This window comes from Emydura macquarii, unplaced genomic scaffold, assembly GCF_026122565.2.
Source record: "Emydura macquarii macquarii isolate MOO-44397 ecotype Brisbane River unplaced genomic scaffold, CSIRO-AGI_Emac_v2 contig_1483, whole genome shotgun sequence".
NCBI classification, from domain to species: domain Eukaryota; kingdom Metazoa; phylum Chordata; order Testudines; family Chelidae; genus Emydura; species Emydura macquarii.
In genome coordinates, this window is record NW_027131620.1 from 255,793 (window position 1) to 503,521 (window position 247,729).

The 247,729-nt window shown below is 54.7% G+C and overlaps 2 protein-coding genes across 2 annotated transcripts; one reads left to right on the forward strand and one right to left on the reverse strand.

Moving 5' to 3' along the window:
- The first annotated feature begins 23,304 nt into the window (after positions 1-23,304).
- CDH22 (cadherin 22) lies at positions 23,305-162,089 on the forward strand. The gene is made up of 12 exons (XM_067553910.1): positions 23,305-23,541; positions 65,494-66,578; positions 78,322-78,616; positions 95,104-95,223; positions 108,345-108,512; positions 110,172-110,359; positions 111,318-111,571; positions 127,891-128,027; positions 142,669-142,790; positions 143,368-143,485; positions 158,399-158,650; positions 160,600-162,089. Exons 2-12 carry the CDS (start codon positions 66,258-66,260, stop codon positions 161,136-161,138), a joined length of 2,514 nt encoding a protein of 837 aa, XP_067410011.1. The 5' UTR covers positions 23,305-23,541; positions 65,494-66,257; the 3' UTR covers positions 161,139-162,089.
- Positions 162,090-232,239: 70,150 nt separating this feature from the next.
- Positions 232,240-239,553, reverse strand: CD40 (CD40 molecule). The gene is made up of 9 exons (XM_067554562.1): positions 238,989-239,553; positions 236,576-236,657; positions 236,118-236,243; positions 235,777-235,923; positions 235,440-235,533; positions 234,248-234,309; positions 233,518-233,619; positions 233,276-233,301; positions 232,240-232,733 (listed from the first exon to the last, which is right to left on the reverse strand). The coding sequence occupies exons 1-9, from the start codon at positions 239,034-239,036 to the stop codon at positions 232,548-232,550; spliced, it is 873 nt and encodes a 290-aa protein (XP_067410663.1). The 5' UTR covers positions 239,037-239,553; the 3' UTR covers positions 232,240-232,547.
- Positions 239,554-247,729: the final 8,176 nt, after the last annotated feature.

Here is a 247,729-nt window from a genome sequence, read left to right on the forward strand (position 1 = left end):
AGCAGCCAGGCCATGGCTGCAATGGGCTTGGGGCAGCTCTATTCCTAGGCTGTAGCTGCCAGAACATTTGCCTGGCCTGGCCCAAGGCGCAAGGTTCTGCATTATCTTCTCTGCATTAGATGCAGAGAAGCAGGCCTCTTTCTAGTAGCCTTGCAGCATCCCTGGCTGCTTCAGAGCGACCAGAGGAAGACCCCAGGGAGGGATTTGGTGCAGGGGCTGGCTGTGAGAGCTTCGAAGAGAAGCAGGCCAAAGACAGTAGCCTGGCAGCAGGGTCACCAACTGGCATGTTTCCGAAGCTCTGGGGACTAATGCCCTGAGTGCCACGCACTGGTGCTGCCAGAAGAGAGGAGCCAAGCATCAGCATTTATCAGACCCGAACAGGCCTCCCTGCTGGCTGCCTTTCTGCAAGCATAAGCTACACTCTTCTGCAGCAGCTCTGGGAGAATGCTGCTGCTGCCCCCAGGGCTAGGCTAATGTCACAGTGTCTCCTGTATCCTGTGTGTGTGGGGCAGGGATGGGTTGTATGGATGTGGGGTGCATGTGATGGGGATGGGCTGTATAGAGGGTGCGTGTAAGGGATGGGGTGTATGGATGCGGGGTGCGTGTGTCTGCTGGGGATGGGTTGTATGGGGATGTGTGCAAACATGGTGAGGAGGAGGTGCATGGGTTTATAGGTGGGATTTTTTTGCAGAGATTCATAGAGTTTAAGGCCAGAAGGGCCCCTCTACTCAGCAAGTCTGACTCCTGCCTCACACAGGCTGTTACATTTCACCCTGGTCCCCCTGAATTGAGCCCAGTAGCTTATGTTTGGCCAAAGTGTCGTCCGTAAAAGTCTCCAGTTGTGAAGCCATGTCAATGGAGACTCCAGCATCTCCAAGAGGTTAATTACCCCTCCCCCCCTCCCCCCCCCAGGTAACAATGGGCTCTGTATTCTGGTTGGAATGTGTCGGGTGCCAGTGTCCAGCCATTGGTTCTTGTTCTGCATTTCTCTGCCAGATTATTGAGCCCTTTAGTCCCTGCTATTGCTCCCTCGAGGTTATTTGCACTGTGTAATCAAGTCACCTCTCAGTCTCCATCTGGCTAAGCTCACAGCTCTGTCAGGCTCTCTGTCAGGTGTTTTCTCCAGCCCTCAAATAATTTTTGTGGCTCTTTTCTGCACCCTCTCCAATTTTCAACATCTTTTTAAAAATTAAAATATATGTGGGGGGGATGTGGGAGTGTGTGGGGAGGGGGATGGACTGTATGGGGATAGGGGAAGTGAGGATGGGGAGCTGGCAGCGGTGGTGGGTGTCAGGGAGGAGAGTGAGAGCACGGGGAGAGGCACCGGTGCTGGGACAGGAGAGCTGGCAGGAGAAGGGAGATGCTTATCTGCTGAATTCAGATGGAGATGCCTGATGTTTGGGAGCACCTTTGGGTGGGCAGCAGGACCTGAGCGAAGGCAGTGCCCCATGGCCCTAGGGGGAGGTGATGACTTGGAGGTGGGGGCTCTTTTCCAGTGCCCGGAACTTGTCTTTGTCCCTGCGAGACAGAGGCAATGCTGCTAGGTGCAGTGGTGAGACATCCTGGGAGACTGACAGGAGCTGGGCCTGCTCCCCCTGCCTTTCTTGGGGGCTTATGGATGCAGAGCAGCCAGACTACCTAGGCTTGGAGCCCATGTAAGAGCCCCTGCAGCTCAGCGGTCCCTTTGCAGACACTTCCGTGGCCCTGCGCACCAGGTGATGAATGAGGAGCTTGGGGCTCCCAAACTGCTGTGTACTGCTTGCAAGGCGCTGGTACTATCCTTCGATATTGCCTGGCTTGGGACCTGGCTTCCTGTCTGGCCCCCACTGCTTTGTGTAAAAGGACGATCTGAGGAACCGAGAGGCTGGGGCGGAGGGAGAAGAGGCAGAAGCCCAGGAGTCGGCTGAAGCAGGAGGGGGTAAAAGGTGCCTGAGGCCTGAGAGCTGGACTGCTTCCCTTCCAGAGGCCCCTCCTGGGCTGGGTCTGCCTGTGGCAGGAAGCATAGGGAGCGGGGACAAGGCTCCACACTGGAGATCCTACCAACAGGCTTCTGGCCACTGCACTCACCAGCATTGGTTGGTGCTCTCTGTTGTCTAATAGGCTGGTTTGGTCTCTTGAAAAGGACTTTTCCCTTTACTTGTGGACAGGAGAGGCTGCTGCAGGTGCTTGTGGGAACAGCCTCATCAACAAATACAAGAGGTCAGGGAAGGTGGGCATCTGTGGCCTGGCCTTGCTCCCCGGACAGCTACCTTGGCTACTGCCATTTGCATTGTGCTATCAATAGCAGATAAAAACGATGGAAAAACTTTATTCACTTGGCTGGGACTTGAACTGAGATTCAGAAACTTTCCCTTTTGGTGCCACCAAGACACACTATGCAGCTCCATGGTCCCCTTGAACTATGGCTGAGTCCCTTCTCCAGCCCAAAGGGAAGTCAGTGATCAGTGACCGTCTCTCTCACCTCCAACCCACTCCACCTACGAGCAAGAAGGATAGCTACCTACCTAAATCAGTAATAACAGGCATTCAGGACTGGGACCCCCCTGCACAGTCCCCTGCACCTATCCTCTGAGCTGAGTGAGCAGACGTGGGTTAATGGGTGCTGGCAGGGCAGAGCTGCAGGACAGCAGCGAGTGAGGCTGGCTTGGTGCCCTGGAGGTGAGAAGGGGCCCAGACTCTCTGCTGAGGGAATCCATGGCATTTCTTCAGCAGATCCAGACTGAGAGCATGTCTTCCTGATCGATACTCTCCAAGCCAGGGAATTCATTTCCAGAGTGATGGAGCGCCCGTCTTCAGGAGCGCACGGAGATTGGCTGCAGCTCACGCCACAGAATCAGCCAGGCAAGTGAAGCAAGAAATTCTAAATGTTTTTCATTTTCAGCTCTCTCCACAGCCTGCACCTCCCCAAGAGCTGCTGTCCATTTTTATTTAGCTTTTGTGATTCCATTACAGTTTGGTAAACAAGACTCTGGGAGCTTCTCAGAGCATGGCCTGAGTGCCAGGACGACTCCCACACCACTGCACACTTCACTCCATTGGGGAAATGCAAGGGCTGTGTGCTGCAGAGCACCGCCTACCTGGGAGACACACACAGCTCTCCCCTGAACTGCCAGTGCCCCTCCCGTCCCCACGCTGAGAAGTGCCCCCTGCTGGGGCCAGGGACACTCCCCCCATAATCAGTCCTGGGGACTCCTCTTCCCCAGAACACTCTCCACTGGGGTCAGGGGACATGTTCACTCCACATCTCAGTCCAGTACCAGCTCTAAGATGCAGCTAGTGATGGTAACTTTAATCAGGGCCAGGAAGAAGGGGCACTGCTGATTAGTGGAGAGGAGAAGGGAAGTTCAAGTTGGCCTGGATGTGGGATATCCCCTTTAGTATGGTCCTGTTTGCTCTGCATAGCTCAGACCCTGCTGTTTGCCCAGTTCTGTCCCCTGAATTTCTCTCCTTCCTGCGAGGCCCTGTCCTTCTCTATCTCTGTTTGCACAGACATGGTGACATACGACGCTTGTATTAATTTGGATGGAATAAAGGGCCAAAGAGTCAAAGGGGTTACCAGGACCCTGAAACTGTCCAGTGTTAAACAAGGTATATAGAGACCTCAACCTAGTTCCTGGCAAATTCTCCATTAAAATCCATTTTTTAAAGATACAAAAAAGGGTAACATGTTTAAAGCATTTGAAATGTAAAGTATTAAATAAGGCTTTCGTTTTAACAGCTTCCCTTGCTCCCTGTCCCTTTAGCTGGAGAGAGTTTTTAGATGGAAAATCTCCTTTGTTTGACTGTCTTTTACCTGGTATCCAAGATGGTAATAACTGTCCTTTTGGGGAAAGAGAAGACGTTGGCTAAGATGGGTGGCACCAGTTGCTGTTAAAGTCTGGTCCCATTTCCTAAGAAGACAAACACACACATGAGGGGAGAGAAAAGAACAGCAAAGATAGAAAATGTAGTTTCTGCCTCTGGTGTTGATTCTTACTTGTGCCCTCACTACTGGAGAAACACGGGCCCAGCACACCGTCTTCTCAGATGCTCAGAGACCAGCAAATTGTCCCAGTATTGGGCTGTTTAGGCTACTGCTTTTACTGCCTCTTTCTGGCCATAGGCTTAACAACAATATACAGGTCTTGCCTGGCTGAATCATACTCTTATTAGACAGAAGGGAAAAGGAAAGGGATAGGGAAGAGAAGAAATAAGGGGGGGGAAGGGAAAGAACACACAAAGTGGGAGGGGTGTGTGATAAAGTCTTACATCCCAGGTGGTATCAGGATGTAGCTGAAGCTGCTCGAGGTGGCGATGTCATGTGGTTCTCTCTCTCTCTGGTCTGGTCTCTCTGGTCTGAGTAGCTAATTTTTCTCCCCAGAGTCTCTTTAAGGATCCAAAAATGGAGTGATTGGTGGACTAGCCCGTCCTGTCATTATTTTATCCACCATTTAGGCCTAATTTCCAACAAACCAATTTTGGCTTCACACTGTCTTGTTTACCAGGTCTGATCTTAACACAATCCTTGAGTTATGTCAGTAGGCCTTTTTGTTTGGACTCAGGCTATGGCTACACTAGAGAGCTTACGGTGGTGCAGCTGTAAACTCTCTAGTGTAGTGGCTCTAAGATGACGATAGAAAGCCCTCCCGTCGGCTTAATTAATCCATCTCCAGCGAGCAGCGGCAGCTGTTTCAGTGGGAGAAGCTCTCCCACCGACATAGCGATGTTCACACTAGTCCTTAGGACGGTGTAACTTATGTCACTTAGGAGTGTGTTTTTTCACAGCCCTGAACGACATAAGTTATACTGACATAAATGGTAGTGTAAACTAATTCAGTCTTTTTGTCTCCTTCAACTTCTCCCATAAGTTTTTGCTGTTACAGGTTATAAGGACCTTTTGTAAACTTTCACTCACTTTTCACAGTTATGCTTACAATAAGGGTATCTTTGTAGGCCCAGTTATCTCAATAGGACCTAAGCGGGAGAAAGGAGCCACCATGGCCAGGTCATCAAAACTCTGGCACTGAGCGTTGTCTTATTTAAAGCCTGACTCCACCTCTGAGCCCCATTTTTGAGGTCCCTAGCTCCCACTGTCTGTCCTCTCTCCACCAGTGTCAGTTCTCCAGCCCCTTGCTCTGCTCCCTCCCTCTGACTCAGTCCTGAATATATTTTTACATTTTACAATTCTCATAAGTTTTTAAATTTAATGGGTTCTTTTTCCTCTTCTCCTTCTCAGCACCTGTGCTGGAACCTCTCTGAGCTGCTGCCAGCTCCAGGGATTACAAGTGAATAATTTAGGTCTGATGGTGTGTTTGAAGTTTAAGGAAAGGCAGCAGAATGTCTTAACATGCTCCCCCTCCCCACGCTGGGGCAGGCTGCTGCTGTGGCTCCAAAGGCAGTTTGAAGTTAAACCTAGGAAGCTAAGCTCTGAATACACCTTAGCCTTATTCAGAGACAGACCGCGCCTGGAGTTCAGAGGTTAAGCAGGCTTACAGACCCTGGGAGAAGCTGTTATGTACCATCATGGGTCACTATTGCATAAGACAGCACTTCTGCTGAGCCCCACTGAGGAGCTCTCTCAAATGCTATGCCTTGGCTGGGGCACACAGAATGAAGAGGTCTCTGCAGTTGAACCAAAGATGTAATAAAAGGAGAACAGACATTGGGGAGGGAGGAGTGTTAAGGAGGGTATGGAAGGGTCCCAGGACTCAAAAGGGCACTTTGGGGCCCAGGGACCTATATTAGGTGCCAAAATGCCAATTGGAGGTCACATGACAGATCTGAGCACCTGACAACCAAGTCTGAAAATCAGGCTGTCCATTTTCATATTGCCTTTCTGAAAGGGGACACCATTTCTAGCTGGGAACGAATGGCTTGTTTCCATCAGAGCTCTGCTTAGCCAGCTCCAGGCCTGGCTCTCTGCCTCCATCTGAGGTCTCCCTTCATTGCACTAAGTCAAACATTTTTCTCTTGCATATTTAAAGCATTTTACAAGCACTAGTGTGCTCCACAAAAATATGACCTGAAAGAACAAATTAAGAATAAAAGTAACTGGTTAAATAATTAGTTTAAAGCCGTGAGTGGAAGCAATGAGCAAAAAAGGTGAGGCACAGCTTTTCCCAGCATGGAGCAAAAGGGCTTAGTACATAGAACTGGAAACCGGTAAAACTACAGGCAGCAAAGAAACAGCAGCAATGGAAGTGAGATTGCAGATGGCTGTACGTGCTGCAGGTGAGAAGGCATGTGGAGAGAAGGACTTGAAATGCCATAGTCCGCACCAGAAATTGGAGGCATAAAGAAACAGGAAACCAATGAAGGCTTTTAAGTAATGGACTCACAAGAGAAAACTTGGAATAATGAAAGCTCAAATGAACTGCATGATTTTGAATCAGAGGAGACAGTAGGTACTGGCAGGCCACCAAAGAGCCTATTACGACAGTCCGATTTGGAAAGGCGCAGGACAGAGATGGAGATTTGAGTGCACCAGTCATCAAGCAGGCAGATTCCTAAAACGTTTAGTTGATGACATCGACGAGAGTTGACTATGGAATAAATCAATACTGAGGGGAAGGTGGAACTACAGATCAGAGGGAATGATAAGCCCCAGATCTCATGGCACAGGGACAGGACGGAAACAGGGAGAGTTCACCCCAAATACAAAGACTCCAAAGACAAGGGAGTCTAATGGGACAAGAAAATGGATTTGTCTATTATCCCTGTTTCATGGTAACAGGTTAGCATGGCCCCAGTTGCAGACATTGCTCTGACAGTGAGAAATGAGAAGACCAAAAACCTGTGGAAGTAGAGAAGCAAAGGGGAGATCTGTGCATGTATTGCCAGTATGTGAATGATTCAAACTTAGTGGGTGATAGGCCTGCTTCCTTCCTCTCTAGTCTTCCAAACACAGCCCCTGGAGCACAAGAGGAGAGTTACAACCAGGAGGCTTGCGAAAAGAACAGTCCAGGGGCAGATGCATAATTGTGGAAGAGAACAATATCCTTTATACAAAACATGGAGGCTAATTGAGATGATACTGTCTTATAAGCCAGTGTGTCACCAGCAGATCCTCTCAGAGCAGAGGAGGGAAGAGCCTGCGCCAAAGAGCTGCCAGCCTCTAGCAGTGAGGCCGGCTGAATGCCCTGCTCTAAAGCCCAGTAGGAGGTAAGAACTGAACCGAGATGATGTGCTCAAGCAGTTTGGAAGCCAAAAGGAGGAGAGAAACGGTCCCAAAATGACCTATTATCAAAGGGTCTGGGGTGTATTTTCAGACAGAAATTTCTGACAGACTCTTGGGGTCGGGGAGAGAGAGCGAGCTCTCAGCAGGGGGGAGATGGCCTAGCTGAGGGGAGACACAGCAGTGATGTGAGCCATATTGAGGAATGGTCCCCGTGTAGACAGCGCTAGGTTGATGAAAGAATTCTTCCATCAACATAGCCACTGCCTCTCGGGGCTTGGATTCCCTATGTTGATGGGAGAACCCCTCCTGGTGGCGTAGGAGCACCTACACTAAAGCATGACAATGGTGCAGCAGTGCCACAGTAGCGTTTTAAGTGTAGACAAGCCCTGAGTCACAAGCCCTTCCACTGCACTCAGGCCAGGACAAAGGAGCCTATTCTCAGGTAGCCTTGTGGGCAACTCCGTGCTGGTGTATGGCTGAACCCAGTCTGTCTTGGCAGACAGTGGGCACCCCATGGCATATCTGGGGGTGGATTTCTGCCAGTGCCTCTAAGAGAGCCAGGGACCAGTGGCATACTAGTGGGAGGTGGGGGTGCCAGCTGGGTCCTTCACGACGCACAGGGGTTGGAGGGGTGCAGGAGGCTCGTGTGGTGGGGAAGGGCAGTGGCAGAGCCTGGCCACCGCCGCCATGAGCACTAGAAAGTCCCCGGGATGCAGGAGGAGGAACATGGTATGTCCCCCTTCCCTCGCAGGTACAGACTGCCCCCCCCCTCCCCTGGTGCAGCTAGGGAATGGCACTGTCTGGTGGGTGCTGGGGGACCCCTCCTACCCTGCGTGGGGGGGAGGCGTGAGGTCTGGGGGTGTGGAGCAAATGTAAGCATTGGCCCCTGGGTGCCGGAGTCCCATGGTACACCACTGCCAGGGACTGAGGAGAGAGCAAAGTTTGGGGAATGCCTGCCTGGCATGGAGCTCCCCGGTGCTACACTGTTGTTTATGAAGGCAGGGAGGATCCCGGCAATACGAATCCCCTGACTGTCTGCACTGGTTCAGGAAATGGCTGCATGAGACTTGGCTGCATGGAAAGGCCAGGGCCCTCTCACCCCTGCAGCATCATTTCTGCCAGTCCCCCTTCCAGTCCTGCGCATGCTGGGCTCCTGCAGCAACTATCCCAGAGTGCCTAGCACTGTGGCTGGGAAAAGAGGCTTCTGGGTAAGACCCAGTGGTGCTGTGCTGCATTGTGGGAGGCATCAGGAGGTCTGGAGGAACTGGGGCAACTGCATCCCTTGTGACTTCCTGTCCACACAGAGGGTGTTTGCTCATCTGGCCCCGAGCTGAAAAGTTGACTCTAGGGGCGGTCAGCCAGTGCCAGCAGTGCTTGGAGCAGGCCCAGGCTGGCTGCTGTGTGGGGCAGGAGAGGTCCTGCTGGCTTTGCAAGCTCGAGGATAAAAGGCCTGTTGCCTCCTTTCTGAGCCTGGTGCAAACGTGATAGATGCACTGTAGATCTGAGCGAATGTCCCGGAGAGCCATGGAGGGAGACGCAAAGGGCTCGACCTGCTTGCCTAGTCCACACGTTGCTGTGCTTCTCAGTCCCTGTTTGGTTATCTGAGCACCCTCACGTGTTGTCAGGAGGGAACTTGAAGAGCTTTCATGGGGAAAGCCACCTGTGGATGAAGGGAAAACAGCAGGCGGAAAGCTCAGGATGGGCCTGTGCCCGAGGCAGGAGGAGGAAGATCTCTCATTACAAAGTCTAGCTGCAGATTTTAACCCTAAGATATATGCCACCAGCTGACATCTACCAGGAGAGCTAGTCTCTGGTCCAGTCCTGCAGGATGAGGCATTAAGTTCCTTAACACAGAGATGATCTGATGTTGCTGAGTCTGGCTTCAGAGTTTGATCCAAACTGGCACTTCCCCAAAGGTCCGAAGGGTCTGGATCCAGCCATGTTGGGCTCCCACAAACATTCGCCTGTCAGCCTGTGCCCCAGAGAACATGTGCTTGCATGGGGCAGGGGGTGTTTTTATCTGTGTTTATACAGTGCCTAGCACAATGAGGTTCTGGTTCATGACAGGGCTCTGATTGCAATGCAGATAATAATAATCAATAGTGGGGGATCTAGGGAACCTTCATTCAGTAAAACTGCTTCATCACAATGTTAACCAAGGAGAGGGTAGCACTGCTGAGCAAACAGCCCCAGCTGTGCTTTCCTGCAGACGGCTGGGCTTTGCCTGGGCGATGCCTGGCAAGCAGCACAGGGACACAGTTCATGTTGGGGGCCAGGAAAGCTCTTCTTCTGGGAACTGTTGTTAACACATTTGGTATTTGCTCTTCAGAAAGGCCACGGGTGAGTCACTTTGGCTGGGCTGGTTTAGTGGCAATCAGAGAGGGACAGCTTTCTCAGGGGCAGAAAACCCATCGCAGCCCTCCTGGCAGTTGGTGTTGACAGAACTTTAGCCGGAATTGTAAGCTCACTCCTATTCCAGAGTCCTGAGTTGGACCTGTCTCTGCTGGGCTATTGCAGAGAATAGGGAACATCCAGGCATTTTGAGACCCATTTAACAGCAATAGGTACAAGTGGAAAAAGGGCTGAAGTGACGGTCCCAGCCTTTGTGCATAGGGTAGGAGAAGGAGCCTGAATATTTCAGAGAAAAATGTCCCCATGAGCAAACGTCGGAAGGTGTACTCCAGAAAGCAATGAGTCATTGGGCATCAACAATTCTTTACATGCAAGCAGAAACAATAGATCAATATGTGACAGAATTAAGGATGCGCAGTAAAACCTGGGAGCTTGGGGATCTGACAGAATCACTAATAGAGACCCGAGTAATCTGGGGAAGGCTGCATAAAACATAAAAGGAGAGGCTGGTGTGCAGACAAGAACTGACACTAAACCCAACCTCTCAGATATACAGGGCAATCGAAATCATTTACACACAAACCAAGGAGCTAGATCCCAATGCAGAGGGAGCAGCAGAAACAGAAACCAACAGCTGGAAATGTCTACAAAAGGAAGAAACATAGGAAGTTTCAAGTCTGAGCGACTATGCAGCATGGCCCCAAACTTTATCCTGCTTTGCAAGAAACTGCAAGAGGTGTGGCAAAACTAAGCAGCTTGTCAAGAGGTGTGATTACGGCTGCCTTGTGGGGAGTATCTGAAGGTTCTAAGTAGAGGAAAAACCAAAGGCCAGCTAATCGACAGTTCCTGCAGATGATGACACAATGCACACTGAGTGTGAGCAGAATTATATGGTGCTAAAACCAGTAGCAACAAAGATCCAAGTCAGGAGTTGGGTCTGAGCTGATGCACCTAGAGAGGGGAAGGGATTTTTAGCATAATCTAGGAAATGCTGCCACCACTCAGTACATTATGTGCCAATAGTGGCGTGTAATATGCTCTGTCTAGTGAATGGAAGGAATAAGAGAGAGGTGCTAGGTGCAGCTTCAAGACAAATGGACGATAAATGAGTAGGATGAAATGTCTGGAAATAGAACAGTGAATGGATGTCCTGGCTGAATGCAAAAATACTTTCGCTACTGAAGACAAAGACAATGCGTAGCTGTGTGTCTACCGTCAGAGACCTTAACTGGTGTATTTGAAAAGCATCTGAGACTAAATCAGGGCACAGTTTGCAAATACAAACGTTTTTGGTAAATCACGTGTCCTCAGGATTCTAGTGGCTGAATGAACAGAGAGGAGCTCAGAATGATGCACATTTAATACGTATTTTGGGAGGTTTAGATTCTAGCAATTACACTTTGGAAAAGACCCAGAAGCTTAGAATGGAATGATACACAGAAGAGCACATTATTGGCAATGTCATAACAGTGGATGATGTAAGAAAAGCATGATTTAAAAAGGGACTTGAAATAACTAGGACTGCCCATGTCAGGAGTTTGCAATTGGGGGCTGACCTGACATTTGCAGAGGATATCATTTTTGTTAAAGCCATTAAGCCTGATGGGCAAAAAGTTTCAGCCACTAACATGTTGCGGCATCTTCAGTGAGAGAGATGCAATGGATTCCAGGAATGGTGGTTACCTGCAAATATCTGTAGCCATGAGACCTGAAGAAGAACTCTGTGTAGCTTGGAACCTTGTCTCTTTCACTAACAGAAGTTGGTCCAATAAAAGATATTACCTCACCCCCCTTGTCATTTGAGCAAACTACCTAGATTTATTGTAGTTCTGACAAGGAGAAGGTAGCTCTGAAACTGCTCAGACAAGAGCCCTTCTCACAGGGACTCTTGAAAAGAAAAGACCGCAAGTCTCTGACTATATTGTCTAATAAGTCATCAAGGACTGAAGATGTGTGTATTAGGTGTGTGCACCAAGACACCTACTTGTGCACATTTACCACAAGTGCACACACAAACTGGAGTATATGTGCATGCAAGTGGGTCAATGTTGGCTCTGTCCCTCTCCCTTACTATTGCTTAAATCGACAGGCTGCAATTGACATTTCTACTTTAGGGAACACTTTATCTTGGCACAGAGAACTACGCACTGACCATGCTACACCTATCACAGGAGTAAGACCCTGCCCAAAGTGGGGGCTGCAGAAGATTCTGACTTGTTTACCTGGCAAGGAAATTTGCTAGGCTCTTTGGTATTTATTATTTTTTGTATCCAGATATTGCAAGATAGCAGCAGTAAAACAGTTGAACGGAACTGAAAGCTCTTTTTGCAGAGCATGGAATTCCAGACACACTGAGGGATAATGGGCCACAATTTGACCACCCAGAATGTAGAGAGTTAGCAGGTGCCTGGGATTTTGAACACACGACTTTGAATCCTAACTATCTTCAAACAAATGGCAATGCTGGGGCATCAGTTCAGACGATTATGAATTTGATGGAAAAGTCAGTGGACAGGGAGGGATATGGCGCTAGATCCTCAGCTGATATAAATCAGCGTAACTCCATTGAGTCCAGTGGGGCAGTGACATCAGTGGAGTTAGCACTTTACACCAGTGAAGGATCTGTTCTAGTACCTATAAAAGCACTCTAGTTTCTTGCACTGCTCCAATGGGAGACAGGAAGTCTCCAGCTCAGCTGCTTATTGAAGAGGAATCGTATCTAAGGTCTTGCCAAAGAAGAGTGACTTAAGCAGTGCTTAATTTGTGCCAGGGCTTGCCAGGGCTCAGCTTGGCAGTTCATAGCCCCAGCACCACTGAGCTTGCTGCATCAGTTATGAATGTAAAAAATTTGCTTGAGGCCCGGCGCTTCTTTCATTACAAATTAAGCACTGGACTTAAGGCTCCTAATTCAGAAGGAAACCAGAAGATTAAAGCTGAAAGACTTCATTTGAATAAAAATTTCCATCCCTTTAAGCTGGCCGTGTGGAGTAGCTCCTGACTGCATCCCCAGCAGGTGGTGCCAGAGAGGTGCAATCAAGCACAACTCGATCCAAGCTCATCCAGCAAGGCACAGGCTAGTCTGGCCGAGAAACGGCCTGGAGCCTGCAGATATCAACTCTGATGCACATGAATTTGCAGAGCCTTTGTCAACATTTGACAGAAGAGGGATAAAAAGAGTGAGAGAGTGAAATCTGTTTAGCTGAGGATCCACCTGAATGGCTGTAAGGACTAATGGAAATATGTGAGGGGTTTCTAAAGTTGCTGACAGGGAAGCAGGTGGCAAAGATGTGTGAGATGGCAGAGTGCAAGTGACCTCTTCTCTGTAGCGGTGCAGTATGTGAGAAATAATCCATGCTGTTTTCTGTTGTGTGTGATACTAAGAGAGAGGTGTGGTGTGAAGATGGTAGCTGCCAGGGGAGTTTGCAGAAGATCTCTAGGAGCAGATGATGAGAATGGGAATGTGAGGTTGATTCCTGAGAATAGCTGGCGGAGTTTTGAAGAATGAATTCCTGCTGATCCCATGGCCCCAGCCGTGGAGCTGTGTGCTGCCAGCTTCTCAGATATGGGAACAGAGAGGATGACCTTTGTTTTGTGCAATGTATGACATTTTTTGCAAATGTATTAACTAATTTGCATATTTGCAAATAATTTGCGGGATCATAAACTTAAGCTTGTAATCAACACTTCCTGCCCCTAGCTGTAATGGGGTAGGACTTGGAGCTGAACAAAAGTTGGCAGCTCTGGCTGGGGAAGGTGCTTAAAGGGTCAGGGTGTGGGCGTCAGAGTGGGATGCTGGAGGGTTAACTGAGTGGGTGAGCACTAGGGCTTGTGGTCCGCTGGGGGCAGGGCCTTCCTGGGGGACAGGGAGTGCTGGAGTGCCTGAGGGACAGGAACTCTTGGGGTAGGGGTAGGTCACAGCAGAGGGTGGGGTGCCTGATGGAATAGGTGGTTTGGGGAGCAGTGTGGGATGGGGGCGCAACAGGGGGTCAGAGGCATGGTGCAGTATGGGATGGGGCAGGGTAAGGGGGTGGCACCTGCTGGATGGGACACAGTGTGGGTTGGGCAGCAGAGGGGGTGGTTCCCAGTTGGCAGAGCGCAGGGTAGAGTGGGGTTGGGTTGGGGGGAGGGGCAGTGCCTGGTGGGCAGCATGGGGCAGAGCTTGATAAATAGCTTAGGACATTGTTGTTGGTTTTTCTTGTATAATTGTTTAATAATTTGCATTTAGTAAAACTTGCTGTGTTGGAGTTGTCAGGCCCCAAAGAGTGAATGGAACTAGTGCAGATCCTCTGACAGGGCTGAGACGAGCTAGGGATGGCCCACGGCTCACAGCACAGACCCCCTGACAGGGCTGAGATGAGCTAGGGATGCCCCAACCCCACGGATGGGGTGTTTGGAATTTCCAGTGGCAGACCATGTTGGGGATTGGTGAGCTGCACTAACAAAACCCTTCAGCCCAGCCAGCACACACCACCTTGTGCTCTCTGTCCGCCTTGGGTCTCCCTTGGACTGCAGCTCATATCCCATTCCTTTTCCCTTGCTCTGGGATGGGCTGCAATATCGGGTTTACCAGATTCATAGAGGTTTAGATCAGCAGGGACCATTCTACTCATCCAGTCTGACCACCTGTGTAACCCAGGCCAGAGAGCTGCTCCCCACTCCTCTCCCCAAGATTCTGGCATCCAGCCTGTGATTTGCCTGAACTAAAGGGTATCTTAGAAAGACATGCAGTGAGCTGAGCCCACAGCAAGGCCTTTCTGCAGACAAGCTATAGAGCAAGACACCTCATCGCCTTTAGCCCAGGCCTCTCCATACCACACCCACAGACTCCTCTGGGCTGCCCTAAGTCCACACCATTGCACCCTCTGCAGAGCACAGTCTGGGAGCCAACTTGCACAGATGCTGGGTTGCTAACATCACCTTTGCTTTGTGTCTTGTAGGCTGAATGGCAGCATTTCAAACCAGGCACAGCTCACACAGGAGATGAAAGCGTGGAGCTGAGTAAACGGCACAGAGCCTGCTCAAGCACTTGTTTATGAAAGAACTGCCTGGAATGCAGGCTAAGTGGAAAGGTGCCACTTGAAAGATACCTTAATGCCTGTGAGTGAAAAGCATCAAGGGCTGGGAAGCGGGGAGCGTCCAGAGGCGACGGCACGGGCAGACTGCTAATGGGGCTGGTCCTGGAGTGAATGATGGTGAGCAAGCCTTTGAATGGGAATCGATGGGGTGAATGATGCAGCAGGAGCAGCTGGGAACGGAGCCGAAAGAGCAGAGTGAGAGGGACTGACAGAGAGAACAGGCACCAAGCTCCCTGTTAATGTGGAATGAGAGCTGGGGGCAGATGTCCCAGGGGAGGGGGAACAGCTATGGAGTCTCTCTGGATACCCCATGAGGAGCTGCTCTTCTTAACCCTGCCATGTCCAGAGACACCAGTAACCATGCACATGCTGCTGCTTGTCTGGTGAAACCCACAGCCACTCCACACAGGAGGCTGGGCTTTCTGCAGCCCTCGCCATTGAGCTGGGACTCTGGCTGATCCAGGCCATGCTTCTCCATTAGCTTAATGTGCAGTGGCTCCCCGTCCTCACATTGTCAGCGTGGCTGCTCCAGAGGCTCTGAAACCTTCTCCCTGCTCAGTGCAACAGGCTCTGTGCTCAGCGTTTTGCAAGAGACAAGCACAGGCCTGAGGTCTGCCTTGGACAGCTTACAAGGCCCTTTGTTCAAGATCTCCCAGGGCTTCATTCTGTTCCCTTTGAAAGGTTTGCAGGGACCAGGATCAGTCCCTAAAGAGCATTTGGGGGAATTTGGCAATGGTGAGTCAAGGAGTAATGTGTTAAATGAGGGGAACACGTGGGCTGGAGACAGCTGCACTCTGTGCTCCCAGTGGGACCTCTGCCCGCTCCAGCGTGGCTGTACATCCCCATGTGAACACCAGCTTATAGGGCAGGGACAGCCCTGCACAAAGCTCTGTTCTCCTTCCGTCTCACTAACGCACCCTGCTCCACTCTGTGTCTCCAATTTGCAGAATTTCCTTTGCTGGCTGCCTGCAGCCTCTCCTGTCACCCTGTAGCCCACCTTATCGCATCAGCCTCTCAGTCCAGAGCTGCCACACAGCACTCCTTCTCCCTCCTCTGCTCCTGAAATTACTCCGTGCAATGGAAACTCTGGGATTAGGTCAATTTCAATAGTCCCCTAGGTCAGTTACAATTACCTGCACTAGATACTGGTTTGAAAAGAAGCCTCTGATCTTTTCAACTTGCTCATTTTCCTCTTTCCGTTTCAAATTCTCCACTGCTGGAAATAACTTCAGCCTCTTTTACAGACCATAGTAAATGAGGATTTCATCCAGTTCCTTTGGTTTTTGCTGATATGGACTTTTTTCCTACACAGATGATGCCATGGACAATCCACGCTGTTTCCAGACTCTTCCACCTGGGTCCTGCCAGCCCCAGCCTCAGGGATGATGTCAGGCAGCACTAATGGTGCATGGTGCATTTTCGTATAGGCCATTGGCCCCAATATGGTATCCTGGACTGGCTTTTCCCCTCTGTTTGAGCCAGGCATCCTGCTGCCTTCAGAATCTTGAATTTAGAGCTGGTGTTATGTGTCGGAGTGACAAGTCCAAGGAGCGAGGCCCCTTCTTCACAGTGCAGGTGCAGCTCAGGCAGCTGACGTACAAGTTTCCCCATGAGTGTGCTCCTGCTCTGCGCTGGAAAAAGGAGGAGATTCAGGCTCCAAGACCCAGTCAGTCCTCTCTGGAGAGACTGTCAGCAAAGGGCCAACCATGCAGGGGATTTCTGCAGGGAGGACACCTAGGAGCCGGATGGAAATTTCGGTTGGTTTTTGCATAGTAACCATGGTCACACAGCTGACCTGGAGCCAATTACGGCATTGAAATGCTCTGACCTATGCCAGCCCAACCCCCATGTTTTGTGCTGATGAAGATGTAGTCTCATCGTGCTGGCTGGGGCCAGGCTGAGTCTGGCAGGTGGCTATAGGAGGTCACATTTTGTTCACCTGTTAGGGCCAGAGCAGGGTCATTCCCCTTCATGTCTTCCAGCCCAGGAGCTTATCAGCTGAGCTGGAAGAGAGGCTCAGGGCCCCTGTATTCTCACTGCACAGGCTGCAGGCTCCTGGGGGGCAGAGAAGGAACTATTTCGTGGCTTGGTTTCAGACTCCTCAGTAGGTTCTTGGGGCCTAATGTGGACTCATGCAATCCTTGTCCCAAACCAGCAAGCTGGGCGCACAAATGCAGCAGCATATTTTACATAAAGTTCAATTAAATATTTGCTTTATAATTGCGCAACAAATTATTCATAAAGACATTGGAATCTAATCACTGGGCTGACATGATGGAGTCTGCAAATGACACAGTACTCAGGGAGAATAAAGATTGGGGAGAGCTGCCAGCCTCCTCCAGCACGTGGCCCCCAGCTGCATGGGACAGGGCAGGGATCTTGATGCAGGAGCTGCCTCAGAACCATTAGCTGGCTTCCATCTGCTGAGGAGAGTTCAGAATGGCCCGAGGCATGATAGGGACCATCCAGCCTGATGCCAGGATAGTTGTGGGGCAGCAGGGTGGTGAATTTCACAGTGTTGCCAACTTTCACAATTTTGTCACGAGTCTCATGATAATTATTGTTTTCCTTAAAGCTCCAGCTCTTGGAGTCAAGTGGATATGTGATGATTTCAGCCTCCATTCTTAAAGAAAAAGTAAGTTTCTAGCCCTCATGGCTGTGGAGAAAGCTTCAAAATGTGACTCCAGTGCACCCTACAGGCTCAAAAAGCAGAAGGCAAATAACAAGAACACCAAATCTATTATTTTTACCTAATCTCATGATTTTTGAATATTTGGGGTTGGCAATACAGTGTTTGGCCCCACCTCCCCCACTCAGGGTCCTACGTGCCTGGCCCCAAGGGTGGGGGGGTGGGCAATGTGCCTTGCCCCTGGGAGGCAGAAGGGTGGACATGGGAGGCTGAAGGGGCAGGCTGCACCTGGATATGCCCCCTCAGGCCAGGCCATCCTGAGGAAGGCTGGCTTGGCTTGGGGCAGGTTTGGGGTGTTGCCAAACCTCGTGACACTGTCATGAAAGCTGCTATTGTATGGGACCAAAATCGGCCTCGTGACATGTTCCCATTCTCACAGGATTTCAGCCTGAGCTTTAACTGAGGCTGCCGCTCACCAGCTGGGTGCTGCAGGGGGGCTCCCTGCCCAGTGTGGAGCCTGGGCCCTGGGAAAGGTGGGCATCGGCCCCCAGCTCACTGAACCTGGAGTGAGGGGAGATGGGAGCCTGTGAGTGTGCCCTGAACACCGGCTCTCAGACCTCTCCTGCACCAGCCGGCTGGGGGCTTCTATCAGCTCTGCCGCAGCCCCAGCTGCATCAGTGTGAATCCCTGCTGGAGGAAGGCGGTGCACCTGCCAGTGTATTCCAGACCTGAAAGGGGCAGATTTCCATGGCTGCTACTTCCTGCCTGACAGCAAGAAACCTCCCCACTCAACAAAACCCTGAAGCTTCGTGCTTCGTGCTGCCCTCCACCTGGCGCGCAGGGTCAGGTCTGTGCCTCGGAGTCCCCCAGTGCCTGGCACGGGAGCTACAAGGCTAGGCAGAGATGGGATGAGGTGGGAATACACGAAGGCCACATTCTTCCATGAGCCCAGGACCCAGCCTTTATCCATTTGCCCCTGAATGCATTCTGAGCACTTGACCGCAGGCCCTGCTGCTTCCCCAGAAAGGCTGCACTTGGACGGAGGTTTAGTGTGTGCAGAATTAGGCAGAGTGTGATGGAAGCCAGAGCTGGCTGGCGGGACAGGGAGATGGATAGTTAGACAGCCAGACATAGACAGGGTGATGGAGATGTGGATTAATAGGCACTGGCTCTGCCACCAGAGAGGTGAATTTCAGAGCTCATCCCATTCTTGTACTGGATCCATTTCTCCAACGGGGTGCCGCAGCAGGATTTAGAGAGCGGTGAGAGCTGACTGCACAGGCTGCTCAGTGAGGAATTCCCACAGAATCACCTGATTCTTTGACCTGCTCCATATTACAGAGTGTGGCTGTGTTAGCCAATCAGGCAGCTCAGAGCTCCCCCATGCACTTGCTTCCACTAACCTCACCTAAGATTAACCTGCACAAAGTGTCTCCCTCTCCCATCTGACAGGTGGAAGAAACCCATGCAAAGGACAGGCTGCAACAAGAGAGCCAAGCAAGGACTGGCCTGAAAGCATATCTTCCTGTGCATTCTCCTGAAGTCACCCTCTGGAGCCACTTCAGCCTAATGGAGCAGAGTCCAGCGCAGCTCACACAGGAAACAAGGGTAAGAAAAAGCCTCTTCAGGTAGCTGAGAACTGCATTAAGCTGCAGCTGGGGCACAGAGTGAGCCCAGCCACAAGATGGGACTCCACTAATTGACTACATTTGTTCAGAGTCTGGCTGGCACTTGGCAGACATCCTAGGAAAGACAAACCCACCAGAAGGCACTGGCTGTTTGGGTGGGTGGGTGGGGAGGCTCACAGCTTCCTCAGGCCACCAGGAAGTAATGCAGGGAGGAGAGCGGGAACTAACTACAGGGGAAACTCCCAGTCCCTGCTACTCCAGGAACAGCCTCTCTTGGCAGGAAGCACAGCAGGGAATGGGGCAAGAGTATTGGCTGTGGGGATCTCCAGCAGGGAGTGCTGTAGGGAGCAGGGCAGTAGTGATGGCTGGGGAGCTCTCAGCTGCTCCAATCTCTCCTCCCAGCAGCAGACTCCTTGAGGTTGGAAGTCTGAGAACTGGAGGAGAAAATCCCAGTAAATAGTTTTTATCTTGTTGTGTTTACAAGAGTGGTGGAAAGAGATAATCTCAATGTTTGTGAACCATGGAGTTTTTCTCTGAGAAAATGGCAGATTTCCATCCTGTGTCAGGAGGCCCTGTTTCTTTTCTGATATTTCTTTAGTTGTTCGTGTCACGGCCCTTCAGTCTGAGCAGTTTTACAAATGTGCTGTGGAGATGAAAGCGCCAGGAAAAGCTGCTCAAGATCAAGTTGGAAAAGCTTTTAACTTTCAACTGCTACAGACAAAGGCACACACAGAGAGAGGGAGAACACAGGGACTGGGAAAAGAAAGAAAGAAGGGAGAATAGACACGTGAAAGGAGCAGAGCAGAGAAGACTAATCACAACAAAAGCGAGATCGAGAGGCAACAAGTGAATGGTAGAAAGAGAAAAAACAGAGAGATGAAGAGAATAAAGAGAGGGGATTGGAGCCCAGGGAGGGAGTGCTAGAATCAGGGGAGAGCGCCGCAGACAGGGAAGAATGAGAAAATACAAAGGTAGCTATTCGAAGGGTAGGATAGATCAATGAAGGGCAATAAACAGGAGTGAGAAGCCAGATGGGATGAAATCCCCATAGAGTAAAAGGGAAAGGCAGCAGATTCTGAGGGAGACTGACCAGGGTTTCAGTCACTCTGAGAATTAAAGACGTGGCATGAAAGTGGAAGGGAAATGCCACAAACGGAAGGGAATAAGCCAAGGCTGCAGATGGAAGAGGGAGAGAGGAATTCAGGGACAGAGAGAGTCTGGAAGAACCTTGCCGAGGGAGCAGCCTGTGGAAGGCCATTTCACCCTGGAAAGCTGGTTCTGTTCTTGTGCCTTTCCCCTAGGGTGCCCCAGGGTTTCCCGGCCTTGTGCTCCAGTCTGAGTGTCTGTCTCTGATGTTGGGCTGGTTTTTTTATGTCTCTCCCAAGTGTTGTAAATTCCAGCCATCATAGAAGGGGTTGTAATAAACCCCTGCTCGCTGTCTGGGTCAGAGGACCCCTGGCCTGAGGCTGACCACCCCTCGTTCCTGTAGAGAAGACCTGGGATAGAGCCCTTGCTAGCTGGGGTAAGTTCCTCTAGAGTCGCAGAAAGAGGAGCCAGCTCCACATACCCCACTTTCAGCCCATATGCCGTGGGGATAGGGCTGAAGAAATTAACCTCCCCCTGCTCCAGAGAGTGAGCAACAATGGGGCTAGCGATCCATGCCCCGCAGAGATGGAGCAGAGCACCTACAGCCCAGTGCCCAGGGGCTTACACATCTCACTGCCCAGAGGGATACCAGCCTGCTGGGCACTGGATGCGTGCTCACACTGCTCCTCCCCTGTGCCCACTGTTCAGGTAGAGGGTGTCTGGTCTCTGCCTCCCCCCAGCTCAGAGTCTTGCCCTCAACCCCGAAGGGTGACAAGGGGGGGAGTTATGGGGTGAGAGCTCCCTCCATGTGTGGCATGTGCTGTGCAGACCCCAACCTTTGTCAGGCACTTCGACTAACCCAGATGGGCCCAGTGGTTTGTACCACAGGCAGTGGCCAGGACAGGCTGACCTCAGGCATCTTGGGCAGAGGTGGACTTCCCTAGGGTTGTGGCCTGGGTCCTCTGGGCTTGGGAGTTAGTGTTTGACTGGGGCCCCATGATGTTGGATGCTGCACTCCTATACAAAGAAAAGCCTGATCCCTGTGCCAAAGAACTTGAAACCTGCCAGGTGCCCATCCTTGTGGCATCTGGGCACCAGGGAGGGTACTGCTGCTCCTCTTTCTGACTGGGGCCCAGCCACTTCCAAGCCATCCTAACGGAGGGAGGTCCCTGCTAGTAGACGCCAGAGACAGCACAGAGCAGCTGTACTTCAGGCTTCATTGTATCCCTACGAGAATAGCAGGGCCTGGGAGCCCCACATGCAGCTGGGCACTAGTCAAACTGGCCCTCTGGCTGAACAGACATGCATGTCTCCTGACCCTTCCCAGAGTGCCCTGCCTGCACCTCACTCGTGCCCTGTGCGCCAGCACTCCTCGGGGGGGCCCCCCCTCTCTGGCTCCAGTTCTGTTTGCTGAACACCAGTGGAGGTTATTGCTCCCAGCTCATTCTCCCCCATCTCCCTTTGGCCCTGAGATGGTCACACACCCTGTAGTTAGCAGTACTGAGCCTGGGCAGAAGTTGGATGAGAAAACGCAGGTGTTGCAAGAAGAGGCACAGAGACTCCATTGGTGACACCACTCCTGCTCATTCACTGCTGGCTCCAGTGCCCCAGCAGGGTGCTGGAGTGCTGTGATCCTGGAGGACCCTTCCTTCCGCTGAGATAGGCACTGAGCTCCTGGCCAGTTGAGATCATTAAAGTCCCAGGCCAGGCAGTTAGCTCCTGACAGGTGATTAGGGTGACTAGATAACGTGTGAAAAATTGGGACGGGGTGGTGGGCAACAGGTGCCTGTATAAAAAAAAAGCTCCAAGTATGGGGGCTGTCCCTATAAAATCAGGACATCTAGTTACCCTATGGCTGATTACACTTCACTTCCCTACAACACCTGCATGGTTTCCATTGGACCCAGGTTTCTTCTTCACGTCATCTCATAAATTTTTGGGTATGTAACTGTCTGCCCTTCAGCAGCTCCTGTCCCACCTCCGCGGTAGCGGCTTTTCAGTGTAAGAATGAATGATCCCTGCACATGCTCCTGTTGGCGTAGTGCCCTGCCATTGAGCAGTGACAGAAACTCGGCTGTGCAATTTCTACTGGGCTGGGAGGGTTGCTGACTGTGCCCAGAGAGGTACCCAAGTTTTGCAAGTGTTACTTTGACTCCAGCTCAGCTTTGGTGCTCCTTGTGCTAAGTGTCAATTCACCTCCATGCACAGATGTGCCAGGACTTTGCTTCAACCAACTCAGTGCTGGGTCTGCCCATGAAAGACTGTTAAGATCTAGTGCTGTCTGTAGGGCTGCCCCTCAGCCTGTATGCAATGGAACGGAACGGAACGGCTGAGCCATGGGATGGTGGGACAGAATGCGACCCTTCCTCTGCCTGGCCTTCTCCTTACAGAGCATGCCAGAAACAGCTCCCTGCCTGTGAGCTAGGCTGGGCCAACTCCCAGAGAAGGGCTCTGGCCAGGATTGTTTTAATTTGTATGGGGTAGTGCTCAGAAAGCCCAGGCCAGGAGTGGGGCCCCATGTGTGGATGCTGTACTCCTATACAAAGAAAAGCCTGCTCCCTGTGCTAAAGAACTTGTAACCTGCCAGGTGCCCATCCTTGTGGCATCTGGGCAGCAGGGAGAGAGGGGGTGCTGCTCCTCCTCTTTTCTGACTGGGTCCCAGACAGAGAAGGGGAGGAGTGCCTGGAAGGGCTGCCCCATTCTACCCTCGCCTGGTGTCTCGGCCAGGGCGCACTGATGGAGGGCAGACAGGACTGGCCTGGCTCGGTGGCTGGTGAGACACAGGCTGGTAGGTGCCCAGGCCCTAGAGGGAGTAGCTGTTGCAGCTTCTCCAGGCAGCAATGCCTCTTTCTACTGGAGCACCCTGTTCTGCATGGCCATCTTCCTGCTGCACTGTTCTGCACTTCTAGTGCAGTGAGTCTGCCTGGGGCTGTGAGTGGCAGACGTGCCCCATGGCTTCCTGGGCCTGAGAGTCCAGAGGGGCCAGGCAGGTTCCAGCCCAAGGCCCCCCAGGGTCACACAGCAGCCCTGGAGCTGCAGCCTAATCCCCTGCCCCAGCTCGCTCCTTCCCAAGGGTCCTGATGGGTCTTGCTGGGGCAGACCCTGGGTCATGAGGAGTGTGGGTTGCAGGGCATGATGGGGTTGTCTGCCTCATGGAACAGGGTGGGCAGGGCTGGAGTGGAGGGGGGCAGAGGGAGGTTGTGGGGGAGGAGAGGGGGTGCACAGGGAGGCTGTAGGGGGGAGGATTGGGGAACAGACGGAGGCTGGGTGCGGGAGGGGAGGATCGGCGTGCAGGGCCCGCGGGGGCTGGAGCCCCGGCAGCGCTGCATTCTCAGCGTCTCCAGCAGGGGCCAGGCCGTGCCGTGCGGTGCGGTGCGGTGCGCCCTCCCTCCCCAGTCACACTCCAGCCCTCTCCCTCCGTCTCCGCTCGCTCTGCCGGCTCGGTGGAGTCGGCACCAGGAGCCGGGCTGTGCTCGCGGCCGGAGCGGGGCTTCTCCCCTGCGCAGCCCGGCGGGGAGCGTGCCGGGCTCCCGCTGCCAGGCGCGGGCGATGCGAGCCCCGCGGGATGTTAGGCGAGCCCCTGTCGGGAGGATCCGGCTGGAGCCGCTGCCCGAGGTAAGAGCCGCTGCCGGGGACGGAGCCGGGGGAGACGGGCGCTGCCGGGAGCTTCCCGGAGCAGAGGGAGCGCGTCTGCCTGCTCGCTGGGTGCCGGGGCTGCCGCGTGGCCGGGCGGTGGGTCGCTCCCTGCCAGCCCCCGCGGAGCAGAGGGGCGAGGAGAAACCTAACTTCCCCTTCTCTCGCCTGGCTGCAAACTTTCCTGCCGCTCCAGGCGGAGTCCCCCAGTCTCTGGGCATGAGACCGTGCAGCCTCCGCCGAGCAGTGCGGGGCGCAGGTGCCGGGGGTTACTTCGGGAGCGGGGCGAGCTGCGAAGTTCGGGGCCAGGGGCGGGTTGCTGCGATCTTGGGCTGAGTCCGGTTGAATGGCTCCTTGTGCAGGTGACTCAGGAGCTCTGCGCTGCGCTGCCTGCTCAGGCCAGGTGCCCCGAGCTGCAGGGGCTCGGAGGGGCACGGGCTGGGCGAAGAACAGCTCTGCTTTGCATCACCCCCGGGTCCCTGTGCTGGTGCCTGGTTCCAGCCTGCGCCATGGCACTCCAGCCGGGCTGGGCTGGCGCGGTGGGTTTCCTGGCATAGCTGGCTTGGCAAAGGGCTGTCACTCTGCACCCAGGGGCTCGGAGGTAGGCTCTGGTGGACAGCCCTGCGACCAGTGTGTTGTGCACGGGTGACCCCTGCCACCTTCCTGGGCTGAGTACAGGCTCCGCTGCTGCTGTGGGGTCAGGACTGATGCAGCCTGGGGTGTCCTGCTGGAGCGAGAGCCGTTGGAGGGAGTTCTGGCAGCCAAGGGAATGTAAAGCCGATCAGCTGTTCTCCATGGAGGCACTTGGCAGATGCGATCCGTGGAGATCGTCACCAGGCTCTGGGTGTCTGTCCCAGGGGCTCTAGAGCACCCATCTCCGCAGCCCCTGGGCTCTCAGGTGTCTGCGGTTCACTCTTACAAGGAACTGCCCGAGACTCCTGTAGTCGTGTGTGTGCTCAGGGTCCCTGCAGGTTCCCGCCCTTTGGCCGTCACCCCTGTTCCTGTTTTTTCATTCATTGCCCCCGCCACATCAGTCCAGTCCCGGTCCAGTAGTTCCTCCCCTTAGGTTGGGGGAGGGGCTTTTAGCCAAATAGCCCTAACCTGGTGAACCTCTGCAGCACCAGCACAAGGGGAGGGAATGAGGGAGTGGCTGGCCTAGTGCTGCCTCTTCTTCACTTGTGTCCTTTGTAATGTTCCTTAAAGTTAGTTTTTTCGTCGGTGTCAATGTAGGTTTTTAACAAAGCCTGTTACAGAAATGATGATGTGAATAGTAGCAAGCATGAGCCAGGCGCTTGCGTGAAGTTCAGACAATAAACCAAAACTCAGTGCAGCATGAGAGTCGGGCGGAGCATGGGCTGTCCAGGGTGAAGTGAGCTCTGAGTGCACTTGGATGGCCTGAGGAATGAGAGCAGCAACACTGGGTTCTCTGCAATCACCTGCCTTGCAGATTATACCCTGAGCTGGCATTTCTGTTCTGCTGGGGAAATTTCAAATGCAAACTATTTCCTCGGGTCCCGTTTCAATTGCTCATGACAGCCTGATATTTACAGAGTGTTTCAAACCTGCAGACTCTAATTTAGTAGGTTATGGACTCTGTTTACCAGGAAGCTCAGTGTAGATGCAGCATCAGGTTGTGCTAAGATTTCTTTCATAAAACCTGTAGAAGCTCCCCCACCTCCTTCTGGAAAGTATCTAGAGCGCATGTGCAGCAGACCCTTCTTCAAGTTAGAGATCATGGCCATTTTACATAATTTTTCAAAATCCCCCAAAGAAGCAGTTTATCCAGACTGACTGATTTTGGTATTTTATACAGTAAAAGCAGGGAGTGAGAGAGTCTTGCATGTTTCTGCCTGGCTGAGACCTAGCTGGCTGTATTCCACCCCAAAGTTGTTTTTCTGTCTCAGCGACAAACCCGTGGAAATGCTGACATGGCCTTGAGTTAATGACTATAGCATGAAGCAGAGTCCACTAAAATCTGAACAAGGCAGATCAAATTCTGCCCTGATTTACATGCCGTGCAACTCCATTGGGTTCAGTGAGATTGAGAACAGAATGATCCAGCCTGGGTTCCTTGCAGGAGGTGTTGGGTTGTCAACAGTTCATAGCATGTGTTTAAAAAAAAAAATCATCATTTGATATACAGTAAATACCAGCTTTGCCCCTGCAATACAAATCAAACACTTGCCCTTTGCTTTTCGTGCCTGACACTGAATAGTGTGAGACATGGATTTCAAACCCTGGACAGAAGAGTCATTGGTAAAATTAGGCCAATTTTAAAATGGTCTTTTACATGAAATTAACAAGTCTTACAGAAAATTTGGCAAAAGGCCTCTGTCAGGTGAAAGAGAATATATAGAAACAACATTCCCTTTCTCTGTTCCAAACAACACCTGGGGCTATTAAAACTGGGTCTTTAAAATATCTAAAGGCCCAATTCTGCAAATCATCACACATATGAATAAGGATTTTCAGGATCAGGCCCAAATTTACTGTTTACCATGTATGTTGTTTTGTTATTTTTGGAGGTCTTTCCATTTGGGCAATGAAAACAGACTAGTGTGTTTTACTTGTATTTATAATCAGTTTCTAGAAATTCGTCGTCTTAGGCACTAGTCCAAGGCAGCAGGATTTGTGCTGTAAACAATCCAGGGGAAATCTTTATTTGAAAAACCATTTCCTGTCCATTGACTCTTTATTTTATTTGCATGGAGGTGTTAAGTGGTTTTAAAGCTTCTCTGTAGAAAACCCAAGTTTTAGGGCAAATTTGACCTGACAGTTTTATAGGGACAGCCCTGATATTTTTCCTTATCTAGGTGCCTATTACTCCCCACCCCCATCCTGATTTTTCACACTTGCTCTCCGGTCACCCTAGCTGTGGCCATACTTGCTTTTCTTCTTTGTTGGCCTTTGCATGATATTTGCACATGTATATCCAGCAGGAATTGTGTGAGCATTGACATATAGGTTAATTATGTAGTTTTATAAGGAATCATATTTCAAGGGTATATGGAGGTATAGATTCCTTGCATTCGGTGTGTGGATTGTGCAATCTGTGTAGAGTGTGTGATTGGCTTGCTGTTCCCTGGATCTCTGCTCCATCTTTGAGGTCAGTATGTTGTGTGGCTTCTCGGTGAAGAGCGGTTGGCTGGAGAGGTGTGTGGCCCAGCCTTATGTCCTTGGTCCCTAGACCTTGAATTTTCTTTGCACCACAGTTTTAAATGGCATTGCCCTGTGCTCTGAGCTGGCTTTAGCAGCTCAGCCAGGCACTGTGACAGTGCCTTTCCAGCCAGGAGGGAATACAAACAGCATTCAGTCTGCTTCCTCTCTCAAGGATGACTGACTGACTGACTGGCACAGGCTGTGCCCCAGTTGTCTCCTCAGGGAGCTGGAGGTGAAAATCTACCTCTGGGAGGAAGATGGGGAGAGCCGGTGACTTCCTTTGCTTTCTGGATCTTCATGCAGCATTTGATTTTTCACCCAGGGCAGCTCTGTCCCCAGGATGGCTTTGTTTCCCCTCGTTTCCTTGTGCAGTTGGACTTGTTTGGGTTTAGTGACCATACCAGCCCTGGCTCTGCCTCAGCACATATGGAGCCTGCGTTTTGCCTGCTTGTTACAGCAGCAAAGAGCCATTCATCAGTCTCCCTCCCTGCATCAGCTCGGGATGTGGGGTGTTGGCTTGCAGGGCGCTAGGTGCAGCCTGCTTGCTAATGCAGGGCGGGCACCTGCTACCTGCTCATCTCCTGGGGCTTCTGATTTGTTTGTTGGAGTTCGCTGTTGAGGGCTGGGCTGCGACTGGTGGATGCTAAGCCAAAGGCCCTCTGATCCCATCGGCGGGCACCACAGGGATCCCTTGCTCCAGGATTTAGATTCTTTGTTACATTTAATCATGACTTCTTATGATTTGCAAAGCCTGGACAAAAAGCCTGGGAAATGTGCAGGGACAGCGCGTTCCAGTCATTTTGTCTTTTTCTACACAATGGTCCTGTTTACAGCGACTGCTCCAGACTCCCCCTCGGTCTGTCTTTGTGTTACCGTCATTTTCTGTTTCTTTCTTTCCGTCTCTGCCCCGCTTGATGAGGAGATCAGGTTGCTCTGTGCTGACGGGCAAAGAGCAGCTGGTTGTTGTGGCCCTGGGCGGTGCTGGATTTTATCCTAGTTAATACACCTCCACGCTTGCAGTTTGGGCAGCACACGGGGTGTTCTCCGCTGCCGGCAGCAGCCTTCTGAGCATTGCTTTTCCTAGTGCTCCGGGCCAGAGGAGAGATGTGCTGAGTGTTCTCTCTCTGGTCAAGCAGCAAAGATGTGGAATTTGCCTACGGGAGCTTTGGCCTTCCCTAATCCCACAAGCCTGGCTGGGAGCCCAGTGGAAGGAGGGTGAGGAAAATCTGTTGAAGCCATAGGTCTATCTTGGAGATGCTGTTCCTCAGAAGGCACTTGCGAGCCCTGGCTGGATCTCACGTGGGCTCCTACAAGACTGCAGTTGTGGGGACCAGCATTCGGGAGCTGGCTGCTGGCTTAGGGACATGCTGTTACTGCAAAGCTCACGTTTCTGGGAGTAGCTCCTGGTGCGGGCAGTACCTAGAGAGAGGGAGGGAGGGATGGAATTTACCCACCTGAGCGAGGGGCGGGGGATTCCCTGTGATTCACACCCCAAATGAGCAATTAGACAGATGCTGAATTTTAGTATCAAGTGTCAATTTTTAGAGCATAATTGTTGCCTCTGTGAGCCAGTGCCTAGGGCTTGGGAGTTGAACCCAGTCTCCCTCCTCTACCGCAGACTGCCTGTGTGACCATGGGCCAGTCACTTTGTCTTTCTGTGCCTCAGTTCCATCTGTACAATGGGGTAACAGCCTGCCCTGCCGCACAGGGGTGTGAGGATAAATACACTAAAGACAGTGAGGTGCTCAGATACTGTAGTGACACGGGCCATTGGAGCATCCGAGAGAAGGATAAACACAAGAGGGAAGTCATGTGCCCCCAAGTTGCCTGGATTCAGATTCTCGGACTCCCTGTTCTTGATTCAGACCATGCTGATTGCCAGTGTCAGACCTGGTGCTATGAGGTGATCACTGTCCTGAGGACCCTGCAGGATTCGCTGGATCAGGAAAGCCCAGGAGAGAAAACTTGTCATCTGAGTTCCTGTCCCAGTGATCGGCTTGTCTTAGCAAGATGGAGCTGCAGTGACACAGTGATGCAGCCTGGCTGAGATCTGGCTTAGGCTATTGGAATGAGGCAAAGCCTGAGGGCTGAAGTGCTGAAAGAATTGGTCCTGGATCCTGTGTTGCATCCCACAGGCCTGGCGTTACAGTCAGAGGGACGGGGTTGCCTGTGGAGCCTGTGCCCAGGAATTTCCAGCTGACAGGAACCCAGTCACTGAGGTAGACTCCACTTCGGCTCCTGTGCAGTGAACCCTTTAGCTACACAATTGACTTCTGGGCAAAGTGCCTATAAATCTAACAGGTGTACACAGACAGGGTCTGGCACTCGGGGAAGGGAGTGTATTCCATTGTCCAGCTCCAGGCTCCTGAGCTCGGCCAGGGGTCCAGGGTGAGGGTCCCAGTCCAGTGGCTGTGCTCAGTCTCTGCTGGCATAGCAAGGGAGCAGTTTTGCTGATGGGGGAAGTAGTGTTTGCTGGCGATGGGATGGAGCCTGTTGGTTTCTTCAGGAACAGTTACTGGCTGGGTGCCTGTCTCATTGAAGCATGAGGCTGTTGTCTCCTGGGCAGAGCTGAGAGCCTCCTGCCATCAGTGTTAGAGGGGAGTTTTGGGGGGCCGCAGAACAGAAATAAGTAGGATTTTATCATGAGAACAGAGATGATTGGCAGGGATTTGGAGCCTGCTGCCGAACGTATCTGTGCGGAGGCTTCTGCGTTGGCCATGGCATTGGAGGCCCAAAGAGGCTGTGTGGCTCCAGACTGGGGCATTACGGGCGGGATTATTCTGTTGCTGCAGAGCCAGGCAATCCTTGTTGCACCTGCCTGGGTGTGTTCATGCTGTCTCTTTCTGCACAGCCCTCTCGCTGTTGCTGTTCCATTACTGGTCCCCCTCCATCCACATCCACAGAGTTGAAGGAAAAGGATTTTGTGATTTCTGCCCCCCTCTCCCTCCTCTCGTTAGCTTTGCTTCGCTCCATTGCTATGCTCTGCTGTGAGTGCTGGGAGCTCTTCTGCTGTGGTTTTGCTAATCTCACCCTAATTAACTGCAGCTGGTGGAGTTAATGACTGTAGGTGACTGGGAACCTGGGGGCCTCAACTCACCTGAAGTTGCTGATGACCACATACCTTCAGCAGTTGGAAAACCAGCCAATCACATGAAATGAAGGGAATCACCATAGAAACATCTCAGCAAGTAACAGAAATGCCAAAGCAACCAAACCTACATTATCAGTGGAGTGTGTAGACATGGGCACAGACACACAGTAGATATAGGTAGACAGACAGACATAGGCAGACAGACACACACACCCCTTTGAGCACAAACACTGCAAACACAGAAACAGCAGCAGCTGGAGAAAATGATATGTTGAAACAGTATTTTGGCAAACCAGAGCTTCCCCGAGGCTCGGATTACAACACGATCTCAGGAGAAATACGCAAGGAGCCCAGCGCCAGAGCTGTGCACCCTTCTGCACTGACAAAGGCCTGATAGGGCAAAGCCATCTCTGCCCTGCGGTGTGTGCCTGATCGCTCTCTCTTCGAGATAAACCTTGGATCAGCCAGCAAGCACCAGAGCCATGCTCTGTGAGAGCATGCAGCAGAAATATGAATTTCTGGGGTCTCTGTGGTGGGGGTGAACAGTGTCAGCCCACCCTCAGGGATACGTAGCTTGTTCCACCACTGGTCCCCCCATTCCCCTCCCGGGCTGTGATCGGTGTGGGCTCAGGGAGGTAGCTAGAGCCTGCGGAAACGGAGGTCCCACAGCTGAGGGGTGGGCAGCCGGCAAGGGGTGTGGCCCCCCGATACAAGATCCTGGGAGCGCAGTGAGAGAAGGGAAGGGAGAAACAGCTGAAGCCTGTGAAGAGAGGGGGATGCAGGTCCCCCGCCACACACAGCCCCTGGCTCCAGGCTCCTCATGGGGTGAGGAAGGCAGCTGGACGTCTGGCTTCTCTCTGGTGGTTTGAGTCCATCTGTCCATCGAGGTCTGAGGAGAGTGAATATTGACAGGGTGGCCCAAGGGTTGAGCCTGTTGCTGGCCCAGGAGAGCATGCTGACTTGAGGGTCTCTCCCCATTGTTGCCTTGCCCCTGGGGCAGGAGTTCCCCAGAAGAGACTGCTGCCCCTCTGGGCCTGGCCCTTGGCCTGTCCTGCCTCTTCTTCCCCCAGACAGGCTCCTTGACATTCTGAGGGGGCCTGAACCTGGAACCAAATGCCCCTGGCTGTGGGTCCTCCAGAGCAGATGGGCTGGGGGTCCGCCCTCTCCTTCTTCACCCCCATTTCCCTTCCTCTTGTGCAGCATATGTTCCCCAGTACACATCTCCATCCGTCTGAGTGGCCGTGCTGAAGGTGATCTGCCCCCATTCCTATGGCAGCTGTTCCCTGGAATCCCAAATCCCCAAATGCTGGTTTTCAGTGATCCCTGTCACTGGTGATTGCACCCCAACTGTGAGTGTGTCCCATACCCTGGGGACATCTTGCCGCCCAGCTCTCCTGCTGCCCACCCACGCCTCCCCCAGACCATTGTGCCTGTCACTCCTAACCAGCAGCAACTGAGCCAGTTTCAGAACAGGAGTTAGAAGCAGCATCAGACCAGATACCCCAGCTGTCCCCACTGAGCCTCCTCCCAAACCCTCCATGCTCCTGGACCCCTGCCAGTTTTCTTGGTTGGACAGTCGAGTTTTCCAGTCATCTGGAAATGTTTTCTCTGCCCTGTTGCTGTGGAGACTGCCAGACAAACAGGGAGACACCTCCCCTGGCATTCAGGGGCCCAGCTATTTTACTGCCAGCCACGCCTGCCATGTGCACAAAGCTGAGCAATGGTGGAGATGTTTTTCTTTCCTCTCCCATTGTCAGAGTCTGGGGCTTGGTTGCAGCAGAATCAAGGAAGCACTGTTATATTGAGCATGTCCCTTTAGCCCTTTGTGGGTGGCTGGCTTTTCCCTTATCAAGACATCCTGTTGGATTTAATAGGGAGAAAGACAGGTCAGCTTCCATGGTAGTTAAATAGATGGTATAGAAATGTCTAAGTGTCTGGAGAGTCCGTCAGAAATGACCTCCGTGCTCGAGGTTTGGAAAGTCTCTACACAGATCCTTCCTTATGATTCTGACTCTTCTGTTGGCTCATGGTGCCTTTCTGGGCAAAACTTCTCTTCCAGCTCTGTCCAGTGGAAGAGCCAGGCCCTGATTTTGCTGCTCCTCTGCTGGGTCACCTCTTCTTCAGCCAGGACATTCAGGATAAAAGACTGTTCTGTGCTGCAGTTTTTGCTTCCTGATCTCCCCAGTGCTGCACCCGGCTGCCCACGGTGCCCTGCACAGCAGTGGCCGTCTGCTGCCCTGGACAACTCTGCTTCAGGAAACTGAGCACCCGTCAGATGCATGAGCACATAGAGGCCCCTTGCGCTCCAGGCCCTGCTGCGCTGCCCCAGGAAGGAACTAGCCCCTGTTGCTGATCAATCAGGTTCTTGCCTTTCTTCACCACAATCTCATGCTGAGGAGCTGTGAGTTTTAGACTTTTCAGGGAGGGCCCTTTCCCTGCATCCCGTGCACCAGCAGAGGGAGCCGCACTTCCTCGTTTCATACACAGGCTGACATGCCAATTAACGTATTAATTTGCAAGGGACAGTCAGAGGTGAGACTTGAACTCGGGTCTGCAAACAGGCAGGTACGAGCTGTGCTAGTCTCACTAAGCTGGCTGCCACACAGGGAATATGTGTATGCCTTACTCAGTGCCCCTTCCCTGCTTTATCACCACAGCTTGGGCTTGGGCTGGTCCCTCAAGCTAGCTCTGGTGCATCCTGGCTTCTGGGGCTGTGGCTGTGGGTAGTGTGCATGAGGCAAGAGCGCTCCCTGTGGAGAGCATACAGCGCAGGCTTTGCTTTGCCCAAGCCCAGAAGAAGGATTAGCTGAGACAGGAGAGACCAGGCTGAAGAGAGCTGGCCGCTGTGCTGGCAGACCATGTTGCTGTGTCCAGCCCTGGCGTTGCTCAGTGTTTCTGAGGCATAGAAAGCTACATGCAAACTCTCTGAATGGGCTCGGACTAGCAGAGCAGTGACAGATGTGCGCTTTAGAGCTCTGTCCTAATAAGCCATTGGCAGTTTGTCTGGAGAGAGGCTGGGGTCTGGCAGAGACTGATTCCTGGACCTTCAGTTCAGAATTGGTGAACAGGGTTTGGCTCCATGTGCTAAAGTGCTTTGGTAAGAGATGGATGGTTAGTGAGGCTTTTGGAGTGAGCACAGAATAAATCACCCAGGCACCCCTCACAGTTGTGGTATGCCAGCAGAGCACCCTGTCAACCATTGCTGCACTCCTGCTTTCCAGGACTCCTGCAACCTGCATGCTGCTGTTCCTGGGAGCAGGGGCTTCTGGGTGACTTCCAGCCCTGACTCATGGCATTGGGGGATGGTGTTTGGGGGACGGGCTGCAGCTAGTGGTGCTTGTGTGTTAGGTGCGTTCAGCACAAGAGGGAGATGCAGCCCCTGCCCTGCAGAGCCTGACAGCACAGAATGCTCCCAGACTGCCCTGGGGCAGGTAGTGTTTCTGCTGGGGGAGAGCAGCCAGTCTCATTTCCAGAGACTTTCCTGATGGGTTAGTGAGGTGGGTCCGGGCTACACATAGACACAATGGGCCAGGTCCTCAGCTGATGGAAATCAGCTTCAGTCCATTGTCTCTGGAGGAGCTACACCCATTGGCACTAGCTGAAGAGCTGGCCCAGGATCACCAGACAAATTCCTGCATTTATTTGGAATCGGCTGTGGCTGCTACCCTGTCTAATTGGATCCTTTACTCTTCCCTGGTCCATGGATCCAGTGTGCAGCCGTATGCAAAGTTCCATGGACACACTGCATGGCATGACTATTTCGGTGCCTCTTCTGCCTTGTGAGCCAGAAAATCGCCTCGGGGTTTCCTGCCGGGCCAGGGAGAGCTGAGTTTGTGTTTGTGACAGGTGCTGCCCTCGTTGACAGGAGCCAAACTTGCTGCTAAATGAAAGCGATGGGAGGGCTGGGACCATTTGAGAGCCCTGGGGTACAAACCTCAGCAGCACCCAGGCACTCTGAGCTGGGATCTGGGCCTCATTCCCATGTTCCAGGGAAGTTCCTGTGCTTCCATGTGCACGCTCAGAGGCTGTAGGCAGCTCTCTCTCTCTCTCTCCTCGTTCTTGTCTGGACCCATCGCTCTGCTATTTGGCGTCTCCCAAGTGTTTATAAATAGAAATAATAATGACAGTCTCTCTGTCACTCTCTCCCAGCCTGTAGGAGAACTGGTGTGTTTAATTTCTGGGATTTGTGTCTGTCTATGCATGGGGGAGCTGTCTGTCCGCACAGACCTTAGTGAGAAAAGCTGTGTCTCGGAGCTGAGGCCTGCATTCCTCTGGATGTGATGAGGCCTGGGGTGCCTTCCCTCTCGTGGCAGCGCAATCCAGAGCCCAAGTACAACTCCGGGAAAATTTTGCCTCCCGCATTCATAAGCCTCCCTTGCCTGGTGGGCAGTGTCATTGTTCTGGTGGAAGACATGGGAGGTTGCGGCTGTAAGGGGAGAGATGGTCTCTTGGCGAGGTAGTCCTGAGCCCCCGGAGAACTATAAGTCAGGCCACAGACCTTGGGTTGGACTGTGTCCTGAGCAGGGAGTGGAGCACTGTGGAGCTCCCAGTGGCCTGTGATGCTGAGCACAGGACTGCTGTGTTTGGACCCGTGTAGCGTTCTTAAGGCCTCTGGCTTCACCCCTCGGTACCCTGACTTGTAATATTCAGGTGTGGAGGTCACGGGTGTGGGTCTGTAGGTGGGCATGTGACATTTTGGCCAGCTGCAGTTGGTGGCAGCACCTGAGCTCTCAGGACTCCACAGTGTTTGTGGGTGACCAAGAGGAGCCCACGGGGCTGGCCCACTGGGGAGCTCGCCCCCCAGCAGCACTGCCTCAGGCTTGCTTGGGCTCGGCTGGAGCCGGATGCTCTGTCTCAAGGGAATGCTGGGGGCTGAGGCAGCTCTAGCTATTGGCTGATGTCAAGCAACTCAGAGGAGAGGACGGAGCCAAGTGAGGGTGTCTGCGGGCTGGTGAGTGCCTGAACCCACTCTCTGGGCGGCAGTCCTGTCATCAGTAGCCTGTGTGCCTGGCTGCTCCCACCAGTACGTAGGGCTTTGAAGGGCCTTTGCTGGTGCATTTGCACAGAACGGAGATCGGGGGCTTTGTTTGTGAGTTCTACGGGTATCCTCAGACCAGCTAGAGAGGGACATGGGAGGGAAGAGCCAACGGAGCAGCACTGGGAAGAGGAGCAAACGAGACTGTGATGTAGCAACAGGAGCAGCAAGGAAGCAGATGGAGAGAGAGTGAGAGAGAAGAAAGCCAGAGCGAGTCTGCAGCCGTGGGGAGTGGAGCACTGAGTGTGTGACCGTGGACACTTGCCTTGAGGAGTGATTCCCAGATATTCTCCCAAGCGCTCCTCCAGTTAGCATGCTCCAACTAGAACGTAGCCAGGCAACGCAAGACACGGGAGGGGCTAGCCACCCCAAGGATGGGCATGCACTTGGGGTAGTTAGCCTCTCCCACTGCTTGGGTTGCCATGGCTACACTCTGTTTTTAGTGCACTGGCTTGATGCGAGCTAGGGTGGGTATGTCTCCTCGAGCTGAGACTCGCACTTCCAGCTCCCCGTGTAGACGCAGTCTGAGCGGGCATGCAGACCACATCTGCTGGACAGCATGGGTTCGTTTGGATAAATGATGGTGGCTCAGTGATCACTGGACTTCCCTGTGCATTAATGCAGTTAATTTGGGGCCACAAGTGGGTTCAGAGTGCTTCAGGTTTTGGGGTAGCCGGTTCAATGCGGCTGTGACTGTTCGCGCATGTGTGTGTGTGTGAGGGGGGGAGGTGGTGGTGGTTCTGGAGTGATTAGGATGTCGTGCACAGGTCTCTAGTTCAGCTGGAGATTGCTGTTTTGAGCTGATTTCCCCACCCCTTCTCTTGGTCCCACAGCTCCCAGGCATGGTGTGTCAATGCAGGTTGCTTTTTCCTCTTCTCTGCCTGGCGGTTTTGGCAGAAGTGTCCCCTTGTGGCTAACACAGATGCAGCTGGTGACCTTTTTGCCACCAAGTCGCTGACTCTGCTTGGAGCAGGGTGAAGCAACACTGGATTAATCAGTGGGAGCTCTGCATGCGCCAAGCGTCCCTTCAGCTCTGTGCTGGAGTTAGCAGTGGGGGAGATCTTTGCCAGAAAGCCCTGGTGTAGATAAAGCCCAGGAATGGGTAAAGGATATTGGGCACAGTTCCAGCGTCTATCCCCAGAAGTCGTCTGCATTAAGCAGTGCAGGACTGGTTGTGCAGGGGTGTCACAATCAAGGAGTCTGTGCATTTGCCAGTCACGCACTCTCTCTCTTCACATGCATGTACACACACACACGTACACCACCCCCAATCCCACTTGCCTACAGACTCCCTGGCTTTGTTCTCTCTCACGCAGTTTGTTTGCTTCTCTGTTCTCCCTGTCGCTACATCAGTCTGTCTTGCTCGCTCTTCCCTGTGTTCCCTGGGCTGCTCCCTGGCTCTCCCCTCCCCGTGTCCCTCTTTGATGGTAATATTGGAAGTTGCAAACAAAGCCCCAAAGTCTCCGCTCTGTGCAGCTGCACCTGCAATGGCTCTTCAGAGCTTGTGGGCTGAAGGGAGCAGAGTTGCGTGCTCCTGCTCTTATCTGGACAGGGAGAGCAGAGGGATTTATTAACAACTGTCCAGCATGAGCTGCCCTCAGCCCAGCTCTGTGTCCTGTGACCATCCTGGCGTCATCTGTGGCAGGGGCAGCACCAAAGCCCCAAATCTTTGTGAATGTTTGAGGATTCAGCTAACAGGTCTCCTGCCATTTGTGCAAGGCAGAGTGGTTGTTCCCAGAGCTCCCAGTCTCTCCCTTTCTCATTCTGCTTGTGGCTTGGTAGCAGATGTTATGTTAAAGCCACTCAGGAGGTGTCTTCCCTTCGGAGCAAAAATGTGTGGCATAGACAGCCCTGTGATAGCTCGCACAAGTACCAGGTAGTGTGGATGTGGTAGCACAGGTTAGCCACCTGAGCACAGGTCTGCCCGGGCCCCTAGGACTACATCTACACAGCAAAAAAGACCCCATGACTGCAAAGCTCAGAGCCTGTGTCAGCTGACTTGGGCTCATGGGGCTCATGCTACCGGGCTAAAAATAGCAGGGTAAATGTTCGGGTTGGGTCTGGAGTCCAGGTGCCGAGACCCTGCCCACTTGTCAGGTTTCAAAGCCTGAGCCCCAATGGCTACACTGTTTTTAGCCTTGCAGAGCAAGTGTCCTGGAGAGCTGCAATAAGCACCTGTCCTGAGAGAGCCTGCAGTTCATAGCAGAGAGCATAGGGAAAGCTCTGCCCAAAATGACCCTTCTTAGTTATTGGGCACCCAGGGCCTCTGGCCTCCCCCTGGGCCTGTCACTCCTGGGTAGCCGAGTGTCATTGTGGAACAGTTTGACCTGCATCTCTCTTATCTAGGCTCTGTGAGGTCACGGAGCTGCCAGCCACGTGCAGGCACCCTTGTGTTGTGTCCAGGCAAGGGGGCTCAGATATGCTCTCCAAGGACAGCAGCAGTCTCTGCTCTGGGTCACAGACCATGCGGTTGTGGCAGGAAAGGGGCATTCTTCTTTGAGTGCTTGCTTATGTGCATTCCAAGCAGGTGTGTGTGTGCTGCATTCACAGTTCACTGGAAAATTTTCCTTCAGTAATACCGGTAGGGTCAGCTCCAGTGCCCCCTGGAATTGCTCCTTCATGGTGCTCTATATAGGGCCCTACTGACCCTCCCGCCTCTTCAGTTACTTCTTACCACCCTTGGTGGTCGCTGGAACATGGCTGCTCTTGCTTAGCAAGCGCTTTTCCTCTATCATTTGTTCTTAAGTACCTGTAAATAGTTAGTGATTAGTAATAGTTGATTGTTAGCATTGTTTAGTTTAGCTTAAGTACTCCCATTTATCGAATAGTTCATTTTTTCCCCCTCCCCTCCCGGAGATGGAGTATGGCTGGCTTCAAGCCTTGTTGGTCCTGCTAGAAGCCTATGCCAACGGACGACCCGCACTCATCCTGCCTTAGATGCCTAGGAGAGTCGCATCAGTGGGATCGATGCAAAATCTGCAGAAGCTTCTGTCCTAGGACCCAAAAGGATCACAGTCAAAGATTGAAGTTTTTCTTAATGGAGGCTGCCTTTCGACCTATGGAGCAGAGCTCGGTGGAACAAAGACTGTGCACCTCGGCATCACTGTGGAATCCTCTACACCAAAAGAGCCTTGGCACCAGCACACTTCCTCGGCACCGAAGGGCCCAGCATGTGGAGAGCAGCGGCACCGCTTCCATTCTTCGGCACCACAGCAGATCGGGAAGACAGGCAAGGGGTGCTCTCCAGCACTGAAGTTGTCAGCTGCAGGGACTAATAAAGTGTAACCCATGCCAGGCCACTTGAGCTCCAAGCCCACTGTCTCAGCACTGTTGGCTCTGGGCCCAAGGAGGGGCACGTTGGATCTGGAGTCATTGGGTTCCCTGCAGAGGGAGAGGCAAGAGGACCTACAGCTTCCCTCAACACTAGAGACATTTGAGGCGGTGAGAGAGCTTATTGAGGATACGGCCCTGCCACCTCTGTCTCTCTGCGACTGGGATCAAGACCTGGCACTAAAAAGACCCACGGTGCCATCCAAGGGCAGCCTGTCATGTTGGCAAGATCATGGTCTCCCTAGCGCTGCTCACCAGCAACGACTAGTACTGCGCCCCCGTGGTCTCTGAGGAGTGAGTGTTTCTCCTCTGACTCAGAGGCTGAATCTTATGCCTCATGGGGGATCCTGCACCACAGCAGGTGCCAGAGGGGAGAGGTGACACATCCCCTTGTGATGCCTTGGGCCCCGCAGTGGTAAATGTCAACTTAGTGGCCATTCTGGACCCCATGGGCGTACACCAGATTCAGGGATCCCTCTTGGTGAGATCACATTCACTTGCACTGGATGCTAGAACCCGCCCCCTTCCCTATATGACGAGGAGTATTTCACAGGGCACTGTGGAGGGCTCCGAACCCAGTGCGGGACCTGATAACTTCCTTGACTACAGCACTGAGAATGGGGGGGCCTGCTCTGTGTGACTTCAGGAGCGGAAGGTCATGAATCTTCACTTGGGCTGGTCAGGGCATCGTTTTCCTCATCACCTGATGAAGCTATGGCAGGAGCATTACCAGCACCTGTAGCGGACGACAGCAGGGCTCACCAAGAGCTGCTCCGCTGGGTGGCACAGAGCATGGGCTCCAGGTGGAGTAGCTCATTGAGGGAGCAGACCCCATGGTTGACATTTTGACCACTGTAGGCCCCCCTAGAGTGGTCCTCCCTCTAATTAAGACCATTTGTGACAATAGCACTGCATTATGGCAAACACCTGCCTCTCTGCCCCCGATGGCCAAAAAGGTTGAAAGGAAATACTTTGTCCCATCAAAGGGTCACAAGCATTTTTATACTCACCCATCACTGGGATTGCTTATGGTGGCGACTGCCAACGAGCGGAAGCACTGGGGCAGCAAGGCTCTACCCCGAAGCCTAAGGAGGCTAAGAAGTTGGACCTCTTCAGCAAAAAGATTTATTCTACCAAGAGGCTCCAACTTCGGATAGCTAATCAGCAGGCCATCCTCAGCAGATCTGCTTCCAACTCATGGCAATCCATGGAAAAGTTTACAGAGTCATTACAGTCTGACTCCAAAGCTGAGTTTGCTGCCCTTATAAAGGAAGGGAAGTCTGTATCTAAGACCCTGCTACAGGCTTCCCTGGACAGTGCTGATGCGGTGGCCTGGACAGTGTCATTGGGGGTAGTGATGAGGCGGAGCTCCTGGCTCCAGGCATTGGGCCTTCTTTACGAGGTCCAGTTGACCATTCAAGACCTCCTGTTCAAGGGACCAGACCTCTTCTCATCCTAGACAGACTCTAAGTTGCATAGTCTGAAGAACTTCTGGACCACCCTGAAGTCTTTTGGGCAACACACTCTGGCACCTTAAAGGAGACACTTTAGGCCACAGCCTATGCCCTGTTTTTACCAAGGCTCATCCAGACAAGACGCAAACCGGAGAAGGGGCAAAAACAATAATAGACGGAGATCTCAACAACTCTCCTCTAGCTACGACTCTGGACAGACGACATAGTCCGCAGGAGCCAAGCAGACCTTTTGAGAGCGTGCCCGAGGATGGTGCACAGTCAGTTCAACAGATCCACCCTTTTTATTTTTGAACTATTTATCCCACTTCCACCATGCATGGTTCCAGTCACCTCTGACCAGTGGGTCCTATGCATGGTGAAACTGGGATATTTCCTCCAGTTCTCCTTGCACCCTCCTTTCCATCCCCTTCCACCTCCCTGTCCATCTTCAAGGACCCTTCTCACAGGAACTCCTTCAGCAAGAGGTGTAAGCGCTTCTAAGAATAGGAGCGATAGAAAAGGTTCCTTAGGAGCTCAGGGGAAAGGGTTTCTATTCCTGCTATTTCCTAATCCCAAAGACCAAGGGAGGGCTTCAGCCTATTCTCAATCTGTGAAACTTCAACAGATTCATGAAGAAGTTGAGATTTCGCATGGTTTCCCTGGCCTCAATTATCCCCTGGCTGGATCTGGGCAATTGGTATGCTGCCCTTGACTTGAAGGATGTGTTCTTCCATGATGCCATCTTCCCAGGCCACAGGAGGTTTCTCCATTTTGTTGTCAACCAAACACACTATCAACTCACGGTTTTGCCCTTCAGACTGTCAGCAGCTTCCTGCGTGTTCATCAAATGTATGGTGGTGGCAACGGCATTCCTGAGAAGGAGGGGGGGTGCAAGTGTTTCCTTACCTTGATGATTGGTTGGTCAAAAGGAACACCAGAGCTCAGGTGGACTCAGATGTAAGGCTGATAAAGGCTAAATTTGGCAGGTTGGGTCTTATACTCAATGAGCAGAAGTCGACCCTCGCGCCCACCAGGAGGATAGGATTAAGCGGGGCTGTACAGGACTCAGACCAAGCCAGAGCATCCTTCCCAGAGGCTCATTTCCAGACCTTTCGGGGCCTTATAGAGGACCTGCATTGCTACCCGCACACCACAGCTAGGAACTGCTTGAAGCTGTTGGAACATATGGCGGCATGCACCTAGGTTGTGTGGCACGCACCTAGGTTGTGCAGCACGCAAGGCTGCACCTCAGGACTCTGCAAGCTTGATTAGCTGTGGTTTACTGTCCAACTCGGCACAATATAGACAAGATAGTCTCCATACCCTTGTCAGTGCTAGAGTCCCTGAGCTGGTGGTACAGCCCGAGCAAAGTATGTGCAGGAGTTCCCTTTTCAGCCACCCAACCATCATTATGTCTGGTGACGGATGCTTCAACAATGGGTTGGGAAGCCCTCTTGGGGAACCTAAGGACACAAGGTCTTTGGTCCCAGGTGGAACTTTTACTTCACATCAATGTAAGAGAACTGAGAGCAGTATGTCTGGTCTGTCAGGTCTTCTAAGGTCACCTGGAAGGCAAGATAGCATCGGTCTTAACAGACAATACGCCAGCAGTGTTTTATATAACCAGATAGAGTGGAGCTCGCTCCACTCCCCTGTGCCAGGAAGCTCTCAGGCTATGGGGCTTCTGCATTGCTCATTCAATACACCTAGAAGCATCCTACCTCCCTTGAGCTCAGAACACCTTGGCTGACAACCTCAGCAGATCTTTTCTCAGTTACGAGTGGTCCATTTGCCCGGACATGTTGAGCAGTGTCTTCCGGTGGTGGGGTGATCCATAAATAGATTTATTTGCCACGAAAATCAAGAGAAAATGCCTTCCATTCTGCTCTTTACAGAATCACAGGCCCAGGTCCATTATGGACTCCTTCCTCATCCCATGATGGGGCAGCTGTTCTATGCCTTTCCACCTACCCCACTCATTCCCAGGGTCTTACTGAAGATCAAAGAAGACAAGTCGATGGTGATTCTAATAGCTCCAATCTGGCCTCAGCGGCACTGCTATACCACACTGTTCAATTTCTTGGTGGATTCCTCGATCACTCTCCTGCTGCTCCCAGACCTGATCACTCAGGAGCACAGAACTTTTTGTCATCCCAACCTGGAGTCACTTCACTTCATGGCATGTAAGCTTCATGGCTGAACCCCCTGGAGCTGACATGCTCAGAGCCAGTCAAAGAGGTACTCCTTGACAGCAGGAAACCTTCCAGAAGGGTCACTTACCTCGCTAAGTGGAAGAGGTTTTCAATTTGGGCCACACGAAGGGATATTCGACCTAAGTCGGCGTCAGTCCCCTCAATTCTTGACTACTTGTTGCATTTAAAGCAACAAGCCTTCTGGAGTCATTGATCAAGGTCCATCTGGTGGCAATTTCAGCTTTCCACCCCAGAGAGGCTGGACGTTTGGTATTCGCTAACCCTCTAGTGGGGCATTTTCTGAAGGGCTTAAACAGACTGTATTCCCCCACTTGGCAACCGATTCCTCAACAGGATGTGAACCTTGTTCTCTCGTGGCTGACAGGTCCACGATTTGAGCCCCTAGCAATGTGCTCACTTCTATATTTATCTTGAAAAGTGGCCTTTTCTGGTGGCCATAACGTTGGCTGGAAGAGTTTCTGAGATCAAGACACTTATGTCAGAACCGCCATATACGATTTTCTTTAAAAACAAAGTCCAACTTCGTCCCCACTCAGCATTTCTACCAAAGGTGGTTTCCCAGTTCCATGCAAACCAGGATATCTTCCTCCCGGTCTTTTACCTGAAACTGCATGTTAACAGTTAAGTGCATTTGCTTGATGTTAGGTGCACCTTGGCCTTTTACATTGAAAGAACCAAACTGTTCAGAAAGACTACACAGCTCTTTGTGGCAGTGGCGGAAAGGATGAAGGGGCTTCCTGTTTCTTCCCAAAGAATTTCTTCGTGGATCACCTCGTGCATGAGGGCCTGCTATGTCTTGGTGAAAGTACCTGCCCTGAGATTGACAGCCCATTCCACCAGAGCACAAGCCTCCTCGGCAGCTTTTCTGGCCCAGCTACCTGTTCAGGACATCTGTAGAGCGGCAACATGGTCCACTATCCACACCTTCATCGCTCACTGTGCTATTACCCAACACACTAGGGATGATGCTGCATTCGGCAGGGCAGTGCTGCAGTCCATAGTTCTGAGCTCCGACCCCACCTCCATCATTCTGGCTGGGGAGTCACCTGCTTGGAATCAACATGAGCAAGCACTCAAAGAAGAAAAAACTGGTTACTGCCCTTCTGTTCTTTGAGAGGTGTTGCTCATGGCCATTCCAAGACCCACCCGCCCACCTGCCTCTCTGTCGGAGTCAACCAGCAAGAAGGAACTGACGAGGTGGAGGGTGGGCAGGGCCTTATATTCAGTGCCATGGAGGCGTGACTCCAGGGGCACTAGAGCCGATCCTATGGATACTAGTGAGGGAAAACTTTCTGGTGAACTGTGCACACGGCATGCACACACAACTGCTTGGAATGGACATGAGCAATGCATCTCAAAGAACAATCGTTACAGAAAGTAGTAACCGGTTTTTCTTCTGCCAGCATGGCACCTCTCCGCATTTCAGGTCTCTGAATCTGAGATGAGATGGGGAGGAGGAGGACATGCGGGTCATGGCAGTCCTGTCTGCAGAGGGTCATGCCTGTTTGAAGCTGACAGCGAAGCTTCTCCATTTCAGTGCCCCCTCCCTGTGGCTCCAGCCCAACTGACTGGGATCTCTTCTGATGGCAGGTATCTTGCATAGACCCTGCCTGTGCCCAGCCTCCTGGAGGCCTTGACCATCTTGGAAGGAGTAGAAGGGCAGCTCTTGGCCTCTTTCCTGTGGTGCTTGTCATGACCGCCCTGCAATCCCCTTTGATAGTGGTTCGGAATAGCTCTCAACTACTTTGGGTTACAGCGCACCTGCCTGTGGCTGCTGGGAGCCTGCTAATTACCACAGAGGAATGGGGGGGATCGTTTGCTTCCCTGGCTGAGGCTCTCTGGTTAAAACAAATTGGATCCGCTCAGGTAAAGTGATTGAATAGTGCCAGACAAACACCATAGGGCTGTTCTGGAGCAGACACAGCCAGGGTGGGTGTGAACTAAAGAGAACCTCAGTTTCCCTTACATTAAACTTCTGGGCAGGGGCAGGTGAGATGGAGGAAAGAGCCACATGGGAGGGCCTCTCCCCCTCCTCCCACACTGAGCATACTGGAGAGAGTGTCTCCCTGGCCCCTGCAAGGAGTGCTCTTCCTGGGGCAGGCTGCACTGACAGAGCTGCGCGGGAGGGCACCCCAGGCTGAGTGTGTGGAGGTGGCGATGTCTACTGGTGCACTGCATATTCTGGGACAGTTGGACTCTCCCCTTCATTAGAAGGAGACAGATGGATAAATGCTGCATCCCTTTGTGCGGCACACTCCATGGCAGGTGCAGGAGAGGGCAAGAATGGAAACGGTACGCCTCACTTCAGACTGTCCCCTGGCTCTTGCTCTGCGAACTCTTTTCCTCTTGCTGGTTAATATTAGTATTCAGTTTGTGGAACGGGCTATGCAATTAACACAAAGGTACAGTCATTCATTCTGACTGGAGGACTCGTGGGATCAGATGTACTGGGGGTTGGAAGCGGAGGCTTTCTGCTGGGAAAGAATGTCACAGCACAGCGGACACAGAAATGAAAAGCTATTAATAATGATCCCGGAACTTCACTTCCATCAGCTGTTTATTTAAAGGTGCTCGCTATTCAAAGCCTCCTGATTTATGTGGAGAATAACACTCTCAGTCCTGGGATCACTTTTTTAAGCAAGGCTAATGGGGTGAAACCATCGTACTGCGACAGTAGAGATCAAGCTGGGAAAATGATACTGGAGAGAAAAATAAACTATTGCCTAGATTATCCGGGAGCTGACATGAGCACCCTGCTTCTCCAGCATTTATTAGGGCTTTTACTTCCTTTCTTCCATTTCTTTCAAGCCCTTGAATTTATTGTCCATGTAAAAATTTGATTCTTCCAGCTTGGGCACTAAAAGCTTCCCTGTTCACACTAGCATGAGATGTCTCTGGTGTGCAGGTTTGAGCATGTGTAGCTGTTACATTGACATGCAGAGGGCTCTTGTGTGTCCCTGCCACCCTCGGCTGCATGAGGGGCCAGCCCCTGCCTGGGAGGGGGAAATCCCTGTAGCTTCATGCAGATCTGCCTTTGCCTGATTAGTGCACTGTGCTCACCGTTCTGGGTCTTCCCCGCCAATGGATTGGGCTAGACCCCCCCACCCCAGGAAAGAGACGGGATTTTGGTCTATGCTGTGTCAGCCGAGAGTGGGGGAGGCTCTCGGGTGCTGCGGTTGGTGAGGGTCAGGAGCTGCCTGGATGGATAGATGGATGAGTAGGCGGGTGCCTCAGTTCTGGCTGAGAGAAGAATTCACTCTCCATCCTAGTTCTCTCTTCACTAATGGAGCTCAACCCTGACAGAGTGGAGGAGAGGGAACGCCCTGCTCTGCGGAGATGGAGAGGACACTTAGCCCAGCAGTGAACACTGGGCCATTGGGGCTGGGCGTGGGCCAAAGTCTTTATTAGGCTCACAGAGTTTGGAAAATCCAGTAGAGCTTCTCCCTCCCCAGTGGCAGGGCAGACGGGGTATGGAACGGAGAGGAATGATGGCATTATGTTTTCTCCACTCTTCTGGGGAGGCCCCTGTGGGGAAGATTCCTGTTTGGCTGCAGATTCTAAGCTCCGGCTGTTTAAGTAGATGTGCAGTGGTGTGAAAGGTGCTGGCCAGTCCCCAGCAATCATTGCTCCCGCTCCATTTACTGCACTGAAGTGAGACGCCTGTGGCACGACAGCCGGTTATTGAGAAAGAAGGTGGTGTCTGGAAAGGGGCCGCCCGTGTGTCTGATTCAGGTGTGAGCTCCTCAAGGCAGGGGCTGTCTCTGTACAATGCCCAGCATCCTGTGGGTGTCCCCCTCACCTAGTAATAACGGTAATTAGTAGAACGAGGCAAGTGATCCCTGATAAATAATATTAAGAATTAAAGGCCTAATGGATTCCAGGGCTGTGGATCTGCCTGCAGCTTGCCTGCAAACAGGTTGCACTCTTTTAGGTCAGTATTGGCTGACTAATGTTTTGGTCTGTAGCTCGTTTGTGAGCAGCACAGGAGTTCCAGAGTTGGTAAGCAGGCTCTTGTGTTTGGACCTACAGGTCACATGGTATCTGGTCTCTTTCCTGACTTGCTGAGCTGAACTCTTGGCTCTCCTTTAATAAGCGGAAGGCTGGAAGTCGCCTGCCCATGTTGCCAGCAGCCCTTTGCTGACTGGGGTAAAACTCACATGCTGTTTATGAAAACCATGTGCAATATTGGCCAAACTCTGCTGACAGCTTCTGCACTGTGGAGCCAAGGAGGGGACTGGTGGAGTTTGTGACCTGCTGGGTCAGCCCAGGTTGAGCAGCCCAGACAAAGCAGGGAGCAGCCTCCCTGTTGCTTAATGTCCTCAAGAATGTTAGTCATTGCAAGGAGAGCAGTTCTTCCATGAGTGGGAGCAAAGCGTGGCTGGAGCTGCTATCCTGTCGGGAGTCTTGTCTTTCCAAGTTTCTGCTGATTAGGGAACATCGTGTTAGTTGCAGCATCTCTGAGAATACACATTTCATTCCAGTTCTGGGTGTGAAACTGTTGCAAAGTTCAGCAAAATGCATCCAGCTTCACGTAGTCTGTACTCCACAGGGTTCCCTCCCTGAGGCTGTTGTTCACAGAGCCACCGGCAGTAGTGAAGGAACAAGCTCTCCGTTCAGGAACTGAGGAAGGTCTGGCTCCCTTAGGCAGGATGGTGCGAGTCACACCTGATGGTTTGGCTTGACAGCAATGGCTGAGCCCTGAGATATCCTGAGGGCGACCAGCTCCGGTGCTGATGTTCCATAGGCTCAGGAGTGGTATGCGGGTTGTGGCGAGGGATTTGATAAGTCCAGGGAAGGGGTGTTTTGGCAGGATGTAATTGCAGAACTAATTTTCTTATCTATTATCCGATCTCGTTTCTAATTCTTATTTAATGAGTTCCCCTGAAAATAAGAAAATCATTGGAACAGTTTTCTTAAGTGTGAAAGATTAGGCTGAAATCGGCATTAAAGGGACTAATTACCTCCATTCTTCCACTGTTCGGATGGCTGTTTGTTGTTGCAGATTGGTAATTCAGCTGCGTTGGGGAAGTCACTTGCCTCTGCCTGGCTCGTCTCCTTTTTCTTTCCCTTTCAGTCACAGGACATCAGTAACAGAAAATTAGTGCCTTCTCCTGGCTCAGGACCACAGAGAGCAACCTCGTTGGACTTGTATATTGTGTTAAACTGAAAAGGTGTGTCCTCAAAGCTGCAAGTGTGAATCCGAATGCCGTGGGGCTGGGCCCTGGGGCCATGCTGAGTCTGTGGCATTGCTTTGCCCTGCCACTTGCAGCCTCGGTTCCAGCCTCTGCACCTTGTCTCCTGACTCTCCTTAGCCGCTGTATTTTGAATGCATTTTCCATGGTCTGCATTTTGCTTTAACATGGGTAACCCTATGCACATTCTGAATCTCCTTCACTCCCCATGACTGTGCATTACTGCGGAGGGCACTCTGGTGCTGTTCGCAGTAGAAAGAGAGGTCACCTATCTCTTGTCATAGGGATTGAGAGAGATTTCCAGGAACAACATTTCTGAGAACATTGAAATGTGCATGGAAGAAGAGCCGGCAGGAGCGTTGTGTGCCCGCCGTAATATTTATTTAAAGCCGAGGATTGAGTGAGTCTGACCTTGAGACCTGAGCAGTAGATTGTGGGAACTTGCTTTGAACCCAGTCAGCTTTGTAATACCCACTTGTTATTCTCTATAGGAATTTGGGGGAATTTTCCTGGGAGGTGAGGGAGCTGCAGACAAGAAAGCTGTGAACATCTTCAATTTTCCATTTAACCACACAATATTGAATTATAAATAATTCATACGTCTGCCAAACATTTGATTAAAAGAACCCAATTCCCTCTGCATTTGTCAAGGGGTAAGAATTCCATTTCGTGGTTTTCTTTTAATTTGTCCTTTAACTCCTGTGCGGATATTTATTTATCCTGGCCGTTGGCCTTCATTCTGCTTGCCCTGATTCCAGCCATCCTAGAGCTTGTGTGTTTTCTTTCCGTTGACGTATTTCTGCTCTTCACCCTGACCAGCTGGGAAGTGGCCTTCTATGGAGGGGAGAAAGGTTGAGGAGGAAAGTGTCCCCAGAGAACAAAGGATTGTGGGTAGCAGGAGGTAGGGCTGGCCCAGCCCACTGGCAGAGTATGCCTGGCACAGCCTGGGTGCAGGCTCTATTCCCCTTCCTTTCCCAGTTGTGGGGTTCCCTGGCCACTCCTTTAGTGAGGGGCAGGCAGAGGGGCTGTGAGGCGTGCAGCTCGTGATCCTGAACTCTGCAGGCCTTGGGCTGATGGAACTGGTTGGCTTTGAGGGAGGGGCTGAAAGCTTCAGCTGCTGAGTCTCGGGATCTCCTTCTCTCTGTGCTCCTCCAGCAGTCTGTGTCTGTCCCAGTGCCTCCAGCAATGTCTGCCCCCACCCGTCTCCAGGCTCTGAGGGTCCCATCTCTCCAGCCTGGAGGATAGTTGTTGGAGGAACTCTGTAGCATGGAGGCAGGAGTGGCTCCGACACCACTGCTGTCACTTTGCCAAGCCGGGGCTGAGTCACCCAAGAGCACTGTGCATGGAACTGGCAATAACAGGGAGGAGGCTGCCCCACGGGGCTCGGCTAGGGCACTGTTCAGCAGCCGAGGCTTGGGTGAGAGCCGGGTAACAGCCCAGCCACAGTCCAGCAACACTGATGCAGTGGTGTCCGCCTGTGTCTGTGGACAGCCAAGAACAGTGTCAGCTCCACTGCCCCCAATGCCAGAGTCCAGGCCTGGGGCTCCATGTCTCAGCTGTGTATTGCTGATCACTTTTGCATTGGGGCTGGGAGTGAAGCTCACCTGGGGGTGGCTGAGTTGCCGAAGGGAGGAATCGTGGTGGCCCAGCAATGCTGAATGGGAGAGTGGTGCGCTGAACACGCAGTCAGTGATGGTGATGGCTAGAAGGTTAGCTGCTCCAGAGAGGCCAGATTGTGCCACAATTTTTGTGAAAGCCAGCCCCATGCCTCGGGGCAGGGAGCGCGAGGCATTGAGGAATGAGCAGCCATACATGGATACTCAGCCCTGTCCCAGCATGCCGGTGCCTTCTGCCCCATGTCCTCCCTGCAGGCCTAGGACTGTAGCAGGGGCGCTCCCAGGAAGCCCTGAGAAAGCAGTGCCCTTCTCCCCTGATGCCCTTTCCAGACAAATGGCCCTTGTGCTCTTCTGCCTTCCTCAAACTTTCACTTGCCATTGTCCAGTCCTGACAGCAGTGTCGGGGGGGGGGGGGGAGGATAGGGCTGCGGGGCGCCTGTCCCTTCTGTAGCGAGCCCAGCAGCTCGTCCTGCTTGTACATTCTGTGTGCGACTGGCTGGGAGAGGGACAGCCTGGAAGAGCTCCATTGACTTCCAGCACTGGGGAGCACATCACAGAGAAGTTGCACTGATCACTCACTGGGATCTCATTGGCTGCCTCTTGGGAGCCTGAAGCCATCTTCATCCTTAACAGAGAACTCTTTAAAGCCCAGGAACCCTGAGCAGAGAGAATCTGATGGGAGTGAGGACCCTGCCCAGGCAGTGGTGGAAGCACTCTGCTCACGGTGTCTCTTGCTCGTTAGCTGCTGGGCTGCCTTTGATTCCCCAGAGGGGTCGGAACAGGAGTGTCTGTTGGCCATGTTTCACCTTTTAAATCAGAACTCTGAGTTTGCAAGTACTCTTTGATGCCTGTAGCGTTTGCACAGGAGCTGCAGCAGTAGGATGGACAGAGGGAGGAATAGGAAGCCCTGCACCATATCCTTTGACTGTTGCTGTGAGCTGCCCTTTGATGTAGGTAAACACCTGAAACTCTTCAGCCTGAATCAGGGCAGCAAGGTCATCTCTCTCCCCCCACAACATAGCTAGGCATTGAGAAGAGTGCCTCAGACCCCAGGTCCCCTGCTTCTGAGAATGGCAGCATCAGGTGCTGTAGAGGAAGGCATAAGAACCTGCTGGAGCAGCTGAGGAGTAATCTGCCTCCAGGCTGGCTCTCCTCCGGATCTCTCATAGTTTGATTGGTGTAAGCCATGAAGCATGAGGTTTAATATCTTTGCCAGACTTTTGTTGTTGTAATGATGCTAACTCTGGATATTGTTATCCATTTAACATCCAATCCCTTTTTGAATCTAGCTAAATTCTTGGCCTCAGCAACATCCTGTGGTAGAGAGTTCCCTGGGCCAATTACGCTATGTGTGAAAAAATATTTTCTTTATTAATTTTGAATTTCCCACCTGTCAGTTTCATTGGCTGTTCCCTAGTTCCTGTGCTGAGGGCCGGGAGACCAGATGTGTCCCTTCTCACTGCTCTGCCCCATCCAGGATTGTATAGACTGGTATCCTGCCCCCTCTCATCTGTCCCACCTCAAAGGGAACAATTCCAATCTCTGCCAGCTTTCCCCATAACAGATATTTTCCAGCCTTGATTGTTTTTGTCACCCTTCTCTGACACCCCTCCTCTTCCCCCCGAGCTTTGCACCACTCTGTATGTGGCAGAGGGCCCAATGCTACCTACAGGTTCCATACAGGTGTTATCCTCCACCCTGTTCCTTTTACACCTGAACATCTCAGCTCTTTTGTCTGCAGCTGTGCACTGAGCAGAGGTCTCCATTGCACTGTCTGCAGTGACACCCAGTTCCCTTCCCTAGCAGTTATAGTTAATCTAGATCCCTGGGATGTGGAAAAGGAGTTCAAATTTTCCTCTCCAATGTGCATTACTTTGCATTTTTTGACATGGAATTCCATTTGCCACCGTGTTGTCCATTCCCTTGGCTATGTTTGGTCTCTTTGAAATGCCTCACAGCCCTCTCTAGTCCCGACTACATAACTTTGTGTCATTTGCAGGGGTTGGTCCTTCTCTGCTCACCTTCTTTCCAGATCTCTAATAAATATATTAAACAACACAGGTCCCAGCACAGAACTTTGCAGTCCTGCTTTAACTGTCTGACATGGTGAAAAGTTACCATTTTGTCCTGCTTTCTGCTTCCTAGACAGATTTTGGTCTATGACAATACTTTGCCTCTCACCCATGACAACTTAGTTTCTTCAATACCTTCTTGTGTGGTACCTTGTCAAAGTTCTTTGGAAAGTCTAAATAAATTGTCACCTGGTTCTCCTTTATCCACTACTTCATGGACATGTTCAAAGAATTCCAGCAGATTCGTGAGATACGTTGTTCCTGAGCAATTTGTGCTACTAGACCTATCAGATCACAATCTTTCTGGTGTTTTCTTCTGTTTTTTATTATTGTTCCAACCAATTTGGCAGGTCTGGTGTAAGAATGACTGATCTGTTACTCTCCAGATCATCACTAGGACTCAGGGCCCTTCCTGCCTCTGCTTGGGACCCTGTCCAGCCAGTCCTGCCTGCTGATTCCTCAGGTCTTTACAAAGCAATGCTGTCGATGTTGCAGCCAGTGAGTGCTGGATGCCAGGACCTGAGCTCACTTCACTAGAGACCCACTGGAGCATCAGCTGGGTTGTGAATTGGGTTCTTTGTACGTCGGCCTTGTCCATACTTTGAAGCATTGCACCAGCACAATCTGGCTCTGATGGTGTGAGCTCTAGTGCAGAGAAGGTACTGGTGCTGCAGGTGTTTTAGGTTCCATGTTGTCTATTTTGCTCTGTGCTGGATTAGATGAGACAGCGGTGGAAACTCAAGTGCCTGCCAGCAGCTTTTCTGTAGAGCTTGCACTGGTGGAGATGAACTGGAGCTGGAGCGAGTTGCTCAGCACAGACACAGCCTCAGACCATGGACGTGGGTGTTTGAGGGACATAGGCACCACTGGAAAAAAGGAACAATAGTCCCTCTGTACTGCTCCCATGGGACCATGTTGGGACATCGTACTCATTACTATCTGGACAAAGAGAGTTCTGAGAAGGAACATTAAGGAAGTTCATTAAGGAACAGGAGGGGATGGCATGAGGAGATGAACAGAGCTAAATCTGTCCTGTACCGTGTGAGCAGCAAGAGGAAGTGGAGCCATCTCTGGGGCTCAAAGGCTTGAACATGATGCGACAGAGAGGGAGAATGGAGGTTGATTGCAGAACAGCTGTGCTGGCTGTTTGACCTCTCGGATGGTGGCAAAGTTGTCCAAGGGCAGGGCTGCGACCCCAGCACTGAAGACATATAAAAGTAGGCTGCACAAAGCCCGGGGAATGGAGGACATGCTTACCCAGACGGATGGGGCTTTCCTAGCTGTAACGTAAGTTCTGGGTCAGGTGGTACCATGTAAATATCCAGATCCTTAGGAAGTCACATTCTTTCACCCCCCAACAGAGTTTACATTTTTAAAGGCCAATTAAGGCACTGTATCCACGTAGACAAAGCATGAAAATTCCATATTTGGAAAAGAATTACTGCAGAGCGAGACCGTTCTGGCTGTAAAACCCTCTCCCCTAAGGGAGACTTTCAGATTTTCTTTGCAATTAAAATTTCTTTGAAACTTGGACCAGAGAAGATTTGGAGAAGAAAATCTTCTAAACTTTGAAAGTATTTTTCCTAAACAGTGCTTGTGTGCGGGTTTTAACAAATAACATTTCCTCCCAGTGTGGCTGGAAAGCAGCAGGTGGCACTGAAGGAGAATTGCTGAAAGAGCTTGAAGAGCTCCCATCTCGGCAATCGCTGTGCCCTTTTTGTTGGAATTTCTCCAGAAAACATCAAAGGCGACAATAATTAAAACTTCAAATTAAGGCAACTTGAAATGAAGCAAATAGATTCCTAGTCACGCTGGCCTGAACATGAGTCGTTGGAAGGTTCTTTTGGAAAAGCGGCTTTACCTGAACCCTGCTTTCCAGTCCAGCTAAAAAGATAGGCAGAGGTGGAAGTCTCCTGCTGGGAGAGTAATTCCAAGAAACCAGAAAGAGGAAACTCAGAAATTTACCTCAAGGACGAGAAAGATTAAACTTTTAATAAGTATAATGGGCTTTCCGTCCCTATGAGCTGGGGGCGATTAACAAGGGAACTTCATGTTTTTTTAATCACTCTCTTCCTTTGTCATGTGTTATGGATCAGGGCTGGGCACTTGCTAGACCGCAAGGCTCCTCCTACCTCTCTGCCTTGAACTGTCTCAGTCTGATCCTCAGAGGTGCTCCTCTTGTTGGAAGCCAGTGGAGTCTGATGCCTCTCGGGACCAGGTGCTTTGCTGTGATATGTTAACATTATCACAGGTGGGGGCTGGAAGATGCATGTGGCAGTTACCTGTGTGGATACAGAAGAACTTTCATTGGGTAAGTAAAATTAAAAAATCAATTAAATATGCCCTTAAAAAAGGATGCAGCTCCACATCCCTTGGCCATTTATCTCTAGCATTCGTGTACTCTGCTGCACTATCTATTGTCCAGATCAATATCTTCAGCCATTTCTTATTGCTTGATTGCTACACTATGTTCAGATTCTACAAAGGATGCTGTGAATCAGAGGATGGCTGCTGAATGAATGCATCTCAGGAGAGAGGGTCCTACCTGGGCTGCAGCGCCAGCCTGGATGGCCAGGGCTCACCTGGCAGAGCAGGGAGAGACAGGGGGGGTAGGTGGAGGCCTGCTGTCATAGCTGACAGCTAGGCCACAATTGCTCTATATAGTGCCATATACTTTCTAGTGCTTTGTCCGAAGTGGTCTGTGGTCTGGGAGTTGGAGCTGAACCCTAAATAGCACATCTCTGTGTGATTTGCTGTAGGATGGGAACTGCAACGTTAGAGTCTCTGGGTTGAATTCAGCCCAGGTATGACAAGGTGCAACTCAATTGATTTCAGAGGAGCTGCCCTGGCTCACACCTGGGCTGACTGGGCCTGGTGTCCTCAGTGCCCTCAATAAAATGCCTGCTGGGAGCGCCCTTCTTCCTGTGTGAACAGCTCCCTCAGGCTGTGCTGCTGCCTGTCTGCCAAGGGCAGGCAATGAGTGTTCATGACAATGGTGTTCACCCCAGGCATCCTGGAGCAGCAGCCCAGGCCTCTGGAGGCCAAATCGTGTGGTTAGACGATGTGCTCGCTGCTGGTTTTCCCCTTTCAGACTGCAGTCCCCAGGGACACGTAGGAATAAGTTGCATGCTTTATCCCAGTCCCTAATGGACGTTTCTCCATACCACAGAAGCTCCCCTCAGTTTTGCCCAAGCAGTAGCTGTTGCTCAGAAGTGGCATAGCAGTTGTGCAGCAGGTCAGCATTGAGGTGCAGCGTCAGAGCTGTGTGTAGGAAGCTTGCATACAATTTTCCTGCACTCTCTGTGGCCCTAGCCTGGTGCTAATAGTATCTTACATTCAGCAAATTTTCCCTCCCTCCCCTGCCCAATCTTGGAGTTTGAGGCAGTAGCACATGAGGGGAATAGAGTGTTAGTCACTCCTGCCTGTCTCACAATAGGCAGGAGATAAATTGAATTCTGGAGCAGTTAAGACTCTGGCTTCCCGGCCAATGGAGGTGCTTGGAGGTGATGTACCATAATAAAGTTTCCTGAGAACCTTGCCATGGGTTACACACTGTCTGTACACAACAGATACTGGGAAACAAATTCTAGCTAGTCTGCTCTGTTCCCCTGGAAAGGGAGAGTTAAATGGAATTGAATCTTGTTTAAGAAGAGGAGACAGTTACATGGCACTGTAATTTACTGCACTGTTGACAATGTGAAAGAGGAATTTGTTGGTGGAATAATCACAGGCTTTTTGGCCCCTCTCAGTGAGATCTGTCTGAGGCCACGCTCTCGGTGCTGCACTGACTCGCTGAGATGAGATGCTAGGCAGGTGGTCTTGCTGAGGTATTAAGTGGGATATAGAGCTCTGATCCTGCACTAATGCACTCGTCAGGAACACAGTTCAGGAGAAGCCGTGTTCCCTCTGTTGTTGGGAGCACTTCTTCAGCGTTTCTCCCATTGCTTCAGCACCAATGCAGCCAGCCATGCGGGGTAGGCCCCAAGTCTGTGCTGGGCAGGGCTGGCCATTCTGGTGATTTGTTGGTAGTGCCCAGAGACCCAAGTCAGGGATGAGGGCTCTGCTGAGCTGGGCTCTGCACAGACTCTGAGGGCGAGGCAGCCCCTGCCTAGAGCGCTCTCCGTGTGGACTATCAGGAGGTTCAGGACAGGAGGGACCTTTGTTACTATAGTCTCACCTCAGTTTCCAGGGGGAGGAGGGTGCAGTACGGCCCTGGACTCTTCCTGTATCCTGATACGCCTTCCTTTCAGGATCATGACCCCTTCCCCAAATAAGCCCAGTGTCCCCCCCACAGGCCTGGCCTGGTCTCCCGCATTTGGTGGTGTTCAACGTTAGCTGCCTGGAGGGGAGCAGATGACAGCTCCCATGAGTCCCATGGGCATGTCCAGCACAGGCACTGCAGACAGCCGCAGAGTTCTTCCTTGGGTGATCGCAGCGTTTTGGCACCAACCCAGTGTTTTTAAATCCCTGCCCTTGATGGGTACAATCCTGGCAGCTGCTCTGCTCATAGGGACTGCTGAGACTAGGACACATGGGTAGCGGCTGTCCCTGCATCAAGCCACAGAGGGAGCCCCCTGCCTGAGAACCATGGGAGATGTGGGGCATTAAAACAGAGTACAGCCTGGTGCTAAATCCCCCTGCCTGAGGCAGGCAGCCAGACTCCGAGACTGTGGGCTGAGCAGTGGGAGCAGCTGGCTGTCTGGAGTACAGAATGAAACCACAGAGCACAGGGGGATGAGCTCATTGTCTCTGTAGGGGCAGGCCCCACTGGCGGCCTCTCTTTAATACCATTCTCCTGGGGCCTGGGACCCAGCCAGGGCTGGGCCAGGAGCAGCTTGCCCAGCCTGGAGCCTCTCGCACATATTACCCACAATGCTTAGTGGTGCCCGGTGGCGGTAGGCCATGGGGAACTGTCCGAGCTGGAGTGATGGTGGGGAATTTGGGAACATTTAAACAGCTGATGTGTGGCAGCCCCGGCCCACACTTCTCTGAGCTGCAGGGTCCCTTTGCTTTGACTCTCCTTATGTGGTGAGGTGGTGTCTTGGGTGGGCTCATGTCCTCTGCTCAGCCGTGCCCTCTAGTTAAATCCACATCCCCCTGCTCCTTGGGGATTTTCTGCTCTATCCCTCTCCATTATCCACATCAAAGCTGAGGCCAGTGGGACCGTTCTGCCTGTCGTCACCCTGGTCCTGACTCCCCAGCCTGGGGTGTCCCCTGGAGCCCACTCCTGAGTAAGAAAGAAGCTCCATCTCCCTCTCTGAGTTAGGGAGGGAGGGGTCTGGAGTGGAGCCCAGCCTGGGGCACCAGGCCATGCTGGTCACCCGGCAATGGACCTGCCCTGAGGCTGTCAGAATGGTGAGGCTCTGAGCTAAGCACTTGCTGGCTGTTTCCTGTTCAGGCCCAAAGCCTAGTGGCAGGGGAGCCCAGCAGGGTACCTGCATCACCCCTTTGGGGGACTGGCCTCTCCTGCCTGCCTCCTATGCCCCCAACAGGATGGCCCTATCCACCCATGTCCTCCCCTCGGGGCCCACAGCAGGGCTTCTCCCATTCTGCCTTTGCCATTCATCCTTACACATTTGCAGGGGGCTCCACCTGCCTCCTCCTGTCCCTGGATGATGTAGTCAGCACTAATTGCCTGTCACCCACGGGAGGCACTGCATCTGGCTGGGTGGGTTTTCTATTCCCTGCCTTCATCTCTCACCCGCTCTGTGTCCCAGACCCCTCTCCCCACTCCGGATGCTCATTCTGCCCCTAGGCTGCTGTCTTCTCTTCCCTCCGTCTCTTCCCCCTACTGTGTGCCTTCCACGCTCAGTGCTGAGGTTGGCAGGGAGTTGCCGGGACTACCAGGGGCCTGCAGGATGGAGATGCAGAGCACCTGATAGCCAAGGGCTAGGACAGACCCTGGAGTCCAGACACTGCTGTGCAGTTCCCCTGAGCCCTGTCTTCAGTTCAAGCTCTCCTCTTCCGCGTGTCCGACCTGCCAGATGGTGTCAGTAGAGAGGAGAGTGATCTGAACTAGCTGGGCTGAGTAATGTGTTGGCACCCTAGTGAGTCCCCATAATTGATTTCCAGCTGTCAGAATCATGTGTGAGGGAGCTCAGCCCTTCCTCAGGGCTGCTGGCTCTCAGCAGACCCCTCTCTCTGGGCAGCAGTAATTGCTTAACTACTGGCTTGGCCACACCACCTCAGAGCTAGCGAGACGCGCTGAAGGCCTCTGTCTTTCCTGTTTTCCCCCATGCTAACTTTGGGCCATCTCCCTGCAGGGACCAAGTCTACAGCTGCTCCCATCCCCACCAGGGCAGGGAGGAGTCTGGAATGGAGCTGTCCCCCGCCCTGCACATGGGACTGTGCACACATCCTGCTGTGTGGTGCGGTTGGTCTGAACTCACCCACTCATTGCTGCCAGAGAGGGGTGGTTTCACTGCATGGGCATGAGCGGGGGTGCTGATGGAAGCGAGGGCCCAGGGATGGGACGCTCTGTGAGCAGGACCTTGAGGAGTCTGAGGGGCTCTCACCTTGCTATCCTGGTGCTTTATTGAATTCATCCAGCCTGCACTGGAGAGGCCATTTTGTGCGCACACAGATTCCTGTTGGTCCAAGGAGCAACGTGCAGTGTTGGATGAGCCCTGTTGAGTCAGAGTGTGGGGTTCAGGGACTTGGTGGGGGAGACAGCTCCTATCCTGGGCGTCCAGTCCTCCAGGACTTGCAAATGCAAAGCTTGTCAGTCTCCTCCCAACAGGTTTTGGATGCCAGGTGCAGTCTTGATAATTATGATAAACGGGCAGGCCAGCCCTCGCCGTGTGTGCTGTCCCTGCTGTGACGAGCTGAGGGAGGTGGTGGAATCTCCATCCTTAGAGGTTTCTAAGCTGAGGCTTGACAAAGCCCTGGCTGGGATGATACAGCTGAGGTTAGTCCTGCTTTGAGCAGGGGGTTGGACTAGATGACCTCCTGAGGTGCCTTCCAACTCTAATCTTCTGTGATTCTGTGATATGGGGGCTCATGTCACAGGCATGTGCTCTCGCAGGCATGGGCGGGGCCTGGCTGCTGTTTTAAGGTTTTCTAGGTTTTAAGGTGTTCACTGACTGTGGAGGGCATGCCCTGCCCCCAGCTCCCACGTGAGCTTGGGGCCCGAAACGTACCGAGACAGCTATCGCAGCAGGGTTGCTAGCCCCCCAGGACTGACCTGAGTCTTCAGGAGTTAACGGTTAATCTTTAATTAAAGACCATGTCATGTGATGAAACCTTCAGAAATATGTCCAATCCCAGTGGGCAGCCCCCCCTGGCCGTGTAATACACAAGTATAGTTATGCTCCTATGTTTCCAGGTGTGGAGAAGCCCTTCAGCCCCCAGGGGCAGGGCTGATGTTTTAGAGGCCACATTCGTATCCTGCTTGTCAGGGAAGAGGGAGATAGTGGGGCCCAAGGTGATGCTTTGAGAGCTGGAAGTTGGATGGTTTCTGTGAAGAAGAGACTCCCAGCTGCAGAACTCCCCCCAGTGCATGCATGCCTGCAGGGGTGCAAATTTGTGTTTGTGCATGTAGGCTCTGTGTGTGTGTGTGTGTGTGTGTGTGTGTGTGTGTGTGTGTGTGTGTGTGTGTGTGTGTGTGTGTGTGTGTGTGTGTGTGTGTGTGTGTGTGTGTGTGTGGAATGTCTGAATGAGTTGCGTGTCTATGTGGACATTTGTGTGTATATAGATGTGTGCATGTACCAGTGTATGTGTGTATCGGGAGAGTTTGGAGTGTGTGTGGGGGGGGGCTGGGCCCCTGCGCAGGTCTCTGGAGGACTGCAGTCATATCTACCCTCCATCCTGAAGCACCTGGGCGCATGCCCATGCTATGTAGGGCTTTGTCAGGCGGCATGATGTATCTGCAGTTAGGCTGTTTCTTTGTGTGGTGTCTGCACCCCCCTCGCTTCCCCTGCATCGGCTGCATTTGTAAAATGAAATAAATATTGACACGGGCGGGATGCTATTCAATTTGTCCTGATCACTGGGCTGCAGTGAATTCTGACAGGGCAGAGTGTAAAACATAAGCTCAGGATGTAATTTCTACTGTCAACATGATGTACAGTACAGCTCTGCCAAATACACACCGACAAGCAGAGCGAGCCCTCTGGGGAAGGGTACGAGTCGCACTGATAATTGGGAAGCTGGGGCTGAGGAACAGCAGCAAAGGCGACATTTCTCAGGGATTCTGAACTGGGGGGGAGGGGGGCAGAAGACAGGGTGTGCCAGCCAGAGTGTGCGTCTGCCAGTGAGCCCCCAAACGCTGCCCGCTGTCGGGACACTGCACTATGGCCTGGGTCTGGCAGCAGCAGCTCCCATCAGTTATTTATGGCCCCATAGCTCATGTGTGGCAGAGAGAAGCGGTGCCCAAGTCAGCGATGAAAGGTCATCAATAACTCTGGGAAATAAATGCTGTCGCCAGCCTCTGCCCCGTATGTGCTGGGTCTCCCTGAGCCCTGCTCGCAGCAGAGGACTTCATGTCCTGGCACAGCATCTTGAGATGCAGCTGGCTGGCTGCTGGAAGGGGAGAGGAAGAGAAAGCAGCGGCCCCTGGAGGAGGCTGGAGAGGCTTGCAGGGCAGAGGACAAGCTGGAGAGGAGGGGGTGGGCATGCAGATAACAGACCGTTGATCCCAGCCCAGCCCTTGAGTAGCACCAGAGGTGGTGCTAGCTCACTGGGGGTCCTAACAGGAATATTCCCCCCCACACACACACACTAAAAAGCAAATAGGGGCCCCTTGAACTGCCCAGCGCAGCTCTGCATAGCAGATCCAAATGTGTGAGGGTAATGGGGAGAGCAGTGGAATGCAGTCTGAGCACTCTGGGGTGAGGTCTGAGCAGGCCTGGCTTCGCTCTGCAGGACCACATTTATCACCAGCTCCCACAGAGCCGCTCCTACAAACATCCCTCCAGCTCTCTGCATTTCTGTGGGAGGGGGAGAGTCACAAGGTCAAGTGGGTTGGACTGGCAGGGTCCCCAGGAGCTGGGCAAATGAAGGCGTCAAGCCCTGTGCTTTAGCATCTTGCTGCCAGCTGTGTCGAGTTGGCCAGGTGAGGATGTGTAAACCCCTGTCCCTCGATCTCCAGTAGAACAGCTCATGGCTAGGGTGGCCGGATGCAGCTGAACTTTGACCTTGTGAGTCACTCCCCCGCTAAATCACATGACTTGAAAGACCGTAGTAAAATGAGAAGCGATTGGATGTAGAAAGCACTGTGATGGCTGACACAAGGGTAGGGTCCCCACAGCAACCAGTGTACCCCAGTCGGTGTGTACTCAGGACTCCATCCTGAGTGTGGGGTTAGCAGTGGTACAGCAAGATCCTCAGTAGGTGCAAATCAGAAGAGCTCCAGGGACTCCAGGGGACAGACGCTGGCCCCCTCAGGCCCTGCCCCCTTGACTGGAAACGTGAAGAGGACGGGATTCTCACCCACAGTGCTGTCATAACAGAGCTCTTTGCATTGCCTTGGTTTTGATGGTAAAACATAAACACAACAGAGGAGAAAACTGTCCCTGTGTCTGGCTCAGGATGTCCTAGGCTGCATGCTGGCACCAAGTCTCAGCGTTTCTGAATGGCCTGGAAGCACGGGGGTGGGGGTGGGTAGAGGATGCAGGACTTTGCTCTAGGTAGGTGATATTTGGTTTAAAAATAACAGTGAGGTGCGGGAGGGGTGGGCAGTTTGCTCCTTTCCCCATTTACCGCCTAGGGAGGCTTTTCTCCCTCTCTGTGGTGCTCTGCCCCACTCTGAGCCTGCTGCCCCTGTTTCTTGAATACAAATGTGCCTGTCAGGTGACATTGGCTATTCCAGTTCCAGTGCTAAATGCTCTGCAGGGCAGGGACAGGAGACAGAGTGACCTAGGCAAACTGGAGGATTGGACCAAAAGAAATCTGATGAGGTTCAACAAGGACAAGTGCAGAGTCCTGCACTTAGGCCGGAAGAATCCCATGCCCAGCTACAGACTGGGGACCGACGGGCTAGGCAGCAGTTCTGCAGAAAAGGAGCTGGGGGTTACAGTGGACATGAGCCAACAGTGTGCCGGTGGCATACTGAGCTGGGGAGCTTGGCCCACGGGTGTTGGCCTGCAGAGGGGCGTCAGGCCAGCCCTTTACGACAAGGACGGTGGGCGTAGGAGGCTCTGAGCGGCGCCTCTCAGCGCCTCCCCCCCACTGCAGAACTGGAGCGGCAGGTAAGCGCTGGACCAGCCCTTTACGGGAGGCGGGTGGCACAGGAGGCTCTGAGGGGTGCCTCTCAGCGCTTCCCCCCTGCACGTCATAAAGGGCCACCCCACCCACAGGCTGGGGGTGTCTGGCTGCCCCGTCCGAGCCAGCGCCAGGCTGCGGGGCTGCGCAATGAGTAAATGCGGGGATGGGGGTGGCGGAGCCAAGCCTGCATTTGTGCCCCCCAAGCCTTACACTCCCCTCTGCAGGTACAGACTCCCTCTTCCTTGGGGCAGCTGGGGGGGGGGATGTGTGTGGCACAGGGACCCCTCCTGCCCTGCGGGAGTCCTCCTGCCCTGGGTGGTTGCAAATGTAGGCTTGGCTTCCGGGCGCCGGAGACCCTCAGTACGCCACTACAGTGTTCCCTGGTTGCCAAGAAGGCTACCGGCATGTTGGGCTGCATTAGTGGGAGCATTGCCAGCAGATCGAGGATAGTGATTGTTCCCCTCTATTCGGCATTGGTGAGGCCACATTTGGAGTATTGTGTCCAGTTTTGGGCCCCCCACTACAGGAAGGATGTGGACAAATTGGAGAGAGTCCAGCGGAGGGCAACAAAAGTGATTAGAGGGCTGGAGCTCATGACTTACAAGGGGAGGCTGAGGGAACTGGGCTTGTTCAGTCTACAGAAGAGAAAAGTGAGGGGGGATTTAATAGCAGCCTTTAACTACCTGAAAGGGGGTTCATGGGGGGATGGAGCTAGGCTGTTCTCAATGGTAGTAGATGACAGAATAAGGAGCAATGGTCTCAAGTTGCAGTGGGGGAGGTCTAGGTTGGATATTAGGAAAACCTTTTTCCCTAGGAGGGTGGTGAAGCACTGGAATGGGTTACCTAGGGACTCTCCATCCTTAGAGGTTTTTAAAGCCCGGCTTGACAAGGCCCTGGCTGGGATGATTTAGCTGGGGTTGGTCCTGCTTTGAGCAGGGTTGGACTAGATGGCCTCCTGGGGTCCCTTCCAATGCTCATCTTCTAGGATTCTATGATTCCCTCACTCTGTGGCCCCAGTCAGCACTGGGGAGAGATGTGTTTCCCACACAGGGGCTGTGTGTGTCTGGTACCAACAGTGTCATTCCCTGTTGAGACTTCTGGTGAATCTGAGCATGGCTGAGCAGGCAGGGCTCCGGGGATGGGTAAAGTGGGAGAATTCTGAGCTCATGTGTGTATTGCAACAGGCCTGGAGATGGGACGAGAATGGCCCCTTTGTTAAGTTCTAACTTTAGCAGCTGTATTTCCTGGGTCCAGCCCATCTGTGTTATGGCTGTGGGTCTCGCTGCTAGCGAAGAAGTGTTGTGTAATAATAATTTAGCACATGAGATGGATGCACTTTGCTTCTCCTCAGGCAGGCTCAGCACAAGTGTAAATAGAGCAAGCTTCGTGTGATGGTGCTCCCCTCGGGGCTGAGTGCTGAGCAATAGGACAGGCTCTGTGGTGCAAGGTGTGAGTGCTTTTTTGCTAGCAGCTGGCCTGAGAGCCACCAGCTGATTTCACGCCTACCCATAGCAGCTGTGGGATGGGCATGATGTCTGGGCAGTGCAGGGGATCAACTTCCCTCAGCATGGTGAGTTTGGAAGTTTTCAGGGAGGCTCAAACACCCTGGATTCCTTTTGGGCTGAGGAGAGAATAGAGCAGAGATTCCCATGGAAAGGACCTGGGTGGCCCCACCCTTGGCCTGGGGGCACTTCTTTCCCCAGGGTGGAGCTTGGTCCAACCTCTGGCTAGAAAACCAGCTTTCACTGGATCTCTGTAGGGAAGAATGTGTTGGCAGGAAAGAAAATTCAGGTGCTCAGGCAGCATTTCTCCACTCTCCTCCCTCCTGCCTCCCAGAAATAGTAATCCTGTTTTAAAATCTCTTTCACATTGTTCAATCACAGGGCAACCTGCCAAATTGGCACGAGTGATTCCAAGACCCTCTGCACACACGAGAGGAATGAATGAGCCCTGTCCTGTAAGGCCTGGTGCATGGGGTGATCATTCTTTGCATTCACGAGAGCAGTGTTTCTCAGCCCTTTAAGTAGCAAGTGCCTCTAACTTCTGAACATTTTAATAAGTACCCAACACTCAATGGGATTTTATACTTACCGACTAATGTGAGCCAGAGGTTGGAAGAAGGGCTGAGTATACCAGGCCGTGTTATGACAGATGTCTGATCTAGTGTGGGCAGGGTTATCACATTTACTCCGGGGTGCACAACTCAAATATGTACCTGGGCTAGAGGTGATGTTGGCCAAAGCTAGGGGGCTTTGAGCAGCATGCCAATGCTGGGGAATATAAAGCGCCGCGCCAAATTTTTTGCCATAGATTTGAGAGGAGGAAGGAGCGAGAGAGAGAGCTAGAGCAGTGACATTGACAAGTTTTCTGGGCACTGGGCTTTGAGCCAGAGGGGGGGGGGGTGACACCCAATCCAAGCTGGGACAGAGGAGGCTTCCACGCCGGCTGGGACCCAGGGATGTGGACAGGCGGCTGCTGCCCATCTTCAAGCCGGGGTGCTAGAGGCTGTCCCTTGGCTCAGAGCCGGGGCGCGGGTGGCTGCCACCCAGCTGCGAGCCCAGCTCGTGAGACCCAGGAGGCTGCCACCGGGCTCCCACCTGTGAGCTGGGACCCGGCGAGAGGCGGGGGTCTGCTGCCCACCTCCCCCAGAAGCTAGCAGCTGCCACCCGCCGCCCAGCTGGGAGCTGTGACTGGGCAGGAAGTGGGAGGCTGCCGCTGGGGACTGCTGCCCACCTATGAGCTGTGAGCGGGTGGGAAGCAGGCTGCTGCTGCCTTGCTTCCCCAGAAGTCGGCAGCTGCTGCCTGCCTCCTCTTCACTCTATTTTTCCCTGGTACCCCCTGCCTGTGTCTCGCGTACCCCTGGGGGTACAGGCACTAGAGAGTTTCTGGTATTATGTGTAGTGAGAAGGGACATGTCTCAGTGACAAGAGGCCTTGTTACAATCCTGTCTGCTGAGGAGTGGGCTCAGGTGGTGGGATCTCTGGGCAGTGGATTTGGGAAGGACGCATTAGGGAGGCTGACCCATAACTCCTGACTCCTCAAAATGCATCGGAAACCCAGTGCTCTTCAGAGCATCACGTGCCCCCAGTGTAGTGAGTGTGTTTGTGGTGAGAAGGCCCTGCCTCCTGTGCCTCTTACACAGGGCTCATGTGTGTACCAGGCATGTGTGTTCATGCTGTACGGTGTGTGTGTGTGTGCCAGTGTGTGCATCACACCTGTGTGCTGCGTAATAGTTATGAACTGAGTGACACCCAGCATCTCCGCCATGTGAATGTCCTGTGCTCTGTTTCTGGTGGTGCGTGGGTCAGAGGAATACCAAAGCAATGCTGCAGGGAGCTGGGATGCTGTGTGCATCAAGCCAGTTGGGCCCATGCACCTGTCCTGGGATGGCAGGGAGCCGGATGCGTGCGAGGGGCCATTAATGAAACTGCTTGTCAGCTGCCAACAAACTTGGCTGTGTAGCAGCTGGCAGTGGTTGGGCTTTGAGGAGCTGTTCTCCAGACAGCTCTGTGACTTCTGTACTCTGGGGAGATCCTTGTCTGAGTCATAAGGGGCACAGTCCAGGGTGCCCCTGCCCTGCCCCTCTGTCGTCTCTAGTAACAGATAATAGGAGATTAACTTGGCAAAACCATTTAAACCGAATGTTTCAGGAACAGCGTGTGGCTCTGGCTGGCCACTGCGGGAAGCTTCTGCATGGCTCAGGCTGCTAGGGGGCCAGAGAGGTGCCTGTCCATCCACCCATGGGTCAGTGGGGCTTATCACTGACCTCCAGGAACAGTCCCTGTTGCACAGAGCACGTGTCCATCCCGGTGGCAGCTCACAAGTCTCCTCCTCGAGGCTTGTCTCTCCGTGTCTGGTAGCTGGCCAGAGCTAGCTGTGGCTTGGTATTAAGCATTCTCTAGACTCCTCTCCTCAGCTGCCATTGACTTTGAGCTCAGTGAAGGTCACGATAGCTCCCAAAGACCAGAATTCTGGGCTTGAAGCTCCTTCCCAGGCTGAGATGATCAAAAGGGGAGGCTGGTGAGAGGGGCTGGATGGGCTGATGGGCTGAGCCCAGAATTGGGCAGCCAGTCTCCCTGCCGCTCCAGTCCTGGTGCTATCCACTCATTCGGGTGCTGAGCTGCACACATTGACCTCACAGGATGTCATGCAAAATCTGACCCTCAGCCCCAAACCCAGGGCCGCTGCTGGGAGGGCTAGCCTGTGCGCCAGCTGATCACGCTCGTTAAGTGGCTGCCATTGTGGAAGTGCTTGTTCTCGCTGGGATCCCAGAAGCAGTGTGAGGGGGAGGCTCTGTTGCTCGTCTCCGTATCCCTGCTAAATACAGGAATTTCCATAGAGACGAAAGCTCCACAGCTCTGCTATCGTCCTCCTCCTCCTCCTCACAATGTCCCTGCAATGCTGGGCTGGGCTCCCACACGTGGCATCAGGGGAGGGGGCAGCAGCACCTCGAAGAAGGAGAGAAGGCAGGGAAGGAAAAGAGAGCAAGGCAGCGAGCACAGGAGAGGAAGGGAGGGGGAGTGCAGCGCTCAGCCCAAGGGTCGCCACTAACATCTCGGCCTCTTTCAGGTTCCCAGAGATGCTGTCAGCTGCCCCGCGCTCAGCCCAGTGACCTGGAGGAGGATGGAGGTGACTGGCAGCAGCTTGGTGAAGAGCTCTCCTCTAGAAGCTGGAGTGCAGCAGCCACGGATACGGAGAATACAAACACCCTCATCCTGAGCTGCCCTGCTGCCACTGCTGGATCTGTGGCCTGAGAGCACAGGGCCCTTTCAGGCAGCTCCTCATGAAACTTAACGCAAAGGCGCTTGCCCCACCGTCCTGCAAACTACAGGTGCAGCCTGCTCTGCTACCCAAGAGAGTCACACCGCAGGCAGCAGAGCCCCCCTCCCAGCTTGCTGAAGTGCCCCCCAGGGTGGGATGTGAGGAGAGCAGAGGGGAGAATAACTGGTCTTTTGGCCCCTGGCTCCCAGTGAAGTACAGCCACCAGCCCAGCCACGGAGCAGTGCAGCCCTGGGTCGCCGGCGAATCGGGCACGCGAGTGCTGCTGGGAAAGCACTAGCCCCCTGGCCGCATGGAGTCTGGGAGGGTGCCCAGGCAGAAAGTTTGACTGTTCTCACCTTGCTCAGCCCCATGCCACGAGCTGAGGATGTCTGTCACTGGTTGCTGTTGGCAGCATGGCCCTGGGGCCTGGGCAGACCTGTAACTCCTAGCCCACAGGCACTCTGAAGAGTTGATTGCCGGGAGCAGGGCCTCAGCGGGGATGGAGAAGCCGCCCCACCTGGACTGGTGAGCCCCACAGTGGTGGTGTCCGGCTCCTTCCCGCTCCCCGAAGGATGTCTGTGTCCTGCCTGAAAGCTGCTCTCCATGCAGCCTCCCAGGGCAAAATGGCGCTGCCAGGCTTCTTGTGGACCATGCTTCTGCTTCTCTGTGTCCTAGGGCAGCCAAGGGCCTTGGCCATGCACATGGAGGCCAGGGGGCCGGCCTTGGAGACCTTGGGGGCCCTGGCCATGCACACGGAGCCTGGGGGGCCGGGTCTGGAGCAGCCAGGGGACAGCATGCTGCTGGCGGGTGGGCGTGTGAAGCGCGGCTGGGTGTGGAACCAGTTCTTCGTGGTTGAGGAGTACACGGGCACGGAGCCGCTGTACGTGGGGAAGGTAAAGTGACCTTGGTATGTCTGCGCAGGGCCCAGGCCTGTTGCTGGGTGGGACGGAGGCTAGAACTAGGGACGGAGCATGGCCAGGCCCAGCGGGTGCCCCTACCGCACAGGAGGGATGACGCATAGCCCCAAGGAAAGGTACCTGCTGGGGGAGGGGCTGCACTGAAGGCATGGAGCACCCCCTAGCTGGGGTGGGTCAGTTGCTGAGGTGGATTAGGAACCCCTCGGGGCTGGGGCAGTACTAGGGATTGTCATTGTTTGATGGGGCCTCAGTAGGGCCCGTGGGTCCAGAGAAGACCCAGAGCAGCGAATGCCCCCTAAATGGACAGTGCTAGGTGGGCACATGAGGAGGGCAGGGGCTGACTGGCAGTGCCCTGGGGAGGGCACTCGGGGGAGGGGCCAGCTGGTGGCCTCCCATGGGGGGCCGTGGTGGGGGGGTGAGGGGATGGGGAAATGGCCTTGGGGGGCACATGGAGAAGGGGGAGCACCATGACACACACAGTGCTGCTCCTTTCGGGGTGTATGCATTGTGCAGGGGTGGTCCTGGGCTCTGATGGGACATGTCCCAAATACCCCTGCCCCAGTTAGGAAGATGGGTGAGCCCGGCCCAGGGAGCTGGGGATAGGCTCTGTGGAAACACAGGGAATGCACAGCAGACCATGCTGGACCTGTGACTCCCACCTGGGGAGAGCAGGGTCCTAATGGGTGTGCATTGGGGGCCATCGAGAGCCCTCCTTTCCCACGGGGTGCCAAGGGGGGGCCGGCAGCTGTGCAGCAAGGGGCAGCCACATCACTCCAGCCAGGGGTTCCCAGCGACAGGCACAGGGGCTTTGCATTTCCCCCATGGCAGGACATTCCCCTCCCGCCCCTGCAGGGTAGCACCACTGCATTCCCCAGGTCGTCCCTTGCGGGGTAGTTGCACTGGGTTTCAGACTCTCCCGAAGCTCAAACCTACCAGACACGTCTCCTTCCCTGAAGACTATAGTGTCAGTTTCCCAGTTAATCATTCTTGCAGATTGGGGCTGGCTCAGCAAACAGCCCCTTCAGGCCTTGCTGTACAAATCCTGCCCTCCCCACTCCTCTTCCCAATGAGTTACCCCAGTGCAGCTGTCACCGTATTTACACACCTTGATTCCGGTTTGCACAAAAGATTTGCATGGAAGCGTGTAATGTGCCTCTATTTGCCCATGACTGTGCTGGGAGCGGCTGGGATTTTCTTAGGACAAAGGCTAACATTACAGGTTCAGAGCCACTTTGCTACAGTCCAAGGGCTAAGGTCTGGCTCCTTTGTCCCAGCAGTCCTGCGTAGCACCGGGGGGACAAGCTGGTGCCTGGGAGGGAATTGGGGGTTATAGGAAGTATGTTATGGGGTGCCCAGGGGATGCACTTTGCCTTCCCTGTGTTAGTATTGATGTTACACTCATGCCCAGTCAAAGTCAGGCCATGTTGCACTGGGTTCTGCACCACACCCAGGCACACGCAGCCACATCCCAAAGCATTGAGATGAGACCAAAGTGAGTGTGACTGTGATGGGGTGGGGAGGCGGGACAAGGTTGGTGGGATAAGCTGGTGTGGGCATGTAGGCGCCACAGTGTCGTTCCTGTGTGCCCGGGAGAGCTCCGTGGCTGTTGCAGTCTGGTAACTTCAGAGGCAACGCAGTTCATGCCATTTATATCTTCTCTTTCCCTCTCTGCGAGCTGATGAATGATGCTGTTAGACCTGGTACCATGGAGATGCTCTGAAACTGGTGAGGGATGTGGTGTGAAAGTCCAGAGAGACAGTAACAGTGGTAGCTAACTGCATGTTGCCCCTGCCAGCAGCCAGGGCTGGCATGTGCTTGTCCTCCAGCGCTCGCGCTGGCACTCAGTGGTTCTGCAGTGTGGATGGCACCTCAGCCTTGCCCGTGTTCCCTGTTTGGCTGGTGTTTTCCTCAGTGCTCTGTGGCTAGGCCATCCCAGAGTGTCTTCTCCTCCATCAGCTGTTCCAGCACAGCGAGTGCACGTCTCCAGTGCCCATCATGCCCTGATGCAGGTGCAGTGAGGCACCGAGGCTGAGTCAGAGGAGTGTGCTGTGAGCTGGTTCTAATGGCTCGGCTGTGCTTGGGGGCACGTGTGCTTGGGGGAAGTGTGCTGTCACGGGCCATGAGTCGGGGGAATGCCATGCGTACAGGAGCACAAGTGAGGTTCTACTTGAGTTTTAAACAGTGCCTGTTTTTGCAGCCACTTCAGCTTCCTCCATGACGACACTGGATGCACAGTTAATTGACAGCTCCCCTGGGGAGTGACTTGAAGCGTCAGGCCTTGTCAAATTCCAGAGGTAGCCTAGCAACAGCCTCATTTCCAAAATGAACCCAGGACCCTAAAACTGGCCCATTTTACAGCCCCTTTCCACATCATTCACCACATCACCTGCCAGCCCGGAGCAGACAGCCAGGCCACACAGAGGACAATGCCCTGTAAATGTCGCTCTCCAAGGTCTGATCTCTCCCTGCAGCTGCTGTCCAACAGGCTGAGCCAGGAGTAGCCAGGAGCTGCTCCCATAGCCAGCACTCCTGCGCTGCTCTCCACAGCGCCTCTGGTAGGAGAGGCCGGGGAGAATGAAAACAGTTCTGATCTCTTTCTGCTTCTGGTGTAACTGCTCCATAGCATGGCTCCTTCATGGAGAGGCTGGGAATGGAGCAGCTGTGAGCTTTCCGTGGTCAGTGTTCCTACACTCTCCCTGGAGAACCTGTTGCTGGGACAGGCAGGTATGGCAGGAGCTGGGAGCTCCCCCTACCCAAGACACCTCCACCATTCCCAGCAGTGCCACCTGCTGGGAAGGGCCTGTCTTGCCATCCTGTCCCCCTCCCACACACCTACACGTGCTCTTCTGAGGGCCAATAACATTTCCATAAAGGATTCTCTTGCTAATCCTTTTTCTGAACTGTAATTTCCCCCGAGGCTTCTGTCAGTTTGATGTGGATTTCTTTGGGTTTTTTAAATAGAATTATGAGGTCAGTACTAGTTACAAACTTCTGCATGTGGACAGATCTATTTTAGATAGAAGAGGGGATTAAAGGGAAAAAAGCAGATTTAATTAAGTTGCTAATATTTAAAGAAAATTGATGAACTCAGGCTTTATGAGCTGGAGCAAACACAGAGCACGCCTTCATTATGGCCAGTTTTTATTTGATTTTCTTTATTTTTCAATCCTGAAGTAGTTTTTTATTTGTGTGGCTGTGCTTTCTTTTTAATTGTTTTTAATAAGGAAAATGCACCTCTGTTCACATTTAATTTTGATTTAATTAGTAGGCAGTAATTAATGGCCTCATAAAATCCCAGTTTTAGCCCTTTAGGGCAGGGAAATAATTTCCCTTTTTAACAAACTGAACAGATGAAAGATTTTTGTCTTTTCCAAGAAGCCCTTTTTCCAGCATTGCCCAGACACACCTCGTTGCCAGGAATGGGGTCGACTCTGTGGCTGAAGCTCTGGCTCCCTCCCCCCATTGTGGGTGAAGAGCTCCCCCAGGAGGAAAAGGGGTCATTGCAACCTGCTCCAGAGCTGTTGCTTAGATGTATATTATGGGCTGGTCTCAAGCCTGAGGGAGCCTGTGTGAGAGGAGAGGCTGGGATTAGGTTTGTTCAGCACCAGGGTCTCCCTGGACTCACTCGCCCTGCTGTACCTAGAAGTAGGGATGACGACTGGAGAGGCTTGTTCCCCCTGGAAATGTTTAGCCAGGTTTCAGAGGCATATTCTGATCTCATTTACCCTGGTGTAAACTGGAGTAACTCCGATGACTCAGTGCAGTGCTCCCGATTCACCTGGCATAGCTGAGATGGGAGCCAGGCCAGTGGGGTTTCTGGAGGACTGGCCATAGGAGGGAAGTGGTGGTTGTCCCTGTGACTGTGCGCACTGTGCAATGGCTGATGTCTCTGCTTCCTTGGCGCTTGGCACTGCCAGACTCAGCACCCCCCACATCCCTTCCTCTGGCTGTCTGCACTGTCACAGCCACTCTTGAGCCATCTCCAATGTAAACCCAGTGCACGGTTTGTTCTCAGATGGCCTGGGAGTGAGTGGCTTTGCCCATCGGTCATGCACTCCTGGAGAGGCCTTGGGGATGTGTGGGGCAGGTCTGCACTGGCCAGAGTGTGTGGTGAGGACTTTGTCCTTGTGACACCACAGCTGACCAGAGCGTCCCTGCAGCTTGTTGCCATGTTTGGTTCTTTGAGTGCTGGTCCCCATGTGGATGCCATATGTGGGTGTGCATGCACACCATGCGCTGGAGCCAGAACTGTTTGAAGTAGTCTCCGTCGACTCACGTGTGTGTCGTGTGTCAGCCATGTGGTGCGTCCAAGGTCTTATGAGACCGTGCAGGTCGATGCTCCCTCAGTTCCCTCTTGCTGCTGCATGGCCAGAGTTGGAACTCCTTTCCTCTTTGTCTTTTGAGCTGCATAGCAGAAAAAAAAGGTGTATTGTTGTATATAGTTCTTTCATTAGTAAGTTCATAGTTAATAGTCCTGTTGTTCTACCCCATCTGGGGTGTCCTACCCGCTGCGGGGAACTTGCTCCGACAAGCTGGTTTTAGGAATTGCGCTTCGTGCCTGCACTCCTTCTCAGTGAACGACTAGCACCAATAGTGACTTTATTGCCTTGGTGAGACCCACATCCTCACCCTTTGCTCCATCTGCGATCCTTCCTGTCATCAATCCGTGAGGCCCGACAACTCAGCTGCTTAAGCACTTCCCAGAGAAAGCGATGTGTCTGCGTGCGCACTCGGAGGTGGTACTGACAGACCAACCAGAGTGCCTAGCCTCACCGTCAGTGAGTGCTTCACCTGCCAGGGCGGCACCGATGGCACCGGCAAAGACCCACCATGCTCATAAGAAGCACAACAATGGGCACAAGGGCGTATCCCTGAGAGGGACCACCTCCAAGTGCAGCGCTACCTCCCTGAGCTGTTCCAGACCAGGCGAGAAGTCACACCCTGATCCGGCAGCACCACCTCCAAAGAAATCTAAAGTGGCGTGTAAGACTAAGCATCACCACGATCGACCAGAGTCATCTTCTACCGTGGTCACCGGAGCTCCCAGCTCTGTCCACTCCGCCTGGTCCATCTAGTCTCTCATGATCGGTACCACGCATGCCTGGTTGACTATCTCCGCTCACGCCTACACCAGAACTGCGTCTGCTACTTGCAGGCTTCCTGACACAGCACGGATCGCCCAGGATCATGCAGCCTCCACCAGCACCGGACAAACCGCTTCTCCTATATCAACCGCCAACCCTTCAGCCTGGAACTTCATCACAGACCCTACCCACACTACCGGCTCCTCCTGCCCGACGGCACTACCCTTCCCAGACCAGCCGTCAGACTATGAATGGTCCTCGGAACTGGGCCAGCTTTTTCACCAGCGCACTCCCATAGTCCAGAACCACAACATCTCAGTTACGCACCAGCGTACACGCCACCTGCAGAGCCATGGTTCCTCTTACTGGCACAATCGGGACCCCTACTGTGGCTACTGAGCACTGCCACCTCAACACTGACTTTCGCCTGATTACACTGCCCCTTCCTTGATCTACGAGTAACCATGGGGCACCATCATGCCCTCGGCACCACTGATTCTGACTGGGGCATCGTCGTCCCCGGATGAGGTGCTCATTCCTCCCTCCCTTCCCTGCCCTGATGACCATGGCAGGTACCAAGACCTCCTGCATCATATGGCAACGGCCCTCAATCTTCCAGTAGAGGATGTAAAAGACTCCTAGGATGAGTTCCTGGACATCTTACAACCCATGGGTCCCTCATGCACTACCCTCCCTATTCACAGTGACTCCTTCAACCAGCCCAGGTTGTCTGGCATGCCCTGGCATCCTGTACCCCAACACCTAAATGAGCTGTTAGGCACTATTTTGTTCTGGCCAAGGGCACAGACTTCCTTTCCACATACCCACCACCCAACTCTCTTAGTGGAAGCAACAATGGAACGCGCCCGACAACAACATTTCAGGACCACTTCTCCAGATTGAGTGGCCCAAAAACTTGACCTGATTGAGCACAAAGTTTATTTGTTGGCGAGTCTGCAATTCCGCATTGCCAGCTGCCAAGCTACTGGCAAAGTACGACTTCAAGTCATACTCTAAACTGGCGGAATTTCAAGCCTCACTCCCGGAGGATAAACAAGCGGAGTTTAAGTCCTTCATTCAGGAGGGTAAATAGTGGCCAATGTCTCCCTTCAACCAGCAGTCGATGCAATAGATATGGCTTCACACTCCCTGGCCTCTGGCATGGTTCATTGCAGGGACTTATGGCTTCAGACTTCTGGTTTCGCTACGGAGGTCCAAACCACCCTTGAAGGACCTCCCTTTCGACAATCAGAAACTTTTCAGCGATAAGACTGACGAAAGTCTTCACTTGCTGAAAGACTGTCATGCCACACTTTGGTCCTTGGGCCTCTATACTCCAGCCCCAACTCACCACGAAAACTGAACTTCCTTCCTACCTTGCTTCTCCACCCGATGAACCTACCAACCCTACTCTCCATGCCAGCAAAAACAGCCCTGCCACTGCCAATGCTCCAAGCGACCCAGGTTTTCCGCTGCCTCCACCTCTGCCTCCTCCACTTTCCAACAATACCCCTCCAAACAACCCTTTTGACTCTTCCCTTGAGAACCAATAACCTCTCTCCAGCCTTTCTGATTGTTTTTGGGGACCGTCTTGCTAAATTTGCACAAAATTGGAGCAAGATTATCACTGATCATTGGAAAACGAGAGTTCTGTGGCACTTTAAAGACTAACAAATTTAATATTTGCAGACATAAGCTTTCGAGAGACTTCAGCTCTCTCTTTCTGTATTACTGCATCTGAAGAAGAGAGCTGAAGTCTCTCGAAAGCTTATGTCTGCAAATATTAAATTTGTTAGTCTTTAAAGTGCCACAGAATTCTCATTGTTTTTGCTGTATACAGACTAACACGACTACCCCTCTGGAGCTGATCATTGGGTATTAGATGTCATTCACCAGGAATACCTCATAGAGTTTTTTGCCTTCTGCCTTCCTCACCCTCCCCATGGGACCCATTCAGACCCATCCCAACATGACCTTCTCCAGAAGGAGGCAAGCACCCTCCTCTAAAAAGGTGCCATAGAATGGATTCCACGCCACTATTGTGGCCATGGCCATGGGGGGGCCTCTGCCCCATTCTGGATCTGCGGGCATTAAATCGCTTTATCTGCAAGTTCCGTTTCTGAATGGTTACTCTTCCCCAAATCATTCCCTCCTTACCCCACTGGGATCTTTGTGAAAGATGCGTACTTCCACATGGACATCCATGCCATCCACTGCAAATTCCTTTGCTTCATCGTAGGACATTCCCATTATCAATTACATGTCCTCCCTTTTGGGATTGCCACCATCCCCCGTGTGCTCACAAAGGTCTTTGCAGTAGTTGCGGCCTATATGTGATGCCTGGGCCACTCCCTGTTCCCATACCTGGATGACTGGCTCCTAGTTGCATCGTCCCGCAAACACCTCCTCATTACCATCCGTACAGCGTGGGATCTCCTCACCAGTTTGGGCATTTGCATCAATGAGGACAAGTCTACCTCATGCCTACCTGAGAACTCATCTTTATAGAAGCACTTGGACTCCACTGTGGGATGGGCCTTCTTCCTGATGGACTGCTTCATCTCACTCACTCCCTCATTATGAAACTACAACGTTGTCCCTGCACACGCCTCCGTCAATGCCTTTCACTTCTGGAACATATGGCGGCGTGCACCTCCGTTACTCCATATGCCTGCGTTCACATGACATGCCTTCAGTTGTGGCTTTGCTTGGTGTACAATCCACAGAAGGACCATCTCAACTAATGGATCCTCCTCCTGCCCTCAGTGGTAACTTCTCTTTCATGGTGGTGTGACCCATTCAAAGTCATGACGGGAACCCCCTTCAACCCTCCTACACCCTCCACCACTCTCACAATGGACATGTCACTCATGGATTGGGGCACTCACCTAGAGGGTGGCATGGCCCAAGGCATCTGGTCTTCCAGAGAAGCAAGGATGCAAATCAACATCCTAGAATGACAAGCGGTCCAGTGCACCTGTCAGGCGCTTCTCCTCTCGTCTGCTGCACGCATGTGCAACTTCTCTTGGACAACATGACAGCAGCCATAAACATAAACAAACAAAGTGGAATTGGTGCCTATGACGTGATGTCACACTTCATGGAACCCATCTGTCGGGTACAGACAACAGCCTTGTGGACACACGCAGCCACTCCTTTCATTGCAACCATGAGTGGGAACTTCACACCCCACTCTGTGTTCCATGGGCACACCATGCTGGGCCCTTTTCATGACAGCCACCAGCCACACGCTTCCCCTCTTCTGCTCCTGATGTGCTTTTGGGCAAGGCTCTCACGGGGATGCTCTTCTCCGCCCTTAGACACCAGAACTGCGTTATGCCTTCCTGCCCGTACTGCTTCTCCCACAAGTGCACCGCCAAGTGAGACATGACTGAGCACCCATCATCCTCAAAGACCCCTTTTGGCTGCACCAGTACTGGTTCACCGATCTTCTTCACCTTTCAATCTGCCCAGCTCAGAGCCCAGGTCAGGGCTGTTTGCCAGATTCACTGACTGGCATCTCAGAGAGACAGCCAGAGAAATCAGATGGCTGCATTTTTGTGCTGTTAAAGTTCTGCATGCGGTATTTCGGCCCAGATTTCGGAACTGCTCTGACATCCAATTGGTCATGTATGTGCTCAAACGCTGTGCTGGTGCATGCAATCTTGGTGATTGATTGCCAAATTAGGGGACAAATGCAAACTGACATTCACACCCCTGCTCCTGGTCCTACCCTCCTTGGTGTCTCCCCAAGACATCTGCAGACGGGTTAGCATGCTCCCCTGTTGGTGGTTGTTTAGCCAACTGATGCAGATTTAGCTCTTTAATCTTCCCTTTTAAATCCATCTTTCCAGCCCCCCGCGTGTGGGCTTCATTTCTCTTCCTGGCTTTCCAGGTTTCAGGGCTGCTGGTGTCTGCTCGGAGTGTGGAGTCAGTGTTAAAAAGACGTGGAGCAGGAATGTGTTGCAGGTTTGGATTGTTTGCTGCTCAAAGGGGCTGGATGGGCAGATTTCTCTCCTGGCTGATAATTAATCATGAGCCTTGTTGCTGTTGTTGTTAGAGAGAAATGCACATTTCTGTAGTACTGGATGTGGCCTGTGCACTTTACAGTACAGACACAGTCCCTGCTGTGATGTTTCAGTCTCTGACGGAGACAAGACTTGACATGGGGCAGAAGGATGCGATGCAGAGCAGGCAGGGTCATCTCCTGTGCAAGCCACATGGGTGACACCTTATTGCTGCAATAGCAGAAGGACCAGGCAGAGAGATTGCCCAGGCAGAAAGGGAACCTCACAGGTTGGCTGGCTCTTTTCATTGAAGCAGGTCCAGCTCCCCTGTGGCAGAGCAGGTGCTCCCAGTTTGACCGGTTGAGAGGGTGTGGGGCACCTGGGGCTATAGGGGATCAGGGTGAGTCAGAGGGATGGAGGTCTCAGAAGGAAGCTGGAGGTCGTTCTCAGGAGAAAGCTGAAGAGCTGCAGAGGGGTTTGCTGGCTGGCTTCCCCTCACTGGAGTGCCAGGGCTGGGGGGGCTGAAAGCTGCAGGGCAGCAGAAGAAGTTGCCTGTGGATGAGCCAGGGGCTGGAAAGGGCCGGAGGGGGGAACAGCGGCTTACCCACTGAGGTCTCCATGAAGGAGAGCTGGAACCAGAGGGCTGCTGAGGGCCAAGGGAGCAGTGGCAGGGCCCACCTGCAGGCCGGGCTGAGATGAGAGGTAACTGGATGGGGGAAGCTCCTTTGGTGAGGAGGAAGGCCCAGCAGAGAGGCTGTGGGGTTCCTGGTGGGAAAAGCGGGGTTGCGCTTCAGCTTGAAGGGCTCAGGTAGCTGTCATGGCGGAAGGACAGGAGAGGACCAAGGAAGAACCCGGATGGAGGGAAGATGCTGGTGTGTGGTATGTGCTACCAGGTGTCGTGTGATTTTAAGGCCAGTGTGTGCTGGGGTGATAAGTGGGCAGTCTGGGGACTTCTGCTAGGGACTGTTTGCACGATAGTTTGGTAATGACGCAGCCCAAAGGAGGGGTGTTACTGTGTCAAGCAACCTGGAGTGGAACCCCCAGGTTTGAGAGGGCAAGTGGGGCCGGAACCCTGCTGCTAGGACACCCAGCGCAAAGGGGTGTCTGGGCGGTGTTTCTCGAGTGGTGCCAGGTGAGTGGATGTGTTCCTAGGCAGTGCTGAGGATACTGGTGTATTTGTTGGTTTGGTGGGGGTGTATTTCCAGGCATTGCCAGTCAGGCAGGGTAATTCCTAGGTGATAGCAAGCAGGTGGCTGGTGGTGGGTGTGTATTTCCTGGGCAATGCTGGGTGGGGGGGTGGAGGGGAGGATTGGACAGAGACAGTAATGTGTGAATGGCTCATACAATACAGTGAGTTGTCCAATGCGTGGGCATCTCACTCATGAAATAAATAAATATATAAACGGTATCTAACAAGATAAATATAATGAAGGCATCATAAAAAGAGGCAGCTCTGATATAAATTCTTGCTGGTGGAACTGTATGTCTTTAAGGTGGATTATAGAACTGCAGTTTGGAAGATTGAATGGCCCATAAACATTTTCATATTTCATTAGCCGATTAATGGACGACTCTTTTTTTGGCAACTTTGCTGATTCTCAGCAGAAATTGTGGGGAGTAAATGAATGCGTCTGATCAAACCTTTCTGGGGGCCTGTCCATTATGGATTGCCCCAATTAATGCCCGCGCTGCTCTCCTCAGAGATGCATTCTGCCTGTCCAGTTACTGTTAATAGATTTCTCATAAGTGGCTGGATTGTAAAAACCTCATAACTCAGTTTAATGCCACCAATAAAATTATCTCTGGACGTCTGGCCTGGATTCCAGGCAGCTCCAGGGCAAAGGGAGCTGCTGTTTACCCTTTCGCTCCCTCATTCCAAATATCATCTTCATTAGGAAACGAAGAGGAAGTTGTTGGCTACAGAAGCTGCTTTCCCAGGGGCTGTTTCTGGTGAATGCTGGGTGGGCACAAAGCTGTCACAGTGTAGAAGGGCTGGCAGCCACTGGGGTTGCAGGCCAGAATAATGGGAAACTGGCTCAGGTTTAGAAGGGCACTGAGGTGGTGTCAGGCTCTCTGTGTTTACACACATCACAGTGTTGTGTGCAGTGATTCAGTGCTACCCATGCAGCTGGAGGAGCCTCACACGCTTTGGGTTAGTTCTGTTCCCATTGTGTCTCCTGTACTGTCCATCACTCTTTCTTCAGGGGCTGATCTGGCCTCTGTCATGTTGGATCTGAGCTGCACAGGATTATTCTCTCAGCACCGTGTTAGATGGGTGCAGGGCAGAGATCTGGTGACAGGCCCAGGGTCACAGAACAAAGTAGTGGCAAGGCCAGGAATTGAACCCAGGCCTTCCAAGTCCAGCCCAGGAGCACAAGGGCATCTCTTGCTCTTCCCTTCCAAGAGGGACAGGCTGAGCTGAACTAACTCTTAGCTGTGAAAACCATGCAGCACTGGCCCCTGCTCTACCACCCTCCCCACCCCCAGGCCGCTGCTTCAGCCCCTCCCATCCCCCTGGGCCCAGCCCCTGCTCCGCTCTGGTGTCTCCTCACTGACTTGGCTCTCACAGGTGTGGCTTGAGCCAGCTCAGTTGCCCTCTCTCAGCACCCCTCTGTCCTTCCTCTGCAGATCCACTCAGACTCGGATGAAGGGGACGGGTCCATCAAGTACACCATCTCCGGGGAAGGCGCGGGAACCATCTTCCTCATTGATGAGGTGACGGGGGACATCCATGCCACCGAGCGCCTGGACCGGGAGCAGAAAACATTCTACACGTTGCGCGCACAGGCCCGGGACCGCCAGACCAACCAGCTGCTGGAGCCTGAGTCGGAGTTCATCATCAAGGTGCAGGACATCAATGACAGTGAGCCCCGCTTCCTGGAGGGACCCTACATCGGCAGCGTGGCCGAGCTGTCCCCCATAGGTAGGTGCCCTGCATCCGTGCTAAGCACAAGAGGAGCCGGCAGCCCGCGCACCCTTCCGTTATCCACGAGTCTCTTGTACAGCACAAAATCTCTCGTCATAAATCCCAGGGATTCCAGCTACAACTGGAGCCAGGAACCAAGAGGGGAAAATAAATAAGGCAGCTTAAGGGAAACAATTGAGTAAATCCTCAGCGCTGATTGCCAGCTGGGGAAGCACTGTTCAGTGGTGATGGGCTGAGCTGGGTGCATGCTCCCTCCTGCCAGCTGAGGTTTGCCCCATGTCTCCCTGCCTCTGGCTGTGTCGGCCGTGCCGAGGCTCCCAGCTCTCCTCACCCCGGGATTCCCCTCTCCCATCTGTCGATGCCTGGCTGGTGTTGCCTGGTCTATTGATTAGCTATTCATTATATTGATTTCTTTAAAATTCCCAATTAACACTCTGAGGTTTGATTGGTTCTTGTCCCGAGATCACGCCCAGCATTAGTAGAATTCCTGTTTAAGTGGGAACTCCGACGTGCATGGTTGCAACACTCATAGACAGGGAAACCTTTCTGTATTGAACAGTTAGCAAAGTCCCAAACACTCACCCCAGTAGGATAGGAAGAGATGACACGGAATGAGCTTAGCATCCGTATACTCACACCATTCCTGGCAGAACGGCCTGAAGTGTTAGTTATCATCTTCCTCATCATCCCCCTCACCATCATCACCATCACCAGTGGTCGTCATCCTGGCAGCTCCAAGGCATGCTCTGTCCCAGGACACAGCTTTTTTCATGTGTTAATGACGCCACCATGCCTAATGCATATTCAGCAGGGGTTTCAGCCCCTTTCTGTGTTTGTAGTTCCTCCCTGTACTATTGTTCTTCCGTAGGTTATTAATTCTTTTACTTCAAGTTCATTAGCATCTATCTCTATTAGTTACCATGGCATTCTCGTGGCCAGACATCTGCCGATGTCCCTAACTAACAATATCCCAGCACCTGCTTGTGTTTACCAGTTGGCAGTTGACTCCTTAAGCGTTCTGTCCCTGGGATCTGAGTTACGCCTGTTCAGCTACTTATGCTGAGGCTTGTGCCTTATGCCTTGATTGGTTTAGTTACGCTATTGTCTAATAGCCTATAGGCTCATTGCGTTACTGCCTTACCCGTGCATCTGGACCTATTGGCTCCCTGGCTCCCAGGGACTGGTGGTACCATGCTGGGTGTCCGTTGCAGGCTTGGCCTCTCCTCGGGGTCCTGGCGGGGCTTGCTCAGCCGCTGCACAAACCTGACTGTCCTTGGGACTCAAAGGAGAGACTGCAATGACCCACCCATGGCCTAGCCCCTGGCAGGTGCTGCTGGTGGAGACTAGGGTGTTTCTTCCTCGCCGCTGCCCAGCGCCTTGCAGAATGTTTGCCCGCTGCCTTTGGTACTGTCTAACAGTTGTATGGCCAGCCACTCCCCTGGTGCTGCTGGCCCGGCAGGGACGGGGTTTACTGGTGCAGGCAAGGCTCTGAGATGAGCAGCCACTGGAAGAGGCAGGTTCCCTAGAGTCCTGGTGCTGCTTCCTTGCTACAGTGAGCGGGAGGCTGTGCCCCGGGCTGGAGCGGGACATGGAGCCTGTCTTTGGGATTGTGCTTGCATGGCCTCCCTGCCTGGAAAGCCCCACATACCCTGGGAACTTAGAACGCAGCCATGAGAGGGCAGACTCGTTGGTTATTGACTATCTTTGGCACCTCTGTAGCACTCCATCCTGCACTCCTCCCTCAGGCAGGGCTCCCATGAGGCCCATGGACAGGCCTCTGTCACCCAGAACCTCTCTGTTGCTCATGGCCTGTTCAGCGTGCACTAGTATGTTCACTAGTGCACATTTTTCCCGTGTAGCTCTGTTCATGTCCCTCAGTCCCAGCCTGGCTGGGCTCCCCTCCCGGTCCTGATCTGCAGCCCCTCGTTATTCCCCAGCTGTGCTGGTGTGCCTGGGTCCTGGCCTGCAGCACCCCCTGTTCTATCTGTGCTGTCCCTGGCACCCTCCTCCAGCTCTGCTCGTGCATATCAGTCCTGATATGAGCCCCCACCTGTCCCCTTCCTGGCCCCCCACCGCTCTGCCAGTACACCTCAGTCCTGCCCTGCAGCCCTCCTCCCAGCTGCTCTAGCCAGGAGCATCCGCTGAGCAGGGGCCAGCAGTGGAGTTGAACTAAGAACAACTACTCTGTGATGGGACCGAGCTTTGGCTGATAGCTCAGCCGTGTAAACTCATCCCACTGGTGACTGAAGTTCCCAGTGCACTGGTCTGCACCTAACACCCTGCTTCCTTCGATCCTGTGCTAGGAGTGTCTTCTGGTGCATCAGAGCAGGGTTGGGGCGGGGAGTTTCACATGCGTATGCCACCCACACTGGGGAGAGGGTGGGCTGGGGTCACAGACCGGGCAATCGGTTATTGCACTTTACTGAGCATTGGACAGAAGGGTTGGGTGTGGGGCCGTGAAAAGGGCAATAGCACGGTGTCTGCCCTGTGTCCCTACTACACGCTGCTAGCTCATGCTGGCTGAGCCCCCAAATCCATTCGTTCTTTTCCCAGCCTCTGGGTGCTGTGCTGCGCCCTGTCCGAGTCGGGCTGGCCGAGATTGGCAGCACAATTGGGGTGGCAGGCTGCGCGGGGAGAGGTACCCTGGGCAGCGGAACTGTAAATCGCTGCTCTCCAAAGGCTGCATCAAGGCAAAAGACGGAGCCTGCAGAAGACTGAGTGACATCAAAGGATAAGGCAGGTCCCACCATTCAGCCAGCAGGAGAGGAAGGAGGAAAGAGTGGCAGGTGCAAAGGAAGAGGGGAGTGAGGAGAACATCAGCAAGGGTCGCTGAGGAGAAGGCTGAATGGAAGGGGAGGCAGGAGAGTGGGAAGAGGCTCCTCAGAGTCAGGGGCAGCACAGGGGGCACATGCCACAAGTCGGGCTGAGGCAGGAGGATGAATTATCGTATGAAAACTCATGTGATATGGGGAGGTACTGGATGACTGGAAAAAGGCAAATATAGTGCCCATCAAGAGGAGGAGGATCCAGGGAACTACAGACCGGTCAGCCTCACCTCAGTCCCCAGGGAAATCATGGAGCAGGTCCTCAAGGAATCCATTTTGAAGCACTCGGAGGAGGGGAAGGTGATCGGGAACAGTCAGCATGGATTCACCAAGGGCAATGCATGCCTGACCAACCTGACTGCCTTCTATGAAGAGGTGACTGGCTCTGTGGATGTGGGGAAAGCGGTGGACGTGATTGATATACCTTGACTTTAGCAAAGCGTTTGGTACGTTAAAGAAGTATAGGTTGGATGAATGGACTATAAGGTAGATAGAGAACTGGCTAGATTATCTGGCTTAATGGATAGTGATCAATGGCTCCATGTCTAGCTGGCAGCTGATATCAAGCAGAGAGACCCAGGGGTCGGTCCTGGGGCTGGTTTTGTTCAACATCTTCATTAATGATCTGGAGGATGGAGTGGATTGCACCCTCAGCAAGTTTGCAGATGACACTAAGCTGAGAGGAGTGGTAGATACGCGGGAGGGTAGGGACAGGATACAGAGTGAACTAGACAAATTGGAGAATTGGGCCAAAAGAAATCTGATGAGGTTCAACAAGGAGAAGTGCAGAGTCCTGCACTTAGGACGGAAGAATCCCATGCCCAGCTACAGACTGGGGACCGACAGGCTAGGCAGCAGTTCTGCAGAAAAGGACCTGAGGGTTACAGTGGATAAGAAGCTGAGTCAGCAGTGTGCCCTTACTGCCAAGAAGGCTAATGGTATATTGGGCTGCATTAGTAGGAACATTGCCACAGATCGAGGGAAGTGATTATTCCCCTCTATTTGGCATTGGTGAGGCCACATTTGGAGTATTGTGTCCAGTTTTGTGCCCCCTCCTTTTCTTCCCCCCCCACTACAGGAAGGATGTGGATAAATTGGAGAGAGTCCAGTGGAGGGCAACAAAAATGATGAGGGGGCTGGAGCACAAGACTTATGAGGTGAGGCTGAGGGAACTAGGCTTGTTTAGTCTGCAGAAGAGAAGAGTGAGGGGGGATTTGATAGCAGCCTTCAACTACCTGAAGCGGGGTTCCACAGAGGATGGAGCTAGGCTGTTCTCAGTGGTGGCAGATGACAGAACAAGGAGCAATGGTCTCAAGTTGCAGTGGGGGAGGTCTAAGTTGGACATTAGGAAAAAGTTTTTCACTAGGAGGATGGTGAAGCACTGGAATGGGTTACCTAGGGAGCTGGTGGAATCTCCATCCTTAGAGGTTTTTAAAGCCTGGCTTGACAAAGCCCTGGCTGGGATGATTTAGTTGGGCTTGGTCCTGCTTTGAGCAGGGGGTTGGACTAGATACCTTCTGAGGTCCCTTCCAACTCAAATCTTCTAGGATTCTATACATTCCTGGTTTTCCAATCTGGCTGTGTGATAGGCAGTGCCGTGGAGAGGGGCCCAGACCTGCTTTCTAAGGGAAGTGTTCTCTTTGGGGTACAGGACACAGTCTCTGGTGCCTGGCAGGAAGCTGGAGTGTCAGTCTCTTGCTGTGTTTAATGTATGCAGCATGTTAGTTAGCTCTGTTCATTCACAGCCCTGTGATGGCTTTCAGCATGTACAGATGTGCAGAAGTCATTACACCAGAGGAGCTGCTGCTGACTGAATTCTTTCTGACAGAAGGAGAACAGGTGCTTTCAGCACCCCACCACCCTAGGAATCCTGTCCTCTTTTGGCCAAGAACCTCATACACCTCAGACAAGGGCTCCTGTGGAAATGGATGCAGGATGCAGTCAGCAAGTGGGAGATGTCCCCACCCAAAGGGAGGGTGAAATTAAATTAACTTATTTTGCCTGAACAACTTTTAAAAGGGACGGAATTCTCGACTCTGGGTATTAGACAAGGATCCCAGTTCTTTGAAATCACTAACAATTATGGAGCTGCCTGATCACAGGCTGATGTGAACAAGATGTATCAAAGGAGACAGTGTCTGTGCGAAATTGGAGATCAGAGGGAGAAAGAAACTCAGTTTCAGAACATGAAAGGAGGCGATTCCTGCAAATTAAAATCCTCAGAAGTTAGGAGCAAAGAGAAGTGTTTGGAGCAGCATCGGACGTGCCTCTGTGCCATGTCCCTCTGGAGAGGGGCACCCGAAGCCCAGGGCCAGCACTGTCCAGCCCAGGCAGCCCCGAGTTAAGAGTGTGTGAACTGGTCAGGATAGCAGGAGCAGAGCTCGGCCACAGCAGTTCCAGCTGACCCCTAGCTGCCAAGGGAGGGGAAATAGGCGTCCTTTGACACAGGGACAGTGTTTCCCTCTCCTCCCCTCTTTGTCTGAGTAGCAGCAAGTCTCATCAGCCCAGATTAGAAGGACGATTTGGCTGTGCAGACAGAAAGCGTGGGGTCAGGCCCTGACTTTAGCACAAAGTCAGCTGGATGCAGAAGTGATTATTGCCAAGAGGAATTGTTTAATCTCCCCACTGGCAGCAGAGAAAAGGGATTTGTTCAATGTGCAATCAGAGCGTTTACAGCCCATCCAACAGGTGGCTTTGCATTTGTAATAGAAAGTGCTCAGAACACTTGAGCTTGTCTGGAAGCTGTTGGGCTGGGAGCGACCAGAAGCCAGAGCTCTGTGCAGTGGGCATCCCACTGCACTCTGCAGAGTGAAGGCAGACCCTAGTTCAGTGCTGGGTTCTCTAGGTTGGGGGCAGGTTACAGACTCTGGAATCTGTTTCAGAGAGAGTGTCCTGAGTGGTCTCTGCTCCTGGGGCTCCCTTGGTGCAAACTTTCCACTTTTCTGTGCTGGTTTGCATGCCTAGTGCCCTAGTGCTCATCCATGTGCCACAGTGCCCTGGGGCACTGTATCTATCTGCAGACCACATCCCCCAGGCCACCAGGACCACTGCTTATCTGTGTGCCCCAGGACACCAGGCCCCCACTGGATCGTGTCCAAGTGTCCTCCGGAGGCTGCTCTGTTTCGTAGCGTGTTTCATTAGTCACATTTTTGCGAGATCCATCTGCAGCTGGGTTAGCGCCTGCCTGTGCATGCCGAGGGAGCTAGAGCTCTGCAGTGAAATTTCCTCTGGGCCTGGCTCAGCGTTCTACCAAAACAGAACATTCTTGGGGATGCAGGAGGCTCGTTTCTGCTCCGATAATCGAAATTTCAGACCCTCGGGTTTGCTTCCTTCCTGACATACTGCCCCCTTGCCCCTGGGAGGCACCAGCCACTTCACCTGTTGGGGCAAGAAGAGGGAAAGTTGCAAATTTTACCATTTAAAAAATCTTGGTGGCGGCTACTGCTGTCGTGCCCAGGTCTTTGCCCTGCAAGTGCCACATTTGCAGACAGCGCTGTCCATAAATTCTTGCCCTCAGAGCACAGTCTCCCTCCCCATTTTAGTCAGAGAGTGAGAATACTCTGTGCTCGTTCTATTGCTGACAAAAGAATTTCACATGAAAAAACCAAAGTACAGTTCTGAGAACAGTTGGGGCCAGGCCCTGCCTGCGCTGATTCCTCTGCCCAGGTACACACCTGTGTGACCAGAACGGAGAAGCAGATCCTCAGCCACTGCTCTGTGCCAGAATTGTAGCCTCTGGATGGATGCAGTGTGGGGAAAGGCTCAGGCAGCGAGTCAGCCATGGAGTGCCAGCTCTGCCTGCCGTTCCTGGGATCATGGAGTTCAGCAGCCGGCCTTGTGACTGGCCAGGAGCAGTGGAACGGGGCAGTCCCTGCCAGCGAAGGGCACTGTGTTGCTACCATTGCAGAGGTGTTCTTTCTCTTACGTGGGCCTGACGTTAGCTGAAATCCCTGCTGTGACTGCAGAAAATGCCCTCAGTGCGTCTCTGCCTGTCTGCCAACATCTGTCTCCTCCTTACGTACATCTGAGCACACCACAGCTCTGTCGGGCCATTGCCAGCTTTGCTTCTGGCCCAGTGCTCCTCTGCGCCCGGAATCAGGATGTTAGATTTCATCTCCCTTCTTCCCTTCCTGGCTGTGGTTGAGGTGCTGCCACTAGGGAGTGATGCACAGTGCCCTGGGGCGGTCTGCCATCATAGACCCTTCTCTGTGACAGTACCAGGAGGCACCCTCTTGGGGCTGATGGTTCCAGAGGTGGCCATGGGATGTCTTGGCCATGGAGAAAAGGGAGGCTCCTCAGGCAGCTTGGGTCTTTTCCACACAGAGCTTTGATGACCAATGTTGTTGCTGAGACTGTGCAGTGCAATTCTGAAGTGAGGCAGCATAGGGAGCGGGCTGTGGGCCCAAGGGGGGCTGCGTTGCTGCGATGGGCAGGACACGGGTGCTGGGGGGTGCAGCTGCGTTGCTGCGATGGGCAGGACGCGGGTGCTGGGGGGAGCGGCTGCGATGGGCAGGACGCGGGTGCTGGGGGGAGCGGCTGCGATGGGCAGGACGCGGGTGCTGGGGGAGCGGCTGCGATGGGCAGGATGCGGGTGCTGGGGGGAGCGGCTGCGTTGCTGCGATGGGCAGGACGCGGGTGCTGGGGGAGCGGCTGCGATGGGCAGGATGCGGGTGCTGGGGGGAGCGGCTGCGTTGCTGTGATGGGCAGCCATTCTTGATGAGCCGATGTTGTTTTGAAGTCATTGTTTTCATGCCCTGGGCCAGGACTGCCCTGGGGTAGCCCTGGGGAAGGGAGCGTTTATAGCAGCTGTGCTACTTGGGTCTCTGAAATCAGCAAGGGGCGGAAAGTAACTTGGCAGCCCGGGTGCAGGTGCCCTCCTCTCTTCACCAGCAGAGCTGTCGTCTTGACAGTCGGGTGCTCCTTGCAGGGGCCAGTCTATCCCAGGAATCTGGCCAGCTGGAACGTGGCGCTGCTGATGATAAATGAGGATGATGTGGAGCTGGCGGCTGGCCATGGGCTCTCCTGTTCTCCCCCAGTCACTTCATGTGGCTGATGGTTATGGGGCAGGAACAGACTGACCCTCGATAGACTCCCTGTGGGAGAGAACTGGGAGCAATGGCCCATTCTGCCTTCTTGGGATCAGCCTGGCAGGAAGAACTGAAGGCAGCTGAATGCTGGGGTGATGGCATGCAAGGGCCTCTGGGCTCACCTGCCACAGAGCAGAAGAGGACATCAGTTAGTGTGAGCCATGCCCTCTGTGCGACAGACCGCTCGAACACCTTGATGGCAGGGGAGAGCCAAACCTACGGCGGCTCTGCCAGCTCTGACTACCGTGCTGAGAATGGCCGATGGGAGGCTGGGCGGCTGCTTTGTAAGGCAGGGGGTGCGGAGCGATGGCCCCTGCGTACTTGCTGGGCATTCTGGGTAGCAGCTCCTCAAAGGGGTATGAACAAGCCTGGTTAGATCTATCCCAGGTGCACTGAGAGGCCTAGGTCCAGGTTGCCCACAGTGGCCAAGAGCTTGAGTGCTCAGCTGGTCCGAGTGGGGAGGAGGACATTGCGTGGCCACAGCTGGCTCAGTGCTCTGCGGTCCCAGGGTGGGCCCATGCTAGCAGCTCCTCACGCAGGGAGGTCCTGACCTCTGGGCCTGGGGTTCCAAAGTGCATCAGTTGTCCAAATGGCTCTGAAGGGTGGGATGCAGCAGCTACTCTAGCAGGACAGGGGATTGCGAGGGGACTGCCTGGTCTCTTCCATGGCGTGGCAGAGGTGTGCAGGGATTTTTTGTGCCAGAGCCTGTCCCCACCTGCCCACGGCCTTCTTCCCTGCCCTCTCGTGACAGGAACAAGGAGGAACGCCCCTGCAGAGACAGGGGCTGGCCTGTCCCAGGAGCTGGGTTATGATAGTGCATCTCTTTGAGCTGGTCCCAGTCAGGCCGGGGCCATGAGGGAAGGGCTCTGTGCCCTGGCTGTGGGCATGGGCACTGTGCATTCTGCATGGGTCTTGACACTCCCTCGTGGATGGTTCCTGGCCTGCTTCCTGCCCCAGCGAGGAGAGCATCCTTCCTGTGGTAGCATCTGGGCAGGCAGAGGTCCCTCTCCAGCCTGCCAGGCAGGTGCCTTGTGGATTCTGTGTGGGCCTGTTTGCTTTCTGTGCATGGAGTTTGCCTGTTGACATTGATTTTAGCTAAATGTTGCCAGAGTGAATGGCTAGTAAGTGGCATCAGGTCCAGAGTGGTTGGCGTGCTGTGAACAGGAGGATTGCAGGAGCTGAGAGAGGAAGGTACACAGAGGAGAGTGGTCAGCTCCTGGGGGAGAGGCAGGGAGGGGTGTGTGCTAAGCCCATAGCTGGGCTCCCAGACTCACTGCAGTTCCTCCAACAGCACAGGAAAGGCCAGGCACGTACTCAGAGCAGAAGATCAGAGAGGAAGGGGGAGCAGGTGGGAGCCTGAGGGCAGGTGCTTTGGAGACTCTCCCATCCCGCTCACTGCCAGTGCCAGTGTAGGCAGGTGCAGGGCTAGGCTGGGCTCTGGGCCGCCCTTTCCTCAATGGGTACTTCTCGAGAGCTCAGCCCTGCCGCAAGGCATGGCGGGGAAGGGCTTTCCTTACCCTCCTCCCCCTCCACAATCTCCACCAACAGCCACCAGGTGTGAGCCCCTAAGACAGGTCCTAGTGGCAGGTCAATGCCTCCTCGAGCCAGCCAGAATCCTCCCTCCTGGCTTCCTGAAATCAGTGCGCAGCAGCTCCGTGGGGCAGGCGACACAGTCCGAGGCAGTGCTGAGCGCACCCGCTTGCTTTAGGAATGCACGGCAGGCTGCGGGGAAGGCCATGGCAGTGAAGAGACACAGCAGGGCTTCGCCGTGCCTGGAGGTGCCAGGCTAGCACTGCTTTCGAGAGCACAGTTTACTGATTGAGGTACAAGGAGAGGGCCCAATAGTAAGTCAGAACAAGCTCCACATGGAGGAGAAGATGCTTCCCATAAACCAAACCCTCTATCAGAGCCTCAGCTAAATAGTCCCAGGCTTGGTGCCACTAGTGCCCCAGTAGTGGGCGTAACGCTCACAGCTGCCCACGAGCACAGAGCACAAGCACTACCTGGGCTGCTAGGAATTGGAGGAGGAGCCTCTGGCAGGAACCAGTGGCAGCTTCCCTTGCCTGTGCCTCCCAGACTGCTGCTGTCCTGGGGTGTTTTGGAGGCAGGCAAAAGGGGCTGCAGAAAGTCCATTTCCTGGCAGTCAGGAAGGGCCTGCTGCTCCCCGAGCTGTCCCCTAAGGATGGCTGTGAATGTAGACGCTGTTTGTGCTGCTCTCAATTTATTGCTGATTGAATTGCTGCTTAAGAAGCCTTCCCCCTGGAAGGAGCCAGGGTGCTGCCAACCCTTCCTCCAGCAGCATCTCTCATAGGCATCGGCATTGCAGGGATAGCAAGGGAATTGCATGTAGTGTGGCAAAGTGTGTGTCACCGCCTGGCGTGCCTGGACATGGCTAAGGAGTGAGGCTCCCTGGCGGAGGGCTTGAAAACTGACCGTTCACATGCCTGGACTGCAACAGCCCTGAGACTAGTGGGAGAGAATTGCTTTGTTGGAGAAACTGCTTGTTAATCTCCACTGATTTCCTCAAGTCCGAGCAGGACAAAATTCCTCTGCCTGCTGGGGGCTTAAGAGGAGACCTCCCCGAGCTGCTAATCCTGGCTTCCTGCAGGCCAGAGCAGAGATTAATTGTGCCACAGCATTTCATGGATTCAGAATTAAGGACTGCATTATCTTCCCATGCAGATCTCTAGAGATTGCTCGTGGGGCCTGGTAACAGGGCAGTGACCCCACAGCACCTTCGGGGATACCGGCCAGCCAGCAAGCACACGGTGGGCACCCTTCCTTCCAACAACCCGAAGGGGGATGGCCACCTGGGCAAGTGCTCGCTTTGTGAAGGCCTTGTGCGGGGCGGGGGTTTATTTCTCTGGTGCCATTATGGGACCTTTTGTTCCAGAACAGAACAGGGTGAAGGGAAAATGCATCGTTAGTATAATAATGGAATTCTAGAATGGGCCCCGCCCAGGGTTCTGACATGGGGGTTCCCCCGGCCTGGGCTTTGAAGGGGGTGCCATCGCCACAGTGACAGATTTCACCTTGCGGCGAGGAGAGCAAGAGACACAGATCCTGCCTGATTCATTAATTTTTATGTGCAGTTGTTGGTTTCCTCTAGTTCCCCAGTGCAAGCTGGCCAGGGCAGGAACATGGGTCTTTATCTCATTGTACGTGCCGCATTATCTCTCTGGCTGTGAGTTCAGGGTTGCTGGTTATGGGAGATGAGTTTGGCAGCCCATGATGGATGTTTGGATTTTATTTATTGTATTTTTTATGGCAAAGGCAGATGCCAGTAATGAACTAAAAGTAGGAGTACAAGATGTGCTCGTAGTGGGTGCTGCTGTGCTTTGGGAGTGAGCACTAAGGATTAGTAGAAGGGAAGGGTGTCAGGACATTGGGTTCCATTCCTGACTGTGAGAGGGGAATGGGCCTAGTGGTTAGAGCAGAAGGGTGGGAGTCAGGACTCCTGGGCTCTATTCCTGACTCTGTGTGTGAGATCCTGAGCATGGTGCAGTACTTGTTTGTGCCTCAGTTTCCCCCTCTGCAACACGGAAATAGTGCTCTCTACCTTGCTGGTGTCACAGGGCCATTTATGAGTGTGAAACGCCCTGCGCATCTCAGATGAAGGAAGGTGGAGACGGGCAGAGGGTCAGCAGGGGTATTGCAATGTGCCCACTGCTTAGCTGGTTCAGTGTGTGCTGGCAGCATGGGGCTGCCATGAGCGCATAGCCCCGGTGCTTTCAGCACTGCTCAGCTTCACCATTGCTCCAGCAAGAGCTGTCAATGGGCTGGGCCCAGGCTGCCAGCTCAGCGACTGTCTCTTCCCTGACCAAGGGGCAGCTGTGATCTTCTGTAGCAGTTGAGCTCTCAGCACAAGGGGTGATTGTTAGAGCAGGTGTTTTCTGAGCAGGCTCCCATGAGAGCTAGGAATGGCCATAAACCTGGGTCACGAGGGCAAAATGCAACACCTGCCGGTTTGCTGGGACTTGAAACAAGGACATGAACATGGGCAAGGTCACCTTAAATCACGTGCTGGAGTTCACAGAAATGTCTAGACAGACAGACAGATTGGGACAGACATCGACCAGCAGCAGGGTCTGGGTCTGGGGAAGACACAGTTTGCACTGACTTGTGGGGTTTAGTCTGGGGTGGAAGGTGCCTAGTGTCTCTGGGTTCCAAGGAGCAGGGGCTGGATGCTGCTGCTGGATTGTTTCTGGACTTCGTGCCGTTGCCTGGCTGGCAAGTGGCACTGGCATGGATGTGTAGCCAGGGCAGTGGCAGGGGAGCCACTCACACAAGCAGGAGTTTTATTACAGAGTTGCTTGTCGTCACTTGCTCTGTCATGACACATCCAGCCCTGGCAGCGATGCCATATGTAGGGATAACAGGAGCAAGTGAGTTTGCTCTGCTCCGAAACCTGCTGCCGGTGAGTTGGTTTTCCTAACCTCCCTTCAGCTTGGAAAGTGCACTCCTTGGCCAGACCAAGCTGTGTGCATCCAGTGTGCACAGCAATCGGCTGAGAGCAGTGTGGCGCAGCCGTGTGAGCAGTTTTCTTGTGGGTCAGTGCCAAGGTGGCACCACCATGGGCACCGTGTTCCCACGGGTTGGTGGGGGGATGGTGCTGCCGTTAAGTGCTGGCTTCCCATGGGGCAGCGCGTTGCTGGTGCAGTGTTTGTATGGCCCAGTGTTGCTCTTGGGGCTCATCACATCTTTGCAGCAGACTCCAGCATCCCAGAGGTCTCCTGACTGCAGCCTGGCGGGGGCGTAATGTTGTGTGCTGCACTCCGCAGTGTCTGGAACGGAGCCCGCATTAAATGGGACATTTCCCTGTTTCTGATTGGAATTTCTCCCCATCCCACAATTGCTTTTCTACCCGTCTGTTCCCTGTCGGTGGAAGGGCCTGGCTTTATCGCGGGAAGGTGCGGGAATGATCAGCATGGGAGGCATGGTGAGTGAACGAATAGTACACAGAGCATTTGGGTGCTGGGCAGGGGGAGCCAGATGGAGAGGGAGGGTGGATGGGAGGCACTGAGAGAGCCTGGCATGGGATGCTGTTGCTGCATTTCTCAGCACACACAGGGAGCTAAGATCACCTCAGTGTAGTGTGGACATGCCTGGAGGGATGCACAGTAGCTGCTGCAGACAGCAAAGCATAAATAAGCCAGCCCATCTCTAGAGCAGAAGAGAGGGATTCCTGTGTGCTCAGCATTGCTACAGCGCTGAGTAGCAGGCTCGAAATCAGTCCAAGTGGCTGCAGTAACTGTTCATTTTCTCCAGGACAGATCAGTATAAATAGGAGTGAAAGCAGCCGTGCTTTGGCAGCAGCACCGCTAGCTCCTCGGGCTTATATCTCCTGACAGGAACAGAACTGGAGTGACCCAGAGCTAGTCCCCATAAGCCTGCAAGTCCTCTGGGCTGTGCCCCAAAGGGCTCGGGCCTTGGTGTCTGTCACCAGTTGGGCGGGCGTTTCTGTCACTGAGTTGCCTTGCGGCTGGATGGTTCCCATTCACTTTGCTCTGTTAGGACCAGGGAACACACTGACTGAGCTGTGTTCCTTCTGTTCTGTTGGACAAGAGCTTACTTCTTAGCCAGAGTGGACATTGCTGCAGGGCTGTTGGATGAGGTATTGATAGGGCGGGATTTGGGGAATTTGAGTCTCTGCTGTGCCTGGACATACTGACTAGCCAGGAGACCTGGGTGCCTCTTGTTCATAACATAGGTCCAGAGAGCCAGCGGTATGTGCTTGTTATTGAGTTGTCCTGGCAAAGCATGTGGCATCATGGCAACATATGGATTGCCAGATCAGATCGGAACCAGGGTCCATCTAATCCAGTCTCCTGTCCCTGACATCAGCCAGCACCAGATCCTTCCCAGGAAGTGACACTGCCTTGAGGACAATTAAAGCCCCAACCCAATGCCAATGGAAGTGAGTTGGAGTCACAGGACAGGCTGCAGTGGAATGCATGGCTGTAGGGGCTGCCTTGCTCTGGCCCTAAGGCCTTGGAGCAGGAGAGGTTTCAGCTTCTCTTTCTTTAACTCATCTAAAGTAACTTATCCATATAAGTGGTCATCCCTCTCTGAGCCCTGCTAAGCCCTTGGCCCCGCTAATGGCAGAGAGTTCCCCAGGTTAATTAGATATCATGTTACAGGCGTGTAGCCTGTGATCAGGTCATATCTTTTTTTCATTGCTGGTCTGGGCTCCATCCTGCATGACGGAGGACGGGTTAGGGTGGCTGCACTGCATGTTGGTCTGGTCTGCTTTGTCAGCCCATTGGTTTGTGTGCTGGTCCCAGTGTTCTCTGCTATAGGTTTGCTGGGCAGCCTTGCACTCTCACAGCAGGATGCTGTATCCCAGGGGTTTCTCCTGGCAGGAGGAACATCTCCCTCCCTCCCTCTCTGTCCTCCTCTCGATAGCTCTCCCGCCCCTTCCCTGCCTGGCCCACAATTCTTCCATCCTGGGGTCCTGCTTTTGTCAAATTGAACATGATGTCAAATGAGAGCTATCACAGGACGGACAGTCAGAGTGAAGCGCTCTGTTTAATGAGGCAACGCTGAAAATCAATAACTTAATTGCAGCCATTTGATGGACTTGTATCCAATTTATACTCCTCCTGCCCTGCTACGCGTGGTGCATGAGGACGCTGCTGGTGTGTCTGGCTCTGAGGGAGGGAGCAGTTCCACTCCCCCCGCATGTCTCTGTTGTAAAGCACGCTGCATGCTGTGGAAGATGCTGGAACAACAGCCTGAGGGTCTGAAGCCCCTGCTCAGCCCCCAGGCAGCTGCCGTGTTCTCCTCCCCCTTGCTGTGGAGGGCCCCCTTAGAGCGAGGGAGAAGCCCAGCCTTCATGGCTCGGTCGATCCTGGCAGGATTGCCAAGAAGGGGAGCAGTTGGCATGGTGATGCCTGTTCCCCCAGTAACCAGGCTGAGACCCACGGAACAGTCACCCCGTTTCGGAAGAGCTTCCAGCAGCTCCCATCCTCTGCAGAGCTTAGGCCAGAGGCCTTGTGGTGAAAGGAACTTATCCCATTTCCAGAGCCCAGCGTCTCTCGGCCTGACCCAGGAGAGGAGAGCATTTCCGAGGGTCACAGATTCCAAGGCCAGAAGGGACCAATGTGGTCATCACACACGTGTCACAGGAGCCACTGCCTGAAGTGCCCTCCTGTGGCAGGCCTCAGCATGACAGGCAAGCCTGCCTCCGTTTCCCTCCTGAGTCCCCAGAAATAGTCAAAACTCCGTGTCTTCCAAGTATACCCATAGCCCCTGTGTGGTTCATTCCAAGTATACCCATAGCCCCTGTGTGGTTCATTCCAAGTATACCCATAGCCCCTGTGTGGTTCATTCCAAGTTTACCCATAGCCCCTGTGTGGTTCATTTCAAAAGTCCCAAGCACGTAAATCGTAACAAAAGTTTCACAACCGTCGTCCAGACTTCCTAGAGCATAGTCCAAGCAGTATATGCCACAAACAGCCCTGGTATTCTTTGTCGCACCCCGATTCTCTTGTCCTTGTAGCAGGACAGCCACCCCAGCCCTTCCCTCTGGAGTGGCACCCCGCTCTTCCCAGTGGGAATCCCCACTCTGCTGGCAGAACAGTTACCAGGGGAGCATCTTTCCCTCCCCTGCCCTCTCATGGTTCTTCTAGATCCAGCTTCCTCGCCCTGGAGACATCAGCAGGTTAGCTCCTCCACCACTGCCCTGCCTTCTGCCCTTTCTGGCTCTTGGCTTTGGCTCTGGCTTAGAGGCAGCAGGCATCTGTCTCTGCTATTCCTCCTCCACCCTGGCTGTCTGGCTTGGTGACACCAGCCAGCAAACCCTTCTTGCTGTTCTCCTGCCTTCAGTTCTCTCCCGGGTCCCAAGCAGACGGTCTCCATCAGCTCTCACCTACTCCTGACTCCCAATCAGACAGTCGGATTCACCAGGTCTCTCTCCGTCTCTGCTTTGCCCTGCTCCTGCCCTGGGTCAGGCCGAGAGACGCTGGGCTCTGGAAATGGGATAAGTTCCTTTCACCACAAGGCCTCTGTTTAAAATGTACACCTTATTTCTAGTCTGGATTTGTCTAGCTTCAACTTCCAGCCACTGGATCTTGTGAGGCCTTTGTCTGGTAGAGAGGAGACCCCTCTATTATCAAATTTCTGGTCCCCAGCTAGGTCCTTATAGGCTGCAATCAAGTGACCCTTTAATCTCTGTGAGAAGCAAAAGAGCTGGAGCGCCTTGAGTCTCACACTATACGGCAGGTTTTCTATTCCTTTAATCATTCTCGAGGCTCTTGTCTGCACCCGCTGCAGTTTATCAGCAGCCTTGAGTCACGGACACCCGAACTGGGCCCAGTATCCCAGTGGCTCCTGCAGAGAAAGCAATAGCCTGCCATCTCCCTCATACCCTGTCCCACACGGGGCGGGGTGTTATCCCAGCACGGGTTCTCTGCTCCTAGCCCTGGGCTGTATCATCAGCACATGGACTCTTCCCCCACCCTGTACCCCCCATCTCCTGCACGCCCAGTCCAAGGGGGACCCATGCTTGAGTGGCTCTGCCCAGCTTGCTTATGCTTGTGTTTCTGTTATGTCTCCCCCTCGTGTTGTGCAGGCACGTCCGTGATGCAGGTGATGGCATCAGATGCTGATGACCCCACGTACGGCAGCAGTGCCAGGGTGGTGTACAGTGTGCTGGAAGGGGAACAGCACTTCACAGTGGACAGTAAAACAGGTGAGTGTCCCTCTGCCAGGACGGGAGGAAGGGACTGACAGGCCAGTCACCGGGGAGCTATCGGCAGTCCTGACATGGACTGGAATGCTGGAGCCGAGTGAAGGGGGGAGGCTGCCTAGCTAGACAAGCATTTGTACCCCACTAACCACCTCTTTATCAGCGCAAGAGCACACATGGGGCCAAGTGAGCCACGGAGCTGGAGAGAACCAGCTGCCACCTAGGGCCGGGTCCCCTTGGCAATGAGAGCTGTTCAGGGCAGCCTGTAGTTGCCTTTCCTGCTCGGTCCCGCTGGCAGCAGCAGCTTCTGCGCACTGAACTCTCAGTTGTAATGCACCTGCAGGCGTGTAAAAGCCTCCCTGTGAGAGGTTTAATACTCCCGGAGGAGCTTTACCAAAGGCTGCATTGTTATCACCAGGGCTTTGATTAAAGATAACACTTTAAATTAAGGATCAGTTTATAAATGTTCTATTAATATTGAATGAAGGAACAGTAGAAGCTGCTCCATTCCGTAATAACTGGTAATAAAGCCCATTAGAAAATGCATTTGTGATAAATCCCTAGCAGATGATGCTGTGACAAGCTGGTATAAAGTACGTCAGAACCAGGAGCTGTTGGGGTGTAGATTGTCCTCTCCTCCTGACAGAGGAAGTCCCATTACTGTTAGTGGTTAACCAAGGAGGGAAGAGACTTCACTGGCAATAAAAGATTTTAAGGTACAAAGCCTGCAATCAAGTGCTAGGAATCTAATGAATAATAATAGACGGTCTAATGCCCTGGGCAGCCACAGTTCATGTTAGAAACCAGTGCTGGCTAGGATGCCAGCGCAAGACAGGTTTTTGAAGGAGCCGTCTTGTTGCAGTACAGCAGAGGTACTGCGTTGTGGCGTAGGCTGAGATAACCAGTCCTTGATTCAGTAGCTTAGTTGCTTTCTACTGGGCTGACGTTTCTCAGCACTGGTCTCAGCCCCAAGTGAGTTGATTTGGGAAAGTGAGTAAAACTCTTCCAGTGTTGCTGAGTGATGAGAACAGAATAAATGGGTGTTTGTGCAGGCGCCTGTGTGTCTGCCCTGGGGTAACCCATAAGCAGCCTCCTTGGAACTGTGGCCTGTTTGTGATCAGAGGTGGGGCTGCAGTGGAAACCCTTCTCTGGAAAGAACAAAGTGAGGAGCACTTGAGACCAATGCCCTGACTATATGCAGCATGTAAAACGGCATCATCCCAGGTGAAGGCCCGGTGCCTCTCGGGAGGGGTGCACAGAAACCAGACTGGGCCTGTACTATTTGTGGTCTGGGAAGTGGGCGGGCTCATGCTCAAGTGGGCGGGCACTGCTAAAGACCCCTCCCCCTCAAGGGGAGGAGTCACTGGATCCAGGACACAACTAAATTCGTGGGACAGCTAATGCTGTGGCGTTCCTCGGAGCCTGGACCCAAGGACAACCTGCAACAAGGCCCTGCAGGCCGAATACCCTGGGAGAAAAGGGGCGGAGCCAGGACAGACAAGGCCAGTATAAAAGGCCAGCCTAGCAGCTCAGCTTACCAGCCCCGCCTGCCTGAAGGTCAGGGGCTATAGACTACTTTGCCTGCCCCGCCTGCTCGAGGGCCGGGGGCAACAGACAGCTTTGGCCCATTTGAGGCCCAGGGGGCTACAAACTACTTGTCAGCTCCGCCCCACCTAGGGGCCAGGGGCTAAAGACTCACCAACCACTAGCTTTTTCCCACCGTAGCCTAAGGTACTGTGGCCTTCCTCGGAGCTTGGGCTGAGGAACAGCTGCAATGCCCCTGCTGGGTCAGGCCACACGCCTACAGGGCCATTCAACCCAATCCCTTCCTGTACCCTAGCGAGCCCTGCTTCCCCTTACTCTACCTGCTCAGTACTTTTCACGTCCTCTGCGAGAAGTATCTTTAGAGCCTGGGGAATTGGATTGGAAAGTGGAGTCCGATGTTCACACATCCAGATTGCTATACCAGCAACCTTTCAGCTCCTAACCCCTCGCCCCCCAGGAACAGGACAAATCAGTCACTGGTAATGACTAAGGTGGCTGGCAGGCAGAGTTGTAGGGGAGAGATCTTTATTAAGTATGCTGCTGGGCGGCCAATGTTACAGGCTGCTCTTTTTAGCATGCTAGCATGTGTACGTCTACCTGACCTGGGAATTACCCCTCCCAGCTCCAGATGTCCCCTGTATGGATGGCTGTCTCCAGCACATTATGGGTCCTACCATAATGCAACCTATAAATAATAATATTCCCTGGACATTCCCGCTGCTAACCCAGCTGAATTCTGCATCTCCAGTGTACAAGGACATTAACGATCGGCTGCCTTCTGAAGTTCTCATCTAGGAACAGGAGCAGCTAAACAGCCAACGCTGAGTGCAAGGGCCAGCTAGATGTTGGTACTCACCTGTGACCTTGCTGGGTTAGAGTATGACCAAAGATGTCACCATCTTTCCCGATGGAGTGTAGGGCTTGTGGACTGGAGAGTAGAAGAGGGAGCTCTGCGCCCCAGTAAGAGCAGGCTCTGGTTTCTGGGCTGGTTGCTGGAGGTAGAGAGAGTGTAACATGTTTAGAGCTCTACTGACTTTTATAAGAACAGCAAGGCGCCACTTGTGCTTGTCGGAGCCAAATTTCAGCCACGCATTGGAACTGCGCCTGCCAGTTTTGTGTGCTCAGAGCAGGCTCAGCACCAGCTTGCATGGGCAAGGACTGTGTGGCCTGCTCAAAAGGCACAGGCGTGTGGTGTTTGCATGCACAAAACTGGCAGGTGCAATGTCCAGTTCCAGCTCTGAAAACATCCCGTTCTGGGAGTGGAGGAAGTGCTGGCTTTAAAGCTTTCGGGAGGTTTGGATGGAAGACACGAACATGAGTCTGAGCAATTCTCCTATAAAGAGCCAGGCCCATCGGCTGTCCCATGTGGGTTCTGAACACGACATTCTGGACAGTTCTGGATGGGCATCTTTCCTTCTCATTGCTGCCACTCCACATCCCCCACCAGTTTTCTGACCTGGGATGTTGTGTTGGGCTGGGTGGCGAATAGCCAGGGACTGACCTCGTCACAGGGAGAAGACACAACGGAGCAGGAGCAGCATGACACTTTGGCCTGTTGCACAAGAAAATGCCTGTTTAACAGCATGTCTGCACAGCAATAGCCCTGACAAGGAATCACTTCCCTAGCAGGTGCTCAGGGAACCTTTTATTTTGATGCTGCTGTTTCTAAACAGTCATTCCAGCCATTGACTATGAGGTTTTAGCACATTCTGTCCCGAAGGTGCACACTCCGGGTTCCTGTCATTCTCAGTGCCAGGAGGAGCATTTCCCTGCAAACAGAGAGGGCGTGGGAAGCTGCAGTCTGGCCATGGCGGGAGATGGAGCAGCCCCTGTGGAGGGACTGAACCCAGGCTCTGTCCAGCTTGGCACAGGGTCCAGCGCCAGTTGGTCTTCCCGTCCCGGTGCCAAGCACCCTGCCCCCACCTGGCAGAGCACAGATACCCCAGCTAGTGTTTTCCTGCTGCAGTGGGACAAGGCGGGGATGTGATATCTGTGATTGGACCAGCTTCTGGTGGTGAGAGAGACCAGCCTTCAAGCTACACAGAGCTCATCTGCAGGGCTGGGAGGGAAGGTGCTGAGCATCACAGCCAAATACAAGGGGGAGCAGATTGTTTAGCCTAAGGTGTTAACACACACATCAAGGGACCATTCACGGTGAAGAGGCCCGTTAACACCCCTCCAGCCATAGGGCGTTGAGAGTGGGTTACAGGTGGTTGTAATCAGCCATAAATCCAGTGTCTCTGCCCTGTCCGTGGTTTTCAGTGTCTGTCAGTTATGAATGTAAGTTCCCAGGCTTGTCTTGTGAAATGTTGTGCAGGTGTCCTTAGAGGATGAGGACAGAGAGGTCGGATGTGGAGTGATCCTTTGTGAGAAGTCTTTGCCTACAGGTGCTAGGGTGTTTTTGTCTTTCATCGTTTTCCTTTGTGAGTTCATTTGAGAGCGTAGGGATAGTCTGGTTTCTCTCACACACTGTTTTTGGGGCAGTTAGTGCCCTGGATGAGGTGCACCCCATTTTATGATAGGCATGTGTGGGACCCAGGGATCTTGGTAGGGGTATTGATCACTGTAGCAGTCGAGATACGTCTGCAGCTTTTGCACCTTTTGTGCTGGCAGGGTCTGCGTGATCAGCACCCCCCACAACACACCCTCTCAGCCCATGCGGGAAAGAGACAGGAACTTGAGGGAGGGGCTGGGAATTTGCTGCCTCTGAACCATATGGATGCAGATCAGTCCCCTGGTGTGGGGAGATGGTTAAAGAGAGATGCTCCTGTTGGGGCCTGTGCTGGCAGCACCTCGCCATGTGGGCAGACAGGCGTGTGTGTGTTTGCATATGCTCACAGGGTGCATTGACCTACATGGCTACTCCATCACGCCCAAACAACCCCTGCCAGCTCTGGATTATCCATGTGAGCAGGGACAGGCAGCTTTGAACTGGGAAAGTCCCAGTCAGCAGGGTGATTTCAGTGTCTCCAGGTGTGAGCTCTGTCCGGGGAGATTCGCCCTTTGGTGTTTGGGCGATTGTGTCCTGTAAGAGACACTGCACCTTTAAGAAAGTTCGGCTTGTGTATTTGGTCTAATTGGGAACTGAGGGCGTATTTACTCATGTAAAGTGGAAATTAATATTTCATGTCAAGGGATTTGGGTTTTAGCTTCATTTTGTGGAGTCTTAGTATGTGCCTCCCCACTGCGGCCTCCCCGGGGACGAAAACTTCTGGGCCTGCCTGCTACAGCCCTGCTGCTAGCTGGCCTCTTGGGGAGACTGGCTATTTTCTGGCTGCACTAAATTCACAATGTGCACAGCCCTCCTGTCTGAGTCTCCTTATCCCTTCATCTGCAGCAGCAGCAGCCCTGCCCCTCCGCACGCTGCCTGCGCCCCGACCTGCTGGCTCAGGCGTGCTAGTTTGCGGGATGGTTCTGTTTGGACAAAGGGCCTGAAACCCCACTTAGTGGCACCTTGCCCAGATTAACTGAGCCTGTCTCGTCTGCCCCCTTCCCTCCAGGCCTCCTGAGCCAAGGGCTGGCGGATGGGCCCAAGCCTGCTGGACTAGCAAAATGCAGGTGACCATGGGCTGAGAGCTCCCCAAGTGCCCTTTGCAGAGAATGTCAGAGGTCAGCTCAGGCGGGGAGGACAGCGAGATGCAGCCTAGCTTGGAATGTCTGCATGTGCACACACGTGCCTGTGCCCAGCTGGCCGCCTGCCCCACATATCTCCCGTGTCCTGCCCTGTCCCTTACCTGCTGCCGCCTCTCTGATCTTTGTCGCTAGTTCCCATGTGCCCTGTGGCTACGTTGACAGAGATATGTATCAGTTTGTGGGGGGTGGAATAGCAAGCGACTTGGACAGGAAATGAAGCTGCAGAGAATCTCTCAGCCATTGTGTGATTTTCCTTCCCGTAGATAAAGGTTTTGCTCTCAAGGTAGCGTACAGCATTTGAAAATACGTTTTGTCTTGTTGCTGTTAACCCTTGAAAGCCTGACACTAAGTGTATTTCCTTCATCAGCTGTGCACATGGATGCTGTCCGTTTTGCTATTGAAGGATTGTGTCAGTTGTGCTGGATTCGCTCCCCTTAGCCTTAGCTAGCCCAGGCCTGATGTTTTTCAGGGCCCATCCTTCCCCAGACTCTGAGTAGGGATGGAGTGTGCAGCCGGGCTGGGAAACGAGCAGGAGTTGAAGCAAGGCTTGGATTTGATTTAACCTCTGGATAGTTGTTGTCTTATTCCCTGTTTGGGATGCGTGGATGAGTTTGGCTTCACCTGTTATGTGCCTGCAGTTTGAATTGCGTCCGTGTGCCCATTGCCTGAGAGCACAGGCCCGTCATCAGCTGGTCGCTCATTGAAACAGATAAAGGATCCACAACAGAGGCCACTGGATGTTCCATGGCTAGCCCACCTCTCCTCAGTGGTGGTCTTTGCATCTCGGCTCTTGGGCACAAAGCGTTTCAGGATAATAACGGTCCCAGGCCAAGCAGAAAGGGAAAGTCTCCCTGGCTTCCTTCGGAGCAGGCTCTGAGAGTGTAAAAATCATAGACTCCTAGAAGATTCAGGTTGGAAGGGACCTCAGGAGGCCATCTAGTCCAACCCCCTGCTCAAAGCAGAATCAACCCCAATTAAATCATCCCAGCCAGGGCTTTGTCAAGCCGGGCCTTGAAAACCTCTAAGGATGGAGATTCCACCACCTCCCCATTCCAGTGCTTCACCACCCTCCTAGTGAAAACGTTTTTCCTCATCTCCAAACTAGACCTCCCCCCACTGCAACTTGAGACCGTTGCTCCTTGTTCTGTCATCTGCCACCATTGAGAACAGCCTAGCTCCATCCTCCCTGGACCCCCCTTCCAGGTAGTTGAAGGCTGCTATCAAATCCCCCCTCATTCTTCTTTTCTGCAGACTAAACAAGCCTAGTTCCCTCAGTCTCTCCTCATAAGTCCTGTGCTCCAGCCCCCTCATCATTTTTGTTGCCCTCCACTGGACTCTCTCCAATTTGCCCACATCCTTCCTGTAGTGGGGGGCCCAAAACTGGACACAATACTCCAGATGTGGCCTCACCAATGCCGAATAGAGGGGAATAATCACTGCCCTCAATCTGCTGGCAATGCTCCTACTAATGCAGCCCAATATGCTATTAGCCTTCTTGGCACCTCAGCAGCTCAGCTTTGAAACACGGCGGGGCAGCCAAGATGGCGTCACTGTGGTGAGAAATGTGCTGCTAAGTGTTGCTCCTGGGGCACAGCTTGGAGGTGTTTCGCCCAGGGCAGCAGCGGGGAGTTGCTGAAGGGCTGCAGATGGATTACAGCGATGCTCTCCCACAATGCATGAGGTTTGGAGCATAGAAATCAGACATACCGTACAGCACCTCAGGTCTTTCCAAGAAGGGGCATGTTTAAAGCTGGCAAACAACTTGGCATTTCCACGCCCTGCACAGGCAGTTATGTGCACCTGGCAGGGATCTGCCCATCAATGCCAGGTGAGTCCCTGGGCAGCCACCACGACTACACACCTAAGCTTGCTAAAACCCTGGCTGAGCCATGTGGGTGGGTCTCTGGCAGCATGCTGTGGTGGGTTCAGGATGGTCTCTGTCTTGTTCCCTTGGTGTGGACTCGGTATCCCCCTAAGCTGGAAGTGATGGAGAGCTGAGTAACCTGGTACTCAGGATTCCTGGGAGTCATTTACCTGCTGAGGACTTTGTCCTGCTTCGTTTTTATCGCCCAAAGAGCGTCTGCCATTGAGTCAGTTTGATGACGTGTGTGATTCTGTACGTATCCCCTAGCATTGTAATTATTCTCTGTGATTAATCTGGCTCACGCTGGAAATGCGGGCGCAGTTTGCACCGGAGGGTATGTCGTTATGTGTCTGCATTATTCAGCTATAATAGACACTGACAAGAACTAAAAAGACATGCCTGGATGTTCTTGTCAGTGTGGCTGGGCTGGCATTCTTTGGGCAGCACAGAGGAATTCCTGCTGTTCTCCTGGTGGGGAAAGCAGCAGATCTATGGGCCTGGGGGGAGAGGAGGCTGCTGGGACAAGCCCCAGGGGGCTGACTCCTGGCTGCTGGTTTTAACCTTTCCTTTATACCCTCCACTCTGTCCAGGGCCACCCAGGAGCTTGGCCGTGCTGTGTCTAGTCCCCAGGAAGGTGTGCTCCGCGGGGAGGGGTGGAGCTTCCAGAGCCCTGCTAAAACCATGTAAGGTCCTTCTACCGAGCCTTAGCAGACTGGAACCAGGGGAAGGACCCTCCTTCTCTGTGTGAGGGACTGACCCTTTCCCTGCTGCAAGTCATGTGCTCCAAATGGCTGTTAGCTAATGACCCTCTGTCCGTCCCCAGCACCTCCCAGCTGAGGGTCTCTGAGCACTTTGCAAACTGGAATAAAGCCTCACTCCCCCCCGTGTGGACACAGGGGAGGTGGTGAGTCGCAGATGGGTATCTCAGATCAGAACCAAATGGAACCAGGACCCAAAAGTCAAAGCCAGACCTGAAACTTTTCAGAGAGTGATAGAATTTATGGCTAGAAGGGACTATTCTGATCATCCAGTCTGACTCCAGCATCACACAGGCCACGAACCCTCACCCAGGGATTCCTGAATCCAGCCCGTAGCTTCTGGTTAAGCTAAAGCCTATCTTGGAAAGAAAACGTTCTGTGGGATCATGAAAATGGGTGAATTGGGCCAAAGGCAGCAGCATGGTATCCCACAAGATAGGGTCTGCACAGGCCCTTCAAAACCACAAGATGGTCCTGTATCAGCCCGGAGAGTTGGGGTGCACTGACAAGCCATATCCATGGCCAGCCAGCCCTGGGGCTTCTGGGTTTACTCACTAGTAGGATGTAGTGAGCCCGCACTGGTGTGACGCTCCCGTCCCACACTGCATGGGAGCGTTTTGGCATGTATCATTAAAAGTGGCTCAGCTAAACCATTGCCACTATGCTGAATGCATGAGCTTTATCCATCTCATCCCAATTCATTGCTATTGTGTCGACAAAAATCGTTTTCATTATAAAACACTTCTTACCCCTTTAATTAACAGAATTGCGGAAATCTGAATGAGATGGTGCTTACCCAGAAATACCAGTTTAATATTCATAGCACTAGGACTGGGTCTGACTATGAATGCTGCCACCTGGCCAGTCACAGCTCCCAGGTCAGCTTGCCATGCAGCTTAGTCCCACGGGGGCCAAGGTCTCACCAAGAGGCAGCCCGCTCTCTAGGGCCTTGTGTCTCTCAGTGCTCTTTAAAAATGCAAACCCCTCTCCTTGGGGGGCATGACGAGGACGGATGAGGGGGAGAGTATCCCCTAAGGTTTCCATCTACACCATCTGGCAGAGGGCATGGCATCAGCCAATACTGACTGCATGGTAGTGAATCTCCCCGGGATACAATTCTTTCCAAACTGACACAGAGCAGAAAAAGGAGTGTGCACAGGGCTCAGATGCCATGGTCCTGACGCAGGGAAACGTCCAGAGTCGCACGGGAGAGACTGAGCCCCTCGGATGCTGCTGTGGCAGAAATCTGAATCTACTTGCAATGCCATATCCAGTTCAGCTGGAACTATTCCTGCTTCTCTATAGAAAGGCCTTTCTAGTGTACAGGTTGGAACTGCCTCAGCTCCCAGATGCATCCCAGTCCGCCACTCCGCACCCATGGCAGTTTGTCAGGAGGCATGGACCCCAAGAAGGAGTGTACAAATGAGTCCATGAGTCACTTCTTAGTGCGCAGGAAAGCATGTACTCGATTGATGTGACTGCGTGGGAACCTGCTTGAGGTAAGGTAGGCGAGACGGATCCTCCCTTTGATTCATGGGATGGAAGGCAGTGAAAGTGCCGCTCATAGAGTCCGGAGTAATTACAGAACTGAAATGACAAAGTCCGGGGGAGGTGGTGAAATTGTGCCTGTCCACGAAAGTGAAAGCGCTGCAGAGATCTGAGACAATGGTGCTGTCTTCATAATAAATCCTCACAGTGATAATCACTGGAATAATTGCTGGTTTCAGAACGCGAGGAGAGTTAAATGTTGCCAGCTTCTGGAAATGTCATTAAAAAAGAGAGAAAAATGTCTGCGTATTGCTGCACAGTGGCTCCTCCTGGTTTCCTTCAGCCTGCGGTTCTGAGTGGTGTCCCGGGATGTTTCTGGCTCCCCCAGGACTCTGCTTCTTTACTCCCCTGGGCTGCCCAAGCCCTGGCCTTTGGGGGGAGGTGAACAAGGGCATGTTAAGGAGCAGACGGTGTAAGCAGGTCAGGGCCAGATAGGGGAACCTGCGCAGAGTCTGCTGTGGCCATGTCTAAATAGCCTGATCCCCCTCAGGTCTCTCGCTGAGGCTCCAGAGTAAGGGCCTGGAGCTTCTTCCATCAGCGTATTTAAGCCACGTTCCCAAGAGGTGGCAGCTGTTGGTGGCAGCAGCCCTCTCATCACCATAGCGCTGCCTACACGGGCGCTTAGCTCAGGATCGCTGTTGCTCAGGCGGGTCGATGACGTAGTTATACTGACATTGGTCTGTGGTGTAGAGCGGGCCTAAGACACCGTACTCGAGGCTTGATTCTCCGCTCCTGGAAACAGGTTCACACTGGCACCGATTTCATTGGAGTTATTCCTGGCGGTGTCAAAGAGAACCAGCTCCGCTGCTTTTGTCGGCTGCTCTGGCTTGCCACGTCCCTTATAATAATACGTATTTGTTTTGTGGGAGCCCCAGTCATGGACCAGCACCCAAGGCATTAGGTGCTGTGCGAACAGGGAACACAACAATGGGCTCTGCTCCAAAGATCTTCCCCTCAAAGAATAAGGGACAGCAGGTGTATTTGTGGTCAGTGCTGTCCAGGGCCCTCGATAGATCTTTCTCTGGTGCCAGGTGTGTTTGGCTGGGCAGCACCATTCACACACCCCTTTCCATGCGTGTTCTGGGTGTGTTCATTTCCCTGGGTTCTGGGGCTTTTTAGAGCCTTTCACTATTTCCTATTCAAGATCTTTATTTTTGAGTTATAATAAAAACAGCTGGTACTTAGCTTCATCTGGTAAAACAAACAATGGCAAACAATCCAACGTGGCCAAGCCTCACACCGAGTTTGCTCCTGCAGCAGTCAAAAATCTTAATGCAGGCACACGAAAAATCCTGTTCTTCTTCAAGTGCTTGCTTGTGTTCGTTCCACTATAGCTGTGTGCACGCCTCCGTGCACGGCTACCGGAACTTTTTTCCCCTTAGCAGACCCCATAGGGCTGGTTCCGGCACCCCCTGGGGCCCCGCACACATGTCGCGGTATATGAGGTGTTGGAAAGATTTCAAGTGTGGTTCGTTACCCTGCACCGATAAGAGACCCACACAGGATTTCAGGCTGGACAATCTCCAAAAGAGTTTATTCTGCAGAAGGTCAATTCCCAAGCCCACAAGTGGACAGTGGAAAAAGACCCTGAACAAAGAATTACAGACAGTTTTATACCTTATTGCTACTTAAATTCGGTAGCCATGAAATTAAGGCATGAAATAAATTTGTGAAACCCCATGAAGTATCATCTTGGGAAATGTTGTGGAATAGTGATGCGATTTGTAAAATGTCATGTGCATCGGTTTTTACTTTGCCAGATTTATCTACATAAGAACAACAGGTATCATTGATTACTGCACACACCCCCCCTTGCTTGCTAAGGTAAAGTCTAGGGCCATTCGGTTCTGCAGAACCATTTGTCGGATACTACCCATTTCAGTGGCTATGTTTTTAAAACCCTGGGTAGTGGCATTGGCCACTGTTTCAAGTACTCCAGCAACGCGCCTTATTTCCTTGACAGTGTATGCAACTCCAAACTGGGGTAAGGTGATACCCCAATACCATTGGGCCTCGGTGATTGCTCTTTGATTCCGGAGCCTGCCCTGGAGTAGTGTGGGTGTGTGCCTAATGGCAGGGGTAATAGCTCCGATGTAGCAGGAGCCTTCCCACCACGGGGGTAATTTCTTATGGGCCTTATTTTCACAAATAAAATAATGGCCTACTAAACTTATATGTTCTATGAATAAGCTAAAAAGCTTTGCATTAAACGAATGCCATAATAGCTAATATTCAGGGGGTAGGAAAAATAGCCTCTAAAAGAACTCCCATTCAGGGCTACATATTCTGTAGAGTTAATAGTAAAGGTATAGTTGCAAGTGCTATAACCAACCTTTATACTTCTGTGAAGTGCAATTTTTTCTTACATGGACTGGTTGGCCTTAAAGCAGTATTCCCCTTGGGATTCATAAGCTAGGTGGATGTATTTTGTTAGGAGAAGGAATGGTAACCTCTTGTACTATATGTGTGGTGTTTAACACAATTAGAACCATGGGTATACCTTCTTCAAAATGCAAGGAAACATGACTGCAAATCCAACAGTTAGACACATTTAAATCTGTTTGTAATTGATTAATTAATTATAAAGATTTGTCAGTATAGTCCAAGAAGCGTTGTCTTTTATGGTTTAGTTGCTTGGGTTTTAATTGTACCTCAGAGTCATCAGGTTGTTGGTCTTCTTCCCCATGGACCTTGGGGATTTCCTCGACAGGTGTACTGTCAATCAGGAACTTGGATCAAAAGAGATTCATCCAGATAAGGCCAATATAGAACATCCAGAAGATCACTAGCCATACCCATTTAGGGAACCAGTGATCTGGGGAAGTTTTAAGTCTTTTTTCCTGAGGTGGTAGGGATGACGTCGTGGTATATCCTCTTCGCTCTGGAGTGGTTTCAAATCCTCTTTGCCCTGGAGTGGCAAATCCTTTTCTTGAGCAGGGGAGAGGTTACAAGCACTTACACCCTGCTCCACTGACCTTGTCATTACAGGTGCAGAGGTTCTTTTACAGTGTGAGGCATGTATTCAGGACTGGTAACCTTGGCACTTTACAGCAGTGTTGGTGGTGAGAAGTACCTGGATTGGGCCTTTCCAACGTAGTTCCAGGGCTGTCTTTCTTTGGTGGACCTTTACGTGAATCCAGTCACCGGGCTGTAGATCGTGACATGCTTTTTGAGGGTCTTGGGGAAGGGCTTCTTGGACCTGTAAACGAAAAGCCTTAACACACTTCATTAATGCTTGACAATAAGTCAAATCAGTTTCATCAGCTAAATTAATATCCATTAGGTGAGTTGATACTGGTGGAGAGCTAGACAGCCTCATGGGTCGTCAGTGTAACGATTGTGACGTGCACTAGGCTGCTGGGCGAGTGTGTTAATGCTCCAGCAGGTGAGAGGAAGCAGCAGCAGCCAGGACACGGCCAGGCCGGTGTAAGCTACCCCCCGCCAGCTGTGCTAATGCCTCTCATTCCTGACCTGCAGCACCCCCTGCTATTCAAGGCCCAGCCTAACTCGCTGCTCTGCTCATGTTTCCCCCACAGCTGGCAGCCCTAGCTTTTTCTGAGTTGATAAGCATGAGGTGGCTGAGTCCAGCTGGCAAATGAAGGTAAAAGGCTCCCGCCTTGTAAACGTGCTATGGCCTGGAGCCTGGGCTCAGGAATTGCCAGGACCTGCCCCTTAGAGGGAGGGTGGCCTGGCAGTGGGAAGGGTGCTCTGTGGGCTGGTAGGGGCCTCCCAGGCATTCACAGCTGACTCACTGCTGCTCCTCTGGCCTTTTCCAGGAGTGATCCGCACAGCAGTGGCCAATCTGGACAGAGAAACTCAGGACCGGTATGAAGTGGTGATCCGAGCCACAGACATGGCGGGTCAGCTGGGTGGCCTGTCTGGATCCACCACGGTTACAATCGTGATCACAGACGTCAATGACAACCCCCCTCGATTCCCACAGAGTGAGTGTCTCTGTCTATTCCCCATCCTGGGGGTCTTGCAGGCAGACTGATGGGATCGTTGCTGACTATTTGCATTGTGGTAGCACGCAGAGACCCAGTCAGGGACACAGCCCCATTGTGCTAGGTGCTGCACAGACCCAGAGATCTGGACCCTGCCCAAAGAGCTTGCAGTCTAAGAGGTCAAGGGACACGTGGAGTGGGGGAGCCAATCCATGCTGAGTTTTAATGCAGACTGATTTGTTTATTAAAACCCCCCTGGATTCAGTGTCATCGCTCCCTGTTGGCCCCTCCACCTGCCCACCTTGGGCTGGCTGGCAGTGCAGAGACACGCTCTGATGGCTCTGGGAGTGCCACAGGCCAGGGCATGGTCAGGTCTGTGCAGGTTTCCATTCTTATTCCACAGGGCAGCAGTGGTGGCAGAGGGGCATCTGACCTGTGACACATGCAGGAGTCCTAGCTGCTCATGCTTCTGCCTGGGTTCTTGTGTAATGGATGATTACCCGGAGTGCTCTGCAGGTGCCAGCCCACCTCATTAACTGATGCAGGAGGGGCATTCTAATGACAGCCAGCAAACCCTGGTGGAGGCAGTAGGCTGCAGGACTATAGCTGTGAGGGAGCTGTCTCTCTCTCTCCCTAGCTGGGCCTGCAGGCTCTGGCGGAGGGAGAGTAAACCCCAAAGTCCACTGGCAGATCAGTCCATCTCTCCCGGCCATCTCGCGCAGAGCTCCAGGGCATTAGGTGCCAATTCAAACTTCAAATGCTGGTTTGAGTGTGCCCCAGGGCTGCCCTTGCTACCTGGGATAAGGCCTGGCAAGACTGTCACCAGCCTGCCTGCACACCACTGGGCTGGTGTGATGTGTCAGTCGAGAGCTGATCTCTAGGTCCCAAGCCATTGCCAAAGGTCTGTGACCTGCATTCGCGTCTCACCACCTACGGGACAGAAATCCTGTCACTGAAGAGCTGCTGCTCAGCTCTGCCTCGCACACCAGCTGCACAGCTCATGCACACTTGGCTGGCAGAGTCTGGGGCAGGGCTACAAAGGATTTCAAGGTGCAGCTGGAGGGATCTGAATGTGTTTATGTTCCAGAAATTAGAGGTGGGAAGGGGGGCTGTGCTAATGTCCTGCCCTGTCCCTGGATGGGCCGGCATCTGGGCATCTGGTTCTGAGACTGCCTGGTGGGTTCCCAGGCTTCTAGAGCCTGGGATGTTCCTGAATGTCTCATCCCAGCTTCCTTCACCTCCATTGGGGTAATTTGTTTTTCTCTAGCAGGAAAAGCCAAAAGGCCTTGCAGTGGGGTTGGGGCACTGATGAGATTCAAGCATGCTCTTTGGGTCCGGCCAGGCCCCACGTGTGCCCCCAGTGAAGCCAGACTCTGGACTGGCTTCCAAGGATAAATGGGACATTGCAAACTAGACAGGACGAAACTCTGCAAGCTGTGCATGTGGGAGCTGTGCTGCACTGGTACCGGGGCCAGCTGGTGTGCCGCAGTAGGGTTCTGGGATTCTGCCTGGAGGCTGGCGCACTCACCTACTGGAGGTGCCCAGCACCCAGCTCTGTGTGTTCCAGAGAGTGTCTGTGCACTGCCTGAAGGGAACATGGAGATCAGGGTCAGCCAAGGCCATGTTGTGACTCCTAGCCCCTCTCCTCCCCCTCGGTAGAGATGTACCAGTTCAGCATTGTGGAGACTGCCCCTGTGGGTGCGGCGATCGGGAGAGTGAAGGCAGAGGACTCGGACATGGGGGAGAACACAGACATGACGTACCAGATCAAAGACGAGGAAGGGGTACGGATGTTTAAAGTCACCACAGACAGCAACACCCAGGAGGCGATCATCACTGTGCAGAAGGTAAACCCAGAGAAGGTATGAGGGGAAGACAGCGGGGTAGGCAGGAGAGCAGGGCTCTCAGAGCCCTTCCCTTTTGATGCTGCCTGCTCTTGCGGGTGTGTTTTGGAGGCTGGGGAATCGCTTCTCTGAGAACTGGGTTAACAGCATCTTAGAGAAGTTGGAATCCTCAGAGGTTGGGGAGAGGCCCCTGCCCACAGCTAGCGGGGGACTGGAGAGGTGTTGGGAGAGAGAAAGGGAGAAGCAAAGGTTGGAAAGAAAGGGCTGAGAGAGAGGCAAGGTGGGCAGGCAGGGCACCAGCAGGAAGTCGCTGTCTAGAGACGCTAGGGGACAAGGAGAGTTGTGAGTGCAGAATTTACAGAGAAAGACTTTCCAACAGATCCACAATGCAGGAGTGACTGCTGCTGGGTGCTAAGGGCAGGTGTGCAGCACTGTGGAGACTAACATTGAGCCCCTGTTACTGATAGCATCTGTGAGAGAGAAATATGCCCGCGGAATGCCTGAACCTGACCGCAGCGCTTTCGAGTGTGTCTGCTCTTTGTGGCAAAACACTTGAGCAAATACTTGAGGCAGACAGGAAAGAATAAGTGCTCACCCAGGCCATTGCATTCAAGTCACCTGGACTGTAGAAATAATCACAGGGTGATTAATGATCACTGCCCCCTGAAAATCACTCACTCGCCCTCACGGTGCACATCGTCTTCTCGGGGAATGCCGCGCTTCTGCATCATGCATTATCTGCACGTGGAATGGGGAGGGCAGGAAATGTTCTTCCCAGCAGGAGCCCTGTAGGGAATGGGGCATATGAGTACCCTCCCCAGCCAGAGACAGCATAGCAGTCGCTCAGGCTATGGGCTTCCCAGTCCTGACCTCTCAGGAGCATTGGTAGCGAGTGGCCGGGGGTCTAGCGTGGGAAGGGACAGTCAGATTGTGAATAGCTAACCGTGTCCTGTTGTCTCAGCCCCTAGACTATGAGGCGAAGAAGTTTCACACTGTGGTGGTGGAGGCCCTGAACAAGTTTGTGGACCCGAGGTTCGTGGACCTGGGCACGTTCCGAGACCAAACCATTGTGCGGGTTTCTGTGCTGGATGTGGATGAGCCCCCGGAGTTCCGGCCCCCCTCTGACCTGATGGAAGTCCAGGAGGATGCCTATGTTGGCTCTGTGGTGGGAGTGGTCACTGCCCTGGATCCGGATGCGGCAAACAACCCTGTCCGGTAAACGCAGCATTCCTCCTAGCACCACATTCTCTTCCAGCAGGCAGTGGGCCTGTGTGTGACATGGGGCCCAGCTGGTGCCTGAGAAGGGATTTGGATGGGAGGGTGAGTGAGAAAGGACAGGCAGGTGACTGGGGGACGCAGGACAGGCATCTGGCAGGGGAGTGACGGAACCAGTGTGCAAGGGGCAGACAGGTGAGGCCACGAGCTGGTGAGTGGCAGATGTGCCATTGGCAAATGATGGGAGTGTGAGCGGCAAGGGGAGTGGGTGATGTTCATATCTGTGCATGAATGACAGGCAGGGCAGCCCCAGAGCAGCGGCCCCAGTCAGTGACCAGGGTTGCCAGGGAGGCAGGAATACAGTGTGGAGGCATGAGTTGCAGCCAGAGGCGGGGATCAGAACCAAAGGAGTTTACGTTTAGGCACGGGCCCAATCTAGGCAGCAGCTTATCTGCATTTCCCATTGCCGTTTTGTTTGTGGCTGAGGAGATTTACACCTAGTTACACTGTTGTTACGTAAGGCACAAAAGCAGCCTCCTGGCTCTGCCAACTGGCCGGAGTGGTGAGCAGTGGGGATGAAAAGCTGATGTATAGAAAACATCCTTGACTTGTGGAGAATGTCCTTGGTAGACTGTGTGTTCTGGTGCCAGGCAACCTCTGTGCTGCAGGTCTCTACACACGCTGCTCCCTGGAAATGGAGCGCTGCTGTGCTAGGGAGCAAGGTGCGCTGGGAAGGAGACCTGCGTAGCGGACTCAGGAGTAGCACGGGGCCTGCACCTTGTGGCCCTGGATTCAAGAGCTTTATCCTGAAGCTGTTCCTATGACAGTAGAAGAGGGCATAGGAGGAGCATGGCAGGGGAGGCATCTGATGGCAGCCTGTGAATATACTCAGCAAGTGGCACACACAGATAATGTTCTAACAGGCTGCTCAGGGCAGCTCAAGGTGCAAACCACAGCAGAAGAGTGGGGAATGCAGCAGCCTGGCTGGTTGGTGGGGGAGGGAACGTCCCAAAGCCTCGCACCAGACTTTAGAGTTAACACAGAGCCATGTAGAAATCCCCAAGAGAAACTCCCAGCATGTAAACCCTCAGCCCCCTTGGTGCCCAGTCAGCACAGAGTATCAGGCTAGGAAGGCGCCGCTGAGAGCATGTTAGGGTGAGAGTTCATGTACCCAGCCAGGACGTCCCTGGCCCACACTCCAAGGGGACCCTCACAGCTGTACACACACTTACACATGGACTCTGCGTATACTCTGTGTGCACAAAATATGTGCTGTACCTCAGCCATACATACGCTGTGCAGGGCACATTCAGCCTTATGTCAGATACTCTGTAGACACAGGTGTGTCTGTGCTGCAGTCAGAGTGTGAGCGCTGCTCAGATAGGCACAGCCCTGCTAGCTTTAATCTAACTAGCATGGTTAAAAATCGCAGTGGAGATGGGCAGTGTGGACCCTGGGTGGCTGTACAAGGGGGACCTGCTCACACTGCTGGCCTGTACCCGAGTCCATGCATGTCTGCACTGCAGTTTACAGGCTAGCTAGATTGAAGGTAGCAGGGGTGCCTAATGTGGCTGCAATCACATCTCTGTGCATGTTCTCTCCTCACGTACGGTGGCGCACACACGTACTTCCTTACTGGGGCTTTTCTAGTAATGCTGCAGAAAGTAGATTTTATTGCCTGGTCTTTAATGGTAGGAAATGGGCCTTAGGGATCTCGCTTGCTTCTTGTGCTGCGTCCCTGTGGCTCTGATGCAGTATTTGCAGAAAGAACAAATGAAAGCAGAGGAAGGAGCCTTCCCCAGGTTGTGAGAGATGCTTATGTTTGGGAAGGGGTGCATGGAGCGGAGAGAAACAGGCCACATGCTTGGCCGGAGAGGGTCTCTGGTGTTACAGCAGCATAGTGTGCTCCAGACAGCTCACATCTCGCTTGTCCAGGCTCCAGGCTTGACCTGTGGGATGCCAATGTGCCTGAATCCCCTGGCCTCAGCTGCATGAATCGGAATGTGTTTTCTCTTGCCATGCCTGACGCACTCAGGTCTGAATTCACCCTCCAGCAGCCCCTAGGCAGACAGCTTTCAGGAGTTCTGCTGTTCTCCCTCGTGTCACTGACTGTCTGCCCACTGCCGTGTAACCGATCTCTCTGGCAAGGAACCATCTGCCGAGTGACTGGTGGTATGAAGGTGAAGGCCGACAGAAATGAGTCTGCACCCTATGCTGCTATGTTGGCGGCCCAGGATGTTGTCTAGAGGTGCAAGAAGCTGGGCATCACTGCCCTTCACATCAAGTTGCGAGCTCCAAGTGGAAATAGGACCAAGACTCCTGGACTTGATGCCCAGTCAGCCCTCAGAGCTCTAGCTTGTTCTGGAGTGAAGATTGGGCGTATTGAGGATGTCACCCCCATCCCCTCCCACAGCACTCACAGAAAGGGTGGTCGCTGTAACAGTGGCTGGGTTTCGTTTCATCATTTAACCTCTCAAAGAAAAAAAATTGGTGTCTTTTCAGCGCCTAACATCGTCACAGATAGCATGTCCCCTTCTGTGGGTCTTCCTTAGTGGCACTCCCTGGGACAGAAGGGTGAGTTCCCCCTTCCCATTATATATATATATATATATAGACACACACACCACCACCACCACCCCCCGCCTCCCCGGGGGAGCTCTGCCTGGCAGAGCTGCATTTAATGAGGCCCACTGACCAGCCTTGCCCCACCAGAGCACAAAGTCCCCCTCACCGCACTAAGATGGGAAGAAGAGACTTTTTGTCCTAACTCTGCTGCTCTCCCATCCACCCGGATAAGGTCAGAACAATCCCCGGCACTTACACAGCTCGTCACAGCTTTCCAGTGCTACACCACATTAACCTATTCATCCTCCCAGCACCCTGCCAGGATGTGGCACTCACCCATCAGCAGGAGACGGCAGGAAGTCCCCTTGCATTTCAAGTGTGTAACTCCCAGGTAGACTAACAAGAAGGCAGCATTTGTTCTTTATCTGTGATGTACCAGGAGAGCAGCTGGTCCTGCCAGCACTGCCAGGGTTGGCACCCTGGCCCATGGAAGTCCATGCTGAACCCTCTCCAGTCACTGCAGTTCAGTGGTTCCCTTTACCTGTGTGATCCTTTGTTACTAGAAAGGAGGAGGAAAGAGGCAGCCTCTTCTGTAGCTGTGTTTACACTGGGGCTCCCCTGCCTCTGACTCCACTTTGTGTGCTGGTCTTGCCGGGTGCCATGTAAATGGCAGGGGGCGTTGCTGTTCTCTCGCTGCAGTCTCACCTTACTATGGAGGGAAACAAACACTTTGCCTTTGAGGTGACTAATCACAAGGAGCCCGGGAGAGAGCTGAGCGGAGATTGGCCTTGTCAGCGTTTCCAGTTCTCACTGATACCATGCTCCCAGTACCTAGGCTTGGCTTGGGGAGTATTTTTAGCCAAACAGGAAAGGAAGAGCCAGAGTGGGTCTGGCCCGGGTGCCCTCAGCCCCAGGCAGTCCTTCCACCTGCTGAGGTGCTCACGCCCTGGACAGCAGGAGGTTGCGCTGCTACAGCCCATCGCTCGTGCAAAGAGCTGAAGAGTCGCTGTGCGAGAGTTTGGCCCAGGGTGCCTGAGCATGCCATGCTGCTCTCTGAGTTGGTTATAGCGATTTGGCTTATGAACTTGACAGGTTTGGTTGCATGGGTGAGTGGAGCAGGGCAGCTGATATGAGACCCTGCACATACACCTACCTGTGAAAAGCTTCCAGCACCCCAGCCAGGAGAGATTGGGGTGCAGAGATGGAGCCCTTCTCGCTCGTTGGTTGGCCAGTTAATAGTCTCTTAACAGTTCTGGTCACCTCCGTGACTTCCCAGCTGCTTCTCCTCTGCCAAAACCCACATGACTCTGAGCCTGCGTATTTCCCTTGCAAAGAGCCTCCTGCATTAAAGGGCATGAGAGGGGAAAGAGTCCCGGAGTGGAACCGTATCACTTCCCAGCTCCAGCAGGCTGGCTGAATAACTGAGGTGCTTCCTTGTGGTAGCTCATGCCTCAGATAACACAGGGAATGAACAAGGGCGTGCACAGATATCTCTCGCATAGTTCCATAAACCCAGTGTGCATGCAGTGGACTTTGGGGCTATGCTATGAGATTTTCTCCAACTTGCTGGGAGACACCATCTGTTACATGGAACATTGTCCAACCCAGACACAGCAAGGAGGCAGCCCTCTTCTCCATGAGCAATCCCAAAGAAGGTCCTACCCCCCTGTGCATGTCCACTTCACTCTGGAACAAATCCATTCCTAACAAGCTAAGATGATTTGTTACAAGGATGCAAGCACCTGATAGGAGCCCAGCAACCTTTTGTGCTTCTTCCTCCAGCTGAACTGGGAAGTTGCTTTTTCATGCCTCATTTAAAGTCATGCTTCAGGATGATTTCAGACCACACCACCCACTGCCATCCATCCGACTGTCTCCTGTAAAGCTAGCAGCCCGACCTGCAGCACTGTAGCTCCCTGCCATGCAGAGGCAAGGGTACAACAGAGATAGTGAAGAGACGAAGGCGCTGTCTGGGGTCCCAGGAGAGCAGAGTTTGCTGCTGCATTTTATGTCAGAGCTGCATGGAGAAAAGAGTTTCTTCGTTCCCTTGAAGAGTTAATTAATCCTTCACTTCCAACTGTGCCAGGATGGATCTCTGCATTCTGCCGAGGCCTTCTCTTTATAGACAGAACTAGCAATCCAACAGGTCCCTGTCCCTCATGTAATAGCCTGCCTCAGGCATAGCAGATGGAATCAGGCAAGGCACCGTCAGGTGATCCTGGTGCCTCAGAACTCACTGCACAGACCTGGGACTTAGATAGGTTCTGCTTCCCAGAGGGCTAGTGCTAACTAAGCACCCTGCCCCGAGAGCTGGCTGCAGGAGAGCATTCCCACAGCACTCTCTGCAGCAAGCTGAGATTGGATCTCTCATGTGTACCATGGTGAGTGTGAGTGTCTCTGGGGCTGGTTCCAAACCAAGATGTTAGTTCAGTGCCACTCCCCCATGGGCGGTAGCTCTTCCAGGAAGTCCTGTAACAATGACAGGATGCTGAGGCCCAACAGTATCTTTAGAACCCACAGCCATGTGGGTGGGGTCCCTGAAGTACAAGTCCTGGGCTCTGCCAGTGCCTCTGAGGCCAATGGGAGATGGGAGCCCAGGTAGCTCAGGCATTGGGAGGGGACTTGCTTCACTCAGTGACAAACAGCCTCAACCTGTGTGTGTCCAAATGCAGGTGGCTGTGCCAGATAGGAGGGTTAAAAAGCAGCATAAAACCCATCAGGGCACAGCAGGGAATCTTTATCTAAAGGGAAAGGGCTTTTAATTTCCTTCCATCTCTTATTCACTTTCTGACAAAGGCAGAAGCTGGGACATTTTTAGAAGGGAATTTTCTCTTTGCAGTTGGCTTTTCGGCTCCCGCTGTATCTCCTGTGCATAGTGTGATTTTTCTTAGCCGAGCCATTGTATTAGGTAATACATTGATAGACTGACTGTGTACGTGAGCTTGTTTGTATGGGAGTCTTTTGTTTCTCTCTTTGCAGCGAGAGCCTGTGTTCTGATTGCGTGCGTTCCAGGCGTTATCAGCACTGGGAAGATGTTGCTTGGGATTTAAGGTTCTCAGAGATATTCTTGTTTGGCATTCACCAAATCCAGAAACATGTGTTGGACACGGGCATTTTATATATGCCAACAACACAGCGAGAACTGCAACCTGCCACCACACAAAGGAGAAAAACAAATGTAACAAAAAGCTTTTCACAGTGTTTGAAAAGCTTCCCATTAACAAAACCCAACAGACATGGCAGAAAATGTGCTCCGCATCGTGTTCAGGGGAGGAATGAAACAAACTGCTTGAGAAATGCAGGCTGGAGAAAGATGAGCACCACGAAAGCTGTCTAAATGAAACAGCCACTTGTAACCATCCAAACAACAGGCGAGGCCAGCAGGAAGAGAGGAAAATAGATGACAAGGGCTGCATTGCAATCAGACTCAGGGCCTGCGACAGCATAAAATCCCAAATACCAAACACTGGGGAGGCTTCAGGCAGAGGAGCAGGGACTAGCTCCGAGGCCGGGAGCAGTGGAGCCCTTCCCATGTAAGCGATTTGGTTGATTTCTGTGGGGTTGGGCTGCAGCGGCATACCCGGCTGTACAGACACTGGGAAGCAGGGCTCATATTCTGCTTGTAATGGCAGGAGAGCTTGGAGGCTCTTGCTCAATCCCCAGTTGACAACGATCCACATGACAAAAACAGGCTGCATAAATTCAGCACAGTTGGCAGGTTTCCGTCATCGTTAAAAATCCTGGGCCGAGTTGGTTTGGACCTGAACCTTTTCTTCCTGCTGATCAGAGCGATGGGCATGTAGGAACAGTATGGGGCAGGCGGCAGCTGTCTAAATGGACATGGCCACTGGGTGAAGAGAGAACTTCGCATCCCTTCACTGCCTGGCTCTGATTCAGCATGAGCACTCCACAAGCAGAATTCCCGTAACACTTCCCAGTGGGTCGAGCTGCCCATAACCACTATGGCTGCCTCTCTGTGAGAGGAACACAGATGTTACATTAGCAAAGCATGTGTGTTCGCTTGCATAGCCATGTGTGTCTGTATTTATAGCACTTGTGTGGTGGTGATACAGCCAGTACGGTGTATTTGTGACCACACTAACGTCATACTCGGATTTGCCAGTGGCGTGCCTGTCTTCTTTAAATCAGGTCCCTGTTATTCAATTCACCCATCCCTGGCATTTACTCTAACTGAAATTGCTCACAGTGCTGGGGTTAACATCCCATCTATTGAAAAAATGCTAAGGGATCATTAATGGTCAGGACCTCAGCTTTACATCTCACATAAAAGACATCACCCTCCAGCAGCAGAGGCCACTTAGCGCCATGCAGGCGCCTTGGATTCAGCACTGAGGGCAGAGTGAAGTCTTCTTTTTTCGAGACATAAGCAGTCTGCCCTGCGTCTTAATGTCCCTTTTGCTACATCTCCAGCCAGCTCACTTCAGGCTGTGACCTTGCCAGTTCTCACAAGTTAAGCAGGATCAGGCCTTGTTGCTATTGGATCGATGAGCCCTAAGGAAAACTCAGGTGTTGCAGGAAGTGGTATTGGTAGTTCAATAGGGGGCGCTCCGAGGGGAGACTCGCTGTCTGCAGGTACAGAAAGGAATGTTATGGATATTGGAGAGGCAAGGGATCAATAACCCTAACCAAAAAGGACAGCAGGAGGAGAGAAGTTAGGTTAAATAACAGGAGGAACACCATCATCTAACACTTAGATGGGGCATTTTGTCTTCAAAGTGCTTTATGGACCTAAAGTAACTAATCTCAGAACCTTGCAGTGAGACAGCAAGAATCAGGGTCTCTGAGAGCTCCCAGAATATTGAAGGCAGGCAAACAAGTTGCTGAGGGTGCTACGTAGAATTACCAGCAGTGGAGAGATCCAAGGCTTGGCCCCAGGAAATATTAGCTCAATCCTGCCTCACAGTAGACAGTGGACTAGCGGGCTACCAGAAATCCATCTCCTCCCACCGGATTCTGGGGGAGAGGAGTGGAAGGTGCCTTGATAGAGACCATGGTGAAGGGACTGCATTTATTGCAGAGCTCAATAGGGCAATCAATCCTTAAAAGACACTAGGGCACCCCACCTTCACCCCAATCCATAGGGCTCTGGGGGAAAAGCACCTACCCATACTCAATTCGCACTCTAGGGCTTAGGGTCACCCATTTCCAGGCGTAGGGCTCCAGGCGTAATCTGGTTAATTGACACACCCATCCTTTCCCAGTTCGTAGGGCTCTGGGTGTAATTCTTTGTGGGTTTGCAGGATCTTTTACCAGTGAAGAAGCTTACCTTATTCTCTGTTTATTAACAATTACCAAAACAGAACACACACACTAAGCATCCAATGCTCATCACTCCCGGTGAGGCAGACAAACTTCTCCTGGTGGCCAATCAGGATTAGATCATCTGAGGACTCCAGTTTGTGTAAATACAGTTGGGAAGGCGTGAGCTCTGAAGGGGCTGTGTCCTGGAGTTAGGTTCCAAAGAACTTCCTTTCGGACCTCAGTTTATACAGTTAAAACTTTGTTCCTGCTTAGCTGTACCGTGACCAATCATTTTAAACTAAAGTACTACAAAACACCAATCCTAGCCCATTATGAAACAGTTCTTTAACCAATCATATTCCACCACCTTAATTGATGTAAGTAGTGCACACCTGGTTAGGCAGCAGACCGAACCAATCAAAGAACCAGACAGAAATCCTTCAGATAAACAACACAGAAGTGGGTACCATAAGAGAAAACAGTAAGAAGTGTAGATTTTACAGCCACAACTGTTGAGAAGTGAGTCCTGGCCAGACAGAATGCTAACAAACCAAGTTTTCTTTAAGCATCTTAAGATTTGCTTCTTTATCTGGTGGTGGTAGGTACTATTAGGACAGTAGCACCTTCTTAACAGCCCGATATTACATTGTCTTGATATAAGGTCAGGCATGTGAAAATGTGAGTACATGCTACTTAGCTTATGGCTGCTGTCACCTCTAGTATGGCTGCTACTGCTTCACCCAAGAACAAAGCCTAAGCTTAGCCAAAAAACCAGGCCTCGGATCTTACATCACTCTTTCCTTGGTGACTGGATTTTCCTCCCCAATTATTTTTATAGAAAAAGTTATGCAGCAAAGACAAGAAGACAAACAAAATAGATGTGTGCATCTCATGTCTACCACAGAAATAGCAGACATATAGAGAAGAGAGTTAAGTACCATCTAAATCTCTAAGTATATACAAAGTGGAGAAGAAGAGAGAGATGTGCTAGAGGTCAGAGGATGTGGAAGAATAATGGGAACGGTTATGTAAATACCTCGATTAACCTATCAGAAGGATCTTGAGATTTTGTTGCACCAGTTTTTATTATTCCTTTCAGCAGGACTGTCTCCATCTGAGATGTTTTGGCAGGTTTAGACAACCAGAGCTTTTCCCATTTCCTTGCAAATGCCTTTTTGGCAACAGATAAGCACAGACCGGCAAATGAGGGCTGGAGGCTGCGATCCAGACCAGGGTGGTGTTAGTGGCCTCTCTGGAGAAATCTGACGATCAAGAAAAGGTAAATGCTCTGTCCTTCCATTGGGAACCAAGGCAGAAAATGGGGGCATATCCCAGATGAGGATTGCCAGAGTCCTGCCCACTTGCTGTGATGGCTCTTGGAACTTATCAACATCTGTGTCTGAACAAAAGAATGAGCAAACTGGGTCAGACTATTGGTCCATCTAGCCCAGTATCCTGTCTCTGACAGTGGCTGGTTCCAGATACTTCAGAGGGAATGAACACAACAGGGCAATTATTGCATGATCCATCCCCTGTATCCAGTCCTAGCATCTGGCAGTCAGAGGCTAAGGACACCCAGAGCATAGGGTTGCATCCTTGACCATCTTGGCTGATAGCTATTGATGGACCTATCTTCATGAACTTATCTAGTTCTTTTTTGAACCCCATTCTGCTTTTGGCCTTCACAACATTCCTTGGCAACAAGTTCCACAGGTTGACTGCACTGTATGAAGAAGTACTTCCTTTTGTTTGTTTTAAACCTACTGTCTGTTAATTCCATTGGGTGACCCCTGGTTCTTCTGTTATGTGAAGAGGTAAATAACACTTACTTTCTCCACACATTCGTGATTTTATAAACCTCCATCATAGCCCCTCTGCATCGTCTTTTTTCCAAACTGAGCAGCCCCAGTCTTTTTAATCTCTCCTCATATGGAAGCAATTCCATCATTTTTGTACTTTTTCTATTTCTAATATGTCTTTTTGGAAATGGGACGACCAGAACTCACGTAGTATTCAAGGTGTGAATGTACCGTGACTTGATATAGTGGCATTATGATATTTACTATCTTATTTTCTGTTCGCTCTTTTGACTGGTACTGCACATTGAGAGGACGTTTTTACAGAACTATCCACAGTGACTCCAAGATCTCTTTCTTCAGTGGTAACAGCTAATTTAGACCCCATCATTTTGTATATATAATTGGGATTATGTTTTCCAGTGTTCATTACTTTGCACTTACCACCACTGAATTTCATCCGCCATTTTGTTGACCAGTCATCCAGTTTTGTGAGATCCCTTTGTAACTCTTCGCAGTCTGCTTTGAACTTAACTATCTTGAATAATTTTGTATCATCTGCAAACGTTGCCACTTCATTGTTTACCCTTTTTTCAGATACTTTATGAACATGTTAAACAGCACAGGTCCCAGTACAGATCCCGGGGGGACCCCGATATTTACCTCTCTCCATTCTGAAAACTGACTATTTATTATACCCTTTATTTCCTGTCTTTTGCCAGTTACTGATCCATAAGAGGAACTTCCCTCTTATCCCATGACAGCTTACTTTGCTTAAGAGCCTTTGGTTAGGGACCTTGTCAAAGGCGTTCTGAAAGTCCAAGTACAGTATGTCTACTGGATTGCCCTTATCCACATGTTTGTTGACCCCCTCAAAGAATTTTAATAGATTAGTGAGGCATGATTTCCTCTTACAAAAGCTGCGTTGACTCATAGACTATAAGGTCAGAAAGGACCATTATGATCATCTAGTCTGACCTCCTGCACAATGCAGGCCACAGAACTTCACCCACCCACTCCTGTAATAGACCCCTTACCTAAGACTGAGTTATTGAAGTCTTCAAAAAATGATTTAAAGACTTCATAGTACAGAGAATCCACCAGTAAGTGACCCGTGACCCATGCTACAGAGGAAGACGAAAAACCCCCAAGGCCCATGCCAATCTGCCCTGGTGGATAATTCCTTCCCAACCACAAATATGGCAATCTATTAAACCCTGAGCATGTGAGCAAGACTCACCAGCCAGACACCCAGAAAAAATTCCCTGTAGTAACTCAGAACCCACCCATCTAACATCCCATCACAGGCTATTGGGCATATTTACTGATAGTAGTCAAAGAGCAGTCAATTGCCAAATTAGGCTGTCCTATCATACCATCCCCTCCATAAACTTATCCAGCTCAGTTTTGAAGCCAGCTAGGTTTCTTGCCCCCACTGCTCCCCTTGGAAGGCTGTTCCAGAACTTCACTCCCCTGCTGGTTAGAAACCTTCATCTAATTTCAAGACTAAACTTCCTGATGGCCAGTTTATATCCATTTGTTCTTGTGTCCACATTGGTGCTAAACTTAAATAACTCCTCTCCCTCCCTGGTATTTATCCCTCTGATGTATTGATCGAGAGCAATCATATCTCCCCTCACTCTTCTTTTGGTTAGGCTAAACAAGCCAAGCTCTTTGAGTCTCCTCTCATAAGGCAGGTTTTCCATTCCGCTGATCATCCTAGTAGCCCTTGGCTGCACCTGTTCCAGTTTGAGTTCATCTTTCTTAAACATGTGAGACCAGAAGTGCACACAGTATTCCAGATGAGGTCTGACCAATGCCTTGTAAAACGGTACTACTACCTCCCTATCTCTACTGGAAATACCTCGCCTGATGCATCCTAGGACCGCATTAGTTTTTTCATGGCCACATCACATTGGCGACTCATAGTCATCCTGTGATCAGCCAATACACACAGGTCCTTCTCTTCCTCTGTCACTTCCAACTGATGTGTCCCCAGCTTATAGCAAAAGTTCTTGTTATTAGTCCCTAAATGCATGACCTTGCACTTTCCACTATTAAATTTCATCCTATTTCTATTACTCCAGTTTACAAGGTCATACAAATCTTGTGGTATGATATCCCAGACTGTCTCTTTATTAGCAATACCTCCCAACTTTGTATTATCTGCAAACTTTATTAGCACATTCCCACTTTTTGTGCCAAGGTCAGTAATAAAAAGGTTAAATAAGATTGGTCTCAAGACTGATCCCTGAGGAACTCCACTAGTAACCTCCCTCCAGCCTGCCAGTTCACCTTTCAGTATGACTCATTGTAGTCTCCCTGTAGGATGGCACTGTGGCCTCCCCCGGAGTCTGGACCTGAGGAAGGGCCACAGCGACCTGGCTGGACCGAAACGGACCCAGCAGGCAAGTCTGCCCGGCAACAGAAGGGCTGGGCTGTGATAGGGCCGGCAGGCCAGCCCAATCAGCAACAGCGGGGCGGAGTCTCTACAGGAGGGGGCAGTATAAAAGACAGGCCCTGGAGCTCAATAGGGAGGAGACTGCCATCGGAGGCAGACGTGCTGCCCCGCCAGCTGAGGCCTACGCTAATTGGAGCCGAGCCGATACTAGGGACGCTCACCTCCCAGAGCAGAGACCCTGACCGTTCCCTGATCCTGCCTCAGGGCCCAGAGACTGGGTAAGGCCTCCGGGCCCCGGTGGCTGGACCAGGCTACCTGATCCCAGTGACTGGACTGGAAGCCCAGATCCCAATGACTGGACCGAGCCCCCTGAGAAACCCAGATGGGAAATACCCCCTGAGGCCAGACGGGACCTGGAGGAGCTGCCCGACACCGAGCCTCCAGAGGCCAGACAGGACCTGGAAGAGCTGCCCAACGCTGAAGCACCCCAGGAGCCCTGTGACCTAGAGGAGCTGCCCCCCACCGAGGAGAATGTAGAATGGGGCTAACAGTGCCACAGGGGTGTTGTGAGGCTAAATTCCCATGTTTGGTAAAGCACGTGAGGCTGCATAGACGGAATGTGCTAGGGAAATGCAAAGGATTGCTGTTTGAATGGTCCTGCTGTGTTTTGAGCTGATGCTCTGAGCAGGGTAGCATCTATCTTGGGGGCTAGGCTGGCAGGAGGTACCCCTCCCTGACATGCTGGACAGCAGTGGTGTTGGAGCCCTGATTGTGGGTGCTGTCTTCTCTGCTGTGCGGTTTGACCATGTGCTCTGTGCTGGTTCATGCCCTGGGAGAGAAGCTCTCAGCTAGGAGAGTTCTGGGGAGTGGCTCTCTGGGGTTTGCTTGGTGAGGAGATGTGGCGTCGAGTCCCTTTTGGCCTTCGGAGCAGCTGGGTCTGTGACAGTCTCGCCTGTTCTTTGTAACAATCAGGTACATGGGCCTGGGCCTGGGCCTGGGCTAGCATTTCTATGGTGCTCTGGGAAAGTCCCTGCAAAAGATTCCCAGGGACATTGAATACTCAGGGTGCTGGAAAGATTGATTTGTGAGCTAGCAGTACAGGTGCAACAAAGGGGCAGAGCCATCTCCAGAGAGAGATTGATTGGGGTAGTCTGAGGGGATGGGACCCACAGAAACAGGACAAGACCGAAATAAAATGGAAAGCTAGACTGAGCAGTAAAACCCTTGCTACCAGCCAGGGACCTGCAGGACACTGGAGGAGCTTTCATGTCAGTTATTTAAAACTAGACAGCACCAGGTAGGAAAACATAGGGACTGTCCAGGGCCAGTCTGCTGTGTCTGTCTGTCTAGGTGTTTACATTAGCACCATTGACAGCCGTTGTAGTCTTGCTTGTGGCCCTTAGGGATCCACAGTCTGGGATCAAATGGGACCTTGCCATTGGTAGTTTCTGTGACTGCACTTATATTTACATGAGTGCCGTCCTTGGCTCCCATACCCACTCAGCTCTGCTACTGCACCATGTTCCTGACCTGCGGTAACCCTGACTGAGATGGGTGCAGCCAAAGAGAGGTTCCTGGGTGGGGTGAGCTGCTAACCAGTGGGATCCCTTCCTGTGCAATTCTGCTGGTCTGGGAGTTACTCGTGGCTCCTTTATTGCCATGAATCTGAAGAGATCTCTAAGTCACTAGCGATTATCTTTGAGAACTTGTGGAGGACAGGAGAGATCCCAGAGGACTGGAAAAGGGCAATTATAGAACCTAGCTATAAAAAAGGGAATAAGGAGAACCCAGGGGATTATAGACCAGACATCTTAACTTCAGTACCCAGAAAGATAATGGAGCAAATAGTCAAACAGTCAGTTTGTAAGCATCTAGAAGAAAAGAAGGGGATAAGTATCAGTCAATATGGATTTGTGAAGAACAAATCATGTCAAACCAATCTAATAGCCTTCTTTGACAGGGTAACAAGCTTTGTGGATAGGGGAGAAGCAGCAGATATGTTATACCTTGACTTTAATATGGCATTTGTTACTGTCTCACGTGACCTCCTCATAAACAAACTAGGGAAATACAGCCTAGATGGAGCTACTATAAGGTGGGTGCATAACTGGTTGGAACATGGTTCCAAGAGCATAGTTATCAGTGGTTCACAGTCAAGCTGGAAGGGCGTATCGTGTGGGGTCCCACAGGGATCTGTCCTGGGTCCAGTTCTATTCAGTATCTTCATAAATGATTTGGATAATGGCAGAGAGAGTACACTTATAACGTTTGCGGAGCCACCAAGCTGGGAGGGGTTGCAAACACTTTGGAGGACAGGATTGAAATTCAAAATGATCTTGACAAACTTGAGAAATGGTCTGAAATAAATAGGATGAAATTCAATAAAGACAAAAGCAAAGTGCAGCACTTGGGATGGAATAATCACTTGTGCAAATACAAAATGGGAAGGGCCTAGGAAGGAGAACTGCAGAGAAAGATCTAGGGGTCACAGTGGATCACAAACTAAATATGAGTCAACAGTGTGATACTGTTGCAAAAAAAGCGAACATCATTGTGGCATGTATTAGCAAGAGCGATGTAAGCAAAACAGGAAAAATAATTCTTCCGCTCGACTCAGCATTGATAAGGTCTCAACTGGAGTACTGCGTCCACCACACTTCGGGAAAGAGGTGGACAAATTGGAGAAAGTCCAGAGGAGAGCAACAAAAATGATGAAAGGTCTAGAAAACCGGACCTGTGAGATAAGATTTTTTAAAAAAGCGTATGTTTAGTCTGGTAAGAGAAGACTGAGTGGGGACAGGACAGTATTCAAGTACATCGAAGAGGAGGGTGATGAATTCTTCTCCTTAACCACTGAGATCGGACGTGAAGTAATGGGTTAAATTACAGCAAGTGAGATTTAGGCTAGACATTAGGAAAAACTTCTGCATTGCGAGGGTAGTAAAGCACTGGACCAACTGACCTGAGGAGGTTGTGGAATCTCTGTTTTTAAGAGCAAGTTAGACAAACACCTGTCAGAGATGGTCTAGATAATACTTAGTCCTGCCTCAGTGCAGAGGACTGGTCTAGGTCAGTGTTTCTCAACCTTTTTAAGTAGCAAGTACTCCTCACTTCTGAACATTTTAATAAGTACCCAACACTCAATTTTCCACGGGATTCCATGTTTACCGACTAATGTGAGCCACGCGTTGGAAGAAGGGCTGAGTATACCAGCCCGGGATATGACAGATTCCGATCTAGTGTGGGCAGGGTTACCACCTTTACACCAGGGGTGCACAACTCAAGTATGTACCTGGGCTAGAGGTGATGTTGGCCAAAGCTAGGAGGCAATGGCATGACACGTTTTCTGGGCACTGGGCTTTGAGCCAGGGAGTGGGGCTGCCACCTGGGCAAGTTGCAGGTGGCTGCCACCTGTCTGCCAGCCCGGGAGGTGGGCGACTGCCACCCAATCCGAGCTGAGGAAGAGGAGGCTTCTGCGCCAGCTGGATCCCAGGGACGTGGGCAGGCGGCTGCTGCCTGTCTTCAAGCTGGGGCACTGAAGGCTGTCCCTCGGCTCGGAGCCGGGGCACAGGTGGCTGCCACCCAGCAGTGAGGCCATCTCGCGAGACGCAGGAGGCTGCCACCAGACTCCCACCTGGGAGCTGGGACCCGGCGGGAAGTGGGGGGTTGCTGTCCGCCTCCCACAGAAGCCAGCAGCTGCCACCCACCTCCCAGCTGGGAGTTGTGACCAGGCGGGAAGCAGGGTGCTGCCGCCCGCCTTCCCCAGAAGCTAGGGGCTGCTGGGAGCTGGGACCGGGTGGGAAACGAGCGGCTGCCGTGTGCCTTCCCCAAAAGCCGGCAGCTGCCGCCTGCCTCCCCTTCACTCTGTTTTTCCCCGGGTACCCCCTGCCTGTGTCTTGCGTACCCTCAGGGGTACACATGCCACAGGTGACCTATTCAGTTTCTTCCCAGTCCTACGTTTCTGTGAATGTGCTGAGCTAACGCAGTATAGTCACAACAGACATTTCCCCTTGTCCAAAGTCCCTGCTTCTCCCAAGGAAGGAGTTTGCACTCTTGGTACCAGCTTCCCCAATATATCCCTCACCTTAACTCTAGGCCCCCGAGTGGGCTGGGCCTCCAGTAAGATAGCATTGGGGCCATCCATGTACTTGCAGAGGGGTCAGACAGAGAAAAGTTGAGTGTCACAGTGTGATTATAACACAACCAGACTGGGAGTCAGTAAAAGGCCTGGCTAGCCATTCTGCCTGGCAGTTTATCTATCAGCCACTCATGGCTCTCTCTTGCCTGGTGCTTAGGTACGCCATCGATCGCAACACTGACTTGGAGAGGATCTTTGACATAGATGCAAACACAGGCACCATTGTGACAGGCAAAGCCCTGGATCGGGAGACGGCAGGCTGGCACAACATCACAGTCCTGGCAATGGAAGCAGGTGAGGAGGAGGGTTCCAGGGTGGGGAGCTGGGTGGGTCTCTCTCACTAGCACAGAGGTGGGAGCACAGACCCTCAAAGAAGCAGGTGTTAAATGGTGCTGATGTAAGACAAGACAATGGAAGGGGAATCGAACATCTCCCCAGACAATCTAAAGATACTCCTCCCGTCTCATGGATTGTTAAGGGGAGCCATGGTCAGATGGTACCTTTGATGAACTCTAATAAAACCGTGTTAGCTACCCAGCAGCTGTGCCAGCAGCCCCTACGCTGCTCATTTGCTGCTTTCACACCTGATGAGACACCTTGAGCCCTTGTTTACATACTGTGTTTCCTCCTTGGTTCAGATGCCATCCTGTTTCTGGATTCGCTGCATAGATCTTGGGAACGTGGGTGCCTCTGTCTCTCTCCTGCAGCACTCACAGTCACCCACAGGGAAGTCCATTATATTGTGGGGCTGATGCAGTAACGTAACATTCCATGCTGCTCCTGCCCCTGCAATGCTAGGTGTTTGGTGATGGATGCCTCCTACCCCATGTCCTTCCATTCACCCCCAAAACACCCGCCTTGCACAGGCTCCAGGCCAGTAACAGAGGCAGCTTGTCCTGTGTTACATCAAACAGCGATGTTATAAAAACAAAGAGGTTTGAGGCGTGCCTAGAAAGGGCCATGACAGTGACAGACAGATTGACAGATGAAATACAACAGATGGACAGAACGGCCCATCACTTCACTCATCTTCCTTTTCTACAGATCGCTGTGCAGGCTGGCTCTGCTCTGGGTCTCGGCCCAGCTTCCTGTGCTGTAGCAGGTACCTGCTCCAGCTGTTGTGATGGACCAGCTATGCTGTCTGATGCCACTGGGTCAGAGCATTGGTGATTCCAAAGGCTTCGTTAAATACAGGGAATAAGCAGCAAAGAGGGGGCCTTGAATTTGAGGCAGCTTTGTTCAGCTCAGAGAATTGCCCCTCCTGAGGCAGGGCAGGGCAGGGCTGGGCTGGGCTGGCAGTGCTCAGAGAGAAAATGCCTGCCTCAAACTCTGGAGCTGCAGAAGAGCTTCGTGAGCTTTAAGAACTAAATGCAGAACTCCGCTCTGTGATTGTGCTTTTCTCCAGTAATTTCTGCACACACAGACCACCCCTCACTCCCGTGTTCAAAGAAACCCAGGAACGGATCAGGCTCGCTCACCTGCGGGCTGTGAAGGAAGCAAGGGAAATGATCATTGTCATTTCTGTTTTGTGAAGACTTGGGAGGTGCCAGATACTTATGGGACATGGACGTACACGGGTAGGTGGATGGGCGGATGATGGACTTCAAGGACTTTGAAGTTTGAAGACACCTTTAAATTTGCTTTTCTCTTTCTAAAGGGGCCTGTGGGGGTTGTTACTGATGGTTTTTCTCTTGTTTCTGCCCATGTTTCCAGCACTTTCCTACTGTTTGCATGGTTCTGCCCTTCCCCATGCTCTGCACTTTCCCAGAAGGAGAAAAATGGTTATAAAAACTGCTCTTCTAAATTTCGAAAAGAGAGTGAGAAAACAAAAGCCCAAGCAGTCACGTTAGCGTCTGCTTTTGATGAATCTTTGAGCTCCCGTACTGGGGCTGGGAGGGCTGCAGACAAAGTAAGGGAAAGCAAGTAGCAGACAGAGTGGATTTCTGAACGTGTCCCTTGACGTTCCTCTCCTGCTTCTCCCCAAGAGGGCCGGCACAGTCTGTTCTGCTAAGCGAAAGGCATTTTTTTATTGGTGAAATAAATATTCAGCACTACAGCAGGTACAACGGGAGCACCTGCCTCATGTGTGAATACAAATGAACTGGTGAGAGAGCCAGACGCAGCTCTGTAGAGAGAGCGTGGATTGAAAGATGAAGGGGAAGACGTTGAGACACCTAAAGGGTAGAACTTTGCAGGACCAAGTAGCTGTGAGATCGAGAGCTACTGTATTCTTCAAAGGCTATTGTGGGAAAGGGAACCTGTGCCTTAGAATGCATCTTCCTTGAAATTCTGAGCTGCTAGGCTTACGGTAGCAGTGACTCTGGTGGGTAACAGGCAGGGCATGGAGGCAGGAGATGGAGCCTGCCTGTTTGCCGTAATCCTTTGTCCGCTCCTTAAATAAGCTACCTCTGGAACCTTGACATGCAGCCCTCTTGAGCTGGCCTTTCCCTTCCTAGGGCTGTGTTGCCCTTCCAGCCTTCATGTCCAATTGCTCACAAACCCTCTCTTAAGCAGCTGGGGAGAGCTGGAAATGCATTAGCAGCCGGGCGGGTTTCGTGTCAGTTGATCTGATATCTGCACTTCTGCCCAGACCCAGCGACATGGAACGAATGGCTGGCTCGTTGCTGAGCAGCCAAAGCCCTGACTCAGGCAGAATCTTTTTCCAGAAGAAGAAGTGTTCATCTTTTTTACTTCAGATAAAGAAAGAAAAGAACAAACTCTTGGTCCTGCCTTGAGGAGGCTTTGAACAAACTCCTCATGGGGAATGAAAAGAAAACAAATAATAATAGCAGAAAAAGCTTTGATTAACCACAGGTGTTCTGCTGCTGGGTAGAAAGCTGGCAAGATTATCCTCAGTGCCCTGCCACTCGCCGTAATGCATGCCAGGCCCTTGTCTCATTATGTGGCGCTGAGCAGGTTGTTCCCTGTAAGACAATGGATCTGACCCTTTTGACACCAAGGAGGGGGCTGGGCTTCCCTCCACATGCTTGTTCCCTGCCACACAAACATTGAGACAGAGAGAGGCTTCAAGAATGAGCAGAACAGTGGGAAATCCAGAGAGCATGAAAACAGTCTTCAAACCCTTCCGCTCACGTGGCTCATGTCTCAGAATGCTAACAGCCAGCAGCATCACCAGGCCAGATGCAGACCCTGTCATGTGCCATTTTCCACCATCACAATTAGCACCAGGTTTCAGTCCAGTCCACTGGGCATCTTTTCAATGGGAGAAAAGCGAAGGGTTTGTCTCTGTGCACCCAGTGTGTGCAGGCAGGGGGAGCCTGCCTAGTTCTTGCTTAGGGGACATGCTTTGGGACATCGCTGTGGTTGGCTTTTTAAGTCAAGGAAGATGCGCATATGCTCACTAAGCCGCATGGTGATACATTCATGGGTCTGAGATGGGGCCAGGATTTCAGTTACAGCTAAACCTATCCCTGCCCTTCCTTCCTGGATCCCGTGCTGAGATGCTTGAGCACTGGGGGGCTCCATGAGCCTTCTGTGCTGCTGCACCATGGCACAGTGGGGCATGTGGCAATTCTCTTGTTTCCAACCCCAACTCTGCTGCTTTCCTGGCATTGCAATGAGGGGATCAAAGCTACAGAGACTGGCTCCAGATCGGAGCAGCCCCAAGGGCCAGGGGCATCTGAACCTAGGGTTTTGGCTCAGCCTATCTTTAGTTGCAGTGACATTTTATTTCCACTGGCTGGTGTGACCTGTGTGTTCCTGGGAAAGCTGTATCATTGTGGTGAGTACTGGCTGGCACTTGATGGTCCCAGGCAGGTATTGCCAGGCCTCCACAGCTGTGTTTAGACACCTTTAATGGATTCGGCTGGTACAGACTGTTATCAAAGAAGGGGCACGTGCTTCCTGAGGGCATGGAAATGATGTTGTGTTGGCAGTGGCCAAACAGTGGTGAGGGCACTGGTGGTGCAGAACAACTCCGCTTTTATAGCAAACATGAGGTGACAAGAATCAGAAGGAAAATATTTATACACAGCAGCTAGGATTTCAGAACAAGTCAGTAAATGCTGCAGTTCCCCTCCAGCAGGGAGGCCTGTCAGGCTGGATTACTTCAAAAGCTGGGGAGATTCTTTAGTATTCTGACTTCTCCCCATCAGTAAATTCTGACTCATCCATTTTAACTGTCCAGACGTTCCTTCCAGTGACATTCCCCTGAACGTTTTGTAATCATGAAATATTAATGGCTGATATTGAATTTAAAGTACAATTTATGTCTGAATTCTCTGGTGGAAAGGGCAGTTGTAAAGGTAAGGCCTTCAAAGTGACAGAAGGAATTTCAGCATGGGGCCTATAACAGATGTCAGGCCCAACCTAGTGCAGTGCTGGGGTTTGTCGCTGAGGGGAGGGGCCGTGGGGTTTGTCGCTGAGGGGAAGGGCCGTGGCTACCGGCGCCGGGAAATGGCACTGAGGGGAGGGGACTGTAGATGCCTCGCGCTGGGGATTGCTGCTGAGGGGAGGAGGCCGTGGCTGCCCGGGGCTGGAGTTTGTCGCTGATGGGGGGGCCGTGGGCACCTGGTGCTGGGGATTGTTGCTGAGGGGAGGGGCCGTGACTGCCTGGCGCTAGGGTTTGGCTTTCCGGCTCTTAGTTCAGCCACCCACCATTACCAGCCCATGATCAATTTAAAACAAATGCTGGCACTGATGTGATGTTTGCCAGCCCCCCAGGCTCCCTACCCCACACCGTCTGTCTGGCTCATCTGTTTAGATTGTGAGCAACGTAAGGCAGAACTCACCATGCATTAGGATGGGCCCTGTTTGCTGCTGAGACTTTGAGGCACTACTGCACTATAAATAAACCACCATAAACGTTCACCTGTGGGATTTCTTGATCACTCTGCATGGCCGTGTTCTCCACAAATGAGACGTTTACGTCGGGGCAACTACAGAAAGAGCAGAGACAGGGCCTAAGCCAAACCCATCACTCTCCCGATGTGGCTAGGAATATGAGCTATTTGAGGTAAAGGCAATAGGATCAGATTCCCTCTTCCAAAAACAAGCAAAAAGCCCCTGTTCCAGGGTGGCCAGTCTGTGTTAGTCGATAACGGGCAGAATATTTGGGTCCTGGTAACTGTGCAGCCAACCAGCAAACTGGGGGATTGTTCAGCAAATCTGGCCGAGCGTTTGCGGAGATAAATCTTCATTTCACACACAAGCTGTTTACCTTCCTTAGGCTAATATTTGTGATTCTCTTCCTGCTTTCCTCTCTGCTCATGTAAAATGATGAGGACTTGACTGCTGTGTCCACTGCTGGTAATTGAGATGATAAATCTTCCTGCTGGAGACCGGCTTTAATCAGAGCATTGTGTTTGGATGCAATTTAATTACTCTCATGCCGCTGAGCTAGGGCAGGACTCAGGGGAGGTAAGAGCCATTTATACATTACGTGGTCTTACAGGCTGCTTCCACTCACTTAGCAGCCACGTTTTCAGCTGTGGTTTTAGGTGCCTGTGTTCAGTACACATGCATTTGCTTGTGCCTGCGAATGTGCAAGCAGCCATTTGCCTGCATAGTGAGGCAGTTGCACTCATGTCTGCACGTGAAAAGTCAGCGTGCACTCCTTTGTACAAGCACCACCCTTGTGCACACTCTGGGAGGCCAAATATTCAGCCCCAATATTCTACAGTATGTCATTTTGCTCTTCCTAATTCACTGAAATTATGGGTGGAATTAGAGTTGCTCGCTCCCTCATGTACCTGGCTTCTGCAGTGACACAATAATCCTGGGTTTATTTCAAAACCAGGTGCTCTGGAAATGATAGTGATGTCACCATTTCAGCATTGCTGCAGAAAAGACATATTAGATCTTCCAGTCTGCTCAGCTTGACGAGAGGCCCAAGGCTTCCTGAGATTCAGGGACTATGGAATTTGCTGAAGAATCTGCTCCTTGCTTGAAAGATGTGCTCCCAAATCTGAACTTCCTTTAAAAGGGAAAGGACATACAGTGGAAGAGAAACTTTCAGAGCAGTGCCTGAGTCTGCAGAGGGGAGTGACTGCAGATCGATTCAGCTTCCACTCACTAGACTGTTCGGAGGGCACTAACTGCTGAATTCCACAGGTTCCAGTTTTGCTGGGGCTGGGCAGAGTTTAGACACTGTTCCAGGTCCTGGGCTTCTAGGCACACACTCCAGGTACTGAGCTCATATCTGACACCCCTCTTGGCTGTCGGAACCCTCCAATCCAATTGCCTAGGCCCTAGGCCTTGAAACTAATGCTCTCTGTCCCAAGCTTCCCCAACAACTCTTGCATGCCTCCTGGAATTCCACAAAGGTGTGACCTTTCTGGCTTAGAGATTTCCTCTTATGGAGCACGCAATAGTGAAAGTCAGCAGAGACATAGGCAGACTTTGCAAAGGAATCTAAAACACCATTCATCATCATTATCATCATGGCAAATCCCAAAGGGACATGGCCGTCTTGAAAACTGAGCGCTGCCTGGATCAATCTCTGCTAGCTCCTAAAGGTATCCTGGCTGTACATTCAGTTTGTCCATCATTGGCAATCCAGTCACACCATGGAAGTTTTTGGTGACCAAGTGATCGTTGGCCATGTAGCAGCATTCTCTGGGGGAAATACTTCAGAATTCGTTGGGCTTCCATCCGAATAATATGTCCATCCCAAGAAAGCTTCTGAAGCTGAACCAGCGATGATGCAGCTGGTTGCTGGGTTCGGCTTCAGATATCCTTGTTTCTAATCTTGTCCTGCCACTTCAGATGGAGCAGATGATGAAGACAACAAGTATCTAAAACACCACTGCTCTTTACATAATAGTATGAGAAATACACAGATCTATACAAAATAATACACATATCTGTATGTTCCCCTGCCTTAGGTTCTGCACAACCCTAGAGAGTTCTCTGGGCTTCGGACAGAGTCCTCTGCCCCCGCCCTTCAGCACAAAGCTTCTCTCCCAGAGAACATGGAATCTCTGCACTCTTTCTCTCTCTCTCTGAGAAATCCTCCTTTTCTATAACCTCAGGAGATCTTCTGAACAGCCTCAGCTGGTGAGCACAGGCTCCTGCCAGGTGACGTCTCCCTTCATAATCTGTTCTCCAGCGAAGGAGCTTCCACGACTTCCCTAGACAGTTTGTTCCATTGTCTGATTGTTCTTACAGTTAAGACATTTTTCCTGAGATTTAATCTAAATCTGCTATGCTGTTGTTTGAGCCCACTGCCTCTTGGCCTGGCTTCTGTGGCAAGAGAAAACAATTTCTCTCCATCTCTTTTATGGCAGCCATTCAAGTATTCAATGACTGCTATCATATATCCCCCCTTAGTCTCCGCTTTTCCAAACCAAACATACCCAGTTCCTTCAGCCTTTGCGTATATGGCTTGCCTTCCGTCCCTTTGATCATCTTTGTCGCTCGCCTCTGGATTTTTTCCAGTGTCTCTACATTCTTTTAATACAGCGGTGACCAAAATTGGACACAGTATTCCAGCTGCAGCCTAGCCAGAGCTGAGTAGAGCAGTTCCTCAAATCATCACAGTGATGCAAATATTAAATAATTCAGTTCAATGGTATATTGAATCAGAAGTCTAATGGTGGCAGTTTTGGTGTAAAAAATATTGTTAGCGGTGATCATTTGAATTAGAAAAGTACAGCTAGCGTGTTAGTCAACTGTTGTTGGATATGGTGGGGACCTATGGGCAGCTGGTTGCTGCCCAGGATTTCTGGGATGCAGAACTAAGAGTTCAAGCCCACATCAACAAAAACCTCGTATCACTTCCTCTGCTGCCAGCAGGTAAGAAAAGAGAAGATGCATCTTTTCATCACTTCCAAAAGCCTCAGTGACCAAAACGTCCAGCTTCTGCCAATAATGCCTGCAGAGTTACTCTTCATCAGTACAAGAATCTGCTGCACATTGAAAACCAGGGACAGCATGAAATAACTAGAATTTAGTATCTAAATAAATAACACGATGAAAAATGCCCCGATCGGGTTATTTTCATAATTGAAAAAAACTTTATTTTGGAATTTATTTGAAGCTGAGAAGAAATGTCAGTGTACCTCAGAATTCAGCACCATCGTCCTGGAGGAATTGGGATCGTGCCCAAGAATTGGATTCCATGTGCCTCAGTCAGTGTGACACAGTCCCTGTTTAATCCAGGACTTTTCCATTCCATGAGCATTGGGCCTCAATGGGGCTGTGGGAGACAGCAACCCACATTAAAAGTGTAAAGAGCAAAGTAATATCCTGCCAATCCAGGGTCTCCAAAGATTTATCTGGGGCAGGGAAGGAATTAGAGATATTAGTCTTTCCTCTCAGTGCACTTCTGCTGAAGGGGAATATTGTTGCAGAGCACTTCTCCTGGAACTGTGATGGACTCAAATGGATCTGCAAATACTTCTGGCAAAAGCAGCTGCCAATCACAGGTCCAGAGCTCCTTCACTGCACTGCTGTGTTTTCAGCATCTCGCTCTTACTCTGTGTGTTTTCCACGTCTCCTTCCTCAGTCTTTTCAGATTAATGGCATTCAGACTCCTGGAGGAAATGCAGAAAAACGGCATGTTTAATTTTAATTTAGGAACATGTTTAGGTAGCAGCCTAGTTTCCTCGCTGCTGTCAGTCAGGTTTTCTCAAGGCTGACATCAATTAGTTTTAAAATATTGAATGTAATTTTGCCTGACACAACATATTGCAGCCACTGCAAAATATAATTTATTTTAGAAGAAGAAATAATTAAACTAATTTGCATGTCAGTCAGCTAAGCTGGAATAGGGAGTAGTGTTGCTGCAGTGAAAGATGATGCCCTCCTTTTTAAACTGATCACACTCTTTCCTGTCCTGTCCAGCGCTCAGTGCTGGCCGCTGATGACCAGATGCTATCTTTGTTTTCTGGCAAGCTCTGTTTGATGATGTCATACTTCTGGGCCTTCCTCTTGCCCGGATCGATGGGCTGGCTTTCTGCCCGTGGGCCCGTGTGTGCATGTGACTGTGTAACTTCGTGGGCATGTCTGCAGGTCTCTGTGTGCATCGGTCTGCGTGGGTTACGTGAGGGGAAGGGGTGCTACCATACTCTTTTGGGCACGGGCATGTGCAGTTTGACGTGCTCAGGAATCTTGCAGTGCAATAACACCCTGATCTCATCCAGCCAGACCATTATTGATTCTGTTTGTACCACACACGTTACTGAAAACGTATTTCAGGAATGTTTTAGCAAGTTTTTAAAACATACGTTGAGACTACTTTTTGTGTTCTTCCCCCTGTAAAACCAGGTGCCTTCCTTATCAGGTATGCAGGTCTCAGAGGGAGAGGAGAGTTTTATAAAGAATACATTTTACAGGTTTTTACAATACATTACAATGTTCTCATTCAAAAGCCCAGTAAGTAACGATGCAGCAGGGCCAAAAAGAAAAGAAATACCAGGTGTCCTGTTGGAAGGGTCTTCAAAGATAATGCTGTCATTTGTAGCCCTAATGTGTCTTGAGCGATCAGACTTTAAACTTGTCGTGGGCCAGGACTGAATGAGGGCCTCGAGTGTAAGTGATTTGGGGTGGGGCGGGGGCAGGGAGAAGACCTTTGCGTGGCAGTGACTTTTTTTTTAATGGCATGTCTTTAAAGATGCTCGCGGGTATGGATTGTTACTGATAGTTCTGGGGAGCCGGGCTGCAGGCACAGGGCAGGTGAGGCAATCACAGGTGCTCAATAAATGTATCTTAGCACATGGATATCTCCAGCTCACAGGCACAACGTATTTCCTCAGACTCCTTGACTTTGATGCTAGGAGGGGTTCATGCTGTTCTCTCTGACTCTAAATATCAGCATACGCTGATTGCAACCTTAACTGAAGGGCTCCAAGCTAGGATCCATGCTGTATTCTGCCTGGTTTGGAAAGATTTCAATCTGATGGGTTAAGATGTGGCTCCTTGGGGCACACGTCTGTCTTTTTCCGTGTGGTGCCAAGCACATGGTATCTGTAGCGCTGTAGAAATAAATAAGAATTAAGAATAGTTATGATAATGAATGCTCTATAGTCCACTGATTGTGTGTGCTCTGAATGGGTGATGGGAGTCAGGGTAAAGTTAGGAGGGAGATGAGGAGAGATCTGAGTGTGTCCCTTCCTCTTCTCATCCTTTCTTTCTGCCTTTTCTCATCTCTCTCTCTGTATATCACCTTCAGGGCAATGCCAACTCACTTTAGAATCAGCTGCAGGAAAGGTTATCTGTCTTTCCGCAGGAGGAGCCAAGCTGCTGGGGAAGGAGATAAAACACTTTCACCATATCGCTTGCTGGAATCAAACCCCTCTCTCTCTCACTCATTTACCACTTCGGCTGGAACCGGACACACCTCTTTACCACCCCCTCAGATTTGCCGCTTCCCATCTTCCTCCCCACCCTGCTGCCTTTAGCTTCCTTTCTTCCTAAAAGCAATTGCAGTTTATTTCGCTGCACTAACATGCTCTTAAAAATAACAAATTGTTCCAGGCTTTTAGTCACGACTTCTGTCTCCCTCCCCCGAAAACACCCATCTAATCACCAAAGCAGCAGGTCTGGGTGAGCAGGAGCGATAACAGGAGAGCAGAGAGTGGAGTGAAGGTAGGCTCCGGGGAGAGGGTTTGGGTTCTCAGCTAATTATGGAGCAGTGCTCAGACTTCTCTCCCCCGGTACAGCTCCACCTGACTCACAGACCAGAGTTAATTTTATCAACAAACAGGCAGCAGGCTCCTGCTTTAACAACAAGCAGCGCTCCCTCACATGCTGGGCCTCTCCAGAGGTCTAACTTTGGGGTGAAACAAAGGAGCCAGAGCATGGGGGATATTTCATTTCTGGAAGTATAAGAGGCGCTTTGGAAGGCGCTAGGCCCTCAGGAGTTATAATATTATAAAGAGAGATGGATGTACCTTCAAGGTGCATGCCATGGGGCAGAAACAAGCAGGAGCAAATCAGAGCTCCAAACGACCTACAAGCTAGCACATCCTGCATGTGGAAAGCTCACAGAGATTATCAGGCAGGAGCCACCTTGTAGAGCAAGGCACAGAACTGCTGTTTGGGCTCTGGGGGAGCCACGCCAGTTCTGCCACTGCCCAGGCAGGGGGTTTCGTTTGCACATCATGGAATGAGAGGGTTGGGTCAGGCTGTACAAACGGATGTGCCAGGGATAAATGCAGTCACTATTAGAATATTGATATAGTAGACGCAGTAGCAGGTGGAAACCAAGATGAGATGGGCTTGTGACGCTGGCAGACCAGGTGCCAGCTCATGCCAAGGTCCCCATGCCTCAACGGTGCACTGACAAATAGAATCATAGGGCTGGAAGGGACCTCGAGGGGTCATCTAGTCCAGTCCCCTGCACTCATGGCAGGACTAAATAATATCTAGAGTTCTAGACCATCCCTGATAGGTGTTTGTCTAACCTGCTCTTAAAAATCTCCAGTGATGGAGATTCCACAACCTCCCTAGGCAATTTATTCCAGTGATTAACCACCCTGATAGTTAGGAATTTTTTCCTAATGTCCAACCTAAGCCTCCCTTGCTGCAGTTTAAGCCCATTGCTTCTTGTCCTGTCCTCAGAGGTTAAGAAGAACAATTTTTCTCCTTCCTTCTTGTAACAACCTTTTATGTACTTGAAAGCTGTTATGTCCCCTCTCAGGCATCTCTTCTCCAGGCTAAACAAACCCAGTTCTTTCAGTCTTGCTTCACAGGTTGTGTCTTCTAGACCTTTCATCATTTTTGTTGCTCTTCTCTGGACTTCCTCCAGTTTGTCCACATCTTTCCTGAAATGTGGTGCCCAGAACTGGACACAAGACTCCAGTTGAGGCCTAATCAGCGCGGAGTACGGCAGAAGAATTACTACTCGTGCTTGCTTACAACACTCCTGCTAACACAGCCCAGATCACATTCGCTTTGTTTGCAGCGGTGTGACACTGTTGACTCATATTTAGCGTGTGGTCCACAATGACCCCAGATCCCTTTCTGCAGTGCTCCTTCCTATGCAGTCATTTCCCATTTTGTGTGTGTGCAACTGACTGTTCCTTCCTAAGTGGAGCACTTTGCATTTGTCCTTACTGAATTTCAGCCTGTTTACCTCGGGCCAATTTTCCAGTTTGTCCACATCATTCTGAATTTTAATCCTATCCTCCAAAGCACTTGCCACCCCTCCCAGCTTGGTATCGTCTGCAAACTTAATAAGTGTACTCTCTATGCCATTATGTAAATCACTGATGAAAATATTGAACCGAACCGAACCCAGAACTGATCGCTGCGGAACCCCACTGGTTACACCCTTCCAGCATGACTGTGAACCATTGATAACGAGTGTTGTCTTTGGTGTGAGATCTGAGGTCTAGTCGACCTGGGATAAGTGACTGGTCCTTTGGGGCTGAAAGCAACCTGACTGTTGCTGTGATTTGTGGTGCAAGCAACCAGCTATCACAATAATAGGCTTGCCTAGGTGACAAGATAGACCAGAGCACCCAAGGGGCCTGTCTGTGACTCCCTGGTTAGGCTGTTACGGTGCCTGAACAGTGTATAATTGGTTGATGAAATCTACGTAGGGAACTCGCAGCCAGTTTGGGATTTGTGCCCTGAGGTTAGTACTCGCACTCTTGAGGCACTGCAGGACAGCTGGAAGGGGCTGAACGTGGCCTTCGAGGAGTGCTGCGTGGCTGCACAGCTCAGCCAGCTCCGGCTGGGGAGGGGCTCAAAGCAGCAACACAGCAGGGCCTGACACAGAGCTGGTGCCTGAGGGAGCAGGACCAAAGAATCCTTGCAGATTTATTGCCAGCCTGAAATGCAGCCGAGTCCTGTTTGCTGTCCATGCACCTCTGTTCTGACATGGGCTTTACAGTACCAGGGCCTGGAGCACCAGCTCTTGAAGCAAATGGGACCAGGCTGGGCTGAGGTCCCTGCGCACTGCCAGGGTGGAGCTAAGGCATGCCAAAACTGACGCATCTTCCCACTTGTGCATCAGGGCTTCTCTTCATAAGCTGGGAATTCCCCCAACATTTAGTTGCTTCGCAAGAATTTTTACATAATGCTCCTCTTCTTTTCTTGAGAGGAGATGCGATGTCTCTGAGAGAGAGAGAGAGAGAGAGAGCTCTCCACAACCTGGCATGCCCTGGAAACCTGATGGGTCTGATACCCCTGGCACTGAGTGAGTGGGGAGTGGAGAGGCCTTTCCTGCCCCACTTTGGTTCAGGATTTATTTGTAACCACTTGGAACAGCTGTGAGCTGCTATGGGCTGCGGAGTCAGCTGCACACTGATGGTCCTTTCCCCCCAGCGCTGGGCAATGCTGTTTCCTCACACACATACCCCATTACCCCCTCTCCCCATCTGATTGAGAGAGGGAGCTGGATGAAAGCCAGATGGCTTAAACACCAGCCAGATAAGGCAGAGGTGTGATGCTTTTTGGCTGGGGGAGAAGCTTGAGGAACTGGTGAAATCTGCAGTTGAGGGCATCTGCTCTGCTATTGTCAAAGGGGTTCGCAACCCTGGGCCTGCCCTGCCTGATTCTGAATTCCCAGAATGTAGCAGGATGAAATGTCTCTGCCAGGAATTGGCATTCTCTTCTCTTCGACCTCGCCTCAGCCTCAGGTCATCAGAACCCCTGTGCTAGAGGACTGCCGCGTGCTGGCCCTGCCCTGGGACTAACTTAGAATCTCTCTATCCAGGACGTACATAAGCTCCCATCACCATGATATCTGGGGCCTCCCAAGTATTTAAAAATAGAATTAATATTGGCAACCTCTCTCTGTCTCCCACTTGCCAGTCTGTTGGGAACACAGCTTGATTAGTTCATAGCACTGATTCTAATAATTGTGTGTGTGTGGGTGGGTGGGTGGGCGGGCGGGCGGGGCGGGGCGGGGGGGGGGAAGAGCCTGTTGCAGGAAAAGTGAATCTCAGAGCTGAACTTTGCATTTAGTTCTGGATCTGGTCGGGCCCTTATTTCTTGTGGCAATGAGTTCCATAGTCCAAGTCTGGCTCCCATAAAGGACATACCTCCTGCACGCACAAGCCTCCCATTAACAATGGTTCCAGTGGAACATACCTGTCATGGAGGTCATGGCCTGAAACAGAGGTTCTCTCTCAGAAGGCTAGGTCTAGTCCCACTGGACACCATCTGGAAGTGCACTTTTCCTCCCCAACTCTGCATCTTTCTGAGCAGGGCACCCTCAAGCAGACATGTTACCTGTGCCTGGTGCTCTGAACTGGCTGCCAGTTCACTCCCAGGTAAGATTCCAGGTGCCAGTGACTATCTACAAACCCACCATTTCTACAGAGCCCAAATTGTGCTGGATGCTGCACTGGCAATGAACATAGGAGCCCTGCGGGCAAAGCTCTTGCATTCTAGAGAATGTCCGGGCCCGGGCCAGGGAATGGGGAGCTGCAGGACGGGAAGTGTGACATGGAGAATGGAGTTGTTAATGCCCATTTTTGTACTGATTTTAACTCTCACTCGGACTGCACCGTACTGACGTTTCACTGAGCCCTTGATGGACTAGACTCTCAGACCTTCTCTGCCTGTAGCCACATCTGTCAGTCCTAACGGTGAAGCTCGTGGGAGCTGGGCAGGGCGGAGATCTTCACCATTGGATCAGTGGCAGGTTCTTGCCACTGGAATTCACATGCACTGTAGACTGATGAGACCAGCGGAGCTACCTTGCTGAGAGAGCGATTTCCTCGTTAGCTGCGGCTCCCTAGCATCAAGCCCAGCACTTGGGTTTCATACAGGGAAATTCAGCTGATGCTGCTGAGTAGTGGGGAAATGATTGCATCTCACGTGAGCTAATCCATGTACAAGGAGCCGGAAGCTGTGTGGATGGTTGTGTTAGAAATCGAATAACTATGTAGGGTGGGGCTCTCCGCAGGTGGGGATTCCACTGCACTGACCTCGGGCTGCTGGGCAGAGCGCAGAGATGGCATCAGTTCCCTGGGACTGGCAGGACACACACCAGTAACGTCTTGTGTTCATTTTGTTTCAGACAATCGTTCTCAGGTGTCGAGAGAGTCTCTGCGTATCCGAATCCTAGACGTGAACGATAACCCCCCTGAGCTAGCCACACCATACGAGGCTGCAGTGTGTGAGGATGCCAAGCCTGGCCAGGTAATAAGAGTCCCCGCTCCCCGATTAGCAGCAGACAGCATTCTCAGTGTAGAGGCCATGTGCAGTGTCTGCATTAGGCCTGCTGCCCTCTGACTGGATGCCTGTGTGTCTGGGAAGGGCTCACTCTGCTGTGGGGCTCACAGTGAGGCTTGCCTAAGGGGTGAGGGGGTTGCACGGTCCTCTGACTGCTCAGTTCAGGACGGGACTTCACTCTGGTGGAGTGGGACTTTGGGTAGCAATTTTCTTCTCAAAACTACTGCGGCAACTGCTGCTTATGGAGCTGTGGTGACTCCTCAGGCAAGGAGAAGCTGACCCTTCAGGAACAGAAGGATGCTGTGTGCCCTAGGCATGTGTTTTCCCACTGGGGGGGCACTCCCTTCCTGCCCAGCTGCAGCTGCACGGAGCAGGGGTTTGTGGAAGTAACCGAATGGTTGAAGCTGATGGCACTGGCTAAGGATTTCCATCTCTATGAGGGAGATGCCCCCCATTCTCACTGCAGTGAGGAGCTGCACAGGCTGGCCCCAGAGAGGCAGACAGGGAAGCAGCTCTGACTTTAACCTCTGCTTTCTTCCTGTAGCTGATTCAGACAATAAGTGTCATGGACCGTGACGAGCCTCAGAGTGGCCATCATTTCTACTTCACACTGCCACCTGATGCCCCCAACAGCCTTCACTTTTCTCTGCGGGATATCCAGGGTGAGTCCTCCTTCCCCCTCCTTAATTCTCTTCTGCACTGCTCTCCTTCCTCTCCAGCTCGGTGCTGTGTGTGCTGAGAACGGGGAGCAGGAGAGGCTGGTCACCATTAGCAGTGCTGTGTGATGCAGCAGGCTTCCTGGACTGTTCCCCGCCCAGGCAGGTGAGGATCCAGCCCTTCTCTAGCAGTGCCTGAGCCACGCTGAACACTTCTGAGGAGCCTGTCCCAGAACTCTTTGCTGGCAAGTAGCAAGAGCTCTCAAGTTGCCATTCTGGCTCTGGCAGCTGCAGGCAGGCTGCAGCTCACTCCTCCCTGTCCTAGCTGGTAGATTCCCAGCTACTGTGAGCGCTCTGGAGAGTTAAGGCGTGTTTTCCTTTCTCATTCCTGAAGAGGTGGCACATCCTCACCATGGAGTATATTTGGTTTCCCACACGCAGTGAAGCAGCCCCCACCCAGAACAGAGACAAGCTGAACAGAATATCAGCCATGCCCCTGGAGGGGGCCTTCACTCCCACACCAGGGCTTTCTAGCGCTAAGACTTGTCAGTCCATTGCTTTCTGGAACAGAAGAGTTACTAGCTCTGCTCGTCTGTCCAGGCTGTTACAGCACCTCTGGCTCTGGCTGCTATAGTTTGGGGCTTCGTGGGGAGGTGGAAACAACCATAACACACCTGGCCAATTGTTCAGAGCTGGCAGGAAGAAATCCTCCTTTTGCCAGCAGCCCACCAGTGTGCGCCTTCTCACACGTAGTCAAACACTAGATCTGCACTACAAACCTTTGCTGGCATAGCTCTGTTGGTTGGGTGTGAAGAGGTTTGATCCCTGATCAACAGAGCTGTGCTGGCACAGCCTCTGGTGTGGTTTGCAGTTATACCAGCAACACAGACCTTTTTCCATTGTAGCTTATTTCGGTTGAGGGACTGGAATAAGCTGTACTGGCAAAAAGTGCAGCTCCGTCCACACTAGGAGTGCTTTGCCGGTCTAGTAAATCAGAACAGCTACACTGGCAAAGCTAGTGTAGACCTGGTCTTATCCTAGAAACCTGCAAACACCATTAACAGTCTGCCAGAGTCACTGACTTGGGGCTTGCTGTGGCATGGATTCACCCACTCCCTATACAGTGCAGTAGGAAAGGTTTCCTGTCGCCGGGGCTCACTGTGCAGCTCTTCCACGACTCTAGAGTGTTTGGTCAGTTGATGATTCAGCATCTCGCTGTCAGTCCCTGCTAACGCTCTTCTCCATGGCAGGCCAAACAGCTCAGTGCTCATGCCTCTGCCACCTGTTTAATCTTGCCGTTTGGCTAACCCTCCGCTGCCGTCTCAAGGCTCTGTAGCTGTCTGAGGTGACATGCCCCAGATTGCCCCAGCTGCCAGATGAGGAGTGGCTTGGTTACAGCCTTTCACAGATGTTCTCTGTGTTATGTTTGATCTCTTTTAAAACACATCCAAGAATGCAGTTTTCTTCTCTCTCTGCTGCGGTGTGCAGCCGCAGACATGCTATCCTCTGTCTGTTCAGGCTGTGTGATCTCAGCACCTTCCAGCATTTAGCACAGATTCGGAGGAAGGCTAGTGAGAGTCTGAAGGTGAGAGCTATGGGGGTGGGGTGCAGCTCCCCGTTGTGACCTTTGGGTCTGATCTATAATGGAGGAGTGGAGCTATCACTTGTTGCTGCTTGCCCCTGCTAGATATCTGAGCTGCTCCAGTGGCATCTCATGCTCAAACATAGGTGGGGGACCACGGTGAAAAGAGCAGACGTGAGTTCTCCGTCCAGGAAGCTGGAGGTGCTGCCTGTGGGCACTGATGTGTCTTTTTAAGTCTAGGAGACTCTTGCCCCAAGAGTCATTGTCTGTTATCTCTGTTAGGAAATTCGTACCATCCAGGGGCCTGTGGACGGCAGAATCCCAGTGTCAGAGTGTCTGGCCTCACAAAGAAGGTGGCTGCATGGTCCCAGTAGATCCCATTCTGCAGTTGGGGTGAGCTGGAATACTAGAGCTGCTGCATACACATTCTGCCTTCTGCCATTCTGAGTGTTTCTTTCTGGTTCTGATGCACGAAGTAGCATTGGGATGGGTTGGGCCAGAATCAGGGCTGCAATGTTGTTGGACCTGGTTTCAGCGATGCAGGCCAGATCTGGGGTCTCGTTGATAGTCATGGTCTTATTTACTGCAGATTTGGCATTAAGCACTATGAGCTTCACGTCTCTGTATTTGCCGGGGGAGATGGCACTCCGGAGTGGTAGAGGGTGCAGCCTGGTATCAGATCCAGTTTCCTGTTGGTTGACTGACATTTCTGTTGAGTCCAAGTGCGGATTGTGAGTGGAACTGAGGGGTAACCTGCCACATTGCTGGCACAGCGAGGAACCCAACTGGCTGGGGGCATCTTAAAGCCCGTCTACTAACCATTTACCTTCCATTTATCTCCTGAAGCTCTCCCAACAGCCAAAGGCACCAGCCCAAACTGAGACCAAGAGAGCAAATCAGAGTTTCTAGATCCAGTATTATTGGAGGGTGATAGAACAAAAAGTAAAAGAAAGTTTTCAAAAAGTGAAACCACCTCCAGTTTTGCAGCATTCATCTCCCCAACATTTGATCCAGTTCCCCTTCCAGTAGAGCTCTGCCCTCTTATAATAGTCTGGCTGTGAAATTTCAGGCAGATTGGTTTGATTTTGGCCTAGTTCAGAGCAGTCAAAATCAGGCTTGCAATGAAAAGCTTCAGTCTTAACTGTGGAGAAACTAATGTTGCTTCCTTGTATGTTAAATAAAACTGGTCCAATTACTGACCCGAGGTGACCCTCAATTAACCCCTCTCCACTCTCAGGGCAGCTATTCATGGAGTCTCTTTGTTTTTTAATCATCTATCCAGGTTTTAATCCTCCACAAGATTTTACCCCATGCCCTGTGTTTTCTCCTTCATAGCCTCTTATGAGGGACCTTACCAAAAAATGTTTGAACTCCAAGTCAATTATACCCACCTGTGTCTGTTGCTTCATTAATGTCTCCCAAGTGTTCTGACAGGTCAGAAAGGCAGGTTTCTCCCTCATGGGAGCCAGGAGTGTTTGAGCCAGTCAGGTTACACTTATCCCACACTCTGATAAGAGGCTGCTCTGTGGCGCCCAGCATCCCCTGTGGCCCTTTGCTGCATTAGTGATTTTCCAACCTTATTTTCCTAAGGGAAAATATTCAGATGATCAGAGCTCAGCAAACACCAGGGGAATTGTGCTGTTCTGGGCTTCAAACCACGAGGAACCATCTGGGGCTGTGGGCTGCCCTGGGCTTGCTCGCACATTGTTCCTTTTTCTCTGGCCTCTGCGCTCTGATACTGCAAGGGCTTGCTGATTCCTCAGAGAGCACAATGAGGTTCACTTTACTGGAGCACATTAATCTTCCATTCGAAGTGATCCTTGAAACTCTCCTTGTAGCCTCACACTAAAGAAAGAGTAAAAGCCAGTGTCACCCAGCACCTCTCTGCCATGGTTAGAAACAAAGCTTTAATTGCAGAGCTTGTTCCAAGCACTGCCGGAGACCTTGGCACACGCTGAGCAATGGCTTATTAGATAATAAGAACAGGAATCTGCTAGTGAATGGAGATGTTGTCACCTTGTAGAGTTTGTACTGCACTCTTTCACTTTGTCTCCCCTCCTCTGCTTCTCTCCAATCCCCCCTCTCCCTTCTACCCCCAGAAATCGGATTTCCTCAGTACTCTCTTCTTTGGTTCTCTTCTGGTCCTGCTCATTCCCTTGTTTATAGCGTCCTTTAATTTCTCTCTCCCTCTTTTGCCAGTCCCTCTCCTGGGTTCACCCCCTCTTGCACTCTGTCTCCTTCTCTATATAAATATCAGTGGTGACAACCTGCTACCCACCAGCCCATCTGTTTCTTTGTACAAATTTGTAGCCCGTTTTGAAACGTGATTTATAAATATTGCTTCTGCAGCCAAGGAGTGACACTGATGGATGTCAGCACAGATGGATTCACTAAGCTCTTGGTTAAATCTTTTTGCACCTACTTCTCTCACTTCCTGTTAGGCAACAGAAAGCAACATCAGGAGCGTAACTCATCCTCTCAGCATGACAGGGACCAAAATCCTTTCAGGAAATGTTCTCCATCTTTGACCCTTTATAAGAGTTTGTCAGGCTGAGCAGAGAGGCTCCTGGCAGAGACAGTGGATTTTGATGAGGAACTGGATGAGATTAGGAGGCTGTAGTCCTCAGAGCATTAGATTTTTAGCTATTAGAAAGTGACATTTGTTTGCACACACCAAACACCGAACTGCCCCATTGGCGGTGGAATGTAAAGGGCTCATCCCTAGATGCAACTGGGGATCTGCATTCCTCTAATGTAACAGCTGAGAGACACTTGCAGGGATCCTACAGGGATGTGCTAGAGCTGAAGAACTGCTGGGATTCACCTAAACCTAACAGGAGAGGGATGGACGGTGGCCACTGAGCCATAGCAGTTAACCTAGTTAAAATTACGCTTTGCAGGAGATGACTAAATATGAGAGAAAACAGAAGAGCCCAGAATGAAAATCATTTACATTTTAAAATGAAAGGCCCAAATCCTGCCCCCCTCCTACAAGCACATGTGGCAGCTGAGCCGCTGAGGACCCACTGTGCAGAGAAGGGCAGGATCCTGACAGTTAATGCAGGCGGGTCCCTACCACCCAGTATATACCCGGCCTGTGAAGGCTCCATGGACAGCACGCCCAGGGAGATAGGACAGCCTGCCCCTCGGATCCACAGTTAGGTATTTCCCTGCCACCCCCGTGCATGGGTGACTCTGCCCTCCTATCCAAACCTCACCTCCATGGGACCAGCTTACACGGGCTTTGCACAGGAGAGTGGGGCTGGGCCAAGAGCTTTGCTTATTTCTCAGCCACTGCACACTACCCAGGAGAGGAGTCAGCATGGCCTGATCCTGTCCTGTGTGGTGAGGGCGGGGAGCCCCTTCCCCAGCCTAGAAACCGCCACAGGACACAGACGTACTCCTGCACTCCCTTGAGTGCGTAAAGGGAGTCAGCCAACAGGCCCCCCATGGAGACGAGGTCATGGCTCAGCCCATCCTCTACATAGGAGTCAGGAGTGCTGCAGGATGTGCTGCCTTCAGGCACCCTGGGGTCATCTTGTCTGTGGCAGCAGAATGGCTCCTGGGCCCTCTGCCTTCATCCCTACAGCCAGCTCAGCTTTGGGAGTTCAGGCAGGAGGCTGCACTATTAGCCAGGACAGTGATTTGGCCACAGTCCCCAAATGGCCGAGTGATAAGTGACCACAGAGGCATTCAGCACCCAGCTGGTAAGGAGAAGGCAGCTGATAAGGAGACCTTACAGCAGGGATTCTCCAGCTGGGGGTCGTGACCCCTCAAGGGGCTGTGAGGTTATTATGGGGGGGTTGCAAGCTGTCACCCCTGTGCATGCCGGTAAGGGTATCATGGCATGGGGGGGCGCCATCACAGCCTGAAATATTTTCAAAGGGGTCCCAACATAAGAAGTTTGAGAACCCCTGCCTTATAGCCAATGGCTATGGACGGCAGAGTGCCGGAGCAGGCAGGACTCCCCACTCAGAGATCGGAATGATACAAGCCCTGGCAGGTCAGCCCGGCCCTGCAGCCCAACCTCTCCCGTGGAGGTCAGGCTCTGTCCCTGCCATCCGATGCCCTGGGGGGCAGGCGAAGCTGCAGCCCATTCTCCAGCACTGCATTAAATGGTCCAAGTGATGGCACTCACCGCTTGCCTACGCTGGGCTGCAGTGCAGACTGTGGGGCCCAGTGGGACAAGGGGGTGTAAACCAGGAGCAAAGGGCTGACATAGAGCAGAGGAAAATGGCGTCTGAGGCTACATCTCTGCTGCATGACTGCACCAGAGTGTGCACTACAGGATGTGAATTGCAGGGCACACCAGAGTGTGAAACTGAAAGAGGACTGTGTTAACGTGAACTAGGTACTGTTAGTTTGGGCCGCAGCGTCCACGGGGGGCAGGTAGAGAGCAATGCTTTGATCTGCTCTGCAGTTGATACCCATATAGTCCACAGTGTAGACATAGCCTCAGACTCCATTTTCCTCTGCTTCCTGTCACCCTTCGCTCCTAGTTTACAGCCCATTGTCCCAGTCTGAGCAGTTCCCTACCACCGCTCCCCCACAGGCACGCTGCACGCTTAGCAACGCTGCCGGTGCAAGGCAGGCTCAGCCATGTTCCTCTTTCATCCTAAGTCAGCCCCTCCAGCCCTCTCCATATTTTTGTTGCCTTTCTCGGAGCCCTCTAATTAACCCGCATCATTCTGGAGCTGAGGTGCCCGTCCCTGAACGCAAGATCCAGGAGCCACCTGCAGGCCCTGCACAGAAAGGGACGATCCGCTCCCTGCTGAGATGTGACACCTCTGCGTGTGCTGCCCCAGGTCACCCACGGTAACCAGCTGCACCCCCAGCGTATGCAGCAAGTGTAGTGGGGTGGCAGCAGACTGGAGACAAGGGGTACAGGTTGCATGGACCTGCTGCCCCTTTTGTGGATTTAGGGGCGCTTGTTCCCTACCTCCTGCCCCTGGGCTCCACACTGAGCCCTGAAGGAGTGTCACATCAGCCCTGGGAGTGCAGCAGCCCCTGATGGGACTCGTGTCATCAGCTGCGTGACACTGCTGTCCTAGTTCTGTGCAGGGGCGTGGGCGGGGGGGAGAGCCAGTTCCTTCAGCCATTGGGGGTGCAGAGAGCCAGCTCCTCCGGCCGTGGGGGACACAGAAAATGCCCCTCCAAAAGCAGCCCGATTTTTATTCCTGCTCACGTCCCTGGTTTTGTGGCACCACAAACACAGAGCAGAGAGAGCAGAGGCCTCAAGCATTTCACCGTCGTGCCCCACTTCCACATAGGAAACAAGCTCTGGCTCACCATCCTGTGCTCCAGAGCCAACGTTCACCTGCATTGGCTAGCGCTGAATGAGGGCCACTAACCCAGCTGCAGTGGGAACAGCTGTGGGACCCTGCCCTCCTTTGTGCCCGCAGCTGTGGGACCCTGCTCCTGACCATCTGACGGGCGCTCACTCACTCTTTGCTGCTGAGCTGTGAAGCCATGAGTTGGGGTGGAGCTCATGAGTCTCACTCACATTCTTGTACCAGTTTCATGTATGCTTCTTCGTTGTGTTCCAGCCCCCGTCCAAGCTTCTGTCCCACAGGACTTGGAGTCCCTCCCTCCCTCCCTCCACATTGACCCAGTTCTTCCAGCGCCACAGAAACTGAGCCTATTTCACTTGTAGCATCAGCTGCTAGTGCCATGTTGGAAGTTACCCTTTTCAGCTGCGAGGCACTGCTCCACATTCCTCACGGCAGCAGAGTCGTGTGGGTGGCCTTCCAGAAGGCAGCAGCTCAGCAATCGAGATGCCTACAGGAAAATATAGAATTGAAAAAGCTGACGTTCTCCCACGTCCAGCCTGTGGCCTTCCAAATGCTGTCACCATCCTGGGACTCCGGCCTCTCCTCTTTGCTGGGTCTGTCTAGCCTGAGAAAATTGATCAGAGAAGCATTTGAGACAATTATAGCCAAAAATCGTGTTCCCCAAGAATTTCTAACTGCACTGGAAAGCCGAGTAGAGGGAATCTCATCTCAGCAGCCTGGAAAGTCTGGTACAGAGTGACACATTGAGCCTAACAACTCCTAAAGCTCAGGGGCCAGCCAAGCGGCTGTCTGAAATCTCTAAAGGTCTAATTAAGAGCAACATCATGGGCGATAGAAGACTTGGAAATCTTGACGATCAGGATTCTAGGCGTGCCTGAGGATAGCGGTAACAGATACTCAGCTCCAATGGAGATTCTGTTATCCACTCTGCATGGCAGAAACTGAGCTGACATAGAGTGAAAGGGAGCACTTCATCCCCACTGGGGCAAAGAAAAAGGCTTAGGGACCAGAGCAATAATGTTGCCTGAAGCTCAGGGAGTTTTGGGTAAGAAAGAAGTAAAATGCAAAGGATCAAGAATTCTTTCCCATCAGCCCCACCTGAGTCTGCCACAGAAATCAGAATTTCATTCCTTCCAGAGAAACCTTTAAAGCAGAAGGAAGCTACAACTGCCCACTGCAGTGGGAGTTATATACAATAAAAAGTCTGCATGTCCTTGGATGCTAAAGCTGTGGAACAGCTGGTGAAGAAGGGGAAGACAGATGCTCATTCTGGCCCTGCGAGTTCAGTGTGGCAAGGATATGAAAATCCAACCCAGAGATTTGATTGCTCTCATCTGCTTTCTTTTTTCTCTTATTTTAGATTGATTTAGGAAAAAAGAGCCATCAGCAGAGCTTGTTTGCAGAAAGATGCTGAGGGACTTAGCTATTTTATTATCTCTTGTTACGAGGTGGGCATCACTGGGAATAACTTACGTTCCCCAACTTTCCTGTCATGTACCAGTAACGGGCTGGGTTCTAGACACTTTGTTCATGTAGGTTTGGGCCCTAGTTTATTACTCTGGTAGGAGACCGAGACATGAGCAGGAAATAACAGGAGAGACTGTCTGGAAAAGTAATGTGACATATGTGGGAGGCAATCTCCCAGGTGATTAGTGGGAGGGCAGTACGTGACTGTCTGAAGACAGCACATAAGGGATGGGCTTGAAATGCAAAATGGTAGCAGGGAAAAATGATGATTTGTGGACTTCGTAAGCAGAGGCTGGTGCATGAACAAGTATTGCTGAGTGTGTGCGAGGCAGCACACGTGCAAGCAGAGAGGAAGCCAAACTACGTCACCATCTAGATAACCCCATTGTCTGCTAAAAGTTGAAAAGCTGTGGAGCAAGACCATTTTGACACCTGTGGTGGCTTTGCAACTACATTCACAATGATCATCTGCAACACAGCACTGGCGGGATGGTACCTACCGAGAGCACGGCACTCAGCTCCAGGCATCACAATTCTGCAAAGGAATTAGCAAATGTGAGGCTGTTCAGAGATGCTGCTGATGGGGCCAGAGGAGAGGACTGACCCATGAAGACAGAGGGATACGTCTGACTATTTGGCTATGCAACAGCTAATGAGAGGGCCAGGAGAGCACCCTACAAATTACTGAAGGATGTAAACACCAAGCAAGGAGAAACAACGAGTGTCCTGTAGCACCTTAAAGACTAACATATTTCTGCAGGCGTAAGCTTTTGTGAGTTGCAACCCACGTGCATCTGACGAAGTTGCAGCCCACGAAAGCTGATGCCCGCAGAAATTTGTTAATCTTTAACGTGCTACAGGACTCTTGCTGTTTTTGCTGTATGCAGACTAACACGGCTACCCCTCTGGAACTTTTCAAGCAAGGAGAGAAATTGTTTAGGGCGGTCCAGAAGGGGATGTGGGGTTAGTTATAGGATTAAATTGAACACAGGGAAATGTAGGCTGACTAGCTAGGAACAGCCTAATGTTGAAATCTCCGACTTTCCAACCAAGCGTCTGGCATTGGCTTGGCAATGAGCTGAATGAACTACGAGGCCTTTTCTGCCTTTGTTACAGCAGTGAGGTTCTGTGGGTCTCCTCTCTGGAGCAGGTGCTCGACGTCCTGCTCAGAGAGAGAAAACGTTGTTTTAGACAGTTTGAAAGAAAGGGTTTTGTACTTTAATGTTGTCACCCGCTGCCATTGAGTGATGTGCCACTGTGGAAATGCTCCGAACTCTCTAGGGCTGGGCCTTTCCTAAGGTAAAGCGCTGTCATGCAGCTGCTTGCCAGTCTGGGCTAAATTTAAATATTGCCTGCTTTTATTTTGACTTTGTAGACACAACAATAAAAATGCTTCCTCTTTTCTTCCCCTGTGGTTTGGATGGATGCAGTGAAGCAAAGTGCTGCATGTGTAGTTCCATCAGTATCCGCGCTGAAGTTAGTGGCTGCCTTTAACTGAGAGACTCACATGTGTTTCTCCCTGTCTGTCTAGTGAGTATTCTGTGTACATTTATAAACATGATTTTGAAATGGTTGTGTTGGAGCAGGTCTTCCTCCAACATGAGCTGGAGCTGACTGTAAACAAAATGGGAATTGCCAGCATTCTGATATGTTTCCAAAACAACACTAGGAACTGGTGCAAAGTACATATTTACAAAGAGCGAAATAGGTGTTTGCCTGAGACACTGTAACAGCTGCAAAGTACAAAACACCATCGCCTATCTGTGAAACTTCTCTGCCAGAACTGGTACTGACCTGGCAGCAGTCCTCCACCCAGACCTGGTGGTGAGCAGGAAACCCCCAGCAGGGCCCAGTGCATGGGTCAGATCTATTGGGGCATGGTTTCTCTGCCCCAAGTCTCAGGCTTGTTATTAGTAGACTTGTGCATGTTCCCTGCTGGTATGTCCAGAACCCCAATAATCTTGGCTGGGTCAAGATGGGCAGAAGTGCTGCGTAGCGTTTCCCATGGACTGGCAAGTGTTCTGCTTCTCCACCCTGTTACTTCTGGGGCCCCATCTTCAGAATATCCAAGCACCTAGTCTGGTGTCTAGCTACACTGGTTGGAGATGGAGTCCTGCTATGACAGTGCTGTTAATATTATTTATGTCTCCCTTTGCCTGAGCTGAGGCAGCAGCACCAAGCTAGAGATCTTGTTACCTATGTGCAAGTGATTAGCATAACAATAAACAAAATTTCCCAGCTCATCCACGATGGGAATTGGCTGCTTCTCAGCATTTGCTCCTGCAGACAGGCTGCTGCTTCCTCTCACAGCATGCGCTCCCCCTCCCGAGATGTCACTTTCCATCCTGTTCATGAAAGCTGGTTTATCAGGCCAGCCCTGAAACAGAGTGTGTCTACTCTGCAGAAAAAAGCCACGGCACCGAGTCTCAGAGCCTGGCTCAGCTGGCGTGGGCTGCAAGGCAATCAAATTGCAGTGTAGACATTCGGACTCAGGTTGGAGCCCAAGCTCTGAGACCCACCCCCTCATGGTCCCAACGCCCAGCCTGAGCTTGAGAGCCTACGCTGCAATTTAATAGCCTCGCAGTGCGACCCTGCCAGCTGTGGGTTTTCATGGCCGTGTAAACATACCCTGAGGCTGGCCATCCCACAAGAGCAGCACCTCAAGAATCACAGAGCTCACGCACACAGGGTACGTCTGCACTGCAATCAAAGACCCATGGCCCAGCCACTGACCCAGGCGATGGGGTTCGGTCTGCAGTGAGAGCTCACCGCCCTTGTCCCTATAATGGACACAGTGACATTATATCCAAGGGAAAGTTATAAGATGTTGAAACATGACTCCATGTCTATTTGTGTGGTATCTATTCAGAGGAACCCCTTGTGTGAGTTCAGAATAAAGTCAGCATTATACATGTGCTCTGTTGGGGAATTAGCTAATCTGTTGCCTTGGGTTTCACATTCGGAGTTAGAGTGAGCTCTTCAAGGCAGGTTCTGGGTCCTAGGGAGAAGAGGAGATGCATATCTTCTTGTTTGCCATGTGCTAGGAGTCCCAAGTGCCCCCTGCCAAGGTGCCAAAGCCCCTGGCTCCCCTGACAATGTCTGCAGTGCAGTTATCTGCTGCTAATACAGAAAACTGTGGCAAACTGGGAAGTGGAGGCAATATCCCTTCAGAAGGGAACATGCCAGAGGAATGGCATCAGAGCTTTGTGGTGCCTATTTTTAAACAGAAACGAGTTCTTACACTGTGTGCTCATCTCCCCCCAATTAAGCTGATGTCACATGCTATGACGGTGTGGCAGAAGGTTATTGAAAAGTGTCTGCGTGGAATGGTTGAAGATTGGAATGCGCAGGATGAATTCATGCCAGGAGGAAGCGCAACTGATGCTGCATTTGTGCTACAAACCCTCTTGGAGCAGTTCAGAGAAAAGAGACTGGACCTGGAAAAGACGTATGATTGTGTGCCAAGAAATCGAGTCTGGTGAGTTTGCAACGAGGTGTGCCAGAGGATATTTTTGTCTGACCCAGGTACGATGGTGTGACCAGCACAGTCAGAACTAAAGGGGGCTATCGTTGAGAATTTCCAGTAAAGATTGGAGCAGCAGGGTGCGCACTGTGACCCTTTTAGTTTGTGGCTGTCATGGATATAAGTGAGAATATACAAAGGGAGCCACCGTGGAACATGCTGTTCGCTGCTGACTTAGTGATGTGTGTGGAAGATTGTGAGACCCTACAAGACAACTTCAAACAGTGGCACCGCAGTTGTGAGTGGGCTGTGCTTAGCGTGAACACTGGGTAAGACTGAGGCTGTGATAACTGAAGGAGGAGGACTCACCATAAAGGATATCCCAGGCTGATTGTCTATAAGCATGAAAGAATTTAAATACTGAGTATCAATGGTTGCTGATGATGGTGCCCTCCTGAGCCCTGAGTGATGCTCAGAACAAAATCAAAGGTGTGTGGTGCGAAGGTGGGAGCTGACCCCAGTTCTCTGTGACAAAAAGATACCAATAAAATTAAAAGGCAGAGTGTATAAAACTGTAATTCAACCCTCCTCGATGTACAGAACAGAGACTCGGGCATTGCACAAGAAAGGAAATCAGCATGCTCTCCACGATGGAAATGAAGATGTCGAGATGATCCACAATGCGGACACTCTCTTTGACAGGAATGAAATGAGGTTTGAAAGGGCATGGTGCTGGATGCTCCAATTGAAGACAAGCTGATGGAGCTGAGGCTAGGCTATGTTGGTGTGGACATGAGGCAGCTATATCGGTAGGCTGGCTCTCTGTTACTGTGGATGGAAGATGACCACGGAGGAGAGCGGTCTGCATGGAGTACGTTCATGGGTTTTGGAAGAAGGCTATAAAAGTCACCAGCCCTAAATAGGGAAGTGGCGAGGAAGAAGAATATCCCAAGAAGTATCACAAGGAAGCTGTGCTAACTGCTTCCAGCGTTGGTGTATTTATTCAGTAAAAACCTCTGAGGCTGCTGCAGAGTATGACTCAGGAGGTCAGCCCTGGAACGCGGAGGGCTTTGTGTATGTCTGAATGATGCTGGGACACACACCAGGAGCAGCCAGGGACCTCCACCCTTTTATTTCCGTGATGGAGCTAATGACAGTGTGAGCCCTAACGGTAAATTGAGTGACCCCAGTTCTCAGATGTGTCCAAACTGCTCGGCACAGGACCGTGTTCCACCTTTGCAGTTCCAATAGTCCCTGGTTTAAGTTAGAGCAGCCTTGGCTTCTCCAACCTCCACCTAACCAAGGGGCCATTCCAGCAGCCACAAATAGCTGGAGCATTGAGACAGTCCTGCCATGCCTCATTTTTCCCAGCTACCCTCACCCCTAGGGCTGCAAAGGAGAGCTGTAGAGCCACTAGACCAGCTCTCTGTGCATCCTAAGAATTCCCCTAGTCTGGGGCAGTTCCCCCAGGGCCAGATTCTCCATGTTTCAGCCCCATTGTGCCACCGGAGCAGGATGGAGAATCAGTTCCTGGCTGTTGGTGGGTTCTCCGTTGCCCTCACCCTGCTGTTCTCTGGGAGAGCAGCAGAGACGGGAAATGGCCTCTGTTGTTTGTTTCCATTCTGCTCCTCATGGTCTTGCGTAACTTCCCTAAGGTCTGTCCTGATCTAGAGCTTTCCCAGGCCACAGCTCCTGTGCTCCTGGGTGCCTGCTCTTTTCGTGGTCAGCACTCTGTCCTTGCCATGTCCAGCGTGTCTGCCCACGCAGCACCCATCCATAGCCACATGCCAGTGTCCATAACGGCAGGTGGCATGACAGCCAGAATTCAAAGAGGCATCTTTGCTGATCGAAAAGCTGATTGATACAGAAAGGGGCCAGCCCGGTGTCAATCAGGTGGAATAAGGAGGGAGTTTGCATGCAGCAGGCCACCCTGCTGTTCATGGCCATTTACATGTTCGCAACAATTGCAGTCGTATTGAGCAGCCACTTCTGAGGTTTGGTTACAATTCTTCCTCTGCTAGTCTAAGGACAGCACAGACGTGGGGGGAGGTAGGCACGCTGTCCTTCACTGCCTTTCCCCAGCCCTAATGCTCCATGTAGTCTACCCAGATAGCTTGGAATACGGGTCAGAATCGCTCTCCCAGTGTCCAGGCCTGTGTCAGCGGCCAGCAAGCAGCGGCTGTTAACAGCATCTGGCTGCTCTTTGCCTGGGGCGTTGTTTTCCTTTGGTATGGATTGTGTTTTTTAAAAGGTGTTGAAGTACCTTGAGGCCGGGCTGGCAGAAGACATGACAGGAAGGCTGGAAGAGCTCCTCCTTCAGGAAGTTAGAGGGGGTCCTGAGACACTCCCGAACCTCAGACTAAGACCTAGACCTGCTCTAGGAATTGTTTGGGGGAAGCTCCATGGCCTGGTATGCGGGAGGTCAGACCAGATGATCCCAATGGGCCCTCCTGGCCTTGGACTCTAGGAATAAACCTGGCCCCTGTGCCCTGTGGCTGAACTAGTTGGCCTAGGAGCTGCGTCTCTGTTCCTGTGACTGTCCTGGACCCCCTCTCAGTGTCTGAGGCCTTGGTGCCTGGTCCATGATACTTGTGTAATGAAAACTGCAGCCATCAAAAGACTTGCTGGAAATGCTTGTGCTTCCTCTGCTTTGTTGTATTATTTATGCGAGTGTGTGATACCCGTGTGCTGCGGCTGCCGCCCATCTCCTCTGTCGCCATTAGACTCACGTCTGTGCCATGCGCTTGGTTTGTCAAATAGGGGCTGCCCCTGCTCGCGGTGCCAGATGTCCACAGGCCATTGGGCTTGTGTGAGAGTTCAGGGAAATGCACCTCCTAGGCCGTGTTTTCAATAAACTCTGAAGAGGCCAGCTCCTGCAGGAGCATTCATGGCAGCTAGGTGCATAGTCACCTGCTCTCCATGTGCGAAAATATACGCCAGATCAGCCTTGAGGATTGCAGGCAGCGCTTCTGCTTCCAAAGACGAGCCAGAGGACGTATGGGAGGAGGGTGTTTGGGAAGGCGTGTTTCTCGGATACAGGCAGCGAGGGCTGTTTGGTGAAGCTCTCTCTCTGGTGCCGCAAGTGACACTGCCTGTGGGTTTCTTGCTCTCTGCAGACAACACGGCCGCGGTGCACACGCAACGAATGGGCTTTAACCGCCAGGAGCAGGACATTTACTTCCTTCCCATTCTGGTGGTGGACAGCGGGCCCCCAGCCCTGAGCAGCACGGGGACTCTGACCATCCGGGTGTGTGGCTGTGACAGCACCGGGGCCATCCAGTCCTGTAACAGCACTGCCTACGTCATGTCTGCCGCGCTGAGCCCCGGGGCCCTCATCGCCCTCTTGGTTTGCATCCTCATCCTGATCGGTGAGTGTCTCACAGTCCACCTCTCTGTAACCATCCTCTTCCTCTCATCCTCCCCTCCACCACTCTCGCCTCTCTCTCTCATACAAAGAGGTGAGTGCAGCTGTCTGTGGGCTGGAGTTAGGCTGACCAGATAGCAAATATGAAAAATCAGGATGGGGGTGGGGGGCATTGGGTGCCTGGGTAAGACAAAGCCCCAAATATTGGGACTGTCCCTATAAAATGAGGACATCTGGTCACCCTAGGCGGAGTGTCCCTGCTATTTGGCACCAGCCACCCAACAGCTTCTCACCTTTGCCACCTGATTCCTTGATGGTTTTCAGCCGAATGGGAGAGGCAGTAACTCCACCTCTCCCACAGGGAGAAGCCTGACAGAACTGATTTCAGGAAACAGGGATCCCAGCAGGAACCCATCCATCCCAAGACGTTTCCGTGCACAGAGCTCACTCCATGCCAAGGTCCCAGGCTGAGATCCTCCAGAATTGGGTTATGGAAGTGTCCCAAGTGACCTGCAGATGGATAGGCAGGCACCCCGTGTCACCACATTATACATACAGGCAAAAGCTGGAGAATTGTGCTAGCCTGTGTTTTAACACCCCCTGTGCTGGCATCCTGGAGCGCTACTTTTGGAGAGAAAGGACAGTATTTCTGTTGCAGTGGCCCTGCCCCAAGTTGCTTACAGTCTAACTGAAGACACGCAGGTGTCTCAAGCACTCAGTGGAAGCCAGGGAAGGCAACAGTGATGCTGCAAGATATTGTGCAGTGAAAGGCCCTGCAGGGGCAGGTCAGCATTAAGATATAAATAATCCAGGAATATAATTGTTGTCCGTGTCCCTGTGATGACTGATACGGGGGAGGGAGCCCCCGCCTCTCCCTATGCGTTAGGCTCCATGCCTGGGCGGGTCCATGGCTCCTGTGATATTCGTCTGGCTGAGACCTGTTCTGCGGGGTGTCAGTAGTTACCTTGGGCAGGAAGATCCCTCCACACAGTACGAGTCTGGGAACGTGCCCATGCCTCCAGTCCTGGGCCTGGGCATGCACAGATGGGCTCACAGGTCTTTCTGCACATGGAAAGAAAGGGAGGCGCTCCCAAATAGGGTGGTGCTGTTAGGAGCCTCATAATTAAAATAACAGAGATGATAAACAGCCACTTGAAACCCTGAGGGTCACTGCTGGCTGAGCAGCTGGCACATGAGCAGTGTCAGGGAATATACAGGACCCAGGGCATTGCTGGGTAAAGTCTCTGTTTAGAAAACCCTTTCCACAGGGTGCACTTTACATCGGTTTCATTTCCCAACAGAGTGCAAACAAATTTGTGCCTGATTGCCCACAAACGACTAAAGGGCACGTCGGCACTCTAAAGGTGATGGGTGAATAGATGATCATCCAGGCTACATCTGCATCTTGCTGCTCCCACTCTGCGCCATCTGCTCCAGCATCACCCTCCAGCCATCCCTTTTCTCCTTGTCTTCTCCAGAACCCATCCTTCCATCTCTCTGGCACCTTTCCCTCCTGGGGGTGAGTGCCCTGGGGGCTGTGCCGCATAGAGAATGCAGCTGCCCCAGTTCTCTCTGACATAGAATGGTTGTAACTGTAACCCCAGCACAGAGACCAGTACTAGCTCCAGCTTGCGCTGTCCCCCATGGGGGACCCAGGCACGGCGACAGCAGAATGCAGTCACCAAGGACCAAGCCCTTCGTTGGCGAACTGGCCAGTAACACTGAGTCACACCAGCCAAGAGGGCTGCAGCTCTCAGCTTCCCTGCCTGGGACCATGTTCTCCTGCCATGAGCGGGCCATTTGGGCTTCATGTCCTTTGCCCTGCACACCAGCCCTGAATACAGGAAGTCCCTCCACTGCCATGGAGGGAGCAGTTCATGCTCACTGTCTGCCCACTCCCAGAGCTCATCTCCCCAGCCGTACTGCCCCACTAACGGCTGTTTCCCTTTCCAGTGCTGGTTCTCCTAATCCTCACTCTGAAGCGACACCACAAAAGCCACCTGACGTCAGAGGAGGATGAGGACATGAGGGATAATGTCATCAAGTACAACGATGAGGGGGGTGGTGAGCAGGACACCGAGGCCTACGACATGTCCGCCCTCCGCAGCCTCTATGACTTCAGTGAACTCAAAGGCAGCGATGGAGGGGGGGGGCCAGGAGATGCAGGCGTGAACAGTAACCTGGCCTCCGAGCTCCATGCCCTCCCACAGTGGTTCCAGAACCCAGACCTGGACTTCTCCATGTTCAGAGACTACATCAGCAGGAAGGTGGAGCAGGCAGACGAGGATCTGTCTGTCCCACCATACGATTCGTTCCAAACCTATGCCTTCGAGGGCTCAGACTCCCCTGTCCCATCCTTGAGCTCCATCAACACCTGGTCCACCAGCTCAGAACAGGACTTCTCCTATCTGAGCAGCTGGGGGCCGCGCTTCCGGCAGCTGGCAGCTCTCTACGCTGGCCATAAAGGCGAGGAGGAAAGCGAAGAATCCTAGCCACAATTAACCAAAAATCCACAACGAGACAAAGAGGACGTTTTCTGGACTTGGGGATTCTCCAGGCTTCCCGTGTCTTCGAGGGCTGCTGCGGAAGCAAGCTCAGGTCAAACAATAAGGACAATATGCCATCCAGATAGCAGAGTCCCTCCACCACCCACCCTGGCACGGAAGGAGAGGCATCAAGGACCATTTTAGACGGGGGGAGTGATGGCTTTATGCTGTGCTCTTTGTTAGCCGCCTCTTATTAGAGGCTCTGTAGCACACACGTAAGGAGGCTGAAGTGCCCAAAGGAGCTGTTGTTACCATCATAATCTCTTTAATCCCAATCTCCATTAAAGCGCTACACCTTAATTTAAGAAAGAGAAAATCTAATTCAAGAAAATTCGGAGGGGTTCCCCCCACAAATGATCATTTAAATTGATCTGTTCAGTGAGCCCGGTTAAGGAGAGGAAGAGAGAAACAGGAGACTTTTGCTGTCTAAATTGTTTTTGTCACTTGATTCAAAGCATTTGATGTGCTTTGAGTTTTTAAGAGCTTTCCTTGCAGAGGGAAACAAGCTTTTAACTTTTGTTCTGTTTTGTCCCCCTTCTATTCACTAACGTCTCTGAGTCTCTTTCTTCTTTCCTTGTATTTCAGTTCCTCTCATTCTGGTGAGCTGGTGTTTCTGTGCAGAATCCCAGCTGCTTGCACTCAGTGGAGCAGTTTACATTTGCTGAGGGTGTAGGAGGCCCCATGCTGCTCCCTGGGTTAGATCCTTGAAAGAGGGATTTTTACACTAGGGTAAAACATTTTACTTCCGAAATGGGTTTGTGTTTCAGCTCATGGTTTTTATTAGAATGTTCCTGTCGATTTTTGCCATTGATCACAGATATTTATGTTTATACCAACATCCCCCTCACAGCCCATCTCCCCCTCCTGCTTAATCAATAGTGAAGTCATTCTTTTGTGGTTCTGGCATCCCAATGTCCCCATGGCAACAAACTGTGATGTCACTAATACAGGACTATGCCTATATGGCTGGCCTCAGTGGACAGTGAAGATGCAATGTGAAGGAGGAAGCTCTCTGAGCCCATGTCTTAGCAAAAGGGACTGCAGAGCATCCCCTAAAGGACAGCTCTTTCTGTGGGAAAGTTCTCAGCCAGCCCTTGGGCCTGATGTTTCAGGCTCAGGATGGGTGGCAATGCACAGCTCTCACAGCACACTGCGTCAGCATCACCGAGCGGGGAAGCCTTGGTGGCTGAGAAGGGAGGGAGTCTCTTTGGCCTATCCAGTACTTGACAGGAGTGGAAGCTGGTGCCAGCTGCATGTGTGGTTTTGTGAGCTGGATGCTCTCTCTAGCAGGGCCAGGCCTGATGACACCAACAACGCATTGCACCTAAGCCACTGACTAGCTCTCAGCTGGTCACAGCGTTCGATGCCTGCAGCGCTGGGGTGGAGGTGACAGGCCACGTGGAGGTGGAAAACACCACGGGCCATTAGCAAAGCCCAGCCATGCAATCCCTCCAGCCTTTTTTTTTTTTTTTTTTGGCAGGTTTGCCCTAGAGTGAAAGTCCCTTTGGGTGTCCACAGACCCTGCTGGCAGGTAGAGCTTTGTGTCTGCAAGGGTGAGCCGAGGGCTTCGGAAAAATTACCAGAGAATATGAGACACCAGCGGTCACCTGAGGAGCTGGTCAAAGTATTAGCAAAATGCAGTACCAGGAAACGTAGTGAGGTGAATTCGGAGCTGCTGGCGTGGCTGGGGCTGAGCCATGTGAGATCTGTTTGGTTTCTCGCTGGGGTCAATGAGATGGGAAAGCAGGCACATTCTGTCCTAGTGCCACGGTCCACAAAACGGCATTTGAGGGACATGCTGCACATCCCAGGGCCTTTCTCAGCTCCATGACATTGGCAGAGTAAATTCCCAGCTAAGAGAGTCCTGTTCAACGGGACGCACAAGCAGCTTCTTGTCGCTGATGTGGGAAAATCAATGGCATAATTGATACATAACTGATAACGGCCTCCCAGGCTTGTCATAGGATAACAGTCATTGGGTTTGTCCCCTTAGCCTAGCCACAGTCAGTATTTTTCTGAGCTGCCAGTTTTTTGGAGAATGGTTGAATAGAAAGGTGTGTGCGTGTTCCTGTCACGCTGCCTTTTGTGGTGCCCGGAGCTGCAGAGGAGCCCCATGCTGTGGTATGGAGGGGCTAGAAGGACAGTTAGACAAATAATAGCCTCTGCCTGTTGTTCCTGTGACAACAATTTCCCCTCCCGTGCTGCAGCCAGCCAGGGCTCCCACACTGTTGAGCATGTTTTGGAGAGACCCGCCCAGGCCAGCCAGAGTTAAGCATTTAAACCTGGGACCAGCAGAGCTGCTCACTCTTGGGTCCCGCCCGGCTGCAAAGGACGGGGAGCAGCCCCGGCTCGGGATCGGTGCTTGCTCAGGCCCTGGGTGCCACATGTTGGCGTCTTGGCCCTTCACTGTGATTTCCCCCCACTCATTTTGGAGAAGCAGCCAGCTAAATGGTCTGTTTCTTTGACCAGGCAAGCAGTCAGGCAGGCTTTACTCCAAGTGACTGCCCTCCCACCCCAAAGCACTGCCTCTGAGCATGCTCAGTCACTCACAGACTGCCACCAATCCAGGAATAAGGGAATGGAGAAAGCCTTCTCTTTTCTCAGGAACTTGGTTGTGTTGGCCCTCTGGGAAAAGAACCAGGCTGCCCAATGCCCTGCTGAACGGCCTTTCCTCGGGGAAGGGCCTCCTGCACTTGCCAGGCATTGTCTAGCAGAGGATGCAGTCTAACAGGGTATGTATACCAAACTGGCTTCCAATTGTTGTGCACCATGGACCAGCCAAACCCACCCCACACACACATTCCCCCCCCCCCCACCCCCCCCAACACACACAAACTCTTCTGCATTATTTGTTATTCCATCTGTAAATACAATGGTCTGGAGCAGCCAGGCTCAGCTGCTGTCTGGGATCAGGTTGCAGAGGTGCTCAGGCAACACTGGTGGTTTGGCTCCCTCACCGCACTGTGCTCATGAGCACTCTGCAGGACGGAGCTGGTCGGCTGTTTGGGTGTTTGATGATGTCACTTTTTCCGCTCTATCCAGACATAATCAGGAGGTTGATTTTCTCATCCTTGTTATTTTTTCAAGGTCTTTTTAGGACCTGGAAATAAATTATTTCCTTGTCGTCTAGCCTGTCTTATTTACTTCAGTTATCTTGTTTCGTTTTGTTTTCTTGTATTGTATTTGTAACGCACTCTTAGTAAGCGACAGCTCACCAGGGGGAGGAATCCCGCCACGCAAGCTATGGACACACCAGGCCCAGGCCATCCTCCGGCAGAGAGCAGTCTGCAGAATCGGTTTGCTCTCTCTACAGCTTCCCAGGGACAGGACACCGCTTGTCTGGACACTTCTCGTTTTTTCTAAAAATGCTCATCAGAAAAAGCTTCTCCTAGAAAAAAGTCAAGTTTCCTGTCCTAGTTTGAACAAATGGTGACAGTAAAATGTGCTTGGCACAGGTGCAGGAGGGACATGCTGAATGTGTGAAAATTCCACACTCGGCCCCTGACCTTGAAAATGAATCCACTTGTGCAGTCCCAATGGGATTCCACAGAGCCAGGTGGGTCCAAGCAGAGGGATCCCTGGAAGATCAGAACCTACAAATGTCCCCGTGTCCCTCTTTAAAAACAAAACTCAAAAATAGCTTGAAGTGCAACACAGTAGCTGAGCATTTAAAATAAAGACAACAGGAATGCAAGAGAGAGGGTCCTTGCAGCCACGTTCCCTCCCCCTCATGGTGTGCGCACGACTTCGTATTTGCTGTCCCTGATCACCCCTGAAACATGCACATCATGTGCACCAGGTGTGGAATGGGCATTGACATGCTGGGGAGGCATCGTTGCTTTTTCAGTGCCTGCTTTTTTGCTTTTTTTTAATCACTTCAGTCTTAACGTCACAGGAATCCATTTTGGGGCATCTGCTGAGCACGGGCGTGTGCATTCAGGACCAGACAGTCACAGGAAAAGGCACGTTCCTTACCTTGGGTGGCAAACAGGCTAATTTAGACACAGAAAAACCACTTGGGACATAGAATACATCAGGCCACAGGCATGTTTGAGTCACTGCTGGAGCTCCAGGGACAAATACGTTTGCAAGAAGAATGAGAAGAAAGAGGAGAGGGTTCTGGATGGAATCTGCAGGATGGATGCAAGGGGCTGGATTCCTGAGCTCCTAGCGCACAGCAGGATTATTTTTATTCTTTTTCCAGTGTGCGGAGCTGGCATCCTTAAAAACTGCTCTGGGCTTGGCTATTCAGAGTGTGCAGCGCCTGCCCCAGACCTAGCAGCATTTCCGTGCCCAGAAAGTCATGGCACTGGCCAGCTCTAGCCCAGCTGAAATTCAGTCATGCGCAGTGCTACTCCTGCCACCCTCCCCCATCAGGCCAGACTGCTCTACTGAACACCCGCGGCCAAAGGAATCCTGGTGTCGCTGCCCTGGAACCAGTGGAGCTGGTGTCGGTGTGAGTGTGGCACGTGGTGTTTGTATCATAACCCCTGGTTCTCGCTGCTCACGCAGAGAATGGGTCCCTCTTGGAAACGATTGACCCTGTGTCAGTGCTAGCACGGGGGCATTACCAGTGAGGGTTGTTAGTCTGTCACCCCCTGTGCAGGTGCACAACCATCATCAGTGCTGCTAACTATCCAGTTGGTTGGGGCGGCTCGTCTCCCTGGTGCACATACAGTATAGTCCTGTTCTTCAGCGCTCCCCCACCCGGGTTTCTAGTCCTTCCCTTTCGCACAGGGACTTGGGGTCTGGGCCCGTGACTGGTCAGGGTCTCCTCCGCTGGGTTCTCCACAAAGGTGAAGGCTCGGGTTGTTGCCACATGTTCTTGGAGGGGTAGGGGAGTCCAGGCCCACCCTCTCCACCGGGCTGCAGTCCAAGGCCCAATGGTGGGCAGCTGTGGTCTGCACAGTGGGGTGCTAAGCAGCTGCACCCCCGCCCATTTCCTACCCAAGTCTCCTTTTCCCCACAGAGTAAATCAAGAATCTCAAATCAAGGCTCTGATCTGCACGGTCAGTCGCCTGCCTTTCCTTTGTAGGTTTGCTGAGGTCTTAGTCAATGAGCTCCTGGACAGCCCTCCCTTCCCCACCCCGAGCTCAGAGCAACCCTCTGCTCCCCTCCACTGCCTTTTAAGCCCTACTTCCAACTTGTGCAGGCTTTGCAGGTGTGGCCAGGCGGGGCCTTGTGGGTCCAGAGCTGTTTCCTAACCCCTTGTTCTCCAGTGTGGGGTTTGTACACCTTGTCATAACCACTGGGGTGTCATAGAAGTATTGCTGTGTTCATTTATTGGCTGGAGCAAAACTGTCCAGGTGCTTTTTTAGGTACTGAAGTGGTGCAAATACATGATTTTTCATCTTGGTTCAGGATCAATCCAACACCCGTGTTTTATTAGCACCACAGCTCAGGAAGTGAATAGCAAACTGGTGGCAGGTCAGCACGACCTTTTTGCGCTAGGGCCAGGAAATTACTTCAAAGAGAGCATCTGCCTGCAGTGAGGGGATGCAACAGTCAGATCCTCCATACAAAGTCTGATGCAACACACAGCAGCTGGACGGCACAGAGCGAGCAGAGAAGAATGCATCAAATTCTGTGGTGACATCTATGTAGGTCACCAGATAACGTGGTAGAAATTAAATCTCCCCAGAATACGACTACCCTTTGAAGACACCGTAGGGGCAAAGCTCCTGTCTGCAAACAGCTGCAACTAACCTTTTCAAGCTGCATCCAAACCAGAGATGGAACAAGTAGGAAATACAAGTGCAAACAAGTGTGATGGGTGTTAAAGAAATCGCTATCCAAAGGGGAAAGATGCAGGACGCCCTGGTGGTTAAGGCACTAGGCTGAGACTTGGGAGAGTTGGGCTCAATTTCTGGCCATTGACTTGCTGTGTGACCTTGCCCAATCACTGCTTCTCACAGCCACAGCACCTGTCTGTACTATGGGGTGCAAAGATCCTGCCTTTTTCTTTTTCAGTAGTAATCTCTGTGACAGGCACTCTCTCATTGTGTGTGTCTGCAGCACCCGGCCCGACGGGGCCCAGTCTCGGTCTGGGGCCGTGCAGCGCACAGCACAGTGGGGGGACTGATCTTGGTTGAGGCCTCTAGACGCAGCTGTAATATGAAAATAATGGGGAGGAGAGAAATACATTGTGGCTTCCGCAGTGACTGATGCACGAGTCCAGTGAGAACTTGGCATTTTCTCTGAGACAACCTGAAACAAAGCACAGACCATCATCCTCGGCTGTCAATTCCTCCAGTGCAAGCACACCTGGACACAGGGAGGCGACAGCTTGCACTGGTGCCACAAGAGATGTAGCTTCCTCTTTCGTGCAAGCAGGTCTGGCCTGACTCCAGCCCAGAGCACAGCCCCACCAGGCACAGGGCATCATAGAGAGACCGATTACTTCAGGGCATGGGCTGGAGATGTTGTAGGTTGAGTCCTTACCGTTCTGGCACGATCTTTTCCTAAATAACACCTTGCCTGGCAGGAGCCATGTGAATCCACACCATGCATTCTCAGGAATTCAGTTTGGCCACAAATACACCCGGTGCCTGGCAAAATCAATCCCCAGCAAGAGACCAGCCACGCCGCTAGAAAAAGGAAGCGCTGCGATTTCAACAGCACATCCATGGGCTCTCATGCCAGTCCTCCCCCCACAATACAGTCCAGCTGTGTGGAGTATTTTCTACATTGATTTCCTCTCATCTTTTTATTATTCCTTCTTGCTTGGACAGTTCAGCAGCAGCAAGGCTCCCTGTGGGGCCAGCGCCTTTCAGCTTCCAGCTCTTCAGGTTCAAGAGAAGCCTCATTTCCTTCCCATTTGACTCTGCTGCTTGGGGTTTTTAATAGACAGACAATGGCAGAACCATGCACTTCACCAGGGCCAAAACCTGCCCATGCCTCCTGGGCTAACTGGGCAGCTGGCTGTCCTGAACACTAGGGATTGTAACGTGCTCCTCAAACTCAGTTGTGTTTTAGAGATGTCTGAGGGTAACGCCCCCAAGAAGGTCCAGTCAGTCTCCAGTGCTCAGGAATACCCTAGGGCCAGAGTGTCAACGTGGGCCTACGCACCCCCAGAAAATAGCCCAAAATATCAGTTTCTGCAAATACTGTGTGTGTACACGCACAGCGGGGCATTGTGTTGTGCGTGCGTACATGCACAGCGGGGCATTGTGTTGTGTGCAGAGCAGGTCTCTCTGCAGATGCAAGTATCTGTGCACACTCATAGTATGAAGCTGCTGTTGTCACTATTCCTGTAATTCTGACACACACACGTATTTATTTACCTGGCTGGATGGAAACACATGATGGACCAGTTTGCCAGCTGGGGTAACTCATTGCAGCTCCACTGATGCCAACTTTATATAAACCTATTTTGCTAAAGATTGACAGATGTTCTGCTGCATTGGCCCAGTGGAACCACATCTGATTGGCACCAGCCGGGGAGCTGGTCTGTCGACTCCAGTGGAGCTACGGCCAGTTGACACCAGCCGGGGAGCTGGTCCATTGACTCCAGTTTTGCGATGGCTAACTTACCCAGTTGGGGTTCTGCCCTTTTCCCTTTTTTTTTATACAGTGGGCTCCAGACAGCCAAGTACAGATTTCTCCGACACTCACCCACTGACCGCAGTCCAGGCCTGGGCTAAGGAGACACTGTGACCCTCTGGGCAGTGAATCAAGCACTACGTGCTCTGTGTGGATGAAGCACAGAGGAGGTTGGCAGGCCTTGAGCACTGTGGCATTTGCAGCTAACTCATCATGAAACAAGCCCTGCGATGTTCATTGTCTTTGTGTTTCCAGACTTCCAGTAAAGTCCGGGCACTGCAATGGCGCATGGAGCACCACCTCTGCTTCCCGTCCCAGCCATCAGTGCAGAGACGCTGCAGCAGAATCACCTTTAAAGGCTGCACATTGTGAAGAACGCTGGTGCCATGTTGAATTCCAGAAGGCCAGGTGTCCAAGCCTCTGCTCGGGAGTTATTTACAAAAGATGGATGCGATCTGCTGGATTATTAAGGGAAAATGAAAAAAAGATTGTGATGTCTGTACACCCCAGGAGAAAAATACATCTCTGGGAACCGGAGTGTGAGCCAGGCTTTATAAATGGGGAAGGAAATGATAGGAAAAAACACTTCCCCTTCCTCCTGTAGCCTCCACGGGAGCTGCTTCAAGGCCTAAGATTCCTTTAACTCAGCGATACTCAGACCTCAGTGGTTCAGGAGCCAAATTAACGACCAACATTACCCGAAAGAGCCGCAGTCTGTGAATTCATGGTTTCATTGACTACAGCGAAATGACTGACCGAGTATTATTGTTTTATCAGCTACAACGGGTTAACAACACAGTAAAAGCATCCTGAAGGGTTAGTAACTGAGATGGGTTAATAACTAAATCACACCGTTTTAATATCACGCTGCAGCGAGCCACAGGAGCGGCATTACAGAGCCACTAGCAGCTCACAATCCTCAGTCTGAGTCTCGCTGCTTTAACTGCATGGTCTGCAGCGAATATCTGGGCTCCCTAGGTTTTGTCAGCCATAACTATTCCAGTTACTATGCAGGCTCCTCGCCTCCTTCAGCTGCTGCGTATCTGCTTCAGGCTCTTATCTTATTGCCTAGCCATCTAGTCAGTTTAGCATCTAGGCCGCTAGCTCTCAGCGCTTGGTCTGTGAAGCTGATCTAGACAGAACATTCCAAATGGATTTTATTGGTGCCTTTTCCTCAGTGCCTCTTTCCACATTTGAAACCACCGGACCACTAGGGACTGCTTAACAGGGAGGCCCTTCCTCCATTCCCTCTGTGCAGACTAGACTGATGCCAAGCAGAAGACGGCATCCCGTCCATTTACCTGCACCATGTAGGAGCTAGGATACCAAAGCAGAAACCTCCGAAGCTTTACCACTCCATGAACCTTCACTGCCACAGAATTCACATCGGAAAACAAAATCATTACATTGTACTTGGCCTTGAAACCTTGCTCCTGGGCAATCGTTTAATGACACTAAAATCCATCCGTCATCGTGCTGACTACTCATTAATAGCAAGCACTGCCATCCGGACTGGACGTCACAGCTTGCTGTTACCTGCTGGTACAGAGCCTCCAGCCTGGCATAACACCCACTGCCCTGGGATGGTCTTTGCAATGCTGGGCTGTCAGCCTCTTCCCACTCCCAGCCTCCGCTCCATGAGTGCACTTCTCTCACAGCCTGCCGTGCTGAGAGCCTGGTGGCAAGCAGGGATTCGAGGCGCGTCAGCCCTGCAGCAGTACACCAGTGGAAGAAACCAGTGGGCAGACCTGTGTCTGTGGTGCATGCCTTTCCTGCTGTACATGCAATGCTGCAATGCTACCGCGCACGGAGTGAGTTATTAGTCTTACTGTCAGAGCCACCCTCGTATCCTCTCTGAATCTGGGAGATTTAACCCCAAATATTCCCTACAGGTAAAGTTTGGAGGGGAGCATAGAGTACAGTCCTAGTTGAACAACAAAGCGTCTGCTAATTCTGATGGCTGCTGCCTGGAAGCTGTGATGATGGCTGCACGAGGAATTCACAGACAGCCAGGCCAGTCAGACAACTAGACAGAGGCAAGCCAAACTCCCAGCATTCTGGGGGCATTCAATGAACGGCATTCCACCGTGTGCATCACCCTGCAGCTAATTAGCTCATTGGTGTTGAGGAGCTTTTGGAACAAACTGAGCTGAAAAGCAGACTGCTGCGAGAGAGAGAATGCAAACGGCTGGCTAACCTGCGGGGCCCCCCCACTCCTGCAGAGAGCCTGAGCAGGCATAGGCAGCCACTCTGCACCTGGCGCTAAAAGCAAATCCCCACCTCTCCTGCAGTGGGAGAGGAACAAGGAATTCTGTCTCCAGCTTCCTCCCTCTGCTGCCCCAAAGGGCCTCACCCTGCTTGAGGGGCAGCCGCTTCCTAGAGTCCAGCGTATTATTGACTCTCCAGGAGCCTCTGTGGGGAAGGCCCTAGGGCTGGCTGGACTGTTACAGTTTCAAGGAACCTGGAAAAGCCACCACAGTCCGAGACGATCAGGGTTAAGCATCTGTTGCAGGTAAGTGAGCAAATGCTACTGGTAAGCGTAGCGTGCAGTGCTAGGGCCATTTCACGCATCCATTGCCCTGCACCACACAGAGGAGACCGAGGTCAGCATTCGCACCCTGCAGCTGAGGAAAGTTTGGCCCAGAGAGGGGAAGTAAGTCCCACAAGGTTAGACAGTGAGTCAGGGACAGAGCTGGGGACAGAGCTCCCGACTCCCTGCCCTGGGCCTCATCCGCTGGACCGTACTACATGGCAAATAGCTTCTTCCGTGTTCTCACCAGTTGTTCCCAGCTAGTGGCTAGGACATCCAACTGCTGTTCTCTGACGTCCACTAATCACTACGCAGAACAAGTGGTTCATGGCCCAGGAATTGTTAATTAATCGGCTGCACTTGGATTTACACAGACGTATTTTTAATTTGCCCAACGTCACTGCTGTAGCAGAACTATGCTGGGGAGATCCACTTCATCCAGATGTTCATTTCAGGGCTAAGACACCAAGCCATTTCTCAGTAATACGCATCCCCTTTAACCATGGTAACTGGAGATGTTCTAATCTCGCTTCTGCCAGGAGAAGCACGCGTCCCTAACAGGGAACGATCCACCCTAACTTAGCCCCAATTGAATCAGCCAATTGCAGCTTCATTTCTGGTCCGGAGTCACTCGCCGCTGACTATTGAAATCCCTTCAGACTGCACCCAAATGAGGCATTAAAAATGCTCATTACAGCCCCCACGGCACACCGTCACTACTCCGAAATAAGGGTCTGCAAGGCTCCGTTAGCTACACAGAGAAAGCTGCAGAAAGGTGACCAAAAACCCAGCAAACCCCACACCAGGAAGTGCAATCAATGCTTGTAATCCTTTTAAATAAAAAAGGTACTTACTAGCAGCTGCCAACATCTTAAAAAAGCTCTGATTTCCCTGGAGAGAGCCCTTATCAGCTATGACTACATGTCATTCTGGCTGTTTGTCAATCCATCAGACTTCAGTGCCACTGACATTAAGAAGCCAGGCGTTAAGATTATCACATTTCGCCGTAATGTAGCACAGATTGTGTTGACATTTGGAATATATCCCACCTCAGGAGCCATTTGACTTCTACACTTTCTCCCCAAAGAAAAAAAAATGCCTTGAAATATTTCAGAAAGAAACATTTTTGTTCTGCGGGAAGCCAGAGAGATGTGCTGCCCTGTGCCACTGTCCCAGGCACGACAGCACGGTGGGAGGCGCCTGGCCAGGCTGGCTACGGTGCACACCACGTGGGATGGAAAGCGCTAACCTCTGGCGCACACTCGTACAGCACACGCAGGCACTTTCTAGAGGGAAGCTGGCCACGGAGTACTTTGACACCAGATTTACGCAGTGTAACTACAGTGGCACATCCTCGGTGCACGGCGCAGGCAGATGAGCCGCGTAAATATGGCCCCGGCCTCTCTCCTGTGTGGTGACGACAGTGAGTGGGTTGCTGTCCAACATAGGGTCTATAGAGCAATTGGATCTCAAGGCATCATTGGGCAAGGAGGTGGATGTGATGTGTGCTGCCACATGCCCCCAGCTCCCAGCAGAGCTTTCCCAAGCGTGTTCCCATCAGTAAACTTGCAGGCCCATGTGCTAGAATTTCCATGTTCCAACTGGGCTTGGTGTGTAAATTCAGTCACTTGTGCATGCAGGTCTTAGTGCCCCAAAAGGCATGTGCAGATCTGCATGCGCATAATGAGGGCCACTTCCTGAGTGTGTTCCTTCAAGTTAATCACAAGTCTTTCTTCTGAGTCTGGTGAGAAACTTAACTTATTACAGCCTCCTCTCTTCAGTGAAATCCCCAAATCCCATGCGCCATGCACAGGAGAGCTGTAGTGAGAAATGCTCCCAACCAGGCCAGGCAGCTGTGCCCCACAATGGCAGGGGGCAGGCGAGGAGGGGCTGCGGTTCTACATAAACAGTTACAGCTTTAGTCCCTTTTTCTGGACTCCCATCACTGTAGAGGACCAGCTATACAGAGCGAGATCCATGCCAGGCGATGCTTTGGAGGGGGATCCTGGCTCGCGCACATGGAAAGGAATGATGGTAAATGACCTGAAATGAATGGATTAATCTCTTTAAAGAACTGTGAAACCATTTTCCAAAAAAAGTTAATCTAGTCTCAATGGCGCGAGTGCTTTTCCCAGGCTCCAATCAATATGTGGTCGCTCGCTTTTCATACGTAATTCACAGTAATTGCAAAGGAGCGTTTGCTAAAGAAAATGCCATTCCAGAAGCAGAGATGCTAAGAGACGGACGAGGATCAATTAGCTTTAAATCCCAGAGCAGCAAGCACTGTCGAGTGTGCAGGCGAGATGGAGACATTTCGGGAGTCGTGGGCTCTGTATGCTGGATTCTCCTACTCAAAGTGGCAGGAAATATCGAAGCTAAGACTGACGTGATGTCATGTCCTTCCTGTTCATTCGAAGGCCTGTGCTGCCTCCAGATGGAGCTGGAAGGGGAGCTACGTTCTGCTGGCCCTTTGCCAGTGGAAGCTAGACGGAAGATGGATCACAAAATTAGAAGGTTAGGAAGAGGAATAAAATGGAGCCGATGACACAGGTGTTTCCTACAGTTACAGCAATGAACCTTGCTCTGATCCACAGAAGCAGTGCATTGCAGAGCCTGCCGCAGGCTGCCCAGGGAGAAGCTGTCAGGCAGGGTAGGGAAGAAACCCTTCCCTGGTGCCTGGGAAGGTGCTGAAGCATCAGGCGCTGGCCTCCCTAGGCAGAGCAGGAGGGTCGCTCCCTGTCAGCGTCACAGGGTGAGTTAGCGCAGCAGGATCGGATGGGGACACCCAATGGGGAGCTGGCCCTGCCCACCTGTGAGCCTAGGGCCCCGTTCTGCATCCTGAACTCACAGGCGTAGCACTTCCCGGTGGTGTAGGAGCCAGGACAAGGCCTATGCTCCATGTAACCCCACGCAGACACTGAGGACTTGAATTTCCCCCATGAGCAGTTGCTTGTGCATCATCCCATTGCCGAATGGGGCCCTAGCCAACGCCCAGCTCCCAGCAGGAAAGCCGAGCGGCGTGTGTGAGCGCTGCACCCCACTGCCAGCTGTGCAGGCGCCCAGCACACTAGAGCAGGCAGTAAAGCAGGAAGCTCCCGGGTTTGCTCTGGGGCCCCCAAGCTGGGCTGGCCAGGTCCCAGGCCAGTGCAGGGCCTCCTGACCTGGCGTCTGGCAGGGCAAGGCTTGCACACTCCGACTGAGTGCACCCAGCACCTGGGCTGCACGGCCCTGTCGCCAAAGGGTAACCGTGGAGTTTCTGGACTCTGGCCTGGATCACTGACCGCACTGATGGAGCTGGGCATCCGGGCTATTGAAAGGTAGGCGTGGACGGGTGGATGGACAGACAGGACAGCCGTCCCGCCTTGCTGCCCCCAGGCGAGGGTGGTCTGGCCCAGTGCTGCTGCTCCCCCACTGGGTCTGCAGGGGCAGAGAGGACAGCGAGTCCCCTCTGAGGAGCCCCTCTGTCATCCTCTGTTAAACCTGAACATAATTTTCCAGGATGTCATTCTAATTCTCGTGGGAAGGCTTATTACTTGTGATTTCCCCATAAAAAGCCTGATGACTTACGACTGGATGTCAGAGGTTTGCCTATCAATCTGTCACAACAGGGCTGCAGGCGGGTGCTCTGCGGGGCAGGGGGACCTGGGGAGGGGAGGGTGGAGGAGGTGAGTGCGCCGCTGTGACTGACACAGTTTTAACCAGCCAGAAAGCCTCTGACACATTCCTTTTGGCTCAGTGTAGAGCTGCGCTGCCAGGCTCCAGTGCAAATGTCATTAGAACATGTTCTACCCGCGGTCCCTGTAAATCATGACCACAGCAGGACGGTGTGCTCAGCACTGCTCCTCACCAGTGGGCGGGGAGACGGAGGGTGACCCTTCCCGCACCCTCTCAGGTGCAGAGACGTGAGGGAGCCCAGTGCTGTGCCCCAGGCTGCCAACTTGCTAATTTCTCTGCCATGTTATCCTGAAACCTCCAGCCAGAGCGTCCCCATTCACCTCCTGAGGCCCTGAGCTCACGCCCTGCCTTCCATGGCACAGGTAAGACCCAGTCAGCCCCAGCGTGGGGATACTCCACAGGTCTCTGCAAGTGACGCCAGGGTAGGCCTAGGGCCTGACCCGGGAGAGCAGCCAGACGGGTAATGGCAGGGTTTGGACAATGCCTGGCCCCTACCCACGTGCCTGAGGGATCGGGGCCAGCCACCGTGGGAGCACCTGCCTTGCCAGCAGGGGGGGGGGGGGGCGGGGGGGAGAGCATAGCCTGGCACAAGGGCAGGTCAGTGAGGGCCCTGCACCTCCCCCAGCTTGGCCCTTAGGGCCCCACCCCCCTCCCATCCCTGTGCATGCTCTCTGCACTCATCCAGCAGCCGTTCAGTGCTCAGCACCAGCCAGCACGTGGGCTGGACCGTTGCTGTTGTGAGCATCGCACATACAATCCCCCGTGTCTGCAGAACAGCTCACTACCTGCATGTTCTGCAGCGGATGTGTGTGTCCCACGGCTCGCCTACTATCCGAGCCAAGGGTGGGGAGAAGTCCCCCTGACCTCCCCCAGTCTCTCTCTCGAGGTTTATTGCAGCCTCCCTCTTGCGTGTCGGTTCCTCTGCAGCGCGGCGGAGGGACCAGCCAGCGTCCTGCTACCAAGGGCCTTCTCTGAGCAGTTAGCGTGGGACGCGGGCTGAGGAGGGCCATGCTGGTGTCCCCACCACGTTCCCTGGGACACTCAGCTGTGGACCCCAAAGGACCTGCATCCCCTCTGTTCCGCTGCAGCACTGGGGTGGGAGCGCAGGAAACGGAGCATGGTGGGCTGCTGTTGTGGGCAAAGCTGGGGCTTAGAACTCCAGAAATCTGGGTCCAATTCCCGGCCTGGCCACAGCGCCTCGGGGCCAGTTTCTTCTCCCTGGGCCTCAGTCTGTCTACACTGTCAGCAAAGCCCCCGGTCCAGCCATGGCTGGGCCAGCTCAGCTGCCTCTGCCTCGGGCTGGAGACTGGGCTCTGAGACCCCGGTGGAGGGAGGGGAGGAGGATGGCCTCCAGCCCAAGTGTTCACACTGCAGGTTTCTGGCCCTGCATGCAGCTGGCCCAGGCTCCGAGATTCGGTGTGTGGGCTTTTTCTGCGGCGTCGCCATAGCCTGACTCCCAGCTGTACGTGCAGTGCCAGTGGCTGCCTGCCAGGGAGCTGTGAGACGGGACAGCTCCTCCGGGCTGTGGCTGTGCCCGTGCTGCAGCTGGGAGCTCGCTCCCGGCTCAGCCCCACAGACCGGGGTTGGCAGGGCTTGTGCTGGCGTCTCAGCACATGGTGCAGACCCAGCTCTGCTGGAGCTCAGGCGTTCCCACCTGCCGTGTAGATGCACCCTGTGCGGGGCGGCTCCCCGGTAAGTCCTTGACCGCTCCTGGGGCTGCGTGGAACGTGCCGCTCCTCACACATTAGCATTTCCTGCCCGACGCTGGAGGCACTTGGTCAGCTTGGCCACCGTGCGCGGCGCCTGGCTGAGCCTGTCACAGACGCAGCGTGGTGGCGCCTGCCAGGCTGTCAGTTTGCAGAGTGATTCGTCCGTGCCCGGGGAGGCTGTTGGTATTTGTTCCTCGGGTCCCTGCCAGGAAGGGGGGATTGTGGCTGCTGCGGGGGCTCGCGTTGCCTGTTTCTCTTTCCCTCTTGTGAGGCTGCAGGCTGTGTTTGAGGCTGCTACCGATGTCTGGGGCTGGAAGCCAACTGGCCAGGCTGAGCGTGGTGGTCACGGTGCCCAGCCAACCCTGCTCTGCTGCTCTCGGCCCTCCCCGGGCCCTTGCATGCCAGGTTTTGTCACGATCAGTCTAGTGGAGATTCAGCCGCGGTTTGGCCTGGCTGCAGGGCAGGGCTCCGCTGCAGACAGCAGTCAGCTGCTATAACTGGGTCCTGTGGCACAGGCAGTCCATAACCGGCTGCCCTGACTGCTTGGGGCAGTGGACGGGCCCTCGTCCCTCTCCGTTTTGCGCCCCTGCTGCCAAGGCTGACCAGCAGTCACCACTCTGAGGCCACGCCATGCCGCGGGCTCAAGGCGATTGGGGTGTGCTGAGGCACCTCAGTGTGCTGGAGGGATTCCAGGAGCTGGCCCCCGGCCGGATTCTGTGCTTGTGCCTTCAATGCTGAACTGCGTTTGCCAGTTTGCACTGAAATGCCCAGGTTGGTCATTCCCCTGAACCCACTTGCCCACGCCACGACCGGGAGCCTGGACCTCCTGAAGGCAAGCTGGCTGACGCCGCTGACTCCACAGCCCTGTGCAAGTCAGGCCATTTCTCCCCGTAGCAACAGGCATTTTCTTCCCACCGCCCCGAGGGGCAGGGAGGGGTCTTCAGCTTGTGGCGGTTGTTGGGAAAGGGCAGCACCGATATCACGGCGCCATGCGTCCTGCCCTGTCCGGCACTGCTCGGCTTTCTGAGAGACGCCAGCTCTCCCGTGTGATGTCAGTTAATTGGAGCTGGTTTCTTGCTGCTCCCTCAATTCCCACACCCAGAGACACGCATGTGCACACACACAGGCACGCACAGCCCTTGACAGATCAGAGCAGTGCAGTAAATTGCAGCTGTCAGGCCCCTTTATGAACTCAGCAGTAACACGGTTGGGACCATTGTTGATGTCTTCCTAATTTAAACTCTGGTTGTCTTTCAACCACATGCTAATTAGTGTTAATGGGGAGATCATCTCTCTGCTTGCCAGCTTCTCTGTGTGCTTCTCTGTGGCCCCATCACACCCTTGCAGTAGCTTTTCTTCCAGTCTGTTTGCTTTATAACTGGCCCTGATCTACTGCTAATCCCATGTTCATCCCAGCAGGGGCCAGCACTCTGTCTGCTCTGCCAGCCCTGACGGCCACGCCCCAGATTGCCAGTGGAGTTAGAAAGCCTCACCCTGTGTTTGCGTTCTTCTCAGCCTTGCGAAGGGGCCCCCCATGGCACCGTCTCCAGCCAGAGGAAGCAGCATCTTCTCCCTGACCCAGGTACAGCCAGCACCATCTAGTATTGTCTTTGGTATCATGGCAGCAGCCAGGACTGGCACCCCATCACGCCAGGGGCTGCAGAGACAGAGAGAGGGGCAAATAGACAGGGCAGAGGGTGGTAGGAGAAAGGGGGATCCTTATCCCTGGGTTACAGGCCAAAGAGACACCATGCCTGGCCCAAGCTCACACGGGGGTAGCGGTGTGGGGGAGGTGCAGAGCCAAGAATCCAGCCTAAATCTGCATCCCTGGCTAGGACCTGAACCCTCCCTGCCCTCACAGTGGGAGCAGCTTCCCCAAACCTCTGCAGAACCACCTCCTTTGGTGCAGACGCGTGCACAGCACTTCACGGTAGGGAGTGGGGGCCGCTGCCTAGCTAGCCAGCCAGGGTCGTCCCACTGTGTCCTCATGCGCCTCCCCACCTGGTGTCTCCTGGTTTGTGAGCATTTGGAGGCAGGATGTGCTCTGTGTCTGTGCAGCACCTGGCACGGCTGGGTCCTGGGTGCTACCGTTATACACCCAATAATGTACAGCGCCTGGCATGGCTGGGTGCTACCATTATACACCCAATTATGTACAGCGCCTGGCACGGCTAGGTCCTGGGTGCTACCGTTATACACCCAATAATGTACAGCGCCTGGCACAGCTGGGTGCTACTGTTATACACCCAATAATGTACAGCGCCTGGCACGGCTAGGTCCTGGGCGCTACCGTTATGCACCCAATCGTGTACAGCGCCTGGCACGGCTGGGTCCTGGGTGCTACGACAGTCTAAATATTGATAGGCGCAATTAAGCACAGGAGTTTCCCTTCCTCTGCAGAGGGTGGGAGGGGCTCCCACATCACGCTGCGACACTGGCAAGAGCAAGTCCCACAGTTGTGACCCATACGGGCTGTGGCCGTCACCGTGGCACTCACCGTGACAGTCACCGTGGCTGTCACCGTGGCACTCACCGTGGCTCTGCTGGGCACTCGGGATGAGAGCATAGAGTGGGAGCCACTCAGCCCTTTTCCCAGTTAGGGCATGAAAGATAAGGCCCAGCTCCCCTGGACAGGGCGACATATGGACTGGCATCGGTGTGACATGCTCTTGTCACCCTGCCCAGCTCGGAGGCGGGGTGCTGCATGGTGGAGCACTGGCAGCATCTGTCTAGCCGTCTTCCAGCCCTGCCTCCCCAGCCCAGCATGCGCTGATCCCCCATTGATCAGGTAAACGAAGCATGCAGCAAATTGACAGGAGACGAACAGTAACAGCCGTGACAGAGCGGGCAGGACACAACCGAGACCAGTTGGTGGTGAGAGAGTAGCGTACTGTGCGTGCACACACACGCTCACACTTGCAAACAGAGAGGTGCACTCGCACGCACAAACACAGCTGTGCATGCACAAACACAGCTGTGCACTCACACGCTGCACAAACACAGCTGTGCACTTGCACTGCCAGATGCGCACTCGCATGCACAAACACAGCTGTGCACTCGCACTGCCATATGTGCACTCGCATGCACAAGCACAGCTGTGCACTCGCACTGCCAGATGCGCACTCGCATGCACAAGCACAGCTGTGCACTCGCACTGCCAGATGCGCATTCGCATGCACAAACACAGCTGTGCACTCGCACTGCCAGATGCGCACTCACAAACACAAAGACGTGCACTGGCACTTGGTGCACGCTCACTCAAATGTGCGTACGTGCACAGAGGAGAAAAGAAACAGCCTCGTTACAGATTAACTGTCACCCAGCAAAGTAACCCAAACGCTAACACAGCCACTTCAACCATATTTGCATATTTGTTTAATAAAAAACTATGGCTGTTCAAAGCCTGATAATTAATTACCTGGCATATTTTCGTTTAACTTCCTTTCCTCCCTTTTTAGTACAGCCCGAGCTGTTTTCCTGCTTACTCAGCGAAACCTCCTCACTACGCTAGTCGGGTGAGCTGTGCAATGAATACGTACTTATTAAATGTGCGTGACAGCCACAGCCGTGAGCAATGAGGGGCTGCATGCAGCTGAAGGATGTATCTGGGGACCTGGGGCTACTTCAGCTATTTATTTTCACAAAGAAATTAAATTAGATCCTTTGATCGCTTGCAGTGTAATCACGCAGGGCTTGACGTGGGACTCCAGTCCGTTGGCGGGAACGTGGGGGTGCAGCAATGAGGCAGTGCTGACATATGTACCGGAAAATTGGGGCTCTCCTACCCGGCTGCCTCACAGAGATCCTGCTGGGACAGCCTGGGTGGGACTGGGGCCGCGAGGAACGCCTTACGTGCTGTGCCCTGGGTCAGTTGCTGATCCAGCCAGCCCTCCTGTATGTGGCCCTAGACGCCAAAGGTGTCACCGAGGGGCTCTGAGGGGTGATACGCCCCAACAGACACGGCAGCGAGGATGCAGCCCTTCCCCCGCCCCACACCTACACACTCATTTCTGGTCTTTCTGCTTTGTGGGAAATGCCCTGCTTTCTGGAGAGCAATATTTGGGGTCGATTGATGTATTTCATTTCAGCTGAGTCAAAATGTTTCATTCTGATTTTGACCTTTTAAAACTTAAATAAGTATCTATAGAGACAAACGTATTTCAAAGTGTTGCTTTGAAACAAAACAATTGAAACTTTCTCTTCTGAAAAATATCAAAAACGGGGGGTGGGTTGGGGGCCGGACTTTATCAAAATGCTTCATTTGGGGTGTCTTCAGCTCCATGTCGTCAGTAGCAGCAGGTGTCTCAGAATGGCTTGAGTCTGATGAAAACCGCCTCTGTCATTGAAAACCTGTTCTGATGACACATTCCCACTGAGCAGCCGCCCTGCTCCTCGGCACCCAGCACAGAGCCAGCCAGGCCTTGGGTCTAGTCCCTGTCCTGGATATGGGCACGGAGACCGGCACTCACCAGCCACTGGCTAGACCAACCCTCGCCTCTTCCCGCTGCTCAGAGCTCTCCCTGCCTGCTGGAGGTAGGTCATGGCCCCGCTGAATCTCAGCCCTGGCGGGGGCTCAGCCTGCCCAGGCAGCGTCCCACAGCAGCTTGGGGGCACAAACGCTCCGTCTCTGCGGAGTAGCTGCGTCTGACAGCGGTGTGTCGCCTGGGACGTGGGTCCGCTCTAGACGGCCCGTAGGTGCCGGGAGGTGGGCGCGGTGTCAGACTCGGCATGGACAGAGCGAAGAGGCACTGGGCACGTCATGGCAGCCCTCTCAGTGACGCCTAGGGCACCGTTCTGAGCGCCTGGTGGACGTGTCCAGTGGGCACGATCCAGGCTCTCTGGTTAGTCTTTCCATGTGTAAACTGCCTTGACAAGGACAGATAGACGGATGGAGAGGGCGCAGTCCAGCGTACACCCTGCTAGGCTTGGGATTGAATGGCCTGAGCAGAGCCCTGGTCCGAGACACCTCATCTGCATGGGCGAAGGCAAGCAGGCAGAGCAGCCTCCTCCCCTGTGACCGTGGTTAGCCCAGTTCCTCCTTACCCTGCTCTTGGAGGAGCTGGCATCTAACCCCACCTGCTCCCAGACGTCTGCGAGCTGCGGCACCCCACTTCCGACCTCCTGCCTCGCTCTTGGAAACAGTGTCTTTAAATCACCGGCTGGCTGTGTCACAGTGCAGTGCTGGGTACACTTTAGCCATCATTTCCCGGCAGGGGGCTCAGCAATTATTTAACGAACTGATTAGTGCTGATTGCATGCCCCCTGCCAGCCACATAAGTGGAGTGAGGAAGAAAGGTACTGACGGGACCTGCTCTGCCTCACTTGTCTAGACTTTGTTTAGCTCAAGTTAGGAGGAAGTTGAATTTGTGACTGGCTTCCATGCTCACTTCTCGGTCCTCAGCATCCGTCCAACCCTCACGTGGGCCTGGAGTACCCCTGCCAGTCTGTGAGTGTGAGAGTGCCAGTGTGTCTGTGTGCGAGTGACAATGTGTGTGTCAGTGTGTGTGTGTACACACCTGTCCCCGCGTCATTGTCTTGACTACATTTTCAGAAACTGGATATCTGAATTGCACCCGTGAAACCTGCCTGTGCACACGGGTGGCAGGTGACAGGATGTGGGTATTTGCTCACACGGCTCCCTACTCTGGGGTCACTCATGCTGTTCCATTGCTTTCTGCACTGATTTGCCTTGAGGCAGCTAGGGTTATCCTGGCTGACTTTCCTCCCCTGGACGCAGACACGCATGTTACCATCTGGGAATCTCCATGCACTTGGGATGCCCTGAGCTGAGACCTGCTCCCATCTGAAGTGCAGGACAGCACGGGACAGATGCTTCTGCCATCCCAGAATGCACTGAGACCACCGCAGCTGGGAAGGACACTGTTCTTGACGGGAGTGGTGTGGCTGTGGGCAATGTACAGCTGTCCCTGCCATGGGGTAGGGAGCCCTGTCCAGCTCTGCGGAGAGCGCAGGCTGTTCTCTCTGCCCATCAGCCTCTCTAAGGAGCACGGTTCCCTTTAAGCCAGATTCCTCCTGGTGTCCGATGCCCCTTCACATGCTGTGGGATTGCAGGCCTGGCCCGGGCTGGACAGTGACTCAGGCTGGCAGTTTTTAATAGCGCTGAGGACATGCCGATTCTGCAACGTCAGCACGCTGGAGGGACGGAGCTGTCCGGGAGCCAGCCCTGTCCCCTTCTCTTGCATGTTCTCCTTTTAATTAAAATGATAATTGTTGTTTCTTTCGCTTTGTGCTCGCCAGAGTCTTCCAGATCAGAGTCGTGTTCCTGGCGGGAGGCTTGGCATGCCAGGCTTGTCCAGGAGCCACGGGCCTGGCTTTGTTCTCCATTTGGGCAAGTTTTTCTTTAATCAGGCAGAAGATTAGCAAAATTCCTTGCAAAGGAGGAGCAAGGAGGCAGCTGAGCTGCCTGGAGAGGAGAACCTGAGCCGAGCCCTGCCTGCCTGGGCCTGCCCAGAGCAGCAGCAGCTGAGTATCCATTAACCCCTTCCATTCTGGGGCATGGAACATTTTTCTCTAGGCCAGTGAAATGGAAACCAATGCCAGAACTCCGGAGTTCCTCCCCGTGTTGCAGCAGGGGACTGTCACATTCCCAGCTGGGGCTGCTGCTTCAGCCTCTGCTCCTGGGTCAGGTGCAGGCTCCTGTCTCCAGTTTGGGCTGAGGCCGGGTCATCGCACACTGAGGCAGGCTAATGATGTGTGGAATGGTTTCCTTGGTGAGCCGCCCCTTGATTGTCAGGATTTGACCTGCCACCTCATCGCTGGGCTCTGCTGAACAGGTCCTGAACTGGCCAAGGGAACGCGCAGCCAACGTCTCTACGCATGCAGAGATGGTGCTGAGACGGCAGAGTCTGCCCCCTCCCGCCCCCACTGACACAACTAAACAGTGAATGGGGGCCCTGGAGCTGCTCAGGGCCCTACGTAACCGCTTAGTCTGCTCCTGCCGCGCGCCGGCTCTGCGTGGGCTTGCAAGTAGGGCTGGCCTGGCGTCTCCAGGAGTTACAGATGAAACTTCAATGAAAGATGATGTCGTGTCATGTGATGGAGCCTCCAGCACCGTGGGCAGCCCAAGGTCTGCGCAACGACCCCCCTGGCCATGCGACCTCTCGGTCCATGGCGCGTGTGGCCCATGAGTGGCGACTAACCAGACTTCAGGGTGGGCTGGGGCCTTCGTTCTGCTCTCGAAGCTGCTCAGCGAGCTCTGCAAATGCTGGCAGCAGGGCTTGGATGGGCTGGCTGCATGTTGCTGGCACTGCCCACTCCGGGCCCGGCTCTCCCACGCCGCTGCTCATTTGAACTGGCTCCTGGAGGGATTTTTGAGGGTGTTTGCAGTGATTCAGCAGGTCTCTCTGCCCCAGCTCTCCTCCACCTCGCACATACCTGGGGTCCAGGAAATAATTCTCTCTGATTTTCATCCTCAGGGACCGGCGGGCTCTAAAGCAAAGAGAATCGAGGTGGCGAGGATGAGTCTGAGAGAGAATTAATCCACATCCTGCTAGCAAAGGGACTGAGATGAAAACCGCCTCTGCAGGAGTTTATGTTAACCAAGATGGGGTGGGGGAGCCTGAGCTGTGCATCCAGATGAAGGGATTTCTCTCCTGGCCAACGGAATGAGTGAAAGAACCAGAATTCTCCGTGAACCAGGAGGGAGCCGCAGCTCAGCAATTACAGCACAATTAGCTCACACAGCAGGTTGACTGTAAATTGCAGATCGGTGCCAGATATTAGTGTCGTGTGAACGTCAGCTGTGAACCCGATGGAGGGTGTCCTGCCAGAACCGAGACTCCAGGGCCAAGCTGCCCCCCACCCCTCTGACCTGTCCACAGGGGCACAGGGACAGTGCCTCTGCCAGCCTGGCAGCACCATCTGCCCTCCGTCTGCCGGCTGCGTCCCCGCTGACACCAGCGCCGGTTCTGGACACAGCAAGGAGCGACGGCGGCCTCTGGATTCTGCCAACTCCCACGGGAACTCCTCTGAGCTGGTGACTGGCTGAGAGAACCAGGATGGCTGCACTGGGCTCTGCAGAAAGGGCTGTGAGTGGCATCTCACAGCAGCTGGGCTGAGCTGAGCACAGCACAGTGTCGTGCTGGGCCTGGACGCCAGAGCCGTGGGCCTTTCCCAGGGAGAGCTGTCTTGAGAGTGCCGCAGCGCTCAGTGGCTGAGGTACAATTCTGCAGCTCCTCACAAACCATGGTCAGATTTCCCAGCAGCCGCTGTGTTCTGTGAGCCTCCTCTTGGGCGCATGCCTCAGCATCTGGGCCCGTGAGCCCATCGGCCCAGAGCAGACGATGGCAGAGGAGCGCTTCGAATGAACAACTCCCTGCGGGGCTGCAGCCCCAGCGCTCACGAGGCAGTCGGCACAGTGGGTACAGGGCTGCCCGCGTGCTCAGGCCAGCCAGTTCAAATGCCAGTGGTCGTGTGAGGGTCCAGTGGCTCTGACGGGGCTGGAGCCCAAAATGGACACAACAGCCACCTCTGTGCAGCTGCAGGGAAAAGCAACCCCAAGACACAATTTGCTGTTTACTCTGGACTCACCAGTAAGGGCCGCAGAGCACAGCAGCACTGACTAGGGAAGCTGGCAGCTTCACACCAGGGCTCCTACCCCTGCAGAACCCTGCTGGGACAGGCCAGGACTGGCCTAGCCCAGAACTGCCCCCACAGCCAGGCTCCTGCCCCACTCCCTGCTGATTTCAGATGGGAGAGGCTGGGGCTATGGTTTTTATTCTATTCTCAGGATGCGCCCTTCTCACCTCCTCTGCTGACAGCCTCCCAGCTCCCTAAACAGCCAGGGAGCAGAAGGCTCTGTGAGTCTGCAGAGTGCAAATGTCACCCGGGCCCAGAGAATGGGGAATGACCCCCGTGAAGAGCCCCCGCGCAGCCAGCGGTGGTGAGACGGCGGGACCCAGCGGGCAAGAGGCAGGCGTCTCCTCGGGTGAGTGAGCACCAATCCTTCCAGCCCGCTTGGCAAGCGAGTGAATCAAAGTGACAGTGCGTGTCCCAGCGGGGCTGGTGCGGCAGCAGAGCCGGGGCTGCGGCTCCAGTGCCCGGGAGGCCTGGGAGCGGGAGACGCCAGGGACGTCGCGTTGTGATCGGAGCTCAGCGCGTTTCAGTCAGACACAGGAGAATCTCACCTGCTCCAGCCCCTGTTGCTGGTTGTGGCCTCGCTGAGCCAGGAGGGCACCGAGCAGCCCCTCCTCCCCGCTCCCCACTCAGCCTCAGCCCGTGGAGCTGGGTCTTGCACTAGCCTCGCTTTGAGTGGGTGGAACGTCCCGTCGTGCGGCTGGAACAGATTATCAGGAAGGGGTGCAACCAGAATCCCCGTTTCCAGCCGCCCTGGAGCCCCCAGGTACTTTCCTACTGGCCTCACTCGGCCCTGAGACTCCGGTAATATGCTGCCAGCGTCCCCGAGCCCCACCCTGTGCTGGCCCACGGGAGAGATCCCTGTCGTGGGCGCCTCTTCTCCCAGTGCTGCGGGGAGGCTTCCCAGGGCAGAGAGGCCTTCGTGCATTGCTCCCTCGCCTGGGGAGAGCTCTCGGCACCTGAGTCCCGTGCACTCCTCCCCAGCCAGCGCAGACGGCACACGGGACACGTCTGCTCGGGAGATAGTCAGATGGGTGCTAAGGCCTGACCAGGCCAGGCAGGGAGGGGCACATCAGAGATCTCTTCTTGGACTGGGCCCCCCTCGCGAGCGATGCCCGGTGGTGGCACTGGGGAGCAGCGTGAGAGGCAGGAGTCTGAGTTACCCACGCGGGGAGCAGCAGTAAGTCAGCTGCAGAGGCTTGGTAAAAGGGGGTGTCAGACAGAGGTTCTGCTCCTTCCGGAACTGCCAGCAGCTGCCCCGATCCTGCTGTCTGCAAAGACAGAGACTTCTGCTACTGGCGAGCCAGGGCCACAGGTCTTCCCACAGGGATCCTGTGTTTTCTTGCAACCAGTTTCCTCCTGCCTCCAGCGCCACGGGGGGCTGCCTGGCTGTCACCGAACGCCGTGCACCGCTGGCGCCACCTCCGCGAACATCTGCTCCAGCAGGGACCGCTGAGTCCACAGTGCAGGCTCCCTGCCTCTCCCTGCTGAAGGGTCCCTTCCTGCCCCCTGAGACACACGGTGCAGTCTGAACTGCAGAGCCTGGCAAAGGAAGGGACGCAGGGAGGTGAATCTGCTCGCAGACATCCGGGCCGTCAAGGGCAAGTGATATGTTATTCACGCCATGGCCCATCCGTCTGCTCCCACTGCTGCTCGACAAAATGCTCTTCCTGACGCGGTTTGATTGGATTGGGTGTTCACAGGCTGCTTCCCGTCGGGTCCAGGCTCTGACTGCAGGGCAGTGCCGACCAAACCCATTTTCATCAGACTTTATGAACAGCATGATTCCGCGCCCGCCTCTGGCGTTCAGGAGAGAGACACGTGCATGGTGCAGCCTGGTTAGTGGGAATATGGAGGGAGGAAACTCTCTTATTTTCAGTTGGCTTTTGCCTCTTTACAGATGTATCTACGTGTCTGTCTGTGTTTGCTATAGGAGCATAGGGCACACCAGACAGGATCAGCCCATGGGTCCATCTTTCCAAGTCTCCTGTCTCAACAGGGCCCAGCACCAAATGTGTCAGAGGGAAGGGCAAAAGCCCCACAGTCAACAGATGAGGGAGAACCAGCCCCCCCCAAAGGTCTCACCCTGATCCCTAACAGTCAGAGATTGGCATCAGCCCTGATTAATTATGCTAATGCCTCATATTGTTATCCATGCAAATGTACAGTACCTCTTTGAATCTAGCTAGATTCTTGGCCACAGAGACAGCCTGTGGCAGTGAGTTCCACAGGTGAATCACACAATATGTGAAAAAGAGTTTCCTTTGTCAGCATTGAATTTCCCACCTGTCAGTTTCCCTGGCTGTTCCCTGGTTCCTGTGCTGGGGGCAGGAAGAACAGATACCCCTGATCTCCCTGCTCTGCCCCAACCAGGATTGTATAGACGGGCATCTTGCCCCCTCTGCTCTGTCCCTCTCCTTGCTAATAATCCCTATCTCCTCTAGCTCTCCCATAGCAGGGATTTGCCAGCCTTGATCTTTTACTGCCTGGGAGCCAGTTTGTTAACAACCTGTCCTAAGACTTCAGACCTGGTTACCCCCGATACCGTATCACTTCAGCGAGCTGCCGTCTCTTTCCATTACTGTTCCTCTCCTCCCCCCTCCCCCATCAGAATGGATTCTCATTCCCCCTTGCCTCCCCAGCCTAACCTGACACCACAGCTCGGCGTGCCGTGTTAGCCTGCTGTTCGCTGTGCAGCATTGTCCCAGAATATCAGACAAGGGCGTGAGGTCACAGCTTTATTGGACCAGCTTCTGTTGGCGAGAGAGAGAGAGAAACTTCTGCCATTACGCCTCGCTCTGTGTGGAAAGCTCATCTCACTCACCAGCAGAGCTGGTCCAAGAAAAGATACGACCGTCCCCCTTGTCTGATCCTAGCTGTGAGCGATGGGACGCCCGGACCAGGGCGCATGGCCACCTGAGCTTCCAGCCATTTCATAGCAGCAGCAGGAAGGGCTGGGGAAAGAGCCTTGATGCCTGCTGCTGCTTTGACATGCTCACTTCTATGTGTGCCTGCATGTGTGTGTGTGTGTGTGTGTGTGTGCGTGTGTGTGCCCGTGTGTGTGTGCGCCTGTGTGTGGGGGGGCGAGGGGGAGGGAGACAGGATGCTGTCTCGGCAAGCTGCAGCTATCAGTGATATTCCCTGTCTTTTCTCTCCCCCCACGGCTCCATGAGTTTCCCGTCTTTGCCTTCATCACCACAGCGTTAACTGCTTCTGACCCATCAACTGCTAAAAGAATAGCAGCAGCCCAGACCCGGCGGAGAGACTCTCTTCTTCCTGATGGTGGGAGAAGCTGGGGGCTCTCATGGAAACCGTGGACCATAATCAAGGGCAATAGAAGAGCCAGCCGGCCTTGCGGCTCTGAAGTCAGTCCAGGACGCACTAGGCAGAGCTCAGATGCTTGGTGCTAATCATCCGGGTTGGGGCACTTATGGTCGTGAGGGAATTGGGAGGAAATTGCTGTGAGACTCGCACTCTCAGGTGCAGGCAGGGCGTGATTACACAGACAGACGGCATCAAAAGTCAGCATCAGAGAAACCAAAAACAAAGCAATGATTAGCTGCGTATCATCCCAGCACAGCCCCAGCCACGCCAGCCTGGCTCCACGTGGTGATCCCAGACCCATGGAGAGGTTCCCAGGACCCAGTGCCTGGCCCATTCCCTGGGGAACTACATTTCCCAGAACAACCTGCCCCCAGCCAAGCACCAGCTGATCATTAAATGTGCCCCGCCCAGCTGCTCCCGCTGCACTGCAGGACTCCCAGAGGTGAACCTGCCTTCCAGATGGGTAAGTGCCCTGGTACTCGTGCGCCTGGTGCCGGTGGTGGTGCTGCCCACACATGACCTGTTTGCAGGGCCCCCCATTACTCCCCCTTAGATAGACCTGATGCCCTGTAGCACCCATGCGTTAGGGTGGGCTGCTCCGCCTAGCAAAGCACTACAAAGCAAGGCTGGGACGGAGGGCTTTAGTGCAGGCTGGTTCCCTGGCCTGGGTTTCTGCGCCCTGCTCTCCCGTGTCACAAGCCACACGGTCTCAGCTTCTCCAGAGCGGCGTGGAAGCTGTCAGTGCTTCCTGCCCCCTGGGGTGGGGGGGTCATCACCTACCAGACGTGGGGTCTGTAGCCAACAGCTCTTTGGCTAATGCAACATTCGCCCAGGTCCTTGCTGTGAAAGGGCCCAGGGTGTTGCTGGAGGTGAGTCAGGGAGCGGTTGTTTCTCTCTGGCTCGACAAGGACGTGCTGGTAACTGGTGAGCTGGGGTTTCTGTCTGTGTGATCACATGGGCAACAAATATTTGGTGCTGGGCTTTTCAGTCTCGCAGCAAAGGGTCTCACACCACCCACCGGCTGGAAGTTGAAGGTAGACAAATTCAGACTGCAAATAAGGTGTCCATTGTTACCAGTGAGCGTCATTTACCATTGGAGCAATGTGTCTGCGCCAGCCCTGGCCATTTTAAATCAAAGCTCTGCTCTGGGAGCCGTGCGGGGGGAGTTCTCTGGCCTTTGTCACCCTGGGGGTCAGACTAGCTGCCCCAATGGTCCACCTGGCCCTATGAATGCTGGTCAATGTGAGGAAGTTGTTAGGAACTCCCCCTCTGTGTGTGTCTCTCTCCAGCCTGGGTAGACTGGCCAGGCTGTGTCTCCGCCACCCCAGGGACAAGGGGTGGGAGATGGTTGGTTGGGACAAGTGCTTGCTCTCCTCTTCCTGGCTGACGGGGGCAGGAAGCGAAGCAGGACAAGGACAGGTGACCATAGCAAAGGTTATAAAGGAGGCCCCAGGGCTGGAGAGACAGGCTGTTTGGGCAGGGAGGGGACGGAGGGAGGGACTGACCAGGTCACAGGAACAAGCTGACCTGGGGGAGGCTCGTGTTTTGGAAGAGGTCACTCAGCTGCAGGGGAAGGGTCCTGGGGCCCCAGGGGACCCTGAGCCCAGCCCAGAGAATGCCCTGGAGCGGGCAGGAGATTGAGGCTGAGAAAGGAGCCTGGGGTTGTTGGTGTTGCAAACCTGTGTGTCCTTCTGGCGGGGCTCGGTAGAGCAATGATGTGTGGAACTGGGTGGGGAGGTTGTGCGTCCACACGCCCCTGTGGATTTCGCCTTGCCTGGCGTTCTGGGAGAGATGCGCTGGGTGCGGAGGGGCCAGCCCTGGGGCCAAGGCTGGGCAGGGGCCTGCGTGCACTCAGGTTGGTATGCTAGACAGAGGAACTGCACTGCAAGGTGCTCTGGGACCCCGAACCAGGGCAGGGCCTAGGTCCTGTTTGGAGCTGCTGGTGTAGGGACGTGAGGGGGTAAAGCAGATGGGATCTAGCCGCTGACCGCAGGCTGGTGAGCCAGCAGGGGCAGCTCGATGACAGTCCGTCCCTCTGCCGACTTGGGACACGGCACGCCCCGAAGTGATGTGCAGCGGCTGAGCCTGGCGAGGGGCACAGGGTGCAAATGGCCAATATATGACCCCACATCCACTGGTGCTGCGGCATCCCCAAGTAATAACCGGAACGGGGAACGGCCTGGTGCCTCCCCACTCTCTCCCCGGCCCCGTCACCACGTCTTTTGGGGACAGAGACTCGGCCTCTAGCTTTAATTCTTCCGCTCCAGTCCCTCCTTCATGGTCATGTGCTGCCTCGCGGGACAGCTGGGAAGCATGAGGCGGCTGAGCTGGAGACAGCATGGGCAGGCTGCGCTGCTGAGGGTGCTGGTGACTTATCTGCATCTGCAGCAGGGAAATTCAGACCCAGTGCGTTGGCTCCGGGAAGGGTGGTGGACGTGCAGTGCAGCAGAACCCGGCTGCCTTTGCCGCCTCGTCTGTCGGGTGAGAGGAGAACACCTGGGCCCTGTCCTCACTAGAGCGTCTGTTGTACTGCTGCCCCCAGCTGGGAATTACAGCGCTTGGCCTGGTTCTGCTCTCCCCTGCAGATGTGCTGCGTTGTGGTTCGTGTGTAAGTGGGAACTTGCAGAGCCTAGTTCCCTGGTTCTGATCTCTGTTCCCGTGCTGCACAGCATTGTGGGGCTAGTGCATCTGCTCTCAGTGGGGCAGCGTGGTGGGAAAAGCTTCTTGTCTGGCCCCATTGCAGTCCAGTTCCAGGCTGAGAGCAGAGCTGCACGCCCTGGGTTCGGGTGGGGCGTGTAAAGAGCCGGCGACACTTGGCGCAAACACGCCTGTGGACACCCAGCATGCTGGGGCTGATCAGGTACTTCAGCATCTCGCACTCCTGGGTCGCACAGAGCCCTGCTGGGAGCCCGGCAGAGGGGCTGGGAAGGGCTAATGGATGGCTCTGCTCAGAGGCACGGGCCCATGTCTCCTGGGTCTCCTAGCAAAACTGAATGCACCAGTGTGCAGCATGAGATGTTGCCTAGGAACGCATGCCACCCTTCTCTTTCTTACAGGCTGTGACCTGTCCGTCCATCCTGGCTGTCTGGCACGTGCAGGTACAGGGCAGGCGAGAGACGCTGGAGCCAACAGCCAAACTGCAGAGGTGTTACCTTGGCCGAAGCGGGGCAGTGGGGATAATTGGAGCACTAGCCCTGGCTGCTGCTGGGCTGGGCGTGTGTCTCTAGGCAGCTCCAGAACCGAACGATGCAGCCGGGCAGGCAGGTTTCTGAGACACGCCAGCTTTGATGCTCAGCCCTGAAGAGGTTAAATCTTTCTAATCACTCAGTAAGACCTTGGCTAAGAATTTATCTACTCTCTGCCTTCCAAGAACATATGGATAAAATCCCCCTGAGCGGGACTTACATTTATAGCATCTATTACTAAGATCAAGGTTAAGCCAGAGTAATCTAATGGGGTGAAAAGGACTTTAAATAAATCTGTCTTCATCCACAGGACGCAATCGGCTGACAGGGCCACTGGCAAAGCCAGCCAGACTGGGCCAGGCAGGGGACTCACTCAGATGAGGCATGGGGCAAGTCTGCTTTGTGGAGAGGCCACTACCCCCTCAGATGTGTGAGCCGCTTCCCTCCTGCACAGTGTGTCACGGCCGCCGAGTGAGGGATGCTGCAGGTGCCAGGCCGGAAATGGGGCCAATCTTGCTGGACCGCTCTCCAAGCCCCATCAAAGGCAGTGTTGGAAAAGGCCTGGAGGCATTTGCAGAGCACTTCTCTCAGCCCCAGTGTGGCATGCGTGCACACATCCCTGCTGATTTCAGCCAGATCCCCAGGGGCATCATCCAGAGGACAGAGCTGTAGCGTTGCTAGCCGGGATCATGAGATTTATTTTTGTAATTGTTCTCTTCCCTTGCCTCCTGACACAATAGCGGGGTCATGTTTTCTGACTTTTCTCTGCACTCACGAGGGCTTTTTCTTCTTCATTTTTAAATGGAAGCTGAGTCTCCCAGAACCACCTGACTCCAGGAGCTGGGGCTTTAAGAAAAACATCAGCTATTGTGAGTGGTGGCACCCCTGGCTGGCCAGGAGCCCAGGCGGCTCAGAGGGGTAAGCTGGTGGCTGTAATCTGGGTTGTCTGCCCTTGGGGGGAGACGGAGCATCAGGCAGGCTCGGCAGGTCCCTTGCTGTTCACAGCCACTTCGAATGTTGTGTCTAAATCAGGATCCTTCAAACTGCAGGAAGCCAAAGGCCTGGGGCGACGTGGGCAAATTCTAAGGTCCTAGAAGAGCCTTTTCGTTTTTAAACTAAATGAGCATAAAGCAGGTACCTCAATCCGCAGTCAGTGGTGCAATGCCTGGCACCCAGCGCCTGCTGGAGGTGTTCCCACCGTCACACCCTGGGCGACTACAACGTGCAGTGTGAGCGACAGGGTCGCTGCTGCCAGCCCTTTGCCTGCGGGGGAGCGTGCCGGGAGGAAGGAGGGACAGGGCTGAACCAGAGGGCTCAGCCGCGAGCCTGGTTGCTGAGTGCCCCGTGCTGCCCAGCCCCAGCCGAGCACGCTGGCCCCCGAGGAGCCAGGCCCAAGGAGAAGTGCCAGAAGTTCCCGCTGGTTTGTCTTCCTGGCACCGCACGGCCCAAGCCGCTGACCTGCTGTCGCTCTCAGGTTGTGTGTCGGCCGTGAAGGGTTTTGCCGCAGGTGATGGGGGAGCCCCCATGTCTGCCTCAGCCAAACACGGGTGGAGCTGCCAGGCCAGAAGGTGCCCAGGCTGAGTGCCGGGCTGAGCACTGTCCGGTCTCGCCGTGGTCACTGCTAGCTGCTCTGAGAGAGGACGGCGTGGCTGGCGCTCTCTGGGGAGCGGGGCTGGGATGCTCTTTCCCGGCATGCTGAGGCTTTCCCCCGATGGGTGCTGGGCAGTCAGGTGCCCTGGGCACAGTGCAGAGATTGCTCATTTCCCAAGTGTGTCCCCTTCAGTGCTCCGAGCTGGGGGAATTAACTGAACAAGAGAACCCGCCAATCCCATTAAGTGTGGAACCAGGAGACGGAGGCACAGCAGAACAATGGCAGAATGTCTGGCTCTGATCCGCGGGGAGGACGAGGTGACCTGAGTGCCAGGCAGGGAGAGCACTCAGCCTGCAGGCTGGCATTCAGCGACCAGGGTACCGCACTGCCCGTCATGAGACGCAGTCAGCTCCCCATCGGCACCCCTGTGTCATTCCCCTGCCCCGTGCTGTCCTTGTGCCGTTTCCCCACCTACGCTATCCCTGTGCAGCATGTCCCCACCCTGTGCCACCCCCGTGCAGCACACCCTGCTCGGTGCAGCGTCCTCTCCGGGCAGCATGGCCAGCAGATTGCATTTCATGGAGCCGGGCATAAACCAGTGTTTCCCCCCTGCTGGCTCCATCGCCCCTCCCCTGCCTCATGGTCCTCCCCCTGCAGTTTGGTGGCTCTCTCCTGCCCCACCCTCCTATTTCCCCTGGCCTTATATTTTTCCTCTCACCCCTTCAGCTCACTTCCCGCTCTCCCATTGGATTGCACCAGCTGCTCTGTCTGGTGCATTGGATTCTCCTGTCCTTCCTTTCCCCGAGCTCTCCCCCTTTACCTGTGCTCCCTCGCCATCTATCCTGTGGCCACACTGGGACCAAGGGCCCAGTTACAGCAGGTGAGAAGGAAGCCATAGTGTCAATTGAGAGAAGCCAGGGCCTGGACTCTGAGGAGTGGCCTACAGTGGAGGCACAAGAACACTCCATCTCTTCCATAGCAGCCGCCAGCCCATCCCTGTGGCATCGGGGCGGGGGAGGGAGCAAGCCCCATGTTAGCAATCCTGCGAATGCTGGTAACTGCCCATGCAGTGACTGGGCAATTCCCTGCACCACAGGCTCCGCGTGTCTGCCCGTCCCCGTGGGAGTATTGTGCAGGCGCTGGTCCACGTCTGCCTGGGAAGGCATGGCCACACGTCAGCCGCGTAGCAGCATGTGGAGGGCAGTGCTTTCCCGCAGGTATGCTGGGCTGGTGGCCATGCTGAAGTGAGCTCTGTGTGTGCGTCTCACTGGTGAGTGTGTGCCTGCAGGGGGCACGGGACAGTCCTCAGGTGTTGGGGGAGTCGGCCACGGAGGAATGCGTGCAGTGTCAACGGAGAGCAGCAAACCTGGACATCCACAGGAATGCCAAGTGCCTTTCTGAGTCCTGCTGAAATAGAGAGCCGAGTTGTCCAAGTCCCCGAGTCCCAAACCCGACAGAAGACGGTATCTTGGCTAAACGATGCAGAAATGATTTAATGGAGGGAGCTAATCAAGGGATTCAAGAGAGACCGTTCACCAAGGGCTGATACAAGATTCAATTAAAATGCAGCCTTTGTGGGCTCACCATTTTAATTTTCCACAAATTAGCTTGAAAAAGGTATGGAAATGAAGATATTAGATTTTTTTAAAGTCCAAAGGAAAAACCCTTTGAGGATTACGTTTGCAATTTCCCTTTAAAAAGCATTTTAGACTCATTTTCTTGTGTTATCGCAGCCGTTGAGATGCTGTTTGCATTTCTGAGGCAGAGTGGAGTGGGCTCCGGGTGGCTGCGCACCCTCGCTGGGACGCACTCTGGGCTCCCAGCCAGCAGCAGCATCACCAGTGAGCCCAGCTCATGACCCGGCTAAGTGCAGAGACGAGGCCCAGGGGCGCCGCAAATGGCAAAGCAGGCAGCAGTGCGACCTGGGTGTCAGCTCATCTGCTCCCCTCTCCAGCACGGCCGAAACCCTGAAAGCGCCGTGTGGGGGCGGCCGTGCCCAGCGCCAACAGGCCCCTGGGAGCTAGCCTTGACCTCGGAGCCCCCTTATACGGTATTTTATAGGGACAAGGTCCAGCAGACGCCGCACCCAGCCTTCCTGCCCAAGGTGGTTTCCCAACTTCAGTGTAACCAAGATATTTTTCTCCCCGTGTTTTTTCCCAAACCGCACGGCTCAGAGGAGGAGAGGAGACGGCATTCGCTGGACGTGAGACGAGCCCTGGCCTTCTACATTGAGCACACAAAGCCGTTCCAGAAATCGACGCAGCTCTTCGTCGCAGTGGCTGACCGGATGAAAGGCTCACCTGTCCCCACCCAGCGCAGCTCCTCGTGGATTACATCGTGCGTCAGGTCCTTCTACGAGCAGGCGAGGGTGCCACTTCCGGGAACCATCACAGCGCACTCAACCAGAGCTCAACTCTCGTCTACAGCCTTCCTGGAGAGAGTGCCCCTGCAGGACATCTGCAAAGCCACCACCTGGTCGTCGGTGCACACCTTCACGTCCCACCACGCCATTGTCCAGCAGGCAACAGAGGACGTGGGATTCGGCAGAGCCGTGCGGAGGGCAGCTCACCGCTAACTCCGGCCCACCTCCAAGGTACTGCTTGTTAGTCACCGATAGTGGAATGGACATGAGCAATCACTCGAAGAAGAAAACAAGGTCACTTACCAGTATCTGATGTTCTTCGAGATGTGTTGCTCATATCCATTCCACAACCCACCCCCTGTCCCCGCCGCCAGAGTTGACAGAAAGAAGGGACTGAGGAGGCGTAGGGCCGGCAGTGCCTCATATACCACGGCAAGTGTGCGGGGCTCCAGGGGGGTGCCGGAGCCGGCCCTACGGGATCTGCTAAGGGGAAAATAGTTCCGGGAACCGTGCACGAAGACATTCACACAGCTATAGTGGAATGGACGTGAGCAGCACACCTCGAAGAACAGCAGTTACCGGAAGTAACCTCGTTTTGTAACCAGCAACCGATGTGGTCTGCTCCTGACGGCTCAGCTGTGGTAAAGACGAACCAATGGGCCCCTCGCCCTGCAGAGCCTGTCGAGGCCTGGCTCTCTAGCAGGCTGCTCCCTAGGCTTCGCGAGTCACCTCGAGACTGTCTGAAGGCTGGGGCTAGCGGAGGGAAGGGCACGGTTTGTGTCCCACCTTGCAAACCGGAGAGAATAGGCAGGGAGCTGCCCATCTCCTGACATGCACCGAGTCCGTGGGAACTGGAGCAGGGCAGCGAGCCCCGGACGAGAGCAGGTGAGGGGGTGTCTGAGGTTCAGCCTGGCCTGCCCACCGCTCCTGCCTCTCGGGGAGGGGGGGGCAGTCAGTGATCTGGTTGTGCTGGCACAGCCCTGGGGGATGTAGTTCAGTGTGTGTGGAGGTGCCATGTGCTGACACAGCTTATTCCCCATGCCATGCCATGCCTGGGGGCGTGTGCTCTGCATGGTCACCAGCAGAGTAAAGCAGGACAAGGCCACAGGACCCTGGGACAGGACCTTCCTTTGCATGGGTGAGGCTCGGACCTTCCTGCTGTACTCGATATGCTGACCAATATTCCCAGGGCCCTTCACGGCTGCCTGCACTTTCTCCTTCTGGCTGGTGCCGTGCCCCAGCACCCGTCTCTAACGCGCTGCGTTCCCTCTATCCTGTGTCTCTTCCTCCCCTCCTGCCGCTCCACCATTTCCGTGTGTCTATTTCGCTATCACGCCCCCCCGCAGCAGCCTGTGTCTCTCTGGCTCTTGGTCCTTCCCCCCACCCCCTCGCTGCAGCATGATCCGGCTCCCATTTGACCTTCACGTGCGCTGCTCCCCGAAGTGCCTCCTGCCGCCTGCCCTTCCCTCCCTCCCTCCCTCCCGGTGCTCCCTCTGATTTGAAATGGAACTTCATTTATCACTGTCTCCTTTCAAAGGTTCAATATCTCCAGCTCCGGTCACCCAGCTGCCTGTGCAAATGGCTCTCTGCTCACGCTCAGAGCGGCGCGCCCGGGGTGCCAGCACATGACGTACCATATCCTGGATCTTCCTCCTGTCTCCATGCCCCTGTCTTCAATTCCTCTCTTCCCCTGCATCTCCCAGAGTCAGGGTCGCCAGCCCAGCCTCTGGGCCTGCCAGGCCACCCGGGGCAGGGCCCCCAAGCCAAGTGCCCCAGTCCCATGGCAGGGCCCAGCGGCTAATATTACACCTGCTGCCACGGGGCAGAGGTCTCCAGCAGGAGCCAGGCGAATGCGCCAGCGCGTTTCCTTCCCTTTTGGCAGCCCCGTTCTGTCTGACGGGGGGAGTGACTGAGGCCCAGTCTTGACCCCATTGGAGTCCTTGTCATTGACTCCAGCCGGGGCTGTGCCCCTGGGTATGACCCCGTGCCCCTGGCTGGACGTCCTGCTCTGCTCTCTGCCGGGAGGGGGCGGATCCCGCTGCTCCGGGCCGGCACGCACCGTCGTGGTCTAGCTTGGGGCTGACGCAGCGTGGCCTGGTCAGGTTTAATCCCAGGGCTGCACGGACTCGAGCACGGGCTGTTTGCAAACAGCTTGGCCTTGTCTAGGCTGGCTGAAACCTGGTACCCACCCCAGGAAATGCTGGGCACACTGGCCCACACGTAGCCAGAGGGCAGGAAGCTCTGGGGGGACAGGAATGTCCCCTTTCAACAGCCCACAGCTCCAAGAGGCGAGCGGCAGCAAGAAGTTTGCTTAACCGTGATGATTTCTTGCTGTGATTGAATTAGAGGCTCTGACAGCCCCTGCTAAATGGGGAGCCGAGGCCTGGCGCTGAACTGAGCAAGGAACAAATGGCTTCCCCTCGCAAGGCTGCACAGCGCTTTCCCGGAGCCCCCCTGGGGCTGCCTCCCCTGCCAGGCAAATGCTCCTGAGGGTCGGGGGCTTTTCTCACTTCCGATTTCGGCTGTTGCTCTAATTGGATTCTGAAGTGGCTGAGGCTGAAACGCTGACGCGCCACCTGGCCGCCTCCCCCGCCCTGCCCGCGCTCTAAGTGGATCTCTGCGCAGAATTAATTTGTCATATTGACACTGATCGTTTATTACAGAGGAGAGCGGAGTCCATTCATTTGAATAGAAAACGTTTCATCTGATCTCCTGCCTTTTCATGCTGCAGCTCTCCCGTTTTACCCTTGGACAATGCGACATTCATAATTTCCTCACTGACACCGTGCGCGTCTTTAGATAAGACACTTGGCTTTAATCTTTTCCTCTCTAGAATTTTAAACAAGTTCCCTCATGCCACCTGCTGCCTGTCCATACGAACATAACCACCCCCTCGCCCGGGTAGTAACTCTGCAAGATCAGCCTATCGTTTCCTACCCGTGCCGGCCTCCTGTCCCCTTCCGCGGCCTGTAAGAACCCCAGCACGCCTGCAGAGAAATGAAACGAGCAGGAGGAAAGTTGCCTTCTTCTTTCTTCTTGATGAGGAAATCGACGGGGGCTCCTGGCTGGACCGGAAAGGTGTGGCTATGTCTGCCAGAATCCCAGTACAAGGGGGAGACACGGATGCCAGCGGGACTACGCGTGCTGCGGGCACTGTCAGTACCTTCAGTGCCAATCTTCAGCCAGGACCTGCCTGTTGAATTCTCTGACACGTCGTGATCTCTGTGCCCCACCCATCACTTCTGGTAGGATCACAGTGCTGTTAGCTTCTGCAGCTCCTACGTGCCGGGGGCGCAGCACGCCATGAGAGGTGACTTAAATTTACTGAATAATCCTAACACAACAAGCAAATGCAGCCGTGTCCAAATCCACTAACCTCTGTATCTTTATTCCATCGTGCAAGAGGGTGGTAGGGCAAGGGGCTGGTGAGGGCTCTCGCCGAGAGCCAGGGACGGAGCAGTAGTGAGGGAAGCAGGACTGGAGCGTAGAAGTAGCTGGCTGACCAAAGCAGGGCCCTTGGGTTCGCTAGGATGCATGACGGGAATAGCTCTGTGTCTCCAGTTCAACATACGAAAGCATCCCCTACGGGTGCAGGCGTGTGTGTGTGTAGCCTGCGCCTGTGTATCTGTGTGAAGTCTGGGCTGTGGGGTCAGTATTTAAAAAGTCAAACCACATGAGACTGATGGAAAGTGTCACAAAAGGCGGCTGCTGGTTTTTTCCTCATGTTTCCTTTGCAAAAAGTTGGTAACATTTCCCCAGCACTGCCAGGGAGAGCTCATTTGCTGGAGAGTCAGTGTGGGAAACAAAGCTCTTGACTTCACCTACTAACGGTGGAGCTTCAAGTGCAAATCTCTCTGCAGCCTCCCTGGAGTGGGGCCGGGCACAGAAGGAGTTTTGGGAAGGGGAAGGTGAGGCTGGCTGGCTGATAGCAGCTGGCTACACAGCCCTGGCAATGCACTGACACTAAATAGCCTTGTCAGGGCTTCTACAAGGAGAGGCCCCAATTGTTTTCGGAGAGCAGGAACACCAGCGAGATAAGGGTTCACCTCCAAGGTTCTGCCAGGAAATTAGGGGCAGGAGGCAGGAGGGAGCAAATGGAGATAAATGAGCGTGCAGCGTGGCTTGCTGCCCGCAGGATGCTGAAATAAAAAATAAGTAAATAAAAAATCACCAGTCTTTTATCTGGTCACAGCTGTGGACGGACTCAGTGATAACGATAAAGGATGAGTGCAGGGAGCAGGCTGTAATGGGTTCAGAAAGCGACCTGCCATCCCTCATCTCCAGTGCAGGAAGGCACCCGGCCACGCTTCGATTCAGCTGGGAAACCAAGACAGCGTGAACGTGAGTCGCTTCTGCTGGCTGCCTTTCTCCTTCCCGTTCCCTGGCCTGTGTCCTGCCAGGAACTCACCTTGGTGCCAGTTCTGCTCTCTCCATAGGGATGATGCGTTTCTCTTCCCATAACAGGGCATGGGCTGCCCGACCTCTGTCTGCCTTCGAGCAGCCCCCGCGGCCCCAGGGAATGTCTGGTGTCAGTGCAGTCTCCTCCAGTGATGCTAACACTGCAGGCTCCTGTGTCAGTGTGGCCCACACTCGGCACCTGGCCTCTCCCACCCTGCCTTTGTCTACACTAGGCTTTGGCCTTTCAGCTTCCCATCGCTGCTCCCCTCAGGGCAGTTCCTTGGGGGAGGAGGGTGCCAGTGACCACCAGCATTTCCAGCCCCATGTCCTCTAGAGTGGCACTGAGCAGGGCAGCCGTGCTGTGGTGAAATGCCCGTGAGTGGTGCACAGAGGCATGGGGCCGGTGCAAGGACGGGCAGCTGCAAGGACGCCCGAGCCCCAGGCCCTGCACTGCTGCGCAGCTTGGCGTGATCTGCCCATGGCGTGGGAGGAGGCCCAGCAGGGGCCAGGTGCTGGTTTGACTGGCCTTTGACAGGTCCGTGCCGTGTGTACTGCGCACAGCCCCAGGGCCTGCACTGCTGCACAGCTTGGTGTGATCTGCCCATGGCGTGGGAGGAGGCCCAGCAGGGGCCAGGTGCTGGTTTGACTGGCCTTTGACAGGTCCGTGCCGTGTGTACTGCGCACAGCCCCAGGCCCTGCACTGCTGCACAGCTTGGCGTGATCTGCCCATGGCGTGGGAGGAGGCCCAGCAGGGGCCAGGTGCTGGTTTGACTGGCCTTTGACAGGTCCGTGCCGTGTGTACTGCGCACAGCCCCAGGGCCTGGCTCCAAGCAGGCTGGTCTATGCGGCTCGCCTCGTCTCGTCTCGCCGTCAGGGATGGCACTGGCAGCGAGTAGGATCTGGCCCTTGGGAGCCCAGCGCCCCACGAGGGGCTTTTTGTAGGATGAGGGGCTCTGAGTTCTCATTAGGGGTCTGCAGGTGACCACACGCACCCCTGCACCCACTTCCTGCCTTCCCCCTTCAGCTCCCGCATGGCAGTCAGCCAGCTGGCAAGCACACGCTGCGACCCAGCCCTGCACACCCAGCTCCCGCTGCTGGTGCTGGCAAAGCACCGCGCGCCTCGGAGGGAACTAGCCCCCCAGCCGTGCACTCCTAGAATCCCAGGGCTACGCTGCTGGGCCGCGGCCCCGTGGAGAGCAGCCAGGTGCCAAGGCCCAGCCCGCAGAGACGATTCCAGGGACTGCCTCTCTGAAGAGGGATGTGGTTTGGAACTGGGTCCCTGGGACCTCCGGGAAAAGGCATTTCCTGCTGTCCCCGCAGATGTGCAAAGTGGGCCTGAGACACGCCCCGACCCTGAGCCACTTGACCCATTGTCTGACTCCCCCGACACCCTGTGGTTAAAGGAGTTGGAGGCCAGTTCGAAGGTGCTTCCAATGTGTAGCATGGACAGGCCTGGAGCATGACTTGCTGGCTTTGCTGGCAGTGTGTCACGATTGCCCCAGAGCCTGCGCGTCTCTCTTCACCTCGGTGCATTCTGCTTTCCAAACGCTTCCTCTGCTTTGACAGGGACTGAGCTGGGACCTGAGCAGGGCCTCAGAGGCTGTGACCAAAGCATGCAATGCCACACCTAGCTTGCTCCCTTATGCCCATTTCCTTAACTCGGTCCCTGGTGGGACCCTGGCCATCTTTCCCACCTGGCTACTGCCAGTCCTTCCTCCTTCCTCAATATGAAAATGCACTTTCCCAAGTTGTCCTTCACAGCAAGGAAAAAGGCAGATCAGATTCTGAATTAGTCTGCAAGAGCCGTGTTCCCTCCTCTCTTATCTAACTCGCTGTAACAAGCTCTTTGCATTTATTCTACCAAATGTGCTGCAGAATTGCGTTACGGCTCAGGGCTGTGAGCCATCTGCGGAGAGAAATCCAGTTATACCTTGTATAATAAGTTCCTGACAATCTTACAGAGGACTCCGGGTCATAAAAGTGTCCCGGTTTTATCACCAGTAACAGACACGGAGAGAAATTAAGTTGTCTTATCAAATTTAGATAATATATATCCCTCAGGAGTGGAAGGTTTCTGATGGATCTGTTACAGTATTAGAACATCTAGAGGGGTGAATAAAAATCCACACCAGGACGGGCGAGTGCTGGGGACCAAAAAGCCCCACAGGCGCCGAGTGCGGGATTCCCAAAACTGTCAGCAGGAGACGGACTTTGGGAAGCTCTTATAACGAGAGACAAAGTAAAGGATGGTTGTAGTGAGGAGCTGTCCTGAAATGCACATTCTGCCCTCGGCTCTTACCTGACCTGTAGCTTGCCTGCTACTCCCGAAAGGAACAAAACCTCCAGCGGCTGATATGCAAACTCCTTCCCAGCTGCCCTAGTATCAGCCGCAGAGGGAGGGTGGGATGTTGGGGAATTTGCAAACTCCCAGTAGGTCTAGTCTACACGAGAAGTGCTACAGCAGCACAGCTCTGGGCCAAGGGGAGAGAGCCCTCCCGTCAGCATCATAAAACCACCTCGGTGAGAGGCGGGCGCGCTCCCGCTGGCCTAGCGCTGCACGCGCCGGCGCCTCGCTCGGTGCAGTTTACATCGCTCGGGGTGGGAGTGACAATGCGTAGTCTGCGCAAGCACTGCCTGACCACGCCTGCAGCAATGCCCCTTGCTGGGGATCCTGGTCGTAGGCTGGGTATTTCTATGGCTTTATCTCTGTCCCCCCTGGGATGGATAAGAGGCTGCAAGTCTGCGTGCTGTATTTCCTGCAGCTCCTCCATCGCTGAGGGCAGCGTTCCTGGGGAGCAGACAGCGCAGGGGCTGCAGCAATGTACCTGGCCTCCCTGCACTAGGGTTATCACTATGGGGCACCAGCCCTGCCCCTGCACTGGGAGCTGGCGCAGGCCTTCAGTGAGGAAAGGATTCTCCGGCAGTTGGAGGGGCCCAGCTTGCTCTGGTCTCGGGCAGATCTGCGTTCTGGAGCGTGAGCTGGGCTCACACGCTGGGGCTGGCTCTGAACTTTCCAGGGGCTCTCGGAGGCTTTGATCCAGCCTGTCTCGTCTTGCATGCACACGGCTCTGAGACAGCTGCTGGTGGAGAGCGAGCCCCGTGTCCCCCCCCGCCCCTCAGGCCTGACCCAGCACCAGGATGGGCCTGAAGCCCTCAATGGTGGTGCTGGGCCGGACACTCAGCAGCCAGGCTGGTGCAGGAAGAGGTGCCTCTCCGCTCGGCAAGCTGGACAGCAGGACGCGGTGCTCAGCACAGCCAGTTAACGCCCGACTTGGGCAATTGCGAGCACTGCTCACTGTGGGCGTGTGACCTCGCCTCTGGCTCAGGGGGGCTGGCACTGGCGGGCAGGACAGGCAGCTGAGTGGGGGCCGTGGCGCTGCTTGGTTATGGCTGTGAGCCGCTGCTGGCAAGCTGGATGCGACCGCAGGGAAGCAGAGTGCGGGTAAGTGCCAACCAGGCGTCGCTGTTACTGGGCCTCTGGGTGTCTCCGGTTTTACCCTGTTGAACTTTGGAAGGAGGCACCAGCGGCGGGAAGGGACACGACCCAAAGCCCTGATGCTGGTGGCCATGGAAGATCCTGCGTGAGCCAAATTCCCGGCTGGGCCTGGCATTCTGACCGTGCCCTGCAGGTTTTGGGATTCTCCATCACGTCCTTCCCCGAGCTGTAGGGTGGGGCTCCGGCCCTGGTGCTGTTAACACTTGCCACATCCCTGGTGTTTCCTGCTGCATGACGTGATTCCTGTGTAAGGTGCTGTGGGGTCCTTCTGGCTGGAGGACACTAGAGTTGTGTGAGGCTGGCCTCGCTGGTGGCATGAAAGGTGCCTTTCAGCCCCCTGGCTCCCAGCCCCAGTCACCTCCATCTTGCCGTTTTCCTGAGTTTCCCTCCCTTCCTCCCTCAGCTCCTACAGAGGCAACAGCCTGCTCCAGCACTGCTTTTTAACAGCCTGCTCCAGCACTGCTTTTTAAGCTACCCTGGAAAACGATACCCGCCCCAGCCAGTGAGCTCCGCTTTGATGTGATCTCTCAGCGTCTGTCTCTGGTCGCCTCAACGGCCACCCCCCCCCCCCCATGCCCCTCCCAGCCAGGTCCTGGGCCCCGTGTTCGCGGGCTGGAGCTGTGATGACTGAGCACGTCCACGATTGCAACTCGGCCAGGCAAGGCAGCAGGGAGGCAGCAAGTTGAATGATGCTTTTTGCAATTTCTGACTGACCCGAGCACCTTGCATGGCCCGTTCTGCCAGCCCGTGTGCAGCGCGGCCCCCGCCAGCTGCCGGCCCGGCGTGGAGCAGGCGTGTGTGCACACAGCAGCCTGTGATCCTCTCCGGCACCTGTTCCTTGGTCAATATTTAGCTTTCTTTAAAAGCGGCAAGTGCAGTAGTCATGGTGATGCGGCAGGCAGGCCCGGCGCATGCTGTGTGCTGTTTAGTAAGAGCTGTGCCGTCTCAGGCACTGGGGCGAAGACACGTTCCTCCCCAGAGAGTGGTTGTGTTCATAAAAACGAACCCGCGCTCCCTGGTCTCTGTGTTTGGAAACATCTCCTCGGATTCACTTTTAGAAACCGATTTTGCCCCTAAGTGCAGAGTTATCTGGTTAGCACCAGCCTTCTTTTCATCACAATTCCCTCGCCGACTCCTCACAAGGCTTCCGCCAGCGTTGGCGGCAGGAGGCGGGCTGGCTGCTACGTGCTGTGTGCTCTGCGGTAGCTTGCCCCAGCCTGCGGGCTCTATCCTGCCGCCTGCTTCCAGCTCGGGCACCTCAGCCCCCAGCCCACTCAGACGCAGAAAGCTGAGCGTGGCCCCAGCCCGGGCCCTGGCTCCCCTCACACCTTGAATAGCCCCTTACAGCTGCCGCCTGGACTTCCTTATCCCTGCCGCACCCCTTTGCAGTCCTCCTCTGCGGCGGCCCCTCCCTCATCTCTGGCGGCATCCCGCTGCCCACAGATCTGTTCGGCGCCCGCCAGCCCTGCCCAGCCCAGCCCCACGGCTAGCCCCAGCAGTGCCCGCCTTGCGCTGTCACGGCAGCCGTCTGAGCCACTCCAGCACCTCCTGCACCTGCTACAGCGGCCACCCCACCCGTCACTCTCCCAGACATGCTCCTCGTTCGCCCGGCATCCATCGCCAGCTCCTCCCCCGGCTGCATTCCCTGTTACCAGCCCAGCATCCCCCGGGACGGGGCCGTGGCTCCGCCACGGGGTGCTGCACAGACAGGCCCTGCCCTGAAGAGCTGACCGGCTGCAAAGACGTGGTGCATGCCGAGGGGAAGGCCAGCGGGTGCAGGCAGCACTGAGGTCTGTGAAGTATTTGAGGGTTGTACGGGCCAGCTCTCCCCAGCCACCCCTTGGCCCAGCTGCCAGGCACTGGCTGCTTGCGGAGGGGCATCAGGATGGCCCATAAGATCAGTTAATGGTGAGAGGTTTTTAAGGTGCCACTTGACAAAGCCCTGGCTGGGATGGTTTAGTCGAGGCTGGCCCTGCTTTGAGCAGGAGCTGGGGCTAGATGACTCCTGAGGTCCCATCCACCCCTGATCTTCTAGGATTCTAGAGTGGCCACGGCTTTCCCAGAGACCCTACAATCAGCGCTGGAAAGGGTGTGCTAGGGCAGGTGTGGGCTCAGTCCCTCCAGGACTTTGGAGCCTGGCCTGGCACAGCTTCTCCGTGTTGCCACGGACCGTGGACCGGACCTCGCTGCCCGGCTGGAGCCAAGCCAGAGTCGCTGGGAGCTGTAAGAAAGCGGAGGTGTCCGCCTAGAATCTTCAGAGCGTTTCCAGCCCTTTCCTTTCAGCTCAGCTGTGCACGATGAATGCAGAAGGGTTTTATTTTTGTGTAGAAATGTGTGTCTAATGAATTAGCCACGGACTGGAGCCGAACATGGGTAATTTAAACTGAACATTCACTCAGAATCATCCATCAATTTCTTAGCACATTAAAATCGACAGGCTGCTCTCAGAGAATGGGTTTATGCAGCCGCCCCAGCGTGCCGCCATAGACCTGGCGTCTCCCGGCCTGACATCCGTCTGCAGATGTGACATGACGGCACAGGATAGAGTTGTCAACAAAAGAAATACAAAAATCAAATGCAAACCACGCTGTGTTGCAGGGGGGAGCGGCAGGAGCCAGCCAGCTGTGGAGAGCAGCAGGCACCTCTCTTCTTTTGGGGACCGTGAGTCAACATCTGGCTACCCGGAGATGACTGGGTCCGCTCAGTGCCAGCCAATGGGCATCCCCTCCTGTTCCTGGTTTGACACATGCCCCAGGCCCGTCCTGCCACCAAACATCCGGAGCATGGTGGCAGCAGCTGGACCAATCAGGCTCTGACTCAAACGCTGAGGCCTGGTTTAGGCTTAACATTTGGATCGACCCAACTCCGTTACCTGAGTGTGAAAACGTCATCCCCTGAGCGCTGGCGCGATGCCAGCCTAGCTCCCGGGCTGGGCTGGACCCCGCGAGGTCGGCGGACGCGTGCTTCCATCAGCCCCGCTCCTGCCTCGCAGGGGGTGGGTGGATTCCTCGTGGAGACAGGAACCTCTTTCCATTAACATAGGCAGCAGCCGCACTGTGTCGCTGCAGCTGGGCCACCCGTGGAGGGTAACAGACGTGCTGACGCTCTCAGCCTGAGCTGCGGCTGACCTCAGCTGCTTTGGGCTTGTGGAGAGGGAGTGGCTGAGCTGGGCTGGTACTGGAGCGTTCTGCATTAGCCACCCTGCCTGCTCCTGCAGAAGGGAAAAGTCACGTGCAAACCCAGCACGCCGTGCGCGAGCAAGGTCTGGGGCTGCCAGTTGCACTGCCGGGGGCCTGTCACAGCTCGTCTGTGCCACACTCCTCCAGCCACGAAATGGGGCCCATACCGGGCGAGGTGTAAGCAGTGCCTGGGAAGGCCTTCGCTGCCCTCTGACAAAGGGCCTGGGGAGTTGTCAGTGGACTCGTCTCGCTGATTGACAGACACCCCGCTCTGCACCTGGAACGAGACGGCTCCTCATTTTTTAATGAGCTGAGTTGGCTTGAATTCAGCCCTGTGACTGGGAACTGAGAGTGCGTGTCCTCACTGGCGCCGACGCAGCATCGGGGCCAGGACTGCAGCAGCCCTCGTAATTAAACCCATGTATTTATTTGCATGTGGCCAACTGAGCCATGCTGCCCAGGGAGGGGGTGGGGCATTTGTTCCTTCCTGCCCCCTGCGCTGGCCAGTTTGCACCCTGAAACCTGAACTTGGAGGTGATGTGTCCTGGTGCCAAGTTAGTGTTTGGGGCAAAAACCTGCAGCCGTGTCCAGTGGGTCTGGATGCGCAGTTGGGAGCCCTGCCCACCCGCAGGAAGGCAAGCCCTGCACAGCGAGAGGATCTCCGCTCCAGCTGGAGTTGCCACCATGTCCGTGGCACCTCCGCTGGGCCCTAGTGCTACGTCTCCGGGGCACACCCCTGCACCCCGAACGGGCTGTAGCGTGAGCCAAACTTACTCGCTCTGGGACCTGATCCCGGACACCAGGGACGACCCCTGAGGTGAGAAGCTGCAGCCGAACCTGACCGAGTCACCCGGCCTCCCCTTGGCGAGAGGCGGTGACCCATGCTGGGCGCTGAGCGTGCTGAACACACACATCTGTGCATCACAGGCCCACGAATGATGGCACAAACATGCAAAACTTTGCCTCAGCACCTGGAGCAATAAAGGCCTGCAGGGCGTTACCTGGGGCAGGAGTGCTGGGCCAGCATGCAGGCTGCGTGCCCGTCTCTGCCTGACTTCCAGCCCCTCAGCAGCACCGAGCTCCCCCTCCGGCTCGGTTCTCCCGGCGCTGCAGAGATGCTCACAGGGGAAAGATTATGAAGGGAAAAAATCATCAGTGCAAATGTAATTGTTGAGCTAAGTGCTGATGGCTGAGTTTGCAGACAAAAAGATGGCTGAGGTCAGTCGTAATTGGTAAATATTTGTCTATCTAATCAAAAGGCCTTTTAATTAACAACTTTATCCTCACAACTGGTTTAATTTAAAAAACCCCAAACTTCGGCGGGAAGTCAATTAAAGCTAACAGATGGCGAGGAACATCTCGGCATCAGCAGATCTTGCCATCTGCCACCGACGGCGAGTGGGTCGGGCTGCCAGATCGGAGGGGCCGATTGTCAGGTGTCAGGGACATCTGCTGGGAGCTGGGGCAGCCAACGGCGGCGACGTGCCGGTAAGTGGGCTCCCCTCTGCGTGGAGGCAGCCGGGGGGAGCTGTGCGCTTTGTGAAGCCACGGCCATGTGCAGCCGGGGCCAGCAATCTGCTGCCTGCACTGGAGCATTGGCCTGACGCAGGAGGCGTGTGCGTGAGGGCTGCTGACTCCAGGTGCCCATGTCCCAGCTTGCCGTGTGCCCAGGGAAGGGTCCCCGGGAGCGGAAGACACTGTGCTCACCCGGCTCTCGCAGAGCCCTTGTGCATTGCGCCTCGCCCCACCGTGTGCCCCAGCCACCGTGGCCACCCCGGGCGCCGTCTTCGGCTCTGCCTTCCCCTGCGGCTCCCTCTCCCTCCTGCTGAGGCCATTTCTGAGCCAGGCCGAGGAGCCCCCGGCCCTGCCCACCGCTGGGCTGCCAGTATGCAAGTGAGCCCCAAAGCAGGGCGGGGCAGAGGGATCCGGGGGTCAGCGGCTCCCCGGATGGGAGAGATCTCTCGCCTCCCACAGGCATGGAGGGGATTCTCTCTTGCTTCCTTCTCCATGACTGTGCCCCCTTCGCCACCCCCCAGGCTCCTCCCCTCTGGTCTCCTGCCCTCCCGGCCCATGTCCCCCCCGGCAGGCTGCCCCCCGGCCGCAGGTGAGGCAGACTGACAGCTGCAATCAGAGGCGCAGTCCTTGAGCCTGGCGCTTGCCGGGGGAGAAGAGAACTCGCTGATTCCTCCTCCTCAATCAGCCGCTCTTCGCGCGGCTCCGTGCCACTCACGGTGATTGCCCCTTTGTTCCCGGGCAGCCTTGTGGCAGGAGTCGGGAATCAGTCACGCCGGCCCTGACGGCTTTAACCCTTCACTCTCGTGCTGCCACCACCTGCTCCTGACCCGGCCCTTGGTGGTCCCTTGGTTTCTCTGCTGGGCCTGGGAACGAGCATCCCGGGGAAGGACCCTGGGAGCCCAGCGAGCGGCTCCCTGGGCCCTGTGAGCTGGGCCCTAGGGCTAGGGAGGGAGGGATCCAGCCCTCCCCTTCCCTGCCCTCTGGGGCGTGGGGCTAGGAGCCAGCCGAATGGGCCCTGCGGCTGTTCGCAGGAGCCCAGCCTGGTGGCCGAGGGCTTGGGGCCACTGGCTGCTTGGTGTCATGTCCTCCCTTCCAGGCGTCTCCCTAATGCTGCGCATGCAGCGCGCTGCCCCGGCTCTGTGTGGGGCTCGGAGGTTTGGCACCAGCCTGGGTGTGGCTGATCTCCAGGGAGCTCCTGGGCTGCTCCAGCAAAGGCCTCCTCTGTTCCTGCAGGCATTTGAATTGCCTCCGGTGGGTCCCAGCGAGCCGGAGCCGTTCATGGCGAGGCGGGAGCAGTGCTGGGGACTGCGGGGCAGCTTCCCGCTCTTCTCCAGCACAGCAACGGGGACTTGCAAACCTGGCCCTGAGCTGGGAGCAAGTGAGATCCGGGTTCCCTCCTCTCCCTGGCTTTGTTCTCTCTCCCCTTTGCCTAGGATCTAGCTCCCCTGGGCAGGGGCGGGGGCATTAAAGGAAACCACCCCACCCCGGCAGCCAGGCCAGAGCCCGGCGCTTGGCCCTTTCCTCCTGCACCCCCCACTTAGCACCTGGGCACTGGGGCGCAGGCCTGCAGGCGTGTGCCCAGTCTGGGGTGGAAGCAGGGCATTATGGGCACAGCCTTGCTCTGTGCACCTCTAGCCACAGGCAGAGGAATTCCCGACGTGGCGGTGGGATGTTTAGCGTGAGACTTGGCACCAGGATTAACACGGAGAACGGGCGGAGCAGAGACCCACACTGGCGTGGGGCCGGGGGACCTGCATTGTGCTGGGCAGGGCCCTTCGAGATGCAGCTGGGGGTGCAGGCCCCCCAGTGCGGTGGGTGTCGTTGCCCTGTGCTCACAGGTCAAGGCAAGAATGCAGCTTTTCTCCTAGTGCGGATGTCCCCTTTTGAGTGTGGAGACAGAGCCCTGGTCTCTTCTCCCAGCCGTTTCGGGCACCTGGCCCTGGTACCAGCAGGCCGTGGCTGTGCTGGCCTGGCCCCTCGCATGGCTAGGCCGAGGGGGCGGGCGCTACCCACACCCAGCCTTGGAGATAACGGGTGATGCTGGCTCCAGGGGATCTTCTCCCTGGCCCTTGCTGCCATTTGTTCCCTGTGTGGCACGCGGGGGGGCTCAGCTCACGGCACACAGCTCAGCCGGAGCCTCTCCTGCCCCATGGCCAGTGACTCTCTGGTGCTTGCTCCAGCGTGTCCAGGCCAGGGGAGTGGCAGGCAGCGGTTTTCCTGTGGGGGGGGCGGGGGGCGCCTGCCCTGGGAAACCCCTGTGCTGAGCCGCCAGGCTCTGGGCTCGGAGGCCCTGGCTTTGACTCCCAAGGGCCAGGTTTCCGCCTGGCCCTGCCTCCTGGGCTGGGAGCGCTGCTCTGTCTGCTCCTGGCTGGCGGGAGTTACCCACCGGCCCTGCTTCCTGCCAGCTGTGAGCCGTGGGAGGCTGGGCCAGGGCTGGGAGCCCGAGGGTTAACTCGCATGGTGGGTTTCGCATGCGGGGAGGGGGCTCCGGCCCAGGGGAGCAGGAAGGATTTAAGCCTGAATAAGCACTAATAAAATGGTGACACGTCCTGTTTCCAGAACAAAAGAGAAGTTCCAAGCTCCCCGCTGGGGCCGAAGGGCCTGTTTAACCCCGCCCGGCCCGGCCGGCTGTGAATCACTGGCAGGGAGGCAGCGTTTCCCCGGCATTTCAGGGGCCATGGCCTGGAGCCCTCGTGCGCACAGGGCCACATGCCAGACGAGCATTGGCAGGCATTAGTGGGGCATCCCCACTGCAGCAGGGGGCTGAGGGGGCAGCTAGCGCTGCCGGGCGGGAGGCCTGTTCCCACCGCTGCACTGGCCATGGGCCCAGCTCCGCCCCAGGCATGGGCCCTGCCCCCAGCAGCGCCTTGGCAATGGGGGGCGAGCGCGCTGTGCTGGGGGGGCCCATCCAGGCACTCAGCAGGAGGTGGAAGATGGGCGGGGGGGCAGCGATGGCGCCATGGAACAGGTGGGGAAGGAGCGTCTGCACAGTAGCTGCCTTTAGCGCAGCATCCAGCCAGGTTCTCGGCCCCAGCTGGGCCAGGGGCTCTGTAGTGTGAGCGGAGGGGGAGGTGAAGCCGAGCGCCCCGGGCTCCTTTAAAATGCCCAGCCGCAGGCCTGTGCTGCTCGCCACTGACCGAATGCCGGGCACTACGCTAACGCGCCCAGCGCCGCAGCAGCACCCAGTCAGGACCAGACAGCCAGTGGTGCCCCGATACCTGCCCGGGCCAGGCCCGGAACCCAGCCCAGCCGTGAAGCTGAAAAGCCCCTGGCCTTGCCCGTCCTGCCAGGCTGCTCTGAAACCGTGGCCCAGACGGCAAAGGACGGGGTAAATCCTACGGGAGCCCCGCAGCCAGCCCCAGCCAGGCCATCCATCTGCTCGAGTCTCTTCCTCGCCAGCGCCTGCCCTGCCCCTAACGGATCCTGCTGCGGGGGCAGCACCTGGCAGGACACGTTAGTGTTTGCAACCCCCCCCACTTAACAATCGTGATAATGAAGAGGAGCTGGGCCTGCTCCTCCCCCTGAGCCCCGGCCCGGAGTGGGCAAAGGCCTCCACGCGCTGCTCAGCCCAGCACGCCGGCCCCAGAGGAGCATCTGTGCTGTAGCGGAGCTGCCAGCAGCACGTGGGGCTGAAGGGGCCCCGGGGCCCACTGGAGCACCAGGGGCTAATGACTGGGAGGGGCTGGGGAGCAGGGGCGCGCTGGTGGGGCAGCTCTTGACCTATCTGTCTAACCATGAAACACTCCCTGACCGGCTCCCCGGCGTGCTCGCTGCACGCTTGAACCATTGGCCTAACGCTTTCAGGCTTTTCCACATTGTCTGGTATGATTGTTTTCCGTTGTTCCTGTTGCAGTTCAGTAACCATGAATTATTGGATGTCTGCTCCCTCAGTAACTCCTCATTTCCACCTCAGCACGTCCTGCCCGGATCAGCCGCCAGCGCCGTGCCCCCCCGTCAGACCAGACGGAGCGTGCGGTGCAGTGACAAGCCAACTGGCCTTAACCCCTGCCGTGCGGCGGAGACCTGCACCGTGGGCCCGCCCAGCCGTTGGGCCCATCCTCCCAGGAGCTGTGGGGCACTGCTACAGCCAGAGGGGCTGCCCCAAAAAGCTCCAGTCACCCTGGCACACAGGAAATGGATTAAAAACTGGCTAACTCATAGGTCTCGCAATGTAGCTGTAAGCAGGGACCCGCCGTGGAGAAGATGTTTCCAGTTGGAGCCCCCCCCAGATCTTTTCTTGGCCCTCCGCTAGTTCACATCAGTGAGCTGGCAGAAAACATAACGTCATCACCGGTACCGTGAGGGGGTGATTGTTACAGCAGAGGCCAGGTCACCGACACGGAGCGCCATCGCCAGGTAAGCTGAGCGCAAACAACGTGAATGTAATCGGCACACGCGCACCGCCGGGGGCACAGGCTGTTGGCCCCGGTTACAGGACGGGGGCTCTGTCCTGGCAGCGGGGACGCGTGGTGGCTAATCGGCTGAACGAGAGCTGCCAGCGCGAGCCTGGGGCGGAGGGACAGCAGCCTGTCCAGCAGGAGTAGGGAGGCTAGTTCACCTCCGTGGTTGGCCGGGCTGTGTCCACGGCTGGTGCCCTCGATGGCAGCAGCATGCTGGGAAATTGGAGGGGTCAGAGAAGAGCCACGAGACTGAGTCAAGGGTTAGAAAAATCTGCCTTAGCGCCGCGCGCCCCACACTTTTTACCCCGTACCCTCTATGCCTGTCCACACCCCTGTACTCTCCCCCCAACCCCCGCCAAGGGGCTGCGGTCGTGGCCAGGGGTCGAGGCTGGGAGCAGGGCCATGATGGCCAGGAGCCGGGCGCGTGACTGGGCAGAGGCTGAGCGCTGAGGGTGCGGCTGGGCCTGCAGCAGAGCGCGGGGCTGGGTGGAACTCCCTCCCTGCCCCCCGAACATTCCTCCGGGCCCTCCTAGGGGCACCCCACAGCCCCCTTAGCGTGGGCGGCTTGAGGCGCTCTCGCTCTTTAATTTGTGAGGGGGGGGTTCAGCGTGCCTGGCTCCCAGCCTGTAAATCCCACGTGGGGCGCAGAGAGTTAATGTGGGTTTGTCACTAGCAGACAAAGCAGTGCAGGCGCCACTGGCTGGAAGTTGAAGCTAGACAAATTCAGCTGGGAAATAAGGCTGACATGTTGAAGTGGGGGTAATTAACCATTGGAACAACTTACCGGGGTCCTGGTGGATTCCCAGCACTGACAATTGTAACTCAGGCTTGGCTGGTTTTCTAGTCGATCTGCTCTAGGGTGACTGCGGGGCCGTCCTCGCGCCTGCGTTCTGCAGGTCAGACTGGCTTACCTGGCCTGGGAACCGATGCATGCCTCCCCTGCCCTGTTTGCTTGGGACAGCGGGACGGGAACCTCTGCGGAGCCATGGCAGCTGTCCGGACAGTACCGGAGCCCGTGGGCGTGCGTGCTGGGAAGGCAGCTCTCTGCAGCAGTGGTCAAGCTGCCATTGCCAGCAGGCAGTTGAGTTGATAGCGGGTAGCTGCCGGATGCACCTGTTCCACGCTGAGTCCCCCGTGGCCTTCCCTGCAGGCAGGGGCCGACTGGCACCAGGGCAGCACCCCAGCCCTCTGTGCCCGGACTCCCCTGAGCTGTGCAGTGCAATGAGCCTGCGCGCTCCTGAAACAGGCCGGTGCAGACGGGGAGCAAAGGGCTGGGAGCCAGGACGCCTGGGACCGACGCTTGGCTCTGAAGCGTAGTTCCTCTGTGTCCGTGGGGCAATCTCCCTTTCTGCAGGGGAGCAATCTCCCGCGGCCTGGCCCCACGCAGGGCCGGGTGGGGCAGTGACGGGCTGGAAGGTGAAGCACCTAAGTGTGAGCATGGCAGGCCCGACCCCAACCTTAACCTGGGCACGGGGCGTTGGAATGCAGCCCCCAGGGCACCGCTGGCCAGCGGCTGGACAGAAATGCCCAGTGCGCTGCTGCCGCGAAGGGGACATGACAAGGCTGCAGGGGAGGGACAGAGGCGTGGGAACGTGCTGCGGCTGCTGGTGCAGCCCGGTTGGCTGGGCCCAGGCCTGGCGTCCTCCCTTCAAACCCGACGGTGAAATGTTGGGCAGTTCAGCGAAGAGCCGTGGGCCGGGAAGCTGCCTCCAGGGAGAGGGGCAGGGTGCCGGCTGAGGGGCTCGCTCCTGCCACTGTGAGCTGGCGGAGCATGCTAGGCATGCCCGGGGGAGCAGTGCTGCCAGAGGCCGCGTGGCCTGGGGCTTCGTTAGCGAGGGCGCTCGCTGCCGCCAGCCGTGGTGAGCAAGGGGAGCTGGCTGCCCAGGCCAGGCCTCGCGGTGCTGTGATTGCGGGGGGTGTTCAGCTCCGGCCCCGCTCAGCTGTGGGGCTGTGAAGTGCTGCTGGGCAATGGGGGGAGACGAGCTCGGCACCAGTTGTCCCTGAGACCCCGACTGGCCGTGCAGACAGGCAGGGCTGGGTACGGGAGCCTGGCACCGCGCAGGGGCCTTGTATTCTGCTAGGCCAAGGGGCGGCTGCTCGCCAGGGCTACTGGTCCCTCGGCCGAGAGCTGAGTGGCGGCTGATGCAGACCAATGGGCGGCACAGGGCGGCGAAGGCTGCCGGAGGTGCAATGGGTGGGGCAGGTTATTCAGCTCAGCTGGTGCAGCCCCTGCCCCACCCCAGCATGGAGCTGCCAGCAGCATTGGAGCCCAGCAGCCTGCCCCAGCAGCAAACCGTGAGTGGGGCGCGGGGCGTGCGTTAGACGAGTGGGGCAGGGCTCACCCAGTGCTGCCCTGGCAGTTTAGTAATGGCCGGTTCCCGAAGTTCAGGCTGTCCCCTGCCCCCACCCGTGCTCTTTGTTTTCCAGCCCCGGGCTCGGTGCTGGTGCGTGGGGCAGTTCTCCCGTCGGGTGCGCCCGGTGGGACGTAGTGGCCCCGGTTTCGGGGCGGGGGCTCCAGCAGGTTTGTTGAAGCTCTAAAACGCTGCCCCAGCCCGCGTTGCTGCGGACACAGCTGGGCACGTAGCAGCACCGGGGGGTGGTTCTGCAGTGCAGCAGACAAAGCAGCCGAGAGCCCATGGCTGGACGCAGACACTAGAGACATCCATCGAGCCCTGCAGTGCCGGCTAGCCAGGGAACCGCCGAGCTGGGCCGCGGGGCGTGGCTGGGTCAGTCCCGGGAGCCTTTCTAGCAGCTGGGCTCTAGCTGAGGGGCCGCGCCGCTGGCTGCAGGCATCCCCGGCTAACTGTCTCTGGGGGTGATCTGCACGAGGTTAACCTAGTCCCTGATGGTCCCCAGTGGTGGGGACGTTTGGCCTGTCGTGCATTGCTCGCGTGTGTGCACCGGCAGAGCCCTAGGCCCGGTGCTCGGCGACGTCAGTCTGCAAAGCTGCCGCGGGTGTTTGTCCTGCCTGTGGTGCAGGGCGGAGCAGGAACAAGCGCCGCAGCCTGCACGGACCTTGCAGCCCACGGCACGGCGCACACGTGGCTCCTCTGGCGTGGCTGCCCAGTAGCGCTGACTGCACAATCCTTGCCAGCCCAGGCGTCGGGGGCCCCGTGGGAGCCCCGCAGCTGCAGGGCACCTTAGCCAGACGTGTGCCTGGGCTGCGGGGCGTGTGGCACGACTGGGCCTGGGCCTTGCTGCGTGTTAGAGGGGGACTGATCATGGGGCTTATTGGGGGCTTGTTGTCTTGACAGCCAGGGCCCTGGACAGGCCATGGGCCGCCGAGCCAGGGCTGGTCATCTGCGTAGGAAATCTGGCTGGGGCTGGGGCTGGGGCTGGGGCTGCGCCGGGTTAGGGGCCTGGGGAAGGACGGGGAGCGCTTAGCTGGGCCAGTCTCGTGTGTTTCTTGGCCCCAGAGCGGGCGCACCGAGAACAAGGGGGCCATGGCCCTTTGCCTGGGGGCCGCAGGCCAGGCCCATGCTGGGGACGGGAGGCAGCGCAGGCGCCTTCCTGGCGGGCGGGTATTCCCTGGCATGGCGGCTCCATGTTTGATTCATGCCTGCAGGTCTGCGAGACCCATCGATCCAGCAGGCGAAGCGGCCGTTTGCCAGTGTGTCCCTGCAGCCGTGGGGGCTCGTCTGAGACTCATGTACACACCCAAAGGGCTCCAGAAACACTGGGGCCTGACCACCCGGAGGGCAGCAGCACCCCCCACAGCAATGAGTGTGGGGAGAGGCGGTTAGCAGCGTTAGTGCAGAGCCGCTCCTGCACCAGGGACTCTGTGCCAGCATGCAAACACTGGTGCGGGCACGCACACCTGTACATCTCAGTGCCCCCCTTGGACCCGTGCCAGAGCCCTCGGACAGGCCGCAGCCCCTCCGAGAGGTGTCCGTCACTGCCAGGCGGGCTGGTTCCACCTCTCCTCACTCCATTGCCTGGGGCCTGTCCTGAGAGGCAGCAAAGTCCCTTGTGCTGCTGCCATCCAGCGAAGTGCTGCGCCGTGCTGCAGCCATGACAGGCTTTTAGCAAGGCCAGCAGGTGAGAGGTGGCGCAGCCTGGGAGGCGTTGCTCTGGGCAGAGACTCTGCCGTCCTCTGTGCTCAGACAGGCAGCTCAGAGAATTCGTCTGGCAGAGAGCGCTCCTGGAGCCCTGCAGTGCACGGGCCTGGCCTGCTGCACAAGAGCATCTCCGGAGCCATTAATGAGATGCCCACGGCCCATGCGGACAGGCGACCCTGCTTGTGCTGCAGCAGCACCTCTCTGCAGGGAAGGAAGGTGCTGGGGTTTGTCTGGGAGCTGTGAGTGAAGGGTCAGCTGCCCTGCAGGCTGCAAGAGGGAGGAAGCCGAGGGAGCCTCCAGCTGGGAGTTGCCCTGTCCCTGTCCCTGTCCCAGGAGCTCAGGGCTGAGGCAGTGACACAAACAGCAGTTCAGGGCCTGCTTGCTCCTGGCACCACTGGTGTGGGGGAGCGTATTTACTTCTGGTATCAGTTCCAGGCAGCCGCGAAGGCAGAAAGTTTCCGGTCGGCTCCAAGCCCAGTGGCTGGGTCTGAGCACCTCCACGTAGCAGCTGGGGCGGGAGGGACGTGTTTGCATGGCTGCGTTGGCACTGGGTGTGGAGCGCAAGTTGTGCTGAATCCAAGGTTAATTGCGTCACCTCGGCAGAGCTGCTCCAGCGGGAGGAGGTGTCAGACCCCGAACTCTGAAATATTGTACGTTGTCCACTTCGCTTTCCCACTCACGGCAGCACTGCGGGATGTGCAGCTGAGCCCCGGGCTTTCACAGGGCTGATGAATGAAGTCTCTGCACTGAACTCCCTCCGGCTGCCTTTCCTGAGTTCTGCAGCAGACTGAGACCTCTGAAATATGATTAAGTGCCTGACACGGGGTCCTCTCCAAACCTCTTGTCCTAAATACACCGCGTCCCCCTAGCGCGGCTGTGCTCGGCAGCCTGTCCTTGCAGGGCAGGCGAACAGCTGGTAAAAGCCAGTCGCTGTTCCCGATCATCCTTCAATTCTAATGTTCTTCCCAGCCCGGACAGCTCCTCTCCCCTCCTGTTTCGCTGCCAGCGGAATTTCCGGCACTACAAATGCAGGCTGCCCTGCCCCGTGTGAGCTGGGCTGGGCTGGGCTGCGGGCGGTACTGGGAGGCTGTCACGGCGCTCTGGGCACTGAGGTGCATTTCTGAGCACTGGGAAAGCTGGTCTCTCCCTCCCCTGATCGCACCTGTGTCCACACGCTCGAGCCCTGCTTTGCTGCCCCCTCTGCCATTCTAGGTCTGCCCTCAGCCCTGACCGGCAGCTCCCCACGGTTTCATTGCTGGACCCCGCTTTCAGTGCAGCCCCCGCCTGGCCCCGTCGTTCTATTCCTGGCGCCATCCCGCACACAGGCTGCCCGCGGGGACGTGTTTTCTGCTTGCATTTTAGGACATTGAATTCTTTTGCCTGCCTACAGCCTACGAGCTCCTTGAGGGAGGTGCGTGGTAGACAGCCTGAGCAAAGCAAGGCCATTGCAGGGTGTGTCTACACTGCACTGAAGCCCAGGGTTTGAACTCAGACTCCAGCCCAAGCCCCTTCTGTCTACACTCACATCGCGCCCTCAGAACAAGGACCCCTGGGGGTCAAGCCTGGACGCAGAGTTCAGGCCCTGTTGCATTGCAGTGTAGACACAGTCCCTCTGAGCTGGTGCTGTGTGTGTCTGCCAAAAGCGTCCCAGGATCCCGTGGGTCGACATTGTCCCCTGGGCAGTCACGTTTCCCACAGTGCACCAGGAACAAAGGGCTGACACAGCCGCTTTTGGGAGGGCGCTAGGAAGTCTGGGATGTGGGTTGGGTTGCCAAAACGGGGGTCGGGGGGCTATGCCCTCCCATTTTTCCTGCCTCAAAGGGCAAACACTGGGGGGGGCGGGGCCTCAGGGGAAGAGGCAGAGTAGGGTGGGGCCTTGGGAGAGGGGGGTGGAGCATGGGCGGGCCCGGGCGGGCCCACCCCCTTCTAGGGAGTTTCCGTCGCTTCTGGCATGGCTGGTTGGAGGTGGGCTCACATCGTGTGATGTGGATGCTGGGACCCAAGGTTCAACAATTCCCAATCTGGGGTTACAACTAAGTGTGACACTCAAGCGCTAGGTTGACAAACCCAGGATCTGCTAACCTGGGCTCCCACTGCAGCGTAGACAGACCCTAGGCTCTGCTGTCATGATCTGCAGCTCCCGCATGGCTCAGGTCCCTGGTCTCCAGCGTGTTGCTGTGTCCGACGTGTCTGGAGGCAGAGCTCAAACCTGCAAACGCCAGCTTTCTTTGCTCCTGAGAATCCCGCCTCCCTAGGAAGTGAGCGGCCAGGCCAGGGGGGCTCCCGGAGAAGACGGCTCTGGAGGGTGTGATAGAGATGGGGAATCTGGAGCGGACCGAGAGCCCCAAAGCCCAGTTGGCCGGCAGGGTCCTGCTTCCTTGGGAAGCCGAGTGCACGTGGCTCGTGCCAGTTCAGGGCAGAGCATGGGCCTGACTCAGCGCTGGCTGCCCAGCTCAGCGTCACCCCCCGCCCGCTCTCCGAGCAGCACCGCCTCCGCCCCGTGCCAGGTGCAGCCCCGGACCAGGGCACCACCATCCACACTGGCTGCTGCTGGAGGCTGGCAGTCTCCACCCGCCCAAGGTGTCCGCGTCTCTGCTGGGCAGGCTCCCTGTTAGCACGGCCTGCAGGACTCTGCACTGAGCCGCGTAAAGGGCTGGGTCAATGCCGCCCGCTTTGTATTCCACACAGCCCAGGTAATCGGGCGCCCGGCGTGAGGGCTGGGCAGCCGCTTTGCCCCCAGTCACACTGTCGAGGCATGTAGGGCACTGGCAGGAGACACCCACGGCTGGTCCGTGCCCCCCACTCGGCTCGCGGGGCTCAGTCTAAGGGGCTGCCTAGCTGTGGCGTCGGCTCCAGCCTCTGACGCTCCTCCTCGCAGGGCCGAGCCCAGCCTCCCATGGCGAGTAACAGCCCCAGCCCCAGCCAGCCACGCGTCTCATGGCAGTGTAGACGTGCCTACAGCTTCTCAGCCGGGCCAGCTCGCGGCTGTGCTGCACCAGGATCCAGGGTCACAGCCTGGCACTGGGAGACATGTCGAAGTGCTGCCCCCAGATGCTCAGCAATGGCGAGACGCCAGCAGCAGCGTCAGCTAGCCGGGATGGTGGCAAGCCAGGCTCCAGGTTCCCAGAGAACCTCAGCCCCCTCGGTCTGTGCTCACAGGGCCAGGAAGGCAGGCGGAGATGGCCCCCCTCGTCTGTAATGGGACAGCTACAGTCAGTGCTAACCGTCGGAGAGCCTCCAGCGGGGACACAGCCTCACACAGCAGCATGCGGCACTGCCCTCCTGTGCCCCGCACCCTCTGGTCTCTCCCCTGGTCCCCCCGAGAGTCGCGCACTCTGCTCCAGTTGGAGCATTTTGAACATAAACAAGGTCCCTGGAAGGCTCGGGCCATTTTTTTCCTTTAACCTTGAAATGCAATTTCCTTCCCCAAACACCCGTTTCCCTGTAAACAATGTCTCTGTAGTGAGATTACAGCCAAAAAAGCCTGAGCCGCCGGGTCCCTGGTGCTTTATCACCTGGCGAGCCCCATCCGTCAGGGCGGCCTGGCGGTTCCCGCACCCCTCCCCCGCCGTCGGCTGATGGTCTTTTCATCATTTTTACAGATGTATTTTGCAATAATTTAATTTCATCCTCAGCCCCGGGAAGACGGATCGGCCCCTGGTGTGACGGGGATTCAGAGCCGGCATCATAAATTGCCGCATGAAGCTCTTTCTGAAATCCTCAGCACAGCTGCAGCGACGGGTCTTTAAACAATGCAGCCGGGCTGTAAATCCTGGCGGGTGGCGGCGCGGTGCCGCGTGCCACGCTGACACGACAGGGAGCTTTGCGTCCCTCGCCACCTTTGCCACCATCTCATCCTTCTTCCCTCCCCGCTCCGGATCACCAGCACAGCAGCCACGCCGCGTGCCGGTACCAGGGGCCTGCCCGACTATCGGGTAGGAAAGACGCCCCACGTTCTCCAGAGCTGGCCCCCGCCAGCGGGAGGCGCTGTAGGGCGCGGGGCGGCATCGCTGGCTCTTGGGAGCTCCCCTGCTGCTCTCTGCTTGTGCCTGCAGCTGAGGGCCTGATTCTGCGGGTGCTGAGCGCCACAGCCACCTCTGCCGTCCATGGGAGCCGAGGGCATTCAGCGCCCTGTGTCTGCGAGCATGTGTTCCTGTCCTCTGCCAGGGCAGCCTGCGCTGGGAGAGCTGGGCCTGCGAGCTGGCCTCAGGGCTCTGTGCGGAGCACCGCAGCCGTCCCGCGCACGAACCGGCTGCTCCCAGCGCCCTGGAAACCTGCCCTCTGTGCGTGCGAGCTGACTGGTCCCAGGCGAGCCCTGCTAACGGGCTCACACCGGGCCAGCTCCCCTGCCCCAGCGCAGCCCCTCGGGTCCCTGGGAATGTATCTAAACAAGGCTGGGCCTTTGCACAGGCTGTGCCTGATGGCGGGGCTGCGGGGAGGGGGGGCTAATCCATGGCTGAGCTCACGCCCCCACCCTCAGCTCTGAACCAATCCTGCCCCTCCCACCTCCCTCACGGCCGCCCTGGCGCTGGCACTGAAGTAAGTCAGGCTGATGGGACGCCCAGTGCATCCTGGCCGCCCGGTGCTGCACACGGGGCGGGCGGGCGGGGGCACGGCAGGAAGGCTGTGTCTCCTCCCTCTGGAGCTCTGGGCAGACCAAGTGACTGGCAGGAGCTGCACCAAGCTAGAGGCAATGCACAGCCGGGGCGTGCGGCGACTCCCCTCAGCCGGACGGGAGGGGGCGCAGGGCAAAGCTGCAGCAGGTCTTGTCACCCGTGCGGAGGGAGTGAGTTCCTTGTGCCCTGTCAGCCAGAGGGAGACTTCCCCGGCAAGCCCTGCAGCTCCGTCCCTGCCCCTGCCCGTGCCCGTGCCCCGGCCCAGCCGGCAGCTCCGGGGAGAGCCCGCAGGGAGGGGAGCTGGGCAGCCTGCTAGAAAAGCACAGCTTGGCGCTCGCCCAGCGCGTGCTGCTCTGCAGGGCGTGTGCAGCGAGCATGTGCCTCGGTCCCTGCGTGCCGTTGCCCTGGAGTCCCCGTTTGCTGCGCGGGCAGTGCCGGGAGCGGCTGCGTTGAGCACGGGGTGGGAGCAGGCTCTGCAGACCCTCGGCGGTGCTGCCGTAGTGGAACGAACGGGCAGTGCTGCGGCAGAGGAAGTGGTGACGGTGGGTGCAGGCCCTGGCACGCTGCAGCTGCACCAGCCTGGGGCAGGGAAGCCGGCGATGTTTGCATTAGCCAGCCTCTCTCGCGCTCCCTCCCGCCGCCCGGCCACGCGGGAGAGCAGCTCCTTCCCCAGCACGGGCTCCCGTTGCACATCTGCATGGATTACGGTTTCACCGGTTTACATGCTGGTGCCCCGGGGCCTGGCGTCGCGTCCAGTCCCGGCCACTGGCAAAGGCAGTGCAGAGGTATTTGCTTTTCCAGTTTGGGAAGCGGCTTCTGCAGCAAAACTTTTCGTGCTGATTGCAGCTGTTTGATTCCTGCCTTTGAACCTGAACGGACGCGCAGCCTCCTGACCTTGCTGGTCCCTGCTTTAATGGGAACCGTGACGAAGAAAAAGCCGAGGCGGGTTCTGGTGCGGCTCCCAGACGTGTGGGATCCAGCCCAGCCTCGCCAGGCAGCTGCCCTTGAAACACTCCTTCCCGTTCAGCTGTGAAAGAACCAGCCCAGCAGGCGGCAGAAGGGGTGTAGCTGGGGAGAGCTGGTGCCAGGCTCTGCAAAGAACCAGCCCAGCAGGACACTGCTCAGGGGGCGTCAGGGCCACTGGGCATCGGGCTGCTGTGCTGCGCTGTGCCGCGCTGTGCCGGAGCCAAGGGCCACAGGCCGCCAGATGGCCCCGCTCATGGCCAAGCCCTGGGGCCGCAGGAGCCTGCAGGGGAGTCTCCATGTTCCCGCAGTCCTGGGCGGCGTGGAGTCCTGTGCCCACCCATTGCAGTGCCACTGGAAAGGCTAATGACCAGTGTGTATGGCCAGGCCCGGACAGGCCTTCTGTCCTTCCCCAACCAGCGTGAGATGGCGTCTGGCGTCTGGCCCTGAAACGTCTGTCCGTGCGGGCAGCGCCTCGCTGGCTGCTGCCTGCACTGGGGAAAGGACACCTTGCCAGGACCAGCCTCCCCTAATCCAGGGCAGGGCCCCTGGCCTGCTGCTCCCACCAGCCCAGCCCTGAGCGAGAGCGACACTCCAGCCTCGTGGGCTGGGCAGGTTGCTAAATAACCAGGGACGTTCCTTTGCCCATTCGCTCGGTGGCACCGGAGGGACCGTTCCGAGCTCTCTGAGAACACGGCGGCCCTTCGGCTCCTGGCACTCGGCTCCCTGCAGATCGCCCGGCAGGGGATCCGTCCCTGCAGCGATGCTGCCCCCACCCCGTGCAAACACCTGCCCTGGGCCAGGGCTGCCTTGGCCAGCAGCTCCTTGCCCACGCATGGTGCCCCCTGGCCGGCCATGCAAAACTGCAGCCAGGGTGAAACGGGGGAAGTGAATGTAAAGCGACGCTAGGGCTGGTGGCTGGCCTTTCCCGGAGGCTGTTGGGCCCAGCCCCTGGCCTGGGTCTCCCTGGATATGTGCGTGTACGTTCACTGACTCGTGTGTGGGTCTGTCCCCCCAGGGGTTCGTCTGCCAGGGCAGAGTGTGTATATGCAGAGGAGGTGCACACACTTGGGGACATAGAGAGGGTGAATGCGTGGGGCACAAAGACTCCTGGTCTAACCAGCCTGCAGCATCCGCCGTGCCCCCTGCCCCGCCGGTCCACAAGAGAGTTACTGACAAGCCATCGCCCAGCAGGCGATCTGCGCACGACCCAGCCAGCCCCCCGACTGGAGCGGGCCTGCCACACCGGGTGTTGCTAGGCACCTGTTCCTGCCACACCGGGTGTTGCTAGGCACCTGTTCCTGCCACACCGGGTGTTGCTAGGCGCCTGTTCCTAACACCCTCCAGGCACAAATGCAGCCCCTGCCCCAGAAACTCCCAGCCTCCAAGTCAGGCAGCTTCAGACCATGCACAGAGAGAGCCAGAGGCTGGGAGTTGTTTCTGGAGAATAGCCCCTGCCCTGCCCTGCTCTGCCCTGCCAGCCTCAGGGCCCCTGCACCACGCTGGGCAGCGTCGGGAGCCGGTTTCACCTCCTCGTTTGAGTTTTCTTTTACAGTTTACAAAAACAGAAAGTGCCGCCCGTGCCAGGCCTGGGCCCCTGGCTCCAGGCATCCTGGCACCGTTCAAGTCAGCAATCAAGTCTCAAATGCAGTGAGCTGCTTTTCCCAGCATTCAATCAGTCACTAGCTGGGCAACCTGAACAACCTTAATTCTGCCCCTGCAGTGATGCCAGCCACCCTGCCTTGCTCCGGCCGTGCCCACAGGCAGCTCCTGCCAGCTCTGGTGCATGGGACTGAGTTAAGGTCCATGCGTGGATCAAAGACTTCTCCTCGTGGCTGTGAGAAGCTCACAGACTTTGGCAGCGAACATCCGAAATGTGGTGGTCAGTGTCTGGACACTGCCCCAGGGATCCCTCTGTCTCCTTAGGTCAGAACAGCTGGAAGACAGCTGCAGTCCGCAGCTGGGAGACGCTAGCTCTCCATGCCCTGGACGAACTCAGCAATACGTCTGCTTTGGACAAGGCTCTGACACTGGCTCTCTGCCTGTCAGTTAGCATTTCCTGAGCTGGGCCTAGGAGGTTCGTACACCTAGGGTGTATTCAGTGATACGTGAATAACTGGTGTCACATCAATTAGATCGGCTCTTGGACACGCCGTGCTCAGCCCTTTGCACAAACTCCGGCTGATGTAGACAAGGAGTGTGAGTGAAGGACGGCGTCTGGTGGCCAGCAGCATGCCGCCTGCCTGAGCAGGAGCACACGGCACCGAGCTCTTCGTGCACATTGTGCCGGGTCACAGAGCACGCAGGCGCGATGGAGACGGTGCCGTTCGTGGGGGAGGAGGGGTGCTGAGGAGAGCATACGAGTGGCTGGGGAGGGGATGGTGGCTTCACAGGGCTTGTCCTGCCGGCAGAGTGTTTCCGCAGGGGCAGGGCAAAGGGCGTTTCAGGCTGCATGAGAACACCGCTGGGGCTGGGTGTGTGTAACGTGTGCGGACTGAGGCTGGAGAGCCACCGTAGTTGGTGTGTGCCCGAGGTGTCTGGGGTCACGGGACGCCGGTTGCACGCACAGCTTGCTGCTCGGGTCGCTAACGTAGCTGCGTGGCCGCGTTGCCGTGGTTTGGGCAGGAAAGTGTTGTGCGGGTGAGCAGGGGGCTCTGTGTGCGTCTGGACAAGGGGAGACGCTGCTCTGACCTGGGCCAGCGGGTGTGGCTCCTGCTTTGACTGGCATGGGCTGCTGGGCTGACCTGACAGCTCCGAATTCTGGCCGCTGTTATGAAATTGCTGCCTGGGAAAGGGTGTGCGTGAGCTAGTGGGGCGTCTGGGGAGTCAGCACTGATCCTGGGGTCTGGTGAAGGAGTAACAGACAAAGCCTGTGCTCTGGCAGGGGCCAGAGAGGCCTGGGGGAGACAGTGCTGCAGCCTGCTGAGATCCAGGGAAGCTCCCACGCCCACAGGCGCAGCGTGTTGGGAGCCAGTCGCCCCAGCCGGAGGGAGCTCGCCCAGGGCTGGGTGCCAGCGGCATTGCTGCACCGTGGGCTACTGGGGAGCCTGTGGACAGGGTCGAGGGGGACGTGCCTTGCATAGACCCTGACTGAGGTTGGGGCTCAGCACAGACCTGATCGGAGATCGGGCTGGGGTGCTGCACAGACACAATGAGAGACGGCCCTTCCTCCCAGAGGCCGGGGGTGGGGGGAAGGCAGGGCTTTTACCGCAGGGTGCAGATGGCGTGCAGAGCCCAGAGCCTTTCCGAGACTCCTCCAAGGCCAGGCAGAGAGTCTGCCAGAGCTGGGAACTGAACCCAGCTGTCCTGAGTCCCAGGCCAGTGGCAGGCCAGTCCCAGGAGGGCGGGCCAATCTGAGCACCCGCCCTCCTTCCTCTCATTGCAGAAATGACTCCCAAATGCTGCCCTGGTCTGCAGGGCTCTGTGTGGCGTTAACCCTTCATCCCGGTGCCTGGGTGTCGCCGTGGCGCTGCCCACACCTGGCACTGCCCCACCACCGGGACACACAGTGCCTTTGATTGCGACTGCAGGAAGCTGCAGGCGGTGAGTGTGGCCCTGCCTCTTTAGGTTTTTTTCCTTGAGAATTTTCCTCTCATGTTTCCGTTCCCCGTGATTGCACCTTGGTGCTTTCCTGCGCTCAGCGACACTGGTATGTCTCCAGTCCTGCTGCCTCGCCTGGTCAGCAGGAGCCCGGCTCCCTGGACACACTTTGCACAGGAGAACGTGCCTGGATGAATGTTTCCTGCTCGGTGCTGGGGACAGCGCTGAGAACAGGAAGGGCTGGATTGTCTGGCCCCTGCAGGCGGTGGGTGGAGGGGAAAGCTTTCGGACCAGGCTGGTCCCATTGTTGTGTGGAATCCCAGCGGCCATGATGTCTCTGTATCTTGATCCGGTTTGTCACTTGCCATCCCTGCTGGGGATTAGAGGCAGAGGTAATTTGCAGATGACAAATATCCCCAGCAGTAAATATTTTTCCCACCCTCATCCTTCTACAAGCAGATAAGGTGGCAGCGTAGAGGCAATTCAGTTACTGTAGAGAGAGACTCTTCCGCAGCCTTAAACGTCTATTGTGTCCTGCAATTATTTACAGATAAACAGAGGAAAGCCAATAAGCACAGAATGAAGCTGCACGCTGCATTTGTTCTGCTGCTGATGTTATCCCTCTCACACACATCTCCGTGTGGGGAAGAGGGATTCTTGCTGCTGGCAACAATGAACTCATTGTCCAGAGACAAAGCGGGACAACTGGGAGATGTAATTTCCACAGAGCAGAGCAGCACTAACAGCCCTGCGTTTTCTTTGCTTAAACTAAAGCTTCTACACCGAGAACAAAACCCCAAACTGCTGCTCTCCTCCATGTGGCTTCCCTCCGCCAGCTCAGACCCACCAGCTGCGCCGCCGCTAATCCGCAGGGCTGGCAGGAAGAGATTAGTGCCTTCCTGGGGCGGTTCAGAGCCCAGCAGGGCAGCTCCGAGCCGGGACCCTGCGACTCTGCCAGGAACGTCTGGCGAAGGCTAGAGCTTGCCAAAGGGGCATCCATTTTGGTGCCTGGTTTGAGACGTGAGCTGGGCGCCCGGACGCCAGCGGTGACCAGTGAGAATGCTTCCAGAGACCCAGACTACAGAGTCCGTGCGGATCATCTCGCGTGAGCTGCACAAGAGGCCCGGGAACTCTGCGTCCTCCGGGCTGCCCAGGCCCAGGCCGGCACACTGGGCTGAGCGAAGGGAATTTGGCAATTTCTGTTGTGGATGGAAAGACCGCAAAGGATGGAGAGTTCCCCATGGCCCTGGGGAGCCCGTCCGGCAGGCAGGGGAGCTGGGGGAGCTGTTCTAATGGGCAGGCCCTCGCCCCGTTAAACCTGCACCTTAATCGCAGCAGAATGTGTCCGCCTTCGGAAGTGATGGGGAACGCCTTTGACTAAGGCCCTTGTCGCTTCCCCTCCCTCCTCCCCGCACACGCACATCCCCCCATGTGGCCGAACACACACTCGATGCTCACACCCGTCCCCTGTGGCTTGCACCTATGGCCAGGCCCTGCAGTCCCCAGGGCATCCCACACCACAACATGAACTCTGAACGGCTTGTGTCCGACTGCGTTCTGCGCCATGGGCGGGATCCCACAGCTCCTCCAGGAACAAACGGGGAGCGGGTGGGATTACGGGGAGCCAGTAAAATGCAGCGAGGTCCCACCCTGGGCTGGTTTGCAGAGAATGGTTCCAACTGGGTTTTCCAGAGATGCAAACAAATCAAAGGACTTTGGTGTAGAAAGCTGAGTTTCAGCAGACTCGGGGCTTTCCTCAGGGTTCGGCACAGCCAGGAGCTTTGGTCCCACGAGGACCCGGCCCAGCCCAGCCCTCACTCAAGGCTTGGCGAGACTCTGGCCGCCAGGCCCTGGCCCTGACGGGATCTCTGGCACCGTTGGTGGGGCTGGTTTCTCTGCATTGCCTGCACCCTGACAACCCATGTGTCCTGCTGGGGCCCTGGTTGCAGAGAAGGCTCGATGCCGGGCGGGCTGGCAGGCCGACGGGCTGGCTGGGGAGATCGCAGTGTGAGCCGTGGGTCTCTGCCCAGAGACAGCTGACAGCTGGAGACCTGAGCCGGATTGGGCCTGCCAGCGTGGACCACAGGGCGGGGGCATACAGGCGCAGTCACCCTGAAACGATGGCGCACACACACACCCCAGCCAGCACCGGGCGTCGTTTTCATGGCGTTTCTCTCCTGTGCCCACGTGGCTGTGCCTCGTTCTGAGGGCACGGAGGCGCCGGCTGGCTCTGGCTCGTGGGCTGGTGTACATATGGTGTACATACTCTGCCGGCTGAGCCATCGCCATCGCCTGCATGCACCAGGCCTGGCCCCGGGGTCAGCGGCTCTGTGGCTGCCAGAGGGATCGGGCTCCTCCAGGGTAGGGTAAAATCTTGGCTTTGCCCCAGGCTTCGGCAGGGAGCTGCAGCTGGGGATGCGCTGGCAGCTCGAGGGCTGCCTGGTTCTGTCCCTCCGGCCCCAGGATCGGTACCTGGGCCTGCATCCCTGCAGGCTGCTCAGAGCTGGACCAGCGCCTGCGCCGCACAGCCGGTGGCTCCAGCCATGTTGCGTTCAGCGCTGGGATGGAGCCCGCCTGGCTTCCTGCCCTGTGCAGGGTCAGAACCGGTGCCAGCACTGCAGGAAGGATGGGGAGCATGGGGCGCTGAGCTCTCCCATTCCCCCATGCTGGGGCTGCTGCCCTGGTGGGCATGAAAGTTCTCCGCCCCCTTCTTGTGCTGTTGCTTTTGACTGACTCTTCATGACCTTTCCTGCCAGCCCAGCGTGCTCCCCGCCTTCCATCGACCACCCTCACAGCAGGCTCCTGGCGGGGCTGCGGAGAAGGAGCTGAGAGACGGGCACTGGGAGCCTTTAACTAGACTGGAATGAGGAATCATTTTTCATTGCTTCCTAATAACCAGAGGACAGAAGTAAGGGACTGGTACTGTTCGTCCGCTCGGTAAAGATTTATACAATCACTTTATCCAGTAATTGGTATTCTGGGGAGAGCCAGAGCGGCAGCTCCAGAAAGCCCCTCTATTTGTTTTCGCTCTGTCTTTCCCCTTTTCAGAATGAGTAATTCTGTCCCTCACAATCCCATTTCCACAGAACGGCTGCAGAGTGAATAATTAGTTACATTCAATTAGGTCTCCCGTGCGCTCCCGTCTCACTTCAGGGGACAGACGCGCTAATGAGATGGCACACGTCTGACACGCGGGAGCGGGTATTAAACACACCCGATTCCAGAGGAGAGCTGGGGCACAGTGAGCAGCAAGCCGCTCAGACATGGGTCGGCAGGGCCCGCCAGCCAGCTCGGGCAAAACGGGGACGCCGCCTTTTCTCCCATGTGGTGTCGGTCCCTTTCGCCCTTTCTGGCTCCTTCAGCGACACACCAGGCTGACTGCCTCCTCCCCCCGGCAGCAGGCCAGGGGCCTGGCCACAGCCACAGCTTCCCCCTCGCTCCCCCGTGGCTGGTGCTGCATGGCTGGCATGGGGGCAGCCCTGGCTGGATGTTGGCATGGCCGGGGCACTAGGGCCAAGTGTTCAGAAATCATGAGAGGTGAAAACAATAAATGCTGGGTCCTTTCCCCTGGCCCGCGGCTGGACGAGCCTGGACTCCGGCTTCTCTGCAGACGAGGGGCAGGAGCTTACTCTGCTCCTGCTCCTTGAAACGGAAGCGCAGGTTCGCCGGGATCCCCTGACTCGGGGAGCAGGGGATTGCAGGAGAACTCCAGCTACGGCAAGACCTGGCAGCCCAGCCTGGGCCAGCTGCTGCGGGCGAAGCCTGCACTGTCGCCGGGCAGAGCGGGGAGCACAGATGCCCAGCTGCTTGCCATGGACGAGGGGCTCCCAGCTGTCAGGCCTGGTGCCCTGGGCCTGGCAGGGATGTCAGCTGGGGCATCCGGAACAGGTGCTGCTACTATTCACATTGCTTCCAACTCGCCGTCTCCCAGCCGGGGCCCGTCAGCCCCCTTCACCGGCCACGACGCATGGCCAGAGGTGGAGACTCGGCCCAGCTCATGGGGTTGGCAGCAGAGCGGGACTCGCACCCAGGGTTACGGTCAGTGTGGGAGAGTCCAGGGCAGAGAGCTGGGTCTGGCTGGCTCAGAGGGGGCCAGAGCCAGAGGCCAAGGGGGCGAAGGCCGCTTCTTGGGGCAGCGTTGAATGTATCGCTTTCCTCCCTTCTTCCAGGCCGAGCCTGTGCCTGCTGCACCAACGCCCTGGCCAGCCACCTGCGCTGCTGGGACCTGCCTGGCCCTGAACCAGCCAGGCAGGTCGCCTGTGGGGCAGGGCGCCCGGGCACAGTCGTGGGCACCCCCACGCTGGCGCTGGGCCTGTGGGAGCTGTGTGGCTGGCAGGACGCGCGTTACCCCTTTAAGCTAGGAAACCTGCCAACATGCTTTTATCTCCCTGATTAAACCGCACATTAGGTTTTAAGAGGGGCCTTAAATAACCTGCCGCTGCCTTTCCAGGCAGAGTGGCTCCGTCTTCCGGCTGCTTCGGCCCTGCGATTTATGGCCTTTCGGCTCCATGACAGGCTCCGCGTGCCAGCCACTTCCCCGCGAGTGGAGCCGCGCCCCCCAGGGAGGGGGGAGCCTGGATGCCGTTCGAGGCCTGCTGACACCCGGACTCGGCTCAGCACCGGGCACCTCTGGCCCAGCCTGCAGCGCCCTCAGGCGAGGCCATGCTGCTCGCCACAGGCAGCTGAGCACACGGGGCCTCGGGCCAGGGCAGCCTGCGCTTGGCAGGAGCCACAGGTCTCCTCCGGCCAGGGCCACGGGGGTCGATTCTCCCCGCCAGCCACGGCCACCAGCAGGGCCCCTGGCCCCCGTCTCCCCCGTGGGGCCACTCCACGCCGCCTCCACAGTCGGCTTTTCTAAACGCGCCCTGCTGCCAGTGACGCGCCTCGCCGGATCGTGTTGCCAAGCGAAGCTTGTGAGAAAGCAGAGAATGAAGTGTGTGTGTGTGTGTGTGTGTGTGTGTGTGTGTGTGTGTGTCCACTCACGCCCACGTGTGTGCATGCCTCTTCTCCCCGCTCCCCTAGGGCCTGGGCTCAGCATGTCCCCGCCACCATCCAGCCCAGGGCCAGTCTGAGGGCAGCTCCCCAGCAGCCAAGGTCACTTGCTGAGTTCAGGGGCAGCCGGGCGGCGTACGGCTCTGGGGAGTGGGGCATCCGGCTGGAGAACCCCGTTTCTGAGCTGGCTCTCACTGGGGCTGGACCTCTGCCGGGGGACAGGACGCCGGCTCCGACAGCCCCCAGCGCTGTGCCTATGCTGCAGTGTCCCCGTGCCCGGCTCCCTACACACGCTGCTGCCCTTTGCCTCTTGCAACTGGGCATGTCACTCTGGGGTGGGGGAGCCGCTGCTCCTGGCAGGACCTTTGCCCCAGGGCTGCTGCTTGTGTCCCCCGCCTGTCGCACTGGGCAAGCCAGGTCCTGCCAGCCTGCACTGGGCTTCAATGGCCGGGAGAAGGATGGGAGAAGGAGCTAAACTCGAGGGAACAGGGAGGGCTGGACGGGGGGAGAGACGTTCGGCTGGGGGTGTCTCCTAAGGGGAGGGGTGCAGGCCTCAGCCTCTATCCTGCCTGGCTCCAGAGACGGTCAGGGTACGCTGCTGTCCTGGGGGGATGGGACCCTGGCAACGGGCTCCCCCCAGCTCTGGGCTGGGCATGATCTGCCGGCCCTGGCATGGGGCATGTGGCGTCCTGGTCAGAGCCAGCCTTGCGAGCTGAGCGCTGCCGAGGGCAGCAGGTTTGCGAACGGGCTAAGCAGAGCCTCTGATGGAGACAGCGGCGCCGCAGTGGGCCCCGTCGCTCACACACACACACACGGGGAGGATAATTATCGTTTAAATACCAGCTTTTTGTCAGCGGTGTGGTGGAGAATAATTGAGCATAATTGTCCCCATTGTACCGGCACCGGCAGCGTGAGGAGACAGAGAGGAGCAATAAACGCAGAAATGTCACCCTGGCGGCAGGGAACACGCCGGCTCCTTCTGAAGGTTGGCTCCCGGGGGGGCTCGGCCCAGTCGGGGAGCGGGGCAGCACCGAGCCAAGCAGCCGGGTGCGCGTGCATGCCAGAGTCAGCACACGTGTGTGCACCTGCAGTGAGCATGTGCGTGTGTGTGTGTGTGTGCGCACACTACAGGTGTGTGCACAGAGGCGTGGGCGTGCGTGTGTGTGTAAGAGGAGTTTCTCCCGGGGCCATGAGGCAGGTGGCAGGCCTGTGGGGTGCAGGGAGCGGTGATCCCCTCTCTCTGCTGGGCCCCCCTCCTCCGTCCCCGGCCCGCGTCTTCCTCCCCCCCCGCGGTGCACCCAAGGCCCCCTGCCCCTTAGCCTGGCTCAGGCCCCTGCGGCGCCGCAAGGAAGGCGTGCCGTGCACACAGGATGGGTGTGCAAAGGCTGTATTTACATGGGATGGAGGAACTGACAGCAGTGGGCAGTGCCCCGCTAGTGCCCCCGGGGGCACCCTTCCACCACTCTGTACACTCTGCTCTGCTCCTGGCGGTGCTGGTGTGCGCCCCGCCTCACTTCCCCCCAGACCTCTGCCCGGGTCCCAGCGCCAGGGTGGGGAGGAGGCTGGCCCCTGGGCTGGGCCCGCTGTGTGCCGGAGCCGGGGCCGGGCTGGGCTGGGCCGGAGCCGGAGGAGGCTAGCCCGGGCTGTGTGTGCTGGGGGAGGCAGCCGCTCCCCAGGGCAGGACCTCACAGCCTCTCCTGCTCCGAGATGCGACTCTCCTTGCCGTCCTCCTGGGCCACGGGCTGGCGCCCCAGCAGGGTCTCCTGGACCGGGAAGTCCTGGCGCTCGTCATGCTCCTCGTAGTGCACCTCGGCCGGGTGCTGGGCCCGCGGCACCGCCACCAGGTCCACGGCCTCCGGCGGCTCAGCGCCCTGCCAGGCAGCAAGGGAAGGGTCAGGGGGCTGCGGGGTGGGGGGCGCGGGGCGGCTGCAGCCCCTGGGACTGGCGGGGCGGGTGCAGACCCACCTGTCCTTGGGCTCCTGCTGCCCCCTGCTGGGCTGCTGCGGGATAGCAGGGCCCCCCCTTGCAGAGATGGCACGGCAGCACCCCAGGGCCGGGGACGACCCCCTGCCCCCCCCCCCCCCCCTCGGGCAGGACCTGGGCCAACACCCCCCCGGGACCGGGCTCAGGCTGGCTCCCACCCCCGCGGCGTCCCCTTCTGCTTGCTCCATCCTCCCCTGTGGCCGGCGCCCGCCCCAATGCGCAGCAGAGGTGACCCCCAGGCCTGGTGCCACCTGCCCAGGGAGAGGCTGCGCTGCTTGGACAACAGGAGGGGTACAGGGCATGTGGCCCGAGCCCTGGTGCAGGGAGGGTGGGCCTGGAACCCCCTGCTTGGGGCCAGTCCCTGGCAGCCCCTTTCCTGCCCCCGGCGGAGGTGGGGTCCGGGGAGCACAGCAGGCGCGGGGTGACGTACCTGCTTCTGTGTGCACCGCTGGAGACCTAGACGGAAATGGGACAGAGGGGGAGAGTGAGTGACCCAGCGCAGACACCCCACGGGGCTGGGGGGCAAGTGCCCTGGCCAGGCCCGGTGCAGGCACCCCACGGTTGGCAGCATGCCAGGCTCTGCCAGGACTGAGGGGGGCCCCGGCCCAGCTCCGGAGTGGAGGGAGACACCCCTTCCTCCCTCCCCCGTCAGCGCCCAGCTCCCGCGCTCACCGTTCCGATGCAGCCAGTAGAAAATGAGGAGCACGAGACATGCTGCCATAGCGGCCATGACGGGGATCAGCACGGGCACCGAGGAGCGGCTGCGGCTGGCCTCTGGCGAGACACAAGGGAGACGGCAGCTCAGCCCAGTGCTGCTGTGTTCCTCCTTGGTCATCCCCAGCCGGGGAGAGAGCCCACTGCTGGGGCTGGGGAGACAGCCCCTCCTGGACGTGGGGGAATCACCTCTGCCCAGGTGCCAGCCTGCTGGACCCCTCTGACAGGATGGCGAGGACGCCGTATCTTCATCCAAAGGGAGCCTGAAGCCCCTTGCAAACCGTACAGCGGTACAGTGTGTCTGCAGGCATCAACGCAACCCCAGCAAAATGCAGCCAACTCTAGGGTGGAACCTGGCAGCTTTGACCAGCTGCACAGCCATTTGAGACAGGAACTGAAGACCAGCAAGGGCCTAGGGGGGCAGAATGGTGCTGTGCCAGCGCTGGCATAACCCCTCGCTCTGGCAGAAAGCGCTGGGGAGCTTTAACCACCACGCGTGGCCAGGCAGGCCCTCGCTTTTGCTGTCACCCACAGGCAGCAGGCGCAGCAGCGCGACACACCTTAGCCAGGGCGAGCCCTGGGGCCGATGGCAGGACCCGGGCCCCCGGGGGTTCCCGTCCAGCACCCACCGCCAGGCCGGGGCGGAGCTTGTGCACGCGGACAAAGCCAGAGGCTGCTCGGCACTTACCGCAAAGCACATCTGAGAGGTTTGTCCCGGTCGCCTTCATCACCAGCCCCAGCGCCCCACAGCTGCAGAGAGGGGAGAGCTGGGTTCATGCCAGGAGCACGGCGCCAGGAGCGCAGCAAACCACGCTGCACGGAGCGCTGGGGCAGCGTGTCACACGGACTGGGGGGCAGGGAAAAAGGGCAGGGGGCGCCGCGGGGTGTGGGGGTCACAGCGTGGCCCAGGCCCCTTCCCAGCACTCAGTCCAGACGGACTCCTGGCTGCAGCTGCCCTCAGAGGCTCCCAGGAGCCTAGCCAGGCCTAGCTGACCAGGTGGAGCTGCCTGCAGGGAGGGAGGGGCTTGCACAGGAGGCAGGGGATCGGGACAAGTGGGGGCCAGCGACGCCTCCCTTCGCCTGGTCTCAGGGCATGGAGCGGGGCGCTGCCAGCCCAGGGCCCTCCTGCAGCCACCCGCCAGCCCTGGGAGTTTGCTGCCGGCCGGCCGCTGAGCACAGCAGCTTCTGTGTCCACAGGAACCGGGAAGCGCCAGTGAGCTGCAGCGGCTGCCTCCATGCCAGGCCCCACCCGCCATCCGAAGGTGCCCGGGGTGCATGCCAGTCGGGTTAGCGCCGGGCCAGAGGGACCCCAGCACAGCACCGCGGCAGAGCGCCGGCAGGACACTTGCCTGCTCCGCAGCCAGCGCTGGACCTGGGGAAGGAGCCCCGCAGGGCTCCTTTGTGGGGTGGGTGAGGCGGGAGGGGCCGGTCTCAGCCCAGTGCCACGTCGCTGCTCTCAAGCAGCGGGCAGCGGTTATGGGCTGTGCTAGCCAGGTCAGGCTAACGGGGACACTGGGTCCTTCTGGCCCTCAAGTCTCTGCTGTGCAGCCCAGGGCGCGGGGGCTGCGGGGAGCCTCTCCAGGCCTGGGACCACGGGCAGGACCCTGCAGCCCAGCCAACAGTCAGCCCGTGTTGAGAAACGCCCAGCTCCGCTGTCGCGCCCATGGTAGGGTGGCTGCAGTGCCCCGCTTGCCCTGCACCCGCTCCCACCCCCTCCTGCACTCACAGCCTGTGCCCCCCGCCCCACCCTGCCAGGGGTATGTCACCCGCTGCTGCACCCATGTGGTGCACCCCCCACCCCTGCCCAGGCCCAGACCCCTGCAGCGCCGGCAGTGGGGGCCGTGTGGTGCGGATTGCAGGGTCTCTCTGCACGGCCGTACCTGGTCCAGGGGCGGCAGGGCTCGGAGGCGGAGACGGTGCTGGAGAAGTTGCCGTGTTTGCACGCCACACAGACAGTGTCGGAATAGTTGCTGGCTGGAACGGAGCAGAGAGGGCGATGGGCCGCTCAGAGGCATGCAGGGCAGTGAGGGGCCCATCGCCCACAGCCCTGTGGCGGTTTCAGCAGGGGACAGCTCCCCCGGAAGCTAGGCCAGGCCTGGCACCCCTCGGAGGGGGAGCCGTGTGGGACTCTGCTCGGTGGGTGGTCCCAGCGCTGGCTCCAGGCCTGGCCCTGCCGAGGCAGATCTCCGGCTGGCTCGGAGCAGCCCGGCCCCTCACCTTTCTGTACGACGCCGTAGCCTGGCTCGCAGGCGCTGACCGGGAGGCAGGTCTGGCAGTCGGCGTTGGAGCAGTACGTGCCCGCCTGGCACCCGCAGACAGCATTGTGCTTGGCATCGCCGGGGAGCCTCGTGACAAGTCCAGCATCTGAGCAGAGGGGCGAGACGACCGTGGACGAGATCAGCGCTACAGGGGCCAGCCTGCCACGCAGCCTGCGTTCCTGCCACGCCGGTGTGGCAGCCTCAGAGCAGGGGCGAGCAGGGGGACAGGCTGCAAGGACCCCGGGGTGTGCCTGAACCTGGTTTCACCACCCCAAAGCGAAGCCCCGCAAAGGCACCTACTCGGGTCGCAGTATTTGTGTGGGGTGCAGTGTTTCTCCTTGGTCCAGCCGGCCTGGAAGTGTCCCTCCTCGCACTCGGTGCAGCCAGAGTGGGCCAGCTCAGTGCAGTCCGACAGCAGCTTGCGTCCTGCAATGCAGAGCACAGCAGGGGTTCGCTGCTGCTCCAGAGGGAGCCTGGCAGCAAAGACCCTGCAACAGTGCCCAGCGCCGCCAGTCCCTGCCTCTTGCCCCGACGCCTGGCAGGGCTGGAGTGCTGGTTGCCCCAGGTCTGGCTCTCCGGTGGTGCGGGGCCAGCTGTGGCCAGCCCCCAGCTCTGCCGGACCCAGCCTCTCCCGGGAGGAGGCATTGCAGGGAACCTGCCACGCCGATGCAAAGCCCCCGCTCCTCCGGGGGTCACGGCCCAGCCACTGCCAGGCTCTGGGTTGGCGTGACTGTGCGGGACAGGAAGCTGCGCCATACCTGGCCCACACCGGCTGCAGCACCTGGTACCGTGCTCGTATTGCTCCTGGTTGCAGTTCAAGTTGCTGCTCCGTGCCCAGTGCTGGAACAGAAGAGACGGGCGAGCTCAGCCGGGGCTGGATGCGGGGCCACGACCCCTCAGCCCCCCATTCCTCCTCGCACCGCTCGCTCCAGCAGCCACTGGCTGCTGCTCCCTGGGCGCTGAGCAGACGCTGCTGCCTGCCCTCCCTCCAGCACCCACAGTAACCACAGAGCCTGACAGCTGGGTTCAGCCGCCCCCATGGTGCCAGGGCCTCCCTGGAAGTGGGATGCCACCGGTTCCGGTGCGGTGCCCAGATGCAGCTCGCAGCGACAGAGCTCAGTGCCGCTCAGGTGGGGCCAGGCTGCAGGCAGTGCCCTGGCCAGGCAGCCGCAGGCTGCAGCCACTGACCGTCGTCCCACCCCGCTGGGAAAGCGCTGCCTGCCCTGCCCACGGCCTGCCAGCTCCGGCCCCTGCAGCGAGGGGCAGGGCACTGGAGGCAGCAGCTCCCCATCGCTGGGTCACTGCGGGCCATCACAGGTGAACGGGGGGCAGGTTGCAGGGAAGAGCCTGGAGGCCCTGGGGCTTGGCTCTGGGGCAGCCCCGGTGCTCCCAAGGGCGCCCCCTTCTCCAACTGCGACAGCAACACTGCAAACCCTACCCTGCACAGGCCAATGCTCACGGTGCAGAGGGGCCGAACCCCGGAGTGACCAGCGGAGTGTGCGGGCAGAGCTGCCTGCCCCCGAGCACGTCTCCGGGAACCGAGAAGACAAACTCTGACAGCCCATGTTATTGGCAGCCTCCACGTTGGGCAGGGGCCCAAACACCCAGCCTGGCCTCCTGCGTCTCCCTCACTCACACGCCTAGTCCAGCCCCAGACGACATGCTGGCCGAGCCCCTCCCCACATCTGGAGCGTGGAGCCTCCCCTCCATGGAGCCGCTGCTTGGAGTGGGCATGGCCCCCTGCTGCCAGGCCTCCTGGGGGCTGGCTGCTCAGCTGCGTTCAGCGCTCGTGCGTGAGCTCCTGGCGAGCACCCCGGCACCGCCCGGCACATCAGGCTGTGTTGCTTTTGCTCCCGTGCAGGCCTGGGGCTGGTGCCTGTTGCATTCCCGGGCACTGGCACAGCTTCTGTCCGCACCCAGTGCCACCTTTGTTACCCGACGGCGCCGCATCGGCCTGGTCAGCTCTTCCCCTGAACCAGCCCTGCCCCGTAGGTCCCTATCCCCGTTACGCTCCCGACCTGCGCTGATCAGAGGGCCAGTGGGACTCCCTGACCGGAGCCGGGCTCCCAGGTCAGCATGAGGATAATGGCTGGGGGCTTGGTGCGGGCTCAGCCTGGCTCTGGCTCTGCCTGGTGGTTCTCCAACCCCCTAGTTCAGAAAGAAAGTGAAAGCGAAGCCAGTGGCCCCAGTAGAGGGGAGAGCACAGGAGCGCCAGCTCTGGCTCACAGCCTGGACAGGGAGCAGGGATCCCAGACCCTGCCCTCCCCACTACATGCCAGGTAAGACAGAGCCCCCGGGGTGCCAGACAGCAGGCTGGAAAGTCTGGGGGGAAGGGAAATCAAAGCTGATGGAGGGAAATTCCCAGCCACAAAAATGAGGAACCAGCAAACTGCCCAGCCCAGAACAGAAGCCTTCGCCCTTACATGGTGCTGCTGTCAGCCCAGCTTCCTTCCCGCCAGGTAGACCCCCAAGCCCAGTACAGGGGAGGGGAGAGGGATGGGGGGGGGGGGTATGTGCTCCCCTCCCCACAGCCCCAGAGCAGAGCTTGTAAACACCCACGGGGGGCCCCGTCTGCACCTGCCTGACACACCTGGCCAGCCCCACAGCATGCCAGTGCCCGCACTGCTCTGCAGGCGTGAGGCGGCTGTGGATGGGCCCAGTGGCCGGGAGGGAAGCGGCACTGCTGGGCCTTTAAAAGGAACCTGGGAAGAGGCAGGAGCCCTGGGCAAGAGCCTGGGTAAGGTGGGCTCCTGCCCTGTGGGCTTGCGGTGGCTCTATCGCTCACCTCTAGGATGCTGTGACTCCAGACAGCGAGCGCGAGCCCCGCGTCTCGCCCGCTGCACCACAGGCTGTGCGGGGCCAGGGCCTTGGCGCTGGAGCTCCCTGAGCCGGCCCCTGCAGGCCACCAAACACCCTCCTTGGGACTGGACCTCGACTGGTGCCAGGCTGGGTGTTTGCTCTGCCAGGCAGGGCCTGGTGCCCACCAAGGGCCTGGAGGAAGGGCGGAGGTGCGGTGCCAGCCCTCTCACCCCTCGCTGTCTGGGCAGGGGAGCTGGCTCAGAACGGGCTGCAGGGAACGGCCCCCGAGGCGCCCAGTGCAGCTGCCCAGCTCTGTGCCAGGCCTGGGTAAAGCCACTGCTGGCTTCCCGGGAAAGGGAAAGTGAAACTTACACTGAGCAGGCAGCTCCCGAGCAGGCAGAGCAGGCAGCGGGGCGTCATGGTGTGCCAGACCCTGGGAAGCAGCTGGAAGGGAGGCGAGGCAGAGCTGCTATAAACTCCAGTCCTCAGCCGTGGTACCCGCCCAGGAAAAGGGCTGGAGCAGCCCTTCCCCAGAGCCAATCAGCAGCAAAACTCCTCCTCGCCTCGGCATGCCCCCGGGGCTTGCCTGGGCCAGGACTTCCCCCAGCCAGCCTGTGGCCAGGCGCAGGGTCCCTGTAGGGCTGCGTGCCGGAACAGCAGGCAGTGTGCTGAATGTGACCCCTGTATACCAGGGGTGCTGCACACCCCAGCCCCCAAGTCCTCATCCCGCTCGTGGCGCTGGGTCAGGGCCCGGCTGGCCGGCTCAGCATGGCCTCCCCGCACTGGGAGCTGAAGGAAAGCAGGCCGCGCGCCCCCAGCCGTACAGGTCCGCGTCGGCCCTGAAGGCCCCTCACCTCTCCACCACGGAGCACGCCGTGCGCGGGGTTCTCGGAGCATTAGGGATCTTGGTGACCAGGGTTAGGATCTTGGGCCAGGCTGTCTGGCTCACCCAGGACGTGGGCAGAAGCAAGTGATGTGAGTGCCGGGCTGCCCCTCCTGCCCATGTCCAGTCGTGGGCGTCTCTGCCCCGGACTGACAGGTCAAGCCGACAGGCTGAGCCAGCACCAATGTGATGTGGCCGTGCAACAGGAAATGCAAGGCCGGGCTGTCTGAGGCGAAGCAGGTCCAGGTGAGCTAGGGGAGTGTTCCTGCCATTGCACGAGCGCTGGCGAGAGCTCAGCTGGCATCCTGCCTGCAGTTCTGGGCACCCGGGTTCAAGAGAGAGGGATTTAAAGTGGAGCAGGTGCCGAGAAGAGCGACTAGGATGCCCATGGGAGTGGAGGGCTGATTTCAGGACAGGAGACCGGAGGAGCTGGGCTTGTTTTGTCTAGCGGAAAGAGGGCTGAGAGAGGCTGGGATTGCTCGTTATAAAGCCATTGGGGAGGAAATGCCGCGCAGGGTGAAGAGCTGTGGGCGCTAAAGGACAGTGCCAGCACCAGAATGACTGGCTACAAACTGTCCATGAAGACATGCAGGCTGGAAATGAGTCGGTTTCTAACCATCCGAGGGTGAGGTTCTGGCGCAGCCGCCCGGTGGAGTTCTGGAGGCAGACAGCGTTAAGTGAGAGTTGGGCACAATTGTACGTGGCGGTTGGTGGGGGACACGGCTCAGCACGCTGTGCTCGCGTCTGGTTTATGTCTGATGCTCCTAAAGCTCCTGCTTCAGGCTGTCAGCCGGCCCCGGCAGGATCCCCCCCACGCACACGCTGTATTCTAGGAGGTTATTTTAATGTCCTTCCTCTGAAGCAGCAGGGGTGGCACAGCTGGCGAGGGGGCTTGGGCGGGGTCAGGGCTCTGAGGGGCACCGGGCAGTCTCTCCCTCAGGTGCTTGGCTGGCTGGTTCTTGCGCTCGCTGATCACCATGTGTGGGGTGGGAAGGAATGTCCCCCCAGGTCAGACTGGCAGTGACCCTGGGCCTTGTTCACATTTCTCTGCAGCGGGTGTGGGTCCGTGGCCAGGATTCCCTGGGTTTATCTCCCTCACTTCATCCCTTGGCCGTCGGGGCACCTTGGACCCTGCTGTCCTCGGCACACGGTGGGCTTGTCTCCTTTGCTCTAGTTCCAGTGGCTGGGTTAGTGTGCGGGTGCCGAGTGCTGGTGGTGGCCTGGGCGCTCCCTTCTGCTTTAAGCTGCCTGCCTGGAGCTCTGTCCATGGCCATGCCGCACAGTCAGCTCCATGGAACCCAGCCTGCCCTCCCGCCCCACTCCGGTCTGTGGCTTTGTCCCGTGCACCCTTGCCCTGGTTCTCAGTCAGAAGATAGCTGGGGTTGACTAGCCGGGTTCCCAGGCCAGCCTGGTTGCTGTACTCCGCAGTACGGGGGGGCAGGAAACCAGGTGGCTGGGGATTCCCTGGTGTAGGGGGCCCCGCTGTACGAGGCAGCACCAGCCCGCCCTGGCCCACGGTCGTGCCTGTGTAGGGCACAGCTGCCCTAGTTGGCAGGCCACCCTTGGGGAGCCCCTGCCAAGCAGCCCTAAGGCTGCTGCTCAGGCTTGGTGCGGGGTTATCAGGGACCCACAGCTGACCCCAGGCCCAGCTCATTGCCTCCAGCTGACTCAGCTAACGAACTTGGCCCCTGATGGCTGACGACGCGAGAGGCCCAGCTCAATAGCATTCTATGCCTGCAGGTGGGGGCCGGGGCCGGGTCCATTTCCTGCTCTCGGCTAGCTGACGCACTGGTGCTCGTTGCTCACACTCCCTAGGCTTGGTAAGTTGGCCCCTGACTCAGGCTCTGGCTGCTAGGTCTGGCCGCCCTGTTCCAATCATTCGGCCAGTTTCCCAGCCTGGCCGTTGGCAGGATGACGGTGGGTGAAGCTCCCTTTGCCAGCCCCTGCCCTCGTGGAGGGTCAGGCCTGTACTGCAGGTGTGCCTGTCTCGGAGCCGCCATGGGCACGCCATTGTCTCTGCCTCTACTGGCACGGGCCTCCTGGGCTGCCATCCCCACCCCACAACCTGTGCCTGTGCCTGGTCTGCTTTCCAGTGCGTGGCTGGGGCCGGACTAGCTGCGTTCCCGGACTGTCTCTCTAGCTCCCCAGAGCCCTCGGGCTCATTCCTCTCTCCGCCAGGTGTTTGTGGCTCCCTTCAGGTTCCCAGGCCCAGCAGCTGTGTGTCTGTCACCTGCAGGTACCGCCCTCCTGCCAGAGCTAGCCGGGCCTCTGTATCAGCGTGTGAGGGGTTCTGGGTGACTCCAGCCGCTGCCAGCAGGGCCCACAAGCAGGAGAAGGTATTGGTGCGGTGCCTGCTAACTCAGCCTGGAAGCGGAAGCTCAAGGTTTCAGTAACTCATATCTGGAATTATGCTGTAAAGCTGAGCTGGAGATCCCCAGGAGGAGACAATGTCTCTGGGGAGACCCCCTGGCCCCAAGGGATGGGGTCTGCTTTCAAGGGCCACAAACACAGAAAGAGAAGACCGAGAATGTAGCAGCTCAGGTCTTCCATGCAGCCTCCCCGCTTGGAGAAATTCCCAGGGGATCTGGGGAGGGCAGCCCCAGAGGTTCCAGACTCTTCTGCTTTCTGCAGAGGAGAATTTCCCAGCGAGTTCCTCTTCCTTTGTGCATTTCCCAGCTGCACCACACGCTCGTTGTGACGAGGAAACCCTGGTGACAAAGGAGAAGCTCCCACAAAGGTTTATGCCACAATGCCCACGTAAGAACACTCAGGGACACATGTGGATGCAGACCAAGAAGTGACATGGAGCTGCCTGGCCGTGGCTGGGCCAGCACAGCATTCCCTGTCTGCAGATGGAATTCTCCCTGCTGAGGACCAGTCCTGAGGGCCTACAGGCGACCCTCTGCGCCGCATGGCACAGCGAGCGCAGCACTCAGGGGCTCTGCGCAGGCGAGAGCCCTGTGCTCCCCCCACTCCCGCCAGCCGCTTCTCCTCCTCGTTTGCAGGGGGTGGGCAGGGAGAGGAAGTCAAATCTCTGCACCCGTTCTGGCTGTGGGGGGCGGAGGCTGGGAGGGAGCCACATGACAGGACGCCCCACCCTCTGCCGTCATTTCCCAAAAGTGACTCTTGCTTACCACCAAATATAAACTGCCCCAGGGGACATCTCCTGAGAGCCAGCATGCAAACAGCCGGCCTGAGGATGGGGATTTCTGGGTTCTGGGTCAGGGCCCTGGCCTTGGAAATCCCCGACAGGCAGGCCTGTGCTCACAGCTGGTGAGGAAATGTGGTGGGCTTCGGGTGAAGTGACTGCGCTGTGTAGTCCGGGGAGCTGAGACCCCTCCCACCAGCGGGCCGTAGGGGCTCTTGTCCATCAGTGCCTGTAACTTCTCAGCAATTACTTCTCCCAGCCTATGAATCCCCAACACCACAGCAGAGGAAAGGCAGTAAATGCCTCTGGCTAATTAAAGAGCATTAGCACTTCGTTTATTTGACGAGGCTCTCCGGCTCCTGGATCAGGAACTTCTAGTACAGGCCACTTCGAGCCAAAACAGTGGAGGCGCTCTCACACTGGTTCAACGCTCCTTCTCTTGTTCCTAGGAACACCTGTCCTGGGGGAGAGTCTGGGGCTGACTGGTTTTGCCTGATGGTGGTGTGAGAGGAAAGTGTCAGTCTTGGGCACATGGGATCACGGAAGGGACTTTGTAGCATGTTACGAGCCTTCAGTTGTTTGTTTATTTAACCATGTAACAAAGCTGCCTGGGCGTCTGAGTAGCCATGTGGTTAGCTGGTATCACCCCCACCAACGCACGGCAGACAGCACTACAGACCGTCCCACACAGCTTCCGTAAAGGAAGCTTGTGGCCAGCTCACGTGACGTTATCACGACTCTCATGATGGCTGATCTTTTCCTAAAAGCCCCAGCTCCTGGAGCCAGGTGATGGTGGGAGAATCTCCACTTCCATGTACAACAGAATAACTTAGAAGCTTGAAAAAAGGACCCTGCCAGGCTCTCGCACCAGGCAACAAAGAAAAAGGACCCAGCAATAATTCGTTTCAAGCCAGTCTCATGATTGTTTGGAGCCTGGATCATGATCTTTGAACCCTTGGGTTGGGGCTGCTGCCAAATGCAGACGCAGGTGCTGATTTGGGGACAAGGGTGGCTTTTTGGACACACATGCACATTTGGGATTGCTGTAGGGCTGACATAGCACTAGGAGGATGTTAGAGCAGCCCCAGGGACAATCATTTCCTTAGAGCCATTCCCTGCCGCAGCACACCTCTGTGCGCATCCACTCCAGACTGCTCCTATCCAGAGCACAGTGAGCGGAGATTCCCAATAAAGACTAGGCAAGTCCCAGGCTGGTTCCAGCTCTGAAGATTTAGGGTCTTCTCTCACCATCTAGTGGCCATTGGAGGTTTCAGCAGCTTCTATGTCATTCTCACAAACTGATGCTTGCTTTGTAAGTATTTGCTGTGAAAACTTCAGTGTGGCATAGTCAGCAAAGCAATGACAAAAATCCATTTGCCCCTGTTCCAACGGGATTAGGCTGCTGGGTTTTCTTTCCCTGGAAACACAAATCCCCATCCAGTGTGACTCTCTGGCTAATGCTCTGGTGTGGGTTATTGTCACTTTCACACCTTTTAACATTCCTGATATATATTCTCTGTTTGTGTATCTCCACTAGCCCTGGCAACCCTGCTGCCAACGGATTTATCTGATCTGGCAATTTAGGTGCCAGCAATGGATGTGACTGGCAACCTGTTCTGATTCCAGTAAACCCTTGCGTGGAAGCCTGAAACTCAAGGCCTGGATCCTGCGACACGTTTGCATACATTTACCTGCACAGACATTTAACACATGGGTATTGCTGCGGAATCAGAGATTCCAATTACATTGGTTCACCCCTCTCCAATATTGCCAATCCTGAAAAAGCAAAAGATTGGCTTAATTTTTTTTAATAATACATTTTGGGTTCTTTGTCTTTGCCTCCTAGTTTCTGAGCCCTTATATTACAGGTAGTTCAGGTGTTGAAGCTTTTCTCTGCAACCATGCAGGCTAGAAACTTTCTTTAAAAAAAAAAAAAAAAAAGCTGATATTCTCCCATATTTATCTTACTCCGGCAGCAGTCGCTTTAAGAAAAATATCAGATACCACGATTCCTGTTAAAATCACAAGAGTTGGTAATATGAGACAGTACTGAGAATACTGCTTGCACTTCTGGTCACCTTTCATATCAGAAAGATATTGACAAATTAGAGGAAATTCATTTTTGATTGCTCTTTTCTGATCAGGGGGCTGGGGAACCGTATTATTGGGAAGGAAGCAAAAAAAGATGAGTAAACCAAGCAATGTAGGAAGCTTGATAAGATAGGTGGTGAAGTAATATCTTTTATTTGACCAACTTCTGTTGGTGAAAAGCCAAGCTTTTCAGATAGAGCTCTTCTTCTGATCTGGGAGCAGTACTCCAGAGCCTGGTCTACATTACAGAGTGAGGTCAAGGTAAGACAGCTTCCATTGACTTAACTCTGTAAAATGCAGCTCCCACCAATGTAACTCTCTCACTGACTTAATACCTCCACCGCTGCGAGAGGCATAGCACTTAGGTCCAGGTAGCTAGGTCCACACAGTGTCCTTACATCAACTAACTGTTGCTGCCTTTCAGACACCAGCCCACAATGCCCCACACGGACAGTTAAATCAGTGCAAGCGCTCCTGGTGAAGACGCACACCGCTGATACCAGGAGCATCGTGTGGACTTGCAAAAGCAGTTAAATTACTGTGGTGGCTGTACATCCACATAACCTAGGTCAACCTAATTTTGTTGTGTAAACTTAAGGTGTCACAGTGAAATACAAGGTAGAACAGATAGTTTAGCATATTCTAAGGCAGTGGTTCTCAATCTTTCCAGATTACTGTCCCCCTTTCAGGAGTCAGATTTGTCTTGCGTATCTGTTTCACCTCACTTGAACGACTTGCTTACAAAATCAGACATAAAAAGACACAACAGTGTCACAGCGCACTAGTACTGAAAATTGCTTACTTTCTCATTTTGTCTGTAAGAATTTTTAGTTAGTACTGAAGACCTCTGCCTACCCCCAAGGGTATGAATACCCCTGGTTGAGAACCAGTTTTCTAAGGGACCATTCAAGGTAAAGTGGCTCATTAACATCCCTGCAGACATAGAACAAAAAAGGGGCATTCGTGGGTTACAGATTGTTGTAATAAGCCATAAAACCAGTGTCTTTCTTAAGACCACGATTTGAGTGTCTAGCAGAGTTATGAATTTAAGTTCCCAGAATGGGCGGTGGGTATAATGGGCTGTGGTGGCCTCACCTCTTCCTGTCCCTCATGGGTGGCAGGTAATGGAGTCTGGGGGGCTGGGCTGCGTTGCGGCTGAGAGCGCCTCTGGACTACTCTAGGCACCGTGGGCCGACCGGGGCTGCTCCAGGTGCTACCTGAGGTTATGGCTGGGCTGGCAGGTAAGAGCAGGGAGGGCGGGCAGAAGGGGCGGAGTGGGGTGCAGGGTCTCGGGCCGAAGGGGTGGGGCAGGGAACTAGCCTTCCCAAAGGGGGAGTGCATGCACCGCACAGGGTTCCCGGGCTCGTCTGTTGAAGGTGTTATGCAGGTTTCCTTTGAGGATGGGGACTGAGGTCAGATATGGAGTGATCATTTTGTGAAAAGTGTTTGCCCACAGGCAATATGGTGCTTTGGGCCAAGAGAAGTTAGGTCAGTGAAAGATATGACCTCCCCCACCTTGCCTCTCTAATATCCTGGGACCACTTGGCTACCACACTGCAAACAACATAGCAAACTTGACAGCCATCTGGAAATCCCTGCAGTGTTAACTTCAGGAAGGAGAAGGAACGTTTATGGTACTTGGGGTACCACTAAGGGATTTTTCACACCCCTGAGCAATGTAGTTATACTGATGCAAGTCAAGTGTAGACCACCACAACTCCGTTGTGTCTATAGAAAAACCAAACCCAAGTTTATCTGACAAAACTTAAAGATAAAATAGATGAAGATTAAAGTAGACGCAAGTATAAGAGTTGGAGACGTGGTTACAGATAAAAGAAGAGCATGACACACTATCTAGCACCTACACTTAACAAGTTCCTTTCCTGGTTGCTGAGGTATTTCTCTTGCAATGATCATGCCTAGAGCGCTTGTCTGCTCAAGAAAGCTGGGCTCCAATCTTCATGAGACACTCACTAATGGATGCTGTCTTGTGCCCTTCTTTCTCCTATTAGATAGTGCCAGACCCTCTGGTTCTTTTCATAATCAAAGCATTAACTTCAGTTCACCCCAATGAGCCCCCTCTTCAAGGTCCTCTTCATGGGTTCTTTTGTTCTCTGTAAAGGCCCGGCCTGCACCTTGTCTAGAGTCTGACTGTGCCCACGTGGCTGGGCTGGGTCAAAAGCTGTCAGCTGTGCCCACGGGGCTCTTGGTTGAGTTCGCACTGAGAACCACCCCGCCTGAGTGACCAGCTCACCTCCAGCAGGTGTGGATCACAATGTTCTATATTACATAACTCTTCAGATATGTTCTGTCCATACATCCCGCACGAATCATGACACCCAGCCAGTTGTTGGCGCTTGGCAGAGCCCTCATGTGGCTCCCTTTGGCGAAATGTTGTGAAAATGGTGATCTGAGGGGAAATGGATATGTCTGGGCAAGTTGCTGGGTATCGACTTGTAACTGTGGCGCACACCCACCTCTCTGTTGACACATCCACATGCGAAGCTTGGCTCTCACCTTCCCAACAGAGATGTGCTGGGTTATGGAAGCCCTAGAACTAGTGTGAGCGAGCTCTGGAGAACACTGGGGCACAGTGTTACCTTAGCCCGCAGCTGCTCCAGCTCTCCCAGCCATGATAGACCGCATGGCCTTGTCTACATCCCTGTTGTTCGCTGAACAGTTGGACCCTCCTCCAACAGCAGGGGTTGGGGGAGTTCCTGTATAGACAGGCCAGAGTCTCTCTGCTGCTTTGTCTAGACCTGTTCAGAGAAAAGTTTAGGTAAGATGGTGATAAAAACATGTGGCCTGTCTGCTCGTGAGCCCCGAGTGCTAGCACAGGTGGGGTGCCACGGCGTGGAGCGATGGGGGGCCATTTCCCTCCTGAGCTCTATTGTTCCGGTGAATGGGCAGCAAGCAGGGGCACCTGTTCAATGTGAGACGGGTAGTGCCGGGCCCGGTCACCGTGAGCCCAGCCTGCCACCTTCAGCAGGG

Excerpts from the sequence above, each read along its gene's own strand:
- CDH22 (XM_067553910.1), top strand. The coding sequence starts at position 66,258 with ATGTCTGTGTCCTGCCTGAAAGCTGCTCTCCATGCAGCCTCCCAGGGC. Across the intron at positions 111,572-127,890 it reads GCGGCAAACAACCCTGTCCG|GTACGCCATCGATCGCAACA; the intron begins GTAAACGCAGCA and ends CCTGGTGCTTAG. Across the intron at positions 143,486-158,398 it reads TTCTCTGCGGGATATCCAGG|ACAACACGGCCGCGGTGCAC; the intron begins GTGAGTCCTCCT and ends TGCTCTCTGCAG.
- CD40 (XM_067554562.1), bottom strand. The coding sequence starts at position 239,036 with ATGACGCCCCGCTGCCTGCTCTGCCTGCTCGGGAGCTGCCTGCTCAGT. Across the intron at positions 236,658-238,988 it reads TCGGGAGCTGCCTGCTCAGT|CACTGGGCACGGAGCAGCAA; the intron begins GTAAGTTTCACT and ends CTTCTGTTCCAG. Across the intron at positions 235,534-235,776 it reads CTACGGCGTCGTACAGAAAG|CCAGCAACTATTCCGACACT; the intron begins GTGAGGGGCCGG and ends GCTCCGTTCCAG.